The 288,358-nt window shown below is 40.3% G+C and overlaps 2 protein-coding genes across 3 annotated transcripts; both read right to left on the reverse strand.

Annotated features, from left to right (window-relative positions):
- Positions 1 to 106,683: 106,683 nt before the first annotated feature.
- On the reverse strand, positions 106,684 to 222,478 carry LOC124622479 (zinc finger and SCAN domain-containing protein 2-like). Of its 2 annotated transcripts, none has more exons than XM_047148198.1 (7): positions 222,111 to 222,478; positions 221,758 to 221,940; positions 199,515 to 199,831; positions 199,047 to 199,235; positions 163,742 to 163,918; positions 162,823 to 163,012; positions 106,684 to 107,018 (listed from the first exon to the last, which is right to left on the reverse strand). In XM_047148198.1, the coding sequence occupies exons 1-7, from the start codon at positions 222,243 to 222,245 to the stop codon at positions 106,863 to 106,865; spliced, it is 1,347 nt and encodes a 448-aa protein (XP_047004154.1). In that variant the 5' UTR covers positions 222,246 to 222,478; the 3' UTR covers positions 106,684 to 106,862. The 2 variants fall into 2 exon arrangements, with proteins under 2 accessions (XP_047004154.1, XP_047004146.1); XM_047148190.1 differs by lacking the exon at positions 106,684 to 107,018 and adding an exon at positions 135,091 to 135,368 and having other exon boundaries at positions 222,111 to 222,388.
- A 13,984-nt stretch (positions 222,479 to 236,462) lies between these two features.
- Positions 236,463 to 237,973, reverse strand: LOC124622493 (U5 small nuclear ribonucleoprotein 40 kDa protein). Its single transcript, XM_047148209.1, has one exon. The coding sequence runs from the start codon at positions 237,836 to 237,838 to the stop codon at positions 236,804 to 236,806; it is 1,035 nt and encodes a 344-aa protein (XP_047004165.1). The 5' UTR covers positions 237,839 to 237,973; the 3' UTR covers positions 236,463 to 236,803.
- Positions 237,974 to 288,358: the final 50,385 nt, after the last annotated feature.

Raw genomic sequence — 288,358 nt, forward strand, 5'->3', positions numbered from 1 at the left:
TTCATAAATAAATTTTTATATTTATATTATGTTTATCTTTATGCGATGGATTAACATAGAAACAATCTAAGTTTTTAATTTATTAACAATGTTTACATTCCTTTGTAGACGCATCAGTTGCTTGCTTTTCATCATTATTCATCGATAGTAATATTTTCTAATGTCTTCACCCAGAATTCGTTGTAAATGATTTTTGCAATACTATTGAGAAATATTTTTTCCACATACACAAGGAATTCGTTTATTATTGTAATTTTTACATGATATTCATTTTCACATTGTCTACACATCGTTCTATTTCAGTCTTTTGAATATTTCTGTCAAGTAAAATTATCAGTTAACTTCACAGTATTACAACATTTACAAACTTTGGATCTGACACAAGACTGTTCTGGTTGCTGTTGAACCTGCTCCATTTATACAGGAAAAATTTATTCCATTTGTGAAAAATTAAAATTTTCTCATTTTTGTAATGCAACTCTTAACATATTCATTACCTCAATTAACAATATTGTACATTAATACCAAATAAAGATAAATCAACTGTACCAGCTCTAACTACTTTTTTCATTATATTCATAAAAATAACATATGTGCAAAAATAACACAATCCATTAATGTATCTGAATGCAAAATTCATTCTGGTAGTTAACCCTAGTATCTAGTTCTAACTCTTCATGATTTATATGTAAAACTACATTCATCTAATTCTGCATAAAAAATTTCATTAAAGAATAAAAACATTGTACCTGAATAAGTGTTGACTACACCACTTAACAAAATTTTTTGACATAATGCTGTGCTGTACAACATAACAGGCATGCATGGTGGATACAAGCAGAAACAGACACAAACAAGATGATACCACAAATGCCTGAAGTGGTAATTTTGCAACATGAAGTCACCCAAGCAATTAATTCTACTCACAATTGTAAAGCCCCTGGAAAAGATAAAATAGCAAATTTCTGGCTAAAGAAATTCACCTCAACACATTCACATCTAACTAAATTATTTAACAGTTACATTGCAGACCCATATACATTCCCTGATACATGGAATAACTTATCTGAAACCTAAAGATCAAGCAGACACAGCAAACCCAGCTAAATATCGCCCCATAACATGCCTACCAACAATATACAAAATATTAACTTCAGTCATTACACAGAAATTAATGACACATACAACACAGAACAAAATTATAAATGAAGAACAAAAAGGCTGTTGCAAAGGAGCACGAGGATGTAAAGAGCAACTGATAATAGATGCAGAGGTGACATATCAAGCTAAAACTAAACAAAGGTCGCTGCACTACGCATACATTGATTACCAAAAAGCTTTTGATAGTGTACCCCACTCATGGTTACTACAAATATTGGAAATATACAAAGTAGATCCTAAATTGATACAGTTCCTAAACATAGTAATGAAAAATTGGAAAACCACACTTAATATCCAAACAAATTCAAATAATATCACATCACAGCCAATACAGATTAAGCGTGGAATATACCAAGGAGACTCATTAAGTCCTTTCTGGTTCTGCCTTTCTCTGAACCCACTATCCAACATGCTAAATAATACAAATTATGGATACAATATTACTGGAACATACCCACACAAAATCACACATTTGCTATACATGGATGATCTAAAACTACTGGCAGCAACAAATCAACAACTCAACCAATTACTAAAGATAACAGAAGTATTCAGCAATGATATAAATTTGGCTTTTGGAACAGACAAATGTAAGAAAAACAGCATAGTTGAGGGAAAACACACTAAACAAGAAGATTATATACTGGATAACCACAACGACTGCATAGAAGCGATGGAAAAAACAGATGCCTTTAAATATCTAGGATACAGACAAAAATAGGAATAGATAATACAAATATTAAAGAAGAACTAAAAGAAAAATATAGACAAAGACTAACAAAAATACTGAAAACAGAATTGACAGCAAGAAACAAGACAAAAGCTGTAAATACTTATGCTATACCAATATTGACCTACTCATTTGGAGTAGTGAAATGGAGTGACACAGACCTAGAAGCCCTCAATACACTTACACGATCACAATGCCACAAGTATAGAATACATCACATACATTCAGCAACAGAAAGATTCACATTAAGCAGAAAGGAAGGAGGAAGGGGATTTATCGACATAAAAACCTACATTATGGACAGGTAGACAATTTAAGAAAATTCTTTATAGAACGAGCAGAAACTAGCAAAATACACAAAGCAATCACTCATATAAATACATCGGCTACACCACTGCAATTTCATAACCACTTCTACAACCCTTTAGATCACATAACATCAACAGATACGAAGAAAGTAAATTGGAAAAAGAAAACACTACATGGCAAACACCCGTGTCATCTAACACAGCCACACATCGATCAAGACGCATCCAACACATTTATTTATTTATTTATTTATTTATTTATTTATTTAACCTGGCAAGATTAGGGCCATCAGGCCCTCTCTTACATCTAACCAGGCATTCTACTTATTTTACATTCATATGTTTTAGTAGGCATGTTAAACTACATCTAGTACAAAAATTGAAATAAACAATTTGAAAGGTACACCTGGGAAATAAATACATATAGAGTTTATATTCTTAGGTCACAAGTACTGTTATAATTAGACATTATTGAAGAGACAGATTTTAGATAGGAGTGCTGGCAGGAGGGAGTATGAGGGAGACTCATGGTGAAGGGAGGAGATGAAGAGAGACATGATGAAACATAATTAAGGAAATATAAAGGAAAAGAAGATTGCGTGGCTAATAGAGATAGATGAAGAGGAAGGCATCTCAGGAGCAAGATAGGAGACGCTAGCTTTGCTATTTGACAGATGAGGGGATTGTCCTTGTACATTAATTTTGTGGAGAACTTTGTGAGGATGATAGTAGGAAATGCTTCAACTTTTTCTTAAAAGCAGCAGGAGATAGAATTTTGCACAAGGTAAGGGGCAGTTTGTTCCAGAGGCGGACCGCGGCAACTGAGAAGGAGTTTGCAAAAGTTTTTGTTTTGTGAGTGGGCGCAGTTAGGATACCAAATAAGAGTGACCTAGTGTTTCGATTATGATGACATGACAGGTTTTTAATCTCTGAAGCAAAGTACTGGGGTGCTTGCGTGACGAGGAATCGGTGGAGTACACATAGAGTGTGGTAGTCACGCAATTTGTCCGGCCGCAGCCACCCTAGCTCAGAGTATGAAACACTAACATGATCATATCGGCGAATGTTGCAGGTGTAACGCACACAGGCATTTATGGTTAGCTCTAGCCGTCTTTTGTTTTCACTACTCATGCCTTGTTGAATTACATCACAATAGTGGAGGTTCGGTAGAACGAGTGCTTGCACGAGCTGGCGTTTCAAGTCCTGTGGAAATATGTTCCGAAACTTTTTGAGAGCATAGAGACAAGCAGACGTCTTTCGGCACACTGCGACTGTATTCTCCGCCCAGTTGAGATGCTCATCCAAAGTTACACCCAAGTTCTTCACTGTTTTCTGATATGGTATTGGAGTACCGTCGAGCAGAATAGGAGGTAGCCGTTTGCGGAAATCTGAACTTACTAATTTCTGATGGGCTATTAAGATAACTTGCGTCTTTTTTGCATTTAGTTTAAGCCCCAGGTTTTTCGCCCATGTCACTACTGAAGACAGATCATCATTCATCTGAGCCATTGCAGTGTTTACATCTTCAGGTCTGACGCTTAGGTAGAGCTGGAGGTCGTCGGCATAGAAATGATATTTACAGGAGGACAGAACCGACGAAATATCGTTGACATATAAAGAAAACAAAAGTGGTCCTAAGACTGATCCTTGTGGCACTCCCGAGGAAACATGTTTCCAGGAAGATTTTTCATTTACGCAGACAACACATTGCTGTCTGTCTTTTAAGTAGCTTTCAAACCATCTCATTGCACTATCAGAGAAATTAAGCTGTTGCATTTTTCTGAGCAATATGTCAAAGTTAACAGTGTCAAAAGCTTTGCTGCAGTCCAGTAGCGTCAATATTGTTGCCTTTCGATTGTCGATGGCACATTTCAGGTCATCTGTTACTTTAATTAGAGCAGTGTTTGTGCTGTGATGTTTACGGAAACCGGATTGAAATTTGTCATATAGGCTGAATTCATGCAAGTGTTCAGTGATTTGGTCATGAACAATATGTTCGAGTGCTTTGGAAACAGCAGGCAGTATGCTAATTGGTCGGTAATCACTAGGCAGTTGCAGGTTTTCGATATTAGGGATGGGTCGAATTATGCTTCTTTTCCATGCAGTGGGGTATATTCCGTTCACGAGGGAAAAATTAAATATGTCAGTTAAGACAGGTACTAAGATATCGGCAACATTCTTAATCATGGTTATACCGATACTGTCGTTGCCTATTGCATCAGAAGAGATTCTCATTATTGCTTTTCTTGCCGTATATGTTGTTACATGTTTTAGATGGAAGCTATCGTTGTTAGTTATCCTGTTTGGGGATTCTTGTGGACGGTAATTATCAGCCGTGCTGGTATTCAGAGGTGCAGAGAAGAATTCATTTAATTCGTTAGCTGACACATGAAAAGTAGTTTCCGATTTTGCCTTTCCGACCCCCAAGCTACGGAGATTCTTCCATAGAGTCGTGGGCGTCAGATCGCTGTATACAAGGGAGCGAGCGTGCCTGATTTTAGCATTGCGAATGCATTGTTTCACTCTGTTCCGTAGCTTTCTGTATTCTTCGAAACGCTCGGGTTTCGGATCTGCCTTGAAACGCCTGTGGGCAGCATCCCTATTAGTCATCATTTGACGTAATTCAGCTGTCAGCCATGTAGCAGGAGATTTTCTTACACGGATTGTGCGCACAGGTGCATGTTTGTCATAGAGGGAAGTGAGTTTATCACCAAGTTCATTAATTTTGCCGTCGATTGTAGGTTCTCTGATTATTTGATGCCATGAGATTTCTGAGCAATCGGCTGTTAGAGCGTCAAGGTCAATACGTTTCATGTTCCTACAAGTTATGTAACGCGATTTGATCCTTGGGGGCTGCATAGAGTAGGCCAGGAATATTACATCATGTGCTGAGAGGCCAGGGGCCGATGTTTGACCAACATCTCTTACTTTGTCAGTCTGTTTCGTTGCGATTACGTCTATAAGAGTATGACTGTGCGCCGTATGGTGTGTAGGTTGTAATGGAGGAATGCTCATGCTATTGCAACTAAACAATCTTCTTAGGTTTATTGCGGAGGGAGAGTCTCTTAGCAGGTCTACGTTCAAGTCACCCGTTACGATGACATGTTCGTATTGACACTGGAGTGAATGTAATTCCGACTGGAAGGAACTCATTGAGTTTATTTTTGGCGGCTTGTACACGATGCCAGTCAAGAATTTCCGACTTTGTATATTTATTTCAATGAACATGAATTCAGCCTCTTTTTCTTCAGCAGGATTTGACGTACATAAGACTTTCGCTTTGAGATCTGTTCGTATATACGCGCCGACCCTGCCACCTCGCTTTTTTGATCTGTCTGCCCTAAGAAATGTGTACCCTGGGAGGTGAATAGATGCAGTGCATATGAGTGGTTTCAACCACGTTTCAGATAAGAGGATTACGTGGTAGTTTATTTGGTTGAAGAGGAGGCTAAGTTCTTTGTAATGTGCAGGTAAAGACTGGATGTTGCAGTGAGCTGCGAAAAGCTCTGACTCGTTCCGCTGAGCAGCCTGGAGTAGGGTGGCAGACTGGTTTGTCCCTTTGTTAGGCACTACCTGCCGCGAGGGGCACTGGCCGGTGCTTCCGCCAAGTGACATAACACAGGGGTGTCCGAGATTTTGCGCGCCCTTTTTGTGATTCCGCGAGTGCCGAAAGAAAGGCAACTGCAAGAGATTTCCTGAGGTTACGGGAGTATAGAAAATGGATTAGTGGTATTCGGTGCAAGGAGAATATGACCAATAATAGCGATGGCTGTGTGTCACTGTGTATCCTATGTCGTAAGAGGAGAAATGTAATTAGCGTATTTGAAACAGGTTAGGGTGGAAATAAGGGAAAGGGGAGTGGTTTAAGAGGCCGATGCTGCCAGCAGAGAGAAGTAAGCTTAATAATTAATAGATTATCGTAGGAAGCTAGAATTAAAATGAAATTAACTAAAGTGATACTGGTAGTGATTATCGTAGGAAGCTACAATTAGATTGAAATTTGCTAAAGTGATACTGATGGTGATTTTTGTTATGAACAATTTAAACTGAAGAGATGGGTGATTAATGAACTAAAGGAGAGACTAATAATTGCAATAGAACTATTGCAGAATGGAAGAGAATAAACTGAGAAAATGAAAAAAGTATTAGCAGTAACTAAAATTAAGTAATGGTTAGAGCTACCGGACACAAAAAAAATGAAAAGTTAATACAGATACAAAAACAATTAGTTGAAGGTACAAATATGGGTATAATTGAAAAGTTAATACAGTTACAAGACTATATCTGAGTATAGGGCTGTTACAATTTGCAAATGGTGTTAAGTTTGCACTTTTGGCTCGAGTAGCTTCACTTAATACTATTCAGTTCTGTCATGTCTTCTTTCCAGCTGCTGTCTTAATGATTACTCTGCCATCCTGAGTCCACACATTCTGAAGACCGAAATGGGATATGGCACTGTTTAAAATCTTTAGCCATTCGTGTGTCAGATCTTCCCTTATTGTAAGCCCTGTCCTTGCTAACTTCTTCTTCTGGGTAAAGATCTCTGCCCTTTTCTGGTACGAGAGAAATTTAATTATTATTGGACGAGGTTTGGTAGCACCTGGTAGTTTTCGTCCCACCCGATGGCTCCTGTCAATGTCTGCCTTGGTCACTTCAACACCTAATTTTTCACGCGCAACCTCTATAAGCAGGTTGTCTGTGTCTTCTTCCTTATTTTCTGCTACTCCAAACAGTCGTAGACTATTTCGCCTTTGGTACTGTTCTAGCTCGTCTGTTGCGGCAGATAGTTTCACCTCTAACTCTCGTGTCTTTTTCTCGTATTCAGACACCGACTTTTTTAGTGCTGTAATTTCGGCAGTATTGGCCTCAACAGTTTCACGCATTTTGGCCAATACTGCTGCCGTTACAGTATTTGATATAGTGCCTGCTATCAGATCGAGATTGTTTTTATCGCGAAGCGCAGTGTTTACCTCAGAGCGGACCAGCTCCGCTATACCGGGAGCCGCGGCCGCACCTTCTGCCAAGAGCAGACCCGCCGCACCTGCGGCTTCCCCGCTGCTGGACGCGCTGCTGTTCACTCTTCTGTTTACCATTTTCTCGAAGATATTGGCGGAGCACAGAAAAAAAAAAAAAATAGCACTACTGCACAGAACACTGTTGTTTACACGATTTCCACTTGTACTAGACAGCACCACCTGCGAGAACACGTTCGAAATCAACTAAATTTCGCGAGCTGAACTTAACACGTGTTACACTGCAGCCACCATGATACATTCAATTTAGAATTTACAAACACAAGAAAGGTAATTAGAGATCATGTTATGGAAAAACATTATATAATTATAAAATTGAAAGGGTAAATGTTCGTTACATTACAACATGATACAAATTTTATTAATGAAACTGGATCATATTCACTAATTATGAAATAAAAAAAAGATTCGCAGAAGATTTGAAGACTGGGTTTATGACGAGGTTATAGCAACAATAAGGAAACATAGAGAATACAAAATTTAAAAACATATAAATATGAATGAAGACCAAAAATCTCACTTATAAAAATTAAATAAAATACAGGAAGATAACATTCAAAGTTTAAATGCAGTACTTGATAGCACTGCAGAAAATTCACATGAAAGAAACAAAGAAATAAATACATTATTCCCTCATGTTGTTCCCCAAACAGTTAATGAAAATTTAAGACCAACTAACGTTCTTTTTAAGTTATTTAATAAGACTTATTAATTAATTAGAACACAATCAACATCTTTACAAAAAACTTAAAGACGACAGACATCCTAATTGTCAAAAAATGTTAAGACTTAATTACAATTCTATTTCAGTAAATTTATATGCAAATGAGACAAAATTAAAGAATTATTTGTTGGCACAATCATTTCAATATTTTAAATGATTGCACTCAAGAACAGCTGACAAATCATATAATTACACTTCATCAAAAATAACTATTTCTAACTTTATACATCTAATAACTTTTCTACAAATTGGACATTTCAAATTTTGCTTTAACCATTCATTAAGAGATTCTTTCTGAAAAGTATTATCATAACTTCTTTTGTCAAACTGATGATATATATTACCTAAACATCAAGAACAATCATTGTTGTCAGTTTGCTCTCATATTACATACAGGTTAAATAATTTTTGAGTAAATGATTCTGATAGATTTTGCTATTCTAAAATATATTCCCAATTAACTGTACCACCACATTCTCTTATGAAATCGTCAGATAATGTTTGTTCACTTTGTATTAATCTCAATTTTATTTTTTTTAAATTCTCTTATAAAATCTTCAAGTACATTTTGTGTACCTGATATACATTCCCAGCTTAATCTGTCTTGAAAGAAATTCTCTAATTATATCTTCAAGAAAAATGAACATTATCTTCATAAATTTTCCCAATTTTATTGATCTTGAAACACTGGTGCGAAATTTTCAGAAAAAACTGGCAATAGTGGTATTGAAATCCTTTGTACTTTATCTTAGAATTCAGTAATAAAGTCTTAGGAAAAATTTGCTCTTTAAGATATAAATCTTGCAAAATAAATTACCTGCAAATTATTGAATAAAATTTTGAGTAATATTTATTGGCTTGACATATCATGTCAGTTTAATCTATCCTTAAATTTTCCTATAAAATCTTGAGAAAAATTTCTTTGTTATATAATTTACCAGTTTATGTTGTGACATAATTCACCAATTTAATCTATCCTGATATTTCTCATGAAATAACATTTAATTTATAAAATGATAGGATATTCCAATCCAATTTATCTTTAAATTCACTCACAAAATCTGCAGACAATACAATGTATCCTGATATAAATTTCCAATCTTCTTCATCAAATGCATAATTAGTTTTTATATAAGACAAATTTTATTTTTATATGTTTCAATTGTTGTTGAATACAATTTATGTAAAGACATACAATTTATTATTTCAAAATTATAATTAAACAATGTATTAAGTCTTTTGTCATCCACTTTAGAATATTCTTTAATTCCTAACTGTTTTGCTTGAACTTTCAATTCCTTTATAGTATAATTTCACACCACATTTTTGTTTTAAGTCATTCCATCATTATGGTTATAAATAAATAAAGTTCTGAATAATTTTTAAGGTGTAATTATTTTGTTCTAGCTTTCATTGAATTGACTTCTAGTCTATTTAGGCTCACACTCCATTAAGAAACAAATTTTATTATTACATTTGTAAAAAAAAGTAACTTTAAGTCATCTACAATGATATAGATCTACAATATTTCAGGGGTTGAAAAATACCATGCTGATAAATCCAATATCAAATTTAAGATAGTGATTTTAATTTTAAGGGGGCAAATTATTGACCTATGGAATTTTGTATAAAATATATTGGTCTCAAATGATATTTTAACTTTTTTGAATGGAATTTTTAGTCCTTAAAAATGTTAAACAAATGGAAAACGATTATGTTGATGAAAATGTTATTTAATCTTTCCTGTGAGGAATTCGATGAAGTATGAGTATACATCCTGAAAGTTTTAAACAAATAATATTTCGTAATTCATTTACTATGGGAGTTCAAGGTATGTGAGTGTGTGCACTGAAAGCATTAAACAAATGAAATAAACAAAGATTATACTGATTACTGATGATACTTTGTGGTATATTGAAATAGAATTTCAGAAGACATTAGAAAAGTAATATTTTTACAGAGGAATCCAATCATTACTATGAAAATATTAAACATTATTCATTACAGTATTCCAGGTTGAGGGAAGCAGAACCCTGGAACAGTGAAAAATATAGAACTAATTTTATACAATATTTTCCGTATGGAAATCCATAATTAAAATTTTTTAAATACAGATGATATTTTATGTTTTATATATAATATCCCATGTCCAAATAAAGGGAATGTGACCATTTTAAGGAAAAGTAAAAGTCATTTCTGTTGAAGAAATACAACATGACAATCAATTAGCTTTAGAGTATGAATTCACCTGAAATGAAACGAAATCTTTAAGACCTAGTAATCTTGTTCAAACTAAATGTATGTTACTGACATTTAATGAGTTCAAAGAATCGATTATGACAATGAATAATAAAAACAGTAAACAAGAAAGGAAAATATTATACTACTAAAAAAATTTATTTGATGATATCAAATATAGATCAGAACAAAAAAATGAATAACTTGCTGTATATTTTAAAAATCAATCGAAAATTGTAGATGAAGAAAAAGAAGAATTAAGAAATAAAAATAAAAAGCTAGAACAGTTCAATACAAACATGAAAATATCTTTTGATAAGATTGAACAAAATACTGAAAATGGGTATATCTACATAGCTACCTCAAAAAGATGTCCTTTAACCAATAATTTTAAGATATGGAAAACAGACAGTTTACCAGTTTGCATACTAATTTTAACTTCACAAAATGAACAATATAAATTTTAAAAATGTACCTATGATAAAGTATACACTGTAAACAAAGCAGGAAAATTAATTCATAGTTTAGTTTATGATGTCATTAGTAAGAAGAATAAGAAATTTTTTGTTTCATTTTACACACCATTACTTGAAATTGTTTAATTAACGATTAAAAATATATATGTGCCTTTTGATTACATCAACAATTTAACTAGAAATCGATTAAGAGAAATATACATGATGAATCCAATTGACCCTAACGAAATTAGATGATGAGGGCATACAAGAGAAAATAAATAAAATTTTGGATGACTGTGTAACTGAAAATTGAAGTTTAACTAGAATGCAATTATTAGATAGATTTGAATTTGACGATGTTGGTAATACAAAAATATCGAATTGTTCTTAGAACAAGAACAAGGGAAAAGTAGAAAAGAACCAATGACACATAAAGATTTTGAAGTTACAATTAATTATCAATTATTTCCAAATAAAAGTACATTTCTAACACCTTTTCATATTTACATTTTATACAACATTTATAATAACTTTTATATACATCTAAGGCACAAAACAAATTGAAACCCTCAGATTAAATCAACGCAAATATAAAATCTTTAAATGTTTCTGACATTAAATCGTTTTATTAACCTTTATTTCAATACCAACATATACTCTATCATCTTCCACCTTCTTTAATAAAACAGTTAGCAGAAGGAATATTACAACCAATACCTAACAGACTGAAATTGTCAATAACGTTATCTATTTCAATATATGTAAATTTTTGTAAGATAACATTATTTTCATTTACCCAACTATTATGTGTATTATCATATCCAAATCATCTAACATATACTTTATCATCCACTTTTCCATGCTTTTTCAACAAGATATACATCAGGCAATATTGCTTTCTGCAATTCATACTTGTAAAAATTTCCTTTTACCTATTCAACATCTCTTATTTTACTTGTTATTGGATTAGAATCAATAACAGATTCAAGTTCAAAAAATTCTGTTGACCAATTGGCTGTATATTCTTCCTCAAATAGTCATTCCAGTTTACTAATTTATAATTCTTACTTTATCACCTTCTTTAAATTTTGCTTTTTCATTAGATACAGCAATTGTTCGTTTATAATTCATTTCATTAACTTTTATTAGTTTCTTTATATTGTTGAATGTTTTGCGCTGCTATATTCATCAACTAATTTAGAAGCTAGAACAGTTGTCTTGTAATTTTCTTGTAAGTCAAATTTTTTCCACATATTTCATTCAAGTGCTCTATTAAATCTATCAACAACAGCTGCTTTTAGTTCAGTACAAGTTGTCTAATGATTAATGTTGTACTTTTTAATCAGTTGTTAAAAATCTGTATTATAGAATTCTTTACCATTATCTACTTGCAAATTTTTTTGGATTTCTTTGCCTAAATATTTTTGCAAAATTATCAACTACATTCTCACCTGTTTTATCTTTAACAGGAATAGCCCAAGCAAGCTTCGAAAAAAACCTCAATAAAAGTTAATAAATATTTATATCTTTTATTTATTTTTGAAATTCGAATCAAATTACCTGGATCCATTCCTACTAGATCTGCTTGCCATAAATCATCGATAAGGAGAGAAATTACATTTCTTCTTTTAAAATTTTTTCTTATTTAATTATTAATGAATATTAATACTTTTTTCATGCATATTTGAAGAGGTAAGCGAATCAGACACTACTTGATCTACAACGTTTTTTAAATGGACTCACACATTTAACTTTTTACAAATTGAACAAAGATCTTCAATTTTTTTTTCCTCCACTTTCAGTTACTGCTCTGTGAGAATTATGTGTTTCAGTACATTTTTTACACTTCAAGCACTAAATATGATTCTCCATTTATATAGATGAAAACTTTAATAAGATTGAAATTATTGTTCCATTCTATCATCATCATTTGATTCTAAAATGAGTTCCCAACCACGATTAATTCACCTGAAAGAGATACAATCTTAACAGTTTGATTTAGACTTATAATTTTCAATTCAAGTAATGAATTATTGAACTGAGTTGGATATAAAATTTGTAATTAATCTTTATTATTACTTTTTATCTCTATTTTCCAATAAGTAGTTAACAAATCCCCAATTATATTGGCCCCAAATAAAATGATTCTCTTGATTTTAACATTGTATTCGAATGTATATTCAATATTTTGTCAGCTCTAACATAATGAAATTTCAGTTTTTGTTTGTCACACTTTGTTTTCTGAAGATTACTTAACTGACTTAGGTTCAGTGTTAAATCAGCCTTTGAGAAATAACCTGCTAAAGTTTTTTGCATTTCCTTTTTTGTAAAGTAATTAGTTAGATCATTTTCATTTTGTTGATTAAGTTTTTCAGTAATTTGTTTAGTAGTGATATAATTTCTGAGTTGTGTTAGAATACTTGTTGGTTCTGGTTTTGTACAAGAATGGTTAACTACTATTCTAAGTACTTTTTTCTAACTGTATCATAACCCATTACTTGGTGTTTTAAATCTCTTATTCTTCTACCTCTGAAATCAATATATCCTTTAGTTGCTTTAAAAATGTTATATAATTCCTAATGAAATTGTTTGATTGAACTTTCTATTTTCGATCAATTTTTGCTTCTCATTTATTTTTAATTTTTTCTTAATTTATCTGACCATTAATCACATGACCTTTAAGTGCAAATTATTTCCAAAAATGTCGATTTATTTTATTCAAAATATTAAATTTATAATTATTTGAACACAGTTTTAAAACAAACAGATACAAATGACCACAAAATACTTCATCGAACTTATTTATCCTTTCGATATTGTAGTATAGATCATTTTCCCCAAACAGTTAACTGGTCGTTTAGGTCGACATAAAAGTTTTCTGGGTATCATACCACATCATTAGACCATTAGTCTCAAAAGAAGGCTGCTGCAACTGTGGCCAAAACGTTGGTTTTTCTCAAGCAGCAGTAGTTTTATACATTATGCTGCAGTACCATACCCAGGAAACTATTATGTTGATTGACTGGCCACAAAAGTCTGTGCAATTATATTAGTTGTTGAGGTATATTACCTCCAAACAAATATTATATTTTAATTCTCATAATAACAAATCTAACTCTAACGAGTACCAGGAGGACAAGATGTATCAAAATTTACTACTCAACATTCCAAATTTTTTGGTTCATTATGTAATTCATGAATCATTTGAAAACCTCTAAAATATTTAATTTTTAATTCCTTAGCAAGTTTTTCTATATCAAAATTAGATAAAGGTTTATTATATTTCTTGATTATTTTTCGAAATTTTTTCTACATTGACTTCTTTTCCTTTCTTTTGCTAATTTATGTCTCTTTTGTTCTTCTATTTTTCCATCAGGTTTTGTCTTGTTTATTACTGCACTTGTGAGTCCTGCAGAACCATCAGCAAGTGATCCAATATTTGCTAGATGTAGTAATGCAGCTCACAGTAATGGTAAAAATCCACCTTCACATTTTGTTAATCCAGATCCATCTTCCTTTTCTGTTAGATATTCCATATTTTTTTCACAACTGGACTTCGACTTGCGCCATAGGGTGGTGGGGTTTTGGGTTCCGGTGGATAGGTCAGGAGTCCACTACACGCAGCAAGCGGCTACATGGGTAGCAGGGGTTGTTTGCCGTGGACTGGGCGTTTTTTTAGGTTAGATAGCCTCGGGCCAGTACAGAAAGGGCAACAGCCTCAAAGGGTGTGTGGCAAAGTCAGGACACGCGGGGACCAAGCAGCAATCGGGACTGTAATTATAAACTTCAAGCACTGATAGAAAGCACCGAAGCCGAAATCGTTATAGGTGCAGAAAGCTGACTGAAGCCAGAGATAAATTCTGCCAAAATTTTTACAAAGACAGAGATGATGTTTAGAAAGGATAGATTGCATGCAACCGGTGGTGGCGTGTTTGTCGCTGTTAGTAGTAGTTTATCCTGTAGTGATGTAGAAGTGGATAGTTCCTGTGAAATATTATGGGTGGAGGTTACACTCAACAACCGAGCTAGGTTAATAACTGGCTCCCGAGTCAGCAGCATTAGTGGCAGAACAACTGAGAGAAAAATTGGAATACATTTCACATAAATTTTCTCACCATATTATAGTCTTAGGTGGAGATTTCAATTTACCAGATATAGACTGGGACACTCAGATGTTTAGGACGGGTGGCAGGGACAGAGCATTGAGTGACATTATACTGAGTGCACTATCCGAAAATTACCTCGAGCAATTAAACAGAGAACCGACTCGTGGAGATAACATCTTGGACCTACTGATAACAAACAGACCACAACATTTCGACTCTGTAAGTGCAGAACAGGGAATCAGTGAGCATAACGCCATTGCAGCATCCCTGAATATGGAAGTTAATAGGAATATAAAAAAAGGGAGGAAGGTGTATCTGTTTAGCAAGAGTAATAGAAGGCAGATTTCAGACTACCTAACAGATCAAAACGAAAACTTCTGTTCCGACGCTGACAATGTTGAGTGTTTATGGAAAAAGTTTAAGGCAATTGTAAAATGCGTTTTAGACAGGTACATGCCGAGTAAAACTGTGACGGATGAGAAAAACCCACCATGGTTCAACAACAAAGTTAGGAAACTACTGCAAAAGCAAAGAGAGCTTCACTCCAAGTTTAAACGCAGCCAAAACCTCTCAGACAAACAGAGGAAAGTCCACTGGACCTGATGGGATACCAATTCGATTCTACATAGAGTACGCGAAAGAACTCGCCCCCCTTCTAACAGCCGTGTGCCTCAAGTCTCTAGAGGAACGGAAGGTTCCAATTGATTGGAAAAGAGCACAGGTACTCCCAGTCTTCAAGAAGGGTCATCGAGCAGATGCGCAAAACTATAGACCTATATCTCTGACGTCGATCTGTTGTAGAATTTTAGAACATGTTTTTTGCTTGAGTATCATGTCGTTTTTGGAAACCCAGAATCTACTCTGTAGGAATCAACATGGATTTCGGAAACAGCGATCGTGTGAGACCCAACTCGCTTTATTTGTTTATGAGACCCAGAAAATATTAGATACAGGTACCCAGGTAGATGCTATTTTCCTTGACTTCCAGAAGGCGTTCGATACAGTGCCGCACTGTAGCCTGATAAACAAAGTAAGAGCCTATGGAATATCAGACCAGCTGTGTGGCTCGATTGACGAGTTTTTAGCAAACAGAACACAGCTTGTTGTTATCAATGGAGAGACGTCTACAGACGTTAAAGTAACCTCTGGCGTGAAACAGGGGAGTGTTATGGGACCATTGCTTTACACAATATATATAAATGACCTAGTAGATAGTCTCGGAAGTTCCATGCGGCTTTTCGCGGATGATGCTGTAGTATACAGAGAAGTTTCAGCATTAGAAAATTGTAGCGAAATGCAGGAAGATCTGCAGCAGATAGGCACTTGGTGCAGGGAGTGGCAACTGACCCTTAACTTAGACAAATGTAATGTATTGCTAATACATAGAAAGAAGGATCCTTTATTGTATGATTATATGATAGCGGAACAAACACTGGTAGCAGTTACTTCTGTAAAATATCTGGGAGTACGCGTGCAGGGCGATTTGAATTGGAATGATCATATAAAATTAATTGTTGGTAAGGCGGGTACCAGCTTGAGATTCATTGGGAGAGTGCTTAGAAAATGTAGTCCATCAACAAAGTAGGTGGCTTACAAAACACTCGTTCGACCTATACTTGAGTATTGCTCATCGGTGTGGGATCCGTACCAGTTCGGGTTGACGGAGGAGATAGAGAAGATCCAAACAAGAGCGGCGCGTTTCGTCACAGGGTTATTTGGCAACCGTGATAGCGTTACGTAGATGTTTAGCAAACTCGAGTGGCAGACTGCAAGAGAGGCACTCTGCATCGCGGTGTAGCTTGCTTGCCAGGTTTCGAGAGGGTGCGTTTCTGCATGACGTATTGACTATATTGCTTCCCCCTACTTATACCTCCCGAGGAGATCACGAATGTAAAATTAGAGAGATTCGAGCGCGCACGGAGGCTTTCAGACAGTCGTTCTTCCCACGAACCATACGCGACTGGAACAGAAAAGGGAGGTAATGACAGTGGCACGTAAAGTGCCCTCTGCCACGCACCGTTAGGTGGCTTGTGGAGTGTAAATGTAGATGTAGATGTAGACTTAATGAAACAAGTACATTTCGGCCAGTGTTTTATTTCTCTTTCTTTTTTGTGAATCAGTTTAAAATTGATCATTACTATGTAATTGTTCATTAATTAATTAAATTTTAATTGAGTTTGGTTTATTTTTGACACTTGGTAGCAAATAATAAAGTTGTTCATTAATATAAATAACAAATTTATAAGGATTAATAATTTAACAATTCCCAACCATTTTCATCAACATCTATACCAGCGACAGCTGAAGAAGTCACATCTCCACCCACTCCTAATTTTCGATTTCCATACATGATACATGTAACTGCAGCTGCAGCTAGTTTTTTTCCCAATTAAGCATCACTTGCACGCTCTCTTTCTTTTGCAGCTAACTGACATTCCTTATCAACTTGTTCAGATTCTAAATCTTTATGATCATGATAGGCAATGTCAAGTTGTTTGCATGCTTCATCTAGTTGATAAATTCTTGTCACCTGCAGAGAATCTTTCATCTAATTATGTCCCCAGATCACAACATCTGTAATCAGATAGATGTATTTCAAATGGAAGTTCGTTAATTAATGTATTTACTAATCCTTTTCGATGTTTTTTCCCTTTTTCAAAATGTATGAGGAAGACTATTCAAAACTCTCATTAAATGTGGAATTCCTTTAGGATTATTGACAATAATATCATCGAATTTATTAGTTAACATCCACGTTATTCCAACTTTTCCATTACGATGTGTGGCCCCTTCCGCCAGAGGTTTGAGTCCTCCCTTGGGCATGGGTGTGTGTGTTGTCCTTACCATAAGTTAGTTTAAGTAGTGTGTAAGCCTAGGGACTGATGACCTAAGCCGTTTGGTTCCTTAGGAATTAACACACACACAATACACACATTACGATAATTTTTATTTCCAGCTAACTCTTCTCCATGAATTTCTATTAATATATCAATTAAATCTCTAACATCATTCATTGAAGCACATTCGATTGGTTTTTCTGTAGATTTCTTTATTAAGCTTTTACCCTTTCTTTCTGGAGAACTTATATCTAAATAATTTGAAGAATTTATACTTGATTTTCTAAGATTTGGGAAATAATCATTAACAATTTTTATCATATATTTGTATTTATTACTTCTTCCCAATTTTATTTTATTTTGGGTACTCTGAGAACATAATGTTCTTGGTTTATATAATATATCTGCAATTTAGGTAAATCAACACCATTAAATTTTTCACCCGTATCATCCATAGTAATCTGTTTTTCAGTTAAGAGGTTCATTAATCCATCTCTTCCTGCATATGTCTTTTTCCCCACTAGTTAATTTATCTCCATTGAATTCAATTGGTTATTTACCAACATATTTAAATATACCAAACAGTCTTAATCAAAAGGCTTTATCTTCACTATGATTAATATACATTAATGTTATTTCACTTACATTTACTTTTTTAGTGTCACTTGCCATTATTTTTTAACAGTGCCTGTCTTGTTTTTACTTTTAGTCTCTTCTTCATACTTCTTCAATACATCCTGTAATTCTGATTCACGTAATCTATAATTGTGTTGTGAACTTTCATAACATTTAGTTGCTGGTATATCTCCAAAATGTTTTGTGCAATGATTGTTTTTCAATGTCTCTATTTACTTCAGTAGCTTTAAAGACATTATCACCTAATCCCTCGGTTACTTATTTTACTTGTTCACTAGCATCAATAACTGGTTGATCTTCCTTTTTATATTTTTCATATTCTGTTCCTGGTTGCTTTTTCCAAAACTTGAACTGTTCTTTCAGTACTTTAGCTTACTTTCTAATGCGTTAAGCTTTTTTTACAACTTCTGGGTCATATTTTGCAAAACATTTATTAGAGATGAAAAAACATTAATTAATCATTTTTAAAATCTAACTTTTAAGTTTAACATTTATGTTTGATGCTTATGTTGTTATGAAATTCTGAATTTAATTTCTCAACTTACTTCTATTTGGTTTTCTATATACTTATATGGATATGGCGTATGTTCTTTCAGACATGTCCGAAAGAACAGACACCATATCCATATAAGTATACAGTTCTGTCAATACTGTCCATGACCTTCCTTTTCTGTGCGGATGCACACGTTACCCAAACTCTGCCGGGACTCGGTAAGAATGTCTTCCATTAGTAATGAGTGTGTTGGGTAGTGACACTATGAATGTAGTGTGTGGAAATATAAGGTGTGAATGCGTGTCTTGTGGGAGGTGTCTGTGAGACAGTCCCTGCAGTTTCACTATTTTCTGTGCCCTCAGGGGCTCAGATGGATAGAGCGTCTGCCTTGTAAACAGTTGATCCTGGGTTCGAGTCCCAGTCGGGATACACATTTTCACCTGTCCTCATTGATATACAGGGTGGTCCATTGATCGTAACTGGTCCAAATATCTCACAAAATAAGCGGAAAACGAAAAAACTACAAAGAACGAAACTTGTCTAGCTTGAAGGCAGAAACCAGATGGCGCTATGGTTGGCCCACTAGATGGCGCTGCCATACGTCAAACGGATATCAACTGCGTTTTTTAAATAGGAACCCCCATTTTTATTACATCTTCGTCTAGTACATAAAGAAATATGAATGTTTTAGTTGGACCACTTTTTTCGCTTTGTGATAGATGGCGCTGTAATAGTCACAAACATATGGTTCACAATTTTAGACGAACAGCTGGTAACAGGTAGGTTTTTTAAATTAAAATACAGAACGTTGGTATGTTTGAACATTTTATTTCGGTTGTTCCAATGTGATACATGTATCTTTGTGAACTTATCATTTCTGAGAATGCATGCTGTTACAGCGTGATTACCTGTAAATACCACAGTAATGCAATAAATGCTCAAAATCAGGTCCACAAACCTCAATGCATTTGGCAATACGTGTAACGACATTCCTCTCACCAGTGAGTAGTTCGCATTCCATAATTTTCGCACATGCATTGACAATGCACGGATGCATGTTGTCAAGTGTTGTCGATCGATCATGATAGCAAATATCCTTCAACTTTCCCCACAGAAAGAAATCCGGGGACTTCAGATCCGGTGAACGTGCGGGCCATGGTATGGTGCTTCGACGACCAATCCACCTGTCATGAAATATGCCATTCAATACTGCTTCAACTGCATGTGAGATATGTGCCGGACATCCATCATGTTAGAAGTATATCGCCGTTCTGTCACGCATTGAAACATCTTGTGGTAACATCGGTAGAACATTACATAAAAAATCGGCATACATTGCACCATTTGGATTGCCATTAATAAAATGGGGGCCAATTATCCTTCCTCCCATAATGCTGCACCATACATCAACACACCAAGGTCGCTGATGTTCCACTAGTTGCATAGTGCATATTATGCCAGTTTACTTAACCGCTGTTGGTGAGTGACGCTTCGTCGCTAAATAGAACGCGTGCAAAGCATCTGTCATCATCCCATAATTTTCCTTGTGCCCAGTGGCAGAACTGTACACGACGTTGAAAGTCGTCACCATGCAATTCCTGGTGCATAGAAATATGGTACGGGTGCAATCAATGTTGATGTAGCATTCTCAACACTGACGTTTTTGAGATTCCCGATTCTCGCGCAATTTGTCTGCTACTGATATGGGTATTAGCCGCGACAGCAGCTGAAACACCTACTTGGGCATCATCATTTGTTGCAGGTCATGGTTGACGTTTCACATGTGGCTGAACACTTCCTGTTTCCTTAAATAACATAACTATCCGGCGAACGGTCCGGACACTTGGATGATGTCGTGCAGGATACCGAGCAGCATACATAACACACGCCCGTTGGGCATTTTGATCACAATAGCCATACATCAACACGATATCGACCTATTCCGCAATTGGTAAACGGTCCATTTTAACATAGGTAATGTATCACGAAGCAAAAGCCGTCCGCACTGGCCTAATGTTACGTGATACCACGTACTTATACGTTTGTGACTATTACAGCACCATATATCACAAAGCGAAAAAAGTGGTCCAACTGAAACATTCATAGCCGGCTGGTGTGGCCAAGCGGTTAAAGGCGCTTCAGTCTGGAACCGCGCGACCTCTACGGTCGCAGGTTCGAATCCTGCCTCGGGCATGGATGTGTGTGATGTCCTTAGGTTAGTTAGGTTTAAGTAGTTCTAAGTTCTGGGGGACTGATGACCTTAGATGTTAAGTCCCATAGTGCTCAGAGTCATTTGAACCAATTTTTGAAACATTCATATTTCTTTACTTACTACACGAATATGTAATAAAAAAAGGGGGTTCCTATTTAAAGAAATGCAGTTGATATCCGTTTGCCCTATGGCAGCGCCATCTAGTGGGCCAACCATAGCGCCATCTGATTTCCCCTTCAAGCTAGACGAGTTTCGTTCTTTGTAGTTTTTTCGGTTGATGCTTATTTTGTGAGATATTTGACCCAGTCACTATCAATGGACCACCCTGTATATCAATGCCCTTCAGCAGGCTGAAAGTATTAATACATAATTCTAATTCTAATTAGGTTTTCTAGTCATGTCGATCATAAAATATACAGATTGATCATTCCAACAATTACTATACATTTCTTAACTTCTAAAATTTTGAATCACTGCCAACAAGCTCATAGTAAATATGATTTAAATGTATGTCAACTCAAGTGTAAAAATTTAAAAAGCTAATATTATCTCTGACTAATGATTTGGTAATTTTAAATAAGTTTGAGATAAATAAAATCAATCTATTCCATTCTGTCTACCTCTAGTAAAATATTCCCTAACTATATTTAGATTTTCACGAATTAAGTCATCAAACACTATTACTTAATTACCTAGACATTGACCTCATGAGTTAATTTCATCATTATTTTCAATAAAAGTAACAATTTTTTCGTAATGCTTATCTTCAATTTTTTATACGTTTTTTATAAATTGTATTTTCGTTGATCCAAACTTTTGGAGTAAACATACAAATGATTAATTTAATTCCAGTTCAACCATCGTGGAGCTAGAATATATTTGTAATAGATAATGTAGTTTTTCCACAACCACTTGGCCCTATGATTAGTGGTAAGTCATCTATTCCTAAAAAAAAGATTAACTACACCTATAAGAGAAACTTATAAAAATGTTACATTAGTTGGTTTTTATAGAACTTGGTTTTTATACAACTTTATTAACTCAAAATATTGCATCAAAGAATAGTGAATCATATTGTGATGGAGAAACGATAAAAATTGCTATAGGTCAGCATAAATTAAAAAATTTAGAAACATTTAGTCATCCAAAAAATCCAGATATTCACATTAACACTGATGAAATTTTATATGACCTAACAGTGTTCAGAAAGGATAGATTGAACACAGTTGTGAAATAGTATGGGTAGAGGTCATACTTGACAATCAGACTAAACTATTAATTGGATCGTTTTACCGCCCCCCTCCCTGCCTCATAAGATATAGTTGCTGAACAGTTCGAAGGAAACTAGAATCTCAATTCAAATAGGTACCCACTGATACAATTGTAGTCGGTGGTGACTTCAATCTATCCTCAATATGCTGGAAACATTATACTTTTAAAGCCAGTGGCAGGTATAAAACGTCATCTTAAACTGTACTGAATTCTTTCTCAGAAAATTATTTTGAACAATTAGTTCATGAGTCCACTCCAAGCATAATTGTTTGTGAAAACATGCTTGACCTCTTAGCAACAGTTAATCCTGGACAAATAGGAAGTATCATGATGGATACAGGGATTAGCAACCACAAGGCAGTCGCTGTTAGGCTGAATACCATAACACCCACAACCATCAAAAAGAAATGCAATTTACATCTATTTAAAAAACTGATAAAAATGATCTTAACACCTTTTTAAGAGACAGTATCCACTTCTACCAATCTTATTATGTAAGTGTAGAAAAGGTGTGGAATCATTTCAGAGAGATAGTGTTGACAACATTTGAGAGATATATGCCACATAAATTAGTAAGTGATGGGACTGATCCCCCATGGTACACAAAACAGTTCAGATCGCTGTCGCAGAAACAACGAAAAAAGCATACCAAATTTAAAAGAATGTAAGATCCCCAAGATTGGCAAAGATTTGCGGAAGTCGAAATATAGTGCGTACTTCAATGTGAGATGCTTTTAATAATTTCCTCAACTAAACTCTGTATCTGAATCTGACAAAAAACCAAAGAGATTGCGGTCATACACTAAGCACACCAGTGGCAAGAACCAATCAATACCTTCCCTAAGCGGTAACAACAGTGAAGTCACTGATGACAGTGTCACTAAAGCAAAATTATTAAACTCGGTTTTCCGAAACCCCTTCACCAAAGAAGATGAAGTATATATTCCCGAATTCCAATCAAAACAACTGCCAAGATGAGAAACACAGCTAGCTCTTTATACTCATGAAGTATAGAGTGCTAACGACAGGGGATGTCATATTGATTCCATATTTTTGGGTTCCCAGAAGGCTTACGACAACGTTCCTCACAAACATCATCTAACTGTGGAATATCGCCTCAGTTGTGTGACTGGATTCGTGATTTCCTGTCAGAAAGGTCAGAGTTCTTAGTAGCATACGGAAACTCATCGAGTAAAACAGAAGTAATATCCGGCGTTCGCCAAGGAAGCGTTATAATCCCTCTATTGTTCCTGATACAAACGACATAGGAGACCAAAACGAATTGCAAAATGATTTAGATAAGATGTCTGTTTGGTGCGAAACGTGGTAATTGATCCTGAATAAAGAACAGTGTGAAGTTATTCACATGAGTACTTATAGAAATCCGCTATATTTTGATTACGCGACAAGTCACACAAATCTCAAGGCTGTAAATTCAACTAAATACAACACGCTTTTCCGCCCTATTCTGGAGTATTACTATGCGATGTGTGATCGGCATTATTTGGGAGTGCTGGATGACATCGAGAAAGTACAAAGAAGGGTAGTTCGTTTTGTATTATCGCGAAATAGGGAGATAGTGCCACAGACATGATACGTGAATTGGAGTTGCAATCATTAAAACAAAGGCGTTTTTCGTTGCGATGAGATCTTCTCGTGATATTTCAATCACGTTTTCTCCTCTGATTGCGAAAAAATTTTGTTGCCACCCAGCTACATAGGGAGAAATGATCATCAAGATAAAATAAGATAAATCAGGGCTTGCACAGAAAAATTTAAGTGCTCGTTTTTCCCGCGAGCCGTTCGAGAGTGGAACGGTAGAGAAACAGCTTGAAGGTGGTTCATTGAACCCTCTGGCAGGCACTTTATTGTGAATAGCAGAGTAATCACGTAGATGTAGATGTGGGTGTGGCACAAGGCATACAAGTCTCTACCACCAAAAAATGTAGGGGTCTGGTCCCAGATTCTTATAGTCGCCAGGAGACAGCCGGGCAGGATGCGACGATGAGGTCCTAGTGACGCTCAAGAGCGCCAAGGAAATATCATTTTCAGTAATACATTTCTTATTTCGTAAGAAATGCTAAGTACTACGCAACTTCAGGTATTAATTATTATTATTTCTTGGACTATGTTTGTCTTCCAAAGCGCCTCGCCCCAGCAGGGTCAGCGGAACAGTGCCTTATCAGTGGAAGAAGTCTGGTTTGCGCTCGTTTTGGAGTGTCGCCAACACAGAGAAGTTTTGGATAACGTCACGGGCGGCCAACGACCCACGGAATCCGGAAGCATCCAGCTCTACGTATCGATCTTCAAAGTGCAGTTGTTGTGTGTGTGTGTGTGTGTTGGGGCTTATGGGCGCTCAATATCGAGGTCATCAGCGCCCTGACACACATTAAAAGGAACGAATGTGGACAGACCTAATGAAACTGAAAAACACACTCAAAGAAAGCAGGAAAAGAAGGAAAAGACAACATAAGAAAGTAAAACCGAAGGAAAGGGAAAACTTAGAAACAAGAATGCCACAGGAAAGTGATATTGGCTGGCCACTTACATAAAATATGGGCGAGCTTGTCACACAGTAAACAAGTTAAAATCCTCTCCCTAAAATCTTTGTAAAAACATGTGACATGGCACAGAACTTTAAAACTTTAACCACATTGGTCCGAGTGTTGCCTAAAAGAGATGGCAGGTCCGCCGGCAAGTCAGCCGCGGCCCGCTGGTCAGAAAATAAAACGCAATCCAATAAAACGTGGCGCACAGTGACCTGGACGCCGCAAGCACCACACATTGGAGGGCCCTCTCGCCGGAGCAGGAAGCCATGCGTCATAGGGCTGTGGCCTATTCGAAGCCGCGTGAGGAGAACCTCGTCCCGTCGATGGGGCTGAAAGGAAGTACACCACACACGCGTTGTGGACTTGACTATACGGAGCTTATTGTGAGTCACTTCCAGCCACTCATCCTCCCACCGACGCATGACTCGTGAGCTCAACAGCGAGGTGAGTGCATGCAAAGGGATAGCACACTGAGATACTTGTAGTTCGAGACACGCCTCCTTGGCTGCGAGATCCGCCCTTTCATTCCCAGCAATGCCGATATGCCCCGGAACCGAGCAGAAGGCTACAACCTTCCCCCGTCGCTGTAGTCGGAGGAGGGCATCCTGGATGGTCTGGACTATTTTGTCCGCCGGATACAAACGTTGCAATGAGTGAGGGGCACTGAGTGAATCGGAACAGACAAGAAATTTAGGAGAGGAAGAAAGTCTCATCTGCTCCAGTGCCCGCAAGATCGCAGACAGTTCTGCATCAAAGACAGTAAAAGTCTGAGGCAGTCGGACCTTGAGGACACGATCCGGAGAAACAACTGAGCAACCCACGGAATCCCCTTGTTTCGACCCAGCTGCATAGTCGTGGTGCTCAGATAAAATGGCAGAAAATGCTGCATTAGAAACGCTGGCAAGAGTGCAATCTCTCTTGTACTGCAATAAATCTAAAATCACACGGGTCCTCTTCAGTAACGAGGGTGGCAGGCGGTTAAAACCCAGGATTTGGGGTTGTACAGACTCCACACCGAGCAACCCAAGCACACGTTGCACTCGGATCCCAAACGGCAACGTAGCCCGGGGGCGGCGGGAAAAAAGGCGGTCCAGAGGTGGATGGGCAACAAGATGGTCAGCAGGCGAGCCGGGAGCTGCAATAAACTTACAAGTTTGGCGCACCAGCAGGAGCTGCCGCCGGATGGTAAGTGGCGGTTCGCCAGCGTCAGCACAGAGGCTGGGTACGGGACTCGCAGCACAGAGGCTGGGTACGGGACTGGTCCGATAAGCACCCGTGGCCAGTCGAATCCCAGCATGGTGAACAGCGTCAAGGATCCGCAAATAAGATGGCCTCGCTGACCCATATACTGTGCACCCATAGTCCAGCCGTGAGCGCACGAAAGCTCGATAAAACTGAAGGAGACGCGCCCTGTCCGCTCCCCGACCTGTGGCTGAGGCACTTGAGGATGTTCAGTGCCTTCAGCGTTCTGGCTTTCAAGTCGCGTAGGTGTGGCAACCATGACAACCTGGAGTCAAAAATTAGGCCCAGAAACCGCACTGTGTCTCTAAAATGTAGGACAGTATCCCCCATATGCAAGGCAGGCAACGTAAAAAGACGACGAGAACGATTAAAATGAACACAAACACACTTATCGGCAGAAAACCTAAAACCCGTCTTTGCAGCTCACTCCTCTAACCGCCGCACTGTTAGCTGCAATTGACGGCTCGCGGATGCAACACTAGAGGAGGAACAGAAAACATCAAAGTCGTCCACAAACAAGGAGCACTGTACTGGACTCCTCACTGTAGACGTTATACTGTTTATGGCTATGGCAAAGAGGGTAACGCTTAAAACACTGCCCTGGGGGACACCGTTCTCTTGCTCAAAGCGATCAGACAGTGTGTTACCAACGCGGGTCCGAAAAAACCGCTGAGACAGGAAAGACCGAATGAAAATGGGGAGGCGGCCACGAAAGCCCCATTGATGCAGTTGTGCAAGAATACAGTGTCTCCAAGTAGTATCATATGCCTTACTGATATCAAAGAAGATACCGATACAGTGATGCTGACGGAGGAAAGCCTGCTGAATAGCCGCCTCGAGGAGGGTCAGGTTGTCGACTGTGGATCGAAATTTTCGGAATCCACACTGAAAGCGGCTAAGGAGCTGTCTGGTCTCTAGCAGCCAGACCAGACGACGGTTGACCATCCGTTCCAGGGTCTTTCCGACACAGCTTGTCAAGGAGATACTACGATAACTACTGGGACATGTGCGCTCCTTTCCTGGTTTGAGGAGAGGGATGAGGATTGCCTCCTTCCACGAGGTGGGGAACACTCCTGTCTGCCATATGAGATTAAAATATTCGAGGAGGATTTCCTTTGACGCCGCTGGCAGATGTCGAAGCATGGAGTACCGGATGCGGTCGTAACCTGGTGCAGTGTCAGAAGTCTCAGTAAGAGCCGAGTCAAGTTCCTACATGGAGAAAGGGAAGTTGTAGGCCTCAGAACTGTTCGACCGAAAGTCCAAGTTCGCTCTTTCGACAGTCGCACGGTAGCGACGAAACGCTGGATCCTGGGTTGCAGTGGCAGTACTTTGTGCAAAATGCTCTGCCAGCGACTGAGCTATGGCTCTGGGTGTCGTTTGGAGGCATCCCTGGTTCAGGACTGCAGCTATTGGTAAATGGCTGCGTTTGCCGGAAACCCTCCGGATGGCTTCCCATACCTTTGTGGAACAAGTGGAACGGTGGATGGAGTCCAGAAACTCCTGCCATGACCTTTTCTTGCTCTCTTTAACGACACGGCGTGCCCTGGCTCTCGTGATACAAAAGGCGGTAAGATTGACCGCTGTTGGGCGGCATTTAAATCGGCGAAGAGCCACACGCCTGTCCCGGATGGCTGAACGGCACTCTTCTGTCCACCAAGGCACAAGGCGCCGCTTAAGAGTGCCAGAAGACTTTGGTATGGACAGGTCAGCAGCATGGTGGATCACAAGCGTGATGTGATCCACCCATTCCTGTACGCTGTTGTGGCGGTCAAAGACAGCCAACCGAGTGAACAGTGGCCAGTTAGCCCTGCCAATCATCCACAATGGTGGCCGCTGCTCCAGCAATACACCATCCAGGAGATGAATGCGGATAGGGAAGTGATCGCTGGAATGTAGGTCGTCAATGACCTCCCAGTGAACGGACTCAGTGAGGGTTGGAGAGCAGAAAGATAGGTCAATGGCTGAGAATGACCCTGTAGCACCAGAGAAATGAGTCGGAGTACCTGTGTTGAGGATGCACAACACTTGAGATGTTAGGAGGCTCTCCAAAATTCGACCTCGAGCACAAAGAGAAGTGGAGCCCCACAGGACATGATGGGCATTGAAGTCTCCCAGGAGGAGAAATGGGTGGGGGAGTTGGTCGATAAGGTCTGTGAGAGCCTCTAAGTTCACTGCATCCAGAGGGGGTAAATAAAGGGAGCAAACGGTAAGACTCCGACGGGAATAAATTTCAACTGCAACTGCTTGCAGGTCAGTATCCAGGGGGAGAGCAGAGGAGTAGTGGTCATTATCGACAAACACGGCGACTCCGCCTTTGGCCCTGTCTCCAGTCAGGTCATCTCGGCGATATAACGTATAGCCCCTTAGTACAGGAGCATCAGATGGTTTGAAATGCGTTTCCTGTAAACACAAGCACTGGGGGCGTTGCCTTGCTATGAGGTTCAGTTCCTCCACATGTGCCTGGAATCCATTCATGTTCCACTGTATAATGGGAGCCATCGATCAGGGTGGAAGTACCTTCATTCTCACTTTCTGTTGGTGAGGAGAGCCCACAACAGGTGGAGGCTCAGTTTTGGGGCGAGATGATTGCCCCAGTCTGACATCAACCTCCATCGCCTCAGAAGAGGAGTCGAGAGAGACGTCAGAGAGAATGACATCCAAATCAGCAGACTGTAGAACGTCAGTCTCCTTTAGTGGGCAAGTCTTCGCCTTTGTCTTTGGCTTCGATTTTCTGGCCTGAGGTGGCATTGGAGCCAAAACCTCAGAAGCAGTAGGGGGTGTGGCAGCACTGGGCAGTGCACAAGACTGGACCCGGGAAGGGGCAGGAAGTTCCATGATGTCAGCTACCACAGCCTGGTCAGAAGGCCGGGGGGAGCAGCAGGCTTCACAGGAACGGCAGCAGCACACGTACATCGACAAACGCAGGTGCTAGTGCTGATAGTAGCAACCTCCGTTTGTGTAGCGGCATTGGTTTTCAAGACTGGCTGTTTGAGAACGGAAGAAAAGGAAGGAGCGAACGTGGGCGGCTGCAGGGACTTGTAAATTTTCTTCGCCTCACCATATGGGATGCGTTTTGTACTCTTAAGTTCCTGGATCTTCCGTTCCTCAAGGAAAATTCTGCATTCCCTACTCCACACAGGGTGATCCCCAGAGCAGTTGACACACTTGGGAGGAGAGGAGCAACTAACTCCCTTATGGGCGGCCTTACCACAATTCCCGCAAGTGGCTTCCCCTCTACAGCCGAGAGTAGTGTGTCCAAAGAGTTGGCATTCAAAACATTGCATGGGGTTGGGGTAATAAAGCCGTACACTGAGACGTAGGAAACCTGCCTTCACATGCTCGGGCAATTTGGTGCTGTTAAATGCAAGGATAAATGAGTCAGTCTTTATCAGAGTACCATCCACCCGTTTCATAACGTGTTGCACATCGACAATTCCTTCCCAGGACCATTCAGCCTTCAGTTCGTCTTGGGGAATGTCAACGAGATCTCTGCAAGACACAACACCCATGCTGTAGTTCAAGGTGTTGTGAAATTCAGTCTCTATCGCAAACTCCCCAAGAAATTGTGCCTTCTGAAGGTTTTGGACTTGCTGGAAGCTAGATGTTTCAACCAACAAGGTGCCATTTCGCAAGCGCTTTACAGATTTTAATGTGCCAGCAATACCTTCTAAGCCTTTCTGGATATACAATGGTGAAACTTTTTCGAAAATCCCATCTTTTCTTTTAATTATAAGAAACACATTCTGCGAAGCAGCATGCGTTCTGTTACTACTACCTGAATCAGGAGGACTGGCTACTCGAGCCCTCTTGTGAGATTGGGTGTTAGAACCTACCAGCGGCCCACCCTTTCCGCTGGGAGGAGAAGAAGAAAAGTCCGAGGGTTCCATCTCGGTCCCACGAGCAGCTAGGGAACTAGGAGTCCACCTAGACAGAGCCCCGCGTGCCTAGGTAAGCCTTATACAATTGAGGTGCGGCAGGCTGCCCAGAGGTTGCCCGCGAACGACTGTTCCACCTCAACAGCCATGCATCTCATCAGCGTGCAGCACACCTTGAGATTGAGGTTTTTTTTTAAAGAGGTTTATTCCATCCTCGCGATCCGGGCGGTCAAGCCAAGATCCCCATTCCCTGAGTCACACAACGTTCCACCGCCGCTCCGCACAGTGGTCGCTGAAGTATGCTCAGAGCTTACGGTGACAGGGGACTGGCGGCGCTTACCAGTCGCCAGCTCAGGAACCCCGGGGTTGCCAAGCCCGTACCCAGCAAATGAATGCTGAGCCCCTGGGGGCAAAGTGCAGTTGTTGACGTCGAAGAATTACACTCAGGAGTTTCGCACCAGGACACTTAAAGTACTACTCTCTGGCTCGTAGGGACTGGCTCTCAGCCCTGTTTAAGGAAAAGGCAGCATCAGTGTCTGCCACAGAAACAGGACGGGCAGCAGCAGCACTCACGCACTCGAAAGTGGATGAAGGGCAGCGTCCAGATCTCATAAGTCAAGCCTCCACCAGACCTACAGTGTCCTTCTAGCCAGGGTCGTTGTTCCCTAGACGATCGGAGACAGCAAGGTGTACCAAAGGTCGACCTCCATAGCCTCCACTCTTACTGGATAGCTGTAATTGACAGAAGGGCTGAACCTACATTCTGGGCCGTCAGCTATCAGCTTTCAACAGTCAGCAATGACATTTGTTAAGAATGGTAGGATATTTATGTTGGCGCTTCCCGTGCACTCTGCGGCAGTGGGGCTGCCTATGCCCTTCATGTGTCCTGATTTTACCTCGCTGTCAGCTCTCCTAGCGAGTTCAGACTTTCGGAACTACACGTTTCAAAGGCTCTTTTCTTCTGGCTCGACACCTGAGTACCTGAATGAAACGCCTTTCTAGACCCACAGGACAGGACAGGACAGGTAGTTTAAGTTGTGGAAATGGGCCAAAATAAGCGGCTGTCAGTTACACTCGAACATACAATCTTTTATTTGATCAATCATTACAAGAGCCAAGAAAAAAATTAAAAAAAAACACACAGCTTTAGTTTTGGAATTTAATTAGCAGCTGGATGCGCCGTACAACCTCATGACTTAAGGGCAAGACCACTTTAATTTAAAAAGGACTGAATGCCAATAACTTATACCTGAACCAAAATCAGAAATTTAAAAGGCAAAGCCTTATCTTAAAACAGTTCCTTGATTAGGCTGAAGGCCCAAAGAGTCTGTCACTTTAAGAGCAAACAACTTAAATTCAAAATCGGCTGAAGGCCCAAATAATCTGACACTTTAAGAGCAAAACAACTTAAATTCAAAGTGGGCTAAAAGCCCAACACTTAAGACTCAATAAAATTAATTTTAAAAATACCAAAGGCTTTTACATAAAACAGTTCTTAATTTAGGCTGAAGGCCCAAACCATCTGACGCCTTAAGGGCAAAACAACCTTAATCTAAAAATCGGCTAGACGCCATACAAGTACAAACAACAAGGACAAACAAGAAAAGGCTGTACACCCAAGAGCGCTTAGAAGTTCTGAGGGTCGGCCTGGAATTCAAACACTAACGCTCGCTTAGGTGAGACAGGCAGTCGGCCCAACCATTGTTGAAGCGACGACAGCCCAACTGACAGACAGTCAACGGACCCACCAACAAGGTAACCTCGCCGCAATATCCCAGCAGCCGACAACAAACTCCAAATGACACAATGTGAACAGTTGTGACTTGCTGGTAGATTAAGTCAAAACTCAACTTTCATGTCCAGGATAGGTGAGCCATGAACCTTGTAGCAATGGGAGCAGCACCACACACACTGACACTGCATATAGGCCGCCGGCGGGCCCGGCCAAAGTACACGTCACAGAGATTTCCTTGCTGCTCCACACCAACCAACCAACTGGCTCTGAGCACTATGGGACTAAACACCTGTGGTCATCAGTCCCCTAGAACTTAGAACTACTTAAACCTAACTAACCTAAGGACATCACACACATCCATGCCCGAGGCAGGGTTCGAACCTGCGACCGTAGCAGTCGCGCGGTTCCGGACTGAGCGCCTAGAACCGCTAGACCACCGCGGCCGGCCAACCAACCAACTGCCCAGGCCCGGAAACGGTGAAAGGACCAAGTATACGTCGACCGATGAGACGACCAACCAACGGTCCTCCCACTCCAATCTTCCTCTGTCGGACAGTTCATGTGTGTCGCCAGTGGTCGGCGAGCACTGGCTGTTGGCGCCTCACCAGCGCTCTGTCCCCCGACTTCACTGCTGCTGTGTCCCAACTGCACTGCTGGTCCATCCTGAACTGACTGCCAGACACACGACGACCCATAAATACTATCGGTCGCTCCAGACATGGTACGACAGTGCACTTTTCGATACGTGCTGCTGCTGCCGCTCACGGGCAAGTAAGGCAAGAAGTTAGTGACGCCAGTAAATGGAATGATAAAACGAGGCGGCAGTATTGTAATAGAAGATGACAAACGGTAAATGAGATAAACACAAGCTGTGCATGCCTCATTGAAGTTGCAATGTACTTAGCATTTCTTGCGAAACTCTGCCTTGTCACTAGTATGACAGTATCCCTCGCCTTCTACACTTCACTTGCAGACTTGAGCACTTCGTCGTTCTCTCATACTTGCCGCAATTCGCTCAGCATTTCCCCCTAGCTGACAGTCTGCTGGTCATTGAAACAGGCAGTTCGCCTTCCTGGAGCCGCCAACTTGGACAAATTTTTAGTGTCCGCCAGTTATGTTGCCGTCAATCAGCATTTCCGTTCCATCAAATACGAAAAAATGCAAACAAACTATCAGCATCGATTTATTGTGTCAACTGGACTTAACCACAAATTAATGATTGATAAAAAATAAATATTACTCTTTCATGAAAGCGCCTAAAAGATTATGAGAGCAGTAGAAGAAATCATGATGACAGGAGTCAGTGAACTAATTTACAATGGGAATAACAAGTCTTAAATTCAATAGAACTAGACCTTATTCAGGGAGAGTGCCAAAATAAAAGTGTGTTCAGTAGTATAGTGATGGCAACTGATGAGCACAGTTGACAGTCTACATTCCACACGAGAACACTAGTCATGGAGCCAAATAAGAGGAGGAGGAGTTCCTTGGGTGATGACTGGCTGCTCACAGTAGCAGTGGTCTAGTGTCTTCCAGATGGGGCTGCTGCTGGAACACGTGATGTAGATGCTAGTAGTTACTCTGCTTTGGAACTGCTTGTTGTGGCTCAGCATATGAACTACCAGAGAATGGCTGGACGCTGTCCTAAATACACATACGGAGGAGTGATATCTGCTCAACATTTGGATGGCACATGATTTGTGGAGGCAAAGTAGTACTTTTGAGCGTGGCACTGTTGTATGGGGTGCATGCATAGCTGATCTTGAGCTGATGGTAAAGCTAGCGCAGCATGGTTCTGTGGTGCTTCAGAACGGACTAGCGCATTTTGGACACAGTGCAGCTTGTTGTGGTTGCTACACCACGCCTGTCGTACATTACCATCTGGGTCTGCCAAGGAAATGTCTCCTGCAGAGCCAGAGCATGGGCAAATTGTAGAAGGCCTTGCATGTATCATCCATCTCCCCAGGGTAAAGATGGAGGACCCATATTGATGCGGGATGGAGATTCTGAGCCTCCTCCCCACCAAGGGAAGAGATGGTGGCTCCATCTCGCAGAATGTCTTTGGGGCATTGACAGGGTGTCAAAATTGATGAAATGCTTTGGAGATGTTGATGCTGTTTGTGGGTGTTGACATCCTTGGAGGCTGAATGACGTCCCTGGAATCAGAGACCACATGGTCTGAAGAATCTGCCAGACACTGGTATGGACGGCCTGAATGTGACTGAAAAGCCGCAGGTGGCTCGGACAGGAACCCATCTGAAGCAGATGCAAAGAGAAAAAAGTATATACAGTCTTAATTTGGGCAGACCAGTCGCCATCGGTGGTAGGTTTGAGAGCTCATTCGCTTTGCATGAGGAGTCATTAGTGGACGCTAGACCTGGGGTGTCCATAGGAAAGTCCATAGAAGAGTGAAACACCCCTCATGCCAATTCTGAGACACAATGTCCTTCGCCTCTCTGGGGGGCGACAGCTCATTGAGCTACAGAAAATATGTGGTCCTGTACTGGTGCCATGCCAGAAAGGGTGAGTAGCACACTCAAAGAATCTGTTAACTCAGTGGCAGACCCATGCAGTGCAGGAACTAGTACTGGAACTGAAGCATCACTATGTGGACTTGTAGCACTGATAGTACTTAAACAGAAACTGACAGGCACCCAGGGCCATCAGTGTATAGCGGAGAAATACCATCATTGACCAGAGTGGATGCAGACACAGTGTATGTGCGTACATCAGGTACAGTAAACAAAACAAAAAACAAATCATTCTACAGATGAAATAATCTTTCCAGAAAAGGAATGACTGCCGGAAGTGGCGCCACAGAGGAGTTCCATAACTTGCTGGAAGTATCTCAGTAGTTCTTGCAAATTTTGTGTCGTACCCAGAGTGTGTTTGTCAGTGCAAAAGCACTTTCAGATGAATGGCACCAAGCATGTTGCACTCAGAGGCCATACGTTGGCCCTGTGGCGGTTGAAGTGCTGCAAGCTCCCAGTGCATTCACAATGGATGAGGAACGACACAGCTGACGTCATGGAAAGTGGAGTGTGCAGTCGAGCACTAAGAACAGGAAACAAGAAAGGACAGTCAGGAATACCTGTGACGTGGAATTTTTATTGTGCCTATGAGCACTGAGGTCTGGCCAGGATTATTGTGGACAATTGTGTCATGGAAGGCATTAGGATGGGAATTTAACTGAGCCTAAGGTAGCTTAGGATTATGTACATCAGTTTTAAAGACATTGAAAAATTTGATATGCGTGAGCACCAGGATGTGGTAAGAAAAAGCTCGTTGTCATGTGCCATCCTGAACTGTGGAGGCCACAACAATTTGGTCCAACCTTTTGATGAAGGTAGGCCATAGCTCTTTCTTCTCATTCAAGTCTTGAAACGGTGGAGCGAAGGTCATCTTCGCCTAAGCCAACGCCTCAAGAACAAGCTCCTGGTTGTGTTGAAGTTGTTGGATACCCCGGGGTAGAGCAGCGGGCCACATTTTGTAGAAGGATTTCTGTTGTTACTGAAGCCAATATAAGTCATGCAGTACTTGCGCCGACTCGTCTGGTTTCTGCGTCGACATGCCAGAACGAAAAAACTTGCTTAGTACGCTGGCGCTTGTGCGGCAAAACGGCACTTACATTCAAGAAAATGCCTGTGGATGCACTGTCAACACTGGGGGTGTAAACGATAGGTCAACAGATGTCGTCGCTGTTGAGAAAAGGGATGGAACGAAACTAGAAAACATGAACCCTCATCGCCAACATTGACGGAATGGAACGAACCATCAGCATTTGATATGTACTGGGTTGGAGGCACAAGAGAAACACAGTCCAAGCAAACAAAGTAGATCAAGTTTATGAGAAAACATCTGAAGTTAAATCTCCTACATGGAGTAAGTTTTTATCCGTTGGACCAACGTCAGACAAACTGAAATGGAAAGTAAAAGTCAGTTCACTTTAAATTTGTGAGCTACACGAAAGAAAAACAACCTCTATCTGGGGTGTACCATACATCAGAAAAAATGAGTTCAACGAACAAAACACCCCGTCACTAAAATTGATGTCTCCTACTTGATAGCACATACTCGATAAATGACTGTCTCAGATCGTAGTCAGTTAGTATTTATTTACATTTTAAACAAAAATGCAAAAATACAAACAGTCACATTCAGCATTGCCTTAGTGCACCAACTCCACTTAACCACAAATAAATGACAGACAAACAATAAAGATCCACAAGAAGAAACATGATGATGAGAATCACTGAAATAGTTTATGGGAGGGATGGTGAGTCTCATATTTAATTAGCACTAGCCCTTATTCAGGATGTGCGACAAAGTCAAAGTATGTTCGTCGGTATAGTGACAGCAGCAACTGAGCACTGTTGACAGTCTATGTTCCATTCAAGAATATCAGTCTTGGAGCACCTAATCCATGGAAGACCAAATACAGCTGGCTGTTTGTAGTGGCTGCGGCGCTGTATCCTGCAGATCGAGCTGCTGCTGGGATACATGGCGGAGATGCTGGTGGTCGCTCTCTTTGGAACTGCTTACAGTGGCTCAGCAAACTCAACTATCAGCGAATGGCTGGGCGCCGTCCTAAATACGTGCTTGGCAGAGTGATATTTGCTCGACGCTTGGACAGCACACGGTTAGTGGAGGCAAAGTAGAGCTTCCGATTGTAGCAATATAATGCAGGATATGTGCACCACTGGTCTCAAGGTTGGCGCCTCTCATGCCGAAGCTAGAGCCCCATATCCCAAGTTGCTGGCTGAAGTTCCACTTCGAAACAGACCAGAGTGGTTTAGACACAGTTTAACTTGTTACCGTTGGTATGCTGTGTCTATTATATTATTGTAGTCTGGGTCTGCCTGGGGAGTGTCTCCTGCAAAGACAGAGTACAGGCAACTTGCAGACCATTCCTAAATACAGCTATGTGTGGTTGCACGTGAAGGCTTCGTATACATGACTATTGAAAACCTACACCTGCAGATATGAATGGTGAACAGAATATGAGTCTAGAGTCTTAGTCTCAGCAACACTTCATTCAATGCTTGGTGCTTTAGGAACCTATTGGGGACAATGGGATCTGTCTCGTCCCAGGCACTGTTCAGGGATAGTTTCATCAAGAGCAACTTGTATTACAATGCCCAATAGGATGTGCCATCAACCTGCAGAAACTATATGTACAGCTGGAAATAAAGAAGTTGTGGAAACGATTATTCATCAGTTTGCCTAAGTACACTAGGTCAAAAGTATCACATCGGAAACAGTGGACCTAGGGACGTTTAGGAGTGTGGAAATCTCGCATACAGACGTATGACACAACTTACACCCAATCACCTGACCACGTTCGAAGTCCGTGAGTTCTGCGGAGCGCCCCATTCTGCTCTCACGATGTCCAATGACTACTGAGGTCGCTGATATGGAGTGCCTGGCTGTAGGTGGCAGCACAATGCACCTAATATCAAATGCGTATGTTTCTGAGGGTGTCAAAATGGTTCAAATGGCTCTGAGCACTATGGGACTTAACTTCTAAGGTCATCAGTCCCCTAGAACTTAGAACTACTTAAACCTAACTAACCTAAGGACATCACACACATCCATGCCCGAGGCAGGATTCGAACCTGCGACGGTAGCGGTAGCGCGGTTCCAGACTGTAGCGCCTAGAACCGCTCAGCCACCCCGGCCGGCTCTGAGGGTGTCCTGATACTTTTGATCACATAGTGTAGGAAGTCTACCTTCGCCGTTTTGGACTGTACTGTTTTCCTTGTAGTATTTCCAGTATGCAGCTCTTGTGTTCTAGTAGTCGTTCATAGGAAGTGGTGTTGCAGTTGCAACCTGTCCTGGATCTTAGTGAATTGTCTTTCAACGATCTCTGTGTTCTGTGAATCGAATATTACGCTCAGCAGATACACCTCATTGCAGCTGGGCTACAGTTTAGCCAGCGTCAAATCAACATGGACCGTCTTATGCAGCATGTGCTGCTAACTTGCAGTGTCTCGCATAGAAGTGCAATTTCATAGGCCAGACCTCTAAAGTTTCGTATGCGGAATCATTGATTTAAGAAAAAACTGTGCACCTTGCGCCTGACAGAATGGTCAGAGATAAATCTTTGGCCAAGTGCAAAGCCAGTCTGGATGAAGTGCTTACAACTGCTCAGTCTTTCGAGGTCCTTCTGGCAGCGCAGCATGCTCTTAAAAATGAAATACAGGTTTCAAAATGAGTTAGTCTGCATCTCAATCAATAGACAGCCGTAGCTTTCAAGTCATCATTCTCTATTTCTGCATCTAACTTTCAGTTGAGTTCAGGTCAGGAACGCCCTCTCTCCTCAGCGTCGCGACATTCTTCACGAAAGTCGATGTCCTGACTGCAGTAGCGGGCAGGCCGAAAGCAGATCCCTGTATCGTGCAGCGGACAGTTCCATCCTGCATCAAGTGGCCCCACCACACAGTAGTGTGGCTTCCAGACACGTACTCGGCGGCGGCAAGAGAGGAACCTTGCAGCCCACCCCATCGTGGCGGCGGAGCAGGCGACCCCCCTGCCACAGCGAAAGCTCACTTTGGACTTGATGCTGTTAGAACAGTGCGTGGAATTCCAGTTGGACACCGGCGCTGCTGTGTCTTTGCTCAGTGAGGGCACATACCAGGGACTCAGCTTGCCTCTGCTGCGACAGTCCCAGCGCTGGAGCCTATCTAACTGCTGCAGGGCCATTCTCTCCTCAGAGAATTTCCGCTGGCAACTAACTACAAAAACGTCGAGCTCGTGCTAATCTTCTTAGTTGTGTGATCCCCTGTTTCAATAACGTTTGCACCTTAGACCCCTTTACCAGTTTTCGGTTCAAAGTAGACATTCTTTTTATCTTGATTCACTGTGCAGTTCGTACAAAATTGTTGCGACAATGCTTGGGTCTGCAAATAATTGAAAAGCTCACATTTCTCTAATTTTGCAGAGGTCGACCACTTTCGTATGTAGTCTGTGAGGCTGTTCAGGCAGAACTCGCACAGCTTCAGAACCAATGCATTATTTCTCCAGTTTGTACCAGTCGATGGACAACGGCTATGGTTGTCATGAAAAATTCGAATGGCTCCTAATGTATTTGTAGTGATTTTAAGTTGACTATTAATTCCTACCCTGACATTGATCTATATCTTCTGCCTCGCCCAGAGGAATTGTTGACTAAACTGTCTGGGTCTACTGTTACTCAAAGATGGATTTAAAGGACACGTATTTCCAACTGATGCTTGATGATGCACCACATTGGTTGCTAGTCTTAAATACGTCATTCGGCTTATACAGGTACAATCGCTTACTATATGGGCTTGTGTGTGTACCTGCCATGTTACAAAAGTATTTAAAATAACTGATTCAATGTATTCCACACTGTGTTAAATATTTGCTATGGAACGCCAGAGGAATCTTGAAGCCGTTTTCAAAGGGTTACAGCAAAACAGCTTACATTATCAGTTGGAAAAAAGCAGTTTCTTTGCTCTCAGCATCAAATACCTGAGGTACATATGCCGGCTTGTACTGACCTTAAACCGTATGTATGACCAGCCACCTTCATCAGGCATTCCAGCGTCTTAAGGATGGACTGAAAACTGTGGTGCGTCATATAAGCCTCGCTTGCCATTGACACCAACAATGGGTGGGTCTCAGTATGGAATTGTGGCTGTTTTGGCCTACAAGTTGTCTGATTGTTATGAGTGCCCAGTTGCCTTCACCTCCAATGCATTAAACACAAAGCAGTTTAATTAGTCTCAAATTGAGGAAGAGGCTTTAGCAATCATTTATGCCATCAAGAAGTTTGATGTGTATTGGTATGGCAGCAAATTCCACTTGTTGACTGACCACAAACCCTTGATTTCATTGTTTGAATACCTTTCTAAGCTACCAAATAAGAAGTCGCAGTGTCTGCAGCATTGGACCAACAGTTAGGACAAATCCTGGGCGATTTCCCGCTGATTGCGTGCCAACTAGTGACGGTGTCGTCCTGCGACCCAGCCCTGAAGAAAATTTTGTCAGTGGTCCAGAAAAGACGGCCAGAATATGTTTCCCACCAGATCGACCCGTTTTTTTTTGTTTTTTTTCACAATTATTTCACCTTCCACCACCAGCTCAGTGTCATGAAGGGCATCTTAACATTGGCCATGGAAGACTCTGAATGTTGGGACGACATCCTGCCCCTGCCCAACCCAACATCCTCCAGCTCCTTTATGCTTCTCATTTTGGATGATGCACATGGATGTGCTGGCCAGGTGGCACGTTTACTGGCCCAGCATTAATGGCAACATTGAATATGTGTACCTGCTCCCTCAGCTAATCATAAATTGCGCAATGTTTCTCGCTGTGCCCCTGCCATCGCGAGCAATGAGAGCAAGTCCATGTCGACTTTACCGGGTCATTTCAGGAAGGTATGTGGCTGCTGTTGTTGGACGCCCTCTTGAACTTCCCATATGTGACATGGATGCCATCCACTACCATCCCTCCTACCATCTGAACCCTTGAGAGTATTTTCGCCATTGAGGGCGTGCCTTGCACCCTGGTGTTGGACGAGTTACAGTCTATGTTAATACAGTTGCACACCTTATGTAGCCATAATGGCATCCAACATCTGCCCATCGCCTCCCAGTCACTTCATCTCCAATGCAGAGTAATGGTCAAATATTCAAAATCCATATGTGGTAGTCCTTGAAGAAGTCATCAACCAAAGACACCCTGCATAGCTTCCTTACAATCCATAATTTCAACCCCCATCAATGGGGTCAGTCAGGCCGAAATCCTGTATGGGCGCCGTTGCTACAAATCACATCTAGTGCTATGCGTATACCGGCCTAGTTGACTTTCTGGTTACCGTTACTGGTATTCTTTCAGTATTCAACTCATGACGAACTTGGCTTCGCTTACAGGTTATACGTTCTTATCAGGAGCGGGCATGAAAATGATTGTAAAAAATCGCATGGAATCAGCACAAGGAACTTCTTGTTGGTTTCAAAGAGCTACCAGCTATCCAACTAGCACAGTAGTGTGTGCTGTGAACTAAAAAGACTGAGGTGTAATGTTCGGGCAGTTTCTGATAGGCCACACATTTCTGTAAGCAGTGCTAAGCGACTCATGAGGTTGTGTAAAGAGAGACTCCACTAGACAGCGGCTGACTAGGAATGAGTTATTTGGGGCGCAAATCAGGCTATACCCTGTGGCAATACAATGGAAGAGTTTTGGTGCAGCTAATGCCTGGAGAACGACACCTGCCATCATATATAGTGCCAACAGTTATGTACAGAGAAGGTAGTGTTATGGCATGGTGGTGTTTTTCGTGGTTAACGTTTGGTCCTCTTATTGTGCTTAATAAAACGCTAAAATACATGTTATACTGCGTACAGTAGAGGAATAGTTTCTCTGAGCTTACAGGGCACCCACTCATAAAGTAGCATCTGTGAGACAGTAGTTTGTGCACAAGAACATTCCGAAAATCAACTTGTCTGTCCAGATTCCCGACCTGAACCCAATGAAACACCTTTGAAATAAGTTGGAACGTCGACATCGCGACAAACACCACTACTTACTCTGGTTCCTCTGGTTCCAGCTCTTGAAGAAGAATGCCCTGGCGTTCCTCAACTGACGTTTAGATGCCTCACTGAAAGTGTCCCCAGCAGAATTCAAGCCTTCACAAGACTGAAGAGTGGACACACACCGTATTAATAACCGTTAATAGGTAGCCGTTGGCGACAGATTCTGCAGTGTTTGCACTCTATATGCAAAGTTTCTCAGCCATAGTTTGGAGACATTATGCACAGCTCCTTTTAGCATTTGAAGTTCCCTTCTCCCCGTTGAATCGCCTTTCTTGATTCGTAGGGAAACACGTAACTAGTTAAAACCTTCAGTCAGTTCGTGAGGTGCATACAGATAGCGAGAAAATGACTCAATAGTCACGAAAGGCAGGATTTGAGTCCATTTTTAATGCAAAAGATAGTAATTCCTACCCATAACCATTTACACATTCCAAAATATAGAGGGTCTTCTACCGATGTATCAACTTTGGCATGTACAATAAGGACTTCTGTTATACCCAGACTGCTTCCCAGAACTCGTGGGTGCAAAGTATCCATGTCGTAGGGCGCATTGCTTCAGCTGTGGAAGAGATGGACTTGTCTGAACAACCTGATGCAAATCAATTAGAGCCAGTTCCCCACATGTATCAAGGAACGATGCATGAATTTCAGGCAGTAACTCCCCCAGGCGAGCCTTTCACTAATATGCTATTTGTAAACCTCACAACCCCCCCCCCCCCCCCCCCCACCCACATGTGGGAATGTTATTTTTTGTTGACAGTCACTGGAGACAATTTTCGGTTAGGAAGTCTTCTTGTTGTTTGGTTACGCCATCAATGACGAATTTCTGGTTGTCTCTGACACAGTTCCTATCCAGGAACTTAATGATCAGCGTGCTGCAATCGCATCTATATTCGAACCTGAGATAGGGTGTGTCACAGATTTCCGGGCTCACATCTCGACACCAACCATACCAGCAGGTCACCTTCTGAAACACAATCCAGGGGGAGGTGCCTGGTTCTCTTGTCTGTCGACTCTGAAAGACCACCAGAGATCTTGTTTACCAGGTGGAGCCGTTACAGCCACGAGTGCTAGCATCTCCTTGCTGTGGAGCCACTCACCATAACACTGGTCAGTAGGAGCCAGCACAGGACCACAGGACTGCTTCACTATCGTCTCATAGACATAATCGTGGATTATTGGTTCTTGATCTCTGCTTTCGCTCAATCTCAGATTTTCCCTTTCTGGATTACTCACTGAGGTCAGTCCAGCTTCATCAGGTATCTGTTGAGTCGTTTCCAACTTTCAATCAAGTCTCGGTCACAGTAAGGACAGGTCAATCAGTCATCCAAACCGTTGCCCCTGCAACTACTGACAAGCATATTGGCCTACTTCAGGAACCACTTGTTAGTCTGGCCACTCCACAGATACCCCTGTGATGTGGTTGAACCTAAAGAAGGCTATTTGTATCAGCAGGGCCTACAAGCCAGCCCGCCTTGGCAAGGTCCATGTTTGTGGGAATAAGGCGGGAGGCGTATTTTTTAAAACAGCAATGACAAATGATGCTACTTTTCCAGATCTACCCAAATAGTATCATAGCAGTACCGTAGTTCATTTCTTAGGGATATTCGACCCTAAACTCGATTGACCCTTAAATGACAAAGTTTTTTTGGGTAAAGAGCGGTAAAATAAGCCACTTTCGTCGGCCTATATCTTTCATATCATATAGTTAAAATGTTGAAGTCAATATAGACAGCATCCCATCGGTCGTCATAGCCAGATGGTTTCGGTACAAACTTTTTTAAAGCTCAGCTGTTTATTTCTTTAATAATTCCAGTCAGTCTAGATTTGCAGAAAATTTAATACCCATTTGTTTTGCAAGTTCATAAGCTTTTTCCAGCAATAAAGGTCCTGACATGGGGGCATCTCAGCCCCAAGCTTATTTGAACCAAACAAGCAACATGGTCTCTGCATCTTCGAGTTGAGCCATTGTAATATGTTTCCCTCCTCCATCAAAAGTATTGGCTTGAAATATCGCCCTAATTTTTTCCTTCTTTTAATTATTGCGTAGTGTAGAGTTAGCAGTGCCAAGCTCAAAATATATTTCCGTTTTTTACCTCTGCTTTTCATCAACCGCCTTAAGCAGCTCCAACTTCAGTCGAAGCGAAATGCCAATTTATTTTCACTCAGTTTAGAATATGAAATGATTTTGACGCAAAATTCACTGATTTCGACACACAAGTCATCGAATTTGACACACCCTCCATCGAATTCGAAACTTGAACTGTTTTGGCAATGGTGGCACCAAAAGACAAGCGGTAACATTATTGACTTTGTTAAAAAATAGGCCAATAAATCTGGGTTATGATGCAGCTGCAGCAAACAGTATATTTGTTTGTCTGAGAAACGATATCTTTTCCTGTTCAGAGATCTTTATTTCGTGTAAAAGGAAAGAAAGTATCAGAAAACATGGTACACGGTGTTTCAAAGACATTTATCCTATTTCACTATCTGAATCAAGACAGAAACTTGGGTTAAATTCCTACTTATACTTAGAACTAATAAGTTTTTATTTCCAAAATAACAATCCGTCTTTGCTATGGTATACCTTTTACGTGCATGTACGTAAAGCCTTGAGGTATTTTTTACAATTGTATTCAGTGTCAGAGTTTTAATTTACCTCTCACAAACGTTCAATGTCGCCTTCACCAGACGCACAATAAATATCCAGACGATAGTCAGACTCGTCCCACACTTTTATGGGCTTGTCTAGAACTACTCATTCATTGGTGTTACTCTGCACCATCGCATTTCACCCAAAGTCGTTGGGAGAGGCGGCGCATAGATGCAGTCTTTCACAAAGAATACAAAAAAATGACATACTGTAAGACCTTGGAGGCCAAAGAACACCGCGAGATCCGTACGCCCCTTATGCCCAATTCGTCATTGAGGCAGTTCATTGTTAAGAAGTGCTGTTAATACAGTTGCCAATGTGGTAGCGCATCTTCCCGTCGAAAAATAAAACTTCTATCACGCATTTACAATAGCACAAAAAGCCATACCTTTAACATATTCAGATAAGTGATCCCTGTACACTCTTTTCTCCAAACAGCTTTGGAGTGTCTCTCTGGCGCTCAGGTGTGATAAGTGTGTGTTCCCATATCCTTACATTGTGGTTGTTCCCTTTTCCACTTAGTGGAACTTAACCTTTTCACTCGACGAAACGCGTGAAATCAAACTGTTTTCTCTCACTTCCGTGCTCGGAAAGAATTCACAAAACTCTAAGCATTTTTGCCTGTCACCGTCATAAAGGGCTTATACCAAGTGACTCCTGTGCGGTTTAGAACACATAGGTCAGAGAAAAATGCGTCAAACAGGTATATGAGAAATGTTAACTCTCAACTAGCAGACTGCTGTGAACTATCTCGAAAACTGTGTTGCATTCACTCTGCGTCTATAACGAGCACATGGGGCGACCTGGAAATTCCTGTTACATAAACCACCAGTGTCCTAAAACCGCTCGTGCCATCGTGGGATGCTGTGAGCTGTAGGGCGTGCAGTCTCATGCTCTCGACGAAAACCACACCACAAAATTATTGCTGAGTTTTACGTGTTAAGCAGAGAACGTGAAACGCCGCATGTTGCTGTTTCCGCCTTAACTACTCGACGCGAATGGGGTAAACAACGAGCGAGCTGTGTGCATCGGGGAGGCCTCTACCAGCAACATCACGAACCAGTATTTACATCTGGTGCCGAGGCAAACTTTTATTTTCGATGCTAAGGTCGGTAAACAAGCGACAACATGTTCCAAAACACCGCGCATAAAAGGAGATCTTTTCGGGGCTCATATCTCGGATTCTATTGGTGATAGAAAGATAGGTCAAGCGTTTTCGATAGTCCTTGGACAGGCATCGCCTTACTGTCACAATCCTACAGTGCAGGGTTAAATTTTGAACAGTACACACTTCCTCCAGCGTAAACAAATGAGGCAAATCGGTTCGTTCTTTTTTTATTATATGTGATCTATGGTGCGACTCTAAGGGCTTAGGGAGGCACCATTTAGTTCATGCGCTGTTCCTGAGAAAACCCAAAAAACGTGGCAATGTTACTGTGACACTGTACTACTTCCCCATATGCATATTTTCTGTGGTGCATTCGGCCCTGGCTTCATTTTTATGGACGCGCGACCGCATCGAACTTAAATCCCATCGAACAGGTATGGGATGTGTTAGGGAGACATATTGATGTCCACAGGCACCAACAACCATTCAGCAGTTGTCAACTGCATTTGTGGAGGAATGGAACGCCGTACCCCAAGAACTCCTTATCAATCTTATGGTCAGCATGGGAGCACATTGCAGAGCTTGCATTGCCGTTCATGGTGATCACACACCCTATTAAGAACCATGTCCAGATTTCAGGTGGCCATCATAAATCAAGTTGGCCTCAGCGCAGTTACTTTCTTTGAATAAAAGTGTCGTTTCTGTTCGTCTCATCCCGTATTTATTTAAATTACCTTCTGTACCATGCTGTAACATTGGTTTTTTTTATCGTATGGCCCAAGTTTCACCGAGCTATATTACTTAGCAGTAATATATCGTGCAAAAGTTAATTTCATTTCTGAGTTTTGCGCATCAGTGTAGCTAACACACTGTCAAGTACACAGAAATGTTACTTATTAAAATAAAGAACTTCATCAGAAAAACCATTTTAAACATAATTATGCTGCACAGCCCACCTGGGAATAGAAGTTGACTGTATTAACTACACTGGTGTCCAAATCTAATTCATTATATCATCGTACAAACTGTCAACAGAAGTCCATACGCTCGCGTCCTACACGGAAAGTGACATTCTGGTCAACAACGTAATACCACGCCAACGATAATGTGAGGCCACATTCAAATGGGGTAGTGTTTGCCGGGTAGTCCCATATCCACAATCGCTGTGTACACAGTAGTGTTGGACTAGAAGCTTAGACATTTAAGAAAAATCCCAAATATTAGCATTTCAACTTTTTTTATTTTGTCTTTTTTCTCGTCTTACAGCAGTCACTTTTGTTATTCCAAGAAAGCTAAGTTCACGGTCGGGTGAAAAATATAAGCTTTTCCCAGTAGGTATAATAAAGTGACCGTCATTTACATCCTGATGAATAATGGATCGGCATTCGAGGGTGCGAGTTGTGTAGTAAATGAATTGCTCGTCTTGTTTCAAATAAATTAGTAGTATCACAAGACTTCAAGATACTCCTTCTGATTTAATTTCGAAATCAGACGCCTGATGAACTTTCATTGGTAACGCGCCTAGAACTCGACTTCAGCATAGCTCTTTAATGACTGTATGAACAAGACGTTCAATTGTTTTCTTTCTTTAATTAACGTTTTATTCAAGGATGAAGTTTATTCGTGTCTGTTTGTTGCGAAATTTGGAATAAAAATTAAAACTTTGAGGTTCACTGATGAGATTGTAATTATGTCACGTATGGCAAAGGACTGGGAATATCAGGTGAGTAGAACGGATAATATCTTGAAAACACACTGAAGCTGCAAAGAAACTGGTACAGGCAAGCGTATTCAAGTACAGAGTACAGAAACAGGCAGAATATGACGCTGCAGTCCACAACGCCTATACAAGACAATAGGTGCGTGTGGCAGTTGTTAGATCGGTAACTCCTGCTACATTGGCATGCTATCAAGGTTTAAGTGAGTTTGAACGTGGTGTTACAGTCGGCGCACGAGCGATGGGACACAGCATTTCCGAGGTAGCGATGAGGTGGGGATTTTCCCTTGCGACCATCTCACGAGTGTACTGTGAATATCAGGTATCCGGTAAAATATCAAGTCTCCGATATCACTGAGGCCGGAAAGAGATCCTGCAAGAACGGGACTAACGACGACTGAAGAGAGTCGTTCAACGTGACAGAAGTGCAACCATTCCACAGATTGCTACAGATTTCATTAGTGGGCCACCAACAAGTGTCAGCGTGCGAACCATTCAACGAAACATCATCGATATGGGCTTTCGGAGTCGGAGACCCACTCATGTATGACTGCACGATTCAAGGCTTTACGCCTCCCCTGGGCCCATCAACACCGACATTGGACTGTTGATGACTGGAAACATACTGCCTGGTCGGACGAGCCTCTTTTCAAGTTGTATCGAGCAGATAGACGTGTACGGGTATGGAGACAAACCCATGAATCCATGGACCCCGTATGTCAGCAGGAGACTGTTCAAGCTGATGGAGGCTCTGTAATGGTGTGGGGCGTGCGCAGTTGGAGTGATTTGGGACATCTGATATGTCTAGATACGACTTTGACAGGTTATCCTGTCTGATCATCCATTCATGTCCATTGTGCATTCTGATGGACTTGGGCAATTTCAGCAGGACAATGCGACACCCCACACTCCCAGAATTGCTACAGAGTGGCTCCAGGAACACTCTTCTGAATTTAAACACTCCTCAGACACGAAAATTACTGAGCATATCTAGGATGCCTTGCAACGTGCTGTTCAGAAGAGATCTCCACTCCCTCGTGCTCTTACGGATTTATGTACAGCCGTGCAGGATTCATGGTGTCAATTTCCTCCAACAAAATTTCAGACGTTAGTCGAGTCCACGCCACGTCATGTTGCTGCACTTCTGCGTGCTCGCGGGGGCCCTACAAGATATTAGGCAGGTGTACCAGTTTCTTTGGTTCTTCAGTATACAATGTAAACATCAACAAAAGTAAAAGAAATATAATAGAGCGCAAACTAATTAAATCAGGCGATGATGAATGAATTAGACTAGGAAATGTGATACCAAAAGCAGTAGACGAGTTTCACTATTTGGGTAGAAAAACATTTTACGAAGAGAAGTGAAGAGAATATAAAATGCAGACTGGGAATAGCAAGAAAAGATTTCTTAGAAGGAGAAATATGTTAATATCTAATATTCATTTATTTATTAGGAGGTTTTTTTTGAAAGCACGAGTCTAGAGCGTGGCCGTGCTCGGAAGTGAAACGTGGACAGTGAGCGGTTTAGAAAAGAAGGCAACAGAAGGATGCTGAGGATTAGATGGATAGATCGGATAACTAATGAGCAGATACTGAATCAAATTGGGGAAAAAAGAAATTTATGGCACAAGTTAATTAAAAGAAGAGACAGGTTGATGCCACATCTTGAAGCTCAAAGGAATAGGAGAATTCCTCAGGAAGAACGAGTATAGAGAGTTGCTTTAAATTAGCCTTCGAACTGAAGACTACAACAAAAAATTTTACGTCTGTTCAGCCAAATTATCGTTTTAGTATTAATGAAAAACCGTATTCCATTGAACCTTTTATTCCTAAGAGCAGGTTTTCATATTCTGACATAATATTTTTACACCCTAGAGAAACAGATCAAAGGAATCAGTCATATCTGCGCAGATGAATAAGCTATTTGCAAACATCTTTTCAGTCGACAAAGAGCAAACTGAATCCGCTGAGAGGCAGATTCTAAAATCGAAGTGTAAGATTAGATATGGAGCGGACTGTGGCCCTCTAGGTCACTATCACAGTGTTTGTTTAAATCTACTGCTGTGAGTTCAGTATAGAGTTCCTTCTTTCAGTAGCGTGAGGTTTCGGCAATTTCTAGTCAATACTGTATGTTGCTCATAGTTGGATAGAATCGCTAATAAGGCAGTGGGAGGAGCTGACTCAGCCTATCTAGAAAAGTAACTTACGTCGTCGAGCTGCCCTTGTGGGCACTGCTACGTAACGTCCGGTCAAAACAATAACATTCCCCGCATGGCCGAGATGACTGCAGGTCAGTTGACCAGCGTTTACGTAACCCCTACGCAACTTCGGACCTCTTTGTACGGTCTGTTTACATCGTGAGACAGCGTTTAAAACGTTCGTGGGGTATTACGTAAAGCTTACGCAACGAAAAATTACAGCTTCTGCTATGAAGTCAAGATCGATGCTTCCATCGGAAGCAAATATTGATCGGTTAGTAAAACTTTCTTTGACGGAGGCGTTCACTTCCGGAGTGAACGTACTGCGGGAAACAGCTCAAAGTTGTAGCCCGTATTGAAGGCATCACCCATATAATTTTTCTGTGGAAAGAGACAAGCAACTGAAACCTGTAGCAGCTACATTACGGTTGGCTTTTCTTTCTGCTTCCTCCAAATGTTAGAATGTGACTGCTCCCTAAATTAAATGCTCTACTTCGCTGTCCGACTTTTTCGTTGGGTTTCACAACAGCAGCAAAAATTTCTGGCATCCTGCCTGACCCAGTGCGTAAGGCGGTCGGATACTGCTGTATCGCACAAACTGGAACGTTGCTTACTCTCCGTTTCAGCCAAGGCCTACTTCAGTGTACGAACTTTTCCGGGACTCATTGCTTTACGTTTCTTATTCAGGGGTAAGGGCTGTACTTAATAGATCAGTGGAACAGCGCGAATCCTTACCATTTTAGTAAAATATTAACTTATATAAAACAAATATCGCCTTTAATCGCAATGTTTAAACATGTCCAAGTATAAAACAGACAAGTGCACGAATTAAGGTATTTTCTTACCATGTTAGCCCCATTTTTGTGATTTCATTCATTCCTAATTTTGATTTTACGTTATCGTTTTTCTAACTCAAAATTGTTACACACTATTAAAATTTTATTGATAACATGTATTTTATGGACGTTTCATGTGATCAAGATTTTATTATTGTCTCACTGAAGATTTGAAAAGAAGTATTGCATTCAACGCGGCGTTATATGTTTATATGCTTGTGTTTTTCACAGCATTTAAAAATTGGAATTCAATTAGTTAATGGACCATACGAGCATGTGCGGAAAGATACACTCTTTACGGGTGGCAACTCATGAGACATGTCCGCAATTAGCAATCGAAGACAACAAAATCATACAAAAACAAAAAAGGAGTATGTTACAGCGATTTAGGATCGACTTAATTTCACCATGTGAGAAAAAGAGAGAGGTTAGCGTTTGTCGTCTTGTCCACAGTTAAGTCATTTGAGACTGAGCGTTTACTCGCTTGTCAGAAGGGTAGAAATAAGTGAATCAGCTTTCAGTCCGGAGACTGGTTTGATGCAGCTCTCCATGCTACTCTATCCTATGCAAGCTTCTTCATCTCCGAGTAACTACTGCAACCTACATCCTTCTGAATCTGCTTAGTCTACTGCTTGGTCTACCTCTCCGATTTTTACCCTCCCCGATTCCCTCCAGTACAAAATTGGTCATCCCTTGGTGCCCCAGAACGTGTCCTACCAAACGGTCCCTTCCTTTAGTCAGGTTGTGCCACAATTTCCTCTTCTCCCCGATTCTATTCAGTACCTCCTCATTAGTTATGTGATCTACCCCCACCTAATCTTCAGCATTCTTCTGTAACATCACATTTCGAAAACTTCCATTCTCCTCTTCAGAAACACTTTCCTTGCAGTAGCCAGTCTACATTTTATATCCCCTCTACTTCCACTATCATCAGATATTTTGCTCCCCAAATAGCAAAACTCATCTACTGCTTCATTTCCTAATCTAACTCCCTCAGCATCACCTGACTTCATTCGACTACATTCCATTATCCTCGTTTTGCTTTTATTGATGTTCATCTTATATCCTCCTTTCAAGACACTGTCCATTCCGTTCAACTGCTCTTCCCGGTCCACTGCTGTCTCTGACAGAATTAAAATGTCATCGGCAGACCTCAACGTTTTTATTTCTTCTCCATGGATTTTAATTCCTACGCCACATTTTTCTTTTGTTTCCTGTACTTCTTGAACAATAAGCAGATTAAATAACATTGGGGATAAGCTACATCCCTGTCTCACTCCCTTGCCGACCACTGCTTCCCTTTCGTGCCCCTCGACTCTTATAACCGCCATCAGGTTTATGTACAAATTGTAAATAGCCTTTCGCTCCCTGTATTTGACCCCTGTCATCTTCAGAAATTTAATGAGTGTATTCCAGTCAACATTGTCAAAAGCTTTCTCTAAGTTTACAAATGCTAGAAACATAGGTTTGCTCTTCCTCAACGTATCTTCTAAAATAATTCGTAGGATCAGTACTGCCTCACATGTTCCAACATTTCTGCGGAATACAAACTGATCTTCCCAAAGGTCAACTTCTACCAGTTTTTCCATTCGTCTGTAAAGAATCCGTTTTAGTGTTTTGCAGCTTATTATTAAACTGCCGCATGGGGTAGCCGCGTGGTCTGAGGCGCCTTTCCACGGGTCGCACGGTTCCATCCTCCGAAGGTTCGAGTCCTCCCTCTGGCATGGTTGTGTGCGTTGTCATTAGCGTAAGTTAGCTTAAGTCAGATTAAGTAGTGTGTAATCCTAGGGACTGATGACCTCAGCAGTTTGGTCCCACAGCAACTTACCACAAATTACAATTACTTATTAAACTGATAGTTCGGTAATTTTCACACGCGTCAACACCTGCTTTCTTTGCGATTGGAATTATTATATTCTTCTTGAAGTCTGAGGGTATTTCGCCTGTCTCATACATCTTGCTCACCAGATGGTACAGTTTTATCAGGTCTGGCTCTCTCATGGCTGTCAGTAGCTCTACTGGAATGTTGTCTACTCCCGGGGCCTTGTTTCGACTCAGGTCTCTCAGTACTCTGTCTTTGCTCAGTAACATATCTCCCATTTCATCTTCATCTACGCCCTCTTCATTTCCATAATATTGCTCTCAGGTACATCGCCCTTGTATAAGCCCTCTATATACTCCTTCCACCTTTCTCCTTTCCCTTCATTATGTAGAACTGGTTTTCCATCTGAGCTCTTGATATTCATACAAGTGGTTCTCTTTTGGCCAAAGGACTCTTTTAATTTTCCCGTAGGTAGTATCTATCTTACGACTAGTGACATATGCCTCTACATCTTTACGTTTGTCCTCTAGCCATCCCTGATTAGCCATTTTGAACTTCCTGTCGATCTCATTTTTGAGACGCTTGTATTCCTTTTTGCCTGCTTCATTTACTGCATTTTTATATTTTCTCCTTTCATCAATTAATTCAATATCTCTTTTGCTATCCAAGGATTTCTACTAGCCCTCGTCTTTTTACCTACTTGATCCTCTGCGCCCTTCACTATTTCATCTTTCAAAGCTACCCATTCTTCTTCTACTCTATTTCTTTCCACCATTCTTGTCAATCGTTTCCTAATGCTCTCTCTGAAACTGTCTACAACCTCTGGATATTTCAGTTTATCCAGGTCCTATCTCCTTAAATTCCCACCTTTTTGCAGTTTCTTCAGTTTTAATCTACAGTTCATAACCAATAGATTGTGGTCAGAGTCCACATCTGCCCCTGAAAATGTCTTACAATTTAAAACCTGGTTCCTAAATCTCTGTCTTATTATTATATAATCTGTCTGAAAACTTCCAGTGTCTCCAGGCCTCTTCCATGTATACAACCTTCTTTCGTGATTCTTAAACCAAGTGTTAGCTATGATTAAGCCATTCTCTGTGCAAAATGCTACCAGGCAGCTTCCTCTTTTATTCCATACTGCCAGACCATATTCACCTACTATTTTTCTTTCTCTTCCTTTTCCTGCTATCGAATTCCAGTCCCCCATGACTATTAAATTTTCATCTCCCTTAACCATCTGAATAATTTCTTTTATCTCATCAAACATTTCTACAATCTTTGTCATCTGTGGAGCTAGCTGGCATATAAACTTGTACTACTGTGGTAGGCGTGGACTTCGTGTCTATCTTGGCTATAACAATGTGTTCACTATGATGCTCGTAGTAGCTTATCCACGCTCCTATTTTTTTATTCATTATTAAACCTACTCCTGCATTGCCCCTATTTGATTTAGTATTTATAATGCTGTATTCAATTGACAAGAAGTCTTATTCCTCCTGCCATTGAACTTCACTTCCCCACTATATCTGACTTTAACCTATCCATTTCCTTTTTTTAAATGTTCTAACCTACCTACCCGATTAAGGGATCTGACATTCTATGCTCCGATCCATAGAACGCCAGTTGTCTTTCTCCTAATAATGGCATTCTCCTGAGTAGTCCCCACCTGGAGATCAGAGTGGGGGACTATATTACCTCCGAAATATTTTATGCAAGGGGATGCCACCATCATTTAACCGTACAGTAAAGTTGCATGCCCTAGGGAAAAATTACAGCTGTAGTTTCCCCTTGCTTTCAGCCGTTCACAGTACCAACACAGCAAGGCCGTTTTCATCTACATCTACGTCTACGTGATCTCTCTGCTGTTCACAATAAAGTTCCTGGCAGAGGGCTCAATGAACCACCTTCAAGCTGTCTTTCTACCATTCCCCTCTCGAACGGCGCGCGGGAAAAACGAGCACTTTAATTTTTCTGTGCAAGCCCTGATTTCTCTTATTTTATCGTGATGATCACTTCTCCCTATGTAGCTGGGTGCCAACAGAATGTTTTCACAATCGGAGGAGAAAAGTGGTGACTGAAATTTCGTGAGAAGATCCCGTCGCAACGAAAAACGCCTTTGTTTGAATGATTGCCACTCTAATTCAAGTATCATGTCTGTGGCACTATTTACCCTACTTCGCGATAATACAAAACGAGCTGCCCTTCTTTGTTTCTTTGTACTTTTTCGATGTCATTCGTCAGTCCCATCTGATACGGATCCCATACTGCACAGCAATACTCCAGAATAGGGCGGACAAGCATGGTGTAAGTAGGCTCTTTAGTAGACCTGTTGTACCTTCTAAGTCTTTGGTTTACTCTATCCACAACATTATCTATGTTATCGTTCCAATTTAGGGCATTTGTAATTTCAATCCTTAAGTATTTAGTTGAATTTACAACCGTCAGATTTGTGTGACTTATCGCGTAATCGAAATTTTGCAGATTTCTTTTAGTACTCATGCGATTAACTTCAAACTTTTATTCATTCAGGGTCAATTGCCACTTTTCGAACCATACATATATCTTATTTAAATCATTTTGCAATTCGTTTTGGTCATCTGATGACTTTACAAGAGGGTAAATGACAGTATCAACTGCAAACAATCTAACAGCGCTACTCAGATTGTCTCCTATGTCGTTAGTATAAATCAGGAACAATAGAGGGCCTATAACACTTCCTTGAGGAACGCCGGATACTACTTCTGTTTCACTCGGTGACTTTCCGTCTGTTACTACGAACTAGTAAAGCTAGTAAAGCTGCATGTCCTCGGGAAAAATTACGGCTGTAGTTTCCCCTTGCTTTCAGCCGTTCGCAGTACCAGCACAGCAAGGCCGTTTTGGTTAATGTTACAAGGCCAGATCAGTCAATCATCCAGACTGTTGCCCCTGCAACTACTGAAAAGGCTGCTGCCCCTCTTCAGGAACCACATGTTTGTCTGGCCTCTCAACAGATACCCCTCCGTTGTGGTTGCACTTACGGTACGGCCATCTGTATCGCTGAGACACTTAAAGTAGTAAAGGAGTTTTGCTATTTAGGGAGTAAAATAACTGATGATGGTCGAAGTAGAGAGGATATAAAATGTAGACTGGCAATGGCAAGGAAATCGTTTCTGAAGAAGAGAAATTTGTTAACATCGAGTATAGATTTAAGTGTCAGGAAGTCGTTTCTGAAAGTATTTATATGGAGTGTAGCCATGTATGGAAGTGAAACATGGACGATAACTAGTGTGGACAAGAAGAGAATAGAAGCTTTCGAAATGTGGTGCTACAGAAGAATGCTGAAGATAAGGTGGGTAGATCACGTAACTAATGAGGAGGTATTGAATAGGATTGGGGAGAAGAGAAGTTTGTGGCACAACTTGACTAGAAGAAGGGATCGGTTGGTAGGACATGTTTTGAGGCATCAAGGGATCACAAATTTAGCATTGGAGGGCAGCGTGGAGGGTAAAAATCGTAGAGGGAGACCAAGAGATGAATACACTAAGCAGATTCAGAAGGATGTAGGTTGCAGTAGGTACTGGGAGATGAAGAAGCTTGCACAGGATAGAGTACCATGGAGAGCTGCATCAAACCAGTCTCAGGACTGAAGACCACAACAACAACAACTACGAACTGTGACCTTTCTGACAGGAAATCACAAATCCAGTCGCACAACTGAGGCGATATTCCATAGGCACACAGTTTGGTTAGAAGACGCTTGTGAGGAACGGCTTCGAAAGCCTTCTGGAAATCTAAAAATATGGAATCAATTTGACATCCCCTGTCGATAGCACTCATTACTTCATGAGTATAAAGAGCTAGTTGTGTTTCGCAAGAACGATATTTTATGAATCCGTGCTGACTACGTGTCAATAAATCGTTTTCTTCGAGGTGCGTCATAATGTTCGAATACTGTATATGTTCGAAAACCCTACTGCAAATCGACGTTAGTGATACGGGCCTGCAATTAAACGGATTACTCCCACTTCTCTTTCTGGGTATTGGTGCGACTTGAGCAATTTTCCAGTCTTTAGGTACGGATCTTTCTGTGAGTCCGCGGTTGTGTATAATTGCTAAATAAGGAGCTATTGTATCAGCACACTCTGAGAGGAACCTGACTGGACCGGAAGCCTTGCTTTTATTAAGTGGTTTAAGCTGCTTTGCGACACCAAGGATATCTATTTCTATGTTTCTCATCTTGGCAGCTGTTCTTGATTATAATTCAGGAATATTTACTTCGTCTTCTTTGGCGAAGGAGTTTCGGAAAACCATGTTTAATAACTCTGCTTTAGTGGCACTGTCATCAGAGACTTCATCGTTGTTATCGCGGAGTGAAGGTATTGATTGCATCTTGCCACTGTATGACCAGAATCTCTTTGGATTTTCTGCCAAATTTCGAGACAGAGTTTTGTAGTGGAAATCATTGAAAGCATCTCGCATTGAAATACGCGCTATATTTCGAACTTCTGCAAAACTTTGCCAATCTTGGGGATTTTGCGTTCTTTTAAATTTGCATGCTTTTTTTCGCTGCTTCTGCAACAGCGATCTGACCCGTTTTGTGCATCATGGGGGATCAGTACCATCACTTATTTGTTTCTGTGGTATATATCTCTCAGTTGCTGACTCTCTTTGAAATTATTCCATAGCTTTTCTACGCTTGCATGATCAGATCGGAAAGAGTAGACTGTCTCTTAAAGCAGTGTTAAAGGCATTTTTATCACCTTTTTTAAATAAATATAGTTTGCGTTTCTTTTTGATGGTTGTATGAGTTACGGTGTTCAGCCTAGTAGCTACTGCCTTGTGGTCGCTAATCCCTGTATTCGTCACGATACTATTTGTCCAGAATTATTTGTTTGCTAAGAACTAATTGTTCAAAATTAGTTTATGAGAAAGCATTCAGTACAATTTCGGACGACGTTTTATTCCTGCCGCCGGCTTTAAACGTATAATTTTTCCAACATATCGAGGGTAGATTAAAGTCACCACCGAATATAATTGTATGAGTGGGGTACCCATTTGAAATGAGACTCAAGTTTTCTTTGAACTATGCAGCTACATTATCATCTGAGCCGTGGGGTCGGTAGAACGATCCAATTAATAGTTTAGTGCGATTGTTAAGTATGAACTCTACCCATATTATTTCGCAGGAACTATCTACTTCAATTTCACTAGAAGGCAAACTACTTCTGACAGCAATAAGTACTCCACCATCAATTGTATTTAATCTACCCTTTCTGAACAGTGTTAGATGGTTTGAAAAAATTTCTGCTGAACTTATTTCCGGCTTTAGCCAGCTTTCTGTACCTATAACTATTTTAGCTTCAGTGCTTTCTATTAGGGCTTGGAGCTCTGGCTCTTTCCCAACACACTGCGACACTTTACAACTACAATACCGATCGTTTCTACAATTAACTTACTGTGTTTTACCTGCCCCCTTTTAGACGGACGCCTTTTTTGTGGTTCCCTGAGGCTCTCTAAAAAACCGCCCAGTTCCTTCCACACAGCCTCCGCTACCCGTGTAGCCGCTTCCTGTGTGTAGTGGACTCCTGACCTATTAAGTGGAACCCGGAAACCCACCACCCGATGGCGCAAGTCAAGGAATCTGCAGTCTACACGGTCACAGAACCGCCTGAGCCTCTTATTCAGACCCTCCACTCGGCTCTGCACCAAATATGCTATCGACGATGCTGCAGATGGTGAGCTCTGCCTAATCTCGCAAGCAAGCCTGGCGGTCTTTACCATTTCCGCTAGCTGCCTGAAACCAGAGAGAATCTCCTCCAATCCAAAGCGAACCACGTCATTGGTACCACCATGAGCCACCACCTGCAGTTGGCTGCACCCTGTACTCTTCATGGTATCCGGAAGCAGCCTTTCCACATCCAGAATGACTCCCCCCGGTATGCACACGGAGTGCACATTGGCTTGCTTCCCCTCCTTGGCAGCCACGTTCCTAAGGGGCCCCATTACGTGCCTAATGTTGGAGCTCCCAACTACCAGCAAACCCACCGTCTGTGAATGGCCAGACCTTGAGGGCCGAGAAGCTTCCTCTGGAACAGAGTGGATGATTGCATCCGGCTCAGAAACATCGTCAGCCACAAATAACGCCCAAAACCTGTTCGTCAAACGAACTGGGAAGGCCCTACGATCGGGCCCTTGAAAAGTTTTCCGCTGCCTGCTGGACTTTGGAATGATCTGCCACTCTACCACGGGTGAGGGGTCAACCTCAGTGTAGACAGTACCCGGGACGACCACAGCAGTGGACTGAACGAGAGACACGTGGGATGTGCTTGATGTCCGTCGCATCCCCGCATCTAACTCCCCACAGTGATGCCCCTTGGCAGCAGCCTCAGTCTGTGTGACGGAAGCCAACGCAGCCAGGAGCTGAGAGCGAAGGGTCGCCAACTCAGCTCGCATCTGTACACAGCAATCACAGTTCCTATCCATTGCTGCAGTCGCTTCCGTTTGAAGCTCGTAAAAATATATAACAAACGAACGATGTACTCGCCTTCTTAGCAGCAGGAACAAGATGTGCTCTCTCTCTTTGACAGTTTATGGTTAATATTACAAGGCCAGACCAGTCAGTCATCCAGACTGTTGCCCCTGCAACTACTGAAATGGCTGCTGCCCAACTTCAGGAAACACACGTTTGCCTGGCCGCTCTACAGATACCCCTTCGTTGTGGTTGCACCTACGGTACAGATATCTCTATTGCTGAGGCATGCAAGCCTCCCCAACAATGGCAAGGTCCGTGGTTCATGGGCCTCCCTCCTTACATTCGTCCTCTGGTCATCACTGCTTACCTATTTTGCACTTCCTGTCGATCTCATTTTTGAGGTTTGTATTCCTTTTCGCCTGCTTCATTTACTGCATTTTTATATTTTCTCCTTTCATCAGTTAAATTCAATATCTCTTTTGTTATCCAAGGATTTCCACTAGCCATCGCCTTTTTACCGACTTGATCCTCTGCGCCCTTCACTATTTCATCTTTCAAAGCTACCCATTCTTCTTCTACTCTATTTCTTTCCACCATTCTTGTCAATCGTCCCCTAATGCTCTCTCTGAAACTCTCTACAACCTCTGGATCTTTCAGTTTATCCAGGTCCTATCTCCTTAAATTCCCACCTTTTTGCAGTTTCTTCAGTTTTAATCTACAGTTCATAACCAATAGATTGTGGTCAGAATCCACACCTGCCCCTGAAAATGTCTTACAATTTAAAACCTGGTTCCTAAATCTCTGTCTTATTATTATACAATCTGTCTGAAAACTTCCAGTGTCTCCAGGCCTCTTCCACGTATACAACCTTCTATCATGATTCTTAAACCAGGTGTTAGCTATGATTAAGCCATTCTCTGTGCAAAATTCTACCATGCAGCTTCCTCTTTCATTCCATACCCCCAGTCCATATTCACCTACTATTTTTCCTTCTCTTCCTTTTCCTGCTATCGAATTTCAGTCCCCCATGACTATTAAATTTTCATCTCCCTTAACCATCTGAATAATTTCTACAATGTCTTTGTCATCTGTGGAGCTAGCTGGCATATAAACTTGTACTACTGTGGTAGGCGTAGGCTTCGTGTCTATCTTGGCTACAATAATGTGTTCACTATGCTGTTCATAGTAGCTTATCCACGCTCCTGTATTTTATTCATTATTATACCTACTGCTGATTTTGTGTTTATAATGCTTTATTCACTTGACCAGAAGTCTTGTTCCTCTTGCCATTGAACTTCACTAATTCCCACTATATCTGACTTTAGCCTATCCATTTCCCTTTTTAAATTTTATAACCTACCTACCTGATAAAGGGATCTGACATTTCATGCTCCGATCCATAGAACGCCAGTTGTCTTTCTCCTGATAATGGCATTCTCCTGAGTAGTCCCTGTCTGGAGATCCGAATTGGGAACTATTTTACCTCCGAAATATTTTACCGAAGAGGACTCCATCATCATTTAACCATAAAGTAAAGCTGCATGCCCTCGGGAAAAATTACAGCTGTAGTTTCCCCTTGCTTTCAGCCGTTCGCAGTACCAGCACAGCAAGGCCGTTTTGGTTGATGTTACAAGGCCAGATCAGTCAATCATCCAGACTGTTGCCCTGCAACTATTGAAAAGGCTGCTACCCTTCCTCAGGAACCACATGTTGTTTTAAATAGGCCTCCTTCCTCCCCTATAGCCCCACCTTTTCCTCTCCAAAAATGCCGCCATCCTCTAGTGTCGACGCAGCACTTAAAACAAGGTGCTGTAAGTAGCAAGACTTATTGCCATAAACCGAAATATAAAAGCGGAGGCATACTCTGCTATGCCTCAGGGAGCGACGACACACTACTCAGAAATACACCTCTCTCTGCAGGTGTGAAGCAAGTGATGAGTTTAGAAACTAAAAAGGAAGAAATAAATTAAGACAGAAATGAAGGCAAAATAAAAAACAGGGACGGCAGCACACACAAATGAAAACGAAACTGGCGAGATAATCCCATCGCTCATAGAATTAACGAAGTAATAATCCTCTAAGATAGATTACGTGTTTTCTAATTTCCCAATAATTTTCCATACAAGGTTCACACAATTCCCATGTTACCAATTGTCATATCATTAGTAACATAGAACAGTCTATTCTAGTGACGCCCAGAAGGCCAATGTCAAATCTTGGATATAGGCAAGTCAAGGGTAGTTTGAAAGTCCGAGTGACAGAGATCCGGGGTAAACTCAGGCAATTCCTGGACGAGGTGCCTCAGTCAACCCGGAACACCTTTTGATAACCATGAACCATTGCAACTTTCAGAAATCTTGCAAAGGTAGTGGTATATTTCCGGTCAGATTCCGCCAGGCGATGCTGGCTCCACAGGTAGTCCATGAAAGAGACAGCATCGGTGAGGGAAAGGTCATAGATCGTGAAAATGGTGTGGCCCAAGAGCCACACCATTGCGTTACGTCGCGTTCGGGGATTCGTCTGAATATCAGGGATAAGGAACCAGTCGATGGACACATTGTCCGGTGTCGTCCCACCGATCAGCACTAATAGCACACGTGCAAGGTCCCACACTTCTGTGACGTGAGGGCATAAGAGACGATTCTCTCTGGTGTCTACGTCACCACATCGGCCGCAAGCAGCCGATGGCCGTAGGCGGATGGCCGCCAGGCGATGATTAGTGGATATTAAATTGTTTACGACACGATACCATAGTGCTGAAACTCCCGTGGGAAGGGCTGGGTTGTTGATATTAGCCCAAGCTTGGTGCCAGATGACCGACGGTCGTCTGTCCTCTAATTTATGTGGTGTGGGCTGGCCTCGAAGGGCCTGGTAAAGGCGCTTCGACGTGCGTGCCTTGTCAGTGGCCACTGTTAGGACGTAACTTTGATTGAGGTAATAGTCCTTGACTGTCGTCATCCGGAACGGAATATGTGTCAAACACACTGGTGCACGCGCCGATCGTGGGCGATAACGGTCGAAAAGAACCGCTGTTGTCCCACCTGGGTCAGTTTCACGCAAGGTGGCGATACGGTGAATCAGGAGGGCCGCACATTTGCGGGGAAAGTCAATGAGTCCAAGGCCCCCATCGACCTTTAGCAGTGTACAAGTCTGCGCATCAACTTTGAACAGTGCATGCCGCCACAAGAGCCAATATACTGTTTTTGAGATGGCTCTGCCGGTTTCTTTCGGTAGCGTAAGGAGTTGTGCTACATACCATGCCCGTGATAGGATGTAAGTATTAATCAGTTGGATTCGTTGATGGAGGTCGAGTCGTCGATCAGCGCGACTCACGCAAAGTCCTCTGATGCGCGTGAGAATCCGCCTGCACGTGAGTGTTAACATGCGCTGCGGACAGGCAGTCACCTCAAGGCCCAGGATACGTTGTTCCCCCACAACTCGGTACCATGGGCGTTCGATGGTCAATGATCGTGGTCCTAGCGGGATCAGCACCGTTTTGTTGGAATTTAACATGGCACCGGATACTCGTTCATAAACGTTGAGAACTCGGCGAACTGAATCGATGTCCCTAGCGTTTGCGACGAACACACCGACATCATCCGCGTATGCCGCATTGCGGAAGGTGACGCCTGGGAGAGCGACACCATCGACCATCCGTCCGATGTCACGCAGCATGGGGTCCAGCGCTATAGCGAACAAATACATTGACAAGGGACACCCTTGTCGGACTGATCTTCTGGTGGGAATTGGTCGTGATCGGCAACCGTTCACAACGATTGTGGAATTTGCTCCATCCAAGAAGTGCCGGATGATTCTTATGAAGCGCTCCCCAAAACCCATCCGCGACATAACGGCCAGCAGGTAAGGGTGGGAGACCCTGTTAAAGGCACCGGCGAAATCTAGGGAGAGAATTGCAGCCGGGGTTCGAGTGTCGGCGGTGAGTAAGACAGCATCACGGTATATAGAAGCGGCGGTGAAGATGGTTCGGTTCGAAACGCCACATGATTGAGTGGGGCAAAGTACCTTATTCATTACCTGTTTAAGACGAGAGGCTACGTTTCGCGCCACCAACTTATAATCAGTGTTAAGAACGGTGATAGGACGCAGGTCTTTAGCTCGACAGTGACCTGTGACCTTTGGAATAAGGGCAATACGTCCAGCTAGAAATTCGGCGGGTAGTTCGCAACCAGCAAAAATCTCCTCGCACATTTTGCAGAAGCGGTCTCCTAACAGGTCCCAGAATTGTTGGTAGAATTCATAAGGGAGACCATCGGGGCCAGGTGATTTTTGTCCCGGACAGGCACGGAGGACAGATGTGAGGTCAGTGAGTGTGAGTGGCTCGGTTAAACAGTCGCGGTCTCGATGATCCAATGAAGTTGGGACCCCACCGATAAGTGCTCGTTGGGCGGCGACGTCTACCGCAACATCCTGTAAGAGGTGCGTATAATGGTCTGTTAGGTGTTTGAGAACTTCACGATGGTCTGTGAGGCGCGTACCATCGTCTGTTTTAAGGCGTAGAATGGTGTTCTTCTTTGCGTGATTCCTTTCAGAGGCAAGGTGATAGCTGGATGGCCTCTCGCCCTCAATCAGGGATGTGGAGCGGCACCTCACCACCACCCACTCGGCCTTCTCCCGAGAGAAGCGAAGGACTGTCGCTTTAATTTTGTTGAGGCGCATGCGTAGCTGGTCATACCTGTCAGCAGGAAGGGTTAGTGCATCGTTTAGACATTGTTGATAGAAGTCTAATGTGCTACGCTTCCAGTGTGCGACTTCGCGACTATGTTGCTGGATAACACGTCGCAGCCGTGGCTTCGCACAGCGGAGCCACCAAACTACAGTGGTAGGGTACTTCGATGCAGTAGCGATGCAATCCCGCCATGTTTTCGTGACAAGGGTGCGTAGTTCGGGCGTTGGGAAATGAAGTGTATTCATCTTCCAATAGGTGCCCCGAGGAACCGGGGTTGGGCCCGTGATATGCAAGGAGCAAGAGTACGCACAGTGGTCACTAAAGGCCACAGGAATGACTTGGACGGCACAAAGGGCGGAAAGCAAATCAGTAGAGACATAAACACGGTCAATACGGCTTGCTCCAGTGGGGTAGATGTGAGTAAATTGTGTGTAGGCGGGATGAAAGTGGCGCCACGTATCATTAAGGTCAGCCGCCTGAAGGAGTGAAGCGAGTGCTTCACACCTCATAGGCGTTGGGACCTGATCAGCATCGGCTACCACACAGTTAAAATCTCCGCCAAACACGATAAGACGACGAGCTGTCAAGAAAGGGGTGATATCTGACGTAAAAAGTGTTCTTCTGTGATGCCTGTGATTAGCTCCTGAAGGAGCATAGACGTTAATAAAAAGTACATCCCGAATGATACACGCAAGAACGCGACCATTGGGTAGTTTTGTAACATTGGATGGAGTTAACTCTGATCTGTATAGCAAAGCAGTGCCCCGCCTGGCGTCAGGTTCGATGTTATATAGTACCTCATAACCAACCAGGTCAGAGAGAAAGGGGGCACAAACCTCCTGGAGAAAAACCACATCAAATGCACCAAGGCGCAGAAAGTCCTTCAGAGAGCGTAGTTTTACTGGGTTGGAGATGGAGTTGATATTTACTGTTAAAAGGGAGAGGGCTCCCGGCTGATGGTCAATTGCAGCCATGAGAAAACAACACAGAGAAAGTAACGTCAGATGAGGTCATGGTCGTATGTAAGCAGGTGCGTAAATATCGAAACTGTAACCCTGCTACTTCACCCCGGATGTTAAACACAAATACCAGACAGCTCATGTGGGAACGAGCCCACTCAATCACGCATTTCGTCGTCTTCGTCGTCAGCCCAGTTCAGTCGTCCCCCATCGGCGGGATAGTCCGAACCAGGCGGCGCAGACGGCTCAGTCGCAGCGGTATGTGAGAGGGTTTGTCTGGCCTCTCAACAGATACCCCTCCATTGTCGTTGCACCTACGGTACGGCTATCTGTACCGCTGAGGCATGCAAGCCTCCCCACCAATGACAAAGTCGATGGTTTATGGGGAGAAGAGACCACTAAAACAGACAATGAACACAGATCCGGACGTCCAAGAGTTCTTACATGTAAGGAGAATCGAGGGATATTTTGTCTTGCACAAAAAGATCCCTTTGAAAGCAAACGGTCTTTTGTATCGGGCAACCATTCAACATCCAACAAACAGGTCAGTGCTCGAACTACTAGGAATGTTTTGAACAAAGCTGATATTCACGGCATATTTCCCATAGAGAAGCCATTTATTTCGGAAGTTAACCGACGAAAATGCTTGCAGTTCGCCTAAGAGGATGTCAATAAATCGATTGAATTTTGGAATACTGTGCTTTTTTCTGACGAATCTAAGTTTAACTTGTTCGGATCTGACGGAAAAGGAAAAATATGGCGCAAAACCAAATACAGAGCTCGAACCACAGCATGTCCTGCCTACAGTAAAACATGGAGGAGGAAGCTTAATAGTTTGGGGATGCATGGCAGCATCTGGTGTTATTTAAGGCGTCGTGGATCATCGGAAGTATATCATGTGTTGCGAGGCCATTTACGTAGCGCTGCACAGAAACTGGTCTTGATGGCGTCTTTTACTTTTTGCAAGAAACTTACGGCTCTGAGAATTCTGGAGTGGTTATTACACAATTCTCCAAGAAGGGTCTTCACTCCACAGGGAAGCGGGAGTTTCAGACGGCGTTGTTAGAGGAATGGCCAAACATCTCACCAGATATTGCTCGCCTCTTGGTGCTCTCCATGTCAACACGTCTACAAGGTGTCACCAATGCCAACGGTACGCACACGGGTTATTAGCATTGAGTTACATGAATTAAAGAGACTTTAACTTCATTTTTATGTAGGTAAACTAATATTTTTGGTGTGAGAAACCTATTGTACTAGAGGAAACTTATGTTCACTACTGTACATTTAAATAAATATAACAGTGTCTAGGCATCACCTTTAGTTGTTTGTAATATACATGTAATGGTAGGTGTGCCAATAATTTGTGGCCACTGTACGTCCTCATAAATTCCTGAAGGCTTGTTCTACATTGGCTCAAGGCATGCACAGTGATTCTCGGAGGAAACACGACAGAAATATGAGTCCCAAATGCAATGATACGGAAATCGTATAAGTCTCTAATGAACTTAATTCTAGCGACAGCTGAGAAAAGAGCATGGGCGAATATCGACAAAGTATCCAGAGAGAAACTACCAGTCTGCAACGGAATGTGCGTGGTTATGAAACTTCCTGGTACATTAAAACTGTGAGTTGGCCCGGGATACGAATCTGGAACCTTACTTTTCTCAGGCACTGTTCTTTCCAACGGAGCTATTCAGGCACAGCGCACGATCTGCCAACAAAGCGTCATATCTGCTAGTACCTCATCTCGTTCCTTATACCCTTCAGGGATGTTCTTCTGCGTACCCTATGGGACTAGCACTCTTGGAAGAAATGATGTTCTGGAGAAAATCTTTGATACGTTTTGGAAAAAATGTCCTAGGCCGTGGCAAAGCCACTTCTCTGCAATATCCTTTTCTCCAGGAGTGCTAGTCTAGCAAGATATTTAGGAGAAATTTTGTGAAAGCTGGAAAGTAGGAGAGAGGTACTGCGAGATGCAAAGCTGTGAGGGCGGATTGTGCGCTGTGCCTGAACAGCTCAGTTGGTAAAGACATTGTCAGAGAACGGCAAGGTTCCAGGTTCAGATTTTCACCTGTCAGTGAAACTCATTCACAAAGTGCTTACGATCCATCATGATAAGAGATTTCAATCTCCATCTTCCTTCCATTACATTAGGCAACAGAAACTCTAATCACAGTCATCCACAAGGGAGAAGTCCTTCAGCAAATCTTAGTGAACACCAATAACGCCCGTGAACCTAGTTCATTGGTTCAAATGAACAGGCATCTTACTTTTACTTTATTCGTGTTGTAGGTGTGCGTAGTGGTGTTGAAAACACTGCAGCTTGCTAAAGCTACTATCAGTAGTGTTTAAGCCAAGTATATAAACACATCCAAAAGTCGATGGCAATGTGATAACAAAATTTTGAGAAATACTCGGACTTTTAGACGCCCTTGCCGAAATACGCCACAAGTACTAAAATGTGCGGCTTGCAACGAACAGAAGGCCATGTGAAGTGCACATGCACGAAGTTAACAAGGAGTTTCACAGTAGTTATTCACTTCATATGCCTCCCACGTATAAAAAACAACCGTTTATGATACAGTAGGAAACAATGTTATCTAAATCACACAGTCTATGTCGAACACTAAGAAAAGCAAAGAAACAGACGCACGATACTAAAAATATTTTAGCAACAAAATTACCGGAATTGCATAATAAAATCACGAGTGACAAACGCGTTCCTGGTGCTTGTGACGCAACAGTTGCAACTGTACGTGTTTCACTTAATTGTTTATGTCCGCCAATGCAAAATATTGCTTGGCAGTCAAAGGAGGGAGGTTTAACCGCAAGAGATGGCCCATTGGCAGCGGCGGATTTAACAGCAGGCCCTGCTGGGAGACCAAGTTTGCTTCAATAATCATTGATTCTACACCCATACCATGCACCCCACTGTGAAATGCACAGCAGAGGTTATTTCCCATTGTACAGCGCAGTATGAAATTTTCCCTTTCAGTTGACGTATGGTGTGCACAATTAATCTTGACTACGCTGTCGCTACGGTAGCAGTACCTGGAAGACAGTGCATCCCGAGACTGCTCACGTAATACTGGTGCTTGAAACATTATAAGTAGGCTTCCGAGGGATAGTTCGCATTCACCTTCACTTCTCCCCCAGTTCAGGTTTTTCGGCATTGCGTGCCGCTAGACCACAAGTTTGTCAGTTAGATAATTACGTGTTCCATTGATCGATCTCATGATAACCGTTAAGATGTGGAACGTATCAAGTGCATAAGAAGTGCACACACGGATCAAGGCCTAAAAAAAAAAAATTTAGTACCTACCTCATTCCCTTACATGGCACAAAATGCATGTAGATTTATTTATTCCTATTCAACAACTGATCTATGGTCGTCAGGATGATATGATTTCAATTTATTTTTGAAACTCTTACTGCTGTCTGTCAGGCATTTTGTTTCATCTGCTAATTTATCGAAAAGTTTTACAGCACCGTATTTTACCTCTTTCTGTGCCAAAGATAGGTTAAGTAGAGGTTGTGTAAGTCTGCCTCTCTTCTGGTAGTACTATAATCATGAATGTCACTGCTGTTTTTAAACTGGTGCACGTTGTGAGAACAAATTTTATTACTGAGTAAATGTACTGTGAGGCTGTTGTAAGAACTACTGACCTTTTAAATATATGCCTGCAAGATGTGCGACTATGAGCACCACACATTATTCTTGCTACTTTCTTTTGAGCAGAGGATACTTTTGGCCTAAGTGTTGAGTTACCCCAAAATACTACTCCATATGACATCAGAGAGCTTATTAATTTCTATATCCTCAAAACTGGCAATTATTCTGATTGCAAAAGTTGCTGAACCTAGTTGCTTTAGGAGATCCAAAATATGAATTTTCCAATTAAGATTCTCATCTATAAGTAAACCCAGAAACTTAGTACGCTACTGGTCTCTATTGACGTGTTATATTTATTGAAGGTTCAAAAATGGTTCAAATGGGTCTGAGCGCTATGAGACTTAACTTCTGAGGTCATCAGTCCCCTAGAACATAGAACTAATTAAACGTAACTAACCTAAGGACATCACACACATCCATGCCCGAGGCAGGATTCGAACCTGCGGCCGTAGCGTTCACGCGGTTCCAGACTGTAGCGCCTAGAACCGCACGGCCACCCCGGCTGGCATTTATTGAAGGAACTGTACTCCTTGCAGCAGAAAATTGAGTATACTGTGTTTTTTCAAAGTTCAGAGAAAGCCCAATGGAACTGTACTTCTTGCAGCAGAAACTTGGATGTACTGTGCTTCTGCTTTTCTTTTTTTTCTTTTCTTTTTTTTTTTAAGAAAAACGTTCAGAGCAAGCCCAATCGCAGGAAACAAATTAGTAACTTTTCCAAAGACATTATTTGTATCATTTTCTATTGGAGTTTCTTTTACTGGATTAATAATGCTGCCTGTACCTTCAACAAACAGTGTCAGTTTAGCTTCTTATTACAGATAAGAAGGGGGGTCATTCACATATATCAAGAACAGAAGAGGACCCATGATTGAACCTGTGGAACACCTAATGTAATTTCACACCAGTTAGATGAAGTGAGAAACCTCCTTAAATCATGTAAACCAAATAAAGAAGCTTCTTGCTTCCTGTCTCATAGATATGACTTAAACCACTCATATGCTGTTCCAGTTATACCACATAATTGTAATTTCTGTAACATAATTTCATGGTTCACACATCCAAATGCTTGGTGACCTTTTGCTAATTAAAGACTTTTATTATGTGGGCAGTGAAATTGTATATTGCTGCCTCAGTAGAACAGCGTTTTTGATATCCGAACTGTGATTTACTAAGTATCCCATTACTGTCGAGAAGGCTAACCACTCTTGAATACATTACTTTCTCGACGATTTTTGAACATGCTGGTGGTAATTATTGACAATTGTGGTGTCCTCTTTTTTTTTTGTAGAGAGGCTTGACAGTGGGATACTTTAACCTGTCTGGGAAAATATCTTGAATTAGTGATGCATTACATATGTGGCTCACATCAGCTGTAACTGCTCACATTGTTTTAATATCTTGTTAGAAATGTCATATACTCCAACAGAACATTTATTTTTCAAAGATTTAGTGATCTTCTTTATTTCACAAGAGGTTATTAGGTTAAAATTAATCTGACTAGGATTTCTCAAAACTGACACTTCCATGTACTGCTTGGCTTTTTCTTTTGAACTATTCGCACCAATTTTTTCACCTAAACTTAAGAAATGGTTGTTAAATACATTAGTTACTTGTGTGCTGTTGGTTACGATGGTCTCATTCTTTTAAATAGTAATACTACCTACCCCAGTGGTTACTTTTCCTGTCTCCCTTCTAACAACATTCCATACTGAATTAATTTTATTGCCCCAGTTGTTAATTTCATCTCTAATTTCTTGATTTTCTGACAACTTTTCTCAGTATGTTACAATAATTTTTATAGTGTAAAATTACTTTTGGGTCTTTGCTAATTCTTGCTGTCACATACAGTTTCCTGTTTCTTTGTGAAGACACTTCAATGCCTTTAGTAATCCAAGGTTTCTTTGAAAACTGTATGGTGTTACATTTGGTATTTTTTTTGGGCAGCAGTGTTCAAAAATGATATAAATTTATCAATAAATATGTTGCATTTGTCATTAGCATTTGGCTAACTGTATACATCGCCCCAAATAACTTGTGGCGCCGATGAAATCAACACCATCATCGATATGCATTCATCTTTTGACTCTAAGCATTATCTTTGGATGTTCCGCCATGTTCAGTTCAGTTCTTTGTGATCCTTGTACATGTTAAGGTTAATAACGAACCATTGCTAAATGGGTGTGATTACTGGTGCAACCAACGCTGTTATCCTTCTCACTGGTGACCCTGAGTTGTAACATCTTTCGTTTTCGCCATTTTACTGTGTCCGGGACCTCCGCGTCAGTTATTTTCGCTTGTATTACATCGACACAGCATTCGAACAATGACTTCGGCCTAGCGGCTAACACCGGATTTTGTGATCGACATACATCATGTTGCGGGCGATGTACACCCACCAGGATTGCAACACGATGCCTCTCACTCAATGATTCCGCCGATTTCGCCAGACGTTTTCGAGCCTGCAACAATAAATGAGGTTAGGAGTGCGCATGACTCCGGCTATCAAACGCCTTTGTTCGTGCAACATGTGCCCTCCCTCATCGACTGTGCAGTTACCTCTTACGGATCTCCGTGCAGTGCGGGACCAATGCCGATTTCTGCAAATGCTTCGTCGGACAACCTACTACCGCCAGGACAACGATTTGCCACGCCGCAATCCGTGCAGTACCACGCGGATACCTGCCACGTGGCCGGAACTGCTTTGTTCACAGGTTTACCTCCTCAGCATCCGACCACGCCTGCGCCTGCCTCGGTTCAGCATCAGCAGATGCCTGCCTACTTCGATACCTCAGCCTGCAACAGGAACAATAACTTATTATCTGTGCTGACCTCCACCTCCATCCCACTGCTATGCCTCAGTGTTTTGTGCCACGACATTCACCTTATCCGCACACTGTTTTGAGTGGAGTGACTATGAACAGTGAACATTCACACATTCCGTCCCATGTTCAACATCATTTCCCACACTGTGCTCCTGGACAGCCCGCACCTCCGCAGCCTCCCTGCAACACAGGTGGCCCTGGCTCTGATCATATGTCGAACTTTCCATGGACTAACACGCATTCTCAAACTTTGAACTTTTTCTCACCTGTCGCCCCCGCACCGGCTCCAGTCGAGCTTCCGCTACTGTTCTCGGCACATCTCGGTACCTCATCCGCGTCGGTCTTCTGCTACACATCAATCCAAACACACCCGCAATGTGTTGAGTTTCCACAACCACAATCGACACATTACGGTGTCTCACCCATGTCGGCCTTCCGCGTTGCGACGGATGGAGCTCAACCACAACGTGCCACCTTCACGCTGCCACCCAAACAGCCATTGTTGCCACATCCCCTGGAGGCACACTCTCCTGGAAAACTACAGAAACAACAGCTCGATTCAGGCAGTGCCCCGACGAACTCAACTCAACCTGTTCTTCCGAACATTCTACAATGCTTACCGACGCTGCCGCTGTTTAATCCCGACAGAGCAACAACCTGGTTCAAAATTGTGGACGAAGTGTTCAACCATTACAAACTCGACGAGTCAACCAGGTTTGTGTGCCTCATCACCCACCTGCACGACCAGGACGACTTGATTGCTGACCTGGTCGACGCCCCAGACTCATCTACTCGGTACACTCTAGCCAAAAAGACAGTTCTACATCGTCTTGCACGCTCAACTGAGGCAATATGGCAAGTGCTCCACGTCGAGCAACTAGGCAACAACAAACCTTCCCAGCTCTGGGAACGGCTACGTGTCCTGGTCAGCACTGATCTATTCTCTAACACAGCTCTCCTCGCCATCTGGTCAGATAAACTATCTCCTCACATCCGCTTTGCTCTGGCTCAAAGGTCTCCTGAACCTGTCGAGCAAAGAATGACAATTGCTGACAAGCTACACGATGCATCACTGCTCTATTTCGCCAGCCACTGCCTACCTGACAAGTCTCAAGTTCAGGCTCATCGCCCTGCGGCTGGATGTGGCCGGGGCCGTACTGTGCCGACCGTTCCGCTCGCTCTGGGAAGCAGTAAACAAGCAACTGGGACGCCACCGGCTCCACCCACAGTCAGGCCCCCTCCTGCAACCGAATCTGCTGCGGCCACCGAACCTCGGCCACCGCCACTGGCAACAAACTTCCTGCAGGAAATGCAACCACACTACCTGTACTGTTACTTCCACACTCGGTTTGGTGATGCTGCACGGAACTGTAGACCACCCTGCTACTTCCCAAACGCCAATTGCAGGTAGGTCTGGCTGCCGCCTCCTGCACAAAACGTGACAGGCACCCCCCAGTGTTCAATTCTGTCTGGGAACGACCGGATAATTGCGAACGACTTTACATTAAAGACATTTCGTCAGGATACCTTTTCCTAGTGGACACAGGCTCCGATGTTTCACTGCTGCCTACATCCTTAGCGCCGTCGAAAATCCGTCCTCATCATACTTCACTGCAAGCCACGAATTCAACTAAACTACAATGCTTGGGTTCAACTTCCCACGTCGTCTCACTCTCCGCAAACTGCAAACTCGAGTGGACTTTTCTAGTGTGCGAAATTGACAAACCTATACTAGGCATTGACTTCTTGCGTCACCACAAACTTTCACTGGTCCTAGTGCGAAACACCGTGTTGCACCATCCATCCAAGACTCACTTCCCCTGCGCTCCGTCGAGCAACCCCCCCCCCCTCCCCCCCCCCCCCCCGGGACACATCGGTCCAGGCTCATCTCATCCATACATGCTCGACTCTGTCGACGACGTTACGTCGAGCTTGAACATGTCGCTCGCCTATGCAAGGAAAACTTCAAGCTCTCCCTCCGGCTCCACAAAACACAACTCCAGCTCTCCGATGCAGCAAAGGAATTACAGACAATACAGCAAGGACAAAGCAAGGTCAGTAAGTGCGCCAAATTTGCTTACAATCCCAGCAATCGAGCCTCCGTGTGTTTACCTCATGCTACCCCTCGCAACTGTGCTATCAAGACTGCCATAACATGTACTGACAGTTCTGCAGGGCCACACCCTCCTAACACGGCAGCGTTTGACACCCGGCCGGACACAAGTGCGCAATCGCGACGAGCGTCACGTGTTCCCGAACTGACGGCTCCTACCTCGCCCCGCACGGACAGCACCTCAAACTATGCAACTTAAGCTTCTGCCCGCCGCCTTGAGATCACCACTGACAACACAAACAGTGCACTCGCGCCAAGCGTTTCGCCTGCGACCGTGCTGCCACAGGCCGCACCCTCAGACAATGGACTCACTAGCGGCTCACGAGCTCTACCAAGCTCATCCGACCACTGTGCCACTGCTTCGGGCTGGCGGCCGCCTTGTCGCGTTGACTCATGGGACACTTTGCTGCCTCGGCTCCTGTCGGATCCGCCAAGTGGCCCAAAACACCACGACCACGCCTCGCCTGCACCGCCCGCCACACATTGTAAACAAACCGCCTCCCGTGCCGCCAGCAACATTTCCGTCGTCACCAATGGCACAGTTCACAAGCTTCGCCTCACGTCAGGTCCCCCGATCTCCAGTAAACCACGTCGACTTTTTCCCGAGCACCTCTCCAATCTTAAAAATCAGATTTCTGAACTTCTAAGCTCGGGCGTCATTGAACCATCTGCCAATAGCTGGTCTATGCCCATACATATGACACCCAAGAAAGACGGGTCCTGGCGCATGTGCGTAGACTTCTGTCAACTAAACGCACGAACAATTATGGACACCTACCCCATACCCAACATTGCCAACATTACCAGTTCCCTTGCAGGTGCGGCCACATTCTCTGTCATTGATTGAAAACGGGCGTACCACCAGATCCCCATGGCACCTGAAGACATCGAGAAGACAGCAATCACCACCCCGATCGGGTTATTTCAGTTTTGATTTATGCTCTTCAGTCTGAAAAACGCAACCCAGACTTGGCAACGCTTCATCAACGAAGTGCTATTCGACCTAAAATTCTGTTTTGCATATCTTGATGACATTCTTGTGTTCATCTCCTCCATCGAGGACAACATTCGACATGTGCAAACTGTTATGAACACTCTCTCAGCAGTAGGCATCGATACCAACCAGGACAAACTGCAGCTACATCAACCTGCTGTCACTTTTCTTGGTTTTCAGGTCTCTGCCGATGGCATTTCATCGCCCCCTGAGAATGTACAAACAATACTAAACCTACCCAGACCTTCGTCATTCAAAGAGCTCTGGCACTTTCTGGGATGGTTAATTATTATCGCCAACACCTACCTTGGGCTGCGGAGATTCAGGCTCCATTGACGGACGCCTTGGCAGGAACCAACACTTCTGGATCTCAGCCCGTTCCATGAACCTCTGCTATGACTGACTCTTTCACTGCCCTCAAAAATCCTCTTGCCTAGGCCTGCACCATCACGCATCCTCATCCCAATGCGCAGCTTTTCATCACCACAGACGTGAGCGATACTGCCAACGGCGCTGTCCTTAGCCAGACAATTGACGGCCAAACTTCGCCTCTGCAGTTCTTCTCGCGCAAAGCTCACCAATGCACAACGGAAATATTCCGTGTTTGACAGGGAGTTGCTCGTGGTCTACGAAGCGATTAAGCGTTTTAAGACTGATGTTGAGGGACGTCCTTTCTATTTTTTAACAGACCACAAACCCCTGGCTGCAGCCATTACAAACCCACCAGCTGACCCGCCTCCTCGCTGCTTCAGATACATAGACTTCATATATCAGTTCACCACCGATGTCGGACACATAAAGGGTGCTGACAATATAGTTGCTGATTTCCTTTCACGAGTCGACGCAGTCCATTCACTGTTAGACCACTCTGAACTGCCTAACCTCCAACCCGCCGACGAGGAAACACAAAACCTGATTTCAGACTCTACTTCTTCACTACACTTCGTCCACACCACCTTCCCTGGCATTTCTGGTGAGATCTGGTGTGATGACAGTACGGGCATGTTACGCCCCCTCATTCCAACCACACTCTGTCGAGCTGTCTTCAACGCATTGCATAATTTAGCCCACCCCAGTGTTCGTGCATCAGCCCGCCTCATAGCGGAGTGCTTTGTGTGGAGAAATGTCAACAAGGACTGCCAGCAATGGGCACGCTCCTGTGTCACGTGCCAACGCTGCAAAGTACACAAGCACACTTCACCCACCCTCGCCGCCTTTTCAATCCCTCCTGAGCGTTTCCAGCATATTCATATTGACTTTGTCGGCCCTCTCCCCCCCCTAACGACTTTCGTTATGTTCTATTGTCTATCGACTGAACAACTTGCTGGGTCGAGGCTGTCCCCCTCCCAATATTATGGCAGAAACTGTTGCTCGAGCTTTTGTCGAGTCATGGGTATCGCATTTCGGATGTCCAGCTATCATCACGACTGACCAGGGCAGACAATTTCAGTCAGTCCTGTTCAATGGGATTTGTAACATTTGCGGCATCCAGCGCATCCGTACCACAGCATATCACCCGCAAAATAACGGGCTAGTCAAGCGCAGGCACCACACTTTCAAGGCGGCTCTTCGTTGCCATGACTCTCTATGGACGGAGGTCCTTCCTCTTGTGCTACTCGGCATTCGTGCAATTTATAAGGAAGACCTCAAAGGCACAATAGCTGAGTTCGTATACGGTCAGAACACTATTCTCCCTGTCGAACTTGTGAGCCCTTCCGCTTCTCTCCCTCAGTCTGACTTACCTTACTTCGTGGGCTGCGTCAGACGCCACTTCATCAACCTCCATATCCCCCCATCCGCCAGCCATTCCTGCCCTAAGATTCACGTCCCGAAATCTCTGGACAGTTGAGAGTACATCATGCTCTGAGATGACACTGTCCGTGCTCCCCTACAACCTCCATATACTGGCCCGTACCGAGTTCTCCGGCGCTCAGCCAACACCTATGACATCCAGATGAAAAATTCAGCTGTTACTGTTACAGCCTCTCTCAACAGACTTAAGCCTGCTCATGTCGAGCCGCCTCCTACCCCGCTTCAGGCCACGACCACGCCACTCACTGTCGTGGCTCACAGCACTCCGACCACTCCCTCCACATCGGACTTACACACTCCGTCGAGTGACTTCCACCTCCAATCGTCGAGCTCTCCTCTGACCTTGCCCTCCACTGCGGTCTCACGCACTCCGTCGAGCGACCACATGCTACCCACCTCGAGCTTACCTACGATCACGCCCTCGCCGCCGGGCCCTTCGCCGGTCCCTTCGACCTTTCCACCATTGCCTGCCTCGCCCTGTCGAGGTTTCTCACGCCCCCCACTCTTGAACGTGCCCTCGCTTGAGGTGTTTGTGCCTGTACCCCCAGACATAATCCACGACATCTCAATAATACTGCACGATTATACACAGTTCGTTGTGTGTTTCTCTTCATCCAGTGCTCCTGACACTACCTCCGCCATTCCCTGTCACCCGGTGAAATGTGTTCTCCTCCCGCCCGACGTCGACCTCGACATGCTTCGTGTGTTCGTCACGCCCACCGGAGACATCGTTGTCATCGCTCCATTCCGCCTGCAAACCGCCGGCCTACCTGTCGCCGCATGACCAGCACGCCCAGTACGACGCCTGGCTCGCTTCAACGACTTCCAGGTTCGGTGGCTGAACCTTCCTTCGCATTTACCCACACAGCTCCCCAACAACGCTGTCGAGCTGACCGTGATCTGGCTCCCGTGGACCACCCCTGCTGACGCTATAGTCACCCCCCCCCCCCAGCCTCTCAAGAGTACTCCGTACTGCGGGCGGGTGGGGGGACTATGTGGCGCCCATGAAATCAACACCAACATCGATATGCATTCATCTTTTGACTCTAAGCATTATTTTTGGCTGTTCCACCATGTTCAATTCAGTTCTTTGTGATCCTTGTTGTGTGTGTTAAGGTTAATAAACGAACCATTGCTAAATGGGTGTGATTACTGGTGCAACCAACCTGGTAATCCTCCTCAAACATTTCTTAAACTTTCTCTGAAGTGCTCTATAGGTACCGAGTTGAGCAACCTTAAACTCTTACTTAATGGTTTCTGAAATGTACACCCTGCTAGGTTTTGTAAGTTAATCAATTGCGCATCATGGTCTGATAATCCATTTATCACAGGAAAAGCACGTGTCAGCCAAACATCCTCTTGCTGTACAAACACATCATCTATTAGAGTGCTACTCTTGAGGTATACACATAGGGAAATTGTTCACTGACTCTAAGTTATATACTTCTAGTTCACTTTTCTTATCAGTATTGCTTAGAAATTTTACATTGAAATCACCACAGATTAATAAATTATTCTTTTTGGGTGACAGATAGCATAACAGGGAGTCAAACGTTTTTATGATTAGCTCCCAGTCTCCTAATGGGGACCTGTATCAATACTACATTATCTGGCTGTGTGGTCTGATGGCACAAACTTCAAAGTGTTGATCAACCCATAATTTGCTTCTTTCTCCCGTTTTATATTTATACCCTTGCTTTGTGTTAATGGCAACTCCTCCATTATCCATGCTAGATCTGCAAGTGTAAGATGCTATATTATACCCATTTATACTGACACTTTCCACACCCACAGCTACATGATGTTCAGACAGACAAAGTATATCAATCATATTATTATTTTTGAGATCATCTAAACACACTAACAGCTCATCTGCTTTATTTTTAATTCCCCCTGATATTTTGATGAAGTAAATTGATACTACCCTTAGCTTTATCCCTGTTTACTGTATATAAAGCTTCTTTTACTCTTTTTTTTATTGTTGGCTGCATGGACTTTGGCTTTAAGCTAAAAAACCTGTCTGCCTGATCCATTAACCACAGGGACCATTCCTTGTGTGACTGTGGCCCCCCTTTATAGTATCTGGTAATATATTTCTTCAGTCACAAAGCTGATCTGATATTTAGTACGTTAATATTTTGTTCATTAGGAGATAGGGCAGAACTGTAGTGAACAATTTCCAGAAGTCAGTGGCAGCAAGGCAGCAGGTCAAATGCCTCAGCGATCAAGGGAGAGACGGATTTTGGTGCTTTTTTACATCTGTATAAAAGTCTCTAATTTTCCTAAAATCTCCAGGAAATCAATGTGTGATTTCTGTTTTAAAACCTGGAAAATCGTCAGAAGACCACAAAAACTATAGGCCAGTATCCTTGTTGTCCCATCTGCACAAAATCTTCAAGCGAACATTGCTGAATCTTTTAATTCATGTCGTAGACCCAGTTCAATTACCAGAACAAGCAGGTTTCAGGTCAGAAAAAAGCCTTACATCTTACATCCCCAATCCCATGCAATTTATTGAGGATGGCTTTGAAACTTGGAAAATTACAGGAGTAGCTTTTATCGATTTGATGGCTGCTTATGACACTGTCAGCCACCACAAACTGTTACGAAAGATCTACGGGATAACAAAAGGTTATGGTTTCACCAAACTTACTCGTAGTTTATCCCACAACAGAAGAGTTTACGTGGACTTCCAAGGTCAGCATAGTCGATGGAGACGCCAAAGAAATGGACACAAGAAAGTATTCTTTCACCAATGTTACGTAACCAACGAGCAACCACTTTCAGTGAATCAAAAAGATTTCCTTTATGCTGACGATATAGCATTAGTGAGTTGAGGGAAATCTTTTGAATAATACAAAACCCACCTGACAGATGCAGCGAGAGAATAAAGTGTATAACTCTAGCAATAAACTTCGTCCAAAGCCAGCTAAAATTCAACATTGTGCATTTCATCTTCAGGCATGTAGCAAACTTAACATCACATGCCAATGGATACAATTAGTAAATATGCACCATTTAAAAATATCTGGGAGTCACTGTGCATTTAATTGCAAGAATCTGAGAATGAAGGTGGAAGCTAGAAATAACATCCTTTGCAAGATCACTGGTGATAGGTGGGCCTCTCGACCACAAACTGTGATAATGTCAGCACTAGAAACATGTCACAGTTCTGGAGAGTATGTATGCCAAATCTAGTGCAAATCAACACACATGAACACAGGTGACAATGCACTAAATAAAACTTGTAGTCTTATACAGGTTGTCTGAAACCTACACCACTTGTAAGACTCTACCAGCTCACAGGCATAGTGCCACCAGATATTCATCATGAAGTAGCTGGCAATGTGGAGAGAACAAATCAGCCGTATTAGGAAAACCATCCATTACATGGGCACATTCCAGTAGCTTTAAGGTTGAGGTCCAGACCACGTTTTCTCAGGATCACTTTAGTCTCACAAACAACAGCAACTACAGCAAGGAAACAACTACGGATTTCATGACTTGAGATAACTCCACTTCGCCTCTCTCTTTGTCAAACCTCACAACCAGGCATCAACAGAATTGGATCAAATGGAGATCACTCAACCACCTCCATTCTGGAGTTCAAAGATTCAGGAGTAACTGCAAGAAATGGCACTTCCCTGTGGACACTACTAACTGTGACCACCTACTGGATTGTCAAGTATGTCCTGCATTGAATGGTAACATACTTGTCTTGATCAACAACAATTTTTTAATTTTTTTCATCTCACTGCAATTTCAGGATAACTGCATCATCAGATCTGTGGTATGAAACAAACAACATAAGACAAGTTATTTAAAGATGCAAATTACAAGAACACAGTGATGCTGACAAATGTACCTGTCAAAATCAATGCAACTGATACTGAATTACAATGCAAGTGTAATTCCTGTAGTAAGTGACCTCAATACCTTTCTTCCACATTTTTATGGTTTAAAATTATTGAGCTTTTGCAATTTTGATGTGCCACGAAACATCGCTTTTAATATCTGAAATTTATGTACTTAGTATTTTGGACTTTGTCATTGCCTGTGTTAAAAATCTATCAGCTTGGAATGTAACAGTTGCAGCTTTGTTACAATGTGATTTTTCTATTAACAAAATTTTATATATTTTCCAGTTAAATAACTAATGTATAATAATAAGCATTGGCATATACCAGTTTGCCAGTTGTTGTAGGCGTACTGCGACTAGCAACACTTACCAGAAAATTGTTTACTTTGCGCCATGTTAAACTGCTCATATCTGTTTTGGCACTGATGGTGCTGAGGAATGGAGTAGCAGACAATAGTGTACTCTGTATTGATTTTGACAGATATGCTTGCCAGCTTCAGTGGGTTGTTGACTCTCTTTTAATATTTTGTCTTATATTGTACGTTTCATAACACAGCTTTGATGAAGGGGTTATTCTGAAACGTGTAATGAGATGAAAAAATACACTGGCGACCAAGAGAAGTGTGCTACCATTCAGTGCTTAAGATAGTTACAGATCTCTGGAGGTACTTCTTGTCTAAAGTAATGTGTCCTGTATCCTGCACGAAAGATCTTGCAACTCTGAACATGTTTGAATTTACAAGTTTTTGTTCGACAGCAGTGTACCTTGACTATTCTTTCTTTCATTTGCTTTTAATGGTAAAAACTATGTATTGCATTTGTTTCTGACTCAGATTAAAAAGGAAAAGATGGTTGTCTGTCGAATCCATAATGATTTCAACAGAGGGAGTTTCAGTCCCAAGAAAGGTGACAATAAGTGAGCATAAAATGTGTTACACAATTCAACATCCGACTGACATATGAGATATAGGCTATAGGTCCTCATTGTTTACAGCAATCTAACAACCCTTCTTCAAACTTGGAATGACCAGTGCATTTTTCCAGTCACTTTGAATGCTTCCATCCTCCAGCAATCTACAATAGACTGTTGCTAGAAGAAGGTAAGTTCCTTTGCAAACTCTATGTAGAATGATATAGTATCAGATCCTATAACCTTTCTGCTCTACAGCAGTTGTAGTTAGTATTCCATCCACCAGTCACAGCAATATGAATCAGGTGTTTGTGCAGCTATTGAAAGGAGGAAGTGTAATACAATCTCCTCAGTGAAGACATTTTGGAAGACGGAGTCAGTATTTCAGTCTTCTCTGTGTCATACTCAATCTCTGTACCAGTATGATAACTAGATGATTCATTTACTGACTTGATGCAGATTAAGACTTTGTATAACATTTTGTCATATCAACAGACAGACCTTTACGTTTGAAATAGTTGAGCGATTAACACGTGGTTCTCATTTTGGTCATTTTGGCTTTGTTCAGTTTTTGTTGCCAACAAGGTTTTGGGTATGTTTAAATATGTGGTGAGTTCTTTCTATCTCATCCCTCAGAATTTATATCAACATGCATCTGTCTAAGAGATATTGTACAGTACTCTTCAATGTGATATGAAACAAACAGGTAACATACCAAAAACCTTACACTGAAGAAAGACTGAGAAGAAAAATGGTTTATACGTAGTTACTTTAACCTAAATGATTATATTTGATTTGGAAGATGACGACGTTATGGCAGTGAACATTTACACTGCCGTTATCATTTTGTGACATTAGATGTGTAGCTATATGCTTTAGAAGAAAACGACAGAAGTAAACAACCATTTGTTATTCTGCATTTATACTTGTACAAAGCAGCACAAAACTGACACAAAATTTTAGAGCACTAGGCTTCTCTCATAATAATACATATGTCAGATTCTTTTATCCTTGGTGTGATGCCTTGAGGCAGATGACCTCAGGACCAGTCAGGTACCCCAAATGTGTACAATTCATCAAACCACTGCAACACAGTTCGAGAGAAATTACATGCGTTTTTACTTTGCCAAACATATAGGTCTTCAACACACAGCTGCAAGTGAACCAACATCTACATAAATTAACCTAATCAAAGATGGCAGACATACCAGGCCCCTGTGGAGCCATTCCTCATACGAGGATGTCATCATGACCATAAATTGTACCACATTCTCAAAGAGGATCAATCATGTGCTTTGTGGCACACTTGTGCCCTGACATTAATCAGATTCGCTATTGTCCTGACAGTCATTTTCCAAATTTCTTGCATAGAGTGGAAGTGTTTTTGAAACCCTTGGCAACCTCTGTGCCCTGTGATGTGTAGGTACAGAAGTAATTGTAAGGAATGTGTGCAACGTGATGAGAAGAGCTGCAGTTGCTAATATCCTGTTGTTGGCCACCGAAATAGTCAGTGCTCTGCTCAACTTTGACCACTATTATGATCAGAGCTAAATGATAGTAATCCCAATCTTTCACACATTAATGATATAATTAAATCAAGGGAAAAATTCAGGAAAGTCACTTCTTTCTTGAAACTGAGTTATTACAACAGCTTGATTCAGACTGTTCGCCTGCCGCTGTTGAAAGGCTAATACTGGGGAAAAACCAAGCGAGCCCAGAGATATTAGCATTCAAAGTTCTGCTGTAAGGGGAAAGAAGCAGGTAAGTCAATTTTTCAGGGGAAAGAAGCAAGCAAGTCAGTGGTGACTCATCTGTCCACGAGATGGTAGAGCAAACAAATTCTTATGCAGCCTCTCACCTCCAGTAAATTGGAGGCAAGGAAAAACAAAAAGGAGGCGGCTATCTCCATAACTTTGCAAAAAATATATCCCTGCCAAACATAGCAATCAATGATGTTTACTTTAAGTGGCAACTTTTGACAAATACATTCAATACCCATGTTATAGCAACATTATATGTTCATCCTGAATGCACTGCAAAAAAGGGTGCAAATGAAATGATGTCATTCAACTTTTGCTTCATCACTCATTCCTTGAATGGGGGCATTGAAGAGCTCTATACAGGGTGTCCCAGGGGGAATGGTCAATATTCCTGGACATCACAGGAATGATAATTTGAAGCAAAAAATCTGAGTAAATATGAGATCTAAAATGCATACCTTAAGAGCTATGAGCTCTTCTTCATCTAGAAGACTGTGAAACAAGTCTTTTGTAGTGTAAGCTCTTAACTGTCTATATTTTGGGAGAAAATAATATGGACTAAAACAAGAAAACATGATCTGATGAACATTGGCTCTAAACTCTATTCTTTAAGGGCTAGGAGCGATTGTTCAGCAGCAAAGACGAACAAGTGCTCATAAGTTATGCATCTTAGAGCCTATGTTTACTGGACTTCTTTGCTTGAAATGATTGTTCCTGTCATATCCCTGAATATGGACTGTTCCTCCTGAGACATCCGGTATATTTTGTGATTCTGTTGGTGGTCAAAATAAAACTTCACTGTCTTCCTCTTCACTCATTATGTAACTCCCAATCAAAGTAGTGGCCTGAAGAATATCTAGATTACATTCCCCGTGCTTGGCTATGGACACACCCCAAAATTTTAAGGAACTGTTACAAGCATCCAGATGTAATGCATTTTCTTTGACTGTGGTCAGTGTTAATGAAGAACTGAAAAATGCTGTTTCACTAAAGTAGCAGTAGGCCGCAAAATGCTCTTTCAAGTTTCAGCATATTAAAATAATATCATCTGAATCCATCCACTTCCACATGCTGAAATATAAATGATTCATCACAGAGGAATGCAAAATGGTACCATAAGGATACCATGGCAATATCAACCAATGGATGGGCTCTTTGAACTGCATAAATTTGCTTATAGTGGTATACTTAACTTCAGAGATCCTTACTTGTCTGGTAAACAATAGCTTTGCAGTTATTTTATGTTTGCTGTAATTTATCTCAAACAATTACAATCTTTATTCTATTCTGGGTCTCCTTCCAATTCTCCCAGTAAAATATAAAGATCCGCAAAGCCTGCTTAAATTTTACCATCCTGGTGCTGTGAAGTTCTTGAGTCAGCTGCCTCACAGCTACATATACGTGATGTGAGTACTGTCACTGTATTATCACAACCAGAAATTTTTCGCTTGACTTGCTTATTTCTTTCCTTGTACAGACTGCCAATTGACTGAATTTTGAGAAAATACTTCTTTCTAGGAACACTCCAGATGCCAATAATACTATTTCCACCTTTAATTTATGAAATAAAACATATTGTATGTTTTTATACATTCACTAAACAAAATTCAAGTCTGAAAATCATTATTTTTCTAGTTGCATAAAAATTGACTTAACTTGTTCTCTCCCCTGGCCCTTCAATTGACAACAACAGTTGATTCTGACAGCATTGGTTTCACTTAAATTAAGATATTTATGCCTGACCTAAGAAAAATACATCTGTACAACCAAACATTACACAAGTGGTGGGGGAAATCTACTTGGTCTTATACATTGATGGCGCTAATAATGGAAATTTCTTTTCATGTTGGTACATGTTGCACAATAAAAGCAATCAGATATCAGACTGAGCTAAAGAATAATTTTGTTTGTATGGATTTTTAAATTAGTTGTACTGTGTGTTCCACTAAATGGAAAAATTGGAATACCGTGCTTTTACAAAATTCATCAAAGGACAGTGAAGATTTATAATAAGCCTGTCCCTTCATTTTCAACAGTTAAGAAATGTGCCTAAGTCAAATGGGACTGTACTCCACTTTAAGGTGATCCACTCAAAGGACACCCAACACTGGAACCACAGATGAAAACAACGGGAAAGATGGTTGCTGTATATATCACATGACAAAACAAATTTATCTGATGTTTGGACCATTGAAAAAAATGCAACTGATTTCCTATGCTCAACTGTTACTGTGGCTGAGATATGGGACCAACAACAAAAACAAACAGTCCACTGTACTTGTTGGAAATGCTATGACTAACATTCTCTGAGGTGAAAAAGAGATTATTTTTACTTTTTTTCAAAATAATTGTGTTGGAAAGATTAAAACGATGACCAGTAGATACTATGCACATCTTCTCAGCTGGGTGGACAAACTTATAAGGGAGACAAAGCCTGGACTCCGAAAGAACTGTCTTCATTAGGATGATGCATCTACCACCTACTGGGACAATTGAAAAGTTCTAAGTATAAAATTCTGAAATAGCCAGCCTGTTATTTATGATCAACGCACACTGAGCTCCGCCTATTCTCACATCTAAGGAAATTTGGGACTGGAAAGTGTCGAGCTCCACAAAGAGGTTACAGCCATAGTTGTGTATTTTGCAGATCAGCCTGAATCACACTATGGAGTGCGCAACTGTCACTCAAACAGTCTGCACAAAGTCTATAAAGACTTACAGCCACATGTCACACTTGCCAGTTCAAAAATCTCAATAGAGGGAAACATTCCACGTGGGAAAAATATATCTATAAACACAGATGATGTGACTTACCGAACGAAAGTGCTGGCAGGTCGATAGACACACAAACAAATATGTGACTTACCAAACGAAAGTGCTGGCAGGTCGATAGACACACAAACATACACACAAAATTCAACCTTTCGCAACAAACGGTTGCTTCATCGGGAAAGAGGGAAGGAGAGGGAAAGACAAAAGGATGTGGGTTTTAAGGGAGAGGGTAAGGAGTCATTCCAATCCCAGGAGCGGAAAGACTTACCTTAGGGGGGAAAAAAGGACAGGTATACACTCGCACACACACACACACATATCCATCCGCACATACACAGACACAAGCAGACATTTGTAAAGGCAAAGAGTTTGGGCAGAAATGTCAGTCGAGGCAGAAGTACAGAGGCAAAGATGTTGTTGAAAGACAGGTGAGGTATGAGCGGTGGCAAATTGAAATTAGCGGAGATTGAGGCCTGGCGGATAACGGGAAGAGAGGATATACTGGAGGGCAAGTTCCCATCTCTGGAGTTCTGACAGGTTGGTGTTAGTGGGAAGTATCCAGATAACCCGGACGGTGTAACACTGTGCCCAGATGTGCTGGCCGTCCACCAAGGCATGTTTAGCCACAGGGTGATCCTCATGACCAACAAACACTGTCTGCCTGTGTCCATTCATGCGAATGGACAGTTTGTTACTGGTCATTCCCACATAGAAAGCTTCACAGTGTAGGCAGGTCAGTTGGTAAATCACGTGGGTGCTTTCACACGTGGCTCTGCCTTTGATCATGTACACCTTCCGGGTTACAGGACTGGAGTAAGTGGTGGTGGGAGGGTGCATGGGACAGGTTTTACACCGGGGGCGGTTACAAGGGTAGGAGCCAGAGGGTAGGGAAGGTGATTTGGGGGTTTCATAGGGATGAACTAAGAGGTTACGAAGGTTAGGTGGACGGCGGAAAGACACTCTCGGTGGAGTGGGGAGGATTTCATGAAGGATGGATCTCATTTCAGGGCAGGATTTGAGGAAGTCGTATCCCTGCTGGAGAGCCACATTCAGAGTCTGATCCAGTCCCGGAAAGTATCCTGTCACAAGTGGGGCACTTTTGGGGTTCTTCTGTGGGCGGTTCTGGGTTTGAGGAGATGAGGAAGTGGCTCTGGTTATTTGCTTCTGTACCAGGTCGAGAGGGTAGTTGCGGGATGCGAAAGCTGTTTTCAGGTTGTTGGTGTAATGGTTCAGGGATTCCGGACTGGAGCAGATTCGTTTGCCACGAAGACCTAGGCTGTAGGGAAGGGACCGTTTGATGTGGAATGGGTGGCAGCTGTCATAATGGAGGTACTGTTGCTTGTTGGTGGGTTTGATGTGGACGGACGTGTGAAGCTGGCCATTGGACAGGTGGAGGTTAACGTCAAGGAAAGTGGTATGGGATTTGGAGTAGGACCAGGTGAATCTGATGGAACCAAAGGAGTTGAGGTTGGAGAGGAAATTCTGGAGTTCTTCTTCACTGTGAGTCCAGATAATGAAGATGTCATCAATAAATCTGTACCAAACTTTGGGTTGGCAGGCCTGGGTAACCAAGAAGACTTCCTCTAAGTGACCCATGAATAGGTTGGCCTACGAGGGGGCCATCCTGGTACCCATGGCTGTTCCCTTTGATAGTTGGTATGTCTGGCCTTCGAAAGTGAAGAAGTTGTGGGTCAGGATGAAGCTGGACGATCACCTGCCACCGTACCTAAAACCTCTTTCATCATTACCTTAGCCAGCTTCATCCTGACCCACAACTTCTTCACTTTCGAAGGCCAGACATACCAACAATTAAAGGGAACAGCCATGGGTACCAGGATGGCCCCCTCGTACGCCAAACTATTCATGGGTTGCTTAGAGGAAGCCTTCTTGGTTACCCAGGCCTGCCAACCCAAAGTTTGGTACAGATTTATTGATGACATCTTCATGATCTGGACTCACAGTTAAGAAGAACTCCAGAATTTCCTCTCCAACCTCAACTCCTTTGGTTCCATCAGATTCACCTGGTCCTACTCCAAATCCCATGCCACTTTCCTTGATGTTGACCTCCACCTGTCGAATGGCCAGCTTCACACGTCCGTCCACATGAAACCCACCAACAAGCAACAGTACCTCCATTGTGACAGCTGCCACCCATTCCACATCAAACGGTCCCTTCCCTACAGCCTAGGTCTTCGTGGCAAACGAATCTGCTCCAGTCCGGAATCCCTGAACCATTACACCAACAACCTGAAAACAGCTTTCGCATCCCGCAACTACCCTCCCGATCTCGCGCACACACACAGGATATGTGTGTGTGTGCGAGTGTATACCCCTTCTTTTCCCCTAAGGTAAGTCTTTCCGCTTCCGGGATTGGAATGACTCCTTACCCTCTTCCACGTGGAATGTTTCCCTCTATTATATTCCTATTACCTTTATATGTTGCCAAGATCCTCTCCTTGTAGGAATTTACTAATGAGTAGTCTTTCTGAAGTACAATGTATGTAATCTGGTGCTATCTAAAGTCATGGCTAGCAATGACTCTTGTTTGATCAATTTCATGTATGACAAGAGCCTCTTAGCTTTAGCTGATTATTGTGGCATCGTGTGATGTAATAAGTGAGTATGTTTGCTTCACAAATATTTTCCTATTAATATTTTATTATGTTTATAAAAAATTTCTGTAACTGGTGTATACATTTATAGGGCCAATACTTCTGAAGAAGATATTTTTAAAAATATCAAAACCATGGTCAAGGAATAAAAACCTTTATTTGCAACTGGTTGACTGATTTTTCAATGTATTCAGAATTACACAGTTGCTGTTTCGCAACCATGTTTAAGATTTTGAAGCTCAAGCAGTACTCGGGAATGGGTCGCTCATGTGTTGTATAAGCAGTCTCCTTTACAGATGATTGACAGTTTCCTAAAGTCGCCCCAATGAATTGAAGTTGACCATTCACCTCCCTACTACCATCCTTAGGTGCTTGCTACATTTCATATCATTTTGCAACATTACAACTGGATTTTTAATTGAAGTGATTGTGTCAAACAGTACACTACTACTAACACTTATTTGAACATTGAGGGTTTGTTTTTCCTACTCTTCTGCATTACCTTACATTTTTCTTATACACTGAAGTGCCAAAGGAACTGGTGCAGGCATGCATATTCAAATACAGAGATATGTGAACAGGCACAATACGGCACTGTGGTCGTGCAAAGCCTGTATTAGACTAGTGTCTGGTACAGTTGTTAGATTGGTTGCAGATGCTACTGTAGCAGGTTATCAAGACTTAAGCGAGCTGGAATGTGGCGTTATAATCGGTGCACGAGCAATCGAACACAGCATCTTCGAGGTACAGATGATGTGGGGATCTTCTTGTACAACCATGTCACGAATGTACTGTGAATACCAGGAATCCTATAAAACATCAAATCTCTGACAACACTGTGGCCGGAAAAAACCCTGCAAGAACGGGACCAACGATGACCAAAGAGAATCCTTCAGTGTGACAGAAATGCAACCCTTCTGCAGATTTCAATGCTGGACCATCAAAAAGTCTCAACATCTTTGTTTTCAGATATATAAATGTAATGGACATCACAAGATAAAATATTTGCCTAAGATACATGTACCTTATGCCAGAGATTAAGGCCAGCTGCTACAAATATACGGACTCAGGCAAACAGGAAAAATTGGGCTACAGAGGGTGCTAAATACATGCGCATAAGGACTGCGCTTTGGTTGTGTTGAACAACAGCATGTTATAATGAAGTAAGTACGAAAATTCCTCTACAGGGCTATCAAAAATATAAATATTTAAAGGTTTACATTACATATAAAATTACAAATACATTTGCTGACAGTGTAGTATTGTACATAACTTCATTATGCAAAAGGTAGAGTTCTGTTTACAAGAGATAACTGTTACAAATGTAATGGGGAAAGAAGAGAAAGTATAAGTTAAAATAATATTACTAATAGGAAAAAACTTCTGCTTAGCACTATAGAAGCTTAAGCGATAAGAAAAATGGGAAAGCAGTGAGCCCTACACAGGGTGTCCCATTTATCTTGACCACCCTCTAAATAACTGATACTCCAGAAGCAAATTACAAAATGTTTCAATTCAAGGAAGTGTTCTTTAGCCGCCAGTGGGAATCAATCAGCACGATTGGCTTCGTTGTAGTTTCGTTTTTTACAAGGATATGAACAGCGGTATGACTTTTTTAATGGCACCTTGTATTTTTTATTCGGTAATTCATTTCCTCTCCTAAAGACCTACTCAAAAAGGTATCACCGTGTACCATTCACTGAAACACAACATTATTAATTACATAACACAAAACTGATGTTGACACTCCCTGTGCTTAGTGCAGGTACTCGGAGTAATGCGTCCATGTGCTGATGTTGACAGAGAACAAATGTAAACATAAGGAAAATGCACACCCTCCACCATCGTCAGTTGAAGAGATGTGCGAGTAGAATGTACACCAATGAAGAGAAGGTAGAAATGCTATTCATCTATGGGGAATGTAAGCTAGCAGAACAGTAAATGCAATACTGTTTTCTTATGTATGGGTACATTTAGTACAGTAGTTTAGTCCTTTTAGATACCGTTGTGTAGAGTAGGTAAACAGTAAAGGCTGTCCTTCCCACAAACTGCATCGACATAACATTTCTTTTATTGTTGTTGTTGTTGTTGAAGGTAGGCGAAATGCTACGCAGGCAATGGAACTGTACAGAGAGCGATATCCTGACAAGAATCCACCTTCCCAATGGATGTTTTCTCATCTTGTTGCGATACTTCAGGAAACAGGAAGTTTCAATCCACGACAACGCAATTGTCATAGCACTCACACAAATGAAGCTGGTGAAGTTACTGTTCTCGCTTCTGTTGCTACGAGTCCACGTGTGAGCACACAACAGCTTGAACATGAGACTGGCCTTCCTAAAACCAGTGCACATTGTATTCTTACATGTCACTGGTTCCATCCTTACCATGTACACCTACATCGAGAATTGCATGGGAACGATTTCCAGAATCGTGTACAGTTCTGTCAGTGGGCACAGCAGCTAATCCTCGCCAACCTGAACTACTTCCTCAATGTTCTATTTACCGATGCATGTTCCTTCTCAAACAAAGGACAGGTAAATACAAGGAACATGCATTATTGGTCCAGCGACAACCCATGATGGCTTAGTCAGGTGGAACATTAGCATCAATGGAGGGTTAATGCCTGGTGTGGGATGTTTGGTGCTACAATTATTGGCCCTTATTTCATCAATGGTTGTCACGGCACAGCGTATGCCAACTTCCTCAGATGAATTCCTCCTCCTCTTCTGGATGAAGTGCCGCTAAGAACCAGAATGTTTATGTGGTATCAATGCGATGTATGTCCAGCACATAATGCCTTGCATGCACATCATGTTCTGAATTGAAGGTATCCTGCCAGATGGATTGGTCGAGGAGAAACAGTTACTTGGCCTGCTAGGTCTCTTGATTTAAATCCTCTGGACTTTTTTTCTTTGCGGATGCATTAAATACATTGTCTATTGCAATATTCCAACAACTCCAGAGGACACGCAGGAACATCTCGTGCTTGCTTGTAATTCTCTTCAGCAGGCAACTCTGGAAGCAGTAAATAATTCTTTCAATCAATGAGTGTGCCAGTGTATCTGTGTCCAGGGTCACCACTTTGAGCACCTTTGAATGTTGCACTCCTGGGCAATAGTACAGGAGAGTCAAATCCAATTTTGGTTTTACTTGGTTTTCATTTGTTTTCTGATAACTCCAGCAAGTGGACGAGTTTGTGATCCCGGGCTCAAACTCAATGTTATGTAATTAATAATGTTGTGCTTCTGTGAATTGTACACTGTGCTGCATTTTTGAATAGGTCTTTAGGAGAGGAAATGAATTACTGAATAAAAAAGTATAGGGTGCCATTTAAAAAAGTCATACCACTATTCATATCTTTGTAAAAACCAAAGCTACAATGAAGGCAACCATGCTGACTGATGTCCCCCCAGATGGCTAAAGAACATTTGCTTGAAACATTTTGTAATTTGCATCTGGACAAACAGTTATTTAGGGTGGTCAAGATAAATGGGAGACCCTGTATACATGTGCATAAGCACTGCGACTTGCTGGTGTCAAGTATTTTTTTGAGAATTGTGACATCATGTGATGTAACAACTGTGTACGTTTACTTCACAAATATTTTTCTATTAATATTTTATTATGTTTGTAAAAAAATTATTTTGTAACTGGTCTATACATTTTAGGTGATTTTTCAATCAATACTGCTTGAGTGTTTGGGAGCCCCATCAGGTTGAACTGAAGGAAGATATCGAAGAAATTCAGGTGGTGTACTGCTTGAGCTGTTAGCACTAGGTTCAAACAAAAATCAAGTACTACAGAGATGCTTCATGAGCTCAAACTGGAAATCCTTGGAGGAAAGATAATGGTCTGTTTGCTGAACACTATTGAGAAAATTTAGTGAACCAGTATTCGAACCTGAATGGAAAACAATTCTACTGCCACCAAAATACACTTTGCATATGGTCTATGAACATATCATAAGAGAAATCAGAGCTTGTATGGTGGCATACAGACAGTCGTTCTTCCCTTGCTCTATTTACAAGTGAAACAGGAAAGGAAATGGACTAGTAGTGGTACAAGATACATTTCACCATGCACCATACAGTGGCTTGCAGAGTCCATATGTAGGTGTAAGATCATGCACATGAGCACTTATCCAAATCCCCTCCCATTGTGTTTCTCCCTCTCAACACCCCTTCTACCTTCTCACTGCTGCTAGTCCTCTAGTCAGGATGCAGCAATGGGAAATACAATACCTGTGTGAGTGTGTGTGTGTGTGTGTGTGTGTGTGTGTGTGTGTGTGTGTGTGTGTGTGTGTGTAGGGAGTGAGAGAGGGGGATGGAGGAGAAGGGAGAAAGTGTGAGAGAGAGAGCTAGTCTTTTTGCCAAAATCATAAAACTTTTTTGCTTCTTATATTTTATTATTCTTTCCCTCACACACAAGTTCTCCAAAGTGACTAGGTACTCAAATAAAAAAGTCATGAAAAAATGATTTTTTTGAGAATTGTTGGATTTATTTAGAACATCTTTTCAAATTCCAGTAACAAAAAACACAGTCAGATAGAAATAAATAGTGCATTAACAACATAATGAATCAAGGAACTGTGCAAAATTTAAAAAGAAAAACTGAACTGTGAGAACTGGAACAAAAAGCTTAAATTTCTATTAAAAATCATACAAACAGTCTAAGTGATACTAAAAAGTTAAAAAAAGGTTGACAAACAGAAAGAAAATTGTAAACAAAATGATTTTCCAATTTAATAATCTAAAAGACACTGCATAATCACTTAACCATAAAGAATAAAATCTACAGAATAGTATACACAATCATGTATGTTCACTTTAAAATTAGTAGGTCGTGCAACTAATGAATTTAATTATATTTAAAGACATAATAAACATTGAAAATAGATATAAATTACACTTAAAAAGAGAAGAGAAGAAGCAAACACAAATACTTATTACAATTTGTGTGTCCAAACAGAGAGCTTACAGAAATTTACAATTTAAAAAGTAACCTCACAAAATGACTAGAAGCATCACAAAAGGCTTCTATTTTAAAGCCAACTGAACACTGACAGTTTATGACTAGAAAAATATCAAATTAGGATCAAAGCTCCAGTTTTATAGTGCTCGCACAAATGCGACAACATATTGAAGAACAATGGTGTGTAAAAAAAAAAATCAAGCATTTTAGTAAATGACAATTGCTAACAAAACAAAAAAGCTAACAAAAAACAGCAGTGAAGGAGTCAAATATGAAACCTATCATGAAACATTAACATCACTCATGTTAGTTTCTTCAACCGCGCAATCTTTGGGCTATACAGTCTTTACATCAGATGTATGAAATTTTCTTGCAAATTCACCCTTACAATAAACTTTCAGTACTGATACTCACAAATGGTCAGTTTGTTTTGAAATAAAAGATCTGTAACAATGCAGAAGAGGCGTGGGTACTGGAAGTAATGAGGCAAGTATCACATCATTCTTTACAGTGAATAATCCTCCTCACTAAAGCCAAAGAACACTAATGATGAACAACATTATGGTAGAAATGAATTTGGTTTCTGACATAATGACTTGTTCCTCTAAACTATTCTGTTAGGAATTTGAAACAAAGAAAATGTACAAAATCTGTTGTTATAATTTTTATGAAAAATCTCCAAGGAAATGGTTGTCAAAATGTGCATAACTGATTGCAGATGAGAACTGCTTATTTCTCCTACCCCATACAAACTGTGAGATGGGCAAGAATGACATTCTTGCATTAAAGCCAACAAAAAGGAGAACACACGAGAAATTCCCACATAAAGCTTTATAGAGAAGATTTACAAAAAATCTTCAGTACAGCTATGGGTGCACATACGGCGACCTCGTATGCAAACTTGTTTATGAAGGACCTGGAGGAGTTCTTCCCAACCATTAAAACTGCTACACACATCCATCTGTTGAAGACACAATGATGATACATTCATGAAAGGGACTCAAAATATGTCCTCATTCCTGTTCTACCTTAATGCTTTCTCATTATCTATATCGGCTGGTCCTCTTCGGCTCAGTTAGCTGCTATTATGTACATACACTTCGATCTGTGTCTGTCTTTGTAGCTGAGTGGTCAGTGCGGCTGACTGCCATGTGGTTGACCTATGTTCAATCCCTGGTACTGTTAGGATTTTTCCTTGGTGGGAAGACTGGTATGGGGTGCATGCAGCCTCATGAGGAGAAATGAGGAGCCACCAAACCACTTAGCAGCGATTCCAAAGTCAATAAAACCCACGACAACCAGGAGAGTGGTGTGCTGACTACACACCCTTCCATACCGCATCTAATGCCATTGTCAGAGGATGACATGGCGGTCAGTCAAACCCGACTGACCCATTAGGGCCAGAATGAAGAACTTTACCTTACGTTACTTCTATCCTTGGTTCTATAAAAATTTCTCTCCACATCAAATCTGCCAACAATCAACAATACTTCCACCATGTTATCTACCTTCCATTTGACAATGAATGGCCTCTCCCATTCACTCTTCACAGCCACAGTGACAACCTAGTTCCTTACTGAGAATGCAAAACACTGTCACCCCACCTGACCCAGTTGCAGAGCTCCTGTGTAATATCCTCTCAAACTTATAATATTTCAATCACACTTGCTACCCAAATGTTAAGGAACATTAACTTGGTGTGGAACTGCATCTCCATGAGATCCATCTTAGCTCTCCCAAATGGTATCCCATCCTCCCCCCCCCCCCCTCCCTCCACAAACAAACACACACACACACACACACACACACACACACACACACACACACAATCTAAAAAACCTCTTAGTTTTTTCTCATGCTACTTTTGCATCCAACCTCTTACCACATGGATCACATACATGTGAAGGGTTCCAGTTGAAGACCCACACAATGCATCACCCAACATTTGATACTCCCATTCTGCCACAAATATCTTCTATCACATCACAAGCCATGTCACTAGTGCAAGCAATCATACTATATATCAAGTCTGTTACAGCTAAGCTTTTAATGTGAGCTAGGCCTGTAAATAGTTTTTTCATCCCTATGAGTGGCCATCAACACTTTAGTGGCTTCTTCACATACAGATACCTCCCCCCCCCTCCCCCCCCCCCACACACACAACAAAATGGGCCTCTGATCCATGGAAATACTATGTATCTTTTTTTCCTTGATGTGCTTGTCTACCACTTAATGCCTCAAAGGTTGTCTTGGTTATTCTTTTGATTTTATTTGAAGAGAGGTATGGAGATATGGTATACTGATGTGGATATATCATGAATTTTGTCTCTAGTTTTTAGTAAAAGCTAACTTTTGGCATATATCTAACAGAATGGATAAAACAATAAGTCAGAGGTAGAGGAATTCAAGCTTATAAACAGTCTTACCAATAGTCATTTCCATACCATTTTTGTGAATGGATGAGTATGGTCTGAAAATGATAGTGAAACAAAATTTATCCTTCACCAAACATAAAATCCTGTAACAAATATTCTAACTTGATAATAAACCTTTATACACTATTTGATATCCAGAAATTATCATTACTCACACTTTTTATTGGAATCTTTCAGTTTCAGGTGAAGCAATGAAACTTTGATGCACTGATATAAATGAGATGAAACTGTGATAATCATTCTCAATAACAATCAAATTGTAAAACATACAGAAATATAGTTGGAAAAGAGAATTCTTCAGAAACCATGTCTGTACATAAAATGTTTTGTTTCCTGTCACTCTCTGTAAATTCAAAGCTACTAACATGATCTAACTAATGAGTTAACTCCTGCTCTTCTTCAAGTAAGCAATTTGCTCAAGTAGTCAGTATGATACATTATTAGATCATGCCTTCATTTTCCTCAGACAGAAATATTCACTCTGCTACCAAAATACACAAAAAAGGTAAGTCCATATCACTACAAGCCTAAATTCTTTCTACTTGCTTCATTCTTACAGTACCTACTAGTTAACTCTGACAAGTGAACAGTGGGAACAAGAGTTTCTCAAACAGTAAATGAAACACTTTTATTTGAGAATACACACCATTTACTATCTGTAAGATAGTTTCATTTACAAGATCAGTGAAATGCCTTGCATTTATATCTGAATGTATCACATTACAGTTCCTAACTTTTTTGTCACTGTTATTATTTCTATACTTTCCAACTACCATGCAAAAGTATAATACTTATGTCACTACATATTACAGTTTATTTATCCATAACAGAGTACAGTATTGATTACAACAAAATAACAACACTCCTGCTTGTAACAATGCTTATGAATATATGCATACAATTCAGAATAAAAAATTATTTAGCATTACATCATGCATGGAATTTATCACCACACTTCTGAAAAAAATGTTTAGAGAGCTCACTTTTATGAAATTTTAAACTTTTTTTCAGAATTAAGATTTTTCCACAGAAATTAACACATGCCAGAAAATTTCACCAGGTATTTTTAACACAAAACATTTTTTAAATTCACAAACAAGTATTGAAGATGCTTGAAAATGATAGCTTCCATTTTAACAGACTTTAATATCAGTAACGCAAAAGAGAGTACAAAACAGAAGCTATACAGTAATTAGTTAACAAGTTTTGTGATAAAGGTACTGTAAGCAACAAAGAACATTTTAAGAGATGTCTGTTGCCAATTAGAAATGCATTAACAGTAGATCACTTACTTTCTTGCAGATGATACTTTAGCTTATTTACAATTATCCGAATCAAACAACTGAAAATCCAGGATGGAACAATGACAATATTATGAAAAGGATAGCTGCTATACACCATAGCAACAAGTTGGTGTGTGTGTGTGTGTGTGTGTGTGTGTGTGTGTGTGTGTGTGGTGAATAGCAACTATCCCTACCATAATGCAATTAACTGAATGATATTCAGAGTTCTACCACAAAAATACAACTGAATATCAGTGTTCATTTCATTGATGAAGTCAAAAATCATGTTTGAAATGGTACACACTTTTAATTTGTCCATCTCTCCAAATTTCAGGTAACGGAAAAATGACAAACACTAATGTCATCTATTAAGAGCATTCTGCTCATTAACCTTGAACTCACCCACAAGATGATGTTCATAATCATCATACAAATCCAATGAGACATTGGTATAAAAAATCAAGACAATAACAATTTACCAAACTTATTTCGCATCATTTTCAGAGGAAAAAAAAGTTACTGTTTCTACACATAATACACACAAATGATGTTATTTGTTATAGCTGGCATTTAACTTGCCAGTAAATCTCATTAGAATAATATTAAATTAAGCTGTACTTACAAACAAACACATGTTGACACAAAGTTATGAAGGACATACTGTATTAACCCAACTCTAAAATGGATTTTTCTACTCAAACACATGGATACTTACAATTATGAATGTTCAACTGATCTCACACACATTTTGACATTAAGTTAATTTTAGTAATGAAGCAGAGGCCACAAAACATATGTAGGATGTTTGGTCTAATAGAAACCATTATTTGTGAGTGGCATCAAAAGAAGAATACCTGTTCTACACGGAAAACTTAGAGGGAACCTAAGCAGGACAGGTCATGGTAACACGTTGTACAATATGCACAGCAGAAAAACAACAAAGGGTTTCCTACCATTCAAAAAATTACCAGAATGAAGGCAGTGGGAATAAAACAGAATTTTCCTACAGTAAGTGTCTAAATTCCCAAGAAATCTTTTCATCATATACAGGTCATCTGATTGTCTTACAATCAGGTAAATACAGTACTTATACAGTCAGTAATGAAATGAATCTTTGAACTGTGTTAACAGCTTTCACTGATTCAATTACAGAGGCACTCTAACAAGTACAATTACAAAGCATGGATTACTTCATACCAACTTAAATATGTCTGGATGATATAATGGCTGTATAATCTTGTTTACTACTGAATTTTCTATGTCCAAACATCATATAGTTACAAACTCAAATAAAGTACTCTACATGCTTGACTACTGCAATCTTACTTTGCATTTTTAAATTTATTTTTCTCTTTAAGAGTTTGTTTAGAATAGCACATAACACATTTTATTTTGGGTTTAATGAATACTAAAATTGCAGAGATCATGATCAAATCCATACCACCAAAAGTCTGTGGTCTCACATTCATGTTAACTAAAATAGGCAGTTATGTCTCAATAGTATAAATGAGCCTTGCATGGTAAAAAATGTTCCACAAGAACCAGAAAAAACTGTAAACAGTCTGAAAGCAAGATGAAATTAGTAAAGATAAAAAGAATATGAAATTTAAATAGCAGCTTTGGTCACTATTTTCTACCAGCACTATATAAAACTTATTAATGAGCCAAGTATGACAACACACACACAAGAAAGGAGTGTAGTATTACCAGGTGACATACAGTCACCAAAAATAACTATATCCAGATATAAAGTTTCATAGCAAAATTAAATGTCCTTTTTACCACAGACAAGTTTCGTTCCACATCTTTTGATGCTAAAAATGATATCTAAAATTTATTTGCATATAATTTACATGATTGTACAGAGTGCTATGTTTTTTCGATTCACAGTTTAAGATTGAATGAAAATAACAAACCTCTTTTTCAGGAGCAACAAACATAATTAATTTTCCATAACAAGAAGCAGATCAGAATTTAGAAAAACAGAAATGAGTGTAGTATGAAGGCTTTCACGACCGGATAACATATATTCTGGTAAAGATCTGGTCTGGTAACCACGACCTCACATCCCGGAAGGTTTACCAGAAGAAATGAGTGTGTTGGAAATATTAACTGTCAATTTCAAATGTCCCCCCCACCCCCCCAAAAAAAAAAAAAAATCATTATAATTATGTCTGTAAGTTGAATGAAGACCACAAAGATAAAAAAAATTATTAACTCTATCACTCTCGAAGTCAAAAAGGATCAGAGTGACAAATAACATTTAGGAATAATGTTGCCCCAAACATTCCATAAAATGAGATTTATTCCCAGAGTCATGCTGCTTTCACCTGAATGCAGCACTAACAATACAAGTAATTCTCTAAGTCATGAAATCATATACTATGATGGGAATTAACGATAGAGGGAGACCAAGGTTGAACACAGTAAACAGGTTCAAATGAATGGAGGTACAAGGATGAAGAGACTTGCACAGGATACAGTAGCTTACAAAGCTTTTTCAGAGTGAAGCCTGTAATTAAGGCACTTCAAATGAATAGAAAGATCTACAACACAAATTTTGAGTAACTGTTATTTTTCCTACACACACCAATAATGTACTGGAATATTTTATAAGAAGCGAAGTAACATTTAAGGACCATCTAGGTGTTATAATAATACCAGCTTATCGTGATACTGCCAGCAGAAATTCTGAAATGCCTCTTCAGAAATTACCAACTCCGATTCTAAGTAAAATTGCAATAGAAAAGTTGGTGGGATTTGAGGAAATCATCAATTCATGTTAGGACAGTTACAATGCATTTTATTTTACTAATAGTGAAGTACATTCTTTTGGTAAAGTACTCAATTATAGACATTTCTGGATTTATCTTAAAACACTACAGCATGTTTGTGATTTCTTGTACTGAATATACTTACTGTAGTACTTGTTTATGAGTTGTTTTCAACCCATTTCTTTTTTCATTGTTAGACATTGTTGTTTTCCACCATCACTTCACTGATTGCTTGATTCTCTTCCAACTAACCTGTACCCCAGATGCGTGCTATGGGGTCAGTGCTTTGTTATACCAGCTATTCTCAGCTTTTTGGACCTCAGAGCCACTATGACTCATTCAAGTAGCTCCTCAGCTCATCTCCTGTGGTCGAGTGCCCCCTGTTCTTATCCTTTCACCGAGGAAAAAATCCTGGCATTACTAGGAACTGGAGCTGGGTTCTCTGTTTGACAGTCAGACATGCTGACTGCTCAGCTACGGAGGTGGATGTCAGATGATGTATACCTATCCAAAATAAGTTCTCTTGCACTTACTGTGGGAAAGGTGAATTACTGGGGAATATTTATGAGGCTCTCATTGGTAAGCCAGCACTATTTGTTAAGTTGTACCAAGAAAGTATCCTAACAAATCAGAAGCAAAATTTTTGTTGCCAAGTGGCTGAACCAGAAGATATGATATGCCACAGGAACACAAAAGAGCATGACTACTTAAATATAAAAGAATGGAAGAAATTTACCATCACTCATTCTGAAAACTGAAGCATTTAGTTGTTACGATGGTCTCATTTGTGAAAGATTACACATACTTGACAAAAAAATTATACACAATGAAGGCACCAACTAATGAAATTTTGATGGGCTTCAGTATGACAACATCATTTAAAAATAATGGAGGTCATTGGCAAAAATATCACTTCAGATACATATGATTTGTTCAACTTCTATCTGCAATCAAGATACTTTTACAGAAAATAAGATATTTCTGAACAATTTAATGCCGTTTCTATGAGCTCACGTTATTGTCAGAAAGTAACCAGCCAGCCATTACATACAACAAAAATAAACAACTCCTGAGAAGCCACTTTGTTAAAATAAACACACATATTTCTTTTCTGAAATGTTTGGTATCAGTGTCCTGTATGCACTACTGACAGCCCTATTTTAATAAATAAATATGGACAACCAATTAGAATGTAATAATTACTAAGCAACAATTACAATTTCTTCCAAAAAAGTGTACAGGCACTTCCCCTTATATAGCAATGTTACAATGTGTTCGGAGAATGTTCAGCCACTTGAAGGACACTTGATGAAGATACCCACAGCATGACTGAAATTATAACGTCACAAAAAATGAAGAAGAAATAGGAGGAGGAGGAGGAGGAGGAGGAGGAGGAGGAGGAGGAAAATGATGTGGCATTGCAACCTAGATGATTTAATTTGGATGCACATCATTCCATATCATTGTACCCATATCATTGTACCCATATCATTATACCCACTTACAGTGTCAGATTATTCTAATCAACTAACTTGTCTCATTCTTTCACCCTCTGCTAATTCTCTATACTCTTTCTATCACTCTTCATTCCCTTATAGTCCTTAGTTCTGATGTTTACTATCCCCATTCCCCACAAGACATCTTTCAATCATGCATTCTAAGAGACTTTTTAATACTCCCTTATTTGCCAGTTCTTTCTATTCTATCAACATTCTGCTTTTGTTTCCAAGCTTTATTTGTGTCTCATTTTTCCCCTTGCTTAAAGAAACTGCAAATGCACACCTGTCAGTAGCTTCAATTGTACAGCTTTCTAACCATCTAGTTCTGTTCTTAGCTATTTCTATTATTGAGCAATAATTCCAATTTTCTAATAAAGATGTACAAGCAACATTACAGTGTGTTTAGAAATTGTTCAGCCACTTGAAGAACACTTAATAAAGAGCCCCACAGCGTACCTGAAATTGTAACTTCACAAAAAAGAAGAAAGAGGAGGAGGAAAACAATGTGGCATTACAACCTAGAAAATTTTAGTGGGATACACATTATTCCACAACATCATACCCATATCATTATACCCAGTTATACTGTTAGTTTGTTCTAATCAACTAATGTGTCTCATTCTTTCACCATTTACTAATTCCCCATACTCTTTCCACACTCTTCATTCTCTTATAGCCCCTAGTCCTGCTGTTTACTGTTCCCATTTTCCACAAGACATTTTTCTCTCATGCATTCTAAGAAACTTTTTCATACTGCCCTATTTACCAGTTTTTTTTTTCTATTTCTATTTCATCAATGTTCCACTTTTGTTTCCAAGCTTATTTGTGTCTCACTTTCCTTTGTTTAAAACTGCAAAAGCACACCTATTAGTAGCTTTAGTTGTACAGATTTCTGACTATCTTTTTCTCTTCTTAGCTATTTTGTTTTTATGTGTCTCCTTTACAACAATCAAAGGTTACATCAATCAGAGAGAATGTGGATCCAATGATGTAGGACAAGAGAAAGGAGAACAAAAAAATCATGCTGAGCAACTACAGAGAGCATGAAGAAGGCATGGAATACAAACATAAGAAAGAGTCACATAAGTGATCCACACAGCTCACAAATTTACTTTGCTGCTGCTGATACTGACTGAAGCAGCAAAGAGGAGGGCATATCAAAGACAAATGAGCAAATAGCATTAAAAACATTCAATTACTCATACAAGGTGCAACATAAATGAAGATATGTAAAATTTTAAGAACAATAATACTAATAATAAAACACGAAGTTAGTAAAAATATTTGAATCCCTCTCCTATACGAAATGACAGTTGTTACAGATACTGTACTGCAGGAGAGCAGCTGACTCAGAATAAATGGACAGACATCAAATCAGAATATGTATAATTAAATTCATTTACTCTTGATGAACAACCTCTATCACAATGCATGATTCAATAATGCAATTTCGGGCAGTAAAATTTTCACACAACGTGCCAGGTAAAATCAATGAGCAAAGCATATAATCAAATTACTGATGAGATGTAACATAATTTTTATTAATTCTGAACGTAAATCAGATCAATCAATGTAAGAGGAAAGATAGGAAACACAGCATTGATTAATATTAGATACATATAAGCAATGACTGAATGATAGTGACAAAATAAGATTTGGGACAATAAAATGAGAGAAAGGAAGTGAGCAGATCTCATTGATCACAAGAATAAAGTTAAATAATGACAAAAGAGAATGGGAGGAAGGATGTGGTGGGATCTGTATTGATGTAACCAAGTGGGTAAGCATTTAGTCATTCAGTAATTTTCATTTCTATGGACTTAGATGTCTGCTCCTTCTTGTGAGCAGCGCTGATACATACAATTTTCCTGGTGTTCAGAATGTGCCACGTTTCAGTTAAAAACTGTTACAATGAAACTTAACGTAACTTAAATGGTTTATTTATGTACATACATCATTCGTATTATTTTTTTCATACTTTGGATGCTAACAATATACAATTCCTAGAGCAGGAAGTCAAAGCAATAATAAATATACCTTTAATCAACTGCTACATTTCATAGTTGCAGTCGATATAAAATACAGTTTTTAAAAGGAAAATATTCACTGATCTCTTCTCTTTTAATCCGGTTTACCAATACCAAAAAGCAACAAATATGATTAATTGTTTGTAAGTTACAATCAAATTACTTCATGCAAAGAAAAAAATGGCAAGAAGAAACTGATGACTATCTGATCTGTATACCATATGCACGATACAAAATAAACCTATTTAATGCTAAATGCTGTACATATGCCTGTACCAAATTTTTTTTACATATTAAGGTTTTTTGACTTCTTCAGTTCAAATCTTTGCATTAAAGTATGGTTGAAGCAGCTGCCTTTACACTTTCATTACACTCTTTTAGATAAACTACTCCTCTACGACAAACTACCCCTCTAACCACTCAACAAAGAAGAAATAAATATTATATTCAAAGATGTTTCAGACTTGTTGTCAGTTGTCGTTAACCACTGTGCATGATATTTCCACTGGACATCTGCAAATTGAAATATCATGGACTGTAGTTAATGACAACTGGCGGCAAGCACAAAACTTTTCTGAATATTCAGTTTGGTGGGAAAAATGTTAAAATTCACAATGAAAGATTATGATTTAACACCCCATTACACCTGATAAAGTTAGTGTTGATTAAAGCATTTGATACTGTTAATTAACTAGCTATAATTTTTCGAATGCTCATTATATATTTGAAAAATCAAGGCAGTATGCATCCTTCTATAGAGATACATTGCAGAAATATAGTCCTGAAACACACTGACTTGCATCTCTGAAACATTGTTTCTATGGATAGCTGTTAAATAAGGCACATGTAGGAAGAAGGTACAACCGAAGGTGAGCTTGCTCAGAACATAGAATTTAGCAAATCATACAGTAAGGTAATTAAAATATATTAAAGCCAATGGTACCCGTCAACAAGTTGTCAGGGAAGTAAGAAAATACATAACAAACAACATGGAAACATAACAAACTAAAGAAAAAAAGAAGAGCTGTTCAAAAATGTGTCTCGAGGACTAAATGTATGGTGCGAGTTACATTCTTACCAACAAATAAGTTCATATTCTGCATTTTGCTTTTTCACTTCCTTATTTTCTTAAAAAGATGAATAAACGAGGATTAATAGTGGAAGGAGTAAAGCTAACCACTCACAGTATAATTGAGGCATTGAGTGGTCAACAGGAGCTCATGAGCTTTCAGTCAATATTCTTCTTCAAAGGTAACTAATCTCTCTCTCTCTCTCTCTCTCTCTCTCTCTCTCTCTCTCTCTCTCTCACACACACACACACACACACACACACACACACACACACACACACAGAGAGAGAGAGAGAGAGAGAGAGAGAGAGAGAGAGAGAGAGAGAGAGAGAGAGCACTGCTGAAGTTGAGCAAATTGTTTTCAACAGCACGTTCTGCCAGTGGGTGGTCAATATTGTTCTTGTTCACAGTCAGGCAATGGCCACACCCACTTTAAACGCTGTTCAAACATTACAGTGTTACGCCATGACTGCTTTCACAAGTAGCCCTGCCTGTGACAGTGCAGGATATGTCTGTTAAGTAGTCAAAGTCCTGGCAAAGGATGTGGTTAATGCTGGATTGGCATTGGATAATAAGGGCTGTGTTCTTTTGCAACTGGTTCACAGAAGTGGTTGGAGGATCAGAGACTTGTGTCGATAAGACAAGGAGTTCTGTTTACAGACTAGATTTTGAGGGTAATGTCACAGCAGACTACCCACGGGATTGCTTGCCACTGCAGCTGTACCATCCGTGCATGCCCAGAATGTATGGGACAGACTTTTTACTACGGAATGGATGGCAGTTATCAAAGTGGAGGTGCTGTTGATGGTTAATGGGCTTGACACTGACAGAGCTTTTTGTGGAGCAATTAAAGTGGTGTACATCAATGTCCAAGAATGCAATACACTTTGCTAAAGATCACCGAGTGAAGAGACAGGAGAGAAGAAGCTGTGGAAGGAAGAAGACAGTGTGTCTTAACCCTGAGTCCAAGTCAAGAAGGTATTATCAACAAATCCAAATGAAATAAGAGATACAGGACCTTAAGTGGCTACAAAGGATTCCTCCAGATGACACATAGGCAGGTGATATGTGGGTGGGTGCCCACAGTCCTGCCACAGATTTGTTTGTAAATCTCTCCCTTGGAGAAAAAGTGGTTATGGGTATGGGTATTGGTCAGGTGTATTAGGAAGGTGGTGGGGGGTTTGGAATCAGCAGGACATTGAGAGAGGAAGTGTTCAATAGTGGCACAATCAAACATATGGGATATTGGTGTACAAGGAGGTGGCCTCAATTGTGATGAGTACGGATACAAGTGGGAATAGAGTGTATATGACTGAAAGATGATGAAGCAACATAGTTGGGATGTAGTGCTGGGACAATTAAATTGTCTGACGTAATACAGCCTTTCATGTGCATATAGTAATAGTTAATTCCAAGGAGGTACAATGAAAATATTACTAAGTTTTCAGACAATCTCGTTTATAACTTGTCACTCACTCACATTGAAAACAACCGAAAAGTTGCAATGGAAACGTCACTGAGCTTTTGAAAAATCTTTTTTGTACAATTATCGATTACTTAACACCTCAGCTATAAGGTGAATGGTTGCTCATTTTTACACTCTGTATTATTTGTATACCAGAATAATCAGTAACCAGTTGCATACAAGAATTTCTAATTTCTTTCAGTGGTTTTAAGCACTTCGCACCCTTCTTCAGAAGAAGGGCACTAAGCACCTTAAACCGGTTAAGGAAATTAGAATTTCTTTTGTGCAGCCAGTTGCCGATTATTTTGGTTTATTCAGTTATAGTTGCTGAAGGTGAATAAAATACTAAAATAAGATATATTATGCATCCAATCCTATTTTAATTCATAGCAAAATCAATTGAACTTAACGTAAAACTGGATTATCTAATCGATAAGACTAATATTAGCAAAAATTACCTACGTTAGGAACATAATTTCACTAGCCTGAAGCCAAATACTGTTGCCTTATAATCTAAAACCAATGGACCTCCTTGAGAATGCTCATCAAAGGCTTCAAAAATTTCTTCATAACCACATGCTTCAAAAATTTCTTCATAACCACATGCTAAGTACAATACTAAGCACAAAGCTTCAACTTAGTGTTTCAAGACCAGAACTGCTTTTTTTTTTTAGTGTTTTACCACACTAAATAAATGAACATAATTTTTACTCCATTACAATTAAGTTTGTTGCACTATAGAGACAAAAGTGATTATCACAAAAAATTGTTCAAGAATATTCTTGAACTACTGCAATTGTTCAAATGAGTGTATCAATAAATACACTAAAGATACATGGCAGCTACAATTACAGTATGTAATGACTAAGAATATATTGGCACATAAACAAAACCACATTTCCAACATCAAAAGTACCATATAAATTTTATAGAGCAGTCTCACAGATGTGATAAATGCAAGTGAGGAGGTAGTGTACCTAAGTTATTGCATGTTTAAAATGGTTGCATTCTTGACACACAGTCGACAACAAAATGGAGGTAGGTGTATTTTTTTTAATTTCCTGAAATCTATTAAGATATCATTGAGTTGTACTTCACTGCATCTACATCTGCATATTTACAAATCTATAGCTGTATGCTTACAAACACAAAACATACTACAGGAATTTTGAAAATGGAACATAACAAAATACAATACCTTTATAACTAAGAGTATTTAACTCTGCAGACAAAATGACTCAACATATTAAGAAACAAGAGAGAAGTCATGAATGAAAAAGTATTTCCCTCATTAATCACCTTGAAGAGCAAATTCAGAGCTGCCCAACCATACACAAAAAGCTGATAAATGCAGAATTTCATAATGACCTGAGATGCATTTCTTGGAGCTAGCTCTGTAGATTCCAATTAAGCTATCGCTTATCAGTTTTGAACTTAACAGTAACGTTTACCAAGTATTAGCAAGAAAATTTGGTTTGCTAAGAGACACTAGCATTTTGAGCACAAAAAAAATGTGGCACAATTTATGTTGTTAGGCTTATCTCATGCCAATTTCTTCACATAGGTGACAGCAGAAGTGTGGGTTATTGGGACCTATTATTTAATTATTAGCATTCAGAGGCAAAAAATAGTACTGAGAAACGGTATCAGTTTCTACTTTCACTTAGTTCCTAAATTTCATAGGAACTAAAACTGCAACAAGGTTAAGCTAAACTCAGATGATAAATTGTATGAATTATGGCATTTGCATTATCTGATCCTATTAATATGTACCTTCTCTCTAAAGCAGTAATATGCAAAACACTTTTGCCTACAGAGTTATAAAATATGATTGTCATCTATGAAAATATTACATTCTTATTCTATAATCACAAATCATTAAACATTCATGGAGCTAAGCAGTAAGATAAAAATATAATTCAGAAAAGTGAATTATTCATAAAAATATATCTTAAACACCCAAAACATAAACTAGTTTTAGGTGTTAATAACTGGAGTAACAAAGCAACTCAGTTAAAATCACATTCATATAAATATAAATACAGAGGTAAGTAACATAACAATGTTTTCATCCGAACAATAATTATTCTTTCAAACTTGTAAAATATGTTAAAACACTAAACCAATCATATCTCAGATGGGAACACGATATCTGTTATTGTTCTTGATACACTTAAAGCATCTATTCAAATAATATTTATTTCTATACACTCTGATCATCACTGCCTGGTGTAAAAGACTAAATGTATCCATTATTAAGAGTTCTTTCAAAGTATACATAGTTCTGGAAAGCACTGGTAAACCAGAAACTTAAATATCATACCTAGGGCCCCCACTGGTCAAACTTCTTCAGTGGACTGTGGTGTGTGCAGGTCACAGTTGTTTCCATACCTTACGTGTTCCTCTCACCTCATGAGCTGAGCTGCTCGTTCTCTATCACGCTCCACTTCCATAGGATGCATACGTTTACGATGCGAGAAGCAGTTTCCTGAGCTGGCAAAAGCCTTAGGGCAGTAGGGACACTGATATGGTCGTGCTCCCGTATGCTGATTTATATGAAACTGTCAAAATACAAAGAACATGAAACATGGCTAAAATATTGGCAAGGGAATGATGTACAAATCTCATCAACAAGTTAATTGTGGTACAAATAATACGTTTTGAGCCCTCCATGGTCTCATCCAACGAACAAATCTGCAGACATTTGGAATAAAACCATAACATCTTTGAAAATATGGTTTACAAAAAGATGGTATTTCATACAACTGAATTTGATGTTTACATATTCATAAACGCCTCTGCAAATAGAAAACTGCAGAAGTTTATTTTCTGATTTAATATTTTGTCATAAACATAAAATGTGGAAGTAATCAGCATGTTATTGATGGACACATATCTCGTTTCATAATGCATAACAACATCTTTGAAAAACTAAGATTCTTCACCTCTCCTGCATCGTCCAGTTTCTATAAGAGTAGAAAACAATGCTATCAGTGCAGTGATTGTTTCCAATAATATTCATAGAAGCATATTTTTTCTTTACCCCTGTTTAGTCATTTACAGAAAACAGAAAATATTGTTGGTGAAATGAAGTCATTTTATCACATCCCCTTCTTCAATTTAGAATATTTGACAACCTTGATCTAATCCAAATTAAGTTGTAAATTGCTATTTATTTTTCTGAACAATTATATTTATCTAGGTCCAATTCTTTGCTTTTACAATGCTGTCAGTATGGCATCATTTAATCTTTCTTTTGGCAACTAAATTTACATTCTGCATGTGATTCAAGTGCTACATTCATTTCCAAAAGTACCTTCTACTCTGTTCATTCTCTACTTTGACAATTATTGACAACTTCAACAAAAATTTTATCAAAAAATATTAATGGTTTAATGACATTTTATATCATATCTTTTCTTTTATGTCAGTTAAAAGCAAGAAACTGAGCGATGCCATAGTGATTAGCACACTGGATTTACATTTGGGATGGCGGCAGTAAAATCCCGAATTAGAGCTCCAGATTTAAGTTTCTCGTTATTTCCCTAAATTCTTTAAGGTAAATGCCAAGGTGATTTCTTTGAGAAGGGGACAGCAGATTTCCTGGGCTTATGGTCCATCTCTAATAGCCTCATCACTGACATGGCATTTAACTCTAATTTTCTTTCGTGCTTAAAGTTAATAAGACAGGTCAAATACAATACTTGACTGGCAAGAAAAAAATCACTCCAGATGCAGATACAAAAATAATTAGCAGTTCACAAAAACCATCATTTAGTCTTTCTTTATATAGACACCATTATTTACCAGACACTTTCAGAACCATGAAAACAGCTTCAACCAACTGCACAAGTTCAGCCTTCTGCAACTTCAGTTAATTCAGAACAGAACCAAAGTCTCCAATACATGTTGCAACACTAAGGACGTAAGGAGAGGTTGTCTCAAAAGTTACAGCCTAAAAGGTTCAATCCAGTTGTACAATAGAGACGACAGTATCAAACAAGCACTGCCAGGCATCAAAACAATTTCTAATCTCAGCTTCACATGTAGTCAGTTTTGAATGGTAGATCTCAGTTCCGAAAATGTTTAGCAGTACATCTCATATGTTCCTGGCATCAAGAAATTAACTAACAGCAAACCTTTCTGTTCTTTCAACACAATAGCTGCGATTTTTCGGCAAATTGTTTGTCTGAACTTCTTCATCTCTGATGAACATTTTATCGTGTTATGGTATGCACTGCTGTTTAACTAGACAGTGAATATTTCTTAATTCACGTAAAAAATGTAAATACCATATGGTACTGCTGGCTGAGATATCTCATGGGGTGGGTTCAGCCTCTTGTCCGTGTTTCATGATCAGTCACGATATAAGGTAAAGCATCCTAATAATTGTCTGATAACAGTATTAAAATACACGTACAAATGTCATCACTAGTTCTTTCAAAGTACTATGTAATGTCATAAAATGTAAAGTGTGAGACATACTTTCCCCCTTCAGTCACACTCAGTAAGTAAAGGAAACACAGAACTGGCCATTAGATGATTGTGTGGCACAAGTCTGCGATTTTGAGAAGGTGGGCATTGGCCAACAGCATCGTCAGTAGAATTACAACAATACAAAATTAGAAAGAACACTGTAGATAAAATAAAATTAGTCAGTTGCTTCTGAAGTGACCTTGAGTTTATTTTTATACAACAGTGAGTGACTTGAGCAGAAAACATTTTCTGGAATTGTATTAACTGGACAAAAACAAAGTGATGAAAAGTGCGTTTTAGTATATTTAAAAAATACTTTTACCTAGAAACAACAATGTAGGGAAACATAGATCACTACTCACTGTAAAATAACACATTAAGTTGCAGACAGGCATCATTAAAAGACACTAACACATAAGCTTTCAGCTACAGCCTTCACCAGAAAAGAGAGAGAAACACGCACTATTCATTCACGCAAGCAAGCGTGAGGTGTGCTTGCTTGTGTCAATGAATGGTGTGTCTGACGAAGGCTGTGGCTGAAAGCTTATGTGTAAGTGTCTTTTAACTATGCCTGTATGCAACTTAACATATCATCTTTACAGTAAGTAGCAATCTATGTTCCCTACATTGTTGATACTTCAAGCAGAGTTTCCATTGTTTGTTTTTAGATAAAAACATTTACAACAGAGACATTGATAGATGGGTTTAACTTTTTCACATAAGACTCTATATCAGACTTTGGAAACATCAGTTTACAAAAACCGTTAAAACATCCTTTAATTCATCCCCGGCCCCAAAACAGCCAACCACAACCTTTGATTAAAATCAGACAAGAACCTGGCAAGAGCAGTTGCTAATTTTACGAAAGTTTATCACACTGAAATAGTACAGCATTATGAAGCATGTTTCACCACTTTTGTGCAAGTAATGCCATCTCTGAAACTCCTTGAATTTTATACTATACTGTTGTGTACAGCCTGTGACTTTTAAAAGACATATAACTCAATGAACATTCTTTTTACGCTAACTGCACAAATATCACATTAACTAAAGTGACAGCAGTTTCCTACAGTTTATCAGCAGAAGTATGTGAATGTTACATGCATAAAACAGTGTCTTAGTTGAAGACTGCATTTGAAAATCAAAAACAGGATAGCAAATGCAGACTAAGATATCCAGACAGGATTGATTTTTCAATGGATCACTGGAATCAAAATATTACCTTATCAACACAGTGCACATGGCGTTAAAGCTTGTTAACCTTTTTGTACCTATGTTGATAACGGATTCTCATAATTTACCTTCTAAGTATCAAGATAGTACAATTTTTTCTCAGAATCTTCATACATTCTACACAAAATTACTATCTCAGTTGGAAAGTGACAATTTCATTACGTCATTTTCCGTACATGTATAACATCATTTTCATAAATCATCAATGGGCCTCAGCTAATGCAGCCCATCATAGCTGCCGCTTCTCAGCTCTGTCTTCTCCCTCCATAGTTATAAATAATGTAAATCTTTCCCCAACTTCTATACTGAGCATGAATGTAAATAGTGTCGACATTATGAGGTGGAGTGCAGCACCTGTCACAAGCCACTGTCTGATGGCAGCAATGTCATCAGGGAAAAACAGATACTTAATGTCATAAAGCTGGACATGTCAATACGTGAATCATGAACCTGACTGATGATTCCGCTGGAATTAAATGTAAGTAACCAAGTGCCAAGTGGGCACAGGAACAGCAGTGTTACTAATTAACTGGTAGACAAACCGATCCCTGGTGCCACATGACTCCAAAAAGTTCAGTGGCAAGCCAAATCATACAGTGGCCAACAGCTCCCAGGAGGAGACAAATCAGAGTTAAAGTAAGTTGTAAATCAAGTGTCTCACAGAATAATATTTTTAGTAGTTAGCTCAGCTGTAGTACACAACACATTCAGTTTATAAACATTCATACAATCCAGATTGAAAATCTGATACTGAAGTACCTTTAGAGTCTACTGTCTTTTCATTTGGTAATACGTAGGATACAGTTAAATTCAAACTTGGCCAGGCTGCAGGAAAGTTACAGAACCAACCAATGAGAACCTCAACAGTATCAATAAAAATCCAAATGAATATATCTGCATATGCAATGATTTCAATGCCATAGCATAGAGTTACATCTGATTCCATGCCCAGAGGACTTATTGTCTAAATAAGCTGGGGGCTAGTGCTTTCTTAAAGATTGAGCCAGCCAAAGCCTACATGCAGCTTCCACTGGAAGAACAATCTAACAACGTCATTGTTAACATGACTTTCAGTACATAAAGATACAACTCATTTCTGCTCAGGGTTGCAAGTGCCTCGTCAGTTTTTCAGCACTATCTTGAGCAGTTAATACAGGGTGTTCCAAACTGTTCAAACTGCCATTCTCGATCCTGTTGAAACTCTGTGTGTGTTTTTCAATTTAGAGTTGTTGGTGGAGAATGCAACCAGCTACAAATACTTATAACAGGTGGAACTGCAACTGATATGAGGAATATTGTGAAATGTTGTGTGCCACTGTCATTTATGTAGTATGTATACACATTTTAGATTTGAACACTTTGTGCTTCATCTTGAAAATGCGTAAAGACCAAAATGATATGAAACATCACCCACTAGAACAAACTGCAGGGGAGGACAGCATACTGCTGATGAACATATCACTTTTATTAAGCAAGCATGGCTATCTGATGTGGACACGATATGTCAAAACAGGTAGTGGCATTAAAATAAATTTTTAATAGTATTTGTGGCTTCTTGTGTTCTCTACCAACAATCCCAAAATGTGCAAATTACTTTGATAGTATGGTAACATATGGTCCAACCAATGTGCAATTAACATGTAGCCAATCTGCAAGCATTCTTCACTCAGCATAAAATATTTGGGCCATATTCTCAGTAAGAATGTGCTTAAACACACACCAGAGCATGTGATGTCATAAAGATGTGAAGAGTTCACATATTCTGATCAGTGTCAGCAAGGTTTCATGAAATTAAGAAATGACACTTGATCTTTGTGATGACATTTATCCCTGGTAAGCACGTAACAATGGTAACAGAAACTTTGCAGTACAGCATAAGAACATATACTCTTACATATAAATGCAGATTAGAGGGAGCAGCCAATGGCCTCTGCAAGAGGGAACAGCCAATGTCCTCTGCATTCAAAAAATTACAGCAGCCTGGGCTAAATTATTCTCATACAGAAAAAGAAGCCCTAGTCATTATCTGTGAGATAAGGAAATTCCACATTTTCCTGCACGGCAATAAATTTCACCCTGTCATAAACCACCTGATCATCAAGCTTGGTCTGCTTTCTAAGCTACTGGATAAACTGTTCATTTATTGCAAAGGTGGGCCTTATACATTACCAATTAGTTGTAATACTACTGCGAGCTGAGCTACATCTAACATGGAGTGGTGGTTAACATCACTGGTTGGTATTCTGCACGTCACCAGTTCAAATACAATCACGGGCAAATATTTGTTATTTAGTATTTATCACACTCTCAGAATTTGCATAGTCTGGAATATTTGATGTTTGTGCAAATAGTAGCACTCATTATCCAGGAGTCAGGTCAGTTCTGTTCTGTCTATGTCTATGTCCGTAACAAATGTATCTGTAGTGCTATGTTTTTGTGCTTCACTGATGACCCTGGTTTTGGATTTGGACTTGATTGTGGTTATGACACGGCAATATACGAGGGTTGGAACTCAAATAGTGGCAACTATTTATTCACAACCGATACAAAAGAGTTACATGTTTGCCTCTGTTACTATCCTTCAAGGTAGTCACCAGCATTGGGTAGAATCTGTTGCCAGCGATCTGGAAGGCGTAGTGTACCGTTAACAGAGCCTGTTCTGCTGATGGTGCGAATGGAGTGGTCTACTGCCTGCCAAATCTCTGGAACAGTTCTGAAGTGAATGCCATGAAGTGGTTCCTTCATCTTTGAAATCAAATCAAAGTCACACGGATTTAAGTCCGGGGAGTATGGTGGATGGTATAGTACTTCCCAGTCCCATTGCCCAAACAGGGCAGCCACAGCTTGCGCTGTATGCGCCCGTGCATTGTCGTGCAAAACGATGGGTGGGTTGTACAGAAAGTATCGCCACTTCTTTTGCAAAGCCGGCTGCAGGTGTTGCTCCGAAAATGAACAGTAATACTGTACACTGACGGTCTGCCATAGAGGAACGTAATGTGTTAGGATACCGCCATCACAGTTGTACACAAGAATCATCATAACTTTAGACTGCTCCATTCACACCATCAACAGAACAGGCTCTGCTAACGGTATACTATGCCTTCCACATCGCTGGCAATGGGTTCTACACAACGCTGGTGACTACTTTGAAGGACAGTAACAGGCGCAAACATGCGACTCTTTTGTATCAATTGAGAATAAATAGTTGCCACTATTTAAGTTCCAAGCCTTGTATATTACTGACCCCCAATCAGCATGTAAAGGCAGCACTTTCTTGTCTGCCCACTTACGCTGAAAATGAGTCTGGCAGACATGAGACTGCGCCTTTCATAACAAACAACAACCTACACCAAATCTTTGACAGACTCCAAATCAGCACTCCTGAGACCAATCATCAATCCTGAGGCGCTAACAGTTATAGGGTGGAAGTCCATTGAAAGGTATTGTTTCAGTACAGCTGGGTTGCTCAGAACACCCCAATAAAGAAACAGACTCTACTTACAAAAACTGTATTTCACTGCATCACTGTCTATCATCATACATGGTATCATACTGTTAACAACGGAGGACCAAGAACGTTGAATCATGATTCCACTCTGGAACCAGCCCCACGTGATCTAGCTGTTCTACACCTCACAGCAGAGGATATCATGGCATGCAGAAATTCCCATAGTGCTTAGAGCCACTTGAACAATGCAGAAATGTTGAATGGTTGGCATTGATAGAGGCATTAATGGCTTGGAATCGATATTACCATTAAGAGAGCAATACAAGCCTGCAATGCTTACACCTGGAATAATGTAGCACAGCAGGACCGCTACGGTCGCAGGTTTGAATCCTGCCTCGGGCATGGATGTTTGTGATGTCTTTAGGTTAGTTAGGTTTAACTAGTTCTAAGTTCTAGGGGACTAATGACCTCAGCAGTTGAGTCCCATAGTGCTCAGAGCCATTTGAACCATTTTTTTGTGTGTGTGTGTGTGTGTGCGCGCGCGCAGGGAGAGGACAGGGAGATGAAGGCCATGGACTAGCAAATGTTGCGGCCAAGGGGGTTATGGGAATAAGGGATAGGTTGTAGAGAGTGCTCCCAACTGCACAATTTAAATAAGCTGGTGCGGTTGGGAAGAATCTGTGGTGTCACCGCCAGACACCACACTTGCTAGGTGGTAGCCTTTAAATCGGCCGCAGTCCAGTAGTATACGTCGGACCCGCGTGTCGCCACTGTCAGTGATTGCAGACCGAGCGCCACCACACGGCAGGTCTAGAGAGACGTTCTAGCACTCGCCCCAGTTGTACAGCAAACTTTGCTAGCGATGCTACACTGACAAATACGCTCTCATTTGCCGAGACGATAGTTAGCATAGCCTTCAGCTACGTCATTTGCTACGACCTAGCAAGGCGCCATAACATTTGATATTTATCTTGAAGCATGTCTAAACAAGAGCGATGTTCTACAATTATGGATTAAAGTTAAGTATTACATCAACTACATACTTTATTTGCTACTAAGAATTCCCTTAACTGTTCCAGACCTAACGCCAATCTGCGTGAGCTTAACGCGTGCCTTTCGGCTACCTCCGAGTGGCTTGGCTGTCTTGCCACGCCACTACAGAATCCATATAGCAGAGGCTGTGAAGCTGCCATTAAAGTGTAGCACAGAGTGTTGGGTGGCATGTTCAGAACTGGGTGGTCCAGGTGTCTCTCGGTCACAGTTTGGAAGTACCATTCATGTGGACAGTTGTCATTCCCATGTAGAATGCCACACAGTGATTGCAACTAAGTTTGTAGAAAGACGAAAGGTTGGGAGCAGGGGTGTAGTGGGGACGGACAAAGATACCGTGTAGTTTGTTTGGGTGGTGCATACTGGGGAGGAGGATATTTCTCATTTAAGGATAGGATGAGAGATAGTCAAAATCCTTGCGGAGAATGTGATTCATTTGTTCCAGTCCAAGGTGCTTCTTTGCAGCCAGACTGGGTATGTGGGGTATGGTAGGTGACTGATGAGACAAAGTATGGGAGATCAGTTTCTAGACTGGGCTGGGAGGGTAATTCTAGTCTGTGAAGGCCTCGGTAAGACCCTTAGCATATTTGGAGAGGGGCTGCTTGTCACTACACATGCACCCCCACCAATTTCAGCATTCCTATCTGTTACATGCTTCCAAAGACATAAATCCAACCAACCATCCATGATGTTCCATTATGGCTGGTTCTGTGTCCACTGAGTGAATCTCTGCCCTTGTGTATCAACACCTCTGCCTCTCACCCATAACTTAACCTCCTACACAAAAAACACAAAAGATTTCCTCCACAGACTCCCCACAGTTACTGTTTCTTTACCATACAGTAACCTGGTTGCCGCTGTTGATGCCATCTCCCTCTACACTACCATCTCCAATTTCCCCTGGCCGTGCCACACACTTTACTTCCCTATGTCTCTCTGACTCCAAACTTATAACCTCCAATCTAGTCACCATGATCAATTATATCCTCAAACCTTAATTACTTCTCCTTTGAAGCCATCACCTACAAACAAATCCATGGCTCAACAACAGGCACCTGCATCGCACCATCCTATGCTAAACTATTTACATGCCATCAAGAGGAATCCTTCCTAACAATCCTGAATCCCAAACCCCTCATCTGGTTTACTGGTTCAGATTCGTTAATGATATCTTCAAAATCTGGACCAAAGGTGAGGACATCCTAGCCACATCCCTACGGAACCTCAACATCTTCTACCCCACCCACTTCACCTGGCCTTCCTCAGCCCAACAACCCACCTTATACAAGGTTGACCTCCATCTCAAGGATGGCTACATAAATACATCCGTCCACATCAAACCTACCAATCACCAGTAACACTTCCACTTCAACAGCTGCCACCTGTTCCACACCAAAAACTGCCTTTCATACATTCTAGCCACCCAATGTCATTGCATCTCTATGATGTTTGTCCCTCTCGAAATAAGGGTCTTACTGAGTCCTGTCCTCCTTACCTAATACCCTTACACACCCACAGTCTGGCCATAAAGTAGTCCTCCTCTAATGATACAGCAACACCCAGGATTGGACCAACTGAGTCACATTCTCTTCTAGGGTTTTGAATATATCTCATCCAATCCTGAAATGAGAAATATCCTTCTCCCTACTACTTACTGTCCTTTCATCCCAACCCCACTGTCTCATGGCTCACATCCCTGTATGAGCCCACATGCAAGACGTGTCCCATACGTCCCACTACCACACACTCCAGTCCTGTCACTGGCATCTCCATACCCTTCAAAGTCAGGGCTACATGTGAAAGCAGCTGATCTATTCCATCAACACATACATACTAGATACCAAGCACCTACATAGTAACTTCCTATTCCCTACTCTGCCGCCCCCCCCCCCCCCCCGACACACACATAGCCATCCAATGCTGTACCAAGCAGCCGCAGCCCTAGCCCTATCCTGTCCACACCACATCCCTGTACTCTCTAACGAGCAGCACTTGCATCTGCTATCACCTTCACTCCCCACCGCACGCCTCTTCCTTGTTCTTGCTACCCATCCCAGCCAGATTGTTGCTCATGTCGGATGGACTCGCAGTTAGCCTTTAGTGGCCCAAGATAGTGGACATGGATATATGAGTTATTTTTGGGTGTTTTCTTCTTCTGAAAAAGGATTTTATCTGAAAGCTGAAAATATTTCTACGATTCTTTCTTGTTGTGCCTGTCTGCGACTCAATACCTCCTATGTGTGGTGAGGAGCAACTTATCCTTTCCATATTGTTATTATTGAATAATGGACTTTCCACTGTTTGATGTGTACTTTTGAGACATACCTCATATTAAATTTTAGTTCTAAACACTGGCTACCTTCTTACAAAAACATTCTGAGAATAATTAAGCAAGATTTACTTTGATCTTCCTTTTTATCCTATCTACCATTGTACCCTAGATCCCAGTTTCTTTTCCCATAAACAAACCAAAAAAATATTTTCTACTGCTGGCATTTACTCATTCTGAGAGAATTTGTTTTTCACAGGGTGAATGGCATTAAGTTTTCAAAGAAATGTTTGAATATTTGATGTGCAGGTGGATAGTCATAAACTGAAGATGTTATTATGGAAGCAAAGTGTACATAAGTTTCAAAATGCACAAAGATTTATGACTCTCCATTGTGGTGTGCAGGATCTGTACACCACATCTGTAAACATGTTTGCAACTGTTTAACAGATTTTATACCACTGAGTAGTGGTAAAGCAAAATAAAAATCCTTGGAGTACCTAAAAATAGGTAAGAAAATGAAACGCTAAACCAAGAGAAAATTCGTTCTCACTATGCAATTAAACTTACCAGTTTTTTAATTACTACACAGGTTTAATAAATCCAGAAAGCCATGTGATACCAAGGACACCAGATGCTATTCTTGTTGTAGGTACCAGAACACAAACTGCACATAAATCACAATGAATATTTTATTATCTCCACAAAAAAATGAGATCCCTCTACATGACAGGTGACAAGAAATGTATGCATCAGTAATTGTTTGAAGGAATGTATTCGTGAAATTATGCACATAAAGTTACCACATTACTTGTCAACAGTGGGGACAGTAGTACTTACAGATAACATTAGTTTTTTTATTGAAGCAGAGTTAGACAAGAGAAGATCCAAAGACACGAAAAGAAGCAGATTGCTTAGGGAAAATTACATGGTTGTAAACGGCAAGGAAGCAGTAAGGATGAGTAATATATGAACAATAGCTAGAAATAATATACTGTTGTAATTTGAGGGTTGTAATAAAGAGCAAATGTCTTACAATAAATTTCTGAGTGTCTGGTTAGAGAGCTATTTAAGACTGAAGAAACATGTGGAACAATTCAAGAAAAGATTTAGTAAATACATTGTTTTACGAATGTTAAGAGACTGTTGCAATACTAAAAGAGTATTATCAGGTTACTACTGATATACACAAATGTGACTAAGATACAATCAGTTGTTCCAGGGAAATAGTGTTTTACGGAAACAATCATTCAAATTTCAAAAATTAGTAGTAGAATAAAGAATGCTCTTACTAACAAAGGCACATTTTAAGTAATTTACAATCATAATCTACCACAATTTTATTCATAAAGCAAACTTTTAGCACTGAAACCACAAGTTCATTACTATCAAACTAAAAATTGGAATGATACTCAAAAGAGACCTGCACACGAACTCTACATCACAAAATTGTGCTATATCCATATAAAATAATCTCCAAACAATGGAAAATCCAGGATGGAATAATGAAAAAATATGAAAAGGATAGACTGCTCCTCTCTAGGGATTTGAAACCACCACCTCCTTCTCCTACTCCTACTCCTCCTTATAGTCACTCCAGCATTCCAGCCATTATACTATCCCTCTCAGTGGAAAATATTGAACATGGTGTATTATTTTACAGGGGAATACATGACAACAATATATCTGGTCAGTAGCAATCTATCTTTTTCACATTATTGTTAAAATAATCTCCAGTATCAGATGAAATAAATTTTCAATGGTCTTTAAGTAAGTCTTAAAGACGAAAGAGTACAATCTATTTAATCACTCTAGCAAAGAAAGAACAGTAAAGTGGTGTGACTTGAGAATAGTATATGTGCACCATTTGTGAATGTTTCTTTATTGTTCATCTCCCCTTGGCCTGAATCAATAGAAGAGGGAACATTTAAAGCCACAAGTGTTTTGTGCCTAACTATTGCCAACCACAAAAATTTAACAGTTGTTTGTAACAAAAATGTACGCAATGTTTCATTGTGCTAGGCTTAATATATACAGAATGAGCAAGGAAGCATTTCCTAGTATATTCCTTATTGAGAAAAAATATAGCACTTCCCAGTAAGGATATATGCTTGGAGCAAAGCATAATGCATAGGATTAGTAGCTGCATTATGTGAGGGAGTATTACTTCTTCAGCACCAGTCTTCTCCCAGTAGTAGTCCATATGCCTGATGGAACTCGTTTTCTCCACTCCCCACACTTCTTCCGTTTAGTGTTCCAGAAAAATTTACAACTGGAAATGTATACACAATTCCAATTGTTGTAGCATTATTAGCGTATAAATTATTAATTGAATTTTTATATATATTTATGGTGACAATTACTGGAATAGGAATGAAAATTTGCTTATTAGGTAACAATTGAACTTATATTTAATGTATTCCCTTTTAAAACAATACACCATATTCGATATTTTACACTGTGAAGGATAGTATAGTGGCTGGCATGCTGGATTCACATTCAGGAGGAGGAGGAGGAGGAGGAGGTGGTTTCAAATCCCTATCTGGTTACCCAAATTTTAAGGTATTTGTGGCTTCCCTAAAGATACCAGGATGGTTACTTCGAAATGGACACAGTTGATTTCTTCCATGTCACCGCTCTATCTGAGCTTCTATTTCTACTTACGCCATGTATTCCACAAGCCACTGTACAGTACTTTGTCTCTGATATTATCTTTGATGAGACTTTTCCTACTACCTAGTGTCATCCAGTGAGCGGATTCCATTGCTGAAGTGTGATTCTGAAATGTCTCCAAATTGTCAGTCTACAGGTGTCTTTTTTTTAATGTGGGAATAAGTGAAAATCAAAGGTTTCCAATCCAGGCTGACAGGCTGAATGTTCCAACAAGTTGTAGTTCAAATCCCTCATTTTTTCTCACTATAAATGCACCTTTGTGGGCAAATGAGGTGCCTTAATGAAAAGTTGATTCTATTTTTCTGTTGTCCTGGGCTCTATTCATGCATTTTAGCAATATACCAAAGAAACATTAATTTTTTAAATGACAACATCTTCACCCTGAATTGCATTGAAAAATTTCAACAAAACTACCGTATTTACTCGAAAAAAGCCGCACTTTTTTTCCGGTTTTTGTAATCCAAAAAACTGCCTGCGGCTTAGAATCGAGTGCAAAGTAAGCGAAGTTCTGAAAAATGTTGGTAGGTACCGCCACAACTAAATTCTGCCGTCTAATATATGTAGCGCTTTGCAGGCACAAAGATAAATACTGACATCAAAACCTCTGCGTCAGTAAAAAAAAAAAAAGTGGAAGACGAGAATTTTTCTCCGCCCCGAGTTTCGACCACTGCATTTTCATACATTATCCAACGAAGTAAATACAAATTCTGTATTGTTCATCTTCGAATGTAGCAGCATTTCAATGTACTACGAAAATCCGACTGGCAAGACTGTTTGGGATGTTTGTCAATATGACAAATCCTACGTTCTTAATTTTTTCTACCTGTAAGAAGAGATGGTTGCTAATAGGAACTTTAATGAATTGTGAATCACATGCAGTATTCTCTTCACCATAAGAATAATATGAATATAAACATTTTGCCATGCATTATTTCGTGTTTGCTGCTATCTCATTTAAATCCTGTCTGCCTAATAAACTACGAAACTAGAGTGAGACAACAGCAAACACGGAAGAATATACATATAATCTCATGTTTATATTCGTATTATTCTTATGCCTAATAGTGATATGGTCAGAAATGAAGCACAGCGTTTGACTAGATTTTGAAATCTAAGATGACTCTAATTTCTTTGCAGAATGTTATGTACTAAAGAGGCGTCTGCAAAGATTTTCAAACGGAGAAAAATTATCGCTAAACTCTCATTCAGAACATCTTCTATCATACGCAGTCTATTATTTGGTTCTTGTTGATCATTGTCAAAGAAAGCATCAGTGTTAGTAACAAAAGCAAGCCATGTCGCGAGCGGTGACAGGCCATAAACACTCATTATCAGAATGCGACAAACAGTGCATGACACAGTACAGTAATGCATTTTCAGCTTAGAGTGACGTAAACACCTATAACAAAGAGAACGGCACTTATCGGATCAAAGAAAAATAAGCAATCAATTCAAACCAGACGAAGCACGTGAAAAAGGAAGGGTACCCATATAAATACGGACGGAGGGCCTGACGCGTAGCAATGGCTACCTGGTAAAGCTTAACTGCTAAGCTTACTACTCGAACCAAACTACTGTAGCTGTAACGTCATTCATTCGACCTAAATTGTGTCTCATATTACAATGGACCAACTATGTTTCGATTTGGAGGTGCAACCTAAAACTTTTCTCTCCCCTTGAATTTCGAGTCTCGGATTTCAGATGCGGCTTATATTCGGGAATTTTTTTTTTTTTTTCCTTGATTTCGAGTCTCATTTTTCAGGTGCGGCTTAGATTCGAGTAAATACGGTATGAACACATGACATCTACATCCATACGCTGCATGCCACCTTGTGGTGTGTGGCGGCAGTTACCTTGTGTACCACTAAGACCCCCTCCCCCTTTCCTGATCAAAATGGTTTGCAGGAAGAATGATTGCTGGTACACCTCCATGTGGGCTCAAATCTCTCTAACTTCATCTTCATGGTCTTTTCACAAGATATACGTAGAAGAAAACAAACTTGTTAACTCTTGTAGGAATGTAAACTTTTGGGACTTTAACATTAAACCACATTGTGCTGCTGCCACACTTTTTGCAGCATCTGACACTGGAGTTGGTTGATTATCTACATCAGACTTTTGTCCTTACTAAATACTCCTATAATAAAATTGCTGCACTTCTTTGTATCTCCCCTATTTCCTCTGTCAATCCTATCAGGTACAGGTCCCATATTGACTAGCAATATTCAAGTACTGGTTGAACAAAAGAGAAACATCCAATGAATCTCAGTCTGGGACCTACCTTTCCTGTGATTAGTTTCACATAGCCATTACACTTTAAATCACTCTGTATGCATACTCCTTGATATTTTATGGAAGTAACTGCTTCCAGTGATTGTCCTGTAATTGGTGTAATCATACAATAATGGGTCTTTCTGTGTATGTATATGCAATATGTTACACTTGTTTATGTTGAGGGTCAACTGCGTCTCCCTGCACCAAGTGTTGATCTTCTGCACATCTTTCTGCATTTCACTACAATCAATTGGTTCTGGGAAATATTTTGTAAAATGACAACTCTGCTTCTATCCTTTGGGTGAGTCTGCCTGTCTTCGCCACCGCAGTTAGCTACCTTTAGGAACTGAGGACTGCCTCTGAATCCAGGTGGTATCCATCATTCATGCCATGATTTGTAGCTGGTGCACCCAGCATGCTCAGTTGCTGCCAGCAGAGCCTCTTACACATATAGGGCATACGCTCCCACCAATCAGAGTGGACAGTGGACACTGGATTTCACTTGCAACCTGCCCATTATTCCCCCCCCCCTGCCCCCCCCAATGATAAGTAAACCCAGTCTCTTTGCTCATCCAGACCTCTCATGAAGATCAGCCACAGTCCCAACAGTGTGGCATCCTGTGGTGGGTTAGTTGTACTTTCAACAGTAGGCAACACCTCAAACCTGTTTTTAAGACATAAGGGGACACTCATGAAGCTAATACTCACTTGTACCTTCTGTCTAGAAATTGCCAACCCCACCAATGTTGACCAATCACTGCCAGGTAAGTGCTGACTGGCCTGGATGCATGAATCAGAAGACGTAGCAGCAGAGGTGCCAAAGAATTATTCCCAGGTTCTCAATGCCACTGCAGCTAGGGCACAGCAGCCTGAAGCCTGTCAACTGTGGCCAACACATTTTCAGAAATTTATGGATAGTGGCCAATTCCCCGCATCGCACACACCAGGTGCAGTCCCTATCCATCTTTATAAATAAAGGAACACTAAGAAGTCACTGGGTGCAATTTATGTTTTGCTATTACGCTATGTACTTCTGATTTTCTTTTTTATTATTCTCCAAATTCAGCTCACACAAAGCTGATGAACTAAGATTTATGCAAAACTTAGGATAAATTAGTAAACACGTGCCTACACAGTAAAATACACTGATACAATTTCTTCTTCATAGAAGTACTTGAAAAACAGAAACTAAATACTGTGCATAAAACAGAAACCTCTGTTACTGCATCAGGCACATCCACTCAGCCCCTAAACAGCAACAAACGTAATCATTAAAGAAAACATTTTTTCTATCCTGTGTGGCACAGGCAGACTGTTTATTGTCACTTGCTCTGGTGGGTACACCAAACAACAGGGAAGTGAACAAGCATTCCTGTAAGTCCACAACAGACAGAGTTCACGATGTGAACGAAGCACTGACAAGTCTGGGATGTAGTTAAATCAATATAGAAATACAACAGTTCCAAATCACTAACCACTCAAGACCAGAAAACAAACTGAGTCAACTCGGCTGTGCAATGGCAGAATATGGACAGCTACAAAGTACAATCCCAGGCCGCAGGCTCAGCAGCAAACAGTCACCACCGGGCGACACCACTACATGCATACATGGTGTGACCAAAAAGTAATGGGCATTTTTGTTTTTCTTAAAGAATCTTTGTTTGTTCATCAATATCAACTATGTACCCCTCAATGTAATTCTCCTCAGATATATTTGTAACAGCACTTTTTCCAATCTTGGAAACACTTCTGGAACTTACTTTTTGTTATGGTGTTCAGCTCCTTCAGTGATTCTGTTTTTATCTCATCAATGGTTGCAAAGCAACATCCATTTGTGGTTTTCTCCAGGCTCACAAATAGAAAGAAGTCAAAGGGGGAATGGGAGGATTATCGCGATACACAAGTGGTTTTGCCACAGTTCTGGTCATTGTCTTCAGATTTTTTCCTGCAAACGGCTCATAACTTCGAGGTAGGAACTCATAATGCACTGTCACATAGAAATCAAAGAAAACAGTGAGAAGAAAATTCACAAGTGTACGAACTTGTCAAATATTTTTATATTTTTCAGTCTTGGCTCTTCAGTCAGTTTTCATTGGGACAACTGTGCCTTGGTTTTAATGCCATACCCATATACCAAATTTTCATTACGTATTGTAACCTTCTTTAGAAGTTCTGTTTAGTTGTTGGTTTCATTCAGCAGTTCACGACACTGTTTTTGGTCGAAATTCAACAATTTCAGAATTTCAGTTTTAGAGAGTTTTTTTACACCTATTTAAGGAACAGGAGTGGCCAGGATGTTTATAGCGCTGATAACACAGATGACAAATATAATGCTTTCCTTAACACATTTCTCGTGCTCTTTGGAAGTTGCTTTCCATTACAACATTCTAAACATGGTACTAGCACTGAAAGGCAGCCTGGCTGGCTGACTAGTGGGATACGGGTACTGTGTAGAACAAAGTGGGAATTATAACAAAATGTTAGAAGAAGTCACAATCAAGCTACAGTAGCCCATTACAAACAGTGTTGTAAGGTGCTTATAAATGTTATTAGGATGGCAAAAAGTATGTGGTATGCAAATAGAATAGCTAATTCACAGGATAAAATTAAAGCCATATGGACAGTCATGAAGGAAGTGTCTGGTCAGCAGTACAAGTTCGATGATATGAAGTCACTTCATAGTAAAAATACTTCTGTTACTAGTAAATCAGATATATGTACAATATTTAACAATCACTTTCTGAACCTTGTTGGTGAATTAAATAAAAACTTAGTTTCTACAGGGAATCATATAACTCTTTGGGAAAATGCATTTACAAGACTTGAGTGTGAAATACTCCTCTGTGGTACTGAAAAGGGGGAGATGAGCCAATAATTAAATCACTGAAGACTAAGGACTCTCATGGATACGATGGAGTGCCTAGCAGAATATTAAAGTACTGTGCTGCATGTGTTAGCACTGTGCTTAGCCACATTTGTAATTTTTCCTTTAAGAGAGGTCAATTTCCTGAACAATTAAAGTACTCACTAATAAAGCCGCTAAACAATTTTAGACCTATTTCTATGCCATCTGTGTTTGCTAAAGTTATTGAAAAGGCTGTGAATGTAAGGATAATTGATGATTTTATTTCACATAATTTGCTATCAAATGGACAGTTTGGTTTTAGAAGTGGCTTAACAGCTGAAAATGCTACATTCTCTTTTTTCTATGAGGTGCTGGATGAATTAAACAAAAAGTTTAAGGTGTTAAATTACGTTGATCACAAAATATTGCTCCAGAAGTTGGACCATTACGGAATCTGGAGAGTAGCGCACAATTGGTTCACCTCTTAATTTAGCAACAGGTCACTGTTCACAGTGCTGAGAATGGCTACGATGTGGGGTCTGAGTGGGGCATGGTCAAATGGGAGTGTCCCAGGGATCAGTGCTGAAGCCACTCCTGTTTCCTATTTATATAAATGATATGCCTTCTAGTATTACAGGTGATTCTGAAATATTTCAGTTTGCTGATGACTCTAGCTTGGTAGTAAAGGATGTTGTGTGCAGCATTGGCACAGTTTCAAATAGTGCAGTTCGTGACATAAGTTCATTGTTTGCAGAAAATAAATTGACGCTAAATCACAGTAAAACTCAGTTTTTACATTTTCTAATACACAATTCAACAAAACCCAACATTTTAATTTCACAGAATGGGCATATGATTAGTCAAGCTGAACAGTTCAAATTTCTTGCCATTCAGAAAATAGCAAACTGTCGTAGAAAGCCCACGTTGAGGATCTTGTTTAAAGACTTAATGCTGCCATTTTTAATATTCGAACGGTATCTGAAGTAAGCGATCGTTCAACATGAAAATTAGTCTACTTTGCTTATCTTCATTTGCTTATGATGTATAGCATAAAATTTTGGGGTAACTCTTCCCATTCTTAAAGTATACGTACAGAAAGATGTGCTGTACACTGCTGCATCCATTTTCTATAAGCTACCACAAGAATACAAAAATCTTAGCATAATCCACATGCTTTCAAATTGAAGCAGAAGAGTTCCTCGTGGGTCACTCCTTGTATTCTGTAGAGGAGTTCCTTGAAAAATTAAGCTACTGTCGATTGTGTTTACATGAACTTATGGCTTGTCTTTTTTTGGGTTCATAAACATTTCATTTTATCTGTTATTACATTTATGTTGTAATTTCATGTACTGACACATTCCATGACCTAGGAGACTTGCTCCTCAATTTGGTCCTATGGAACTAGACATGTAAAATAAAAATAAATAAATAAAACAAGCTTTGCTGCTACATGTCTTATGTCCAAAACATCAACAACAAAAAATTACTTGGCTTGGGCCAAAAGATATTACAATGTCATCACCAATCTCTCTGATGGTGATTTGGCGATTTTCCAGAACCATTTTCTTTACTTCTTCCACATTGTCACCAGTAACCTATGTGCTAGGACATCCAGGGCAATCATCTCCTTCAATGTCTTCTCGACCCTCTTCAAAACGTTTATACCACTTGTGAACTCTTTGTCTTAGTCACCGTCGATTTGTCAAAAGACACAGTCAACATTCTGAACACGCTGCTGAATTTCATTCCATTTTTCACTCAAAATCTAATGCAAATTCCTTGATCCACCTTTTTTGAAAGTAAAAAATTTGCCAAGCACTCAAAAACACTTATAGCCTTTTCAGCTGTGAACAATAAACTAAACATTCACAACAGCCAAAAACTGGAAACACACATCAGGAACATGCATACCAACAATATAACAGAATTTGAAAACCAGGTGTATAAAGCCCACAAAATTATAAAAATTCTTGTTACTTTTTGATCACCACAAAGTTAAAAAATTCCCATTACTTTTCGATTACACTTCATATATTGGCAGTGTCTCTCCTTACGACAATTGCCCACAGCCGCTTCCTGCAGCTTTAGTACCTCTGACGTGTCCACACCTGTTCTATGTGAAGAATCCAAGTCGCTCTCAGATACAAAAACACTGCCACAAAAAATTCACTTCAACTTTTTTTGTGCACTACCACCAGCTTACAACCATTGCTTTAATACCTTGGACACTGACTCCACATCTAATCTCAGGTTCTTTATTTTCTGTCATATACTGATCTGTTAGTAAGTTCATTATAGAATTTTCATGCCTGGTGATCTGGTGGGAATGCACATGTGGAAACATTAAGGTCAGGCAAATGACTCCCAATCAGAACACATATTTCAATCTGCATTTAACCTAGCCTTCATTTCTCCATGATGTGACAATTCACTAGAATGACACATGGCTTGGTTTCCACATTTAAACCATGTATCGCTTTCTCCAGTAGGATTATAGGGGTACATTAGAGACATGAAAGCTGCTTAAGTGTCATCCAACAGGAAGACTTGCACCAGGTTGTAGAGTCACATAAAATTATTATTACAATAAAACTGAAAATTATCAAAACACATGTAATTGGAATGAAAAGTAATTTAATTTTTATATATGAATTAAGGTCTCCCTTAAGTCCAACTTGTTGAGAGATGAGTAATGGCATGAAATACAATGGAGACTGAGTGCCCTGTGACCACTATGGTAGATGTGAAAGCCCCACAAAATTCTGGAAACTATCAGCTGATAGGGCTCTGGTCAATCTATTTAGGCTTAGCAAGCCAGCAACAGATCAAGTATTGATTTTAAAACTCGGACAACCCTTGGAAAAGGGTGGGTCTAAAGAAAACAGACTTGGGTGTGAAAACGGATTAAGAATTGGAACAACAGCGAAAAGAGTAAAAAATACATTTTATGGAAAGAAGAAAAGTGGACATCTTACAATTTGGAGAGACAAGGTTGAGGGGGACAAGGAAGAAGAGAGCTGAGGAGAGGCTTTGAATTATACTGGAATGGAATGAGTAAGCAATAAGAGTGAAAGTAGAGATTGTCTTGAGAAATAGAGTTAATGAGGAAGTGACAAGATGATAAAATATCAGTCTTGATAGGGAGTTTTGAGATATTGCATACATGCTAAATAAGAAGGTTGCCCAATGCCAGAAAAATTGGACTTTTAGGAGAAAATAAGGTACAGCTAAATGGCCAGAACATAGCAACTGTAAGTGACCTGAATGTTTACATCAGCACAGAAACAAATGGATACTGGGAGATTTTGGGAAAGGAAAGGTGGGGTAACAAACTGTTGAAGAAAAAACACTATTTGATTTGTGCAAGAGAAACAGGTTAGTGATTGGCATTTCCTAATACAAAAAACAAGGAAGCCATATGGTAAGATGATTCAGCAGTGACTGGAGAAGGGCATCTGTTGAGGATTAAATAATGTTTGTCAGGAAGCTGAAGCAGCATGTTACTGATGTAAATCTGAAACCCTCAGAATACTTAGATAATGATTCCTGGCTACTAATGATGAATCTTAGGGCCATGATGGATAGAAGGGGACACATGGACAGGAGTGAAAATTGGATGTCTGGGAACTGGGAAGAGAAAGAAACCACAGAAAAGTATCAAACGATCTTGAGGAATGAGATTTTAAAAAGCTGTGTCACATAGAACGATAAGTGCTACATTACTATAATACAAATACGAGAAAATAAAACATGCCTTTAGGAATTAATTAGATAACAATAGCATGACTGTAGGCATATCTGAAAACATAAATCAGCATGTACATGAGTAGGTGCAAGGAGGGGGGGGGGGGGGGGGGGGGAGGGGGGAAATCTGTAGTGATGAATGCAAGGCTGGAAAACAATAAAATCACAGCAGAAAATGTTCAACAACTTCAGAAAATATAATGACAAGCACTGTCATTGAGAGATATGGCAAATGTCAATGAGTTCTAAGTGGTTATTCATTTCAGTTATAGCTACAAAAATATGAACATGATAATGGCAGGTTTAAGTCATTAGCTAGAACCCCTCTTTAAAGTTATAAAGCTTAAATTAAAAAATTTTGAAAGAGGCAAGGTGTCTACAGTATGATCAGATGTTACACATTGATTCGTAAGTTAAATGTCACATTCACCATGGTTTTGCATGCGATATACTACAGTACTGTGTGCCACAACATGAATTAGTGTCTGATGTGTATACGTACAGTGGTAATCATAAAATTGAGAGCGGAACTAAAAAAGTAATAAGGTAATGGTTAATCATTTATATTGAGGTCAGTAAATATTTTTATTGCGACAAGGTAATGTGGAAAATATTCTGTCATGGTTTATACCATGTCTCTTGGGCTGGTCTAGAGATAAACATCCATCCTCACCACTGCACCTATCAACTGCTCACTTTAAGAAGGCTATAAGCATGATGCCTGGTGGGAGAAGCTGTTTTGACAGAAGTCATAAGGTGGACCTATATTCAATTATTTCTGGTCACTATGCAAAGAGTGTCTTCATTGAAAGTATCAACAAAATTTAAACCATATCTTTAAATAACAGCATTCAACCACGTGATATTGTTCTAGTTGTTGAACGAAGTGTTTTGAGAGAACAAGCTCCATCTTCAGGCTAAGTGTGAAGGAACTACATTTTGAATTTTCCCCCATTAAAATATATCCAACATCATACCTTTGTACAACAGTCCATGAAACATTAGAAGCTCTCCTGTCATCATATTATAAACTTTAGCACTGTGCAAGGAAATTAAATAAACAGTCTTTCCTCACAAGAATATATCCAACATCCTGTCTTTGTTAACTGTCCCACAAATCATTACAGTTCTCCTGACTGCAAGAGACCTTTAAGGATTTACAAAAAACAGCATCAAACAAGGAAACCACACAGCAATCACATTTATCTAAGTTTTTATATTTATGAATATAATAGAGGGAAACATTCCACATGGGTCTTACACCAGAGGCAGTTACAAGGTAAGACCTGTCCCATGCACCCTCCCACCACCACCTACTCCAGTCCTGTAACCCGGAAGTTGTACACGATCAAAGGCAGAGCCACGTGTGAAAGCACCCACGTGATTTACCAACTGACATGCCTACACTGTGAAGCATTCTATGTGGGAATGACCAGCAACAAACTGTCTATTTGCATGAACGGACACAGGCAGACAGTGTTTGTTGGTAATGAGGATCACCCTGTGACAACATGCCTTGGTGCACGGCCAGCACATCTTGGCACAGTGTTACACCGTCCGGGTTATCTAGATACTTCCCACTGACACCAACATATCAGAACTCCGGAGATGGGAACTTGCCCTTCAATATATCCTCTCTTCCCGTTACCCACCTGGCCTAAACCTCCGCTAATTTCAAGTTGCCGCTCCTCGTACATCACTTGTCACTCAACAACATCTTTGCCTCTGTACTTCCGCCTCGACTGACATTTCTGCCTAAACTCTTTGCCTTTACAATGTCTGCTTGTGTCTGTATATGTGTGTGTGTGTGTGTGTGTGTGTGTGTGTGTGTGGGCGCGCGCGCGAGTATATACCTGTCCCTTTTTCCCCCTATGGTAAGTCTTTCCGCTCCCGGGATTGGAATGACTCCTTACCCTCTCCTTTAAAACCCACATCCTTTCGTCTTTCCCTCTCCCTCCCTCTTTCCTGACGAAGCAACCTTGGGTTGCGAAAGCCTGATATTTGTGTGTTTTTTATTGTCTCCTATCAACATACCAACGCTTTCGTTTGGTAAGTAACAGCATCTTTATTTTTAGATATATTTTTTTATTTATGGTATGTTAAGTTCAGAACTCAAGTATCAGTCCTCCCAAGCAATAGGATGTGACTCTCAAATATTCTCTAGAAAATTGACCTTTAAGTTCTCTAAGTGACTTAATTAACTGAAAGGAGGAGAATTTTCAAACGGGCCACATGGCTCTACAAGTAGTGCTAGAACTGGTAATCACTGGTTCAACTCATATTTCAGCCATTTTTCATTTTTTTTATTCAGTTCAAATGTCCATGTTATTTAACTATAAAATTCATCAAATTTGTGCTAGTTAACATGTATCTAATTACCATTTTCACGAAAAATGCAAGTCCTCTTAATTCTAAGTACATATGGCATGCAAAATTCTGGTTCATTGCAAATATCAATTCCTAGTTGCCAATCTACAAGGAGTACAACTTTGCTTCTGCCGTTTGCTGATAGGTGGCGACGGTAAGTAGCAGTCAAAAGAAACAGATCGCAGACATCAGGCAGTCATCTTGGACCTCAGTCAACATAACCTCGTTCAAACATGAGTCGATTTGTGTCTGCATCATAAAGTTGTTCTTGATTGAAAATGTCAGTTTTTACTGATTTGTTTCAATATGAAGAAAACAGCGGCTGAGTCTCATCGAATGCTCTCAAGTAGGTATGGTAAGGATGCTATTAGTGAAAGAACATGCTGCGAGTGGTTTCAACACTTCAAGAATGGTGATTTTAACGTCATAGAGTGGCATAGTGGTGGAAGAGAGAATGTTTTCGAAGACACAGAATTGGAGACATTGCTGAGTGAAGACTTGCGTCAAACTCAAGAAGAATTGGCACAATTAGTGGCACAGCAAGCCATTTCAAAATGTCTCAAGGCTATGGGCATGATTCACAAAGAAGGAACTTGGGTCCCATGTGAGCTGAAACCAAGAGATGCTGAACGGCATTTGTGTGTTTGTGAACAGTTGCTTCAGAGGCAAAAATGGAAGGGATTTCTGCATTGCATTGTGACCAGGGATGAAAAATGGGTTCATTACGATAACCTTAAATGCAAAAAATCGTGGGGATATCCCAGCCATGCTTCCACATCGACGGCCAAACCGAATATTCACGGCTCCAAGATCATGCTCTGCATTTAGTGGGAGCAGTGGCGTCATGTACTATGAGGTGTTAAAACCAAGTGAAACAATCACAGGTGCTTGTTACTGAATGCAATTAATGCAATTGAGCAGCGCATTAAAAGACAAACGGCTGCAATACAGTGAGAGGCTCGATAAAGTGATTTTGCAGCACGACAACGCTCGACCCCATATAGCAAAAGAGGTCAAAACATACTTGGAAACGTTAAAATGGGAAGTCCTAGCTCACCCGCCATATTCTCCACACACTATTTGAAACAGTTAACGCAGAACAGGGAACCAGCGATCATAAAGCAGTTACTGCATCGATGATTTCAGCCGTAAATAGAAATATTAAAAAAAGTAGGAAGATTTTTCTGTTTAGCAAAAGTGACAAAAAGCAGATTACAGAGTACCTGACGGCACAACACAAAAGTTTTCTCTCAAGTACAGATAGTGTTAAGGATCAGTGGACAAAGTTCAAAACCACCGTACAACATGCGTTAGATGAGTATGTGCCAAGCAAGATCACAAGAGATGGAAAAGAGCCACCGTGGTACAACAAACAAGTTAGGAAACTGCTGCGGAAGCAAAGGGAACTTCACAGCAAACATAAACATAGCCAAAGCCTTGCAGACAAACAAAAATTACGCGAAGCGAAATGTAATGTGAGGAGGGCTATGCGAGAGGCATTCAATGAATTCGAAAGTAAAGTTCTATGTACTGACTTGGCAGAAAATCCTAAGAAATTTTGGTCTTATGTCAAAGCGGCAGGTGGATCAAAACAAAATGTCCAGACACTCTGGGACCAAAATGGTACTGAAACAGAGGATGACAGACTAAAGGCCGAAATACTAAATGTCTTTTTCCAAAGCTGTTTCATAGAGGAAGACTGCACTGTAGTTCCTTCTCTAGATTGTCACACAGATGACAAAATGGTGGATAACGAAATAGACGACAGAGGGATAGAGAAACAATTAAAATCGCCCAAAAGAGGAAAGGCCGCTGGACCTGATGGGATACCAGTTCGATTTTACACAGAGTACGCGAAGGAACTTGCCCCCCTTCTTGCAGCGGTGTACCGCAGGTCTCTAGAAGAGCATAGCGTTCCAAAGGATTGGAAAAGGGCACAGGTCATCGCAGTTTTCAAGAAGGGACGTCGAGCAGATGTGCAGAACTATAGACCTATATCTCTAACGTCTATCAGTTGTAGAATTTTGGAACACGTATTATGTTCGAGTATAATGGCTTTTCTGGAAACTATAAATCTACTCTGTAGGAATCACTATGGGTTTCGAAAAAGACGATCGTGTGAAACCCAGCTCGTGCTATTCGTCCACGAGACTCAGAGGGCCATAGACATGGGTTCCCAGGTAGATGCTGTGTTTCTTGACATCCGCAAGGCGTTCAATACAGTTCCCCACAGTCGTTTAATGTACAAAGTAAAAGCATACGGACTATCAGAGCAATTGTGTGATTTGATTGAAGAGTTCCTAGATAACAGAATGCAGCATGTCATTCTCAATGGAGAGAAGTCTTCCGAAGTAAGAGTGATTTCAGGTGTGCCGCAGGGGATGTCATAGGACCGTTGCTATTCACAATACACATAAATGACCTTGTGGATGACATCAGAAGTTCACTGAGGCTTTTTGCAGATGATGCTGTGGTGTATCGAGAGGTTCTAACAATGGAAAATTGTACTGAAATGCAGGAGGATCTGCAGCGAATTGATGCATGGTGCAGGGAATGGCAATTGAATCTCAATGTAGACAAGTGTAATGTGCTGCGAATACATAGAAAGATAGATCCCTTATCATTTAGCTACAAAATAGCAGGTCAGCAACTGGAAGCAGTTAATTCCATAAATTATCTGGGAGTATGCATTAGGAGTGATTTAAAATGGAATGATCATATAAAGTTGATCGTTGGTAAAGCAGATGCCAGACTGAGATTCATTGGAAGAATCCTAAGGAAATGCAATCCGAAAACAAAGGAAGTAGGTTACAGTACGCTTGTTTGCCCATTGCTTGAATACTGCTCACCAGTGTGGAATCCGTACCAGATAGGGTTGATAGAAGAGATAGAGAAGATCCAACTGAGAGCAGCGCACTTCGTTACAGGATCATTTAGTAATCGCGAAAGCATCACGGAGATGATAGATAAACTCCGGTGGAAGACTCTGCAGGAGAGACGCTCAGTAGCTCGGTACGGGCTTTTGTTAAAGTTTCGAGAACATACATTCACCAAAGAGTCAAGCAGTATATTGCTCCCTCCTACGAATATCTCGCGAAGAGACCATGAGGATAAAATCAGAGAGATTAGAGCCCACACAGAAGCATACCGACAATCCTTCTCTCCACAAACAATACGAGACTGGAATAGAAGAGAGAACCGATAGAGGTACTCAGGGTACCCTCCGCCACATACCGTCAGGTGGCTTGCAGAGTATGGATGTAGATGCAGATGTAGATTGCTCCCTCTGACTATCATCTGCTGATATCAATGGCGCATGGCTTGGCTGACCAATACTTCCAATCTCATGAAGAAGTCGCAAATTGGATCGATTCATGGATCGCTTCAAAAGATGAACAATTTTTTCAATGCGGGATTCGTACACTGCCCAAGAGATGGGAGGAAGTAGGGGGCAGCGATGGAAAATACTTTGTATGATACATGTGTAACCAATTTGTTTCATTAGAGCCTCAAATGTTGGGGAAAAAACGGCAGAAGCAAAGTTGTACACCTTGTATAAAATACATTGCAAATTAAATTTTTGTGGCAAAAATGAAAAAAAAAAAAAAAAACCTGAGGTTTGAATTCAAATAGTCTTTATTTGGACTGCACCCATCGTTTTATACCACAGATATGGCCTCACAGAAGCCAGAGTGATAAGTGCCATAAAAACACAGAAAACAATTATAATTTTCATGCCATTGAACACAGCACACACTTGTTGCATTATTACAGTGACAATCTTTTTCAATATGTCATTCGGAAATCGAACTTCATTGAAGTTAAAAAAGATTTCTCTTTTATCAGAAGGTTCTGATGGGAACCATGCTTGCCTGATCATTTCACTGAAGATTGGAGAGGACAACTAGTGCTGAACAACTGAATAGCTTTTCATTCAGTTTTCTCTATCATTAACTTTGTGTCCTCATTCTGTCAGACAGGTGCAGATTTGCAGGTGCTTAATGAAGATTTTTACTCAGTAGTAAAAATACGCATCACAAGGTTGTACTAATGGTGTGCATTTTAGTGGAATTACTTGCACGATGCAAGTAAGCATATGCTTATCATTTCAAAAAACTTCATTGTACAACATGGGGTTGGTTTTTCCATCCCAAGAATCACTTGGCAAGAGAAACCTTTCCTCTAGTACATAAGGCAAGAATCAGTTAGCACGAGAAACGTTTCCTTTCGTAAATATGGTTTTAAAGTGTTGACTGAAAAACGGCCATGCAGATTTCTAGTCGACTTTCCTGATTTTGATGACACAACTGCAATGTTTCTGTACTTTCTGAGACATTGAACCATATGTCCAAATGAACCTGTGGTTTCTTGTACACATATAAAGATGAGGGACAACAGTTTTCCTGAGAGGGTGACAGAATAGTGTGCAGTATAGGAATGGGTGACTTTATTCATATTCAGCCTTGACACTAGCACCACCTTCAATCCTTTAGTCGGCAGAATTCTGTCAAAAGTTGAGTGGTACTGGCACCCTGAAAAACAAATAAAAGATAAATGAATAAACAAAAAACACTGCACACAAAAATCTGTACTTCGATTACTTACACCCGCCTCCAAAGCCTAATGGTTAGCACCACAGCCTTTGCTGCAGAAGGACTCAGGTCATCGATTTCTGGGACGTCCTAAGATTTTTCTGTGGTAGAGAGATACGGAACAGCATCTACTCAGCCTCAAGAGTCCAAATGAGGAATAAAGCAGTGGTGGCATGAACTGGAGATATCTACTGGCTGGAACGATTGGCGACATGCCGATCATGAGTCCCACAATCATATATTGCACTTCGTACTGCCTTGTACCCAACAGTCAGCCAGTCAGAACAGGCCTAATTCATGACAGGTGTTTTGTTTACTTAATTATGGGCAATAAAAAAATCAATGTTTTCAATAACTGTTTGGCCTGTATTAATGATGAGGTCAGGATCAAAGCTCGGTACAAGATCACAAGCCTGGATTCGAAAATCTTCACCAGCAGCCAGGATTTTGTCCATGTGTTCCTCTTTCCATTACAAATTATATGACCCCCCCCCCCCAAGTGCATTTGATGCCTCTTTCTGAACATCTGAACCTATCAGAAGTTTTAGATAAAAATTTTCAAATTGGCTTGCAGCAGTTAATGCTCACTCCTGCAAGTTCTGCTGGTAGTTCTGTCGAGCTTACTAAAATGACAAGTCCACAAACTCATTATCACATATTTGTCTATGAATCTAGTACTGCATTTACCTCTCAACTTGGATGCAATCTTCATAGAAAATGAAGTTAGATGTGTGTTAATTACCACATTTTTAAGAATTTTACATTTAAATTATGTTAAGTCTTCGAGGGGGGCAAAAAAAAAAAAAAAAAAAAAAAAAAAAAAAAAAAAAAAAACCGAAACAAAGACTCGAACCAGTGATGGAGCCACACAGCCCTTCAAAAACTGACCTGTCTTCACTGAATTAACATCACTCTGACAACTTTAAAGCTGATTTTCTTGAGAATTCTTCAGAGTCACATTGACTGCTTTTGGTGATTGATATTTCAGTTCTTAGCAACACACACCACAAATCCAAAAAATTACATAAATCTGACTGCCATGTAGTCACTTTGTAAGTACAACTGAGATTTGTTACTCATCACATCTTTAGACTGTTCTTTACTTTGCTTTAGCATGCTATCTACCTGAGCTTTCTCTGATGGAAGGAAGGAAAATTATGGTTTAACGTCCCATAAACAATGAGATCATTGCAGACAGGTCCGTCCCTGGTAGCTGAGCGGTCAGCGCGACGGAATGTCATACCTAACGGCCCGGGTTCGATTCCTGGCTGGGTCGGAGATTTTCTCCGCTCAGGGACTGGGTGTTGTGTTGTCCTTATCATCATCATTTCATCCCCATTGACACGCAAGTCACCAACATGGCCTCAACTCGAAAGACTTGCGCCAGGCAAACGGTCTACCCGACGGGAGGCCCTAGCCACACAGCATTTCCATTTCCACTACAAACAGAGCACAAGTTTATATTGTTTCAAGGATGAGGAAGGAAACTGGTCATGACCTGTCAAAGAAACCATCACAATATTTGACTGGAGTGATTTATGGAATCACAGAAAACAAACCAGGATGCCCAAATGCAGATATGAACTATCGTCACCCTAAATGCGAGATCTGTGTGTTAACCACTGAGCCATCTTGAAACTTCCTGGCAGATTAAAACTGTGTACCAGACCGAGACTCGAACTCGGGACCTTTGCCTTTCCGAGCTACCCAAGCACGACTCACGCCCCGTCCTCACAGCCTCACTTCTGCCAGTACCTCGTCTCCTCTGTGAGGACGGGGTGTGAGTCATGCTTGGGTAGCTCTATTGGTAGAGCACTTGCCCGTGAAAGGCAATGGTCCCGAGTTCGAGTCTCGGTCCAGCACACAGTTTTAATCTGCCAGGAAGTTTCATATCAGCGCACACTCCGCTGCAGAGTGAAAATCTCATACTGAGCAATCTTGCTTGGTTCCATGAAGCAGTGCCATTGTGGACAACAGGAACCTGCAGCCAGAGAGAGGAGCTTAAAGGTGCACTGTGCCACCTCACTTAGCTTGATAATTGGAAGTGAATGTTCACCACTAGTACACAAGATCTACAGGAAGTGTTTTTAATATAATTTGATGGCTCTGATTTAGTCCCATGAGACATTATAAAAAAGTTATTGAGAAAGGTAGAACCCTATGTTGGCTTAACACAACTGGGGTATGGCAGTTGCCTCAAAAGTTTGATACCACTGACTTTCTCCTCTAAAACAGCCATCCATCTCATCCACATGCAGTTCACTTCATAGCTGAGGTCTTATCCTTATCAGGAGTTTGGAACATCCTTGTGATCCAAAAAAACAATTTTTCCTGCTCTATAACAAACATAAAATACAACTATCACACTCAAAACTGTTTCTGAAGTATGCTCAAAGAAAAGCGACACCTTATTCTTTTTTTATCATTACGTAAAGAGTCACTTGGGAAATTTCATAGATTCTATAACAATTATTTGTCTCATCCTTTTATCTACTGATGGTTAAAAGACGACCATTGGATGGCCCAAAATGATTACGACACTGTGAAATGCTCATGTGTTTGTGTATTACAAACAAAAAGCCATTACTGGCAAAGTAAATGGCACTGGAGGGAGGGGCTTGAGGGATTCAGAGGGGGAGGGGGACACTATAGGCAACTGTTCTATACAGGACTTTGCAAACATAATCTGACAAATCATAGAACAGTAATATGATACTGCAGTGCCTGTGTTATTTCAAATTACGATGCAATGTTCCCTTGGACATGCATGCATGTCCAAAGGAACAGGCGCTGTGACGACTACAGACTTCACAAAATACATGAAATGTATTCACTGTTGCGAATATGGACAACTATCAGCTGTATAATAGAACGACTGCAATGAAAATTTGTGCCGGACCAGGACTCAACCCAGATTTCCCCCTTATTGCTAGTGGTCACCTTACCATTTGGCTATCCGAGTATGACTCATGGTCAGACCCAAATTTCAGTATGTCATCTACCATGTGTCTAAACCTGTACTCGTACATCCATTATGTATATTCCTGTAAAGGCGAGACATTTTACTTGAAAGCTGCTTGCATGGTTGTGGCAAATAAATATGAAGTTGCAGCGCCACTGTTATTTTGAATTACAATGAAATATTCATTTGGAAATTGTCCTCATTCCATTACACAGCTGATGGCTGTCCATATTCACAACTGTGAAAACATTTCATGTATTTTGTGATGGCTGTAGATGTCACAGTGCTTGTTCCTTTGGACATACAAGCATATCCGAAGGAACATTGCTTCGTAATAACGCAGGCACTGCAATATCACTATTATCTGCTGACACCAGCGAACGACTTTCAAGTAAAATGTCTCCTCTGTACAGGGATATACATAACGGATTTATGAGTACACATTGTAGACACATAGCTGATGACACATGGAAGTTTGGGTCTGGCCATGAGTTATGTTCGGATAGCCAAACAGTAAGGCGACCACTCGTAATAAGCAGGAAATCCGAGTTTGAATCCCAGTCCGACACAAATTTTCACTGTCATCAATCCATTATACAGCTGATGGTTATCCATATACACAAGTGGAAATAAATTTCATGTACAGAACAGTAAGATTGCCATGGTACATAGATACATCAGAATTAACAGTAATTTAGTATAACTGCAGTGCTCATATAAGATACTGTCAATTGTAACCAGAATGAAGTCTAGATCTGATATTAGGGTTGCCTATGAAATACAGCACTTATCACTGAAAGCACAGTTATTACGAACACCAACATACAGCCAGGACATAACCACCTCCTAGCTCGAGAGTGTAGCTATTTATACAGTTCGAATATTCTAGAATGCTGGTATTTATACATAGATCGAATATTCCAGAACATAAAAACATTACAACGTAAGATATTTCGAGAACTTACAATGTAAGATATTTCACGAACCTTCGTGAACTGATATGTACCAAATAACAAATAATTGTTGGTGGTATGGTTTGAACTGGTGATCCACAGCACACCCAGTTAGTGACACTAACCACTCCATCATCCTGCATGCAACAAAGCTAGTAGCAATGCTCCTGAAAAAACAGTGACCTCCAGCTGTTCACTCAAGCTGACTAGGTTTACTCATTGGCCCTCTGTATGGTAGGACTGGCAAATCTTCAATTTCCGTTCATGTTGTAACATCCTATTCACTATGATAATCATTGATGGTAGCCTCTCCCATTGAAGCTTTGCAATCGTCAAGTGGGTCTTCAGTTTCTTTGAACTTCCCATCACTGATCTACATCTCTGGACTGAGTGGGGTTTCATACAGAGGACATGGAAAAATCTCTGCATGTTTGCCTTCTTGGTGAAGTGTCATAATCCTTGACTTCAACATGACATCTGACAAGAGACATAGAACACAACACGACCCAAAGTAGCACTTTAGTAACTCTTCCGGTAGTCACGCTTCCTGCACTGGCATAAAAGTCTATAGCAAGTCTGCCGTGCTGTACCTCACTGGCCAGCGCTTGGCGTTGTAGCACACTCAGTCTTTTTCCTGGGAGTCCGGGGTCCGTAGCCAAGGCAGCTGCCTTGCTCCACCAGTCCTGACGGTGAATTGTTTCATGTAGTCATCCTGACTATTGTTTGGCTGAAATGGGAGAAGTGAATCCATTGTCGTTTTGGACTTGCAACTGTAGAAGAGAAAGAAAGGTAAGAAGCCAGCTGCATCTTGCTTCACTTTGTTGTATGCAAATGTCACGATGGGCAGTATTGTATCTCAGTCAGTGTTCGATATCAATGGACCTCGAGAGCGTATCTACGAATGCCTTGCTAATGTGTTCTGTGATGCTATTCATGTCTAAATTGTAGGCAGTTGTCACCCTGTGGGTGATGACGCAGTGTAAAATTACCTCTGATACTAGTCTTATATCGAAAACTTTTCAAACAATCAGAGGACATCACAAGACTGCTCTGTGTTTTAAAATGATATCTTCTACAAGGAACTTGGCAATTTCATGAGCCCCGGCTGTCTGCACAGCTTTGGTGACAGCAAAGTAGGTGAGGTAGTCAGTGAAGACTACTGTCCATTGATTCCTGTTTGTCAATTCTCAATAACCCAATAACCCAATTCCAATTTGGTGGAATGGTGCTGCTGAAGACAGACTGCGACAAGTGCTTCCATCACTGTCATTTCTACAACTACATCTACATCCACACTCTGCAAGCCACCTGACGGTGTGTGGCAGAGGGTACCTTGGGTATCTCTATCAGTTCTCCCTTCTATGCCAGTCTCGTATTGTTCGTGGAAAGAATGATTGTCGGTGTGCCTCTGTGTGGGCTCTAATCTCTCTGATTTTATCCTCATGGTCTCTTCGCAAGATATATGTAGGGGGGAGCAATATACTGCTTGACCCCTCGGTGAAGGTATGTTCTCGAAACTTCAACAAAAGCCCGTACCGAGCTACTGAGCGTCTCTCCTGCAGAGTCTTCCACTGGAGTTTATCTATCATCTCCGTGATGCTTTCGCGATTTCTAAATGATCCTGTAATGAAGCGCGCTGCTCTCCATTGGATCTTCTCTATCTCTTCTATCAACCCTATCTGGTACGGATCCCACACTGCTGAGCAGTATTCAAGCAGTGGGTGAACAAGCGTACTGTAATCTACTTCCTTTGTTTTCGGATTGCATTTTCTTAAGATTCTTCCAATGAATCTCAGTCTGGCATCTGCTTTACCGATGATCAACTTTATATGATCATTCCATTTTAAATCACTCCTAATGCATACTCCCAGATAATTTATGGAATTAACTGCTTCCAGTTGCTGACCTGCTATATTGTAGCTAAATGATAAGGGATCTTTCTTTTTCTGTATTCGCAGCACATTACACTTGTCTACATTGAGATTCAATTGCCATTGCCATTGCCATTCCCTGCATCACGCATCAATTCGCTGCAGATCCTTCTGCATTTCAGTACAATTTTCCATTGTTACAACTTCTTGATATACCACAGCATCATCCGCAAAAAGCCTCAGTGAACTTCTGATGTCATCTACAAGGTCATTTATGTATATTGTGAATAGCAACGGTCCTACGACACTCCACTGCAGCACACCTGAAATCACTCTTACTTCGGAAGACTTCTCTCCATTGAGAATGACATGCTGCATTCTGTTATCTAGGAACTCTTCAATCCAATCACACAATTGCTCTGAGAGTCCATATGCTCTTACTTTGTTCATTAAACGACTGTGGGGAACTGTGTCGAACGCCTTGCGGATGTCAAGAAACACGGCATCTACCTGGGAACCCGTGTCTATGGCCCTCTGAGTCTCGTGGACGAATAGCGCGAGCTGGGTTTCACACAATCGTCTTTTTCGAAACCCATGCTGATTCCTACAGAGTAGATTTCTAGTCTCCAGAAAAGTCATTATACTCGAACATAATACGTGTTCCAAAAATCTACAACTGATAGACGTTAGAGATATAGGTCTATAATTCTGCACATCTGTTAGACGTCCCTTCTTACAGTGGCTCACACAGTGGCTAGAAAATTGATAGAGACCTGGCCAGTGATACCTGAATCTGATTCTGCCTTTAGTCTTCACAAGTTCCAGGTGACCAGATGTTGGAACATCAAGGAAATACTTCAAGATAGCTGTCCACAGGTAACCTGGGATGGCAAGCAGCCATTTTGTCCCACTGGATCATAGTTCTCTTACACAATGCTCTGTTTATCAACTGGAATTCTCCTTTGGTCAGTTCCTCTTCCTTCAAGGCTTCTACGAGGGTGATTTGAAAAGTTCTCAGACTCACCATGAGAGGTCAGTGCTAGCGCAATGAGTTGTTCACGTAATATTCATTGTACTGTTGCCTGTACACACGTGCCACATCAGTGCTCTTGGAAGAGAGCTGTGGTGGTACGTGGCTCTGTTGTTGTTCCTGTGTAGTGATATGTGAAGAAGGAAAAAAAAAATCAGGTTTGAGCAGTGATTAAGTACTTCGTAAAGAAAGGTATGAAAGCAAAGGACATTAATGCCGATTTCCAGACTACATTCGAGGACTCTGCTCCTTCATATTCAACTGCTGCCAAGTGGACAAATAAATTTAAATTTGGTTGGGAGAGCTTAGATGATTATCTGCGCATTGGTCGGCCAAGATGTGTCACTACTCCAGAAATCATTACAAAAAGTGCACAAAATGGTCATGAAGGATCGGCAATTCAAAATGCTTGAAATTGCTCACGCCTGCCAGATGTCATCTGAAAGGGTGTATCACATTTTAAGTGAAGAATTAAACATGAAAAAAAGTATCTGCAAGATGGGTGCCGCGACTCTTGATGATGAATCAAAAACGCATGAGAATGGACATATCAGAATAAAAGGAGAAACGAACAAGATTTTTTGTGCCAGTTTGTGACCACAGATGAAACTTGGGTACACTACTATACCCAAGGGACAAAACAACATTCAAAGCAATGAAAACATGCTGATTCTCTGCCACCAAAGAAAGCAAAGACAATTCCTTCAGCGGGAAATGTCATGGTGTCATGGCATCAGTGTTCTGGGATGCGAAGGGGATTCTGTTCGTAGAGTACCTCCTCACTGAGCAAACAACTACTGGAGAATACTACGCCAAACTCCTGGACAGATTGCAACAAAAGATATGCGGAAAAAGGCCAGGTTTAGCAAGGAAGAACGTTACATTCCATCAAGACAATGTGCGCCCATACAATTGCCGTCACCATGACAAAATTACATGAATTAAGGTATAAATTGTTGACACACCCACCCTATTCACCTGATATGGCTTCATCAGTCTTCCATCTCTTACCAAAATTGAAAATTTTTCTTGGTGGACAAAGATTCACTTCAAACCAAGAATTGATAGCTGGAGTTGACAATTATTTTGCAGGCTGGGGGAAACTTATTTTCAAGATGGCATCAAGGCACTGGAACATCATTGGACCAACTGCATTAATCGGCAGAGAGACTCCATTGAAATATAAAAGATGTTTCGGTGATGTAAGTACTTTTTTGCTATTCCATTCCAAGAACTTTTCAAACTACCCTCGTATGACTTTCAGCAGTGAATCTTCCTGTATTCAGCAGTAATGTTATTTAATGTGGCGATGACCGAGACTTCATCCACACAGCTGTGCTTCACTTAAGGACTCCTTAAAAGGCAGTCGGTGCCCTTTTGTTCATGTTTGCTTTTGTATACCACTGTGATGTCACATTCTTGAAGCATCAGCACCTATCTTGCTGGTCGGCCTGAGGGATCCTCCAGGCTAGTCACCCAACACAGAGAATGGCTGTCCATAAAAACAGTGAATGGTTGTGAAATAAATACAACCAGAATTTGTTGATTGTCCAATCAACTACAAGGCACTCTTTATTGATTGCAGAGTAGTTCATATCAAACTGAGAGATTACTATGGAAGCATAAGCTATAACCTTTTTAGCACTTTTCTAATTTTGCACTAAAACTGCACCTATCCCGTAACTGGGACAATGTTGGGATTGGGACAATATTAGCACCTCCTGAAAGATTTTTCTTGTGCCTCACTCCAGCAAAATTTGGCATCTCCCTGCAATAGTTCATGCAAGGGATGTGCCTTGGTATACAAGTCCTTTATGAATTGTCAGCAGTAAGAGCGTATTCTGAGGAAACTTCTCAATCACAATGTGTGGAGGAGTCAGAAAATCTGTGACTACTCTGGATTAGGATGGACTCCATCGCCAATCACTAGATAACCCAATATTTTTATTTCTTGGAGGACGAGGAGGCACTTTTTGGATTCAGGTGGAGGCCTATGGTCGCAAGACACTTCAACATGGTTGTCAGCAGATTAGATATTCTTCAAACATCTGTGTGTGTGTGTGTGTGTGTGTGTGTGTGTGTGTGTGTGTGTGTGTGTGTGTGCGCGTGTGTGCGTGTGTGTGAATGAGAGAGAGAGAGAAAGAGAGGGGGGGGGGGGGGGAAGGACATGTCACCTAGACAGGCATCGATTAAAGATATCGAAGTAGTTCGTCCACCATACATTTGAAGGTGGCCGGAGCACCACACAGTCCTAATGGCATAACTCTGAACTCATACAGTTTGTCAGGAGTTATGAAGGCAATCTTTTCCCAGTCAGTCCCATCAACCTCAATTTGCTAGCAGCCTGTCTTCATGTCCACAGCAGAGGAATACTTGACTTCACTCAAGAAGTCTAAGGCATCAGCAGTGTGCAACAATGGATAAATACCTTTATTCGTAATTTTGTTCAGTCATCAGTGATCAATGTACAAATACCATGTGCTGTCCTTCTCCTTCCCATGGACCACTGGGAAGACTCAAGGACTCTCTGAAGAGTCGATGCTGTCACCTTGAAGCATCATGTCCGTCTACTCACAGATTACCCACTGTTCAGCCGGCAACACAATAAATGGACACAGGCTAATTGGTGGACGACACAGTATTTTACAGTGGGCCGCCTGATATGCCTTTTCTCCAATCTGGATTTGAAAGCACGTGAAAAGTGTCACAAAATGGGTATTAGTTGTCAACATTGTACTTTGGCCAGAACAGATACTATTGGCAGTTCGAAAGTAGCTTCCTTCCTTGCGTTGCTTGAAGACGTAGCAGAGCACAAATCTTCATCAATAACACTACCAAGCTGCACTTCCTGGACTGGTTCAGCTGTTCCTGTGCACATGTCGTAGGGAGAATTGTGGCTGCTGGTGGCAATCAGTGATCCAAACTTTTCCTTGACCAGCGACAATGCTTATGCTTGTCGGTGCCATGTACATTCCAATTGACAAAACTTCAAAGTTTAAATGGGCACCTCAATCTTGGCTGGTACTCATCTTGTTGATGATTGTGGGATAACGTCTTCAACAGCACACAACTATCCAGACCAATCTTTGTTATGTGTGCTTGTTGGAATAGTTTCATCAATCTAGAGCACTGATCTTTGACTGTCTTATGACTGCTTGTGATGCTTGTAAAAACTCCCACTCAAGAGCAACACCATGGCTACAATCTTTCAAAATGACAAATTTTAAGGGCTATGTTCTGTCATTGATAGTTTTTCTTGCAATACATGTCCCTATTGGCTTGATGTATTTCCCATTTGAAACCTTCAGTGCCATTACTTTTGTATCAGAGGACATAGTTCTTCTCTAGCTGGTGACAATAAGTGCTTGACATTACAGAAAAAGAAGCCGCCAAGTTAACTAGGCCCAGACAGGTTGGCCATCGATGACAATGTAAATGAGATTTCCTGTCATCTTGGTAACTGTCATCCTCATCAGATTTTCATCTCCATTGATTGTCACTTGCAACCAGAGGGATGGAGACATTACAGAAATTATAGACTAGCATCATTTAACATGGCAAAAGGAAGTGTTGTGTAACATATGTGAAACTTGGATACAAAGTCAAAAATACTGAAACAAAAAGTTTTTGTCTAACACAGCACCTAGAAACTTGTACTTGTGAGTTGTTACTGCAGAACACTTCCCTGGTAATTGTAACTGTCAGCAGATCACCTGTAGCAAAACTTTCAGCTATTTATGAGAAATCTAGATGCATTATCGAGTTACTTGTAGACAAGAAGAAACAGTAAGGAGTTTGTGGAGATTTCAATGAGTAAGGGGTAGACAAATGAAAATGAGACAGATTCTTCAAGACTCCAACAATATGGAAATCACGTGAGAAGAGACTAGGACTGTATGGGAGATGTGTAAGGGCTTCCCAGTGAAACATGTACAGTGTACCCTAAACAACCTTGGCTACATGTGGGTGGGCATTATTCTGCAACAGAATGATGATGTCTGGCGATATTTCTTGGCGTTTGGACTTGATGACGAGCTTCAATTTTTGCAAAGTGTCCATTTCTGCAGTGTACTTGAAACACCCATGTGATAGCAAAAATTGAAGCATATCATCAGGTCCAAACACCCAGGAATGTCGCTAGATGGCATCATTCTGCTGCAGAATAATGCCCACCCACATGCTGCCAAAGATTTTGCTGGGAAGTCCTTACAAATCCTCCATACAGTCATAAACTGTCCCCATACAACGTTCTTATTTTTGGAGCCCTTAAGAAAGACATACTTGATGGTCAAATTGCCTTGAACAAAGAGGTGCATGCCTGGGTGCAATCATGGTTCTGTAGGCAACTGCAAACTTTTTGCATGAAGACACTGACCGTCTCGTCTCATGATGGGGTAAATACGAGGGTAAGTCAATTATTATCCACAATTTAGTTATATTTTTGTTTATTTTGGTAGTATTGCAGTTTTACATTGATGACACATGCTTTGTTCATTTGTTGCTATATGTTTGCAATTTTCAAGCTACTAGGTTAGTTTCGTTATCACTGCCGTGCTGTTCATCATGGCTACTCCACTGTCTATTTGCACCAAAGAGGAGCAACGGAACGCGTATCAGGGGCCGAAATTCATCGAAGACTTTCGGTACAGTATGGGAACAGTGTTTTGCCACAACAGAGTGTCTATGAATGGATTGAAAAATTTCGAAATGGTCACACAAGCGTTACGCACAATGAAGGAACCGGACGACTGTTTACCACCACAAATGAAGAAAGCATTGAGTGTTCACGTGAAATGATTCTCTTAGACAGATGATTAATTACTGATGAAGTGGCACATCGTCTGCAAATTAGTCACGGTTCTGCCTATGAAATCATCCACAACAGACTTCGGTTTCATAAAGTTTGTGCAAGATGGGTCCCAGAACAATCACACAGTTGCATGAACAAATGCACTTGGACATCTGCAAAAAACATTTGGATCGCTATGGTAACAAAGGGGACAACTTCTTAGACAGGATCATTACTAGTGATGAAACACAGATCCATCATTACGAGCTGGAGAGTAAATGGCAGAGTATGGAATGGAAACATCCAAATTCGCCATGCAAGAAAAAGTTCAAGACCCAACCGTCTGCAGGAAAACTGATGCTTATGTGTTTTTTTTTGTTTTTTTTTTTTTGTTGAGATGCACAAGGTCCAATATTGGAACATTATGGGTAAAGGGTCACAACAATAAACAATGTATGTTAAAGTGAAATGCTTACTGCCAGGCTAAAACCTGCAATTCAAAGCAAAAGCCGAGGTTTGCTGTCAAAAGCTGTGGTGGTGTTGCATGACAATGCTCGTCCACATACTGCTGGCCACACTGTTGAAATGTTCCAGAAACTCATCCTCCATATAGTCCAAATCTTGCCTCTTCTGACTATCACTTGCTTGGTCCACTCAAACAGGCATTAAGGGGCAGTCGATTTGCCTTGGACGAAGCACTGAAAGAAGCGGTGCATTCCTGGCTCGCAGCTCAAATGAGGACCTTCTTTTATGAGTGCATCAGGAATCTTGTACAACGATGGACCAAGTGCGTTGAAATGCAAGGACTCTATGTCAAAAAATTATGTTCTTGTAAGTTTCCTATTTGATTGCAATAAAATTTTATAGCTGCTTTGCAGATAATAATTGACTTACCCTCATATATTAACAGTCATTGTGATTACTTTTGATATAATTTGTAATTTACTTATGTTTTTTCCTTCTCTCTCATTTTCATCTGACTACCCCATGTACTTACTTACTTACTCACTTTTACTGCCTTAGCCCCACAAACCAAAGTCTGGTTTTGGCCTCCACAGTATTCTGTCTTTGGTGTCTTGTTTCCTTGCTCCTAGTACCTGGATATCCTTGGCAACCTGGTCTCTCCAGCTCATTTTCAGCCTGCCTATAGGTCTTCGTCCTTCCAGTTTACTCTCCGAGACTCCTCTCAGCAAAGATCCCTGCTCTCTTCTATAGACATGGCCGGCCCATCTTAGTCGTCTTGTCTTGGCTTTCGCAACTAAATCTGGTTCATTGTATACTTCCCTGAGTTCCATGTTCTTCCTTCTTTGTCATTCTCCTCCCTCATAGATTGGTCCAAATATCTTTTGCAGGATATTATTTTCAATAACTTTTATCTTTCTCTCCATGTATTTATCTATTCTGCATATTTCTGCCCCACATAGTAATGGTGGTCTGATATTCCCTCCCCCCCCCCCCCCCCCCCAAATTGTATTGACCAATTAGTATCATGTTAACAACTTCATTTCCTCTTCTTCCTTTGTTATTGTTTCCTATTTTTCCAGTATTCCCTCATTTTCTCCCCAAGAAGTCTCTTCCTTTCTTCTGCCCATGTTGTTCACAATTTTTTTATTTCTTATGCTCTGATTATGGTTTTATATATTCTTCCTTTGGTTCCTCTTGAAAAATTTTTAGATGACAGTAGTTTGCTGAGTGTGTATGATGCTCTGGATGCAGCTTTGATGCTTGCCTCTATTTCATGCTTTTCATTATTTACGACTGCCACATACAGATTTCATAATAGATATAGACAAGAAAAATGAACTGTAGTTATTACTTGGGTGTTTCAATCAAATTGCAGTAGTCAACATTCCAACTCATGTGCAGTAAAATAGTAGAACACTGATAACATTTTTACAGATAGTGCTCAGGATGAGACAATTAATGTGTATCTAACTGTTACGGACTATCTATGATGCACAATTAATGAAAATAAGCAATATAGAAGCTCACAGCCTTGAGACACGTTCATACAAAGCAGTGAGGCTTGTTAATAAGAACAGTATACAAAATGGCAAGTTCAATTTATTCCAGTGTACATTTATGTCAGTAATTCAATGTTGCTCTCATAAAAGCTTATGCAGAAGATCTGTTAAAAAAGCAAGTGAGCCATGGATAACTAAGGGAACTGAAACATAATAAAAGAGGAAGACAGAAATTTATAAAAAGGTCAGAATAAATCAAGAATCAGCATTACTTGCATACTAGAAAAATACTTTAATATTTTAACGGAACTCGTTAAAATGTGAAGAAGTATGTGTGTCCTAACAAAAATTAATAATGCAGATAATAACACTAAAACTATGTAACATATTTTCAAATGGGAGACAGGACAGCTAGTCAGTATACACGATACCACAGCAGTTACACTAAATAACAATGTTGTGACAGATAATTTAGGTGTTGCAAATATGTAGTAGCAAAAATAAGATTAAATGGCTAAGTTGAAGACACAAAAGAGTATACTTAAAATGTCATTCCACAAAGCTTTTAGCAATTATAGTAGCACCAACAATCTTCACTGAAATTAATAGACCTACAGAAATTCTAGAAAGCAAATTTTATATAGTGTTAATGGAATTCCAAATAAAATTCTTAAAAGTTGTTCTAACTCAGTAACGTCCTTAATGATATATGTAATGTATCACTGGCACAGACAGATTAAAATATGTAATTGTTGAATCTCTTTATAAGGAAGGTGACAAGAAAGACTTCAATAATTATTGATAAATATTCTTAATGAGATTTTTTTTCAAAATGATTAATGGAAAATCTCATATAAGATGTGAAACAAATACTGACAAAGAGATAGAGGGGCTGGCCAGTACTTACCTCAGCTCAGTACAGCCGATAGATACACATAAAACAGAACTGAAAATTTACATTCCTAGCTTTCGGAACTTTGTTCCTTCATCAGGGAGGAGAGAGGGGAAAAAAGGGAAGAACGGAAAGTGGATTCAGTTACTCACAACCCAGGTTATGAAGCAACAGGGAAAGGTAAACAGGGAGGGTAGCAAGGATGGAGGCATGGTTGTCAGAGGGAAGCCAAAGATATTCTACTGTAAGTACTGTGCCAGCTTCAAACCAAAGAGGATGCATACAGAAGTAAAGAGGTATATAGTATAAAGATAAACACAACTATGTAGGATGAAAAGATGCGTGAATGGCTAAAGAGGAAAGGGAAAGAGGAGAAGACTGAAGAGTGAATGCGAGTGAGGTTGTTTAACGTAGGTTCAGTCCAGGGGGATGGCGGGATGAAAGGTTGTGTTGGAGTGCAAGTTCCCATCTCCGCAGTTCAGAGGGACTGGTGCTGGGCGGGAGAAGCCAAATGGCACATACGGTGTAGCAGGTTCCTAGGTCCCTAGAATTATGCTGGAGGGCATGCTCCGCTACTGGGTATTGGGCATCTCCTAGGCGGGCAGTTCGTCTGTGTCCGTTCATGCGCTCAGCCAGTTTAGTTGTTGTCATGCCGATGTAAAAGGCTGTGCAGTGCAGGCATGTCAGTTGATAAATGACATGTGTAGTTTCACACGTAGCCCTGCCTTGAATTGTGTATGTTTTACCAGTAGCGGGGCTGGAGTAGGTGGTTGTGGGGGGATGCATGGGGCAGGTTTTGCAGCGGGATCGGTTACAGGGGTAGGAACCGCTGGGTAGACAAGGTAGTCTGGGAATATTGTAGGGTTTAACAAGGATGTTACGGAGGTTAGGGGGGCGACGAAAGGCAACTCTGGGTGGTGTGGGGAGAATTTTGTCAAGGGATGATCTCATTTCAGGGGTTGACTTGAGAAAGTCATATCCCTGGTGGAGTAATTTGTTGATGTTTTCGAGGCCAGGATAATATTGGGTGACAAGGGGGTTGCTTCTATGTGGTCTGGGGGTAGGAACATTGTTGTTGGACGGGGAGGAATGTATTGCTCGTGAAATCTGTTTGTGGACAAGGTCTGCAGGATAGTTGCGGGAGAGGAAAGCACTGGTCAGGTTATTGGTGTAATTGTTGAGGGATTCGTCACTGGAGCAGATACGTTTGCCACGAATACCTAGGCTGTAGGGAAGGGAGCGTTTGATGTGGAAAGGATGGCAGCTATCAAAGTGAAGGTACTGTTGTTTGTTTGTGGGTTTGATATGGACAGAGGTGTGAATGTAAGCTTCAACAAGATGAAGGTCAACATACAGGAAGGTGGCTTGGGTTTTGGAGAAGGACCAGGTGAAATTCAGATTCGAAAAGGAGTTGAGGTTATGGAGGAAATTAAGGAGTGTTTCTTCACCATGAGTCCAGCCCACAAAGATGTCATCTATAAACCTATACCAGGCCAGGGGAAGCAGCTGTTGGGTCTTCAGGAAAGCCTCCTCCATGCGGCCCATGAAGAGGCTGGCATAGGAGGGAGCCATCCTGGTTCCCATGGCCATTCCCCTGATTTGTTTGTAGGTCTGGCCTTCAAAAGTGAAGTAATTATGGGTGAGGATGAAGTTGGTAAGTGTGATAAGGAACGAGGTTCTTGGAAGATCTTCGGGTGGGCGTTGGGAGAGGTAGTGCTCAAGGGCAGAGAGACCATGGGTATGTGGGATGTTTGTGTAAAGGGATGTAGCATCTATGGTGACAAGAAAGGTTTCAGGTGGGAGAGGAGTGGGAATGGATTTGAGGCGTTCTAGGAAGTGGTTTGTGTCTTTGATGTAGGATGGGAGTCTGCGGGTGATAGGTTGTAGGTGCTGGTCTACCAGAGCTGAGGTACGTTCGGTTGGGGGTTTGAAGCCTGCTACAATGGGACGGCCAGGATGGTTCTCTCTGTGGATTTTGGGTAATAGGTAGAAGGTAGGGGTACGTGGCTCAGGTGGAGTGAGTAAGTCTATGGAAGTGCTCAAGGGCAGAGAGACCATGGGTATGTGGGATGTTTGTGTAAAGGGATGTAGCATCTACGGTGACTCCTTAATTTCCTCCTCTGATTCACCCGGAACCTCAACTGGAAATATCACTTCACTACCCAAACACAGCCCCCAAATACTAGACCCAGTGTTGAACCCTGTCTAGAACAGTTCCTACTGCCTTCTCAAAGGGATCCTCCTCCCCTCCCCCAAAACCATCCCTTGCAGACATTTCAGGAATTCCTCACATCCAGTGTTGCCTCCCAGTCCTTATTGAAGAACATCCCGACAACCCCCAACATCACCCCAGCTGAATCCCGTGCCATTAAGGAGCTGAAAATAGACCGCTCTATTGTCATCCTCCCGGCGGATAAATGCTCCACAACTGTCGTACTTGACCGTGTGGAGTATGTGGCAGAAGGACTGCGTCAACTCTCTGACACCTCAACCTACAAAGCTGTTACCCAGGATCCCATTCCCTCCATCCAGACTGAGCTGCAAAAAATCCTAAAAATCCAAGGTCCCTCACAAGGCCTCACAACGGCTTCCATAAACTTACTCACTCCACCTGAGCCACGTACCCCTACCTTCTACCTATTACCCAAAATCCACAAAGAGAACCATCCTGGCCGTCCCACTGTAGCAGGCTTCAAATCCCCAACCGAACGTATCTCAGCTCTGGTAGACCAGCACCTACAACCTATCACCCGCAGACTCCCATCCTACATCAAAGACACAAACCACTTCCTAGAACGCCTCAAATCCATTCCCACTCCTCTCCCACTGAAACTTTTCTTGTCACCATAGATGCTACATCCCTTTACACAAACATCCCACATACCCATGGTCTCTCTGCCCTTGAGCACTACCTCTCCCAACGCCCACCCGAAGATCATCCAAAAACCTCGTTCCTTATCACACTTACCAACTTCATCCTCACCCATAATTACTTCACTTTTGAAGGCCAGACCTACAAACAAATCAGGGGAACGGCCATGGGAACCAGGATGGCTCCCTCCTATGCCAGCCTCTTCATGGGCCGCATGGAGGAGGCTTTCCTGAAGACCCAACAGCTGCTTCCCCTGGCCTGGTATAGGTTTATAGATGACATCTTTGTGGTCTGGACTCATGGTGAAGAAACACTCCTTAATTTCCTCCATAATCTCGACTCCTTTTCGAATCTGAATTTCACCTGGTCCTTCTCCAAAACCCAAGCCACCTTCCTGGATGTTGACCTTCATCTTGTTGAAGCTCACATTCACACCTCTGTCCATATCAAACCCACAAACAAACAACAGTACCTTCACTTTGATAGCTGCCATCCTTTCCACATCAAACACTCCCTTCCCTACAGCCTAGGTATTCGTGGCAAACGTATCTGCTCCAGTGACGAATCCCTCAACAATTACACCAATAACCTGACCAGTGCTTTCCTCTCCCGCAACTATCCTGCAGACCTTGTCCACAAACAGATTTCACGAGCAATACATTCCTCCCCATCCAACAACAATGTTCCTACCCCCAGACCACATAGAAGCATCCCCCTTGTCACCCAATATTAACCTGGCCTCGAAAACATCAACAAATTACTCCACCAGGGATATGACTTTCTCAAGTCAACCCCTGAAATGAGATCATCCCTTGACAAAATTCTCCCCACACCACCCAGAGTTGCCTTTCGTCGCCCCCCTAATCTCCGTAACATCCTTGTTAAACCCTACAATATTCCCAGACTACCTTCTCTACCCAGCGGTTCCTACCCCTGTAACCGATCCCGCTGCAAAACCTGCCCCATGCATCCCCCCACAACCACCTACTCCAGCCCCGCTACTGGTAAGACATACACAATTCAAGGCAGGGCTACGTGTGAAACTACACATGTCATTTATCAACTGACATGCCTGCACTGCACAGCCTTTTACATCGGCATGACAACAACTAAACTGGCTGAGCGCATGAACGGACACAGACGAACTGCCCGCCTAGGAGATGCCCAATACCCAGTAGCGGAGCATGCCCTCCAGCATAATTCTAGGGACCTAGGAACCTGCTACACCGTATGTGCCATTTGGCTTCTCCCGCCCAGCACTAGTCCCTCTGAACTGCGGAGATGGGAACTTGCACTCCAACACATCCTTTCATCCCGCCATCCCCCTGGATTGAACCTACATTAAACAACCTCACTCCCATTCACTCTTCAGTCTTCTCCTCTTTCCCTTTCCTCTTTAGCCATTCACGCATCTTTTCATCCTACATAGTTGTGTTTATCTTTATACTATATACCTCTTTACTTCTGTATGCATCCTCTTTGGTTTGAAGCTGGCACAGTACTTACAGTAGAATATCTTTGGCTTCCCTCTGACAACCATGCCTCCATCCTTGCTACCCTCCCTGTTTACTTTCCCTGTTGCTTCATAACCTGGGTTGTGAGTAACTGAATCCACTATCCCTTCTTCCCTTTTTACCCCTCTCTCCTCCCTGATGAAGGAACAAAGTTCCGAAAGCTAGGAATGTAAATTTTCAGTTCTGTTTTATGTGTATCTATCGGCTGTACTGAGCTGAGGTAAGTACTGGCCAGCCCCTCTATCTCTTTGTTAGTATGAGATTTTTTTTCCTATCATATTCGAAAAAGTTATGTAAACAAGAGTAGTCTCACATTTAAGCACAAATAATTTACTTAGAACATCACAGTTGGGATTCCAGAAGGGTTCCCCACTGAGAATGCTGTTTATACACTCACTCACTAAATATTAAAAGCCTTAGGTAATAAAATATTGCCAGCTGGTATTTTTTACGATCTTTCCAAACCATCTGTGTAGATCATATTACACTCATACAAAACCACAAGTTTTATGGAATTGATGGCTGCATGCATAGCTGGATTGAATTGTACTTAACAAACAGAATGCAAAAAGTCATGAGTATTAATTCAAATCATGCTGAAAAGGTAGAAAATTTTAATGATAGGGAGAAAGCAGAAAAGTGTCCTACAGGGTTCAATTTTGGGTCTATTCCTGTTCCTTATATATCTGAATGACCTTCCACTCTACATTCAAAATGCAGAATTTGTATATTCACAGATGACAGTTGAGTCAGCATAAGTTGGCCCCTGACAGTTGCAGTGGACTTGGCACGGCAGCTTTATGTGGCTACCTAAATCAATAGCTTAACGCGATTTTGTTAATGCCTCTATCGCAATAACTCAAGTGCTTTCACAGCTCTATAAACAGCTACTGTTTTCACCCACAAACATAAAGTACTTTTCAGTTGAAAGCTGTCACAAACAGTGCTGCAAGTTGTCAGAGATCTTCTTGTGCTGTCTCAACTTTAGTCTTATAATACATCCCATTAGAGAGAAAGCAACAGAAGAGATTGTTAATGATATTTTTCAAAGAATTATAAAATGGTACTCTGAAAATGGACTCTCTCTAAATTTTGAGAAAATGTCAGTTCTGTACAACAAATAAAGTCATACCAACAACTGATGTAGCACATGACCAGAAGTCAATAAACAGGGTAGAATGCTCCAAATTTTTGGGCATACAATACATACTGATGAAAATTTGGCCATACATTGTTTCCAGGGCATCTGTAGTGAAAGCTAACTAGCATGTCGTCCCTTGTTTTCCAAATTTCTGTTGTTCTGGGGGGGCATTATACTTGGTGAAGGAGTTGATTGTATCTGTGTTGGTCAGATGCATGGAGGTTGTTTGAAACAGTGACTTAGAACCAAGTTGGCCGAGTCCATTCTTTTTAGTGCATTTGACTGGTGGTGGACACTAGTGCCAAAGATTAATACATCATTTCTTCTACATTTTGAATTGCATCCTGACATATGGAGTCGACACTCATGGCCATTATTTCTCAAGTACTTCATCCAAAAGTTTTTGCTACCATTAAATACTGTATCTCTTCTCTTACAATGTATGAGAGAGGTTAGGTCACAGTGGTCTTTCATACAGGACAACACTCAGAAGTCCACCAAATCTCTTTCATCCAACTCTTTTCTGTTGCATTTCCTCGACTCATTTGAAATTTTCTGTTGTTGGAACACCCTTTTCCAGAAGAGCTTGGTACATGTCCTGTGAGATTTTGTCAGCTTCTGTCATTCACAACTTGCAAAGGGCCAAAACATTCTGCATATTAGACTGTCATTTCATCATGACATTAGGTCCTCTTATTCAATTGTTGTTCTGCTAAATGGATTTGTCACCAATTTCTTCTTCAGTTTGACCTAGAACTTGCCCTAGCTATCGATCATCTCGGTGTTGTTCTCAAACCAATGCTGGGTTGTGCAGTCCATGTAAAAGTATACATTTGCCAAGCACATCACGTGATCCCACCTGCTGCATTTAGTGACTCGGTCAAATCCTTTCAGCTATTTAGTCGGGTCCTAACCAGACATCAGAAAATACTGATAGATGTCTCATGTGGAGCTGACTTACTGCTGTCAAGGTGTGTGTGTGTGTGTGTGTGTGTGTGTGTGTGTGTGTGTGTTTTCAACATGTTGACTGCCATGACCAAAAATTTCGAAGCATGTTTGACAATACGATCCATGTTTTTGTTGTAAGTGCTTCAAGTAGTTGTTCAGTCTTTGTTGTAGATGGTCCACTGATGTTTATCGTTATCTGTGTTCAATAATCCTCATAAAATGCCTAGTAATAAGAAGAAACTGGGTGATGTAAAACTTTAACAGCTAGCTAACATAACAAACTGGAATGGCACAAGTTTACAGATGAATTTTCGGATTGTGGAAGTCTCTACGAACCACATTCAATTGAGGATTCAGAGGCAGACAAAAGTAAATGCAATGAAGAAAATGAGAAGGTTGGTCCAATAGCAGGCACTACAAATAGTAGTGACAAGTGAAGTGACATCCTTCAAGATCCATCAGTATTTGTGTTCAACAAGAATGTGGGATTGGTATTATACTTACAAAACTTTGGTGTCTGTGTATTTGCTGATTTGCTTCTTTTTTTTCTCTCTCAAAGATTTCCTAATGTCATTATGTGAACAAACAAACACACATGTAAGCTAGGAAGCAGATTAACATGGGAGGAGAAGCTCAACCAGGCTCTTGAAATGGAGAGAGATAAATGTTGTGGAAACTAAAGTATTTCTGGGGCTGTTGCTGCACATGGAATCTTCTTGTTTTCCATCAATAGAACATTTCTGGAGTACAAGTCCTGTTTACATTGTCATGTTCTGGAAATCTGTTAGGAGTAGAAACAGATTTCAGCTGTTATTGAGATATCTACACTTCTCAGATAACTCATTGCAATCTAATGAGTCTCTACAAAATTAGAGCAGTTTTTACCATTTTAGTAGCATCATGAGGAGTAATTGAGTTCCAGACCAGAATCTCTGCTTTGAAGAATCAATAAGTTTTGTAATTTTTCTGGCTGTATATCAAGAACAAGAAACACATGTACAGAGTAAAACTTTATGAACTCTGAATCTAGTGCTGTGGTTCTCAAAACAAAAATGTACTGTGGCAGGTCACAGGAGCAGACTGAGGCGAGTCATGCATGTGAAATTGTTTTACACCTGATGAAAGTTTCCTTGAACAAAGGACACATGCTCCATATGCACAATTTTTATAATTCTGTACCACTTTCAAAACTGTTGTTGACTTACAAAACCGATGTGTATGGAAAATTGTTTAACAACAGAAAGGAAAACCCAACATCATTAGTAACTACGAAACTGAAGAAAGATCAGATGGCATGGGAAAGAAATGACAATGTTTTTGTTTGCAAATGGAAGGATAAAAGTGAAGTCCTGACCACTTCTAACACGGACCATACCAAAATAGTGGAAGCTCGTCGCAACTGAAATGGCAGTGTTGCCTTGAAACCAAAAAAATCTGAGACTACAACAGTGGCATGGCAGGTGTTGACCAGTCAGATCAGATGCTGTCGTATTATTCAGCATTGCAAAAAACTACTAAATGGCTGAAAAAGTTTGCTCTACATGTAATGGAAATTTATTTGCATAATGCCCTTTGGATTTTTAAACAAACAGCAGAAAGGAGCACCAAGTCTCTAGCTTTTACAGAAAGCTCTATTCAGGTATCGATTGGGGATAAGATGCCAGACATCCGGAGGAAAATCAGGCCAAGTGACAGTTTTCATTATTTGGAGGCAATATTTGCCACAAAGAAAACTGTCTGGCCAACAAAACCGTGCAGAGTATGCATGCAGCAACAAAAAAAAAACGCCGTGAATCGTGGTACTTGGGTCCCATTTGTGAAGAAGAGCCAGCTCTTTGTGTGGAAGAATGCTTGAAGACAAATCATCAATTAAAAAAACTTTATTTTCTTTACCATTAGCAACACAAAATATACATTTTAAGTTTAAAGCTAAAATATTTGTATGGGCTTTTCTGTTACTTTATTCCAACTGTGAAAATAAAAATTCTGTTCCACCATGCCCAGACAATTTGCCATACCTGTCCTCCATGCCCAAGACCTGTAAATCACACACATTTGCTATGAATGTTTTTGTATCTGACTTTATGTAAAAACTCATTTCCTACCAGTGGCCAGGACATCAGGTATGGACATTTCTTGCACTTGGCTGTCAATGTGTTAAAGAACTTCTAAAAAATTGTGACCCATTTAGAGCCCAAAATGATAATTGTCTTCACCCTTGAGTAAGGGCAGATATCTGGTGTACATCAAGATTAGAAAGCTCTGCGTCAACAAAAGTTCCAAATACACCAAGGTGATAAAAGTCATGTGATGCCGATGTGCACATATACACATGATGGTAGTATCACGTACAGAAGGTATAAAAAGGCATTGCATTGGCAGTGCTTTCATTTGTACTCAGGTGGACAACCATCAGCTGTATAATGGAAGGTCGACAATGAAAATTTGTGACGGACCAGGATTCAAACCCAGATTTCCCACTTATCATAGTGGTCACCTTACTGTCATCAATCATGTGTCTACACAACCCATACTCATACATCCATTATGTATATTCCCGCACAGGCGAGACATTTTACTTTAAAGTCGCTTGCCTGGTGTCAGCTGATAAATACGATAATGCAGTGCCTTTTTTATTCCAAATTACAATGTGATTTTCCTTTGGACATGCAGCTGTCAAAATGGACAACCATCAGCCATATAATGGAATGATAACAATGTCTGAAGGAACATTACATCATAATTTGGAATAACACAGGCACAGCAATATCTTAGTATATTTTTTGGCTGTTGCTAATAAGTGCCTCGTTTCATTTCTATTTAACTTCTTTTCTACGTTTTACGGAGATGGTCAACTATGGATAGCAAGTATCCATATTTGCGGCTATTTTTTTGATTAACTTAATTATAACATCAAGATCAGACACTCACGCATACATACATACATACATACATACATGCATACTTACACATACACACTGTGTATCACTCCATTTCTCTTTGTTTGTTTTCATAAACTGAAATGGTATTATAATACTGACTAATTATATACTCTGACATATGAAGTAGAACACTGAGACAAGTAATTTGAGTCACCCTGTATGCTAATAAACATAAAATCTTTTTAACTTCTGCTGCTATGAATAATTTAAACTACGTTTATTTCATTTGTTACAAAAAGAAAAAGAATATACTTGTTACTTTGAAACTTCTCTGTATCATAAATTAAATTATGTCATTTAAGTCAGAGACCTAAACATGTCAAATCATTTGAACCGTAAATACAAATGTGTAAGTTTTTTACCCTTACAGAAGATAATCTTTTGTGGCTAAACAAAGGTAACTACACTAGTGGCCATTAAAATTGCTACACCACAAAGAAGACGTGCTACAGAGGCGAAATTTAGCCGACAGGAAGAAGATGCTGTGATATGCAAATGATTAGCTTTTCTGAGCATTCACACAAAGTTGGCGCCAGTGGCGACACCTGCAACGTGCTGACATGATGAAAGTTTCCAACCGATTTCTCATACACAAACAGCAGCTGACCGGTGTTGCCTGGTGAAACGTTGTTGTGATGCCTTGTGTAAGGAGAAGTAAGGCGTACCATCACATTTCCGACTTTGATAAAGGTCAGATTGTAGCCTCTTGCGATTGCGGTTTATCGTATCGCGACATAGCTGCTCGTGTTGGTCGAGATCCAAAGACTGTTACCAGAATATGGAAACGGTGGGTTCAGGAGGGTAATACGGAATGCCGTGCTGGATCCCAACGGCCTCGTATCACTAGCAGTCAAAATGGCAGGCATCTTATCCGCATGGCTGTAACATATTGTGCAGCCACGTCTCGATCCCTGAGATGGGGACTATTGCAAGACAACAACCATCTGCACGAACAGTTCGATGACGTTTGCAGCAGCATGGACTATCAGCTTGGAGACCATGGCTGCGGTCACCCTTGACGCTGCATCACAGACAGGAGCGCCTGCAATGGTGTACTCAACGCGACGAACCTGGGTGCACAAGTGGCAAAACGTCATTTTTTCGGATGAATCCAGGTTCTGTTTACAGCATCATGATGGTCACATCCGTGTTTAGCGACGTCACAGTGAACGCACACTGGAAGCGTGTATTCGTCATCGCCATATTGGCGTATCACCTGGCGTGATGGTATGGGGAGCCATTGGTTACACGTCTCTGTCACCTCTTGTTCGCATTGATGGCACTTTGAACAGTGGACATTACGTTTCAGATGTGTTACGACCCGTGGCTCTACCCTTCATTCGATCCCTGCGAAACCCTACATTTCAGCAGGATAATGCACGACCGCATGTTGCAGGTCCTGTATGGACCTTTCTGGATACAGAAAATGTTCAACTGCTGCCCTGGCCAGCACATTCCCCAGATCTCTCACCGAACTGAAAACGTCTTGTCAATGATGGCCGAGCAACTGGCCCGTCACAATACGCCAGTCACTACTCTTGATGAACTAAGCTCTGTTTGACTCAATGCCCAGGCGTATCAAGGTCATTATTACGACCAGAGGTGGTTGTTCTGGGTACTGATTTCTCGGGATCTATGCACCCAAATTGCGTGAAAATGTAATCACGTCAGTTCTAGTATAATATATTTGTCCAATGAATACCCGTTTATCATCTGCATTTCTTCTTGGTGTAGCAATTTTAATGGCCAGTAGTGTACTAGTAATTCTTTACTTGTTCATTATTCTTATCAGAATCAATGTTCTCAAAAAATTAACAACTATGTGAAACATTTAGTTCTAGACAATAAACTGAGGCAGATATGGTGCCAGAAACTTCAGTATCATCATTTTCATAACAACAACAATAATCCATGAAAATGGAGTTGTAGCTCCAAGCCATGTTGGATTGAAAAAGACAGATAAAATATTACCAAAGAACCACAGTACAGGTAAAAATATCCTTATTCTAGTATAAACTATCAGAGACAGCCCATTATGAAATGTCTGTTAATAACACAACGGCCTGAGGCTTGTCGCCTGTTGCCAACACAGTCTGTAGCTGTTTGCAGACAGCGACAACAGTGACAATCTCTACCTGTACCGACTCATAAAGAACACTTCCCTCTCGATCTTCCACTATCCAAAACTAACAGCATATAATGACAGCGACTGACAGTGGCAGTTGATAGTACTTGAAGCTGGGTGTTGCAGCAAAGTTTTCACTGTCAGATTTTTAAATAAGAAACTTAGAAAGGAAGGATTTTTTAACTCCACATCCTGCATCCCAAGATGCCATTCCAATAAATTATACTTCAAAATATGTGTTTTGAAAATCATGTGCGGATTACAATAAATAGACGCTATTACGATCATGCACCAAAATACAAGAAAGCAAAATGTATGAAATATGATGACTGCAGTTTAATCTAATATAGAGCCATCAGCAAATAGGAACAGAGGAAGTCACATGATGCAAGAGCTATCTGAAATCAAAACAATCACCTCAAACCACCACAAAGCTTGTAACACAAGAGAAACAAAAACATAACGTCCTAACACTGACAATACCCTGTCACTATGCAACAACATTGGCACTAAGCTCTATTTACATTTGACAAAAATGTAAAATGAAATTATATTCACAAGTAAACATTTCCTCCCTAACACAGTTCTCACTATAAATTTGTAAATGAACCAAAACATTTATGATTGCTGACAAAATAACGGTGTTGACATATGATAAAATCCATAACCTAGCAGTATGCAAAAAAATTACTCTTGCGAGAGGCAATGAAGCAGGGATGAAATCATCTTCACATCGTGGTGCAATCTAACAGCGACATTTGGAACTGTTTTCCCATAGGGGATTTGCAAGTATGCTATAATCACCAGGGCAGATGCAAGCGATGTTTCTACCTGCTGTTATATACAGCTGCAGACTTGTACCTGTTGAAATTACACTGTGGCGCGTTTTCAGAACATGCAAAGATTGTTGATTTTAACATATTTTAGAGGATATGTCTATAAGACCACAAGAAAATGTGGCAAATAAATGTAAAATTATTGGAAATATGCAACACTGCAATGTTATCATTCAATGCCCCTGCTAAATGTTTTGCATAAACCAAGTATTGCAGCAGCTCACACTTCTGTCAAAATATAACAGTAATTACAAATGAACTGAAAATGCTGTCCCCAACTACGTGAGACATGCTAGCTGTAAATTGGCACAGGTAAAGAGTAAAAAGTGGAAAGAGAATTTTGTATCTGGACAACAGGGCAGCTGCATTTATGGTGTGTCTGTAAGAGTAAGAAACTTCTCTACTCTAAAAAGTCCAGATCGTTAAAGATGTAATTTGTAAGACAGTTTTTGAATTTCCACACCCATAATTGCTTTCGTATGTTGCAAACAAATGGCACCACCTTGCTAGCTATAAGAGAAGATAGTATATAATTACGTGCTATTTATCACTCACCTTTAGGTCTTGGTTTCGTTTGAATGTTTTATCACACAATGGGCAAGCGTGAGGCCTTAAGTCACTATGTGTAATACTGTGAGCTCTCAATGTACTATTTGTGGGGTAAACCCTGCCACAGACACCACAGGGAAACTGTACACCTCCATGGTACTCTTTATGTCGGTATAAGTTAGATTGAGTTTTGAATCTGCAATATAAAAAAAGGTACCAACTAATAAATCATCATTGGATTATTCAAGCATAGTAGCCCAACTGCAAAAAGCTACAATAGCAGAAATTTGAGAAAACAGGATGGAGAAAAAAAAAACCTTGAAACAATTCTAGCTAATATTCCCCAACACATTCATTATGGCACCCAAGACACAGGTATGCATATATTTTTACAATAATATGTCAAAATACATAACAAACAAAACAATTATAAAAAACAAATACAGCCGCTAATAGAACACTGCATGTTTCTATATCAAACTACTGGACCATAATTTTACAATCTTGAGATTAGAAAGAGCATAATGTTTGAATTACTGAAAGAATTATATGAATGTGTTTGTTATAAACAACCAAGCAGGTATCACACGTCTCATTTTTGTTTCTTATATACTGCTGTGTAAGCTTCTTTCCACAATGTACTTCCTAAAGTAATGTCCCCCCAGTTACATTTGCAGATTACAAGAGTGAAAAGAATGCAAAAAGAAAAAGCTCAACAAACAGACCACAACTCATGTTTCGGTGGTAAAACACTGAACATCCCTAGCTAAATAAAATTAAGTTGGGTCCATATATAATATCATGTAACATACACAATAAAATGGTATTTGCCATTAAAGGCAAACATAGTCCACATTTCATGATCTACAAATAAAATAAACTAGATAACTTTACCTAAATGCTACCTGCTACACAGTAAACTTACACCCTTCCACATATATCACAGCCATATTTTCCTTTGGGTCGATGTGTCTCAAGATGTACCTTCAGATTGCCTTTAGTCGAAATTTTCTTGCCACACACTGGACACACAAAACGAACTGCTGTTCCAACAGCAGTATTGGTATGGAGAACTCCTCTTGAGGAGTACACTGGAAGGTGCCTGAGGGATAGACAACAAATGTAATTTTAAAAATAACTTCATGTTTTATTGTTTTGTTGAAGTAACATGCACTGAGAATCTTGACATTGTTTGTTAGCATGGGTTAGAGCTACTACAGCTCTAGTTCTTCATCCTATAATCAAATTTTGCTGAAAATGTTAGCACACACTGAGATTGTTGGTGCATTAATCATATCTTTAAGTAATATAACTAGCTGTAGACACTGAAAGGAGCTCATTAATTAGCATGCTCATTGGGTCTTTCACCAAGAAATCTTCAGATATATTGCTGACCAATTCCCTTGGCCATGTGCCAATAGCAGAATGTTAACTGAATTCGTTGCACTCCGAACTTTTCTGATAATTTGGTTAGTGTCTCATGAGCCTGTGTTTTACTCTTGCAAATCACCTGATCTTAACTCTCTAGCCCCTTCTCCTGTCTCCATTTGCATTATCTTCTCCATTTTATTTTAGTTTGTCATAATTTCGCCACTCTGTTTTAGACTCCCCCCCCCCCCCCAAAAAAAAAAATTCTGCCTTTTTTCTGCTTTGAATTGCCTTTATTTTCTATTAGCTCTCTGTCAACCCATCTTTCATCCGTCAATTACCAACAGCTCATTATTAGTATTACGGAATCAAAACTTTGATTTTGTCAACTGTTTCTTTTGAAAGCTTTCCTACATCTGCATCTCTCCTCATCCACATTACAAGTGATTTTTTTCTTCCTTCAAACACCAACATATCTTGAATGAACTTTACAATTTGGAATAGTGTGTGTGCAGTTTTGAAGCATCCTAGCAGATTAAAACTGGGTATCAAATAAGGATTTGAACCTAGAACTTCACCTTTTGCAGGCAGTGCCCTCCCAACTGAATTATCCAGGCATAATTCACAATTCATGACCTGCCCTCCCCCCTGCAGAATGCAAAATTCATTCTGGAAACTACTCCTCCGTTGTTTCTGTCACTTCTCTGCAAAATTCACAGGCTCTATGCAGCAAAGCTTCTGTGAAATTTGGAATGTAGGAGAGGTACTGACAGAACTGAAGCTGTGAGGGTGGTTTGTGATTTGTTACTGAATAGCTCAGGCGGTGTGGTACCGCAACACGATTCTCGGTTTGAATCCTATAACCAAGTCCCACACAGTTTTAAGGAAGTTTCAAAAGCCTCATCTCTTATTCTTATCTTTACTGCAACCTAGTTTTTTCTTGTTGATTTTTGTTTTTAGTCCAAGAAACTTTATCAAGCACACATTTTAAACTCTATACCTCACACTGCTTCAGTTCCATCCATTTCAGTAGAAGGCAAAGAAGAGAATCTTCTCCTTTGGATTAAATATTGAAGGGATAAAATCAAGATCACAGGTGTGGATTTGAGGCCAGGTTCTCCAGATGTAGCAGATGTAGAGCCCAGTGTCTTGTCTCTAAACTAGAAAATAAGTTTGTAAAAGCTGATGCCTACATTGCCTTGTAAGCATTCAGGACTTCAATATTTAGGGTACTCTTCAGGCCCATAAACCCTTAAGTTTTATGGGCTGTGGTACTTGAAACAAGAAGGGGCACATACTTAGACCTGTCCAAGGTTTTTTACACTGTAGATGACAAACTACTACTAAACAATTTAGAAGCACTACACTCCAGTCAAAGTGTCGGAAAAAAGCCTACACCTTGCTAAAGGTAGAGTAGAGGATTTAATTTTTTAAATTTATTCATATGGTTGAAAAATGGTAAAACCTAGTTAAGCCAACAAAATTTATGCTGGCTAAACTTTCTGTACTTAAAAATTTCAGCCTTTCTTCAGTTTTTCAAAAAATCTCAGTTTCTTGTGCTCCCAGAGCTTTGGCATCTATTTTATTTTTAAAACAGCACAAAATTCTCTATAAATTTGACTACCAAAACTTCTTTCTGCACTCTGCACCAATGACACTTCAGTTTTTTTTTTTTTTTTTTTTTTTATATACTCTTTCAAACTTCAAACAAAACAGTAAGTTTTTGAGCCCTTTTATTTCAGTTTCCATTAATAAAATAGAAATGTATTATACGTTATGTTATACATTGGAACTGACCATCTCATTTCGCAACATGGCCAGCATACACAGCATCGTTGACTTTGCATTCAATTCCTACTAACACAATCAGGTTAGATTGCGTGCGTGAAGGTGGTGGTTTTTTTTTTAAGACTAACTAATAGCATATAGTTGCTGTTTTGTAGCTGAATGATGTTAATGATGATCAGTTATAAGAAAAATTGCATAGGAATTGTTATTAAGCAGACAATAATAGTTGAATTAGTTGTTGAAGCAGAGATGGTAAATCAAGTCCCTTAAGACAAGTGTTTGTATAACGAATGAAACAAAAATCACCTGATCACACTTCTTAGAAAGGAATTTCGAGAGTAACATTGAGGTAGACCAGGCAGATTGTAACAACTGCAATTTCAGGAACTAACGATTTTGGAAGTGTGGCCATATGGGGAGATGACATTGACCACCTTGTGCTCAAGACTGATCAAGGAGAAGGCTCGAAAAACTTATCTTTAACAAAGCCAGAAAGAGGAAGTGCAGACAACAAGTTTGCATCCTACAAGCTCAACAGTGAACACGTTCTGTTCACTCACGCTGTTAGTGAACATGATATAAAATCTGCTTTCTTTGTCAAGGATAAAATTAAGTTTTGTAACACATTAAGAACAATGAACGCTTAAATTCAGCACTTCTTATGTTCAACAGACCAGACGCTACCCACAAAGAAATAGTGATGTCAGCAATTCCCAGACACTACGTGATTTGCAGCAGCAACTATTTGCCAAGTCTTCCACAAAAATCAAACTGAATCTTGCAAGGCTGCCATCCACAAAGGATGCCATGCCACATCATTCATTATGGAGTTACCAGCAAGCACAAAGTTGAACGGGAAATTGGAAACCTCCTGAGATACGTGGAAGGGCTCTTAGTATCCACAGTTCAAGGTCTGTTGTAATGAGCCAAGATCCAGCACCTGAGTCAGTTCAAGTTTGTTTCATGCTCGTGTAAGCTGAGCTGTGGCAGATTATTCTCCTGCAGAAAAGTATGTTTCAATTGTTCTTCCATTTGGAAGAACTGGAGGGTTCTTCCATTTGGAAGAACTGGAGCAGAGAACATTGTGAAAAAATACCAGAATTTTTATATGAAGAAAGCCAAGAAGTAGTAGATTTTACGGAAATGATTGATGAAATGGACATCAAAATCAACAAAATGGAAGAGGCTCACTCACTGTTGTAAGAACAGGTCAATATGAAACCCAATTTATCTACTCACACTGATTCCACTACTCAAGGCATTTCTGGTGACACCAAGGAACATCAACATGTCAGAGTGACTAATATATCCATGTCAAGTGGGCCAAAGGTTGAAGTACACTGTCAGAAGCATTATGCACCCAGAAGTGATAATATTAACTGTTAGTACATGTTAATGCCTTTTTAATTATAATACAGCTACCTATGTTTCATTTGTATTGCACTGTTTCTTTATAGCTATCTATTTCTGTGTGTTTACCTATGTCTGTTTGTTTATTCCAGGTAATAATAGTTCAGTTTCCTGTTGCTGGTTATTTAATATATATAACACAATGAGGAAGTGATGTAGTTTTATAAATTTGCATCAGTCAGGGCTGAAACACCTTGAAACTTAACTTCAACTAGTGATTTACAAATCACAATGGATGCGGCCCAGGAATCACACAACTGCACATAAGGTAATACAACACCACAAAGTGAGATGTTCAGTTCCAATATATAACACTATATATATTGACATGAATATAATAGAGGGAAACATTCCACGTGGGAAAAATATATCTAAAAACAAAGATGATGTGACTTACCAAACGAAAGCGCTGGCACGTCGATAGACACACAAACAAACACAAATATACACACAAAATTATAGCTTTCGCAACCAACGGTTGCTTCGTCAGGAAAGAGGGAAGGAGAGGGAAAGACGAAAGGATGTGGGTTTTAAAGGAGAGGATAAGGAGTCATTCCAACCCCGGGAGCGGAAAGACTTACCTTAGGGGGAAAAAAGGACAGGTATACACTCGCACACACATGCACATATCCATCCACACATATACAGACACAAGCAGGCTTTGCCTTTTAATATGTCTGCTTGTGTCTGTATATGTGTGGATGGATATGTGCGTGTGTGTGCGAGTGTATACCTGTCCTTTTTTCCCCCTAAGGTAAGTCTTTCCGCTCCCGGGGTTGGAATGACTCCTTATCCTCTCCTTCAAAACCCACATCCTTTCGTCTTTCCCTCTCCTTCCCTCTTTCCTGACGAAGCAACCGTTGGTTGTGAAATCTAGAATTTTGTGTGTATATTTGTGTTTGTTTGTGTCTATCGACATGCCAGCGCTTTCGTTTGGTAAGTCACATCATCTTTGTTTTTAGATACAAATTATATATATTACATTTCTGCTAAATGAACAGAAACTGAAACAAGTGTTCAAAAACTACATTTCTTGCCATTCTGCACAAAATTTGAAAGATTGATACTTTCTGATGAAACGTAGCACCCTTGGTACTGGAAGCAGAAAAAAAACTGTAGTAATCAAATTTGTAGTGAATTCTGTGCTCTTTTAAAAAGGAAATAGGTGCTAAAGTACTAGCAGCACAAGAAACTGAGATTTTTTGAAAAAACTGAAAAAGATCAAAGCTGTCAAAGTTTTTTTTACTACAGAAAGTTTACTTACTTTACACAATCAGGCCCACACAACCATGCACAGCTACAAGGCTCCTCTTCCACTGGTTTCTGTTTTGTGCCTTCTGTCGCCAATCACCCTCTATTCTGATCTTCAAGTCCTCAGGGGTTCCATCTTTCCTTTGCTCTTTCTAGTGGTCTTCTACTCCAGGGAGTACAATCCATGGAAAGGACATTGTGTTTAACAATTCAAGAGACATATCCTTCCCCCATTAGACACTTGCTTCACATCAGACAGACATGTTTGGTCCATTGTAGATTTTACGCCAGACTCTCCATTCTCCAGTGGTTTCATCTTGTGCTGGACCAAGGTTTTCCTTGAGACTTTCATTTGAAAATGAGAAGATTATTTATTTAAATCTTTTTTCCAGACACTACAAGTTTCACAACTGTAACGGATTGAATCAGGTTTTATTATTATTATTATTACAGCTGAAGTTTGAAATTCCTTGAGACCGTGGATTTAAAAGCTGACTCACACTGAAATATGATCAATTTGCAGTTTGGATTCTCACTTTGATTTCTGTTTCACACAATGCACTCTCTGTAAAGAATACTCCAGATATTTAAAATTATGAATCCTTTCATATGATCAGGTTTTGAGTACCAGAGGATGGTGTGGGTCTCTTGAATAGGCATGGGTCCGGCTCATCACCAGATATTCAGTCCTCAACTGATTCACAAGGAGACTGATTCTGCTTGCTGTCGCCTCCAAGCCATCACTCATCAGCATCAGTTATTTGTTAGATCTGAACAACAGGGCCAAATCATCAGCAAATGCAAGGTGTGTGATTTTCTCACCCTCTATATTGATCCCCTTGAAGTTCTTATGGAAAGCTTCTTTCACTACCTCTGAGTGCCACGTTTAACAGTACTGATGACACACCATCTCCTTTTTCAACCATGCGTTTGTGTAAAAGCTCTCCGTGACTAGGTTCCCAAGCTTCACTTTGCCTTTGGAATCAGTGAGACAAGCTAAAACTAGGCTGATGAGTTTCTTGGGTATTCCAAATATGGTTATGCAACTCATAAGGCTCTTCCAAATGGATGCAGTCATATGCCTGCCTAAAATCAATGAAGAAGCACATGTACATCTCCTCCATATTCCCACATCTTTCAGCCCACTGTCATAGCACATAGATGTTGTTGACAGTCGAACAGCCCATTCTGAAACCCCTTTGATATTCACAATCATTACACAACCTATGCATCCATGCCAGCCGAAATCGACACTTGAAGACAAAAGTAATATGTTTCCAACACTCAAGAAGACAGCAAATGTAACTATCACAACAAATGCCGTCAAAAGAACAGTGTTTTTACTGGGTGATAGCCATCTTAGAAGCATTGCTCACGAAATAATAAATGCCAACAAAGAGGTAAGTGCCCTAGGTTATATCAAACCAGGTGCTCGCACTGACCAAGTACTTTCAAAATAACCGATATTGCTCAAAAGATAACGAACAAAGACTACATCGTGATCTGCGGTGGTTCAAATGACAATGCGCATAACAAAGGTTTGCATGCTGCTAATGTCTTAACCCTGTGGTGCACGAATTTCACTGCAGTGGACAACTTTTAATGGTCAATTTTCTGGCGGTTTCAATGAGTATTGAGGCTGCAAATGCATGCAGGATACAACACCAGTAGGGAGTGCCCACTGCAGTGAACTGCGTGCATTTTCAGCCTGCCAAAGAAGCGACCATTAACAGCTGTCCACTGTAGTGGACATTATGCGCCACAGGGTTAAAATCAACTCTAAACCACCTGAAGCATTCCAACGTAATTGTAGTTGATATTCCACACAGGCACAACTTATTACAATCCTCGTGTGTAAACAAGGCAGTAATTGCAACAAATTGATATTAGCAGATATCTGCAGCAATTTTACAAGTACTCATAGGATCGAAACTCACAAATCTGGCAGACAACTTTACACCACTCATGGTCTTCACCTTAACTGGCGTGGAAAAAATCATTTAGTGACTATAATTTGTGACATAGTTGCAAAGGCAAGGAACAATGTGAACACAAAAGAAACAGATTTTATTGAAGAGTGTACCAGTACATAAAATAATTGCAGGAATGGATAAGGCAGACTGCATTGGACAACTGGATGGTGAAAAAAACAAGAAAAAAGTACGTCTTCCCAATCTGCAAGTGTGTGGAAACAGGCTAATTTGGAGAGATGGGTAGTAAAAAATACATTGCCCAGACCTTCAATTGAAACTTCTTTTTTAGAGAAAAGAGTGTAGCTGCTTCTCATAAACAAAAACTTGCAATTTATCACCAGAACATTAGAGATCTCAGTCGCAAGATCAATGAGCTTATAATCAATATACATGAGCCACAAGGTATAGATTGTGCCCATGTTTTATGTTTTAGTGAGCACCATATTAATTCTGGCATAGAAAAACTTATAATAAACAATTATTACTTCGCAACAGCATTTTTCAGAAAATGTAAAGAAAAAAGAGATGTTGCCATTTATGTTAAAAATTATATTACATGTAGAGTAATTAATGTGCACAATTATTGTCCAGAACAACATTTGGAAGTGTGTGCCACAGAATTGTCCTTGAATAATTCCCATATATCAATAGTCACAGTATACAGAGCACCTTCAGGGAACTTTAGTCTCTTTTTGAATAAGCTAGATGCTCTCCTAATATACATATTCAAACACAAAACAGATGTGATAGTGCCTGGGGACTTCAATGTTAACTTTCTAATAAATTCTAGAGACAGATCAGACCTAGAAAATCTGATGTCCACATATAATCTGGTTTCTGTGGTTAGTTTACCTACTAGAATAACTTCATGTACAAGCACACTGATCGATAATATATTTATAGACCAGACCAAAATAGGTGATTTGACTACCAAGCAAGTCATGAATGGTCTATCTGACCATGATGGACAAAGACTCACTATAAACAGCACAAGTATTTAAGTAAATGATAGTGGCCCCAGTTGGAAAACAGTTAGGACAGTTATTGAAGACACTACCCAGGTTTTTAAATCATATCTCCAAGCCACAGACTGGGCACCCATGTATAATTTAGAAAATGGCAATTCCAAGTACAATTTTTTCAGTAATGAAGTGACACTGGGATTTGAAAGCACCTTCCCAAAAAGGATATACAAGATCTACAACACAAAACATACCGAAAAGCCCTGGATAACCACTGGTGTTAAGATTTCATGCAAAATGAAACAAGAACTGTACACTGTCACAAAAATTTAGACAACCACACCCAGCTAAATCACTATAAAAAAAATACTGCAAAGTATTAAGCAAAATTATTCAGAAGTCAAAAAGTTTGTATCTGAACTCAAAAATTAATAAATCTAGTAACAAAATCAAAACCGTATGGGAAGTGATAAAGAGTGAGATTGGTGCAAATTGCCCCTGTAGGTCCCAAAACATTGTTCTCAATAATGAAGATAGACATATACAAAATCAAAATACTGTGGCAAAAATTTTCAATGAGCATTTTCTAAGTGTTGCTGAGAAAGCAGGACACAATGGCTCCTAAGATGAAGCATTAAAAATACTGAAAGGTCATTTTCCAAACTCCGTAGAGCAGATAGGTATAGCCCCTATAACAGTACAGGAAGTAAGAAAAACCATTATTTCTCTAAAAGCAAAAAATTCAACTGGGCTTGACGACATCTCTAGTAAATTGCTAAAAGCCTGCTGCAATGAGTTCAATGAAGTCCTAGCTCATATATTCAATGGCTCTCTCAAAAAAGGTATCTTCCCTGAAAGGATGAAATATGCTATTGTAAAGCCCTTCTACAAAAGATGCAATGCCTCAGATGTTACAACCTACCGGCCTCTCTCTCTTTTGATGACATTTTCTAAATTTCTCGAAAAGGTAATATATGCCAGAATAGTTAATCACCTAGAAAACCTAGAAAAACATGCAATAATTAGTAAAAACCAGTTTGGATTCAGAAAAGGTATCTCCACAACCGAAGAAATATTTTTGTTTACAAATAACATTTTGGAATGCCTCAACAAAAAGACATTGCCTGTGGGCATATTTTGTGATCCGTCTAAATCATTTGACTGTGTTAGTCATAGAATAATTATAGAGAAAGCATGCCACTATGGACTCCGAGGAAAAATGGGCAGCTGGCTCAAATCCTACCTACAGAGCAGACAACAGAAAACAGTGCTAGATGGTAACAATAGCCACATAGGAGGGGTAGAGTCTGTCTGGGGGACAGTAAAATATGGAGTTCCACAAGGCTCTGTCTTTGGTCCCCTGCTATTACTCATGACCTACCATTGTCCTCAAACAAAGAAAGCAATTTTACAATGTTTACTGATGACAGAAGTATTGTGACTGATAGTAAGATATCCTCTGATCTGGAATTAAATGCCAACCATTTACTTGAGGATGTTCTGAATTAGTTCACAGCAAATTCTCTATCAATAAACCTCAGCAAAACTAATTATATTCATTTCCATTCTGGTCACAAAAGTCCACAGGAAATAATAACAGTATCATCGTACACTTTGCAAATCTGTCTATGAATTTCTGCAGCAGACAGGTTCCTTGCTGACATAAACCATGTCACTGAGCAAACCTCACACGCAGCGGCGAGTTGATAGTCTTAAATATTTTGAAAGCACAGAATAGAACCGTACAGGTTAGCTACAGAACTGAAACTGAGGACAGTTGTTCCCGAGGCATGCCGGTACACAACGCACGCACTCGTTGTGGTATGTGCGTGAACTACTAGTGTCTGCAATAAAACAGACCTTACTTAAAAAACACGCCTCGTAGACAGCACGCTTAACTGAGAACAGTACATCAACCAAACCCTGAAAAGACTCATCTCAGCAACATTTGCCATTCGGATGATTGCCAAAATCGGAGACATCAATGTCTCAAAATCTGCTTACTTTGGCTACTTTCATTCACTTATGTGTTATGGAATAATCTTCAAGGGCAATTCACCACTATCAAAAAAGGTTTTTACAAGTCAGAAAAAGGTTGTCCTAATTCTGTGAGGAGTGCCTCCAAGAATCTCATGTCACAATCTTTTTAAACAAATAGGGACCCTAACCACTACTTCACAATATATCTTTTCAATCATGACATTCATGCTTCACAATCCTTCTCAATATGAAACAAATGAAATGTACCATCACCACAACACAAGGAGGAAATGTGGCACACACTGTGACCTGAAAAATCTGTCCCTGGTGCAAAAAGGTGTGAAATACACAAGCACAAAAATCTTCAATGCACTTCCAAGTAACATAAAATGTCTACGAGATTAAAAAAAAGTACTATTTAAAAATAAGCTAAAGGAGTTCTTGCTTGAAGAACGTTTCTATTCTCTAGAAGAATTCTATAGCAGAGATAGATAATTTTATTTCCCAAATACTATTTATATTCCTGCCTCAATATATCTTGCTATGTTAATCAGATTAATTGGTGATCTGTAAAAGTTGTTTGGGCAAAATCAGAATGCTATATCTGGAACTCTGCTTGTGAGTGTAATTTGATCTTACCGATCGTGTTTCCAACTTGTATTATTAATATTTGTTTATTGTCCTTATGGAAACTAATGTAATAATGAACTAAATGTTTTTGACACGTTCCACATCCATGCGTTAACATGCAGAATTGGATCTATAGAATATTTTTTGCAATAAATAAATAAATCATCTCTTATGCAAACAGCTGTATTCCATACAGTACACAGTTGAACAAGACCTTATAGTAGACATTTAGGAGAGTGATTCCTTTATAGTTGAAGTATTCTCTTTTGTCACCTTTCTTGTACACAGGGTGAGTCACTAACTATTGCCACCAAGAATAACTCTGAAAGTATGATAGAAGCTGAAAAGTTTGTGGGACAAATGTTGCATGGGACAACGGAGGCCATAATATGACGTTGGTTTTTGTTGCTAGGTGGGGTCGCTTCAGAGATGTGAAGGTCAACTTTGTTTTTTTAAATGGGATGCTATAGTGTGGTACTTATTTTCTGATAGCGGTTATCGAGACGAATCCAATGATGTTTAACTGCAAGGTCTTTGAAGGTCAAAAAGGTGGTGTAAACACCCATTTATAGAAGGTGTTCGAAGTTATAACCATTGGTATCAATGCAGTGCTTCATTGACTGAGTGGTATTCCTTACCACTTCGCCACTTATCGAAGCATATGCTCTGACAATTCTCTCTCATATATCGTGCAAATAGTAAATATTCACCGAATACAGCATATCCATTTAATGTGCCATTGACATGTAAACACCATTTAACCGTTTCGCAATACAACACGAATAGTTATGATGAGACTAGTATCGCTGAACCAAGCGAATGTTAATGATGTGTTCCTTCGAAGAACAAGTCGATACGCTTCTCATTTACGAATAATGCCAACAAACTTCAGTGAGAGCTAAGGACTTATACACTGAAAGATATCTTCAACGTACTCACTCTAAATGTCATACATTTAAATATGTGTATGATAAATTGAGAACAACTGGATCTTTAACGTATCAGAAATATATCCGGCAAAGGAAAGTTATTAACAAGGAAACAGAAATTGGTACTCTTGCCATTGTGGTTCAAGATCTTTGTGTTAGTCAGCATCAAATCTCAAGGGAATCTGGCATGAGCCAGAGTAGTGTTGTTCATGTTCTGTATCACCATAAATATTACCCTTACCATATAAGTCTCCACCAAGAATTAACTGGTACGGATTGTATGCGTAACATTGAATTCTGCCGATGGGCTCAACTTCAGATTCAGAAGGGTGACACATTTATTAATTTGATTTTATTTACTGATGAGTCTACATTCACAAACCACGGAAATGTTAATTTGTATAATGTGCATTACTGGGCAACTGAAAATCCATGTTGGCTGCAGCAAGTTGCACACCAAAAACCGTGGTCAGTGAATGTATGGTGTGCGATTTTGGAGGACAGAATTACAGGCCCCTATTTCATCAAAGGAAATCTTAATGATAGGAAGTACACCACATTTCTGCAAGAAACATTAGGTCTGTTATTGGAAGAAATACCTTTAGGAACAAGGAACAGAAGTGGTATCAACACAATGGACATCCAGCACATTTTTTGCTGATGGCTAGAAATGGGTTGCAGAGACAATTCCCGAATCGTTGGATTGGATGTGGAGGAGATGTGTTGTGGACAGCTCGTTTGCCAGACTTGACGCCTCTGGATTGTTTCTTGTGGGGATTCATAAAAGACATTGTTTATAAAGATGTTCAAACTACACCTGAAGATATGCTAGAGAGAATTGTCAGAGCATGTGCTTTGATAAGTGCCGATATGATAAGGAATACCACTCAATCCATGATAAGAAGATTCCAGCACTGCACTGATACCAATGGTCATCACTTTGAACACCTTCTGTAAATGGGCGTTCATGCCACTGTTTTGACCTTCAAAGATCTTACTGTTACACATCATTGGATTCGTCTCAATAGCCGCTATCAGAAAATAAGTATCACTCTATAGCATCCCATTTAAAAAAACAAAGTTGACCTCCATATCTCTGACATGACCCCACCTAACAATGAAAAACCAACGTCATATTATAGCCCCCATTGTCCCATGCAACATCTGTCCCACAAACTTTTCAGCTACTGTCACACTTTCGGAGTTATTCTTGGTGGCAATAGTTAGTGACTCACCCTGTATAGAGCAGATGGCCACTGACTTCCAATCTTCTGCCATCTCCTCCAAAATCCAGATACTCTTGATCAGTTGGAGTCTCTATTGTCCAGCCTGAAAGACTTCTGCCTGGATTCCATCTTCTCCTGAACTGTTGTTTTTCTTCAGCTTCATTATCCGAATCTTTATTTTCTCCAGGGTAGGCAGTAGATCATCTAAATCTATAATGTTAGGAGATTGAAATTCAAACAGATCTTTAGGTTCATCACAGTTGGGGATCTTGTAAGGTTATGTTCATATTCATAACCCAAAGGTCTGTAAATATTCTTTGTGGTAACTTTATATCTTGAAAATAAATGAAATTATGAAATTCAGAAAGTAAGAGGTCTAGGTATCAATTGTTTTGTTTGAGTGTGAGATTTTTGTCTTGATGTTTCCAAATAATATTTTTTAATCTAAAATACTGCATTTTATGATTAATTGCACAGGAAGACTCTGATATGATCCAAACAAGAAACAAATATGATGCCAGATAGAGGGGACAGTAATATCCCAAAAAATGATACAAAAATAGAAGTGGACAAAGTTAGAGAGAAGCTTTTTCAATTCTGGACTGAAAAGCCTGATATATGATTTTGTCAGGCTGAAGCACAATTCACAATCATGGGAATACAGATTGGAGCGGCCAAATTCAGTTATTTTGTTGGCACAGTTAAGTGTCCAAATTTTTCGAAAATATATGGGGTCTCACGAAAAGTGACACAAGCAACAAATATTCGTTAGCTAAGGAAAGACTGTTAATCACTTTTAAGGAAAGTGAATAATGTCAAATTAAGAAACTAGTTAGCAAATTAAATGTTACTGATCTGAAACCTGTCAATTACTTTGGAAAATGAAGGGTTATGGAGAATTGAATGTTCCAGGTAAAGTTTTAGAGACTGTCTGGGTAGACAAACTTCCTGCCAGCACCCGAAATATTTTAATAATTTCCAAAGAAAATGTGAACAAACTAGTAGAAATGGCTGATAGGATGATGTAAATGTGAAGCACTCAGGAACTTCAATCATTTTCAATGCCCCTGTAGCACATATTACTCTGTATCAGCGAAAGATCTTCTGGTAAGGATCGAGCAGATTGAAACCGAAATCCAAAAATCCAGATCTGAGGAGCAACAGTGCCAAGTCGTGACGATGTTCTCACAGCAGAGGCTGCAGCAGGCTGAGATACAGTAATTCAGGAAAGTACTGCTATTTTAATTCTGATACAGCTCAAACTGCAGACTTGAGAACTGAGTCCAAACTTTTCTATGGAGAAATGAGGGAAACTCCAATCGGCAGACACAGTAGCGGCTGGTGTTCTGTTGCAGTGGTATCCCAGGCCACCAACATCAACTGTTTAAAGTAACTGATGGATAAAAAATCTACTCACCAAGCAGCTGCAGGAGAAAACACACACACACACAAACACACACACACACACACACACACACACACACACACACACACAGAAAAAGATTTAACTTATGCAAGCTTTTGGCACCAGTGGTTCCTCCTTAAAGCAGAAGAGTTGAAGGGGATGGAAGAGGGATGAAGGAAAAGGACTGAGGAGGTTTAGAAAAATGGGTACTGTTCAGAAATGTAAACCAGAATCCTGGGTTACAGGAGACTTACCGGACGGGATGAAACGAAACCTTCTCTCCCATGACTTTCTCTTTCTGTTTGCCCAGTTTTTAAAATTTTGTCTCCTTTCAAAAGTTTCCCTATCAATTTTTTTCTTTTCTAACCTTTTTTTTGTATCATATAGACCACTCTTCAGACGAGAAATTCTTGCCCACTCATTGCCTCTTGTTAACCATTGTCAGTTCTCACATTTTTTGTAGGAGATTTTCTGATTTTTCCAAATTTTCCTTTTTTTCTTCCATTTTTCAGTCTTTTTCCACCCTCTGTCTTTCGTTTTTGCCACTCCCACCATTTCTCACACTCCAAGCTTCACTCTCTTGCAGAGTCTTTCCTTCTCGTTCTTTCTGGTAAGTCTCCTCTGACCTCGGGTTCGGGTGACTTTTCCTAACTGTACCCCCTTTCCTAAATCTCCTCAGTCCTTTTCCTTCACCTCTCTTCCGTTCCCTTCAATTCTTCTGCTGAAGAGCCACTGGCTCTGAAAGCTTGCATAAGTCAAACCTTTTCCTGTGTGTGTTCTCCTGCCGTCACTTAGATTTTTTATCTATCCAGTTACATTATATTGCCAAAAATTGATTATTTTTGATGTTGTGATATCAACTATTTGTTAGAGATAAAACTTCTGGGTTGAGTTTCCTGGCTGACAGTAATTATGATATTTCCACTATACAGGGTGTTACAAAAAGGTACGACCAAACTTTCAGGAAACATTCCTCACACACAAAGAAAGAAAATATGTTATGTGGACATGCGTCCGGAAACGCTTACTTTCCATGTTAGAGCTCATTTTATTACTTCTCTTCAAATCACATTAATCATGGAATGGAAACACACGCAACAGAACATACCAGCGTGACTTCAAACACTTTGTTACAGGAAATGTTCAAAATGTCCTCTATTAGCGAGGATATATGCATCCACCCTCTGTCGCATGGAATCCCTGATGTGCTGATGCAGCCCTGGAGAATGGCGTATTGTATCACAGCCGTCCACAATACGAGCACGAAGAGTCTCTACATTTGATACCGGGGTTGTGTAGACAACAGCTTTCAAATGCCCCCATAAATGAAAGTCAACAGGGTTGAGGTCAGGAGAGCGTGGAGACCACGGAATTGGTCCACCTCTACCAATCCATCGGTCACCGAATCTGTTGTTGAGAAGCGTACAAACACTTCGACTGAAATGTGCAGGTGCTCCATCGTCCCCAACAATGCCTGCCCCAACGTTCACAGAAAATCTGTGTTGATGACGTGATTGCACAATTGCGTGCGGATTCTCGTCAGCCCACACATGTTGATTGTGAAAATTTACAATTTGATCACGTTGGAATGAAGCCTCATCCGTAAAGAGAACATTTGCACTGAAATAAGGATTGACACATTGTTGGATGAACCATTCGCAGAAGTGTACCCGTGGAGGGCAATCAGCTGCTGATAGTGCCTGCACACGCTGTACAAGGTACGGAAACAACTGGTTCTCCCATAGCACTCTCCATACAATGACGTGGTCAACGTTACCTTGTACAGCAGCAACTTCTCTGACGCTGACATTAGGGTTATCGCCAACTGCACGAAGAATTGCCTCGTCCATTGCAGGTGTCCTCGTCGTTCTAGGTCTTCCCCAGTCGCGAGTCATAGGCTGGAATGTTTCGTGCTCCCTAAGACGCCGATCAATTGCTTCGAACGTCTTCCTGTCAGGACACCTTCATTCTGGAAATCTGTCTCGATACAAACGTACCGCGCCACGGCTATTGCCCCATGCTAATCCATACATCAAATGGGCATCTGCCAACTCCGCATTTGTAAACATTGCACTGACTGCAAAACCACGTTGGTGATGAACACTAACCTGTTGATGCTACGTACTGATGTGCTTGATGCTAGTACTGTAGAGCAATGAGTCGCATGTCAGCACAAGCACCGAAGTCAACATTACCTTCCTTCAATTGGGCCAACTGGCGGTGAATCGAGAAAGTACAGTACATACTGACGAAACTAAAATGAGCTGTAACATGGAAATTAAGCGTTTCCGGACACATGTTCACATAACATCTTTTCTTTATTTGTGTGTGAGGAATGTTTCCTGAAAGTTTGGCTGTACCTTTTTGTAACACCCTGTATATGTCCCAGGATAAAGTTAAAGAGGTCACAAACTTTATGCTCCAAATGGTTCCAAGATTAAAACTCATAGATCAAAGTTACTGAATCTTGATTTAGGTTTAAAATGTACTTTTGAGTTGCCTTTCATTGTGGCCAACACAACAAAACTTATAATCAGTGCAGACTTTCTTTATCAGTTTGGCTTATTAAGAGATCTGTAAAGAAAATTATTATGACAATAATACTCAGTTTCATGTGGCTGCACTACAGTGTGCAATTGATTTGTTTTAATCTGTTACTTCACTCCATGCTAATTGTAAATATTCTGAACAACTTAAAACGTTTTCTGACCAAACAAAACCTACCCTTATGCCAGTAGAAATTAAGCATGATGATAAACACCATACTGCAATCAGCTGTGGGCCGCCAATGTACTAAAAGGCCTGCACATTAGATCCATATAAACTAAATTTGGCTAAACAAGAATTTCAGTTCCTAATGAATCATAAAAAAATTTGCCCCTTTAAAGTCCGTGGACTAGTCCTCTGCGCGTGGTAGAAAAGCTGGAAGGTCAGTGGCACATTTGTGGAGACAACTAATGTCTTAATTACTGGACTTTTCCTGACCACTATCCAATTCCTCACATAAATTATGCAAATTTCATCCTCATGAGCAAGAAAATAGCCTCTAAAGCCAATCTCCTCAAAGCATATTACAAAATCCCAGTAGCTGAATATGATAAGGAAAAGAGTACTGTGATCACACCCTTTGGACTTGTTTAGCATATTTAGGTGATATACTGATGGCTTCTAGGTCTCCAAAAGAACAAACTCAACATTTAAGTATCCTGTTTGAACAAGTGAACAATTTTGATTCGAGGATTAATGTTGCAAAATCTGTGTGTGGAGTTCAACAAATTAACTTTTTAGGTCATGTAATAACTGTAGAAGATACCAAACCAGACCCAAAATGAGAACAAATAATAACTAATTTCAAACTTCCAGGGACTGTGTCAACAAAAAATGGTTAAAATGGCTCTGAGCACTATCGGACTTAACATCGGAGGTCATCAGTCCCCTAGTGCTTAGAACTACCTGACATCACACACATCCACGCCCGAGGCAGGATTCAAACCTGCGACCATAGCGGTCGTGCTGTTCCAGACTGAAGTGCCTAGAACCGCTCGGCCACAATGGCCGGCGACTGTGTCAACATTACATAGTTTCTTGGCGTACTGAATTTTCACCAAATGCATTTGAAACATGCCACAGAATGTCAAGCTAGTCTAAATGATTACTTGAAAAATAACAAAAGAAGCATACAGTGGACAGAAGATGCAGTAAATCAGGTTGAGAAGAGCAAAATGGATCTTGCAAATGCACCCCTTTTAACATTCCCAGACGTAAACGATGATCTTTCATTGTTTGTAGATACTTCAGATTTTTGCATCCAGTACAGCGCTGAAACAGAAAAAAATAAAGAATATGGACACCAACTGATTTCTACTCCAAAAAGTTCTTGCCATCCCAGAAGAAATATTCAAAATACATGGCAATAAGGTATTTCAAGAACCTCCTTGAAGGATGTTCATTTGCAGTGTATACTAACCAAGCTCCAGTGATGAAAGCTTTTAAGCAAGGAATGACGAGGCAATCCCTATGCAACTGTTTCACCTGCAATTCGCGCCCGCCTACTTAGCTGGGTGGTAACGTGCTCGCCTCCCAAGCAAGCGAGCCCGGGTTTGATTCCCGGCCGGGTTGGAGATTATCTCCGCTCGGGGACTGGGTATTGTGTTGTCCTCATAATTATTTCATCCTCATCACCAGCACGCAACTCACTCAATGTGGTGCTGACTGAAATAAGACTTGCACTTGGCGGCCAAACTTCCCCAGATGGGGCCTCCCGGCCAACGATGCCATATGCTCATTCATTTCAAGTGCAATTCATATCACAATTTGCAACAGACCTTACACACATTTCTGGAAAAGAAACTACTGTGACTGACAACCTATCAAAACTGGGAGTATTAGTAGCAATTTATTATGAGAAGACAGCAGATGTTCAAGTAACTGATGAAGTTGAGAAAATTCACTCTAATCCTCATACCTCATTGAAGTTTAAACATCAAGAAACCCCTGGTGGAAGATTATTATGGTGCAATGTATCAACAAGTAACGTTTGTCCTTACATTCCTCAACAATTTAGATATTCAATTTATCAGCATTACCACAGTATGAAACACCTGGTATCTATCTTGCTGAGTGCATTAACATGGTAGCACATTACTTTCTTATGACTGTTTCTAACTCTTGCTATGGGTTGTACTTCAGGCCATATTTTTACTAGGAAGTGGTCACACACACACACACACACACACACACACACACTCACACTCACACTCACACTCTGCACCCCATGCTGTCTCCACATCCACCACTCAGTTCTTTGCTTTGATGCCAACAGCAATGTGAGCTATACGATTAACTGCTTTACCATCTGGCAACACCCAAGTTCATTTATGTACATTCTTCCTTTGGAAATTTAGTGCTGCTAATGAACATCCCTTTTGAGAACGAGATTTTCACTCTGCAGCGGAGTGTGTGCTGATATGAAACTTCCTGGCAGATTAAAACTGTGTGCTGGCAGAAGTAACACTGTGAGGAAGGGGCATGAGTCATGCTTGGGTAACTCAGTTGGTAGAGCACTTGCCCACGAAAGGCAAAGGTCCCGAGTTCAAGTCTCGGTCCAGCACACAGTTTTAGTCTGCCAAAAAGTTTCATCCCATTTGAGGTTGCAAAGGTTAAGAACATAATGCCATAGGTTAAGAACATAATGCCATCATCATTGCTGGATTCCTGTAAACCATGTATTCTAGTTGTTGAATGGAATACATCTTCTCTTCCCACTTTAGCATTCATATCGCCCAATAGGGCTTTGCATTTTCTTTTGGGGATGGCTTCCCTGACAACCTCCAGTTCCGCACAGAATTCATCTTTCAGTTGACATGTGCTTCCTTCTGTGGGTACATGGCAGTTCACAAATGACACTTTATGTATCTTCACATCTATTGGTAATGCTGCAACTGTAGGGGTCACTGACAAAAACCCAGATACATTACCAGCTAGATCCTTACACAAAATCTCATATCCTGTTTGTACCCTGTCTCACAGCTTCCATAAAAGATTGTATACTTTTTGACATCAAGGGTACCAGTGTCGTCGTCCCCCCTCCTCCCCCCCCCCCCCCCAATGAACTTAATGAACTTTCTGTAAAGTAAATAAATCCACCCTATATCTTTCGACCTCCTTGACTAGGCTGTTTCAGACACCTGTTTTATATAAACCACAAATATTCCATGTTCCATGTTCCAAATTGAATATCTTGTTCAAACACTTTTCGTCTATTTTGTATTCTCATATTCTGAGGCTTCCTTGTGGTTTGTTTACCATTAACAAGTAACCACCAATTAACAACCTGCAGGAACAGGGTTTCTGATACTGAGGTAGCCTCCCCCTAGATGAATTGCTTTCTCTACAGCTGTCAAGATTCATCTCCCCTCTTCTTAAAAATGTGAAAGGATGAAGGACAGGGACTAGGAAGATAGGGCATCGTGAAACAAACTTCGTCTGGTTCACTGACAAAGACCTTGGCTTGGGAGACACCACCAGTAGCGACGCTACTGCCAGCACACCCCTTACTGTCGTATGAAAACTGAAACCTCTCTGCCCACATGGACAGTACTATTTTAAGGTGGTGTCTCCTGGAAAGGAAGTTTAGCCAATATAAATTTTGTTGGCAGAGATAGTTCACACACCTGTGTGTTCAATTTTTAGTGACACAATTGTCAGACAAAAAACACATGAGCAAAGGTGTTCCGCTGGGTAGTGTATTAGACTGAATTGTTTTTAATATACCAGGTGGCTATGGCTGAAGTGAAGCTACTCACGGTGGCCCAGTGTGGGCTGTAATTATCATATGACAGCAGAACTTGGTAGATACTCTGATGTGTTCATGCAGAACCGATTTAAGCACGAACAAAAATTAGTTGCAATTTTGACCATCAGGTGAAAATCTGGCACTGTACACTGTTTGTATGACAGTATGACATCCATGCTGGCGCTTCACAAGCCATAATGGTTAATAATAACATCAACATTATGCCTCTCTCACTTGTTTGACCTTTTCTCCCCATGTTCCGTTCCTAATCCATTACACACAGAAACATTTCTATACTCCTTTCTTGCATCAAAGCACCAGATTTGCACCTGGTGGCCAAAATTGGAACTAATTTTTTTCCAGTGTAAATTGGTTCCACATTAATTCATTGACGTTCCTACCAAGTTCCGCTGACATACAATAATTACAGCCCACACTGGACCCCTGTGAAGAGTTGCGCTTTAATTATAACCACAGTATAAGATATGGAGCAAAAGTTCTCTTTGCTGATGACAGCAACACCATAATCACTGATAAAACACCAGAACTCCTATTAGGGAAAGCAAATGAAACTTTTCCACACAACTGGGCAGTTTGTAATAAATTAACACCAAAATTCAAGAAAACAAACAGTACATACTTCAGCATAATCACGGAACACAATTCTATCACATTAAGCATAGGTAGTAAATTTACAGATAATATAACAAGCATAAGGTTTTTAGGGATGAATACTAATTGTCAGTTAACATGGAATGGACACACAGACACTGGCAAAAGGAATGTCATGTGCATGGACTCTCACAGATTTATTATCAGATTGTAACAGCTAATATCTTGTGATGACACACTATTCATGTTCTGAATGGATCGGATTTAGAGCAAGGGGTATACCAGAAACTATGTGGTTCCCGAGTCATCAGCAGAGGTCCTTGATGAAGAGTAAAACTGTGTTTATATCAAAGAACAAGGGTTCAAATGAATGAGGAAGTACAGTTGTTAAGACATTGACCACACATTTTGGAGGAAGGAGCTTGTTCTGTCCGGCCATCCTGATTTACATTTACCATGGCTTTCCTAAACTACTCCAGTCAAATGCTGGGACCGTTCATTCATCAAGGTCAAAGCCAATCAATTCCTCTTAAAGCATACTTATATAGTCCGTGTGTATGTTTATTTCTGAGCTATTTATTTTCATTGTATTATGACGACGAATTCTAGAAGATAGTAAGATCATCTCTGAATGAGTGAAAAAACAAATTTATTTACTTTAATAAATAATACATTTGTGCATAAACAATTGTGTTGTTTCGTGCAGCTTCCATAAACTTTTCATTAATTACTGTCTTACACAGTACCAACATCTACATCTACACTCTGCAACCCACCATGAGCTGCTTGCAGAGGGTACATTCTGATGTACCAGTTATTAGGGTTTCTGCCTGTTCCATTCACATATGGAGCACAGGAAGAATGATTGATTGACTGCCTTGGTTGTGCAGTAATCATTCTAATCTCATCTTCATGATCCCTAGCTGAGCAATACATAAGGGGTTGAAGTATATTTCCCATTCCCTTTCATATCCCTACAAAGTGTTACACACAGATACCTGTATGAGTTGCCCAATTCAACGACAACTCATTGATATTATTGTCATGGCACACTACATTTATTTTGTTTTGTGAAGTGCAAAATTTAACATTTTTGAACATTTAAGGCAAGTTGCCAATCTCCAAACCACTCTGAAATCTTATCAACATCTGACTGGATATTTATGTAGCCTATTTCAGACAGTAGTTCATACAGATAACTACATCACCCGCGAAAAGCTCAATTTTACTGTTATTACTGTCTGCAAGGACATTAATATACAACATGAACAGCAAGGATCCCAACACACTTCCCTGGAGTGCATCTGAAGTTACTTCCACATCTGACGATGACACACTATCCAAGATAATATGTTGCATCCTCCCTACCAACCTTCCCAAGGGACACTACCTTATCGAAGGCACCTTCAATGCTGGGCAGGATGGTTTGCACCTACGATGAAGTCAAGAGCTGTGTCAGCAGTAGAGCCAGAGTGGTCTTGACAAAGGAGCCAGACAAAGTGTGTCCCACAACATAGGGCAGGGAGGGCTGCATAGGTGTAGTGAAGTCAGCTTCCCTAAAGGAATAAACCTCATATAAATCCTGGTCCTCCAATTTGGGGGTTGGGCAAGTGGCTAACAACCCCTTCCTATAAAAAAAATTCTTGTTCAGAAACCTCAAAGTAAATAAGTTGGATGGATTTATGGATGACAACATGGCACTATTAAAGGCAAACAAAAACAAAAAAATGATGTTTTTATTGGAAACTGAAACATACAATTGCTATACAGGGTGGGGACCCTGAGGTCAGTGCTAGAACAACTCGATAAAACCAAGGCATGCATACTTGCCCTACAGGTAATGCGATGGACTGGACACAAGTGCTTGATATGGAAAACTGGATAATTTTCTACAATGATTCAGAGAGCCACCATGAATTTGGTACAGGGTTCATAGTAAGACAAAAATTTAAGCACCTAGTGAGTGGATTCATTGGAATAACATCTAGACTCTCACATATGAAATTGAAGTCCCGATCCTCAAACTACTCATTGACCAATGTACATACACCAACACACGTATTAGGTGACCAGGATAAAGACACCTTCTTTGAGAACTTCGAGAGAACTTAGACAGATGCCCTGTGCATCACACTAAAATAATTATTGGAGACCTCAATGCACAGATTGCTAAAGAAGACAATTACCTCGCAGCAGTAGGAAAGCACAGCCTCCATGAATACACAAATGACAATGGCCACACATTCATTCAGTTTGCACTGTCACATAACATGGCTGTAGGTAGCACTACGTTCCCACACAGAAGGATTCATAAAGTAACATGGTGTAGCCCTGATCAGCTGACCTTCAACCAAACAGTGAAAGAAAAGCATTTAAGCTGTGCATCAACCTGTGTAAAAGCAAAAATGGGACACTACTGACAGGATCAAGAGGTATTGGAGAATTGGGTAGAGTATTTCAGTGAACTGTTGGATGCTTCAGAGTCCCCTATTGAAGATGTCCCAGTCCCTCCAGAAGATAATGCCACAGTATCTCTCCATTCCCAAGGAGAAGTGAACAAAGCAATTGCCAGGAGTTGAGCTAAATTGTAGGATCTAGCCAGAAGAATGGAATGTAGGGATAGTGTGCCTGGTGCTTGAGAAAGGAGATCTATTTGAATGCAGCAACTACAGAGGCATAACACTCTTAAATATTACATATAAAGTATTATGAAATATCCTGTTTAGTAGACTTTCACCTATTGCAGAAGAAATTACTGGAAGCTATCGATGCGGGTTGAGACCAGGAAAGTCATCTGTAAACCAAGTATTTACTCTTCAACAAATAGTAGAAAAGACCAATAAATTCAATGTTGGTGTGCACCAATTTTTCATTGACTTTAAATCTACATATGACAATACACAGGGCCAAACTTTATGAGGCAATGTGGGAATTTTGAGTGCCTGGAAAATTGGTGCATTTAATAGAGGTCACCCTAAAGTAGCCCAGTGTACTGTTTGAGTGCAGTCCAGGCTATTACCTCAGTTTCACATTCAAACTGTGTTAAGGCAAGGAGATTGGCTTTCCTGCTTACTTTTCAACCTGGCACTTGAAAAAGTGGTACACGAATCAGGTATTTAGAAAAGAGGTACTATCTACTATAAGTCAATACAATTGCTGAGATATGAAGATGACTTGGATTTAATGAGCAGAACACTTAGAGATCTACAAAGTGCATTTTCAGCTCTAAAACTGACTGCAGAAAAGATGAGCCTGAGAATTAATGAAGGAATTATGAAGTATATGTATAATGGCACTAACCAACGCTTACAGCCTGCAATAACCCTTGGTGGAATGACATTTGAGTGAGTGGAATGTTTCACCTATCTGGGCTCAAAGATAGAAGCTAATGGCACCACCTTTACTGAAATTATGGCTCGCATAAATGCTTCTACCCAATGCAACTTTGGACTGTTGCGACATTTTAAATCCAAGCTTCTATCACGAAAGACTAAGTGCCAACTTTACAAAATGCTAATACGCCCAGTACTTACTTATGGCTCAGAAACATGGACAATTACAAAGCAGGGTGAAAACAAACTGAGATCACATGAAAGAAGTATATTGAGGAGGATTTTTGGACCTGTATATGAAAATGGGACCTTGTGATGGTGAAGGAATGACAAACTTTATGACATATGAGGATGATATGGGCAAGTTCAAGTTCATAAAGCTGTGTAGACTGAAATGGGCTGGACATGTAATGCGACTCGATAAGACAGATACCACAAGGAAATCTTGCTGCAGTGAACCTATAGGAAGAAGAGCAAGAGGACGACCTAGGTTGAGATGGAGCAATGAGGTTGGAGAGGACGCTGCCAAGCTGGAGGTCCACGATGAAATCCAGAGAGGATTGGCAGGAAATTATTGAGGAGGCCAAGTTTCATCCCAGGATGTAGTGCCAATGGAAGAAAAAGAAGAGTCCTCCCTACCAAAAAGCCCTAAATCCAGTCACAAATTTCATTTGATACCCCATATGATCGTACTTTTGACATAAAGCATAGGTGTGGTATTGAGTCAAACGCCTTTCATAAGTCAAGAAGTACAGCATCTACTTGATTGTCTTGATCCAAAGCTTACAGTATGTCCTCTGAGAAAAGTGCGAGTTGGGTTTCACATGATCGATGTTTTCGGATCCATGCTGGTTGGCAGTGAGGAGGTCATTCTGTTCAAGATACCTTATTATGTTTGAGCTCAGAACACGTTTTAAGATTCAACAACAAATTAATGTCACGGATCTTGAACAGTAGTTTTGTGGATCACTTCTACTACCCTTTCTTGTAGACGGGTGTGAGCAGTGCGTTTTTCCAAGAACTGGGCGTGGGTTTTTGTTCGAGGGACCAATGACAGATTATAGTTACAAGAGGGGCTAACTCATCTGCAAATTCAATATGGAATCTGACAGGGATTCCATCGGATCCTGAAGCTTTGTTCAATTTTAACAATTTTAGCTGTTTCTTAACACCCTTGATATTTATACTTATTTCATTCAACTTTTCAGTGGTACGGGGACTAAATTGTGGCAGTTCTCCTGGGTTTTCCTTTGTAAAGGAACATTTGTAAACAGAGTTAAGCAGCCTTTACATATGACCAGCATTTCTTTGGGTTCTGTGAAAGATCACTTGACAATATTCTGCTATGGCAGTTATTGAAGGGATCACATGCTGCTCTCTTGACAGCCAAACACATTTCATTCAGCACACTCTATCTATAGCCTTACGCATTGTTTAAACCTAAACCTATTATGCAGCAATCTCTGTTTCATTAGAAGTTTGTTTAATAGTGACTGTACACCATGGCGGTTCCCTCCCATTATGAACTATTCTAATGGATACACGTCTATCCAGCGTATGGTGAACTATTCTTTTAAACTTGAGCCAAAGTTCCTCTAGATGCTCCTGCTCTGTTCTGAAAGTTTCCATAATAATGTGAAATGGCAAAATTTTTGCCATTTAGGGCACTAAATGAGGACTGATAAATCTGGCCTAAATTTTGTGCAAATAAATACAACCTTAATATGTTACAGTAATATATCCAGGTTCATCATATCACAGGAGTTCATTTAATCATTCTAAAATCAAAGCTAATATCAATGCTTAGTCTGTCTGAATTCAACAGTGGCTCACTCCAAAAGGGCCTATTGGATATAATTAACTCTGTGAAGTGTAAGACAAATGCTCTAGGTAGAAAGGTGTCACTATTCTTGTGAATCTATTTAGCAATAAGCAGGTAATTAGATACTATCAATTATGGGACTTACTTATTGACTTAACACATGGTGGAGCACAGGGTAGTATTATACAGACACAAATGATGGTACTAATGAAAAAATATTAGGAAAAGGGCAGACTGCTACACATTGTTACACATTAGCTTTCGGCCCAAGCCTTCTTCAGAAGAGAAAACACACACAATCTTCATAAGAGTAAGCATATCTCATGCAAGCATGACCCCATCACCGGCAGCTTGGACCAGAATGTAACTGTCTCACTGAACAAAAGTAGAGGTTTTGACAGGGTGGGGGGGGGGGGGGGCGGGGGGGGGGGGGGGAGAGGGATAGCAGGGTATGGGTGGGGCAGCGATGAGCACTGTCCGGCAGAACATGTAGGAACTGGATGGAAGCATGACAAGACGACTAGGGTCAGCATCGGGAGGGCATGAGGCAAGGAAGTGTGGGGTAGGAGGACATAAAAGGAGATGAGCAGGGAATGGGAAAGATAGGTGGGTGCGTTACAGAGGGTGACACATAATGAGAGTGAGAGGGTATAAATAGGGATGAAATGACAGGACAGAGAGGGCAGAAACTGTGGTACGGAGGGCATGGGGACAGTAGCTTACTGTAGGTTGACACTGGAATAATTTTGAGAGTGCAAAATGTGTTGTAAGGTTAACTCTCAGTGCAGAAAAACTGGTAGTGGAAGGGAGGATCCAGATGGTTTGGGTTGTACAGCAGCCATTAAAAGTAATAGATCCAGGTATTATCAAGTATTTATTTTTATTTTATTTTACATTTCTAGTTTTGAGGAGCAAATCCCCAAGGTCAGGGAATGTGTCAGAACATGAAATTACAACATAAAAGTAATAACAGATAAAATAAAATGTTTATGAATCCAAAAAAAGACAAGCCATCAGTTTAAGTACATGCAATCAATGATATAACATAGGAATCGGCTTAATTTTTCAAGGAATAAAAGGAGTGACCCATGAGGAAACTCTTTAGTTTCAATTTGAAAGTGCATGGATTACTGCTAAGATTTTTGAATTCTTGTGGTAGTTTACTTGAATATGGATGCAGCAGTATACTGCACACCTTTCTGCACAAGAGTCTAGGAAGTGCGATCGAAATGCAGATTGAGTTTCTACCTAGTATGAACTGAGTGAAAGTTGCTAATTCTTGGGAATAAGGTGAAATTATTAACAAGAAATGACAGTAAAGAATACATATATTGAGACTAGTCAACAGGGGTCAAAAAGGGGTTCGCAAACTTACACCACTTATTGCCCGAACTGCCCGTTTCTGAGCCAAAAATATCCTTTGAGAATGGGAAGAGTTACCCCAAAATATAATACCATACAACATAACCGAATGAAAATAAGTAGACTAGTCTTAATGTTGAACTATCACTTACTTCAGATACCGTTCGAATAGTAAAAATGGCAGTGTTATGTCTTTGAACAAGATCCTTGATGTGGGTTTTCCACAACACTTTACTATCTATCTGAACACCTACAAATTTGAACTGTTCGATTTACTTATCATATGCCCATTCTGTGAAATTATTTTTGTTGAATCATGTGTTAAAAACAGTAAAATCTGAGTCTTACTGTGATTTAGTGTTAGTTTACTTTCTACAAGCCATGAATTTATGTCATGAACTGCACTATTTGAAACAGAGACAATATTGCACAACATTGCAGTTGTAGCAATCTTTCTTCATACCTGGCCACATAAATTTCTCCACCATTAGCTTGAGCGTGATGTTCACAGATGTGCAAGGTTTTGGACACTGTCAAAAACTGACTTTCACAATGACAAAGTCACAAATGGTGTAGTCTGTTTCTTGGGAACATTGCACCAAATTAGGTTTTTCCTGCCTAGCAAACAAACTTGCTTGAGCTTAAGGGATGTTGAGTTGCACTGCAACAACTGCTGTAGCTGTTTGTTTGTGGCTTGTTCCGTTCTCAATTGGTCATAATTTATTGTTGCAGAAATTGTGCTTTAATATGCCTTATACCAGCAATAAATTGCCTGAAAAACTATAGTTGGTGAAACTGCTGAGAACACCTCTCTTTCATTTCTTGGAAAGCAAACATGATCAGCTTATGATTGGTGTAGTCCATAAAGGCTGAGCTTCCACATATATCCAGAAGTGTTGTATGGCCTCATGAACGGGCAGTAATTCCCAACCATACACACTACACTTAGCCTGTGTTTACGATAGCTATCCGGAAAAATACCGTAAAGACTTATAACTGCCCTCCACATTTTGAAGGAGTTCTGTACCAATAGCAAACTGCCTGGAGTCTACGACAATCACCAGCAGTGGAATGTGAACTGGGTGAGACAACAGTAGTGCTCTTTGTAAGCTAGCCCTTATCTTTTCAAAAGCCTGCTGCACAATTGGAGTACTTGATACGGGCTGCTTGCCCTTTCTGTTAGTATCTGCTAGTGCCTCTGCAAGCAGTGCCTGCACTCCCACTGCACCCGGTATAAGCTATCTATAAAAGTTTATTATTCCAAAAAATCTTCGTAACTGCTGGTCATTGGTTGGCTTTGGAATGCTCCATAAAGCCTCCAAGTTCTTGAACAGATGGATACCAGATGCTGATACCACCTGCCTGAGAAACATCATTTTGGCGCTATGGATTATAAGACACTATGAACTAAAAGATGTACCGTAATTTTTAAGCTTTTTTTTTTTTTTTTTACACTAAAATTTTTGTTATTATATTGCAAAACCAGACAAAAAAAAAAAAAAATCTCCGTTTATGAAACCGAACTAAAATTCCTGAAAATCGTCATCTGAACTTTCTTCTTCTTCTTCTTCCTCCTCCTCCTCCTCCTCCTCTTCGTTGTTATCGTTCTATTCTTCATATATACGATGGACTTCCCTGTCATCGAAAGCTTTACTTATGCCTGCACTTCTAGAAAGACTTAACAATAACAACTGTTTTATCCGCTGACACACTTGTTTGATTGTAGGTCGTTTTAAAGCTCCCTTAGGTGTGAATCCATTGGATTTCATCCATCATCCATTTGTTCCATTCCTCTCTCTTAAGCTTTAAATGGTTTACTCATCAAGACATTAAGGGGTTCCAATTGTGAAGTAAGTCATACCGCAATAATAGCAAACTCTGTATTTCTCTGTCCAATTCCATTTCACAGAATTTTTCAAATGATTATTAACTAATCTTGCACAAGAAAAGAACTCTTCTTCAATAAAACACACACTGTTAATCCATAATTTCATACCAGTCTCACCCATTCAACCCTTGTCATGTATGAGAACACCACCACATGGCAGTATTGCAGAAGCTTTTAGTGTTGTTTTGCACTGGAAAACAATCATTGGATTAAGTTTAGCACCATCTGCACAACATGAAAAGACACCTCTGTAGTGCATTTTCTCATGTCCACTTGTTTTTATAGTTACAGTTTTAGACCTTTCATGGGAATGGTTCTGTTATTCGGCACATTAAACATCAAAGGAGTTTTGTCCATATTCACTATTTGGCTTAAGTCCACATTAGTTTTCTTTTGATGTTGAATAATTTTCTCTTCATACTTCTGTGCCATTTTCTGAGATATTTTGGTTTAGGTTTGAATGCTAAGTTCATGATACTTCGTAAGCTTGAAGCACCAACCAACTCCACCCATAAAATCTGTCAAGTTCCACTGCAGCACTAGCTTACAAGCATGTATCCCAATCATTTTTGTATTAATTCCAATGCTGTTTTGACGGTGTCCTTGAATCCATTTCAATACGTCATCTTCTGGTTTTCGTCATTTTGCATTCAGTCCTCTGCATCATCATTTTTTTTCCAGTTTTTCTTTACTAATCCACCAATCGTGAATAGTTTCTTCTGTTGTCCACCAATCGTGAATAGTTTTTTCTGTTGGTGGAAGGCTGCTCTGTTCCCATGTTCTTCTGCATATGCCATTACTTTCAATTTATGGCCCACATCATATTAACGCATTTTATTCTTTTCCATTAAGAAACCAGCTACTAACAAAAATATTATAATGTTACCAATAACAAAAATCACTTTCAATAAAGTGCACTGGCACCGTAGACTGCAATGATGCATCATAGGCTAGACAGTGTTCTGGGGGTGCACTGCTGCTGCCAGGTGAATCCAGTTTTCCAGATTGAGATAGGTTTCCTATGGCATCGAATATATAGTCACTTTTCAGTATTGAATACATGGCCATTTTTAAGACAGACTGAAATTTTATATCTAACACTGGACATTTTTATATTAATTTTAAGCATAAGACGCACTTCAATTTTGGAGGCAATTTTTCGAAGAAAAAAGTGCATCTTAGTGTCCATACAATATGATATCATAGCCATCTGGGAATAGTCCTCTTCAGCAACCAGAGTATGGTTGTATGCCTTCTTGCTGTCTATCGTGTTGAAGATTGTAGCCTTAGCAACAACATTCATAAAATCACACAAGTTTCATACGGGATAGTGGTCAGATAATGTTCATGCATTCCAACCCTGGTAATTCCCGCATGACCTTCATGTGCCATCACTCTTCTGGCCCAATAGTGAAGCCCATTTGTTATCCAATTTTCTTACAATACCTGCCTGCAACTTTGTCAAATTCTGCTTTTGCCTCTGAGAACCAGTGGGCGCCATTGTTCTCAGTCATCAGAAGACCAGTTGGCCTGTGGTAGTCTTGATGTAGTGCAACATGGTATGCAATATCTTCTGCCCTGTTTCATGTTCACCTGAATCACCAGATACAGCAACCGTGTTCCTTGTACTTCTGCCTACTTTGCCTATCAACATCGCACTCCTCCACCTAACTTGTGCTGTGCTCAGCTGAAACCCCAGGCCATGATGATGGGTGAAATGTGCACCTAGAATCGGCTTTTGTACATCAGCCAGTACGAATCTCCATTTAAAAACTTTGCTAAAACCTATGTCCACTGTCATCTCCTGTTCGCCATAAGTCATAATGGGTGAATTGTTAGTGGCAAATAGGTGTAGTGCTGTGTCTACTGCCTCTTTCCGAATCCGATTAAATGGCAGTGTGCTAAAGTCCAAGCCAGAGTCAAACAGGTAACTTTGATTTGCCTTTGCGCCTGTCATATACAAGCAGCACAATAAAGTGAGTGGGCAAACTTGCTTACACGTCTAAATGTGCATGGAAACAATGCCTCAAATAACACTGTCACTCTTGAGTGTTGCATCTCAGCTGTCTTCTATCAGTCCATCACAGTCTGTCCATCCCTTCATATCCACGCTTGCACTCTTGTGAAGCTACAGGGCCTGCTACGCCTATTGCAAGCTGCTGGACTGTGCAGGGAACTGTGGACCTCATGGTCTGCATGTCAAACCTTTTGTAGAATCAACATACTCTGCCATCTTGTCCCTCTGGCCCTTACTTCTGTTGGCTGGGCAAATGTCCTTCTACCTTAGTGCTGTGCACAATGTCTCATTTGTTTGATTCCAGCAGCAATAACTGTCCTTTCATTTCATCTAATTCTAGCTTTAGACTGTGTCTTCTGCTGTTTTCCAGCTGTCAGTTACTTGTGTTACTGCTGAGGCACTCACTTGCCACAATGTCACATGTATGTTATCAGTGACTGACAGAACAGGACTAATGTTGTTTGTCCCACAAAAGATTATTGCCATTTTTACTGACAGCGGCAACTGCATAAGCCAATCATGCCGAAGCATGTAATCCCATATTGCTGCCTCCTCCACAGTAATCCAGAAATGCAGCCAGAATTTGGAAGATGTCCTGTTGCCAACACATTCGAAGTGTAGGACCTATTGCATCTGTTGGTCTGAGGATTTGCCCATGTGCTGGATCACCATGGCTCTCAAATGTTGATATCGACTATGCGTAGGAGGCTTCAAAATGATTTCCAATACCATCACCACTGCTCGAGTGTCCACGATATTAACTGCCACAGCAGACGTTGTATAGTAATTCATGAAATTACTCTGCGTAAACGCTAGCTCTCATTGCAAACCAAGGTACAGATTTCTCCAGCAGGAAGTACGGCAGTTTTATTTTCATCGTTGACTTGGTGGACATGTTACAACTCTGTAGTTCGTTTGTCTGCTGTATATACTGCTTTTCAATGCAACTCTCTGTGTCTATGTGACAACTTGTGTCTGCAGATCCGTAGTACATCTCTCTAGTTCCTCTTCCCAGCATCAAGGTTGTCCTTCCTTTCGGTTTTGTCCATCGTCTTCACCATCTCACTTTGTACCATGCTCAAATTTGCTGTTTACTTCCGTGCCTCAGAACCAACATTTTATAGGTACTGCTGATAGTGTAGGCTACAAAGCAGACACTCACGGAGAACCCCACAGCAGATATTTATTTTAATGATTACATCAGCTAATTATCACTTGACAACCAATGAGCAGAGAACTAACTCAAGAACAATCTCACAAATATAAAGAGCAAACACCACTCTGTCTGTTGGCCAAAGAATAATAAAGTTTCTTCACTCACTGTCTGTAACCAGTGCTTCCCATATTTTCTGTCATACAATATGGTTTCAACACTCCTTGGTATTCGACCAAATTCTGAACTTAAATATACAAAAGGTCACTCCACTTACAGACCACTCACTGTGAACTGAAGGTTTTCCTTGGTGTGATATTGAACTTGGCCTTTAATTTGAATGTTTTCTCTTATAATTGTCCCCCACAGCTCAGGGATGTCAACATATGAGAGGGAGAAAGGTGAAGAACATTAGTGAGTATACTGACTGTAATTCATGTACCAAAAGGAAAGACAGCTCTAGCTGAGAGCACAGTAGGCTTTAAAGGGAGATTTCAGTTCAAGTGCTACAATCCAAAGAAGCTTACAAAGTGAGGTTTATGAATTTTACATCTGTGAGATTCAGAAAATGGCTGTGTGTGGGGTTTTTTTTCCCCCACACTCTGTATTATGTTAAGACAACTCCAGAAAATCTAATTCAGCCTAATTTACCTCTTGCAACCTGAATAGTTGTTCATTTGGCACAACAACTGCTACTTTGTGTACATGGTTCAAGCTACCACATCTTTACTGACAGGTTCTATCCATGCCCCCAACTTGCTCAGGAATTGCACAAAATGAAATTTCATCCAACAAGTACAGTTACACTTCTAGGAAGGATTTTTCACGTAATTTTAAGATGATGAAACCTGCTGGGTATGAGTTATGTGCTCATCAAAGTGAAATGAAAATTACATGCCTTTTGTCCCCTGACATAAGGTTAGTGACAATGTTGAGTATTTTCTTTGATCCTCAAACCCAACTGATCAATTACAGAAAGAGAAGAATCTGTGCAGTTTCTGAAACCCACTGTTATTTTGGAATACATGGAGTTCGTGGGAGGAGTTGGCAGGGATGATCAATACTGTGGTTGCAATGGTTTTACAAGACAATCATAAATGTGATGGAAAAAATTATTCTTCTGGCTGATTAAATTTGCTGTAGTAAACAGTTACATTCCTTACTCAATTGACAAAACAACTGTGGAGAACAACTGCAGACTCATATTTCCTACAGAAGAAATCTAATCAGACATCTAGTAGGCCAAATGAGAAAAACAAATTTAAAGAAGAAAGGAACACAATCATCATCTGACACTGAGGAGAGAGTAAATGGAGAAAGATGCATTTAATAATGCAAAATGAAAAAGAAATCAACAAAAGATTGCATGGTTTGCAGCAAACACAGGGAGAAAGGAGGAAGAAGACAAACAACTTTCTGCGGTGAAACATGCAAGAAGTAGCTTGGGCTTCACATGGTAGAATGTTTTACGAGGTATCAGAAAACAGAAAATTATAAACAATCATGAATAAAAACACCATAAATAATTTCAAAAACAAATGTAAAAAAATATATTGTTGTCAACTGACCTCATATTGAATTTTATTTTTTAAAAACAGTAGTGAAATAATCTGTAAATCTCGTGCATCTTTATCCGCATAAAATAAATAAGGTTTGGGGAGAACACAGTGAGTAGAAAAAATTGAATTGGAAAGGGTTAAGGAGCTATTATGTCAACTCGAATCAACACACTGTTGCTTAATGCAAACCAGTCGCCATGAAAATACTGAAGAACATTCCTGTGTATATCCATAAAATAGTGGGCAAATAAGCAACTTCCACAAGTAGTGGTCAAAAATAAGTTATTCAGAAATTAAAGAACAGGTTATGGAAAATTCATAATTCCTCTGCCTGAATAATGGAGCACATGTACTATAAGGAGATGAGTCCAAGTCAAGTGATAACACTAACATTGCTTATTGGTTACTTCTCCTTACAACTTAAAATGTAAGTTAGCTCTGTGTTATGAAAGCTTCCAGCCATTTTGAATGTTCAATCTGACATCTTTGGTGTGTGCAAACCCAAGCGTCCAAAACCACTGGAATGTGTATACAGAAAATATACACATACATCTGAGAGTTACCTGCATGACAGCAACATAATACATACAAATCTCATATGCATTGTACTCTCTCAGTTACGTAAGAAGTACAAAGAAAGTAGTAGATACTCATCAAAAAGTGGTACCATTCGCTTGTTTGGTGATTAATAAACACAGTTTTTCAATAGATCTGAGTTCTATGTTGTAAGAAATTGCACTTTATTTCCTCCATCCTTATGAAATTAATACTAGTTATGTCTCCCATCCAGTCTCAGATCCTGAGTATAACAGACACAAATTTCAGTCTCTTACTTATTTTCTGGTCAGAGGATTTGGATGACTGCTACTGTTCAAACAAATTGTAAAACAAATTTTTAATTGTCATAGCAGGAAACAAAATAATTCAAGCAATATCAAACCCTGATAGTGTGTCACATTAGTACCCCACCTTAAGCTCATACATGCAAGAGACAGTAATAATAATTACAAACTACCCTTGCAAATATTCTTTTTGTTTAAGCATTATAACATGTAGTACTTTCATGCTTTGCAAACATTTTTCATATGTGCACACCACAAACATTCCCACTGCTGCTGCCAGGGTGAGTACTTTACCAGGGAAAATAGTCTGCAATTTATTTTCTGGATAAAATTATTCTTGCAACAATAACAACATAAATTTACCCTCAGAGGGTTCCAGGATAACTTTTGTTAAATTACTCTACATAAAAATTTCATATTTCTTACCGCTGCATATGATTACCATCACTGGTACCAAGAACACGACGATCCCTTGGTAGGTGACTCCATAAATGGTTTTGTAAACCAATATCATTATTAAAACCTCTTGAGCACAACGTACATTGATATGGCTTCGTTTCTTTTTCCAGAATAGGAGGAATGCTGGCATGTGTAATCACATGGGCCGGCACTACTCTGAATGTAAATACATACACAAAAATTACAGAGCAAATGTAACATGAGGCTGACAAACAAACACTATTCAAGAGACAATATTACTCATCCACATACATTAAATACATGAATAATAAATTATAGATCCGTATAATTTTTGGAGGAATGAAGTACATTACATTTTAAGAGACAGCTACACATTGTTCATAGCTGAAACAGCAAACAACTATGCTTTCAAAATTTAGTAACACACGTAATTTTTAAATACCTTTACAACACACTATTTTTGTCACAACATACCTTGCTTGAACTGTATTGTTTGTTGGCATATCAGTCTCACTTTTATTATCACATTCACTTGTATCACATTCGTCTGCTTCCTTGGTTTCTGCCAAGTCAGTATCACTGTCATGAGCAGTATCAACACTACAAGTAACATTTGAATCATCTTTGTCACTGGTATCCTGCTCTTCATTTGTGATGTTACACTGGTTTATATCGCTACTTGCTTCAAATGACTCATCACTGTCATGACTACCATCTTCAAGGGCACAAAGAAAAAGCATCGGGTCAACTCTCACTTCAACTTCCGTGACTTCACTGTCAGTTTCAGAACCCTACAAGAATAAAAATGTTATCGTAAGAAAATATCTACAAAAAATAGTTTTTTTATAGCAGTGTGTGTAAGCTTCAAATATACATATGTCTATCAGGATGTAATAAGTATAAATAGACTATAACACACAAACAGCTTACACAAAAAAAATGGAATAATAAAAATGCATTCATGTAACACAATGTAGAAATTCAGGCTTGGAATGGCTACAGTAAGTTACATTCAGTTTACCAGAAATCCTCACAAATTTAGTTGTACCAGATACCTGTATCATCAATGAATCGAACATGTCAAGCAAACAAACACAAACAGATGCTTAAAGGGGCATTTTACTGCATACTGTGGTTTTTAGACTTAACAATCACCTGTGAGCACTATACATATGGACATGACCACGTGCACGAGGTACTTTTTAATTATAAATGTTTTACTTGTATAAGGTGATGCATTTTATCCACTAATAGAGCAACATGGCATGAGTTTCTAACTCTCAATGAACACATTTTGTAACAAAAAAATTTTGGACACCAGAAGAAGACAGCAAAATCTTACAAAATCGGTTGTTGAAAATAGAGAAGAATTTAAGCCATCTTGGCTATAAAAAGCTTTTCATACTAACAAATTATTACAAAGATCTTATTTCATTTCATTTTATTTAAAAATTATTGTGCACATTGTTTATAGATAAGATGTGCATGTGTGTGCACAGCACATGCACTGCAACAGCCACTGCAACCCCCCCCCCCCCCCAAACTCACACACATTCTATTTACATAAAGATTATATCAATTAGATTTTAAATAAAAGATGAAGTAACTTGAAGAAAATGCACAAGAATCTCTACTCCACTTGTAGCAGCAAATTTTGCACTTCCTTAATTCAAGGTTCTGGTGTTCTATAGGTTCTACAAAGTCTGCTAATGAATAGAAGCAATCGCGCAATTAAGAGTGCTCTTAAAATTCTCATAAACAGTAAGAAGGAAGAAATGGCTTTTATTTTACATTGGAGACTTGCAAATTTGTGTAGCACAATATGCAGTGAAGGCTTTAAAATCTGTGTTCCAACTGAACTAATGTTGACTTCCTACCATGTTCGCAGATAAAAACTATTAATCCACTCTTTTAACCTGGCTCACATTTACAGTTTTCTATAACATAGACAAAAGGAGTGGGTGGTACAGCTTTTGAGACTTGTATGAACAAGTATTACAAAAATACAAAACTACAACAGGAAGAGCTGTTCTCTCAATGCAGTTTACAGGTTTCTGGTCTGCCAAAGGCTTTCATGCTGAATTTTTACTTGCTAACTACGTTTCAAACACACATCAAACTGAGCTTTGGAATAACTGACTCTGTCAAGATTTGCCATGATCCCTTCATACTATTTAATCCTTTGAATTCACAACTCAAAGTGATGTGTAAGGTTGCAATGTTTCAGCTTTTGGAATACACAAAACAACCCTCATTGTTCCACCAAGTGAAAGACTGTTATTTAAGCTAACATGAAAATATCAGAATGGATGCTTTCATAGCATGGCTGATCACAGTTTTACATAACCTATCTAATCTGATGATGCTGTTTTAATATACAGAAAACAGCCAGCTCTCTTAAAAATATCTTGTTTACTTTGCCAGAATTCATTCCAGTTCCTTCCTTTCGAAAAGTAGTCTACCTGATGGATAGCTCCACAAGAGGAAGTCATCACTTAAATGTAATTCATCATCGAGTGTTTGAAAGCAGAACAAAAAGACCAATGTTGTATAATGTCCTCAATACAATGCTGAAGAGTGAACTGAGAATATAATTCCCTTGACAGTACACAAAAATGCATTTGCCAATATCATCAGAAGTTATTTAAAAATACTGTCCCAGGATTCACCATGAGTGAAATAGAAAAACAATAGAAATCCTGAATATAAAAGCCTACACAGAATGCTAGTTAAAGGGTGTAGCAACTGTTCCACTTTGTTCAGTTGAGGTGGGGTTGGGAGGGGGAGGGGGGGGATTTATACATGAAGTAAATGGACTTTGAAAGATATTTTAAGGTGGCATTGTTTTTTTAACACAAATTTATCTTTATACGAGTAAGGAAATACATATAAAAACAAAGATGAGGTGACTTACCGAACAAAAGCGCTGGCAGGTCGATAGACACACAAACAAACACAAACACACACACACAAAATTCAAGCTTTCGCAACAAACTGTTGCCTCATCAGGAAAGAGGGAAGGAGAGGGGAAGACAAAAGGAAGTGGGTTTTAAGGGAGAGGGTAAGGAGTCATTCCAATCCCGGGAGCGGAAAGACTTACCTTAGGGGGACACGCACACACGCACATATCCATCCACACATACAGACACAAGCAGACATATTTGAAATATGTCTGCTTGTGTCTGTATGTGTGGATGGATATGTGCGTGTGTGCGTGTCCCCCTAAGGTAAGTCTTTCCGCTCCCGGGATTGGAATGACTCCTTACCCTCTCCCTTAAAACCCACTTCCTTTTGTCTTCCCCTCTCCTTCCCTCTTTCCTGATGAGGCAACAGTTTGTTGCGAAAGCTTGAATTTTGTGTGTGTGTGTTTGTGTTTGTTTGTGTGTCTATCGACCTGCCAGCGCTTTTGTTCGGTAAGTCACCTCATCTTTGTTTTTGTTTTTATATATAATTTTTCCCACGTGGAATGTTTCCTTCCATTATATTAAGGAAATACATAAATGTATCTGTTATGCAACACCAAGCAGTGAGCAAAATAGGTAGCTTTCAGACAGTAACAGTGAGTATTTGTCAATGTATTTATTTATATTTTAATTCCTTGATGCAGGTTTTTTGTTTGTGAATGCATCTCAAATGATTTCATATGTTGTGTCACACCAACTTTTCTGATGCAATCATCTACATTAGTGAAACATAACCATGCCTTGTGTGCTGCTGTCAGTCTACATTTGAGAGATTAAATTTGGTAATTGTAGAAATATGAGAACTTTTTTGTTTTTTTTTTTTTTTAGTTCGAATTTGACACTTATTTTCAAGAAAATGCAATCCTGTTTTTATGATATTGCAGTGCCTGTGTTGTTAAGAAGAACAATGCAATGTTCCTTCAGACATGTATGTATGTCCGAAGGAACAGGCACTGTGGCAGCTACAGCTCTTACCAAATGTATCCACAGTCACAAATATTGACAATCATAAGCCACATAAGGGAACAACGACAGTGAAAATTTGTGCCTAACTGGAACTCAAACCTGGATTTCCCACTTTACGAGAGCCTTATGCGTTTTTGTTGTAACCGCAACCGGAAAGGTCACGGGGTTGCCAAGAACAGAGCGCAGCAGGACCAAATGGGAGCGGCCCACAAACAAATGAATGGGAAAGGATGGACACAAACAATGCCGGACGACCGAGGAAGATCTTACGAACAACAACACGCAAGAAGCAGCTGGGTCACAAGCGACAACCTCACGAATCCACAACGTCCACTTGTACACAGAAACAAAGTAAAGTAAACACACTGTCTGCAGCCAAGATGTCGATAGACTCACATGAATATCAGACTGCCTCACTGAGTGAGAGGCAAGCGCTTAAATACAGGATAAGGTACATCGCTATTGGCTGCTGGGGTCATGTATCATGTGCTCCACTGTGGCACCCTCACGTTATACGTGGGTTAGGAATGCGCGCAGCCACGGCTTACAGCGCGACGGCTGCAGAGATCTCTAACGGTAATCAAGGTCCATGCCGTCTGGAGCGAATCTGAAACCCGCAGCACTCAGTACCAAGAGTTTTGACCATTCATGCATGACCTCCAGCCAGACCCAAACATCCATATGTCGTCATTCCTGCATCACAACTTGTATACATATGCTGTGATCTCCGTATAGGAGAGCACATTTTAATTGAAAGTCACTACCGGGTATTCACTGATAAATACAATGTTGCATTGCCTACACTGTTAAGAATAACAACGCAATATTCCTTGTCTCTCTTGAGCTTTGTTGGGAAAATAGATATCTTCTGATACAAAAAGATATAAGTCCCCAACAATTGAGAATAATTGGAAGGAGATGAAGGGGTGGATCAGGTTTCCTAATAAGGGCCTCTTTATAAAGTTCACTGTTTGTTGGCAAATAATCTGTCCAATGTATGGACGACAACAGTTACCGCCAGCAAGCTAGTGGTGAGGAGGATACGTGTGTGTAACTAATGAGTAACCAAATGAAAGTGCTGGCAGGTCGACAGACACAAACAAACACAAACATACACACAAAAATCAAGCTTTCGCAACAAACTGTTGCCTCATCAGGAAAGAGGGAAGGAGAGGGAAAGACGAAAGGAAGTGGGTTTTAAGGGAGAGGGTAAGAAGTCATTCCAATCCCGGGAGCGGAAAGACTTACCTTAGGGGGAAAAAAGGACGGGTATACACTCGCACACACACACGTATCCATCCACACATATACAGACACAAGCAGACAAGGTCTTTAAATATGTCTGCTTGTGTCTGTATATGTGTGGATGGATACGTGTGTGTGTGCGAGTGTATACCCGTCCTTTTTTCCCCCTAAGGTAAGTCTTTCCGCTCCCGGGATTGGAATGACTCCTTACCCTCTCCCTTAAAACCCACTTCCTTTCGTCTTTCCCTCTCCTTCCCTCTTTCCTGATGAGGCAACAGTTTGTTGCGAAAGCTTGATTTTTGTGTGTATGTTTGTGTTTGTTTGTGTCTGTCGACCTGCCAGCACTTTCATTTGGTAAGTCACATCATCTTTGTTTTTAGATATATATTTCCTATGTGGAATGTTTCCCTCTATTATAACTAATGAGTAATGTATTTTATCTGGGAATTGTGAAGTTTCATTGCTCAGGACTATAAAATGTTTTTGTCAAGGGGCACAGGACTTATATTCAGGAAGTAAACGGTTGAAATCATCATCTAGCTATACAGATTTTGGTTTTCCACAACATTCCTAAGTCCCTTAAGGCAAGAGGTGGCATGGTTCCTGTGAAAGGTCTTTCCTTGTGCCTAGTTTCTAATGACCCCAACATGCATTTAATCCAGAACTCTGATTTTCCTTCCTTCAAACGTTTCCAACTTCACCTATTATAGACAAAGGTGATATTGTTTGGTGCTAAGTGTGTGGTCCTGCCCCACATAAATTCTAAATCCGTCCACAAGCCATGAAATTTTATGGGAGTCACTGATCAGTGATTTTTCCAATCCCTTTTCTCTATACCATTGCAATATGCAGCATACAAGGAAAACAGTAGCATCATTTTCAGCACCTCCACAGACACATCAACATCCACTACATTGTCTGTGCATACTTCTCCCCAATCCCCCCCCCCCTCTCCCTCCACACTCATACACACGCTCTTTGTTTATCGAATATATGTTGCTGACTGGAAAAAAGATTAGAAAAACAAAGGCACTCTGATACACACTGAAATCTACATTCAAACAATTTAAGAAAGAGTACTCCAGAACACAAGTCCAGTGAGTTACTAGTGTGTCACCTTCCTCAGTGGTACAGTGAAGGAAAATGGTGGAGCAGTCCAGGATATCTCCCTATTTGGATTCTCAGTGTAGTTTACATCTTAGCACTGCACAATTTCCTTAAAATAACTTAGAAATGTAGTGCAGAGTAAAGGACTTCCTATACTCTATCAAATCTGGAGAACTTAGGCCTTATTGATAACCAAAGTGGAAACTTGCTTCAATCCCGTATCATAACAACTGCTAGCCTTGATATGGTTATGAGTTTGGGGCAGTTCTGTGTGCCCAAGTGGTTAACCTGATGCTCTCTTAGTGCACTGATTTGAGTATTTTGCGTATGAAAATCATACTGCTGTAATACACCAACTATCAAATGAAGCTCTCATAGAACTGCAGTATGCACAATTTTGTTGGGTCCTCAGTTCTTCTGTTTCAGAATCTTCAAAATTTTTAAGAGTTGTGATGTATCTTACATTCAGATCCTTCTAGTACAACAACCATGTTAATGTCTTACTAAACATGAGTCCAATAAATCTCACACACGTGAGAATGATATCCCTTAGTTGTAGCTAATTAAGTCAAAGACAGAATGAAGACAGTTAAAACATATATAGCTTCTTACGATGAAAAGATAAATGTTGTTATCTTTGCCCATTTGTTAAGCCTTTAAAGTGTCAGCAGTAGTAACAGGTTGTAGCTGAAAAGAAAACTAACTGGTCTACTGAGAATGCTGGACAGGACTTGACTGTGGATGACACACAATTTACCAACATAACAAACATGGTACTCCTTAACATTCTTCGCTGACCAATGATATTCTCCTGTAGGAGATGTCCGAGAGCTGATTCCCAACTTTATATCTAAAATAATGCTATGCAGGACACGATCTCACTGCAGTAAAGATGTGACAATAGAAAACCCATTTCTGGCACTGAAGGGCAATGTTTTGCCTCCAAGCAGCATTAAATTCTCAGTCAACGTCCAAAAATACTCCTATTAGGAAGTGCTCGCAATACGAGTTAAACAGATTATACAGTGCTTGATTGCTACCTAGATCAATACTGTCTGAATTCATATGTGGAGTGTCTCAAAGGCTTCCTCCCCCTCCCCCTCCACGCCCAGGTTAGGAACTGAAACAGGCAGCCCATTAAAGCTACACTTTGAAAAATACTTGGATGTAGTCCATTGCTTCCCAGTTTTGAGAAGGGCATCACGGCAGCTTTTCTTAATGCAAATTGCTTGGAGATATACACAAAGTTGCTTTTCCCACATTAGAATTTTTAATTCTTTGACATGACTCCATAAGCCATTTATACTCCACTGCAAAAGGAGAGGCTTGAACTTTTATTTTATCCTTTCAAATGTATGAGGAAAGAAGCACTGAGAGTGGAAGGTTGATTAAGGACTAAGTATTTCACTCTTCATGGCTTCCACGCCAGGTGATACATTGTCAGCATGTAATTTTATGGCATAAGGAGTGAAGTATTTGTTTCTCTCTTTCCATCACATCCTAATTGTTTTTTTGTTCCTCTTGCTTTTGAAGGGAGATGATACACACTGGATGTATCTGAGTATATATTTCTGGATGATATTTTGCTCTACTGGACATTTACCTTTGCTGAACCATCGGCCTTCATCTTGGACAAAACAGCAGACTCAGTGGTTGACCTCTGCTTTTACAGATACACTTAACAGCATAAGCAATATACTGAGCGCTATCTGAGGCTTTCCCAGTGTATACGTCATGGGCATTCGATGATCGTATCTGCCTGGACACCCAAGAACCCTCCAAATAACGTTATACTGAGTGTTTAAAAATAAATGTACCTTGCTCTTACACCAGATAATGCTGGTCAAAACTAGAAAAAAGTGTCATAAACATATGTTCAGAAAAAACACCTAATGAAATATGGACCATAATATTTGTGTCAAGAACAATCAGTATTGAGTGGTGTAGGTTTTCTCCCTGTGAGGTTCACTGCTCATTTCTTATTGCTTGCATCTCACTCTGTACTCAGTCCTCTGGCTGAAATGCTGTTGCCAGACATAGTCCTTACACTTGTCTCCCAGATCAGCTATTTCAAACACATTTCTGAGATTGTGCTGTCATCAGAACAAGATTAGAGATTCTGTAGTGTGTGCACAGTATAAACAGTGATATGGTGTCCTACAATTCAACTTGGGAAATGGTAGATATAGTAATCTGCTAAACTTCAGCCAACACCATTATTCGGCAGGCATGTTGTCTATGCTGAATGATATCCTCAAGCCTGTAACCGGTATGAGTTATACTCGTATGAGTTGGCCGATTCCAACGACGACTCATTGATATTATAGTCATAGGACATTACTTTTTTTTGTGAAGTGCAAAATTTTTCATTTTTGATCATTTAAAGCAAGTTGCCAATCTCCGCGCCACTTTGATATCTTATCAACATCTGACTGGATATTTACGTAGCCTCTTTCAGACAGTACTCCATTATAGATAACTACATCAATCTGCGAAGAGCTCAATTTTACTGTTATTACTGTCTGTATAATATACAATATTAATATATAATATATATAATATGTATAATATAAAATCATTAATATACAACATGATCCCAACACACTTCCCTGGGGAACACCTGAAGTTACTTCTACTTCTGACAATGACCCTCTATCCAAGATAACATGTTGCATCCTCCCTACCAAAAAGCCCTCAATCCACTCACAAATTGCACTTGATACCATATATGATTGTTCTTTTGACAACAAGCATAGGTCTGGTACTACATCAAACACTTTTTGGAACTTAAGAAGTACAGCATCTATCTGGTTGCCTTGATCCAAAGCTTTCAGTATGTCGTGAGAAAGTGCAAATTGAGTTTCACATGACCGATGTTTTCAAAATCCTTGTCGTTTGGGGCTGAGAAGGTCATTCTGTTCAAGGTACCTCACAATGTTTGAGGTCAGAGTATGTTCTAAGATTCTACAACAAATCAATGTCATGGATGTGGGATGGTAGTTCTGTGGATCACCTGTACTACCCTTTCTTGTAAACGGGTGTGACCTTTAAATTTTTCCAAAAGTAGGCACAGTTATTATTATTATTTCTTTCTTTTCTCAGACATTACATCTGGTCAAAAATGGAAAGTGACGCGGACCTCGATCAAGCGTGACTTCCTTTTAACTGTACGGTATATGTTACATTGCATTTAGGAACTTTCGGGTAGTTGAACATGTATCAATAATTACGGATTTCTGTAGTTGTATATATAAGTTTGGATGTAGCTGTATTGCATTGATGTACTGGTGGATATTGTGTGGTATGACTCCTGTAGTTGATAGTATAATTGGTATGCCAACTTTATCCTGATGCCACATGTCCTTGACTTCCTCAGCCAGTTGGATGTATTTTTCAATTTTTTCTCCTGTTTTCTTTTGTATATTTGTTGTATTGGGTATGGATATTTCAATTAGTTGTGTTAATTTCTTCTTTTTATTGGTGAGTATGATGTCAGGATTGTTATGTGGTGTTGTTTTATCTGTTATAATGGTTCTGTTCCAGTATAATTTGTATTCATCATTCTCCAGTACATTTTGTGGTGCATAATTGTGTGTGGGAACATGTTGTTTTATAAGTTTATGTTGTAAGGCAAGCTGTTGATGTGTTACTTTAGCTACATTGTCATGTCTTCTGGGGTATTCTGTATTTGCTAGTATTGTACATCCGCTTGTGATGTGATCTACTGTTTCTATTTGTTGTTTGCAAAGTCTGCATTTATCTGTTGTGGTATTGGGATCTGTAATAATATGCTTGCTGTAATATCTGGCGTTTATTGTTTGATCCTGTATTGCAATCATGAATCCTTCCGTCTCACTGTATATATTGCCTTTTCTTAGCCATGTGTTGGATGCGTCTTGATCGATGTGTGGCTGTGTTACATGATACGGGTGCTTGCCATGTAGTGTTTCCTTTTTCCAATTTACTTTCTTCGTATCTGTTGATGTTATGTGATCTAAAGGTTTGTAGAAGTGGTTATGAAATTGCAGTGGTGTAGCCGATGTATTTATATGAGTGATTGCTTTGTGTATTTTGCTAGTTTCTGCTCGTTCTATAAAGAATTTTCTTAAATTGTCTACCTGTCCATAATGTAGGTTTTTTATGTCAATAAATCCCCTTCCTCCTTCCTTTCTGCTTAATGTGAATCTTTCTGTTGCTGAATGTATGTGATGTATTCTATACTTGTGGCATTGTGATCGTGTAAGTGTACTGAGCGCTTCTAGGTCTGTGTTACTCCATTTCACTACTCCAAATGAGTAGGTCAATATTGGTATAGCATAAGTATTTACAGCTTTTGTCTTGTTTCTTGCTGTCAATTCTGTTTTCAGTATTTTTGTTAGTCTTTGTCTATATTTTTCTTTTAGTTCTTCTTTAATATTTGTATTATCTATTCCTATTTTTTGTCTGTATCCTAGATATTTAAAGGCATCTGTTTTTTCCATTGCTTCTATGCAGTCGTTGTGGTTATCCAGTATATAATCTTCTTGTTTAGTGTGTTTTCCCTTAACTATGCTATTTTTCTTACATTTGTCTGTTCCAAAAGCCAAATTTATATCATTGCTGAATACTTCTGTTATCTTTAGTAATTGGTTGAGTTGTTGATTTGTTGCTGCCAGTAGTTTTAGATCATCCATGTATAGCAAATGTGTGATTTTGTGTGGGTATGTTCCAGTAATATTGTATCCATAATTTGTATTATTTAGCATGTTGGATAGTGGGTTCAGAGCAAGGCAGAACCAGAAAGGACTTAATGAGTCTCCTTGGTATATTCCACGCTTAATATGTATTGGCTGTGATGTGATATTTGAATTTGTTTGGATATTAAGTGTGGTTTTCCAATTTTTCATTACTATGTTTAGGAACTGTATCAATTTAGGATCTACTTTGTATATTTCCAATATTTGTAGTAACCATGAGTGGGGTACACTATCAAAAGCTTTTTGGTAATCAATGTATGCGTAGTGCAGCGACCTTTGTTTAGTTTTAGCTTGATATGTCACCTCTGCATCTGTTATCAGTTGCTCTTTACATCCTTGTGCGCCTTTGCAACAGCCTTTTTGTTCTTCATTTATAATTTTGTTCTGTGTTGTATGTGTCATTAATTTCTGTGTAATGACTGAAGTTAATATTTTGTATATTGTTGGTAGGCATGTTATGGGGCGATATTTAGCTGGGTTTGCTGTGTCTGCTTGATCTTTAGGTTTCAGATAAGTTGTTCAGTGTATCAGGGAATGTGTATGGGTCTGCAATGTAACTGTTAAATAATTTAGTTAGATGTGAATGTGTTGAGGTGAATTTCTTTAGCCAGAAATTTGCTATTTTATCTTTTCCAGGGGCTTTACAATTGTGAGTAGAATTAATTGCTTGGGTGACTTCATGTTACAAAATTATCACTTCAGGCATTTGTGGTATCATCTTGTTTGTGTCTGTTTCTGCTTGTATCCACCGTGCATGCCTGTTATGTTGTACCGAGTTTGATCATATGTTGCTCCAGAAGTGTTCCATGTCTGTTATGTTTGGTGGATTGTCTATTTTAATGTGTGTGTTATCTATTGTCTGGTAAAATTTCTTTTGGTTTGTGCTGAATGTTTGGTTTTGTTTCCTTCTATTTTCACTTTTTTTGTATCTTCTAAGTCGTTATTATTATTATTATTATTATTATTATTATTATTATTAAGGGATCTACTGTAGATTATAGTTAGAAGAGGGGCTAACTCAGGCACAGTTTCACTACAGAATCTGACCGAGATTCCGAGGGAGCGTGGAACTTTGTCCAATTTTAAAGCTCTCAGCTGTTTCTCAATACCACTGACATTAATACTATTTCATTCATCTTTTTCAGTGGTACAAGGATTAAATTGGGGAAATTCTTCTGGGTTTTTCTTTGTAAAGGAACATTTGAAAATGGAGTTAAGCATGTCAGCTTTTGCTTTCCTGCCCACAATTTCATTTCCTGTCTCATTCGCTCGGGAGTGGACACCAACTTTGCTGGCTTTACATAGAATCAGAATTTTTTTGGATTTTGTGAAATATCATTTGACAATATTGTGCTATTGTAGTGACTGAAGGCATCATGCATTGCGCTCTTGACAGCCATGCATCTTTCAATCAGCATCTCTCTATCTGTAGCCCAAAGCTTTGTTTTACATATATTATGCAGTAATCTCTGCTTCTTTGTAGATTCTTTACAGTGACTGTATACCATGGAGGTTCCCTAGAATTATGAGTGGTTTTACTGAGTATATAGCTATCCAATGCATGGTCAACTATTCTTTTAAACTTCAGTCAAAGTTCCTCTACATGCTCCTGACCTGTACTAAAAGTTTCAAGTTCCTCACTGAGAGACACTACTGATTTTTTATCTAGTTTACTGAAGATATACATCTTTCTGGTTTTTTAGTTGCCCTTTGTACTTTGGTAATCATTGTTACCACAACCTCACTGACACCAGTTTTGATGTCGACATCCTCAAAGACATCAGGTCTATTTGCTTCCATTAGATCCAATATATTTACATTATGAGTGGGGCTCCTCATGATGGCAAAAACCACACTCTTGCATGTTAATTCCTGGATGAGCAGTTACTTGATCCATTTCCTACGTGTCTCTCAGCCCACAAGACTACCATACCGATCATAGTTCCCCCAATGGATTCTAAGTCAGAGAGCTGAATATTCACAGCTCACAGCTTTCATTTTATTTACAGATGAGGCAGTGTTTGCAAAGACTGAGATAATAAATAACTACATTAGGGTGCATGCAAATCCTCGGGCTATAACACATTACAGAGAAATGTTCTGAACCACTGCAAGAAACTCTTTATAGAGAATACAACTGTGTCACAACAAAATCTTTAAACTAGTGTTCCTCTAATTGGGGATTGTCACTCAATTTTCTTCAGTTCTAGTGGAAGCCTACTGAAAATGAAATCTTCTGAATAGTGCTCACCTTTATATATGTATTGTCAATGTTGTCAAAACAAAGCTCGTGATGGAAAATAACTGGCAGAGTTACAATTTCAAGAGCCCTGAATAACGGCCTAAACAAAGTTCGCAAACTGAACTGCCGATCATTCTGATTGCCCTTTTCTGGGCTAACAACATTCTTGGCAAATGTACAGAGTTGCCCCAAAATATAACACCAAATCAGATAATTGACTGAGAGTAAACAAGCCTTTGCATTTCAGTTTCAGGGACACTGGAGATTATTCTTAGAGAAAAGACCAGTAAATTAGTGATTCTTTAAAGAATGAAACTGCCTTACATAAAAAAGCTTAAACTTCTGATTACTTCATAAATGAATTACTGTGTTAAATATTTGACATTAAGCACACAAGCTTGAAAAAGATTAGAAAAGGTCTAAAATTATCTTTAAAGTTTTTTGGAAGTCACTAAGTGCTCTCATTATGAAATGAATACAGCCTGCACAATTTGCAATCCATTTTAAGTAAAAGCTAGCTTTTCATTCACCTAAATGTTTATAATGTTGCATCTCTTCAACTATGTGTCATACAATGACATAATTTTGCAGATATGTCCAGTGGTAAGTCGAAACTGTATGAAAAATGTGTTGCGAATATAGAGTTAGTTGCAAAGAAGTAATACGTTAAGTCCTCTTAAACAGTGCTAAATTTATACTATTTGAACAGCAAAAATGTGTAAGCAATAAATGCTTTTTCTTTCATCATTTTACAGCAGGTGTCAGCAAGAAAATGTTTTGTAAAGGTTTGAAATTATGTGTGAAGTTTGCTGAAAGTCATTAAGTGCTCCCCCTCTCAAACACAGGATGAATAATGTCTGGGAAAGGAGCATGTAGTGACCTATGCTGCCTCAAGGCATACACAGTTTCTCAATGTAATACTTGTCTTACTGCATTAAACCTTTCGTGTAAGATTATGACTCTTTGCCTCTTAATAAGTAGATTATGATAACATTTTAAATTCTGTCAATAGTTATATGAAGTACTGAAAAGCAAATTTTTGTTGGCTCTGGAAGCTGTTCGATACACAACCTGCAAATGGGGCCAGGTACCACAAACCAGGTCAGTTTTTTACTAATATAGATAGTAGCATTCAGTTTCTGCTCAAGAACTCAAATGTGATGCAACCAAGGAAGTTTTCTGTTTAAAAATCTAAAATAGTGGACTTCACTGACTGTTTACCTGTAGACAATAAAATTTTGCTTTTACAAATGTTTGCAATAACACCTGTGTCTTATGCAAACAGAAATTTTTTTTAAGTTATCAATCATGTTCAGTAACAGATCATTGACATACATTATGGAAAACAATGGACACAACAATGGGTTGGACGAGGAGATCCAGCAGCATGGCCTCACTGTTCACATGATTTTAATTCTTTGGATTTTTGGCTACAGGAACGTCCCAAGGCATTCATGTAGTCCTCAGCCATTAACAATGTGCCTACATTGCAGGAGCATGTGCACAAGACCAAATCTAAGAGAAACTAAGTGTCTATTTGACCTATCATTTAACCCTGTTAGTGCCTCACACACAAAAGAAAAAGTTGCATTTTCAACTGACACTCCTTTCCTGAAGGCACACAACGAGTCTGACAGCAAATTATTCATACTGATGTGTGCCACTACTCTCTTGTATATTGCTTTCTAAGATAATTAAAAAAACTGACTCCAAAGAAATTGGCCCATAATTGTCTGCAGCCTTCCACCTTTTATAAAGCAGTTTCATTAACGAGAACTTCAAACTTGTTAGGAAACTGGCCACTCCTGACAGGCATGTTTCACAAGTGACTTGAGTACAGAACTAATATAGGGTGCAATGATCATGATATTATCCCACCCAGGGGACACCGCCTTATCGTAGGCACCTTCAGTGCTGGGCAGGTGGGTTTGTATGGTCTGATGAGGTCGAGAGCTGCACCGGCAGTAGCGTAGCTATTGACAGGGTCACCCAAGCCAGAGTGGTCTCGACTGAGGAGCCAGAAGAAGTGTGTCCCACACCATAGGGGAGGGAGGACTCTATAGGCTAGGTCGTCAACCCCTCTAGGGGAGCTAACCCCAAAGTGAAAGCCTGCAGGTTGGGGGTTGAGTGCAAGGTTGATGCCCTCACCTTGTAAAAATCTATTACTGTGAATAATTCAACAAGGTATGCCAGACTGCCCCTATGTAGACAAACTATGTTAGGAAACAAGAATATGGATTTATCGGTGCTTAAATTTGGAACATGGAACGTGCATAGGCTGTTGCAAACAGGAGCAATGAATAGTGTTGCAGAAGAGGTGCTAAGGTATTGAATGGGAGTTGTTGCACTGTAGGAAATCAGATGGAAGGGAAGAGGAGAGATTTATAAGCAGAAATTCTCCATGTACTATTCAGGGAAAGACTAAAGACAAGAGGAGTATGGAGTTGGGTTTATAGTCTCCAAGGATATGCGTAGATCAGCTATTGCTTTCACCCCATATAATGAAAGAATATGTACTCTTTGTATGAAAGGTAAATTCCACAATGTGAACTTTGTGAATGTATATGCAACAATGGAAGAATCAGATGAAGATACTGTGGATATCTTCTATAATCAACTACAGGTGGTGTGTGACAGAATACCCAGATATTATTTCAAAATAGTTCTTGGTGACTATAATGTAAAACTGGGAAAGGAAGAGGCATTCAGAAATGTCTTTGATAAGGAAAGTCTGCATGACAAAACTAATAATAATGATATGAGAGTTGCCCAGTTTACTTCCGCAAATAAGTTTAAGGCAGTAGTACCTGTTTTCCAAGAAAAATATCTACAAAGGGACATGACCATATATTGATATCAAAGAGGTGGGCATCTGACACGGATAATGTGCGCACTTTATAAGGAGCTAATTCCGATTCTGACCATTACCTAGTAGGAGCCAAAATGAAACAAACTTGCCATGGCTACCAAAGGTGGTAGTACCAGAGTAAAGAAATGGAATATAGAACAACTGAAAGATAGGTCTCTTGTTCAGGAGTACCAGAACAGATTGACACAGAAGTTACAAACAAAAGATAGTGGAGATGATATAGACAAAGAATGGAACTCTAAAAAAAGATAGCATTAGGACAACAGCACATGAAATACTGGGGGAAGCAAGGAGACTTAGGAATGAAGACTCGTATGATGATGAATATAGACAGTCAATGGAACAGAAAAAGGAAGCAAGGCTGAAATGCTTGCAGCGGAATACTGGATCAAATCAGGCATTATATAACGAAAAAAGAATAGAGGCAGCAAGGGTATGCAGGAGGGAAGCCATGAAGAGAAAGATAGACGAGATGGAGAAGCACTACCAAAGGAATGAAAGCAGAAAATTCTATAAGAAAATTAAAGAAGGAACTTAATGATATAGACCAAAAATAACAGCTTGTTAGTACAAAGAGGGAAATTTGCTGATATTCTGGATGGATGGAGAGAATATTTCAAGGGAATTTTGGAGGACAATCCTACCAGGAATGAGCAGTCACTCTATTGTATCGTAGATCCAGAAATAGAGGAACCAACATTAGAGGAAGTACGGAAGGTAGTACATTGTCTAACAAATTGTAAAGCACCAGGGACTGATGAAATAACTGCCGAACTGCTAAAAAATGGGGGAACTGATCTTCATAAGGGGATCCACAAATTTATTAAGTTGATATGGAATCAAGAAAGAATCCCAGAAGAATGGACCTTAGAAGTAATCCAATCAATACACAAGAAAGGAGATAAGACCTGTTGTTCAAATCACTGAGGAATTACCCTGCTGAATGTAACCTATCAGATCTTCTCTAGTATTATCTACAACAGGTTAGCACTATATGCAGAAGAGATTCGGGGGAGTATCAGTGTGAATTTCGGCCTAATAGATTAACAACAGACCAGATATTTGTGTGGAGGCAAATACACAAAAAGACATAACATTGAGCTTCATAACCTCTACGAAGACTTCAAGTAGGCCTTTGATAGTCTCGACATAACACAAATGCTAAATGATTTGATGTTACCATTGAAGTATGTCTCACTTATTCAAGCAATGTTGGCTGATTCCAAGGCTGCAGTGCAAGTAGATGGAGAACTGAGCAATTGGTTTAGCATTAGCAATGGAGTCAAACAAGGCTACACACTCTCTACAATGCTTTTCATCAGACTCTTGAAGCAGCCATATGGAAGCTTCAGATATCTGGTTACATAGGCACAAAGTCGACTCAGATACGTGCATATGCTGATGATGTAGCAACTATTAGTAGAAGAAGGGTATCAATAGAGAGGACAATATTTGAGCTGAAAGAAGCCACAGGACCTAGAGGCCTTTCTATAAATGAAACGAAGACTAAGTACACGAATTTCACCAGGGTGGAAAATAATAACTTGGTTAGACTATCAGCAGATGGTTTCAACTTTGAACGTGTGCAGAACTTTGACTGTTTGGGCTCTAATATTAATAGCACAAATTCCATGTCAATTGAAATACACTAGACTCTCACTAATCTGGCCATTCCTGGCACACATAGGTGCTTGATTAGCGGAAGTGCTAGATTATTGAGTGTCTGAAATTTATTTTATTCACTTACTTTGAAAACATACGGGATATAGTGTACATTACTTTATTAAACCAAAGGGTACAGTTTTAAAACATAGAGGATATACTTTATTAAATCCAAAAATACATTAATTTTCAAAGAAAACTTAGTCCTTGAGTGTATACTGTACATAATTATACAGTCGTATCACTCACAATGAAACATGTCCCTAATTTTTAACTGTCGCAATGATGATATGTGACGGTGGTATGCTTTACCACGCAAGCATTACATTGGTACTGCTTGAATCTGGTTGTTGCATAGAGTACTCCAGGAAGACCTCGGCAGCTTCAGTACCAGCAGTGTGAGAAATCCTCATGCGCTCTCCTCCTGTGTCCTCTTCTTCACCACTTTCATCATTACTTTCTTGCACACTTTTGATTATTTCTTCGTCTGTTAAAAGTTTGGTCCGTATCACAGTTTTCCTCATTCAGCCACTCAGTAACATTTTCACCATCAATTTCTTCTCGTGGACGGTTGTGGAACATGTCAGTGTACAAAGTAAATTGATAATTCCAAACTGACTGGCTCATCGCTGTCACTCACTACCGGATCCAACACAGCATCAATGGATGGCCACAATTTTCTCCAGCTCTTCATTATGGTAGCACTCTACACTTTATCCCAGCCTTCTGCTGCTTGGAAAACAACATCACATATGTTAATTGCTTTCCACGCCTTCAGCATAGTCTCGACACAGTCATTTTCACTTTAGTTCAGCAAGGAGAAGATAAGCTAATGTCGATAATGACGTTTAATTGATTCCAAAATTCCCTGGTTCATGGGCTTAATTAGTGCTGTCAATTGGGTGGGAAAAAGAGTGCTTGTATACCATCGGGCTTTAGAGAAACATCTGACAGATGACTGGGAGCATTGTCAATTATAAGGGTAGCTTTCAGTGGAAGCTTTTTCTTCTTTAACTCTTTTCTCACTGCTGGTACAGACGTTTCATTGAACCACAAGAGAGAATATTTGTCTGTCCATCCATACTTTCTTCTGAGTGTAATACTGCACTGGGACAGTACTTACGTCAGTGTGTTGAAAACAATGTGGATGTTGGGGTTTTCCAATCACTATAGGCGGTAGTTTATGACTCCCATTTGCATTACAACATGTAATTAATATTATGTGCTGTTTCTGTTGCTTGTAACCATGAGCTTCCTTCTTGTTCTTGGCAGCTAATGTTTTTGAAGCAAGCATCTTGTAAAAGAGTCCTGTTTCATCAACATTATACAAGGCATCAGCAGTTAAATCTTCTTCCTCTATTATCTTCCGTATCTTGCTTACAAACTCATCAGCATCCTTATTGTTAGCTGAGCAACTTTCCCTGGTGAGTGTCAGCTGCCGAATGTCATGTTGATTTTTCCAGTTTGATAGCCAACCTTCGCTCACTGCAAACAAGTTATTACCGCCAAGTTGTTTGTTAAATGCAGCTGCTTTTTCAGGCCAGTTGTAACCTACGTATGTGAAACATGGATGCTAACGAGTGTTGATGAGCAACAGCTCAGGATATTTGAACGTAGAGTGCTGTGTAAGATCTATGGGGCAGTTCAGGATAATAATGGCTTCTGGAGATCTAGAACGAATACTGAGCTGGACCGCCTTATACAAGGAGCTAACATCATAAGAATTATAATAAGTAGAAGAATAGCCTGGCTTGGGCAGGATGAATACCAGAAGAACAACTAAAAAGATTTTTGAATGGAGGCCAACCGGAAGAAGACAGAGAGGAAGGCCACAAAAACGGTGGATCGATGATGTGGAAGAAAATATGAAATCTCTCAGAGTCCAAGGATGGTAGAGAATCGTGCTGAAGTGGGCAAAATGGAGGAAACTTTATGATGAGGCTAAAACCCACACAGGGTTGTAATGCCGTAAGAAGAAGAAGATCATAATACCATATAAAACTTCATCATATCAGCAGAAGTCTGTTCTTTAGCAATTTAATTATTGATTCAATTTCACCTTTGCTTGTATGCTGTAGCTGCTTGTGATATAGTTGTCCTAAGGCACTAGTGTCCAGGGGTTCTGTATATTTACCTGTATCAATAAAATCTTGATTTAACTTGCCACAACTATTGTGGATCACTAGCAATGTCAGTGTCACACAAGAGAGCTGTAATAAATTGAGCACCCACATTTTGACCTGATACTTCTTTCACAATTGAACATATACTTATAATTTTGTCCTGAGACCTCTGTATTCCCTTTGTGTGATGTATTGTAGTAGCCTGTCTGAAACATTACTCAGCATTCTGCTGCATTGCCTGCAGAAAAGTTCTGTAAATGGGATCTCACTGTCCACATTGTTACAATACATCTTCTGTTTCCTCCAACATGAAATTCTTATGCCATTAATTACCCATATTGGTTGCTTATTGGTAATGCATATCTGTCGACAATTTTCAATGTGAAGGAGCTATGAAAGAAAGTGCTGAAGACTTGAAGAAATGTATTATATTGGTCCTTCAAGTTTTCTGTGTTGTAGACTTCTTGCCAAGGTTGTCCTTCGATGCTGACTTTAAATAACTCATAATGTTCACTTTACTAGACAAATTAGCAAGTTCTGTTTATAGCTAATTTCTGGGTGAAAAATTACACACACTAAAGGTGAAAGTTACTTCAGTAGGTTTATGCATGAGGCACAATGCCTCACATGAAAGTACCTAACAAACATTTAATGAGCGATGGGTTGGTTAAGAAGGTCCAACATCATGGCCCTCTTTTCATCTGCCATTAATACCTTGGATTTCTGTCTTTGGGCACATTTAGAGGTACTGGCATTTTACACATCCATCAACAATGTCCACATATTACAGGAGCAAGTGCACGAGACCAAATTCAAGAGCAGCTAAGTGCACACTGAGCACCACCTGTAGTGTCAATTATCATACAACAAAATGGCAGAGCGAGAGAGAGAGAGAGAGAGAGAGAGAGAGAGAGAGAGAGAGAGAGAGAGAGAGAGAGAGAGAGATATTACAATAACTATTCAAAACTTGAACTAAAGGAACAGACATCTGTTATCAGAAATGCAGGTCACAGTGGGCCAGCCATTCGAAGGCATGCCTGAAGGAAGTATAAGGGCAAACCAGGGCCAAGTGGGTCATGGCTCCATGGTGGTTGTATCAGGGGCTCTTGTTTCAAATACCATGGTTTGTGCATATCCTATTGATGTTGCCACATTATCTTCTGGGAAGACAAAATCCTGGTACCGTCAAGACTGGACCTGTCATGAGTTGAGAGTTCATGAGATTCTGGTCTTTCCAAAGAGATGACCAGTGACCACTGATGTAGTCGAGTTTAATGGTGGCTGCTCCATGTGGATGTCTTGACTTTAGTCTCAGCTGCTGCCATTTAGGGAATCTGCATCAACATGAATGGGAAGAGATAGTTTGGCATTACATTTTTCCAACTGTGATTTGAGGGCTGTCAGTCATATAGTTTGGAGAGGAGTGATATTACTCAACAATGGTAGCCACTGCAGCAGAGTCCTTCTAATAGTTCCAGTTGCGGATGATTTAACTGTGTGTTGACACAGTTGGTATGGCAGCTATTGATCCAGATAGGAGCATGTGTTCAGCGGTTGAGTGTGCCAGGGCTATTGCGCTAATTCTTAAAAGTTCTGTGGTGGAAGCACCCCACTATGCATTGGCCAGCTTTGAATCAGGTTAATTCTATGTTTCAATTTTTGCTGATAATTTTTTCAGCTGTTTGAAGGTGATGTGTAGGTTGTGAATTATGATTCAATTTGACTCCACAATGAATGGCAAGAGTGCTTTGATCCTATCTGTTGTTAAGATGAAATGATGTGGTATACCTATTATGCACATAAGTAAATCCAGTGTATCTGTATTTGAATGTTTATTTTCTGGATGCAGTGCTTGCAGCTGCTGTGATGAAGTAATCATAGAATTTGGTGGCAAAACTTTGGAAATGTCGGTATTTCTGCAAGAGTTATTTTCTGGTGATTCAGTTCCATTTGCATTGCTACTTTAGACAACTATAAGAATAAGAATTTCTACATTCATAGTTCTGTACAAGATAGCAAATTACTCTTCATATCATACCTACAAAGATCAACATGTCAAAAGTAGATTTTCACATGTGGCTAAAACAATGCAACAAACTCCAGGCACTATCAAATATGCCATAGGTGTAAAAATGTTTAAGAGAAACATAAGGGCATAATTACAGTACCATTCCAGTAACTGAAAATTTGGATGTTGTAATGGTACACACAAGTATTTTAGCTGTCCAACTCACAGATGATATGCAATACACCTAATATACTTGATATAAATGTGTTAATTCATAATATATAAAGTTCAATGGTAAGTAAAAACATTGTGGCCTTGGACTAAAGGTGTCCAATATCAAAGTATAGGCCTCCTGTGTGTACTTATTTAAAGGGCAGATAAATACAGTGCCCCTTCATAAAAATTCTGAGTATGTGACCCAAATTACTTTATGCTGTATTGACCACACAGTCTCTCCATCCCACTGCATAATAATTTAAAATCGTTATTATTTTAAATTATTGCAAAAGTTATACTCCTCATTGTCATTCCCTAATTACTCAATATCCGCTTATCTGTTTATTTCTGAAATTATTAAGTTTTCTCTTTTTTAAGAAAAGTATTGCTGCCTTTCCAAAATTCGTGTGACTGTCTTACTCATGAATGACTCGAAGAAAACTTTTTCATTAAGTAAACAAAACCAAGAAGTGTAAAAAATTAAATTAATGTAATAACATGTGTCACTGAAGATAGTAAACAATCAGACGCTGTCAAAATACACAAATGAAAAACCACCGTTTTTGGGCAAATATCTTACTTTACTCAAAATTGAATGCAGAATACTGTGTTCCTTTTTCGTTTCTTCTTTGCCCCGTGCTTCGACAAGTGCTTTCAATTTGTCTTGCATTTTAATTGCCATCGATACAAAACGATGAATGCTATCAAGCTTCCTGCAGCAATTTCCACAAACCATTTTCGGTAAATCGTCTTCAGACGTCACCTGCAATGTTGCAAATAAAACAGACATGTTCACTGGTATTTTAATTTCTATAAAGCAGATAAAAATCGTAAAACCTGCGATGTTGTGGTTATGTGAATCTAATAATCCTTTTTCTAAGATGAATTAAAAACAATAGGAGAACAGCAGTAGCGAACCGATCCAACACTCACCGTAATGGTTAAATACTTCTTGATTTTTTCGTCTAAGTACAATTTTTTACCATCTTCGCCGAATATCGGCACACCTTCCGTGTTTTCATTTGTACATATTCGACATAATTTGTCTAAATTTGGTACTGTACCCATTTTCTAACACTTTTTTCAACCGTCGTCCATTTCACAAAAAGCCGAGTGCATGAAGAGTTTTCTTGATTATTAACGATCTTTTTACTTATGACCTCTAACGACGACGCCGTAAAAACACTGATGAACAAATGACGTTGGTTAAGGCGTCGTACCAGAACGACGCTCAATACTTCAATAGCATTCCGTTCGCGTAGATTTGGGAGAGAGCGTGATTTAAAACCGAAATAACAATCTCTAGCTTGTCCCGGCCGGCGCGGCTGTATGGAACAAAAAGAAACAAACATTCCGCGAATGAGTAAACCTACCCATTTGACTCCCAAACGAATTCTTACATGTTTTACGTACCTCGTAACAACCAGTGCTAATTTTTCGATTATGATTTTAAGCGCCATTTCGTTCTACTCCAGCGGAAAAATATAAAAGTCTCTTTGTGATAAACTCTTGCGAAGGTAGAACAACGCATCATGTTTCTGCTTGCATCTGACATTATGTACAAGGTGCTTAGTTCGACTCCCAGTCACACCCAAAAGCTCATCCTTATACTGTCGCTTCCCACAGCAGGTCGCAGCACAGGATGCGAATTACCTGCCATCTATTGTTTACATTCAGTAAATTTACAGTTATTTGTCCATGTTATTAAACAAGTCTCGCGTGCGTAAGTGTGTGTGTGTGTGTGTGTGTGTGTGTGTGAAAGAGAGAGAGAGAGAGAGAGTCATGTTCCATGTCACTTTCAGTTCTCAAGTCTATGCCACAAAGTACAAAGCAGTTTATTTTATAGCGTATAGGGTTCAGTGCAATATATAAAAAGAAAACACAGCCACCCGGTATTTGTCGCTTGGCAAGCGTGCTGAAACTGTACGGAAACAAGCAGTACTTTTGTTTCAGTTCCAATTAGTTGGTTCTTTTAGCACGTTTGAACTCCTTTATATTTCTGGAGAAATGAGAAGAAAGACTGTTCCGACAAATATTTACAGCTTTGTGAAGTTAGCGCTCCGAAGAATACTTACTCTAATTTATGGAAATTGTTACATTACCTGATTCACGACACTATAACGCTCTCTACTGATTATACTTCTCGTGGACGCCCAGGATTAAATTGTATACACTAAGAAACATCTGGTTTACGAAATATGATATGGGGAATTATGGACTTCAATTCTTGTTCCGTGGTTTCTTCATTTTCTCGTAATAACAGTTTCAATGAGCGAGGGTTATCCAAATGCATTCCCTTTCATGGCGATTGCATTTATAATTACAAAATATGTTTATTATATAATTTTTTTGAAGGACATCGTCTTTTGCTGTTGACTGTAGAAATTATTTATTTCACATGTGCCATTACGGCCTTAAAGCCATTATCAAGTGTTACTGCAAAATATTTTCTGCAATTAAATAGTAATCTTTGTTCTACAGATTTAGGACAATATAAACGGCAAGTAATAGGAATAATTTGTCAACATACAACCAAATTTGCAGTCACCAATCATTCTTTCAGAAAAAAGTCCTCAGCCCTCATGTTAACTCTTATGGACCCTATTTGTTGGTAGGCCTACTCACAGACAAAATGATTTACCAGTCTGGATCATCACACACTTACTTTATGATTCATGAAATGGCTTTGTGACACTGCCATCTGTGTGAGATAATGTCAGCCTAATACGATGTACTTTAATTTCGTTGGGTTTTATTTCAATTGAAACATATATTTTTCAGTCTTCTAGTGCATATGTCAGTCATAACGTAACTCATTGAGGTGGCTCTCATTTTTACCAGCAGATTTGTTGACTCATGATGGTGCTGATAGGCCTACTCTTTAGTACATAATAGTCACTCCTTTTTTACTCCACTGTTTGTAGCGACCACCGCATAAGTACCATTATCCAATAACAAGGCTGGCCACAATGTAGAATGATGTAAATTCTCATAGTAACTACAAAAATCTGACAATATTCTGCACAATGGAATCCACCATGCTTCTGCAGTACAAAATAATTGTTTGTACTCTAAGTACAGATGACACTTTGAGTTGCAGACAGGCACAACAAAAAGTGTGTGTGTGTGTGTGTGTGTGTGTGTGTGTGTGTGTGTGTGTGTGTGTGTGTGGTTTTTTTTCTGACAAAGGTTGTGGCCAAAAGCTAATGTATAAGTGTCTTTTAGTTGTGCCTGTCTGCAACTTACGGTGTCATCTTAATGGTAAGAACATTTTACTTTTGCCGTACATTGTTAAAGAATTCCTATCATTAGCAGTGACATAACACCACCTGTTCAAGTGTCAGGCAAAAGTATTAAAGTAGACGGAAATGGAAATGAGTGTATGGCGTTAGTGGCCGGGAGTTCCCAAGCAGGAAGTTCGGCCACCAAGTGCAAGTCTTATTGAGTTCAACACCACACTGGGTGACTTGGCGCATTGACAATGGGGATGAAATGACAATGAGGACAGCACAACACCCAGTTCCTGAGGGGAGAAAACCTCCCACCCCAGCCAGGAGTCGAACCCGGACCTCCGTGCATGGCATGCCAATGCGCTGACCATTCAGCTAATGAGGCGGACATCAAAGTAGATGGTGGATGAGGATGGGGAGTATATATGAGGGTGGGTGAATTGAAAACCTTAAATTTGTAATAACAAATCGAAATTTCGCACCGTTATCCTGTAAGTTGGTAAGCGTGCTACAAGCAGCACGCAGAATGGCCTGTAGGTGGCAGCATAGTGCAGATGCACACATACAATCGCAGTATCAGTATAAAGATAGCCGCCCCACTTGCACCAGGGAAGAACAGCGTTCTGTTATTCGGTTTTTGCATAGTAAAGATGTGAAACCTATTGAAATTCATCAACGAATGAAGGTTCAGTACAGTGATGCATGTTTGTCACAGAGCAAGTCTTGCGAATGCAGTAGGAGGTTTGCAAATGGTGTGACTTCAGTGGAAGATGCTTCTCGTCCAGGTCAGGTACAACGAGTTGTGACTCCACAGAACATTGCAGCAGTTGAAGCCATAGTGAAGGAAAACCGCCGAGTGACACTGAATGACATTGCAGCATGTTTACAGATTAGTCATGGGTCAGCACACCACATTGTGCATGATGTGCTCCAGTTTCACAAAGTGTCTGCAAGACGGGTGCCACGGCAGCTGACTCCTGAAATGAGAGAACGGCGTGTTGATGCTTGTGAAGAACTTCTTCAGCACTTTGTACGTAAAGGTGATGGCTTCCTTGCAAGAATCGTTACTAGGGACAAAACTTGGTTTCACATTCCCCAACCGGAAACGAAGAGAGCGAGCAAGGAATGGCGCCATTCTTCATCACCAAAGCAAAAGAAGTTTCGAACAGAACCATCAGCAGGGAAGGTTGTGCTGACACTCTTTTGGGACAAGAAAGGCATCATTTTGGAGCATTACATGCCTAGAGGGGCCACTGTCACCAGTGCATCATACACAGATCTCCAAAAAAATCATCTGCGGCCTGCAATCAAATCAAAGCGTCGTGGAGTGCTGTCAGCAGGTGTCCTTTTGCAACATGACAATGCAAGGTCCCACACTGCCCATACAACAGTTGTAACAATAACAGATCTGCATTTTGAGTGTCTTCCTCATCCACCACACTCACCAGATCTTGCCCCAAGTGATTTCCATGTGTCTGGATCACTCAAAGATGCAGTGGGAGGAAAGAGGTTCTGTTCTGATGAAGAGGTACGCCACGCGGTGCATGAGTGGTTGCGCGGACTACCAAAAGAATTTTTTTCTAAATGAATTTAGGCGCTTTGTAAGTGCCGGAGGACTTGCATTGAGCATGGGGGAGATTATGTTGAAAAGTGATACAGCTTTGTACCACTTCTGCACAATAAATAATATTTAAAAAAATATTTAATGTTTTCATTGGACTCACCCTCATATATGAGGACACCACAGAATAATAAATTAGGGCAATTACTGTGTCTGACATATGTCGGTAATACAGACGATCAGTTTTGCAAGTTAGTTAGTTACATATTCCATAGATCATTTGAATGATTCTTTTATTGAAATGATGTGGAACGAGTCAGTTTATGGATTAAGCTTTAACATTAATGAAGCACTGTTTTTTAGTTCTACTCATGCACACACTTCAAAAGGTTTTTAAAATATATATAAATAAGTAAATTAAGAAAATAAAAATTGGCTGCCAGTTTTCAGGTAGAAATATGTCAATGGAATAGAAGTCGTCCAGGAAAAAAATGATTTTGAGTTAGATTTAAAATTTGCTTTGCTATCTGACAGACATTTTATGTTACTGTGTAAACGATCAAAAATTTTTGTTACTGCATATTGAGATCCTTTCTTAGCCACTAACAGGGTAATAAAGGTCATTTTGCCCTTGGGTATTGCAGGTATGCACATTACTGTTCTTTGTGATGGATTATTTGTGATGAATTTCATTAGCAAATATATGTACTGTGATACTGCAGTTAAACTGCCTAGCTCCTTGAAGTGGTAATGAATGATGTCCTTGGGCGAACATGACATATTATTCTCACTGCTCACTTTTGCGAAATAAATACTTTCTTTCTAAGTGGTAAGTTTTAAGGGAAAATTGTTCCATTAAGACATTATTAAATGGAAATATGCAAAATATGTCATGCGGTTGATTCATTTGTTCCCAAGGCTAGCAATCATCAGTATGTACACCCAAAAATCTGAAACATTCTATCCTATTTACTGACTCCTGATCACGTGCTACATCAATTTTTGGTATGATTCTCTTTGTTGTGCAAAACTGATTTTTTCTCAGAATTTAGGGAGAATCCATTTTCTGAGAACTACCAGATAATTCTTTAGAAAATATCATTTACCAGCTCTTCTGTTGCTGCTTTATCTCTAACAGTATTTATTTTAAAACTATATCATCTGCAAAACATACCAATTCTGCTTGTTGAATATTGATTGCAAGGCCATTCTTGTATATAAATGATAAGAGTGGACTCAGACTGAACCCTGTGGGACTCCCCTCGTGATTTCTCCCCAGTAACTAAGATTTTCTACCCTTCTGACACGGTCTGAATTATTCAGCACAATCTTTTGTGTTCTATTTGCTAAGTATGATTCAATCCATCTGTGCATGAAGTTGTCAGTTCCACAAAACTTGAGTTTTTCTAAGAGAGTAACATGATCTATACACTCAAACATCTTGGAAAGATCACAAAAATACCAACTAGCGCTGTTTTATTATTTAAGGCTTGTATTATTTGATGAGTGAAAGTATAAATAGCACCCTCAGTCGAGCAACCCTTCTGGACTCAAATATGATGTGCTAATTAAATTATTTCCATGTAAGTGTGAGAATACCCCTTACTTTTTGAATATTTTGGAAAACATGTTCAGTAAAGAAAGTAGACAATAATTGCCTAATTCTACCTTGCCACCTTTCTTGTGAAGAGGTTTAACAGTTTTAAGAGGTAGTAAGGAAGAATCAGTGCACGAAGAAGTGGGATACGGAAGTACTAAGGAATGAAGAGATATGTTTTAAGTTCTCTGATGTTACAGGTATTGTGATAAGGAATAGCTCAGCAGGCAGTTCAGTTGAAGAGGAATGGACATCTCTACGAAATACTTCAGTTGATCAACCAAATATGGAAGTACAAAAATATTCCAGTAGATTCAGGTCACTTAGAAATGAAATAAACAGGAAGTGCAGGGAAGCTAATGCTGCATGAAATATGTGAAGAAATAAAAAACGAATCGATTGTCGGAGGAGCCAACTGAGCATGTAGGAAAGTCAAAACAAGCTTCGGTGAAATAAAAAGCAGGGGTGGTAACATTAAGAGTGCAATGAGAATTCCACTGTGGAGAGTGCAGATACGTGAAAAGAGTACATTGAAGGCTGTATGAGGGTGAAGACTTGCGTGATGATGGGATAGAATAAGAAACAGGTGTCAATGTAGAAGAGATAGGGGATCCAGTAGTAGAATCAGAATTTAGAAGAGCTTTGGAAGACTTCATATTGAATAAGGTAGTGGGGACAGATAACATTTCTTTAGAATGTTGGGCTTCATTAGGTTCCCTTTCTGTGCAGCGATTGTGGAACATAAAATTATAAAGAATGTAGCAACCAGTCATGTTTCCGCAACTGGTTGCTACATTCTTTATAATTTTAGATAACTTTCCATCAGAATTTCTAAAATCATTTGGGGAGGTGCCACCAAAACGACTTTTCACACTGGTGTGTAGAATGTATGAGTCTGATGATATACTATCTGACTTTCGGAAAAACATCATCCACACACGAACTTGGGATCTTTGCCTTTCATGGGAAAGTGCTCTACTGTCTGAGCTACCCAAGCACAGCTCAGGCCCGCACCCCATCCTCACAGCTTTAATTCCACCAGTACCTCGCCTCCTACCTTCCAAACCTCACAGAAGCTCTCCTGCCAGGAAGTTTCGCATCAGCGCACACTCCACTGCAGAGTGAAAATTTCACAATTCCAAAGATTGCAAGGGCCAACAAACATCAGAATTATTGTACAGTCAGCTAAACAGCTCATGCATCCAAGCTGCTGACAAGAATAACTACACAAGAATGGAGAAGAAAATTGAGGATCTGTTCGATGATGATCAGTTTGACTTTGGGAAAGGTAAAAGCACTAGAGAGGCAATTCTGACATTGTGGTTGATAATGGAAACAAGACTAAAGAAAAATCAAGACAGATTCATATGATTTGCTGACCTGGAAAAAGCATTTGAAAATGTCAAATGGTGCAAGATTTTCGAAATTCTGAGGAGAATAGGGGTAAGCTATAGGGAAAGACTGGTAATGTACAATATAGACAAGAACTGAGATGAAACAATAAGATTGGAAGGCCAAGAACGAAGTGCTCAGATTAAGAAGGGTTAAGACAGGGCTGTAGTGTTTCGTCCCTACTGTTCAACCAGTACATTGAAGAACCTATGACAGAGATAAAAGAAAGGTTCATGAATGGAATTTAATTTCAGGGTGAAAGGATATCAATGATAAGCTTCGCTGATGGTGACGTGTTCCTCAGTGAAAATGAAAAAGAATTGCAGGATTTGCTAAATGGAATGAACAATTTAATGAGTACAGAATACAGCTTGAGAGTAAGTTGAAGGAAGATGACAGTAATGAGAAGTAGAAGAAATGAGAACATCGTGGAACTTAACATCAGGATTGGTGATCATAAAGTAGGTGAAGTTACAGAATTCTGCTACTTAGACAGGGAGGACATAAAAAGCAGAGTACCACTGGCAAAAAGGGCATTCTTGACCAAGAGAAGTCTACTAGTAATAAGCATAGTTCTTAATTTGTGGCAGACATTTCTGAGAATGTATATTTGGAGCACGGCATTGTATGATAGCAAAACATGGACTGTGAGAAAACCAGAACAGAAGCAAATTGAAGCACAGAATAACTTCCATGGTACTAGAGGGTAAAAACTGTAGAGGAAGACAGAGATTGGAGTACATCAAGCAAATACTTGAGGACATAGGTTGCAAGTGCTAGTCTGAGATAAAGAGGTTGGCACAGTATAGTAATTCTTGGTAGGCAACATCAAACCAGTCAGGAGACTGTAACTTTAAAAAATAAAAAATAACTGTCTGGAAAAATTTCCTGCCCCACTGATTTTACATGTATCACTAAGGACGTTGCATGTTGAGTTAGGAAAAACTTTTCAGAATTCTATCTGAAATTCCATCAACACTGCCTGAGGTTTTACTTTTCAGAATTTTCAGAATTCTATTAATTTCAGTGAAGGATGCTGGTGCTATTTCTAGATGCATATTTTTTAAAATATTCACTTTCTTCTTCAACTGAACCATTTAATACTATTTTTATTTAGAACATGTTTGTTAAAACGACTCGCAACTTGTGCGTTATCAGTCACAACATTGTCATTTAGTTTAATTGTTACTGTATCTTGTACATTGACTGGCTGTTCCGTTTGGTGTTTGACAATATCTCAGATAGTTTTAATCTTATTATCTGCGCTGTTTATTTCTGTCATGGTGTGAATACTTCTGGACAAGTAAGACTATTTGCTGGTGAACAGTACAGATGGAAATTAAAAAAAAAAAGAAGCAGAATTTGATATACTACAAAAGGACATATAACTTCTTTATAAAGGGACAAATAAATGCGGTAATGAATGGTGAAAAGGATCTGATGGCAAATTTTACCAAAGCTGTACATCTAATTATAATTACAAATGGGGACTGCACAACATCAGTGTTTCAGATGCATAAACTGTATAGTAATTTTGAGTTTTAATGAGCTATACTGGGTCTCACAGACAAAAAAATTATATTTAAGGTTTATGTTTCTAGAGGTAGAGTAGTGTGCCTGCATATTATTGGCAATAAAAATGTGCTGGAAACAAGTTAGGTATGCAGGAGGGAACCACAAGAGGGCAAAAAAACCATGGGAATAATAGAAAATAGTTAGTCTGGGAAGGCCTGGAACAAAGAAACAAAACAGTCAGACTGGTGCAATTTTTCATATATACATCCAGAAGATGCCTAGCAGCTGTCCATCTGAGGAACATATAAGTAAAGGAAATATCCCCACCACTAAAATAATGTTAAAATTCAGAAGAATACCACAAGTAAATATTCCTATTCTGATATAGGAATATGGGAGTGGGATTTTTGAAAGAATATCTTCAGTCGTTTCACGTATAAGTCATCAGAATTCAGTGCTTGGTTGATCAGTGTTAGCATGTACAGCAATTTTGTTGACGTAATACCATGTCAATAGCCAACAAGTTTACTCAGCAGTATGATCTGTGAGTGAAGGCTTTCAGTTTTTCTCAATGAAGAACCCTGAATAATGGCCTGACCCAAGATTCAGCCCTGGTTCCTCTTCTGTTTATCTTGCATGTTGTTATATACGAGCTACTAACTTTCAAGAAAATCCAATATGAGTTGCCACTAACATGCCACAACAAAGATATCAAGCACTGTGAGAGTACACACTCAAGTGGTGTCACCATACTGAATGAGTAGTTTTGCAGAAGGCTCCAACCAAATCTAAGTAAAACAGGAGACACAGAGTTCCACATCCATAATACAGAGGGTCACAGGATGTTACATCTGGTTTTAATGGGCTCTAAGTTTCCCATAACTATTTCCCTAAACACCTAGTTGTAGCACTTGATTTCACACTGTCATTTAAGCAGCACAGCACAAACTTATCAAAGACTCTCGTCTTATCAGTAAACCTTCACCACAAAATAGCTGAATACAACTCGCAAGCAAAATCAGATATGCTACGCAATGACGCAATGTCACCTGCATACTCAGCTTCTGAGTATTGTACCCCTGCATCGGAAAACAGCACACATACAACTAAGATAGTTATTTGTCTGAATGGACCATAAGGACCATTACTGTCTGATATATTAGCATTTAATAGTTGCCTGTTCTATCTAATATTGTTTCCCCTCCAGATCAAAGCTGCCATGGTGCACATTCTAAGAACTCACTTCCACATAGTACTAAAACCAAACAGCTAAATGCCTGAACTCGGGCAACCCACTTTGGGTCGTTTTTTTGTCACAGACATTCAATGTCACCATGAAATGGAAAGAACTCTGGGACAATCAATCATCCTAGACCGCCCACCTAATTCAAGACAAGGACTTCAGAGTTTTACCTCTCCCATTGCAGATGGTAGAGACTCAACTGCATCTAAATGGGACAATGGCAATACGGTGCTGCTTGTAACTGTAGTGCAGACGAACATACTGTGAAGGACTTGCAGCTCAAAGGAGGTCAGAAATAAACTGAATGAAGTGATAAAGAGTGTTGCAGTCTAGTTGTTGCATATAAACATTTGCCTGTAAACGCATTGCGTGTTTATACGAGTATGTTGTGTAATGCCATATGATAATAATACACATATACAAACAATGGAAACTCTGGGATGGAACAACAACTGAATTATGAGGACAGATAGCTACTCACCGTGCAGAGGAGATGTCGGATTGCAGACAGGCACAGTGAAAAGACTACTAAAAATTTAAGCTTTTGAACAAAAATGTCCTCATTCAGAAACAGAATAAACACAACTCACACACACACACATGGCCACTGTGTCTGGCTGCTGTGCAATCATGCTGGGACCATACTAGTCACCATCCGCTTAGCAACTACCATCACTAGACACCAACAGCCAGACGTTGTAGGCCAGAGTTTGCTCATCCTGAGCACTGACTTACCAGTCAAATGCTGTCTGCCCCAGCAAGAATGCTCCACTCCAAGTGACATCGAGCTGTTCACAGTTGTGACTCTGTTTGTGACAGCACACTGCCACCAAGGACTGTGGGTCAAAACCCATACTGCCCCTTGCACATGAAACTGGAGCATCACTGTACCATAACCATGTCTGATAAATGTATAAGGTTTTAACAAGGCCAATACTAAATTTGCTCCTGCTCTCCACTGGTAAACCCCACCCTCATGGTGAAAAGTGTGGAAAGACCACTCTAACAAGCTTACATCTGCTCCCCTACCCTCCAACAGGGCTTACATTACCCAGTACCTACTCCATTACACTTAACTATGAAAAACAACAAGAAAGGGCAAAACATTGTGTTTTACTCATAGCTGCATCCAGAGGGCTAAGATAATCATCCACATAAGCTTGAAGCAAGAAATTATGTCGGGCACAACTTACCTAAAGCCATATATACTAGACATAAATGCAACACATAATAATACTTTATCCATCATGCCATTGGGGTTAATTGGTTGTCAACATAAATAAGGAATTAAGTTTGGCCATAATATCAAAGGAGGGACCATCTGGGCCTTTACCTCTCAGGGCGGATGGTAAACTACAGAAAATAAATCTGAGAGCTTAAATAGCAACATGGTTTTTTTTAGTCATCCGACTACTGACAGGTTAGATGCAACCACCCACAAATTCCTCTCCTGTACCAACCTCTTCATCTCAGAGTAGCACTTGCTGTGTACGTTCTCACTCTTTTGTTGTATGTATTCTTATCTCTGTCTTCCCAAACAATTTTTACCCTTTACAGCTCCCTTTAGTACTATGGAGGTTCTTCCCTGATGTCAACCTAATTTTCAGTATTCTTCTGTCGCAATACATCTCAAATGCTCTGATTCTCTTCTGGTTTTCCCACATTCTATACTTCAACACCTTACAATGCTGTGCTCCAAATTTACATTCCCACAGATTTCTTCCTCAAATAAAGGTCTATGCTTGATATTAGTAGACTTTTCTTGGCCAGGAACGCTGTCTTTGCCTGTGCTAGTCATCTTTTTATGTCATCCTTGCTTGGTCCATCGTGGGTTATTTTGCTTCCAACTTCGTCTACTTCATGATGCACAATTCTGATCTTAACTTTCTCAAAGTTCTCATTTGTGCTACTTCTCACTACTTTTGTCTTTCTTCGATTTACACTCAGTCCATATTCTGTATTCATTGGACTGTTCATTTCATTCAACACATCCTGTAAGTCTTCTTCACTTTCACTGAGGATAGCAATGTCAACGGTGATTCTTAACATTGATATCCTTTCACTTTGAATTTTAATACCACTCCTGAACATTTCTTTTATTTCAGTCATTGCTTCTTCGACGTATAGATTGAACAGTACAGATGAAGAACTTCATTTGTCTTATACCCTTTTCAACCAGAGCTCTTCATTGTTGGTCTTTCCTTGTTCTGCCTTGGTTCTTATACATATTGTATATTACTTAGCTTTCCCTAGAGTTTACCACTATTTTTCTCAGAATTTCAAATGTCTTGCACTATTTTACACTGCTGAACACTTTTGGTAGGTCAACAAATCCTGTGAATGTGTCCTGAGTTTTCGACAATCATGCTTCTATTATAAAGTACAGTGTCAAAACTGCCTCTCTGATGCCTTTGTCTTCCCTAAAGCCACATTGAAAGTCTCATGGTGTAATGCCAGTCTCACACACACTGCACAACAATGTGAATAGTCATTTATTTAGATGCCACTTCCCCCAGCAGTTTTAGAAGTTCCGATGGAATGTTAGGTTTCCCTTCTGCTTTATTTGGTAGTAAAACTTCCAGAGTTGTTTTAGATTCTGATTCTAATAGTGTTTTCCCCATCCCTTCCTTATCAACTCCTGTTTCTTCTTCATCATGTCATCAGCCAATTCTTTCCCCTCACAGAAGCCTTCAATGTACTGTTTCCATCTATCTGCTTCTTCAGGAATATGACAGAAACCATAATTCCAAGCAAAAAACTCCAGTAAACGTGGGCTCTAAAAGGCACACCCTAAGAGCTATCAGCACTTGTTCATCTTCAATGCTATTAAACAAATCTCTTCTACTGCGATGTCTTTGCTTTCCATATTTTTTAGGAGGTAGCAGTATGGATCAATACAAGAAATTTTTTTTAGTAAACATGGGCTAAGATGCTTACCTTAGGGCTATGAAAACTTGTTTAGCACAAGAGATGTGTTTCACAGCAGCGAAGATGAAGACATGTTTTAATTTCACCTATGTACATAGCAAATAATGATAAAAATTTAGATAAAATCAAGGAGCCATCTTGATATCTGTTCTTCCTCACACTATATATGAACAAATTTTGTTCCTCTCCATCTGGACCACTTACTGACCCAATATACTACTATATCAGTAACCCTCTAACCAACAGAATTCAGTAGCCTATTAAGGATCAAACAGAATTACAACCCAGCATTTAAAAACAAATTAAAGGAAATTCTGAATGATAACTCCTTCTACGAAAGAGATGAAGTTTTACATAGAGATTAGCAATTTAACAATTATTAGAAAGAAATAAGTTGTCATATACAGAAATCTTTTGTTAAACTGATATGTTTCACATTGTTATGAAGTATCATACTCATTATCTATGGTACAATTATTAATCTAACCTAATCAAACAATCATTATCATGGATTCAGAAAATACCGACCTGTTATGTGAAACTTAACACTTGCTTTTCACACATGAATTACAACATAAGAGTAAAACATGAAGGTAACAGGAAGTGGATTAAGTCTTTTTAACCTTTTACAGGATTTTTCATTCAGAACAACTCCAACACTTACCACGGGATACCCAAATAAGCTCATGACTAGACTGAGGATTTTTTGACAGGTGGAACACAACATTTTATTCAGGATTAGCAGTAACCCACAAATGGCAAAGTTACAGCCATTGTGAGAAATACTGAAGCTACCGAAACAACCCAGCTGCCCAGACCCACAATGCCATCACATCTGCAGACCAAAACCACTAACGAAAATCAACAATGTATACAATACAGTCCATGGCAAAATTATAGTTACATCCATGACACAACTTTTGTTGGCTTTGACAATTCACTATCACTTTGTCATCATCTATCTTGACCTTAGGCTGCATTACAGATCAGTCTTTCGCAAAAACCTATGTTTCAAAAAATAATACAGATGCAAAACATATATTATCAGTCTTCTGTTCTCTCTCTGCACACAAATATCATCACACTGACTACATCACATCTGGTATGGGTGGAATCAAGTAAACCCACAAAGTGTCGCCCTGGGACATGTGATGATCATTATAGTCAGGATTGTTATACATTAATGACATTGCAAAGATTATTAGTTGATATACTGGATTTACCTGCAAATGATCCAGTTATCTAAATGCTACATTGTTATAAACACCTCAGATATTGATAAAATGTCAAGATTTGTGCAAAGATTATCAAACTTTTAATGTAGAGGTATAACAAGTTGTTCGGACATCAGAATACACCACAGACCAATCTGTTACCACAAACACTATTTCACAACCATTGGCTTCTCCAACTGTAAACCAAATTATTACTTTCCAGCTTAACCTGGGCCTCACGCTATGTTAAACATCAATGTGTCAACACAGCAAAGATTTCTGTCTACCCCACTATCACACTCTAGCCAACAAGGTATTGGCCTGTGACATCTTTCTAACATGATGTAACCAACCTAAAAAATATTAATTACAGCTTTTACTCTGCATCAGTATTTTCACACTTCACTCATGATACAAATCAGAAGAGAACTCCATATGCCCTATGTCGTAATAGAAAAATCTCTTCCCCCCTCCCCAACACTTTACACGAATTTTTATGATAGAAATGTTTGCATTTGAAAGAAGAGTAAACAATTTATTGTTCTATGTTATCCTTAGGGATTCACAAGGATGGATAGCAAGGCAAATATATTAAAATCTGAGGCTAGCTAATGAAACATTTTTATTACTCTGTTTCACATCAATATTAGACAGATTCACACTTGTCACACACACAGACCTTTGCACCGTCCATGAAAGTCAGTGGATTGCTCAGCGCATATTGTAGAGCACTTCATTACACAACTAAACACTAGTCCACCAATTAATCTTCAATCTTGAGTTCTAATAATATTTACAATAGTAATAAACTATCTGGGCCAGCTTGAGTGCACCGTTGGTGAACTTGTACTTCATACGAGGAAAATTATATTGAAACAGTTGGACAATAACAGAGCTTTTCTAGTATTAAAAAGAAAAATGCCTAGCAGATAATAAGTAATACCATTCATTCGATTTCTCCCAGATATATCATTTTATCACTTGCGCCAGAAAGAATTATCGGTTCTTTGGGATGAAAATCTACGTCATTTACACTGCCATTATGTCCTGGAAGTTTATACAAAATTCTTCTCGATGTTGTATCCCATATATAAACATAACGATCAGCTGAGCCGGCAGACACTTTTGATCCATCTGGAGACCAAGCACAGCGCAGAAGATTCTTTTCAAAATTATGTTGGTGCCCCGATAAAATTTTCACGCAACGTTCTTGGGGAGCAAAAGGACGCACATCCCATATGCGAACTGTATTATCCATTGAATTCGATAAAACATAGGAGCCGTCAGGTGAGAGTGACAGACCGGTGACAGTATCTGTGTGCCCTTTGAGTTTATACAGCACTGAGTTCTTCCTCAAATCCCAGACTTTGATATCATTGTCTAGCCCGGTGCACAGAACTTGTTCTGCTGTATCACTGAATGTAACTGCTGTTATCTGATATTGGTTTGTGAGTGTTGTACACTGACCACGTTTTCGGGGATCCCATACTTTTACAGTGCAATCGTCGGAACCGCTACAAACCAAAGCAGGTCCACGCCTTGCAGAATGGCACGAATTTACAAACGTAGAATGACCTTTGAGTTTCTTTGTGCGAACGCCACTTTCAATGTCCCAAACTCCCACTGTGCAATCTGTACTTGCAGTATAAAGTGTATTTCCATCTGTAGAAAAGTGGACCTCCATTATTGCTCCTGTATGTCCAGCCATAAGAGAAATATTCTCACATTCTCCATAAACTTTCCATAAAAAGATCTGCCGATCAAAGCCAGCAGAAGCCAGATATTGGCCCTCCGGGTGAAACTCTACCGAGAAAATTTCTCCCTGATGTCCCTCCAGCAACATAATAGGCGCAAACAAACTCGATGTTCTCGGAATGTCACTTGGTACCATGCTGGTACCTTTACTCGACACTAGTTCACTTTTAGATCGTTTTGAATCTGGCACCAATGCCATGTCTTCAGCTTTCCTTTTCACTTCCATCTTGATGATTTTATTCTGACTGTCACAATTAATGTAATAAAGCTACATTTAGCAATAACAACAATATCACTACGTGACAAGTCCACACAACACCGCATAAAACGTTCACAGCACACACACCGTTTTGTTTACGAACTTCGACCATAGATACTCTATGGTCGAAGTTTACGAACCAAGCGTGTGTCAAAGTTACTAGAAATGGAAGAAAGTTAAAGCAATGGAGGTAGAATTTCTGCCTCCATGGTTAAAGCTGAGTTTACATTGGCAAGTCCTTGCAGCAATTAACTTCCGTGGAGGAACTTGCCACGCTAGTTGCGAATGTAAGAATGTCACCAAGTCGACTTGCGACCTTTAGCATTTTTTTTTTCGAAAGTGATCTGCTGTCTGTGTCCTGCTTCTGCTACGGGAGGGTTCTGTATCTTTGGTTAACAACCAAGTAAACTGAATTGCAAACACTAATTTCCCAGCCTTTTTCTTTTGCGAAAAAGAAACAGGAAAAGTTACGGGTCTAGTGTAGCAGGGGATACAACCCGTCGGCTTTGGACAATGACAAAAAAAAAACCTGCATAATCAGAACAAATAGTGGTACAATAAATATGAACACTGGCCCATCCAGGGAGAGAGGAGGCCATACCCTCTCGATGTGGAGTTATACAATCGAGAATTACAGGGAACGAATGCTTTCCTGAGAATGAGCATGAATATCGTGCAAACGACGAGCTATGCACCAAAACGCACATTGGAGCGTAAGAAATAATTAAAAGAGAAGAGACGAGCAGTCGTCATTCAACATCATCGCAACAAATAACAAAGGAGGTAACAAATTCCGATAGTACCCAGAATTCGACAGTTCTGGACAGGGTATGTGGCTGATGTTTGTAATACTTACCACTGCATCTGTATCAGTCAATTGGTATACCTCATATGAGAGCATGTATAGTACAATTTCCTTATTTTGTTCATGGCACTTCAACATATTGGTGATCAATTCTTCCCTTATATCATTGTCTTCATTGTAGCATAGCACCTTAATTGTATTTTTTACATTGCGCCCAGACCATCTGCTGTTTAATGTTTGTTGTTACACTTAACATACTATTTATAATGTTGTGTGGCATTGTTCACTAGTTTGTTTCCGTTGACTGTACAGTTTGGTACAAAACTCCATGTAAGTTTGGTCTGTTTGTGTTTTGTTTAGTGTGTGCATCATAATCATGATAATTTCTTGGTCGAGGGTGACGATAACTGGACTGAATTTGTTACCACCTCAGTTCAATCAAATTAGATTTGGTGGGCCTCATTTTGCATTCCAAGTATAATGTACAGATGGTGAAACTTTCTGACAGATCAAAACTGTGTAGTGAACTGAGACTCAAACTTGGGGGCTTAACCTTTTGTGGACAAGTACTCTACCGAGTGAGCTATCAAAGCATGACTCACGACCCATCCTCACAGCTTTACTTCCACCAGTACCTCATCTCATACTTTCCAAACTTCACAGTAGCTCTCCTGCGAAACGTGTAGGGCTATTGCTTCTGTAAGAAAGGATATTGCAGAGATATGGTTCAGCCACAGCCTGACAGATGTTTCCAGAATGAAATTCCACTCTGCAGTGGAGTTTGTAATGATATGAAACTTTCTGACAAATCGAAACAGAGTGCCAAACCGAAACTTGAGCTAAAGATCTCGAGTTCGAAACTCAGCTTTGATCTGTCAGGAAGTTTCATATCAGTACACACTCCACTGAAGAATGACAATCTCATTGTGGGATCATCCCTCAGGCTGTGTCTAAACTATATCTTCACAATATCCTTTCTTGCAGGAATGCGAGATCTGAAAGTTTCGCAGGAGAGCTTCTGCGAAGAAGAAGGTAGGAGATGAGGTAATGGTGGTAGTAAAGCTGTGAGAATGGGTCTTGAGTTGTGCTTGGGTAGTTCAGTCGGTAGATCACTTGCTTGCAAAAAGGTCAAGGTCCCGATGTCGAGTCTTGATCAAGAACAAATATTGAACAAAATAATTATCCAGAAGAAGTTGTAGTTTGAATAATGCATTATACATGTATATAATATTGTCAGTATCATTTACAAAATCAAATCAATGCAACTGATAAAAAAAACTAAAAAAAACAGAGTGAATTCAAGCTGCAGAATACCATATTCATTGTACTTGTCGATGTTGATGATACACAAAAAACCGCCACACTGGCGCCCAAACAGGGACCACCAATGCACATTTGTTCATTTAAATGAAATAATAACACAAAAAATTGTAATTTATTACAGGTATAAATTGCCACAACAACTTGTTAATTATATGTATGTATTGTTTTTCACGAACATTGACACCTGTCCACCGAGTTGCTGTTACTACTAATACTAGAGCTGGTGTGACAGACAAATCAAATAGAGCACTGCTGACCACTTCAGAAGAGTACAAAGGTAGGAACAGGGATCCATCTTTGCTTTATTTATTTTGCAGTTGCATTCAACTTAGATTCAACACCAGCAGCCATAAGTAGTACAGATCCAATAAACCAGCTGCGAGAGAGTTACTGCTTCTCTACACAGATCTAAAGAGTTTTCAGTGTTAATATATATATATATATATATATATATATATATATATATATGTGTGTGTGTGTGTGTGTGTGTGTGTGTGTGTGTGTGTGTGTTAGTTATAAGATTATTTTGTGTTGATGTATATGTGTTAGTGATATATATATATATATATATATATATATATATATATATATATATATATACACTTGTTGTGTTATATTGTGTATAAAATGGCTAGGCCCAGGAAACTAGTTAAACCTAGTGAGGATATGGAGGCAGAAATGTTATCAGATCCTCCTTAGAACAATCTGTTCACACTCCTACCCAGTCACTAGAGAATTTAATTACCGATGACAATTTTGTAGATGATGTTCTGACAGGTAGTGAGACTGAAGAGCTGCCAAAGCAAACTGGCACTCCACCAGTCAATCAGTTAGAAAATAGAGTCACTATTTGTACCGACCCAGGGGCACAAGTGCACAACGCACAAGCTATGCCATTGCATGATATGTTAACAGCATTATACGAAAAATTTACTATCCAGCAGAGGGAAGAAAGGTCTACAGAGAGACAGGAACAAGAAATTAAAGACCAAGCAAGGGAAAGGAAATTAGTTAAAAATATCAACAACATATTTCTTAAAAGAGATGAGGAAATTGTACACCAGATCAATCAAACTTTAAACGAATGGGATAGTGCAATTACTAATCATGTGAAACAAGAGATTGATGCAGTGAAATCCATGATCGAACCATTAGTGAAAATTCCAGTTCAGGTTAGCAGCCTTCAAACTGATGTCGATAAACTTGAAAATAGATTCAAAGGTCTAGCCACAGCTGTCACAACATTGCAGGAAGATATTCCTTCCGAAATTCATAGGCAAATCAAAACAGAGATAGCCAGAGCGATGTATCCTGAAAACCGTAACCCACAAAATCTGTCAGTATGCAGCAATAACAACACTGATGCTGCCAGGCAAACGAACACAGAACATTCTACACTGAATCTTGTTGTGCCACAAAGAAAACCAGACTTTGGTATTCAAATGATTTTGCCACAGCAATGCGTGACAACAAGAAACAATCATGATAACGAAGCAGAGTGTACTTGTAAAAAGGTAAATGCAACACCAGCAAATGATAGCAGTTCAATGCAACTAACAACTCTGATGCATGAAGAGAGTAACATCAAGCATCGGCAGTTTCAGATCTTCAATGAAGAAAGCAAAAGAAACGTACACCCTGTCGTATTTATCTGTAATTTCAAAAGTGTTCTCGCAAAATCATGGTCAGAAGAACAAAAGATACAATTTGTGGTATCACATATCTCTGGTGATGCGTCATTATGGGCATTAAATGCCGCAAAAACTTGTAAAACGTTTCATGACTTTGAAAAGACGTTTTTAGATCAATTTTGGTCAGCGACTATTCAAGAGCGACTTCGTAAAATAGTATACAATGCCGAAGTCTACAATCCTAAATCAGGTTCATTAAGGAAGTATTTTGAAAAATATGGTAACATGACTAGATACTGGGATTTGCCAGTTACCACTACCGATTTGTTACGAGTACTAAAAGCCAGACTACCAATCCACGTTAGAGAGAAACTGTTCAATGTTACTGACACCGACTTAAAAGAATTTCTGTCTGTAATCGATTACTTGGATCTTGTGCAGGAGGACGCCAGAAAAACTTCTGATGTCATCAGCAATACAAACAGTCCGAACGGAAAGAATTCATGGAACTCAAACAAGGTAAATACGGGCAAAGCTAGTCCTAAACAAAATAAAAATAAATCTGATGGAAACAGCAATTACAACAATAACAGTAATAGAAACCAATACGACCAAGACTGTGGTTACAACGATAATAATAACAAGGATTACAGGAAAGCCGAAGAATACCAACAGCTGAATGGTAATCCAAGGCAGCATCACAATAAGAATTCAAATTTTCATAGTGACATTAATAACTGAAAAAGATGGAATGATCACAGACCAAACAGCCCGTACAAAGATAAGCCACAGAATATGCACGGAGATAACGAGTATTGGCGGCAACCAGGACCAAGCCATTGGCAACCGTCGCAAGGTTCTTTTAATACAGGCCAGCCGGTAAACTACGTCCAAGCTATTCCGATGTCAAACAGCCAATATCCACCGTGGTGGGATACAAGCAGGCCACCTCCAACTACAACAGAAAATTCACAAGATGTGAAAATAACAGAGGTACCTTTTGATATCAAACAAAATTCACAGAAGCCGACAAACTAATTGCTGTCCCTGTAGGCCTTCACCACGCGACCGAGGGCAACAAGGAAGGCAATAGGTCGAAGAAGCACAATATAAACATGATTCGATATCAGGATGGAAATAAATTAGAAGATGAGCTATATCAAGAACCCGTCATTTCTGATAAGATAGAAAAGGAAATAATTGAAACAAGTGTCAAAGGGAGTATAAATGGGATACCAACTACAGTTCTGCTCGATACAGGTGCAAATGTATCCGTAGTGAATATGCAATTTTTCAAGAAGGTTTCGCAACTAGGAATATTACTGATCTTACCCGTCGCAAATTGCAAGGTTATTGGAGCATTGGGAAATAAGACACAAACCATAAAATTCCAGACACAGGCGGAAGTTACCTTAGGAAATGATTGCTTGACATGCACATTCTTATTGATAGATAAGTTATACGTACCAGTGGTACTTGGACTTGGGTTCCTTCGGGAAAAGGAAGCTATAGTTAATCTTGCTCGGGGGACATGTGATCTTAATCACCAGCAGCGACCGATAACTTTGATGTTGAATTGGGAGTTCGGTGCAAACCTTCCATTAATGCGAAAGGTACACCTTTCTGTCAGTAAACAGAAGATGTTAATGTTGAACCAAGAGCACCCACAGATACATAGTCAAAACCGAAATAACGATGTACCCAGTGTTGCGAATGACATTGTGGCAACAATACAAGAAAAAATAAAGGAGACAACTGGCATTAATACTTCTGAGGCTAAGCAATTGACCGAATTATTGTCTGAATATCATGAAGTATTCGTTGAACAACCTGGTATCATAAAAGATTATCAGTATAAAATGAATGTATTCCCACACAAGACATATTGCAGAGCAGCTTACTCGGTTCCCTGGACGAAGAGGAAGGGGCTATATTGCCATAAATACATGAAAAAATATTTGCAATAAAATGTTTGTATTTAGAAAAGACTAATACGAGGAGCTAATGTACCGAACATTAATAAATGTGATGTTTAGTTTTAGTAATGGAATGATATTATATGTTTGTTAGTTTGTAGATTTACACGTCAAGTGTCACAATACAATATTCTTGAATTATTTGTGCAAGGAGTAAAGAATCTCCATGATAAACATGTTTTAATAAAAGAAATCAGTATCTTCATAAACGTTCAGTTACATATTATTGTATTAGATGTAATAATTTTTTTTAATGTAGCATACATATCAATGAAATGCATAAAATATTTTAAATGAGATTGAGTCATATAGTCCCATACATGCAACGAGTGTTGGTCATGTGTGAGCTGTGTGATCCTGTCAGCCACCTCTCGAATAGTATCTGACTGTATACTAATTAATGTACACATTTCAATATGAAGTCATATAAAATGACTTATCAGGGACATTCCGGTTAAAAGAAGTCAAACATGGATCTCTGTCCCAAGAAATTATAAAATATGTGTATTTACCATGAACATGGAAATGTACTCTCGATTGTTCGAGAATGATCTAATGATCACAACAATGTAGCAAATTCCTAAAGTTTTATACTGTATGATGTTTACGTAACTGGATAAAATTTTGATATTGTTATTCAGTCATTGTAATGCGAAAATATGTGCAAATGTACCAGACCTCTTTTCATGAAAGATGTCGTTCGCATATAGACTGTGTGCAAGTACTATGGACATGTATTCACAGAAATCAGAAACTTGATCTGTGACTTACAAGAACTGCACAAAAGTCTAGTGGACACTGATTTACTTAGCGAAAAATGTGAACATTGATAAACTGTGATCAAGAAACCTTAAGAACACTCATGTAGTGTCGAAGGTAACAGCAACGCTATGGACGTTAAGTTCTGTTGCCAATATTAGCAGTTAAAAGGAACTCGTGACCTCTAATAATTCGATTCGGAGCGTCTTTGCGGGTAAAATGTTATGTGACTGACCGTAGAGCCAGCCGTGCTGCACAAAAACAATGCAACGTTGCCTTCGCAGCGCGTCGCGAGAGAGAAAGTGTAATCACATTCTCCGAGTATACACAAAGCACGCTACGGACACGTGTGTGATTAACAGTGCCGTGATTGAAATGTGCATATTGTGATGAATTCCTAAATGAATCACTACATTGTATTGAACAGTGTCAAGATACAGCACAAAATTAATTCCCTCTGTGTGAATGCGAGTGATATGGACACTAACAAATTTTCTCCACAGGATGGTAAGAGTGTTTATCTTGTCACTGACACATGTATATTGACATTTCATGTACCCATCTTGAACTGAATGACGAGGCACAAGAGAATCCAGAGCTGCTGCAGGGGTAGTTCCGGCCGGCAGCAGATCGCAATCACGACGCAGCCGACGGCAGTTGACGCTACGCTGACGCGGCCAGGGGCGGACCGGCGGCAGTCACTACCTGACTGCGTTCACGGAGTTTTTTTTTTTATTGCTCAATTCAAATACAATTATCTTTGGCAACTTACATTGAAGTCAAATATTCGGATATTAAAAACAATTAATCTTCGTGGATTATGTGAACTGATAAAAAAAAGGGTGATGAGAAATAAACATGGTGAATAAACTATTTTTTTCTATCAGCCCAAGGGGCAATATAACATCCACGATATATATATATATATATATATATATATATATATATATATATATATATTTATTACGAGTAGAATATGAACGTGTGGATAATATTCATTCAATTATTAATTATTTCTTAAAAAGATGATAATTGTGTAAAACAGAGGCAATATTTGTCTCACATTCTTTGTTAATATATGTCATTCTTTTGTTTTGTTTTGTACCCTTTTGTCATCTTCTTCTGATGTACATCGCTGACGCAAGACGCGAATCGATTTTAGGTCTGTTAAATGAAAAACATTTAATGTAAAATTATTGTACTTTTATGTTCATTTGCTGGTAAAAACAAATAGAGCCAAATGCGTTAAAACTATTTATGATTAATTATTGAAAATTTGCTTCCTCTTTTAATTATAATTTTGTATTAGTTGTTTTATCATAGGTGCAAGAAGTGCAGCCATTGTTAGTTGCGATTATATAGCAACTTCGTCTGTACTTCTAGTTGAAAATAGCATGGGTTTGTGTTAAACTAATTTTCAAAACAATTTAATAATTTTTTTGATGGTGGCATCAATTTAAATGATTTAAATGACTTATTGGGAATAGGAAAACCTTAATTAAAAAAGAAAACCTCTATCTTTTGTTGGCCGCCATCTTAACTTTTATTACAGCGGCAAATTTAAATTTCTTGAAACTGCAAACTTTCAATATTCCGATGTGTAATAAATAAATGTGCACCGGTGGTACTGAACTCTATTTATAAAAGGAAAAAATTAATCGAATCAGACTGCATTTTCTAAGAACAGTGCTGATGGTATTAATTGTTGAACAAGATTCCATTGCTGATGTATGTAGCCAAAATTAAACTACGATCGAATCACGGAGAAAAATATTTCTGGTAGCATACATCAGTGTTGTGTGCGGGTGGTATTCTGTGGTTCCTTTTCATGATCAATTTGCTAAGCATAATTAAATCCATCGAAGATAAAAATATAAAAGCTCTGATGTACGATCTGTAATTTTAGTGATATGAACACAGCTTACAGTCAACATTATTACACTACGTCAGGTGGAATTCTTGTGCAATTTGAACAAAATAATTATCCAGGAGAAGTTGTAGTTTGAATAGTGCATTATACATGTGTATAATTTTGTCAGTATCATTTATAAAATCAAATCAATGAACTGCTAAAAAAAAAAGTGAAATCAAATCGCAGAATACCATAGAGTATCGTATCATCCATATTCATTGCACTTGTCGATGTTGATGATACACAATATCCGCCACAACTACTGCATCTGGCTGTTGCTACTGTGTGCATTAACCTTTATATAGTTCATGAACATCTGAAATGTTTCTTTGGCAGACAAGTACTCACCAAGTAATACTGATTGCATAAAATGCACTCCCCCAACCCATACGTTTAGTACTTGGGCGGCAGACATATTTGATGTGTTTTGTGAATATATGTTTCACTGTGTAGCAAAGAATAAACATCATACAGTGTAGGCTTTCACGGCCCATGTTGTCTTCAATTGAAACTTTGCTTCTCTATACATGCTCACAAGATAATGGGATGTTCGTGCTAGAACGCTTGTCTCATTAAATTTAATTTCGTTCTTCCCATCTCGAAAAACATGCTCAGTTACGGGCGAATTTTCGATGTGTCCTAAACTACAGTTTCTTTTATGTTTGTCTATGCGGGTGTTTACACATCTTTTCATTGTTCAGCCGGCCGGGGTTGCCGAGCGGTTCTAGGTGCTACAGTCTGGAACCGCATGACCGTATCCTGCTTCGGGCATGGATGTGTGTGATGTCCTTAGGTTAGTTAGGTTTAAGTACTTCTAAGTTCTGGGGGACTGATGACCTCAGATGTTAAGTCCCATAGTGCTCAGAGCCATTTGAACCATTTTTTTCGTTGTTCCAACATATACTTGTCCACAACTGCATGGAATTTTGTATACCGTAGGTGTTGCTAGGGGGTGTCGGGCGTCTTTTGCAGTTCTTAAATATTCATTAACCTTCTTGTTGGGTCTAAAGATTTTTTCGATCCCATACCTGACCAGAACTTTCCGATACAGTCCGTGACTTTATTAATGAATGGTAGGAAAACTTTTCCAGTAGGTGACCATTGTTCCTCTTGACTTCTGGCATCTTTTCTTTTCTGATGGAGGGCTCGATCAATTTCCTTGCTGGTATATCCGTTTTTCATGAAGGCTGACCATAAGTGATTTAATTCATCTTGCAAGTAAGCCGGCTCGCAGATTTTGTAGGCTCTGTCCACCAAGGTTTTCATGACACCTCTTTTTTGCCTAGGATGATAGTTTGATTCCTTCTGGAGGTATCAATCCGTGTGAGTGTTCTTTTATATACCTTGTGGCCCAGCGTCCCATCCACCCGTTTAATTACCGACACATCCAGGAGATTGAGTTGACCATTGCTCTCTTTATCCATCTTAAACTGTATCTTCGGGTTAATACTGTTAAGATGCACCAAGAAGACATCCAGCTCTTCTTCACCAGGAGTCCACACTACAAATGTGTGATCAACATAGCGGGACCATTTAGCTGGCTTTTTACTGGCTGTCTGCAGCGCTCGCTGTTCGAAGATCTCCATAAATAAATTGGCAACAGCTAGGCTGAGAGGGCTTCCCATCGCCACCCCATCGATCTGTTCCTAAAACTCGTTGTTGTACTGGAAATAAGTTGTTGTCAGGCAGCGTTTAAATAAAGCCACTATGTCAGTCTGTATAATATATGCTATATATGAAATAGCTTCGTTTACAGGCACCATGGTAAACTATGACACTACATCGAAGCTCACGAGAATATCACTTGGGCTGACGTTAATCTCCCTCAGTTTTTCAATGAAATGGGCCGAGTTTTTAATGTAACTGTCCATTCTGCCAGTGTATGGTTGCAGCAAGCAGGCGAGATATCTGTCCAGTACCACATTTATAGAGCAATTTAGTGTTTCAGAAGTATTTCAGGTGGTTGATAGTTTCACTGAGTATATCCAGCAGGAAACTGACAAGCATTTCAAATACTTTCCCCAAATCTTTTGTCTGACACCATATATACACATCCATATTGGCAAAACAGATCACATGTGCTGCTGTGTAATACAGATGATCTTTCTGAAAATTTGCTATTTAAAGTCTTGATGAAAGAAATACGGTGTTGCATTAGCAGTATATGTCTCTACAACATGAGCTCCAACACAAAAGCTGGTGGACAATGGATAATTTCATAAACCAAGTACATTAAATGCATATCAAATTACAATGATAATGGATGGGATGTTAAACCAAAAGGAATGGCTATGCACATTGTATTATCAGTTAATACTTTTTTTTAGAACTTCCTTACTTCACCTGTGATTTTAATCATTAGAAGTGACATATCTGTGTAAACGACATCAGCTTTACACAAGCAGCATATTTATTATGTTGAGAATAAAATACCTAACAAATTCCATAGAAACTTTACCTTTTATGTACTGTATTTAACAGTATATTGATTATCAAAAGATAATACAGGACTTCATCCTTCATCAATAATTTTAATTTCCTTCACTAAATGATCCAGGCACATGAATTATTTATTTGTCTCACTTGTAGCAACAAATTCGGTTCCACTTATGACTATGAAACACATTCTTGAAGTTTACTTTTTCACTTTACTAATCCACCATAATACTTCACTCACACTGCTGTTGAATGTCTAGTCAATTTTTCACCTGTGTGATTGGCTTTACAATAAGGGTGTGTAGGAGATACTGTTATTTTTCTAAACTGAACTCCGTCGTCAATTTTACGTCACAAATATCAAACAACTTCGTGTTCAGGTCGACCATAGCTCCAAAAGTGCATCTTGTGGAATGAAAACCGCAAACAGCTGTATATAAGGTCTTTTATTCTGAACCACAGCCATATCTTCAGGTCATATCTAAATAATTTTATTCAGATACTCATGTAAAGATATGCCTCTGAGCTACATAACCGACTGTGATTTCAAATAAAGAATCTTACATGCAACTGTTTGCAATTTTCATTCATCAACATGACCTGTCAGATATCAAGTAACTGGTTTAGGCAATATAAGGTGGCTTCAGGACGCAAATTTTGTTGTCTCGAAGCAACATTAATAGCATAAATTAGATCTGGACGTTTTCTCAATGTTAAATATGTGAGACTACCAATAATTTCTTGGTTTGTGTCAATATCAGTAGATGGTGGTGAGTTGCTAGGTATCAATCCAGTTTCAGTTGTTGATGATATTGGTTTTGCATCAGACATACCATAAGTTGGAGGCACTCTTTCCACAGTTGTGGTCTGATTAAGCTTCACACAGTATTCAAACTACTGGTGTTGAAGACCAAGATAGCAACCCACTTCACTTTACCACAATATCAAACATTTCTTTCAGTTGTATTGCACATCTGTAAACCATGTCATCAGATCCCTTTATCAACCCATCATCCACATGAAATAAAAAGCATTAAATTCTCATTAAAATACACGCATAGATCAAGGTTGCTTGTGTCTTAAGATATTCTTTCAAAGACTTGTACAACATTTTGGTGCTTGCTTCAATAAAAACAAGCTTCAAAGCAATCTACACCCATAACCTGTAACATATAGTGATTATTGTATGTAAATTTGTTATCCCAGCATATCTTTCAGTGAAGCCACTTTAACATCACATTGTTTGATGTTCCAATTTCGTTAAACAACAACACACAAAAGGCTCACATTAGTAGTGGGGTAAAGAGAGATTTGGCGCAGCTTTGCTATACGGTTGATATCAAATTAACTGGGAGGGAAAAATCTCTGTCTGTGCTGAGCCACTGGTGTGGAAGGACATAGGTTGGTTTTTTCTTTATTTTGGGTGTTATCCTTTTGGAAATTGGCGAGAAAAGCTCAACCCTCCCCTCCTCCACCTGAAAAAATGGCGGGAGGCGCTCAGTTTGTGCTGAGCTGTTGGACTGAAAGGATCGCACAACTCGACATTGAAATCAACTTGAATTACAGTGCAAAGGATAAAGCAGTAATTGTTTATTTATAAAATTCAATTTGCAGGGGTTGGATCTCTTTATTTGGCGAGAAAACCTACCATTCCCTGCTGTTTATTTGATTTTGGAAACTGCAAGCGTTGTAAAATACTTCGAAAAATAGTTATCGACCTGTCAAAGGGTAATTAAATATGCAAATAGATAGCTTTCTTCTGATTGTGCGTGCAATACTACCACGAAATTGGCGTCAGCATCAATGTAAACACTCACTGAACGAATTACACTACTGCAAATGGCAATTTTAGTACTAAATGTAGTCGGTCCAGATATATCTGACACAACACAGGTCTTTTTAACGGTAATTCATACATATAGCGAAGAAACGGTAATTAGAAACATCGTCATAGGTAAAAGTAATCACAAAAACCGCAGGGAACAGAACTGGCAATCACTCTATAGCCGTGGTGTGTGACCGAGTCTACAATACCGCTCGAAATTCAAATTTTTTGTGGGAAACACTCGCCTATGTCCTAACTACAGATAATCAGTCTTATGATTCGATACATGTTACGACAAATGGTGTAACCACGACGGAATATACTTCAAAATTGGTGGAAAGATGTCCTGCATAAACATACAAAGAAACTGATGGTAAATAGTGGGTCTCATGAAAAAACGGTCATTAAAAACAATCGTCAAAGGCAAAAATAATCAAGAAAAACCGCGGGCAACAACTGGCAATCACCCTACACCCTTGATCTGCGACCCAGTTCACAGTACCACAAGAATTTAAAATTTTTGGAGAGAAACATTCGTCTATGCACTAATTACAGATCATCAATCGTATTATACAATACAAGGTACCACAACTGGTGTTTTCCCAAAGGGAAAATGCTTCAGTATTGGGGGAAGATGTCTTGCTCTAATTACACATAAAATGAAATTGATGGTGAGTCTTACCTATGACAAAAGAGGTAGTAAGAAACATCGTCACAGGTAAAAGTAATGACGATAATGTGGGAATCTGAACTGACACCACTTTACACTGACCATCCACATAGAAATTGACGTTAAATTACCCATATAGTGAAAAAGTGAAACTTAAAAACATCAACACATGCAAAAATAATCACAGAAAACTGAACTGACACCACTTTACATCCATCACACCGATAGAAATTCGTGGAAAATCGTGCAGTGCTCAGTATTGAGAACACATTCATGTGCCGCAGCAGTCAGTGATCTGGTAGGTGGTGCAAACTGCCACAGCAGCATCTACCATCTGGAAGTGCCTGTGTTAACCCTGTCGGCCTGGCTGTGACAATGGCTAGCTGGTAACTGCCTGGGCTAGATGTTGGTTCATGCGGCCGGCCTTCGCTTGGTGCATGGGCCCCTGTGTAACTAGTTTGCTTCTTCTCGCATCCTGTAGTGCCCCCCAGGGGTAACCCAGAGCTGTCTGCATATGTCCAGGCCTGGATGCCTACCTAATTGCATCCCAAATGGCTCAAATGGCTCTGAGCACTATGGGATTTAACATCTATGGTCATCAGTCCCCTAGAACTTAGAACTACTTAAATCTAACTAACCTAAGGACATCACACAACACCCAGTCATAACGAGGCAGAGAAAACCCCTGACCCCGCCGGGAATCGAACCCGGGAACCCGGGCGCGGGAAGCAAGAACGCTACCGCACGACCACGAGCTGCGGACATTGCATTCCAGAAGACTCACTGGGCCTGCAGGTACTTTTAACATCACAGGAGAGCTTGGAAGTTCACACCCTTGAACAGGGTGTGTCTCACAGAAATCCTGCTCGCTCTTTGTGAACAATACCGGAAGTGCTTGAGTCAGAAGGTCAGTGGACTAAACCTATCTTGGAACACATTGAAACTGGAAGTATTTCCCAGATATACTGTTCTTCCCTTGTGAGCCATCCATCAATCACTCCATCATTCTGAGAATTTGGTGCTTCACAATAAGCCTCCTGCTTTCCAAGGATGATGCTGTTGTTTTGTGCATACCCCTTCGACCTGAAACATGTTTGAGTCAGCAGACCTGTAGCTGCAGCTTCAAAGGCCTTCCTAGAAAGATCGACAAAGAACAGTGCATTTTCCTGTCATCACACACAAACAGGTGTTTTGAGCCATTCCTCGGCTTAGCCTATTATTCTTGTAAGGACAGTGACCACCTGCACACTTGACAAAAGCACGAAGTGTTTCCTGGAAGGACAGTGTGTTTCCTGTATCCACACATACACAAACACATCCACACCCCCACCCTCACCCCCCCCCCGCCCCCCCCCCCCCCCCGACACACAAGTGCTTGTTTCAAAGGCATCCAGAAAAGTTGTATGCCAAAAACCAGAATGCTACCCTTTGCTTTAATGTAGCTCAAAACCGGTTTCACACGGTGGACTGGTGAACACTAACAGAGACATTCCTGGAAAGTTGACCTTGCAAACAATATCTGCCCCAGAGAATTTTGCGCCAGATTTAATGTAGCCGACAACAGTTTTTTTTTTTTTTTTGGGATGGCTGGTGAATGTTGACAAAGACATTCCTGTAGGAAGAAGAACTGGTTCCCATTTCACCTATGTTCTGTGGCACAACAACACCTAATGTGTCTGAACCTACTGACCAAGGTTTTCCTCCTTTCTAAGCACTTTTGTTGGTTCCCCCCAAATTGGTGAGTGGAGCTTGAGTTTATATAAACCCTGTGCCCTCCACATCCATCTTCATTGTGCTGTACTCTATTGTCGTCGTCGTTGGTGCATCCATCCGCCTCTTTTGTCGAGTTATCATCTAACACCACCATGAAGCGATCAGCATCTTCAACCAGAATCAGCAGCATCAGTGGCAACAGGAGAAGTCTGAAGCAGTACCTGGAGAAATTACCATGTAAGTACATATTTTGTGCCGAATGTTTATGTGTTCATTGCACTGAGTGCTCAGATTTCGAAGTATATTTTCGCTATTTCATTGCTCTGAGTGTTCAGATTTCGTTAAAACGAATTTAATAGCAAGTGTTCATCGTGTGCTCGTATGTTATGTAGCACGTTTTTATCAAATCAATATGTTAAAACCAATTTAGTAGCAAATATTTCATTTCGAAGTATATTTTCGTTATTTCATGGGGGTAAGAGCCTGTGCATACTCTATCACTCATTCCCCCCATGTAAATATATATTCTCGTTAAACTTTTTTCTTGGGGTTATAATTTGTGTATGTGCATACCTTTTTAATCAGTATGTTCTTGCAGGTGTTGGTGTTGTCAAGGTGTTTTCGAGGGTAGATGAATCTAATACAGATATCACTTAAGTACATACTGTTAATGTTAAATTGTTTTCATAGTGCTGTATACACTTTTTAAATCATTATGCAGTTGTTGTTGATGGTGGTGATGTCAGTCAGCTGGACTGGTGGCTCCAACACAGTCCAACCGAGGAGATGCCAAAGTGGGTGGAAGAAATGGAGTGAGGGCTGTGTGAAGTCTAATCACTGATATCTGATTGGGTGGAGGCTGTCTCCAGTGATTATGTCAGGGATGTAGTGTCATAGAGGAGGCAGAGTGACATCACCATTGTTTCAAGTAATTTATGTACCCATCTTTATTTATTGTGGCAAATATAATCCGTGTTCTTTCTTTCTTTACAGCAGCAGGCGAGTCGGTAACATGTGTCATTATTCTTTCTCTACAGTTGGAGAGCCAACTCCGCAGGGAGTGTGATCCACTCTTTACTCACACAGTACGCAATGGCATGGGTGCCAGAGCAGGTGAAGACAGCATTCCTGAAATACGGTCCTGTGAGACACACCTCAGCCACCAGGATGAGGCTTGAGGCTTTATGAGCCTCAGTCACCTCAGCACTTCGTATTCTTGAAATAGTTTTGACAGATGTCCATATCTCAGAGGATACCCCAACAACACATTTTCATTCCTTGCTGCTACACTACAAGTTGTTTCTCTAAATACATTTGTTTCCTCTTCTAGTTCCTTTTATTGTTGTTGATCCACTTATGCCAGAAATTCCTGTTTTGAGTGATTTAATTTCTGCCCCTGTCTGTCTTTCAAGTGATGGGCATTTTTTTCACGCACCTAAATTTGCTCAATAAGATTATTTTGCACGGTTTCCATTTTCTCTGATAATCTCTTTTCCACCCACTTGATTCTATTAGAAACTTCAACATTTTTAACATTATTTTCGAGCTTATTTTCTACTTTTACAAAATTTATTTTCCAGCTGATGAATCTTATTGCTCACAGCGCTGATTTTATTCCTCAGCCCCTCACTATGATTGCTAATTTCAGATTTTATTTCTAAAAGTTTATCATCGAAACCAAAATTTATTTCCTCAACTATTTCCTACAAAGTACATCCACTGTGAAAAGAAAATGTTACTGCTTACATCGTGTTTGAGCGGGTCAGTCAAGAAATGTGTGTAACATTCCCTTGTATATTTATATGAAACTGATTATCCTTTTCCGTAAAGAATTATTTTTTTCCTGAAAAAATCATGGCTTTACTATCCAGTTCTTCGAATTAAATTATGATTTTTCAGATTGTAAAATATTCCGAGGTAACAATGTATCCCCAAATGATGACATTGTGTTCAAGTGGGTGCAGTATAAGTCGAAAAGTCAAGTATTTTCTTTTCTTTTATTTCACTTAAATACATAAATTACGCAAAGCTTACTTAATGACTGTATACATAAACTATGGTTTTACACTTATGAAGAATGATAATCAAAGAAACAGTTTTTCTATCCAGACATAAGTGAATGTTACATTTTACACAATAAAATTTGGTTTCTCCTTTTCAACCTGGTTTCTTGCACCTGTCAAATGTTTTTTTGTCACTGGCCGCTGGAAGATGCCCAACGTTGTCCAAACGAACATCAGCTTTTGGACAAACTTACGCACTGGTTCGTTTTGAAGTACTTGTAAATAGCAATGGACTTTCACTAGTGGGATGCCCACTTTTCCTGGCCGGTGGCTTATCTATTTTTGTCAGTACTTTGGTCACACTTGCCCTAAAGTGAAGCAAATCAAGGGTCTTACTTTTAGAAACACCTAATTCTGATGGTAACATCTGAGTAGTCCAGATGAAAAAGCGTCGAAATTCATATTATGTCGATTTTGACGTGGGCACAGGGCTGTATAGATTTTTTCAGCAGCTACGTGGTAGAACATGTTTCAGGGTGTAAAACCAGCTATAAACCGTCGAAAATCGTGTTCGGTTTCAAAAGGAGCTACCCGCTTGTTCTCTTCGGCTGCAAAGCACAATAAATGCCCAATAGGCGTGGCTGTCGCACTGCCATGTCTGGATGCAGAGCACGTGAACAGCCATCAGACTTACCAATCAGGACATTTCAATCTACCTTTCAGTCTGCTACGATTAGAATGGATATTTTTCTTGTTCAGCTTTAGGCTGGCTGCACTGTGACATACTCGTACGCAAAAATAACATTCTCGCTGCCAATGCATTTTCGTTTGGATGGGAAGAATGTTACCTGATTTTCTCAGTGTCACTTATCATGCAGATAGCGAGCTTTGTGTCTAGGCTACTGAACTTAAAAGATAGCGTATGATATGAAACGTCTAACATTACCTCCATCATTGTCCTCTTGTCCTCTTGTTCGACAGGATCATCAGATAGATCGTCAATTTCAGATGAATTAAGGAGCTCTATAACTTCTTCTGGTGTCCTTCGTCTATATTGGTCTCGGGACATTGTGGATATTCGTAAGATGACTAAAAAGACAGCGAAATAATGTCCTAAATTTCAATCACGATGTCCTCATTTAGAAAGGTATAATATGTCACTTACCTTTCGTTCTGAAAGACACCTTCGGTTTCACCTTCAAGACTGCACCATTCTACGCAAAAATATATTTATTTGCCTGAACTCAGAAGGTATTAACCGGCTTATTGGAGGTACAAAGATTACTGGGAGGCGTCCACGTGACTGTGCACATTCAATTTTGTTTGTGGTACCACTGATTGACAGGAGATGTTGACTCTCTGCTTATGACAATATGAGGACAACAATCACAAATCGTAAAAATTAACGAATTTCACTATACTCAGTATTTATTTAAAAGGATGAACTCATTTCTAAGTGTGAGCCCCGCTTTAAGCACTATGACTCGAATGTGTGATGCCAGATTGATGGACCACCATCCGTGTCCCTTGTGTCAATGTGGTTTAAGTTTTACAGTAATGTGTTTCTCTGTTTCTCTAAGTCGTATCGCGGCTAATTTGTTAATAAGGTGTTTGATTGCTTCAAGTGAACTCAAAGTACCGAAGAGGAAGTGTTCATTCCAAGAAAAATATTCAGACGAATGGTTCATAAAACTCGGGAGGCGTGACTATGAAGCAGAATGTGTAATTTGTAAGTGTTATGATTTTTTTTCTGGATGGGGGAGAGCAGATATTAACGATCGTTTAGCTGACGTAAAGCACAAATGAAACGTGCACTCTGGAAGCACTTAAAGAAATGGACAGTTATTTTGTTTCAAACTCATTCAAACAGGGGCAATTAGTAACAGCGCCGAAATTAGCTATTTGCTATCATGCCGTTAAACATGATCATGTCTTTTAAACCAGTGAACTATCTTTCACTCCAAGCTCCAAACAGTTTAATGTTTACAAAGTCGCAAAAAGCGTGACGTTGGGCAAACAAAATCAACAGCATTCGTGAAAAATTGGTTAGCGCCCGCACTGTCGAGCAAATACAAGGTGATCTTTCAAAGTTCTGGCTTTTTTTTTTATATATAGTATAGCTGCAGTTGCTTGCAAAGAAAAGCAGCGTTTGCTCCAGTCTTTCATATTTCTAAGCTTAAGATAAGTAGCCAGCTTTGCCCCGATTTCTCCTTCTGGAATTACGTCCATTTTCAGACAATTTGAGAGAAATTTCCGGTTTGTCAGACAGAAATTATGGCAACCCAAGATGCGTAGAAATCTGAACGTAGAGTTATCGAGAAATGGGAGCGAGCTTTACCTACATTTAATCTTATATTCGGTTTTGTCTAATAGCAAAAATCCCACAACGACCAGGACATACACAGCGCTGATGGACTAGCACAGAATTTACCAGTTTGGTCAGACTGGCACCGACCTGTCCAGCGCACTCAGACCAGCATTCAGCTGCTTGTGGGATAGAATGCTGCCTTGCTATTGGCTCCCTGAAGGAAATGGTGGGTGGAGGGGGCAGAGGGTATATAAAGGCCACTCCATCCCCAGTCGCCCTCAATTTGTCGTCAACCACGGTAGTGTGAGGTCGACCGTCTTTCTCTCGCTCGTGAGTGTCAATATGCTCCTTTTTTGCATGCTTGTTATCAGTTTAGGTGAAAGAAATGCAACGTTCAGCTACATTAAGCACTGTCGGTAGTGCTAGTAGTGGCAAACGGCACAGGCCATTAGACTGGGGTGGGGAATTACCTAGTAAGTACAGATTCAAATCGATAACTGTAACTTTTCTCTTCCACTACGAATTTCGTATAATTGAATACATTTCTTTTTATTGTTTCACTGCATGTCCACCAATACCACAAAGTTTGGAGAAATAAATGCTGTGGTGCAACAGCAGAGATAGTGGCGGGAGCTGCTGCATCAACAGCGTCATTGTAAGCATATATTCCATCTTTGTAGTACTGGAGTGACCAGTGAGTCTGTAGATGATTTCAACAGATCAGAATCGGTGACTGTAACTTTTTGTTTTACTAAGAATTTCGTACTGAATACATGTATTACTGTTTCAGCATATATTCAGTGGGTAATTGAAGAGGACGAGAGGCAACAGCAACATCAGTGGCAGGAACAACAGTGGTTGCAACTGCACCAGCAACAGCAACAACAGTGGCTGCCACACTAGTAGCAACAGCTACAACAGTGGCTGCACCTGCAGCTGTGGCAGCAGCAACAGAAACAACAGTGGATGCAGCAGCAGCAGTGGCAGGAACTGCAGCAGCAGCAAATACCATCGTAAGTAATATATATATATATATATATATATATATATATATATATATATATATATATATATGCATATATATATAGCATATATATATATATATATATATATATATATATATATATATATATATATATATACACTCCTGGAAATGGAAAAAAGAGCACATTGACACCGGTGTGTCAGACCCACCATACTTGCTCCGGACACTGTGTGAGGGCTGTACAAGCAATGATCACACGCACGGCACAGCGGACACACCAGGAACCGCGGTGTTGGCCGTCGAATGGCGCTAGCTGCGCAGCATTTGTGCACCGCCGCCGTCAGTGTCAGCCAGTTTGCCGTGGCATACGGAGCTCCATCGCAGTCTTTAACACTGGTAGCATGCCGCGACAGCGTGGACGTGAACCGTATGTGCAGTTGACGGACTTTGAGCGAGGGCGTATAGTGGGCATGCAGGAGGCCGGGTGGACGTACCGCCGAATTGCTCAACACGTGGGGCGTGAGGTCTCCACAGTACATCGATGTTGTCGCCAGTGGTCGGCGGAAGGTGCACGTGCCCGTCGACCTGGGACTGGACCGCAGCGACGCACGGATGCATGCCAAGACCGTAGGATCCTACGCAGTGCCGTAGGGGACCGCACCGCCACTTCCCAGCAAATTAGGGACACTGTTGCTCCTGGGGTATCGGCGAGGACCATTCGCAACCATCTCCATGAAGCTGGGCTACGGTCCCGCACACCGTTAGGCCGTCTTCCGCTCACGCCCCAACATCGTGCAGCCCGCCTCCAGTGGTGTCGCGACAGGCGTGAATGGAGGGACGAATGGAGACGTGTCGTCTTCAGCGATGAGAGTCGCTTCTGCCTTGGTGCCAATGATGGTCGTATGCGTGTTTGGCGCCGTGCAGGTGAGCGCCACAATCAGGACTGCATACGACCGAGGCACACAGGGCCAACACCCGGCATCATGGTGTGGGGAGCGATATCCTACACTGGCCGTACACCACTGGTGATCGTCGAGGGGACACTGAATAGTGCACGGTACATCCAAACCGTCATCGAACCCATCGTTCTACCATTCCTAGACCGGCAAGGGAACTTGCTGTTCCAACAGGACAATGCACGTCCGCATGTATCCCGTGCCACCCAACGTGCTCTAGAAGGTGTAAGTCAACTACCCTGGCCAGCGAGATCTCCGGATCTGTCCCCCATTGAGCATGTTTGGGATTGGATGAAGCGTCGTCTCACGCAGTCTGCACGTCCAGCACGAACGCTGGTCCAACTGAGGCGCCAGGTGGAAATGGCATGGCAAGCCGTTCCACAGGACTACATCCAGCATCTCTACGATCGTCTCCATGGGAGAATAGCAGCCTGCATTGCTGCGAAAGGCGGATATACACTGTACTAGTGCCGACATTGTGCATGCCCTGTTTCCTGTGTCTATGTGCCTGTGGTTCTGTCAGTGTGATCATGTGATGTATCTGACCCCAGGAATGTGTCAATAAAGTTTCCCCTTCCTGGGACAATGAATTCACGGTGTTCTTATTTCAATTTCCAGGAGTGTATATATATATATATATATATATATATATATATATATATATATATATATATATATATATGTGTGTGTGTGTGTGTGTGTGTGTGTGTGTGTGTGTGTGTGTGTGTGTGTGTGTGTGTGTGTGTGAATACGTAATATATTGTGACCAACGAGTCTGAGGTTGTTGTAGATGATTTTGAGGGTCCAAAATCGATAAAGGTTACTTTTTCACTAAGAATTTCGTATTGTTATATAGTTTCTTTCTGAAAAATTTCATCGTTTATGTAATATGTTGTCACTGTTGTTGTTTTGTATGATTTTGGGGACCAAAATCGATAAATGTTACTTCCTTTTTTATTTCACTAAGAATTTCGTATTGTTTCTGTATACATATTCATTTTTTTCATCTCCATAGTACTGTGTATACATACTTAAGTTTCGCCATATATGAACATGGTGTATATTCTTTATCGTTGTAGATGACTTCCTGGCAGACAAAGAATGGGGACAGGGAGAGGTATGTGCTCGAGATATGCAGATTTCATGTAAGTGTATATTCTAAAAAAATATTTTGTACCCATAGTTTCTGTGTGTGCGTGTGTGCATCTTTTGTCATCATTAGATCGTTACGTTGTAGGTGATACAGGAGAGATGACTCAATGAATCTTCCCAAATTCAGGCGAGAGTGAAATGCCACGGCAGTTGTAGAAGATGGAGAGGGACCTTTGTCATAGTGACGAGATGAGCGAGATGCCCATGAGTCAGAGCGAAATAGGTAATATACACTCACTCTGCTTACAGACTATCAGTATTATTTCTTTCCTTGCAGCTGCAGCGACTGCAAGACATGTCTAGAACGATATGCTTAACCTTTTTTTCGTTATTCTACAGTGGCTGAGTCAGGGGAACAATTTCCACAATACGCCATGGCTAGGGTACTGGGGGCGGCTAAGACTATGAAAGCGGGACTGGGTCCCCAGTGGTACACTTCGCCATCAAGGGCGCCGCTAGTCGCCGCGCGGGAAGCCGCCACTGCCGTCGCACCCACCCCTGCCGCCACTGCTGCGATCACTCCAGCACCGCTCTGGCGTCCAGGAACTGCCCTCCCGCGGGCCTTTGGGTCGGGGCTCCAGCAACTGAGCTCGTTACAGTGGCTCGACTCTGCAGCATCTCGTCCTCCTCTTCCGCCATCATGTTAATCTCGTGAGGTACAGCACATACCCCTCGATGCATAACTGCAAGCAGCTGCATCACCTAGTTGTAATTATGGTATTAGTAATAGAGATGATCCAGTGGCTACTAGCAGTTCCCTCTGCTGTTCTTTTAGTGAAGGACATCAAGTCAGTGACACTATATCACAGTTAGAATACTCAGTGATTGCAGACGCCTTGAGGAGCGAATTTCGTTCACAGGGATCGAGAATCTGGCAAGAGGGTACCGCGAGCCTGTTGGTTTTCTAAGTACATGTCTTCCTGTCATGGAAAAGGAACTCCTCAAGGTAGTCATCAATGACCCACAGTATTCCGCCATTAAATGTAGTGCAGTGCTCAGCATCGAACTTTCGAATGAGAGGTTTCGTAAATCCACCTTGACTGCTCCACTGACCCACCATATGTGGCAGTGAAGAGGAAGTGAGAGGATCAACTAAAGCACTCAGCCGGATACTACAAATCCATACAAGTGTCTACGATCTGGTAAATGGAGGTTCTAGCAACATAGAGCTACCTAAAGATATAGCTAATAAAAGGGCATGCATTAATCTCGAAAATACAAAGGAATGGGCTTGTTTTGCATGGTCAATGCTGGCTTGCAAGAGAAATTACAATCGTAGGGATCATCCTGACCATCCCGGTACATACTGAGTACCTAAAGATACCATCCCTGGAGGGTATAACTTTGAAAGTATCGAGTTGCCAATCAAGATCTAGGACATACCTAAATTTCAGGAGCACAATACTGAAATATCGGTTCATGTTTATGGTCTGGAGAAGAAAAGCAAGCCAGATGAGCAGGACCAGCACACTGTCGTCAGCCCTGACCATTTCTCAAAATTTGCTGGTGAGTGTCAGATGCATGTAAACATGTTACTTTTCTCTGAAGGTGGTAATTATCACTATGTTTAGATCAAAGACATGTCCCAACTCCTAATCTCTCAGTTGAGTAAATATCAGCATAAAAATCACATTTGCTTAAGGTGCCTGAATTATTTTTCCTCAGATCAGTTATTAGCAGCACATCTAGTAGATTGCGCTTCCAAGGACTCAGTAGGCGTTATTATACCTGCTGAGGAAAACAAATTCGTGAACTTTAAAAATGCACACCACCAGGAGCAAAGCCCGTTTGTATGGTACGCCGACTTTGAATGCCTCCTCGCTCCTGTGACCCAATGTCAACGTGTCCCCACGACCTCACATACCACCTTTATGGACAAACTCGTACCATATGCGGCAGTGCACCAACTTGTATCATCCTATGATGGGAGTCTTAACCGCTAGAAATCTTATGTCGGGGATAATCCTGTGGTTAATCTACTCACTGAGCTCGCAAAACTTTAATGGGAGGTTGGTAAGCTTTACAGCGACAACGTTCCCACGACCAAACTGAGGGAGAATGAAGATTTGTACAATAACGCAGTTGTGTGCCATATCTGGGGCTGCCATTAGGCAGAAATGTGGAAATTCCTCGTAGCGACCACTGTCGTCTTTTGCGGAAGTTCTATGGCGCAGCTCACAATATGTGCAAATTTGTGTACCAGATACCAAGGCACATAACCGTTTTCTTCCATAATTTAAGATAATTTATAGATGAGCACTTGGCTACTTTGGGTTGGAAGAAAAATCAGGTCAGTGTCCTACCTGAGAGAGTAGATATTTCATTCTCGAAATGAATGACTCCAAGAATTTCTCTCCACTTCCTTGATACGCTACGTTTTATGTAGGCACCACTCGAGAAACTCCTTAAAACTGTACCTCAATGGAAATATGCATATCACTCGAGCTGCGTTTCCTGATGGGGAAAAGTTTCAACTCGTGGCTAGGAAGGGGGTTTTCCCAAATGAGTATGTAATAGATGGTGAAACACAATGACAACAAGCTACCCAACACAACTTCGTGCTCCAGTAACCTTACAGGCGATGCCATAACAGATGCAGATTCTGAGCATACCATGAACGTTTAGTGGGAATTCAAAGTACAGAATTATTGAGTGATGCTGACATGCTTTTTTCTTTTAGCAGGGGATCCATGGGGTACTTTGCCAATGTGTCAATAGGAACACGAAGGCAAATAACCCACAGATGGGTGACAGGTTCAACACATCCCTTGATTCGAGTTACATAATTTATCTGGATGTAAATAACTTCTACAGGCATGCCATGCAACAATCATTGCCAATTGGTGAGTTTTGATGGGTGCGCAAAGACGAATGCAAGGGACTGGTGGTAAAATCATGTGGGGTATGGCAGCTGATTCTGATGTAGGGTATGTGGTGAAGGCAGAACTCACATACTATATAATAATTTGCATGATGCGCACACTGATTTGCTACTGTGTCTGGAGCAACTAGCTCTGCCAGGAGGCTCCTCCCCAAAACTGATGGCTAGACCTCGGACTTGTAGGTTCTAAAAATCTTAAATTAGGTCCCTAAAATAGGTTCCATCACTTACACAATTCAACAAAATCTGACATTTTAATTACACAGAACGGGCATATGATTAGTGAAACTGAACAGTTAAAATTTCTAGGTGTTCAGATAGACAGAAAGCTGTCGTGGGAATTCCATGTTCAGGATCTTGTTCAAAGACTTAATAATGCCATTTTTGCTATTCGAACGGTATCAGAAGTGAGGGATCGTTTGACACGAAAATTAGTCTACTTTGCATTTTCATTCGCTATTGTCATATGGTATTATATTTTGGGGTAACTCTTCCCATTCTAAAAGGATATTTTTGGCTCAGATATGGGCGGTTCGGGCAATAAGTGGTGTTAGTTCACGAACCTCTTGTCGACCTCTGTTCACGAGTCTGGGTATTTTGACATTGGCCTCCCAATACGTACAGGGCTATTACAAATGATTGAAGCGATTTCATAAATTCACTGTAGCTCCATTCGTTGACATATGGTCACGACACGCTACAGATACGTAGAAAAACTCATAAAGTTTTGTTCGACTGAAGCCGCACTTCAGGTTTCTGCCGCCAGAGCGCTCGAGAGCGCAGTGAGACAAAATGGCGACAGGAGCCGAGAAAGCGTATGTCGTGCTTGAAATGCACTCACATCAGTTAGTCATAACAGTGCAACGACACTTCAGGACGAAGTTCAACAAAGATCCACCAACTGCTAACTCCATTTGGCGATGGTGTGCGCAGTTTAAAGCTTCTGGATGCCTCTGTAAGGGGAAATCAACGGGTCGGCCTGCGGGCAAGTTTCACGCGTAGCCCGCGGAAGTCGACGAATACAGCAAGCAGGGAGCTAAACGTACCACAGCCGACGGTTTGGAAAATCTTACGGAAAAGGCTAAAGCAGAAGCCTTACCGTTTACAATTGCTACAAGCCCTGACGCCCGATGACAAAGTCAAACGCTTTGAATTTTCGGCGCGATTGCAACTGCTCATGGAAGAGGATGCGTTCAGTGCGAAGCTTGTTTTCAGTGATGAAGCAACGTTTTTTCTTAATGGTGAAGTGAACAGACACAATGTGCCAGAACTGCGAACTCGCATCAACGATGCTTTCGAACTCATTGATGGGGACATGCTGCTCCGAGTGTGGGAGGAACTTGATTATCAGCTTGATGTCTGCCGAATCACTAAAGAGGCACATATAGAACATTTGTGAATGCCTAAAAAAACTTTTTGAGTTTTTGTATGTGTGTGCAAAGCATTGTGAAAATATCTCAAATAATAAAGTTATTGTAGAGCTGTGAAATCGCTTCAATCATTTGTAATAACCCTGTATATTCCTTATTGTCGTTTCTTGTTACCAATATTAGTTTATTCCCAAGAATAAGCAACTTTGACTCAGTTATTACTCGGCAGAAATCAAACCTGCATTTGGATTGGACTTCATTAACTCTTGTGGAAAAAGGTGTGCAGTATACTGTTGAATCCATTTTCAATAAGCTGCCACTCTGATTAAAAAATCTTGGCAGTAATCCAAGCGCTTTCAAATCGAAACTGAAGAGTTTCCTCATGGGTCATTCCTTTTATTCTGTCAAGGAGTACCTTGAAAAATTAAGCTGATTGTTATTGTATTGCTGATAGCGTTTACTTAAACTTATGGACTGACTTTTTTAAGGTTCATGAACATTTATTTTTATCTGTTATTTTGTTTATGTTGGATTGCATGTACTGACATGTTCCATTAGCCTGAAGATTTGTTCCTCAATTTGGTCCTACGGAACTTGGCGAGTAAATAAAAATAAAAAATACAAAAATAGCTTATAAAAATCACAAATAGGTTACCAAAATCTGACATTTTCTTGTCTAGAAAGATAAATATATTGACAAAAATCCACATTATACAGGCTGAGTACAAAGTCTTGCCCTGATTATAACAATATATTACAGAATAACCGTTTGACATAATAATTTACGTTTTATGCCATTACATAGGTTAGTGCTACTAGTTTTTTTAAGTGCACTTACGTTAGTAAACCTCAACATGTGCTCCCTTGGTAGCTCAGAGAATCTAGAGGCAGTATTCCAGTTCCTGCCAGGTGTTTCATAACATGTGTTCTGTCACAGTACCCACAGCAGCTTGTATCCTAGCCTTCAGCAGCCTAGACATCAGCAACTGGTGTGACGAAGTCTGTCCTTGATACAGCCCCAGAAAATATAGTCAAGGGGCATAATGTCTGGAGAGTGGGGTGGCCAGGGTGTTGGACTGTTCCTTCCAATCCACTGATCCGGAAATGTTTCATCCAGAAAACCACCCACTATCAAAGCCCAGAGGGAGGGTCATCCATCCTGCTGGAAAATTATCGATGGTTGACATTCTTCTAACTGGGGGGAATGAACTGTTGCAAAACGTCCTAGTAAATGTTAGCGGTAATGGATTTTTCCGCAAAGAAAAACTGTCCAATAACCTTGTTATGCATGAGGCTGCACCAAACATTCACTTTTTCGCTGTCTCGCTGTAGCTGTACAGTAGCATGTGGAGACTCTGAACCCCATATACGGAAATTATGCCTATTTACCATTCCACTGACATGAAAGGTGGATTCATCGGTAAAGCTTCTGTGGTTTAAGTAGTCGTTAGCGCCATCAACCTTGTTGAGAATCTCAGTTGCAAATTTAGCACATGTCAGCAAAGCATTCGATTGCAAGGCCTCCGCGATTTGCACTTTGTAAGCATGCAACCTAAGCCTTTCATGAAGAATCTTCACCACATTTGCTTGCGGTATTTGAAGTTCACATGATCAACAGTTGCATACCTCACATGAGGCCTGCCACTTCGTGGGCGATCTTCAACACAGCCTGTTTCGTTAAAGTTTGCGTACCATCGCTTTATTGATTTAACGTCAAGAGGGCAGCGTCCATAAGAAACCCGACATTTACGTTGAACACTGATGGGCGATTTCGTTTCGTGAAACCAAAGCACACATTGCGCTTTCTCCTGCTTCGACACTATTTCGCCAGCAACTAACGTGACCTAACAGACCGCATCGGTGTTCTGGAGCACTAGTGCCATCTGTTGGTCACAACAATTAGTAACACGGCATGAAATGTAACTTATTATGTCAAACAGTTATTCTGTTATAAATTTTTGTGATCAGGGCAAGACTTTGTGCTCAGCCTGTATCATTGTCCATGTTCATAATCACAGTCACAGTAAATAACGAACACTTTCTCTGGATTTTCCATTGAGAAACTGCATCTCTTGTCTGTTACTAGCATCTTACATACCGAGAATGAGCGTTCCACGTCAACTTGTGTCGCTGGAGCATATTTAAATCACGGTATTAGGTGCAATGGAACCGCACACTCATGTTCTGTTGATTTACCTGATAAGATGTCAGCCAGTGTGCAGACGGTGGTCAGTCCTGGTTTTTTTTGTAGCGCTGTCTTTAGTTTCTCACTAACTTTCGTACCAATAGAACCTAGGAGCAATTTGATTTTTTCTGTCACCTCTTCTATCACTCGCAGTTTCCTGTAGACTAAAATGCACAATGAGATTTTACATATGCAGTGTCGTTGGAAATTGTTGGATCCTTTAGAAGATCATTAGCTGAAGTAATGCTCACTGACCCCTCCTGCAATTTAAGAGCAATGTTCTTAAATGTCTTTCAAATGCTCGCTGTAATATTCCACAGCCTCTAGCCACATTCCCCAGCGAGTAAGTATGGGTTCTGGTGAAAGTGGTACGTTGGGACTTTCCTCTCTAAATAATTGGATTCTTGTAGGTGCTTTTATAAAAACCTTTTTGGTTGAAACTGCCTTATTTACATGTGGAAATTCGAGATGTATCGTCTCAGCTACACGATTGATGGAGTGGGGAAGGAAAGTGATGTGGAGAAAAGATGGGTAAAATTCTTTCAACAATTTAACAGCAGCAATCATGTATGTAGCTACATCAGTGTAGATGACAAGTACTTTATTTTCATTCAGACTGTTGGGGAAAAATAATTTGAGGGCTTTATTAACAAAGTGAGCAAATGTTTCCTGGTTAGTCTTTTTTAGCTCCTTGCTGCAGACCAGATGAGGTACAGAGTGAGTGTCAGAATTTAACTTTCCACCAATCAGATTAGCCATATATCAACCTTGTCTGTCAGTTGTCTCATGGACAGAGATCTGCATGTACAGGGTGATTATACACTCCTGGAAATGGAAAAAAGAACACATTGACACCGGTGTGTCAGACCCACCATACTTGCTCCGGACACTGCGAGAGGGCTGTACAAGCAATGATCACATGCACGGCACAGCGGACACACCAGGAACCGCGGTGTTGGCCGTCGAATGGCGCTAGCTGCGCAGCATTTGTGCACCGCCGCCGTCAGTGTCAGCCAGTTTGCCGTGGCATACGGAGCTCCAACGCAGTCTTTAACACTGGTAGCATGCCGCGACAGCGTGGACGTGAACCGTATGTGCAGTTGATGGACTTTGAGCGAGGGCGTATAGTGGGCATGCGGGAGGCCGGGTGGACGTACCGCCGAATTGCTCAACACGTGGGGCGTGAGGTCTCCACAGTACATCGATGTTGTCGCCAGTGGTCGGCGGAAGGTGCACGTGCCCGTCGACCTGGGACCGGACCGCAGCGACGCACGGATGCACGCCAAGACCGTAGGATCCTACGCAGTGCCGTAGGGCACTGCACCGCCACTTCCCAGCAAATTAGGGACACTGTTGCTCCTGGGGTATCGGCGAGGACCATTCGCAACCGTCTCCATGAAGCTGGGCTACGGTCCCGCACACCGTTAGGCCGTCTTCCGCTCACGCCCCAACATCGTGCAGCCCGCCTCCAGTGGTGTCGCGACAGGCGTGAATGGAGGGACGAATGGAGACGTTTCGTCTTCAGCGATGAGAGTCGCTTCTCCCTTGGTGCCAATGATGGTCGTATGCGTGTTTGGCGCCGTGCAGGTGAGCGCCACAATCAGGACTGCATACGACCGAGGCACACAGGGCCAACACCCGGCATCATGGTGTGGGGAGCGATCTCCTACACTGGCCGTACACCACTGGTGATCGTCGAGGGGACACTGAATAGTGCACGGTACATCCAAACCATCATCGAACCCATCGTTCTACCATTCCTAGACCGGCAAGGGAACTTGCTGTTCCAACAGGACAATGCACGTCCGCATGTATCCCGTGCCACCCAACGTGCTCTAGAAGGTGTAAGTCAACTACCCTGGCCAGCAAGATCTCCGGATCTGTCCCCCATTGAGCATGTTTGGGACTGGATGAAGCGTCGTCTCACGCAGTCTGCACGTCCAGCACGAACGCTGGTCCAACTAAGGCGCCAGGTGGAAATGGCATGGCAAGCCGTTCCACAGGACTACATCCAGCATCTCTACGATCGTCTCCATGGGAGAATAGCAGCCTGCATTGCTGCGAAAGGTGGATATACACTGTACTAGTGCCGACATTGTGCATGCTCTGTTGCCTGTGTCTATGTGCCTGTGGTTCTGTCAGTGTGATCATGTGATGTATCTGACCCCAGGAATGTGTCAATATAGTTTCCCCTTCCTGGGACAATGAATTCACGGTGTTCTTATTTCAATTTCCAGGAGTGTAATTATAGTTAAACTTTCCAACCGCTGGGGAAATAACACCACTGGTCAGAATGACGTCAAATTGCAACGAAATATTATCGGAAAAGGGGGAAAACATATGGCAGAAGAAAAATAAATAGTTACAAAATTTAACAAACAGCATAAAAAGCATCAATCAAAATCAAATCGGATTATTAATTTCCCTGTGACTGGCTCAAAACACGTTCAATGTGCTGTCCATCGTTTTCTGCACCAAGTGTCGTCGTAACTGCCGTCTGCTTCACGTCTGCTGTGCAGCGAGCTACCTTAATTTAAGTATTAACTGTATTTTTCTTACTTGTCACTTCTTCTTCCGTGTGTTTTTGATTTTAGGAAGCTTTAATTGTCGAGTGCTAGTAATAGTGTTCCATAGATTTCGTATTTGTTTTGAATAGTCAGAGAGAGTCCCTTTAGTCAGCCATAGTGCCAGTAGTGTCAGTGTCGTCGTAACTGCCGTCTGCTTCACGTCTGCTGTGCAGCGAGCTACCTTAATTTAAGTATTAACTGTATTTTTCTTTCTTGTCACTTCTTCTTCCGTGTGTTTTTGCTTTTAGGAAGCTTTAATTGTCGAGTGCTAGTAATAGTGTTCCATAGATTTCGTGTTTGTTTTGAATACAGTCAGAGAGAGTCCCTTTAGTCAACTATAGTGCCAGTAGTGCTAGTGTTTGTTTTCAATACAGACCAGAGACAGGTAGTGCTATTTTCATTGTTTTCTACAAGAAGTGGCTAGCAACCACAGTTTAGTCAACAATCAGACGCCTTTAGTGAATTAGCAGTCTAGTTAAAAGTTGATTAACTCTCTGCAGTAAATTGATTTCTTAGGATGGATAGGATGTGTGACTGCTGTGTACGGACGCATGAGGAGCCGGCCACTGTTCACGAACAGCTGAACGTGTTGATGGCCACGGTCAGCCGTCTTCAGGCTCCTGCCTCGGAGTGTAGCGGCAGTGGGGAGTCTGGTGCGTCGCATGGTACACCCCAGGTGTTACATGCTTCACCCACTGTCCCTGCTGTCGAGACATCTTCGCGGGTACCGGGCGCGGTTGGGCCACCCTCTCCCCAAGGGGAGTGGCGGGTTCAGCGGCGTTCGCGGCGCACGAGGCGGAGGGTCAATGTGGAGGCTGGCCGTGTGGCATCGCCCGCTCTGCCTGTGAGTGGACATGTGGCCGCTCCTTCAGCAAGGTCCGAGCAGGCACACGAGGGGAGGGGCTTATTAGTTATTGGGAGCTCCAACGTTAGGCGGGTGATGGAACCCCTTAGAGAAATAGCGGAAAGGTCGGGGAAGAAGGCCAGTGTTCACTCAGTCTTCTTGCTGGGGGGGTCTCATCCGAGATGTGGAGGAGGCCCTGCTGGCGGCGATAAAGAGCACTGAGTACACCCGGCTGCAAATTGTTGCTCATGTTGGCACCAATGACTCCTGCCGTCTGGGTTCAGAGGTCATCCTCAGTTCGTACAGGCGGTTGCCGGAATTGGTGAAGGCGGAAAGCCTTGCTCACGGGGTGGAATCAGAACTAACTATTTGTAGCATCGTTCCCAGAACCGATCGCGGTCCTCTGGTTTGGAGCCGAGTGGAAGGCTTAAACCAGAGGCTCAGACGATTCTGCGGAGATCTGGGGTGAAAATTTCTCGACCTCCGCTATCGGGTGGAGAAATGGAGGGTCCCCCTGAATAGGTCGGGCATGCACTACACGCTGGAAGCGGCTACAAGGGTAGCGGAATACGTGTGGAGTGCACATGTGGGTTTTTTAGGTTAGAGAATTCCCTCCCTAGGCCCGACAAGATGCCTCCTGAGATGCGGCAAGGTGGGAGTAGGCAAAATGCGACAGGGAATAAGAATATTAATGTACTAATAGTAAACTGCAGGAGCGTCTGTAGAGAGGTCCAGAACTGCTCTCATTAATAAACGGTCACAACGCCCATATAGTACTAGGGACAGAAAGTTGGCTGAAACCAGATGTAAACAGTAATGAAACCCTAAACTCAGATTGGAATGTATACCGCAGAGACAGGCTGAACAGTGAAGGGAGAAGCGTGTTTATAGCGATAAGAAGTGCAATAGTATCGAAGGAAATTGACGGAGATCTGAAATGTGAAATAATTTGGGTGAAGGTCACGGTTAAAGCAGGCTCAGACATGGTAATTGGATGTCTCTATAGGCCCCCTGGCTCAGCAGCTGTTGTGGCAGAGCACCTGAAGGATAATTTGGACAATATTTCGAGTAAATTTCCCCACCATGTTATAGTTCTGGGTGGAGATTTTAATTTGCCGGATATAGACTGGGAGACTCAAAAGTTCATAACGGGTGGCAGGGACAAAGAACCCAGTGAAATTTTTTTAAGTGCTTTATCTGAAAACTACCTTGGGCAGTTAAACAGAGAACCGACTCGTGGCGATAACATGTTAGACCTTCTGGTGACAAACAGATCCGAACTATTTGAAACCGTTAACGCAGAACAGGGAATCAGCGATCATAAAGCGGTTACTGCATCGATGATTTCAGCCGTAAATAGAAATATTAAAAAAGGTAGGAAGATTTTTCTGTTTAGCAAAAGTGACAAAAAACAGATTACAGAGTACCTGACGGCTCAACACAAAAGTTTTGTCTCAAGTACAGATAGTGTTAAGGATCAGTGGACAAATTCAAAACCATCGTACAATATGCATTAGATGAGTATGTGCCAAGCAAGATCGTAAGAGATGGAAAAGAGCCACCGAGGTACAACAACCGAGTTAGGAAACTGCTGCAGAAGCAAAGGGAACTTCACAGCAAACATAAACGTAGCCAGAGCCTTGCAAACAAACAAAAATTACACGAAGCGAAATGTAGTGTGTGGAGGGCTATGCGAGAGGCGTTCAATGAATTCGAAAGTAAAGTTCTATGTACTGACTTGGCAGAAAACCCTAAGAAATTTTGGTCTTATGTCAAAGCGGTAGGTGGATCAAAACAAAATGTCCAGACACTCTGTGACCAAAATGGTACTGAAACAGAGGATGACAGACTAAAGGCCGAAATACTAAATGTCTTTTTCCAAAGCTGTTTCACAGAGGAAGACTGCACTGTAGTTCCATCTCTAGATTGTCGCACAGATGACAATATGGTAGATATCGAAATAGACGACAGAGGGATAGAGAAACAATTAAAATCGCTCAAAAGAGGAAAGACCACTGGACCTGATGGGATACCAGTTCGATTTTACACAGAGTAGGTGAAGGAACTTGCCCCCCTTCTTTCAGCGGTGTACCGTAGGTCTCTAGAAGAGCGTAGCGTACCAAAGGATTGGAAAAGGGCACAGGGCATCGCAGTTTTCAAGAAGGGACGTCGAGCAGATGTGCAGAACTATAGACCTATATCTCTAACGTCTATCAGTTGTAGAATTTTGGAACACGTATTATGTTCGAGTATAATGACTTTTCTGGAGACTAGAAATCTACTCTGTAGGAATCAGCATAGGTTTCGAAAAAGATGGTCGTGTGAAACCCAGCTCGCACTATTCGTCCACGAGACTCAGAGAGCCATAGACACTGGTACCCAGGTAGATGACGTGTTTCTTGACTTCCGCAAGGCGTTCGATACTGTTCCCCACAGTTGTTTAATGCAGAAAGTAAGAGCATATGGACTATCAGACCAATTGTGTGATTGGATTGAAGAGTTCCTAGATAACAGAACGCAACATGTCATTCTCAATGGAGAGAAGTCTTCCGAAGTAAGAGTGATTTCAGGTGTGCCGCAGGGGAGTATCATAGGACCGTTGCTATTCACAGTATACAGAAATGACCTTGTGGATGACATCAGAAGTTCACTGAGGCTTTTTGCAGATGATGCTGTGGTGTATTGAGAGGTTGTAACAATGGAAAATTGTACTGAAATGCAAGAGGATCTGCAGCGTATTGATGCATGGTGCAGGGAATGGCAATTGAACCTCAATGTAGACAAGTGTAATGTGCTGCGAATACATAGAAAGGTAGTTCCCTTATCATTTAGCTACAAAATAGCAGGTCAGCAACTGGAAGCAGTTAATTCCAAAATTATCTGGGAGTACGCATTAGGAGTGATTTAAAATGGAATGATCATATAAAGTTGATCGTCGGTAAAGCAGATGCCAGACTGAGATTCATTGGAAGAATCCTGAGGAAATGCAATCCAAAAACAAAGGAAGTAGGTTACAGTACGCTTGTTCGCCCACTGCTTGAATACTGCTCAGCAGTCTGGGATCTGTACCAGATAGTGTTGATAGAAGAGATAGAGAAGATCCAACGGAGAGCAGCGCGCTCCGTTACAGGATCATTTAGTAATCGCGAAAGCGTTACGGAGATGATGGATAAACTCCAGTGGAAGACTCTGCAGGAGAGACACTCAGTAGCTCGGTACGGGCTTTTGTTAAAGTTTCGAGAACATACCTTCACCGAAGAGTCAAGCAGTATATTGCTCCCTCCTACGTATATCTCGCGAAGAGACCATGAGGATAAAATCAGAGAGATTAAAGCGCACACAGAAGCATACCGACAATTCTTCTTTCCACAAACAATATGAGACTTGAATAGAAGGGAGAACCGATAGAGGTACTCAGGGTACCCTCCGCCTCACACCGTCAGATGGCTTGCGGAGTATGGATGTAGATGTAGATGTAGAAGTTAAAATTGAGAAACAGCATGTCCCACAACTGATCAAAATGTTTTGGGGTCACGTTCAGAATGTTTTACGCAATGTATACCTTCAATGCAGCTAAGTTTGCAATCAGAACACTGAACACAACATCTTTCAGATAGTCCCACAGCCAGATGTCAAACAGATAAAGATCAGGTGATTGGGATGGCCAGGCTGTACGGAAATGGCGGCTGAAAATTCTAGCATTTCCGAAATGGCGCTTCAGCAGCTGCTTCACTGGATTTGCAATATGCAGAGGTGCGCCATCTTGCATAAAAATGATCCCATCCACACATCCACGCTGTGGGAGAGCTGGAATGACGTGGTTGCCCAAAAGACACTGATATTGCTTACCAGTAATGGTACAGGTAACAGGACTGGAAGCACCTGTCTCTTCGAAAAAATATGGCCCTATGACAAGTGATGCCATAAACCCGCGTCACACAGTCACCTTTTCAGGATGAAGTGGTACTGGTTGAATTGTGTGTGGATTTTGCGTTGCCTATATTCAATAATTCTGTGTATAGACATACTGTGTCAGATGGAAGTGGGCTTTGCCTGCCCACAAAATGTTCCACGGCCAACCTCTGTTCACTTCCATGTGAGAAAGAAATTTTAAAGTAAAGATCTCTCCTGCTGGCAACAGCAAGCAACTCGTGCACATCGGCCATTTTGAATGGATAGCAAAGAAGGATGTTTTGTAGGATTTTACGCACCGTGCTCACGCATATGTCCAATGTTCGGCCATTTCTCCGTGCACTACACGTTTCTCCAGACCCACGGCAGTCATCGGACCAACGCCTTTTTTGAAATCCTTCTGCGTCCGGAACCTCTGCAGAGTAACGTGTGCACACTCATCATTCTTGTAATACAGTTTTACAAGCAGAGCGCGATTCTGCATTGAGACAGTCATGGCGAACGTCACGGACGCGAAAGGAGGAAAAGCCGTGTACTCAGAGTGTTTATACCACCTTTCATGAGTCGTGTCCATGACAGATGTTTTCATTTACGTATTGTGACGCATACAGCGCCATCTGTTGATCAATTTTCACACTATTTTTTCTTCTCCTGCCATACGTTTTCCCCCTTCTCCGATTATATTCCGTTGCAATTTGATGTCATTCTGACCAATGATGTTATTTCTACAGCGTTTTGAAAGTTTAACATTAATTATAATCACCTTATATGAATCGCTTGTATCTCCCCTTATACTGCTCAATGTATTTTCATATAAAGTATCTAAATAGTTCTCCCTCAGTGTGGATTCTGACACTGCTGTGCTGACATTATTTCTGTAGAAAACTTTTGAACTGGATATTTTCAACTGTACTGAATGGTATTTTTGCTGCAGCAATGGCTCGACACATGTCAATATGAAATTCGTTTTTGTTTGTTGCATTTGGTTTAGTTCTGGTTTAGTTGTTTTAACGAGTCAGGAGAGGGTACAGCTGGCCATATAGCAGATGTTAGAGAAAGAACATGAGAGAAGGAAGAGGTGTGGAAAAAAGTACAAGCTAACTAAGTTTAAATAGTGTGAAAAAGTGTTATGTGGACCAAGAAAAAATCCAGTAACCCTGATGGGGAAATCAAAAGGTTCATTGAACTTAACCATGAGCCCTCTGAGATAATTGGTTGTCCTCACCCTAATGTTTTTAGGGTAGCGTATCAACTGTCCAAAAAGACGTTTGAACTGAGGGATTTAACTTAGTTGAGAAAATACGATTAGAAAGACTAAATGAATAGGAAGCATGAAATGGTCAAATGCTGCAGATGTACAATATTATGTATAGATGCAAGAAATTTTGTAGAGGGTTCATCATTGTACATAAATATAATTGTTATTCTAGGGGTTTTGTTCAGTGAAAAAGGGTTGTGTATGTTGAATAATATCAGATGAGGATTATGATGATTGTATTTGCATCAGGAATTAAACTGGGACATATGGAGAAAGCTTGTGAGCGACAGTATTTTGTTTGTTAGTATGGGAAGGAAAGTTGCACCCGGAGCTTGAGGCAGGTGCCTGGGGGTGGTGGTAATTCTGAACTGATGCAGCAGACACATGGTAAACAAGGGAGGGTTTCAGCAGCCAGATTATTAGGAAGCCATGGGGTGACAGTTATAAACAACTATTGATTTGGACCACTTGTTGGATATTTGTCAGGACATGGCTTGTCTGATTAGTAGTGCAATGCAATGTTGGCTGTACTTCAAAGTGAGAGGTGGTCTACTGATGCACAGATGGAACTGGGGCTTTACAAGGGGTCAATACTGTGGAAGCAATGGGAAGACTGCAGTGAGGGCATAACCAGTGAAGTGAAGTGATGTACAATGACAATATGGAGGATTCAAAATGGACAATAAGTTCTGTATAAATTGATTTGATTGATGCCTAGAGAGAGACAATTATTACTGAAATTTATGAACACGTTTAAAATATAGATCTCACATATAGTTTAGGTATAAAAAATTTATGTATATCTTACAGTCATGCAAAGTTGTTCTCTTATAGTCATGCAGAGTCGTTCTTCATATCAAGGTCCTATACATGCTTTGCCATAGTTCTATTTTAATGAACATTTCTGTTTTCTCTGCGACAGATTCCTGACTGGATATGGAGGAAGAAAGGTCCTATGAACATGTGTTAAAAAATGTATTGTTGCCACAGTAGATGGCGCTGAAACGGAGGAAGAAAGTTCCTATGAACATGTGTTCAAAAATGCATTTTTATGACAGTATATGGCGCTGATGAATGATGATTATTCTGACTACAGGCCATGTGTTACTTATGTATTGCATGCTATGTGATTGACGCAGCCTACTGTAAACAGTAGAATAGTCTGGTATTCATGTCAGAAACAAGCCAACATGATGTCTGTGTATGGGCAAGCAGATGGAAACAGCTATACCAAAACTAGTACCCACAAGCACCAACCACATGACACAATATTTCAAGCCCTTTTTGACCGTTTGTGTGATCAGGGGTCCTTTCAGACAGACAGGCATGCAGGGAAGCGGCAGACTGTGTGTACATAAGATTTGGAGGAGCTGGTTCTACAGGACATTGAGACAAACCCTAGCTGAAGCTCCTGGCAAGTGACCCATCAACTATCACAGCTGCAGCACTATGTTGTCTGCTGAATGTGTGTACTGTCTGTAACTTTGCTGAGCATTTTACAACAAGAGGAGAAGAAACTGGTTTGTCCAATATTTGTATTGCTCTATTGTTTGGTTTTAGGACTCAAATGAAGAACGCGTTTTGTGACACTGTCTCTGTTGGTCTGTTTGAATTTGCATTGGCAGTGGCCTGACTGACTAATTTCAATGTTAATTAACTCAAAAACACCACAATGAGCCAAATTTTTTTAACAATTAGTTCTCAGCGCAACCTACCCTGCAACACTCTTACCATCTTTTCAGACTGTTTATGACGACTCTGTATATTTGGTGTAAGTACATTATGCAACAAGAATCAAAATGTGCCTGTACGTGCAACCACAGTCTACCATACATAATTATGGACTTTACAAAGGGAAGTTTTAAAGGACTGACAGACCCTAAGTTGTTAAGGATATGAATAGTCATATGTTAAAAGGGCAGATATACATCAGAATGAATTTTTGGCTATGAAGAAAAATCTTATTTATTAGTACATCTCATGAGTTTTCCCCAAATTTTCTATTCCACAGCACAGTACTTCCACCACTATTAATGAGGGTGCTTGATATGAAGTAGCTTACATTGAGCAGAATGATAATGTTCTTACATTTCAGAAACCCCATAATTGTCTCCCTTTAAGAAATTTTCAAAGGCAAACATGGATTAAAAAACAATGTTTTTCGTTTTTAATGCATGTTCATGACCCCACGTTTTTTTAATGCTTGGAAACGAAACTGAAAAGAAAAACATGTGTAACAATTTCATATTAGTCCTCTAATTCAGTATTTTCTTTCTCTAAAGCTATCTTCACTGAATGATTTTATAAATACACCCCCCCCCCCATCTTTTGCTTTTTATGGGCACTTCACTGGAAGGGTAGCATACATTTGTAGGTAGTTTAACATGCAGACTTAGGCCAGCATAAAAGATATGCTTGACCAAACCATTGATGTATATCAACTAAGAGATAAGGGAATCATAAATGAAGAGACGCAGTGTACTTATGCCAACATAATTTCTCTTATTCCTCTGGTTGTATGACATGATTAGGTATACAGATGTCCTCTTGTAGAACTCAGGCCACCACTGTTTGATATTCAAACCTTCTTTTGAGCTATTCACTTCTTTTACTGAGAAATTTCGTGTGGTGCTACTTGTATTATCAATTTATTTAACTGGAGCACAGTATAAATTCTATCTACCTTCCTTAATCTCCTTTTGACTATGCTAAAGTGACAGTTGCAGGAAGTTGGCTGTGGCTAAAAGAGCATCAAAAGAACACGTGATTAAATCCCTAGAGTCCTGCCACTGCAATGTACATCAGGTGAAATCCTTTCTTTCTTAATACCTTGGCGGGACTGTCAGCAGTTGGTTTCCTAGTCGGTGGTGCAGCAGTTATCACCAGACCAGTGAAAAATGTGGGAAACGGACAGCAGCAGCTTGACGAAGCCAAAATGCATAAAAGATTCATGGAATGTATCTGTTTGGAAAAGATTGTATTTCAAACTGCACAGGAACGGGCTTGAGTTGTTCGTTAAAGAAACTGTTAGCTATATTGCCCCTCAGATCAGTTACAAAAGTCGATTTACTTAAATACGTCAAGAAGTTCTCTTTCCCAAAATTTCGTGGAATTTTCATGTGGAGTACACTACCTCAAACCATGCGAAAATATAACATAATTGGACTTCTAAATTTAGACATTGTGGGGGAGCCTGTAAATCGCTGTGTGGGGTTTGTTAGAAGAAGAATCCGAAATAGTACATATCTGTTACTTCGACTCATTTGACGATTTACTTGCTCCAGAAGAATTACATCGCTACTTTACAGGTAACCAAATATTTTACTATATTCAATCCTACCAAAAGTTAAATACGTAGATCTATGGACATCTCTGTTTCATCTTCATCCTGATAGTTACAAAGAAGATGTAAAAACAGTAATCATATTCACCAGTCGTCAGCTGACCTCAGGAGCCATGTTATATACTTTGACTGTAAATGGTCGATCATCGGTACTAAGTGTGAAATACTTCCTATCAATCAAACTAAGGAAAGGGATTTGAGTATTGCACTTGTAGGTTCAGAAACGTACAACACAATTCCAAATATCACAGCATCAAAGTGCAATCTACATCTGGGAAGGGATGAAGTTGCACAAGTACCTCAAGGCGCATATGACACTGAATATTTAAACAAACGTTTAAAATGGCTAGTACCAGGTTTCATGCTATGCACAAATGGCCGCACACGTAAAACTGAAGTAAGGACGACCAGGCACATAACAGATTTTGTAAAGGAAAATTTAATATGATCACTACTTGGTTTCATAAAACATCAAATTCTGCAAAAATATCCGAATGAGTTTTACAACTCCGCTCATTAAGTGGAAATAATGCAAAGAACTCGTTTCTCAACAACAATCTGTTTCACATTGCCTACGATGCCTTCCCTATACCAGTCCAGGGTGTAAAATATTGGAGATGCCACGCAAAACACTTTACCTCCCACTGTCTGTTCAGACGTTAAAATATCTTGAGTTGAGAATTGTCAACCAGAGTGGCCGTCTCGTCGATTTTTATGGTGAAGAGATCTTAGTATTATACCTTCGTCTGAATCAGGATGAGTATATGGTATACAACAACCACACACACAGCTAGCAGCACTTCACTCTACAACTGAAACACCATGTTTTAACACCAAAGGAACATCAGTTCCTTAAATCGTTGCGTTTGAAACCACACAAGAACAACATCATCACTCAACATAACCCCCCAGTTGAGTATGATGAATGAATCATTCATCAGGAATATTTCTCATACAAACCTTTTGCTTCAACTAAATTCAAGAACGATGTTGAGGACAGCATTGTGAGCCAGCATCAAGATGTTCTGACAGTTCGAAGCAAGAGTTTGCTGTACTTAAAAGGCAAATCCACGAAAAAGGATGGAGTCCCATGGCATCATCTCATCTTACATGTAACAAATTAGCTTTCTTGTTTCAGAAAATAAGATACAAGATAAATGGTGTTGAAATTGATCGTAGTAAGAATGTATGTAACGCATCAATCTTAGAAACAAACATTTCAGCATCAAAATTGAACTTGAATGTTTTAAAAAATACAGGATAATTTATGGATAAACCGCCATCAGCAAACGAATGCAAGCATTTAGTGCACAAATACCTTTCAAAACGCTTGTGAGATACTTTGAGGGTATGAGGAGGATTATAGTTAATGTGAGGAAGGAACTTCTGTTGTTATGAAGTGAAACTGACGATAATGCACACATCCAGGTTGTCAATGGAGGTGAGAACAAGATTGTTCTTGAGAAATTAATTTACAAGGTGAATCGCCTCTGTACATGATGAAGAGCGTTAGAGACTTTTAAATATACTTGGATCTGGGATTCAGCTTCATTTAAATTTCAGGTCATGGGATCTGTTTGAATATCCTCTACCTCCAAGCTCATCCAGACAGTCTTGGACTGTTAACATGTTTCCTCAATTAGGAACATCCTGATTTATCATTCTCGAGTTTCAGACCAATAGGTAATGAATCTGAAATGTGAACCAAGTGAATTCTAGCCGGCCAGAGTGGCCGAGCGGTTCTAGGCGCTTCAGTCTGGAACCGCGCGACCGCTACAGTCACAGGTTCGAATCCTGCCTCGGGCATGGATGTGTGTGATGTCCTTAGGATAGTTAGGTTTAAGTAGTTCTAAGTTCTAGGGGACTGATGACCTCAGCTGTTAAGTCCCATAGTGCTCAGAGCCATTTGAATCATTTTTTTGAATTCTACACACATTAAAAACAATTTCGCATCACCTCGGTTCCAAGGGTTCCGGAACCTTTACAGAAAATTTGAATAGAGATCAACATAAACATCATTTCCGCCCTTTTCATTGCTCATGAAAACGACACATTGCATGTTGTACCACCATACAGCGGGACCTTCAGATGTGGTGGTCCACATTGCTGTACACACTGGTACCTCTAATACCCAGTAGCATGTCCTCTTGCATTGATTCATGCCTGTATTCGTCGTGGCATACTATCCACAAGTTCATCAAGGCACTGTTGGTTCAGATTGTCCCACTCCTCAATGGCGATTCGGCGTAAACCCCTCAGAGTGGTTGGTGGGTCACGCCGTCCATAAACAGCCCTTTTCAATTTATCTCAGGCATATGCGATAGGGTTGATGTCTGGATAACATGCTGGCAACCTTAGTCGAGAGATATTGTTATACTGAAGGAAGTCATTCACAAGCTGTGTACGATGGGGGCGTGAATGGTCGGCCATGAAGACGGATGCCTCGCTAATATGCTGCCGATATGGTTGCACTATCGGTTGGAGTATGCCCCACATAGCGCCACCCCAAAAGAGCAGGGAACCTCCACCTTGCTGCACCTGCTGAACAGTGTGACTATGGCGTTCAGCCTGACCGGGTTGCCTCCAAACACGTCTTCGACGAGTGTCTGGTTGAAGACATATGTGATACTCATGGGTGAAGAGAACGTGATGTAAATCCTGAGCGGTCTATTCGGCATGTTGTTGCGCCCATCTGTACCACATTGCATGGTGTCGTGGTTGCAAAGATGGACCTCGCCATGGGCGTCAGGAGTGAAGTTGCTCATCATGCAGCCTATTGCACACAGTTTGAGTCGTAGCACGACATACTGTGGCTGCACGAAAAGCATTATTCAACATGGTGGCGATGCTGTCAGGGTTCCTCCGCACCATAATCAATAGGTTGTGGTCATCCACTGCAGTAGTAGCCCTTGGGCGACCTGAGCGAGGCATGTCATCGACAGTTTCTGTCCCTTTGTATCTTCTCCATGTCCGAACAACATCACACTGGTTCACTGCAAGACACCTGGACACTTCACTTGTGGAGAGCCTTTCCTGGCACGAAGTAACAATGCGGACGTGATCGAACCGCAGTATTGACCGTCTAGGCAAGGTAGAACTAAAGATAACACGAGCCGTGTACCTCCTTCCTGATGGAAGGATTGGAACTGATCGGCTGTCGGACGCCCTCCGTCTAATAGGCGCTGCTCATGCATGCTTGTTTACATTTGTGGGTGGGTTTAGTGACATCTCCTAACAGCCAAAGGGACTGTGTCTGTAATACAATATCCACAGTCAAAGTCTATCTCCAGGAGCTCTGTGAATCGGGGAGACACAAAACTTTTTTTGATGTGTGTAAATTTGTATTTTAACAAACGCCACGAAAAACTTAAACGACCAATTTTACCAATATGAGAAGTTACAGTAAAATTAGCATAATAATATTACAGCCTCCCTTTTCATATGTACACTACGTTTTACCCTGCATACTATGAGATGAGAATAAGAGATGATTGCTCAGTCTAAGGGAATTTAGGGAGCTAGCTCCAGTGTTGTTACACATTGTTCCAAACAGAATGATTCTGCAAAGAGCAGTCCTATTGACGATCATATTGAATTTGGAGTCTCTAAAACTTTCCCAGAAAACAGAGCAGCATTCACATTAATACTACATGATCAGATCGTGAACTACAGTCCACTTACCAGAATTCTGCAGAGACTTGTATAAATTGATAGACATAGCATTATAACTAAAGCATTTCACGATGACACCTGAAACAGCTAACAACGTAATATATGCGAAAACTTTTCATGATAAACATGGACGTTTGATATTTAAATAGATCGTATATTTATCATTTATGAATGGAGGGCAAGTACCCACAACAGTTTCAACAGTCTTAACTCAGAGTAAGCCTTACAGAGCCACCAAATGCCTGAAAACGTGTAAAAGTAAGTTTAGGTTGAAGCAATATTGTCATAGCACTAACAGGGAAGAAGATGAAATGATTTTTCAAGATCTAGTGATATTACTTCGACATTTCGATCACACAGAATCAATTGTTTACATGGAAGGTCGTGAAAAATCGTTATGGATGTGTGATATTTACAAGATGTTTCTGTTAGAGATCTACAAACATATGGACATTCTCCATTGCCTCACCCTAGGCTGAAGAAGAATAGGAATAAACGTTCTGTATTAACATTAGTTAATGTAAAAGTAACGTCTGTTTGGTTTGTAAATAAATGATGTGGAGGCTGACCATCTGGCCTCACCAGTCACTCTGTGAGTGAACATGTGACCATTCCTTTGGCAGGGCCTGAACATGCACACATGATTAGGGGTTTGGTAGTTATAGCGAGATCCAATGTTAGGTGTGTTATGGAACCTCTTAGGTAGATAGCGTTCAGGGTTGGATAAAAAGTAAATATGCACTTGATATGTCAGCCTGGGGGTCTCATCCGAGATGTGGAGGAGGCTGTACCTGCAGCTATCGAGAGTACAAGGTGCAGCTGTCTACAAGTTTGGCTCTTGTCAGCACCAAGGACGCCTGTCACATGGGTTCTGAGACCAGCCTCAATTCAAAAAGGCTTCTGGTAGAATTGGTGAAGGCTGTTGGCATTGTGTGTTGTGTGCAAGCAGAGCTTGCAGTTTGCAGCATTGTTCCCAGAGTAGATCCAGGTCCTTCGGTTTGCAGCTGAGTGGAGGGTCTCGACCAGAGGCTTCCTCGGCTGTGTGTCACTCTTGACTGCACTTTAGTATCAAGTGGGGATTTACAGGCCTCACTTTGGTAGGTTGGGTGTGCATTACACAAAGAAATCAGCTACTCAGGTAGCAGACTACTTGTAGAGTGCACATCAGTGTTTTCTCATTGGAGTTTTTCAGGCTGAGCGGTAGTTTGAGGTACTCTGATGAACACTCGCCAGACGATATGTAAAAAGATAAGTCTGACCACGTTCTGAGTAAAGGCATTTCGACTGTCAAAACTTTATCAGTAAAATTGTTGACGTATTTGTAACAAAGTTTCTGAATTAACTACTATCCAGAAAAGTTCTCACAGTCGAATTATTCTTGGGTCTGAGAGCTAGCTGAAAAACAAAGTAGAAAACTCTGAGATATTTAGCGAGTCATGGAACATACGAGTATATTGGGGAGACAGGTTAGATGCCACAGGAGGAGGAGTGTTCATTGCAGTTGACAAAAGTATTATGCCTATTGAGGTCGAATTTGAGAGTGACAGTGAAGTAATTTGGCCACATATAACGTCTAGGCGGAACCAAGTCAATTTTTTTACTGATCATGCAATTTCGCTGTGACAGTTACAGAGTCATTCAAAGAAAGTCTAGTCAGTAGTGCGTAAATACTCAGATAATGCAATACCAGTGGGAGGCGACTTAAACCTACCGAGTATAAGCTGGGATATATATGAATTCCTTGAAAGGCAGACAGTCTTACGAAGTACTTTTGAACATGTTTTCTGAAAGCTGTCTGAAGCAGCTAGTTCGGCAGCCCGCATGCAGCCGACCTTGTAGTTACAAACAGACTGTACATTATTGACAGCGTCAGTATAGAGATGGGAATTAGTGATCGTGATGTCATTTAGTAACTTTGGTTTCGAAAGTTAATAAATCCGTCAAGAAGGCTAGGAGAGCGTTTAGACTGAAAGAGCAGATACGCAGCTGTTAGCATCTCACTTAGATAGTGAAGTGACGTCACGTAGTAAGACTGAAATAGAGCAATTATGGGCAAAGTTTAAACAGATTGTAAATCGTGCTCTGGACAAGTTTGTACCCAGTAAATGGATTAAGGCTTGAAAAGACCAATCACGGCTTAACAACGAAATTAAGAAAATGCTGGTGAAGCAAAGGCTGTTGCACTGTCAGTTCAAAAGAGAACGCGAAAATAACAACAGGCAAATGTTATAGAGATTTGTGCTCTGTGAAAGGGTCTGTGTGAGAAGTATACAACAATTACTACCATAATAACTTAGCAAAAGATCTGGCCAATAACCTGTGGAATTTCTGGTCGTATGTAAAATCACTATGCAGTTATGAGGCTTCCATCCAGTCTCTCGTTGATCACTTTGGTGTGGCAGTTGAAGACAGCAAACCAAGAGCCGAAGTTTTAAATTTCGCATTTAAGAAATCGTTCCAGCAGGAGAATCGTACAAACATGCCATCGTTTGACAATAAAACTAACTCCGTTGTGGTTGACATAGTGGTAGCAATTCCTGATATAGAGAAACAACTGAAAGAGTTAAAAACAAATAAATCGCCAGGTCCAGATGCAATTCCAATTTGGTTTTATAATGAGCATTGGCCCCTTACTTATTTTTCATTTATCGCGAATCTCCCGTCTAGTTAAAGCTCGAAGCGACTGGAAAAAACCGCAGGTAACTCCTGTGCAGAAGAGGGGAAAGAACGGAACCACAATGTTATAGATCAATATCCCTAACATCGGTTTGCAATAGAATCCTTGAACATCTTCTCAGTGGAATATTACAAATATTCTTGAGACCAAGAAGGTTATACTACGAGTCAGCACAGATTCAGAAATCATTACTGGAGCTATAGGCAGGTTGCCTCTCCCTCCCCCTCCCCCCCCCTTGGTCTGTTAATGAAGGTACAATCATATGGAACAGATTCCCAGATATGAGTGTGCCTCGAAGAGTTCTTAAGTAATAGAATCCAGTATGTTGTCCTCGACGGCGAATGTTCATCAGAGACAAGGATGTTGTCAGGAGTGGCCTGGGGGAACTGTGACTGGACCGATATTACTTTCTGTATACATAAATGATGGGGCAGACAGGGTATGCAACAATCTGCAGTTGTTTGCTGATTGATGCTGTGGCGTATGGTAAGCTGTCGAAGTTGATTCTGTGTAGGTGGACACAAGATTTCCCAGACAAAATTTCTAGTTTGTGTGATGAATGGCAACGAGCCTAAATATAGAAAAATGTAAGTTAAAGTGGATGAGAAGGGAAAAAGTCCGTAACGTTCGGATACAGAGTTGGCAGTGTCCAGCTTGACACAGTCACACCACGTAAATATCCAGGTCTATTGTTACAAAAGGAACGAGCATGCGAGAATTGTGCTAGGAAAGGCGAATGGTTGACTTCATTTTACTGGGAGAATTACAATAAAAGTGTGATTCATCTGAAAGAAGACAGTATATAAGACACTAGTCGACATATTCTTGAGTTCTGCTCGAGTGTCTAGGCTCCGCACCAGGTCGGATTAGAAGAAGAAATCGAAACAATTTTGTTTCAGGAGAGTAGATTTGTTATCAATGGGTTGAAACACACTAAGTATTATGGAGGTGCTTTGGGAACTCAAGTGGAAATCCCTGGAGGGAAGGTGACGTTCTTTTTGAGTACAAGTATCGAGAAAATTTAGAGAATCGACATTTGAAGCCAACTGCAGAATAATTCTATAACCGCCAACATACATTTCGCGTAAGAAACACGAAGATGAGATACGAGAAACTGGGACTCATATGGAGTCATGTAGACAATCGTTTTTTCCTTGCTCTGTTAACGAGTTTAGCAGGACAGGAAATAACTAATTGTGACACAGGGTACCCCCACCAAGCACCATGTGGTGGCTTGCGGAGATGTAGATGCACATAAATACGTAGCAGACATTGGTGAGATGTGTGAATAAATATGTAATGAAGCAATTATATGTAAAATCCAAAATTTAATTTTTTTCTAGAAAATATAAGTTCACATGTAGGCTTGTCTAATATTTATGTTAATTCTCAATTAGTTCACTTCTGCTACAAAGTACTGAAGTACACGTGTGTCCTGTTCAAGTCACACTGGAAGGGGATGCACAGTTAACTATAACATACTCTTCCAAATATTCTGTTGCTATGCACAGTCTTCTGTCTGACAATAAATTTTTATGAGTAGAGTTAGATCGTTCACCTTTGTAAGAAATCAATGGCGCATATTTATATAGAGCAATTGTGTTAGGAGTAACTTTTTCGGGAAGTTCTGAAATTCCACCATTAAATAGGCGAGACAAAATACCAAGATTTGAGTATCCAGAGTTCTTATAGTAGTTCACTGGAAACTATTCTACCCACTTCACCTGGTACCATAATGGCTTTCTGGGCTGCATATTTCGTTATTTCCAGAGCCTATTGGAGAGATAAGAGGGATATACTTGAAGTCTCCAGTTTCTTGATAATCTCAGGAAGCCAGCGATGTAGGTAATTGAAATGAGCAGTTTAGAGCTGTTGAATGCTGACAAGGATTAACTCACAGACACTACAGGATCTGAAAAAATGTTGTGCATCTCTGCCTTCTTGGCTTCAGTGCACTTACTGCAGAAAAGTACAACTGTAGTCCATGTTACCCAGCTTATTATCACTGCCACTGGAGGCCGTGGTACCATTAGGTACCTGGTGCTTGTAGTGTTATATATGATAACAGTGCATTTACTTCTAGAAACAGATGTCTGATTGTATCTGCCACTCGTTGCAATGCAAGAGACATACATGTAATAAGCACTAAGTCCCAACATGTATGGAACTGCATTTATGTACATTAGTAGGACCCACTCTTCTTTTATATCATCTGTCCATAGTACTTTAAGCCTGTCATTGATGAATCTGGCAACTGTTAAATTATTTGCTGCCTCCAAAGGTTTACAACAAATTAAATAGGGTTTAGATGCAGCCTCAGAGTCCAGTTTGCCCAATAAGATTAGCGATGAAAAGGCTTACGGCATCGATCATCTCATCAGCCTAAACCATATAGGTGACATTCCCTGCAACCAGTCCAAAACGCAATTCTTTGTAAAATTCCTTATTAGATGATGTAGGCTGTCCCTGCAATTGTGTAAGTAGAACCTGTTTCTTGAAGAAATCCATTGTTTATTCCTAATATGTAGATTGCTTTGTAGATATTGTTCAGACTCAGATTTCATTGAACAACCTATATGTTTGTCACAGATCTGGCAGAGAACTGTTTTACCACCAGTAGCTAATGCACTATCCATAGAAATCCATGTTTTCAGGTTTTATGACAACAAAGACGCAGCCAGCGCCATGGTTAATCAAAAAACAATTGACTGTTACACATTGTGAAATGTTTGAGAACAAGAAAGGATAGCGTTTAAATGAGTCATTGTTGCATGCATCGAACTTGTGCAATTTAGCTTTGAGTGTAAAACGATTTTGGCAGTATGTGAAACACGATAATAAAACTTATTTTTTTCCTTTTTTGCAGTATAAAGAAAATGTATGAGACCTACAAACTGTATAATAATTCTGCAATAATAACAAAGTATGTAATTTAAAACTTTGAAATAAGGTTCCTTTCAACGTAATTCGTCGACATTTTACTTTCTCTTACACCTAAATATAGAGGAACAATATATGTAGTTACATAAAATCTGGGTTTTAATGATAATAAATTAAGGGTATCTCCTGTGGGTACATCATCACAAGAGCCTGATGTCACTGACTTCCCAGAATCCTGATGATCTTGGTGGTAAGTCTTGCACTCTATACATGTGCAAGTGTCTATAGTTTTTCTTGCATCATTCATGCTGTTCGAGAATGGTTTAATGACCCATTTCTCACCCTGTTTTCAGTATCACTAGCATCTGAGGGCTGGCAGATAAATAGTAACCTGTGTACTCAGACATTGGCCACCCCATCACCGGAGCCTGATAGCGATACCGA

This window comes from Schistocerca americana, chromosome 1, assembly GCF_021461395.2.
Source record: "Schistocerca americana isolate TAMUIC-IGC-003095 chromosome 1, iqSchAmer2.1, whole genome shotgun sequence".
NCBI lineage: Eukaryota > Metazoa > Arthropoda > Insecta > Orthoptera > Acrididae > Schistocerca > Schistocerca americana.

What these genes read in the sequence shown, in the direction of transcription:
- LOC124622479 (XM_047148198.1), bottom strand. Translation starts at nt 222,245, where the DNA reads ATGGGTACAGTACCAAATTTAGACAAATTATGTCGAATATGTACAAAT. An exon ending in TGCATTCAATTTTGAGTAAA is followed by an intron (nt 199,832 to 221,757) that starts GTAAGATATTTG and finishes TTATTCTTGTAG; the next exon opens with GGTTCTGAAACTGACAGTGA. An exon ending in GATGGTAATCATATGCAGCG is followed by an intron (nt 163,919 to 199,046) that starts GTAAGAAATATG and finishes TCTATCCCTCAG; the next exon opens with GCACCTTCCAGTGTACTCCT.
- LOC124622493 (XM_047148209.1), bottom strand. Translation starts at nt 237,838, where the DNA reads ATGGAAGTGAAAAGGAAAGCTGAAGACATGGCATTGGTGCCAGATTCA.